We start from the raw sequence: 243793 nt of genomic DNA on the forward strand, positions 1-243793 counted from the left end.
ACCCCTGGGATTGCCTCAGGTCCTGCCAACCTGGGCAAGCATTCCAGATTCAACTGCCCATGCAAACTCAAATGTTCTTGAGGAAGCCCTCCTTGTATTCAAGTGGGCAGCATTGCTTTCCTCTCTCTCAACTTGTCTTTTCCTTACAATTGTTTTTTTCCTTAATGACTATGACTCAGTTTGTGCTTCTGGCAAAGGAGGAATTCCTGGAGACGGGAATTCAGGCAAGATTGTGGTGTCCCAGTACTTCACTGGGGCGGTAACAGGAACTCTTTGTTATTTCCCTGGTGATGCTCTGCCAGACTCTAGCTTTATATGTTGTCAAATTTTCCCTGTATGTTTATTGAAATCAGACTTCCAATGAATAGCACAATTCTTATTATTTTAAGAGCCATTGGAGATACTGGGGTGAGTTTGGTTGGTCGGCTTGTAGGTTAGTAGGGAACCATGATGGAAAGGAAAGAAAATAAAAAGAGGATTAGGAAGAGAATTTATGTGAGAGAATCTGCATTAGAAATCTCAGTTCTTAAAATGCAGACTAACCCCTTTGCACGTTTCTGCAATATTAATACAATGTCCAGAAAAAGCAAATATATAGAAGCAGAAAAATTAACGGTCTCTTAGTGCTGGAGAGGTTGGGGGATAGAAGAGTGTTAGATGAAAGATATGGGTCTCTTTTTGAGGTGAGGATAATGTTCTAAAATTGTGATGATAGTTGCACATATTTGTGGATACTGTTTACTACAAGCCACTGATTTGTACACTGTAAATGGGTGAATTATATGATATACAAATGATATATATCTACCAGGAATTATTAACCATGAAGAATGTATATATGGGTAAGCGTTCATGAGTTACAGAGAGAGGATGGAGAGGAAATATTCCAGTTCATTACCTGAATACTTTTCCACTTACAACCCTGTAAGAGTATTTTATGAATCTAATAGTCTTGTTTGGCTGGGCAAATGTAGCATCCTACACCATGGAAAACTGGTTGTGGTTGTTGGTGTTTAGTTGATAAGTTGTGCCTGACTCTTTTGTGACCCTGTGAACTGTAGCCCACCAGGCTCCTCTGTCCATGGGATTTCCCAGGTAAGAAATACTGGAGTGGGTTGCCATTTCCTTCTCCAGGGGGATCTTCCTCACCCCAGGAATCAAACCCACATCTCCTGCATTGGCAGGTGGATTCTTTACCACTGTGCCACCTGGGAAACCTGAAAACTGATTAGCAGATTCTTAAAAGGTCAAACATAAATTTATCACATGACTCAGCAATTCCACTCATAGGTAACTAGCCAAGAGAAATTAAAACATTTTCCACATAAATATTTGTATTCAAATGGTCATAGCTACATTGCTTATAACAGCCAAAAACTGAAGCCAACCCAAATGCCCAGAAACAGGTGAATGGATAAACATAAAATGGTATATTCATATAATGTAATATGATTCCACAATGGAAAGGAATAAAGAACTGATGCATCCTGAAAAATGGATGAACCTTGAAAACACAACTCTAGAAGAAAGAAGCCAGTCACAAAAATACCACAACTTGAGTGATTCATTATCGTGAAATATCCAGAAAAGGCAAATCAGTAAGGACAGAAAGTAGATTAGCAGTTTCCTTGGGTGGCTCAGTGGGTAAAGAATCCGCCTGTGATGCAGGAGACACAGGTTCCATTCCTGGGTTGGGAAGATCCCCTAGAGGATGGCATGGCAACCCACTCCAGTATTCTTGCCTGGAGAATCCCATGGACAGTGGAGCCTGGCTGGTTACAGTCCATAGGGTCGCAAAGAGTCAATGAACTGAATCAACTGAGGACACACACAGGACTAACAGTAGAAGTAGGAAATTACAGCAAATAGGCACGAGGGTTTTGGTTTTTTTTTTCAGGGGGAGAAGAAGAGGGAGGAATGGAAATGTTCTAAAATTAGGCTGTGATGATGATTATACACTCTATACATTTGTTTTTAAAAATCACTGAATTGTACACTCAAAACAAGTGTTATATGTCAATAACACTCCAATAAAGCTGTTAAAAATCAGTCAACGTACCACATTAAGAAAATAAAGGGGGAAATCAATACATTCCAAAATGGTACACAGTAGAATTCAGTATCTAATGAATAATTTTTAAATTAACTTTTCAAAATCTGTCTCCCTAAGAGGCAGATTCCAAGGTAACTGTAAAATGGTATTGCAGTTAGGATAGAGTAAGTTATGCTGTGGTAACAAGAAACCCTCAAATTTCAGTGACTGCGTACAACAGATGTTCATTTCTTTCTCATATTAAATGGCTAACAGGTGTCATTAGCAAGGACTGGGCATACAGAGGAGGACTATGTTCATCTCGGTGATCAAAAGCCAAGTCTGACAGGAGATTTCTTTTAATAAATACACATTTCCAACATTTTCAGAGAAGGAAAGAGAAACACAGGACGTAGTGTCCTGGCTCTTACAGCTTCTTCTTGGAGGTGAAGCACATCACTTCTGCTCATATCTCATTGACCGAAATAAGGCACAGGACAACAGTAAATCTCAAAACATACTGGGAAAATACAAAACTACCATATATTCATAACGCTGCTGCTGCTGCTGCTGCTGCTAAGTCGCTTCAGTGGTGTCCGACTCTGTGCGACCCCATAGACGGCAGCCCACCAGGCTCCTCCATCCCTGGGATTCTCCAGGCAAAAACACTGGAGTGGGTTGCCACTTCCTTCTCCAATGCATGAAAGTGAAAAGTGAAAGTGAAGTCACTCAGTCGTGTCCGACTCTTAGCGACCCCGTGGACTGCAGCCTACCAGGCTTCTCCATCCATGGGATTTTCCAGGCAAGAGTACTGGAGTGGGTTGCCATTGCCTTCTCCCATATTCATAATGAGGAGAAAGAAAATGTCTGTAAAGAGTCTTCATAACTGCTATGATGTGATAATCATGAATCCTCCCAAAACATTGGCTATATCTGAGCAGAGTGTAAACTAGCCCAGAACCCACTAACAAAGAACAGGTAAGTTAAGAAAAGTAGGTACGATGGGTTTGGGGGCCAAAGGATCAGTATTTATATTTAACAAGTTGATACTTTAAAGGAAAATCTGGAAAACATGGTAAGGCCCTGGATATTAAAGATTTAAAACAACACTTTAAGATGGATGTAAATCTTCGGACATAAAAGTTATGCTTCAGTAGTTGTTAAGACTTTAATGGAAAAAAATTCTACAATATTAATGGGCATGATATTGCTAGTGAAGTAGTGTGCTTTTGCCCAGGCTAAGGCCTGGTCAGATTAAAAAAATAGAGAGAGAGAGTTGTAAAAATAGCAGTGGAGTCTAGAACTTTGTTGAGACGGTAAAATCATTCAACAAACGCATTTTATTACATGATTGTTGCTGTATCTCGCGAAAAGTTCATATGATTTTACACCTTTCTTTCCTTCTTTTCCTTTTTTTTTTTTTTTGGCCACATCATGCAGCTTATGGGATCCTAGTTCCCTGACTGGGAATTGAACCTGGGACCTTGGCAGTGAAAGCACAGAATCCTAACCACTGGACCACCAAGAAATTCCCAATACCTTTATTTTCTTAACTATTTAGTAAAGGTGATCTGCCTATGCCAAGCAGCACTTATTTTTTTTTAAAGTATATGTTGGATTATTCTAGCATTCAGGGAAATAAATATGAATTTAAAGGACAAAGAAATGGAATACTAAGACAAAAAATAGAACAATACTTTTCCCTATAATAATAACATGGGAGCTGGCATATACAGGTGAACCTCCTAAAGTAAGAGCCAAAAAAAAACCTGAATATCGAGTACATCAAATGACATCAAATTGTCGGTTTTTTGGAAGTTGATTGCCAAAACTTTATTCTGTTTATTCATGTCAAGCAACATTTTTGGCAGAGAGCGTGATTATTTTAGAAATACCAGGCAAATTATCATAGATGCCTCCAAAATCCTTTTTGTGACTGGTTAGTGGTTTCATAATTTTTAATTTTATTTCCCACACCCTTTGCCCAAATAACACTATGTATATTACTGTGGTATCTTACATTAAAGTTCTTTAAAGTCACCAAAGGCACCCTATAAATCCTAAAAGCATCTCTCAGTCATTTAAATTAGAGTATATTTAAGGAAAAAAAAAAGGACAAGTGCAATTTTAAAGTCATTTGGCAAACTGATTCTGTCAAGAAAGCTTAGTTTCATTCTGTTTGCTGCAACAGCTTTTTTTTTCATAACTCCACTCTTCTTGTTCTTGTAATACATTTGGGAAGCCTGTCAAAGCCTATCCACTCTCTAAATAACTTTGCAGATTAAATTTTTAACTCTCTTCTCTTCATGCAGATGTATATTTCTGACAAAGAATTGCCCTGAGATGTCAGCTTCCATTTTTCTCACTGGAGGGCAGACATCTAGGTGCCAGTATGGATTCTCAAATCTCAACCGCATCATAAAATGCAGGCACACATATAGATGCTTCTCTCCACGACCAAGCATCTGTGTTTCCATGGTTCATTTCTTTTAGGTTCTGACTCTTTCTTTATAACTTCCTTGCGTTTCAATGGATCTTGAAGATAAGTGTGTAGGAGACTAAAACAAGAACACAAAGAATTTTTATTTGTGGAAGTTTTAATCGTAATAATGAGGACATGCCAAGGTGCAATGAATGTACAAAAGAATAGCAGATAGTCAAAACTGGTCTATATGAGGCTGGTTTTCTTTTGCAAATGATGTCTGAGATGATTTTTTTTAATATTTATTTATTTGTCTGCACTGCATTTTAGTTGGAGCATGCAGGATCTTTAGTTGCAGGGTGTGAATTCTCAGTTGTGGCATGTGAGATCTAGTTCCCTGACCAGGGATTGAACCTGGGCCCCCTGCATTGGGAGCTCTGAGTTTTAGCCACTGGCCCACCAGGGAAGTCCCCTGAGATGAACTTTAAAGAGAAAAAAAAAGAGAGAGAGAAAGAATGAGAAGGTCATTCCAAGCAAAGAAAACAACAGACATATAACCATGAATTTGTAGAAACAGGATGGTCTATAGAAACACCTTCAAAAATACAGGTAATGTTGAATAGGCACTTTCCGAGGGGTAATAACCAAATGACAAATAAGCATATTAAAAGGAAGTAAAATTCTTGTCATCAGGGAAATAGCAAACCACTCCAGTATTCTTGCCTGGGAAATCCCATGGACAAGAGAGTCTGGCGGGCTATGTGTCCATGAGGTCACAAAGAGTTGAACATGACTTAGTGACTAAACAGCAACAAACAAAAGAGTGACTACAGGGGTTCCCTAGTGGCTCAGTGGTAAAGAATCCACCTGTCAATACAGGAGACACAGATTCAAACCCTGGTCTGGGAAGATCCTACATGATGCGGAGCAACGGAGCCCATGTGCTACAACTATTGAAGCCTGCATGCCCTAGAGCCCATGCTCCGCCACCACTGTGAGAAGCTCGAGCCCCGTAACTAGAGAGTAGCCCCCCTCTCACCATAACTAGAGAAAAGCCTGCACAGCAATGAAAATCCAGTGTAGCCAAAAATAAATAAATTAATTAAATTATTTTTTTAAAAGAATGACTACATATACATTTGACTGGATAACAATATAAAAATTAACCGACTTACCAGCATTTTTAAATATGCTACTGTTCCCTGAATATGGAAAAATTAGAGCTTTCATGAATTGCTAGTGAGAGTATAAATTGGTGCAATCCCTTTGCAAAAGTTTTTGGCAGTATATACTAAACTTAAACAGTCACCTACTCTCTGAAAGCATTTTCATTTATAGGGACATGCCTGAAAGAACTGAATGCATGTGTACAAAAGATATTACATAATATTCATGGTCCAAATCTGGAAACAACATAATGCCTATCAACAAGAGAATAGATAAATATATTGTGGAATATTCATACAATGGGATATTATACAACAATAAAAACCACAAGCTAACACTACATACAACAATGAAAACAAATCTTTCACATTTAAAGTTGAATGAAAAAAGCCAGAACAAGTGTACAAAGTATGATTCCATTTAAATGAGTTCAAAAACAAGCAAAATGAATTTAGGATGATAGAGGTGAGACTAGTCAGGACTTCTGAAGTATTGTTTGGAAATGGGCAGAAAGCAGTTTTCTGGGGTCTAGAAATGATTTGATACTGAGCTGTGTACTTTACTGTATGATTGTTATGCCTCAATGAAGAAAAATATTTTAAATAAATTTTAAATAAACAAATGAACAAAAAGAAGGTATCAAACGACAATAAGAAAAAACATGTTTACAACAAGGAATCAAAGGTAATTACCTCAATATGTAAAAGATCTTCCAAATCAATAAAAAAAAGGTCAAGACTCAAATTTTAAAAGTAGCAAAGGATATGAAAGAACAGTATTAAGAAGATACTGAAATAAATAATATATATAATTTAAAATTTGTTCAAAAAAAATAAAATAAAATATGTCCAAGCTGTGCAGTGAAACACCGTTTAGCAGTCAGAGCCAAGGCTCTGTGAGAGGCATATGGGAAATTATACAACACAACTTTCTTGAAGTTGTAACACATGAGAATCATGAATACAACATGCAAGCAACTTCCTGTTCTCAGGAAATGTTCAGATTGACCAAAAGAAAAGCCTGACTTAATATGGAGACCAAAATATCTTATAAGCTTGACTTACTATGCAAGCCAAAATATCAAAATATCAGTTTGTGGAGCAAACTGAACTCACATTTGAGGTTCACACTGCACAGGGCAGTCTGATTGATTGTATTCACCCAAAGAAGGTGGAACGAGGGAAAAAACAAAGAACTTGTGGTGGTTTGAAACCTGTTCTACAAGTGCTGGCATTAGTGACTCATTTCTAACAAATAGGATGCAGTGCTTGACTTCCGAATTTAGGTGATTCAACTCTCTCTGTCTCCCTACCTCCCTTGTTCCCTTCCTCTCTCATCCTTTCACTCCCTCTCTTCTCTTCCATTTTCCTCCCTTCCTTTCTCTCCCCTTCCTTTCCCTCTTCCCCTTATCTCCCCTTGTTTCACTGGATCTGTGCCTTAGAGTCCTGAGCCACCATGTAAGAAGTGCAACTATCTTGAAGCCCCCATGCTAGACAGACCGAATGTAGAGTCCACCCTGAAGGAAATGTCCCAGGAATCCCTGCTGTTCCAGCCCCCAGCTGCTCACGTTTTCAGCCCAGGTACTAGAAATATGAGCAAAGAACATTTCAATATGAATCTCACACTTACCATAGCCCGCTCAACCTTCTGAAAGACCCTGAGCCAAAAGTGCCTCGTTAAGCCATTCTTGACTTCTTGACCCACCATAGCCATCATAAATCATTGCTGTTTTAAGCTTCTAGTTTGGGGGCGATTTGTAATGCCGCAGTAATCATAGGGACAGATCCCCAGAGAAGAAGAGAGCAAGTTGCAGGGTCTGGAAGTTATGAGGGTGCAGTTTACAGAAGCAAGAGGCTGGCTGTGCTCTCACATCCGCTGGGCCATCCCCACACCCTGGGGGTGCTTGAACACTCCAGGAGTAAAGAAGGCGGTCATACAAAGGAACCTATGGTATCCCAGTGGAGCACATCAAGAGACATAGACGTAGCTTTCTGCTATTCGAGAGAGAATGTGCTCCAAGTGGAGCAGGTCCAAGAGAATTGGCAGTGACCCAGGCAGTGGTGACAGGAGTTCTTGGTTGGAAATGTGAGAGGCACTGCTGGAGTGGAAGGAGAAACCCAGCATAGAAACTGCAGCTCTGCAGTCAGCAGCTCTGTGCATCTGCTAGAACCTTCGACCTGCCCCTGCAACCTGAGGTCACATTTGCTAAGGACATAACTTGCTAAAGACAGAAACGTAAGCAAGTTACTTACCTTCTCCATGCCTCATTTTCCTCACATGGAAAAATTGAGGTGCTGCTAGTATTTAAGTCATAAATTAGAGGACTATGAGGATTACATGATATTTACATGTGAAGGACTTTGAAAAGTGACTGGTTGGTGGTTAAGGAGCCAGGAAGTTTAAGCTCTTACTATTGCTGTTACCAGGACTTTGGGAGATAAAATTAGGCTAAACCCAAGGAAAATAAGAAAGTTCCTGCCAACCACATGAGTATTAATATTTGAAAGTGAAAAGTGAAAGTCACTCAGCTGAGTCTGACTCTTTGCGTCCATGGAATTCTCCAAGCCAGAATACAGGGATGGATAAGCTTTCACTTCTCCAGGGGATATTCCCAACCCAGGGATCAAACCCAGGTCTCAAACCCAGGTCTCCCACATTGCAGACAGATTCTTTACCAACTGAGCTATCAGGGAGGCCTGCAAGTATTGCTATAAATTTGACCCTTTTGTAATACATAGCCATGAAACCTGGGAGATCCCAGGTTTGATAAAAGTGGTCAGAGGAATGCATATTTGAAAACCAAAAAACATTATTTCCTCTCAAAGTGACAAAGATTTGTTAAAACATAACCCTAAATTCACCTTCTGAATGGGATAGCACATTAAAAAAAAAAAAAACCCTTTAAGAAGTAACCCTCTTTTAAGAAGTAATTAATTGTAAAGTAATTAGCCCCCAACTAAAATAAATAAATTTATAAAAAATAAATAAATAAATAAAATAAAGTTTTAAAATGAAAAAAAAAAAAAGAAGTAACCCTCTATGTGAGTTTTATGAGTTTCCTCTGAAAATCAGAAGAAAAGTACCCCAAAGGTATTGAAGGATATATTCACACAGTTTTCAAAATATTACTTCAAAATAAGTAATACACTCAAACAGTTCAAAATTCAGAAGTTTTAAAAGGGCATTTAGTAAAAATTCTTCTCATGCTTATATGCAAACCATCTAGGTTCCTCAGTTAACTGTTGTCTGTTTTTCTATACCCTGTCAGAAATATTTGTGTGTAAACAAATTATATGTGCGTGCGTCCTCTATTGCTTCAGTCATGTCCAACTCTTTGCGACCCTGTGGACTGTAGCCTACTGGGCTCCTCTCTCCATGGGATTCTCCAGACAAGAATATTGGAGTGGATTGCCACACCCCTCTCCAGGGAATCTTCCCCACCCAGGGATTGAAACTGCATCTCCTGAGGCTCCTGCATTGCAGGCGGATTCTTTACCGCTAAGCCATCAGACAAGCCCAAACAAATTATATAAGAATTTTTATTTTATAATTTTTACGCATATGGTACCTACTCTACACACGGAGAAGGCACACTTTCTTTACAATGTATCGGGACTTAAAGCTCTTCCATTGTGCTGATACACCATAATCTATTTAACCAGTTTCCCCCCATTTATGGTCATTTATGTTATTTCCATTCTTTTGCTGTTCCCTTTGAATTTATAATGTGTAATCCTGTATACAAAGCACTGACAGAAAAGAAAAGAATTTAGGTAATACAGGGTGGTATAAAGAGAAAAATTAATTCTCCCAAAGTCACAGCACCCACAGTTAACATATAACAATTTCACAGTAAATTACCTTTCAGATACCTTTGTGCACACATACAGTAGGATATATAATAGGATAAACTTTACTACCTCCTAGAAAACAGTGAAGAAAGCATACAAATTTAAACAAAACAAATTTGGGCTGGGGTCTAGAATACACTGTTGCAAAATGTCACCCATAGTAGAATGATACTTGTTTTTATTTAGTCACCAAGTTGTGTCTGACTCTTTGCAACCCCGTGAACTGCAGCATGCCAGGCTTCCCTGTCCTTCACTAGCTCCTGGAGCTTGCTCAAACTCATTTCCATCAAGTCGGTGATGCCATCCAATCATCTCATCCTCTGTCACCCCCTTCTCCTCCTGCCTTTAATCTTTTCCAGCATCAGGGTCTTTTCCAGTGAGTCAGTTACTTGCATCAGGTGGCCAGCTTCAGCATCAGTCCTTCCAATGAATATTCAGAACTGATTTCCTTTAGGATTGACTGGTTGGATCTCCTTTCAGTCCAAGGGACTCTCAAGAGTCCTCTCCAACACCACAGTTCAAAAGCATCAAATCTTCGGCACTCACCTTTCTTTATAGTCCAACTCTCACATCCATACATGACAAAATGTGATCCATTGGAGAAGGGAATGGCAAACCACTTCAGTATTCTTGCCTTGAGAACCCCATGAACAGTACGAAAAGTCATGTTAACATGGGTATATAAATTTTTCATGTAACCCACATTAGGGAGATTGGGGGAAATTTACCTTGAAAGTTTGCTTAACTGATATTCTGGGCTGAACCCATATTTTTCTCTTTCTCATAGTCTCCCACTTCTTGGTTTACTCCTGAATTTTGTTGGAATACATCCAAGTATTCCAATAAGTAGCTACCTAAAACAGGGTATGTGGGAAGTAAATTTTCTGACTTTTCAAGTCAGAAAATATCTACATTCTTTCCTCATACTTGTAAATGATTTGATACAGCATTTGTGTGATATTAGACTTTAAAGTTAAAAGTATTTTTTTCCTTAGAACTTGGAAGGTTTCATTTGATTAACTTTTGGCTTCACAGCTTATTTCAGAGAATCTGTACTTGGTAACTCATATGTTAAGGAATCTGCCTGCAATATGGGACACCTGGGTTCGATCCCTGGGTCAGGAAGATCCCCTGGAAGAGGAAATGGCTACCCACTCCAGTACTCTTGCCTGGAGAATTCCATGGACAGAGGAGCCTGGTGGGCTATAGTCCATGGGGTCACAAAGAGTCCGACACAACTGAGTGACTAACACTTTCTTTCTTTCATGTACCTGTGTGATTTATGTTGCTTTATAGATAACATATTTCAATTTTATTTTGGGTGTGTGTACATGTGACTCTTTACTAGCAGCAAATGGCTAGCTCATTGAACATCCCAGATCTACAGCCTCATTACCTTCAGGTCTGGGAAAATTTCTTCTGTTATTTCTTTGATAATTTCTTTCCCTCTCTTTCTCTATTCTCTCTGTTGAGAATTCTTATTTTTCAGATTTTGAACTTTAAAGAATAAATGGCTCTTTTATTTCTTCTCCTATTTACTGTCTCACTGTCTTTTGCTTTGCTGCTGCTGCTGCTGCTAAGTCACTTTGTTCTACTTACTAATAATTTTTTTCTACCTTATATTACTACTTTTCTGCTGAATTTTATTGAAGTACAGTTTCTCTACCATAATATATGTTTCAGATTTACAACATAGTGATTCAGTATTTTTATGGCTTATACTTCATTAAAAGTTACTACAGGATAATGGCTATGATTCCTTTTGTTTTACAATATATCCATGTTGCTCATGTATTTTATACATAGTAATTTAAATCTCTTAATCCCATACCCCTATCTTGTTTGTCCTTTCAAGAATGGTTCTTTGAAATTTTTTCTTTGTCAGAACTTTTTGGCCTTTTTATTAATAAAATGTTTATTCAACACTTTTACAAATGTCTTTTATTAGAACTTCAATATGTCTGGCTGCTGTAATACCATAGTTCCCCACCATCAGGTCCTCTTCCCTCTTTCATACTGAAGAATTCCTTCAATTGCTTGATAATCCTTGATTATAATTACAAGATGCTCAGCATCTGATTAGGTTTGTGTTCCTGAATTATTGACTTCTGCATTTGGTTTTATGATCATCAGAATGCCAACCAACTGCCTAGGAGAGCACAAACATAGAGAATGTGAAATTCTTTTCTTTGAGGTCACGTGCTTTCTTCACAGAAGAAACCTCCAGTCTTCTGCCTGTAATGTTTGGAGACTGGAGGGAGTAGGCATATGACTGTATTATAATATTTTTTGGATGAAGGGGGGCTGTGAGTCAGCTATCCACATATAAATTCTCAACAAGTCCTCCTGTTTTGATCCACATTTCTCACCTTGCACTCTGGTTTCTCCTAGATCTAAGACTCTGTAAGATTCTAAGAGACAAATGGTCTCCCCTGTCCCTATTCTCCTTTATGAATATCAAAGCTGTGCCTTACTTTGCCTTACTACATGAATTACCATGCTTCCATCTGCTTTTCATCTTCCAGAGTTGTTGAAACCTCTTGATGCCTGAAGCACACTCTCTTGTTCTTCAACTTTTATCTACTATTATCTGTTTTTATCTACTATTCTCTAGTTCTATGAATTAATATGTGTTTGTTCATTTTATGGAATTTCAGAGGGATTTCTAAAGGAGAGGAGATAGACATGTTCTATGTATCATCTTCAAACAGAAGTTTCTGGTTTTCCTTTACAGATTTGCATTTTAGAACTAATTACTACTAATTTTCTGGACCGCTATTGGTCAACAATCACCTAACTCAGATTTCCCAGGCACATCCTTAAAAACCATGGTTCAGAACTACCATGCTTATAGTGCTAAGAATATTCATTTTTTAACAAATACTCCCACATTTATTCTAATGAAGTGATTCTTGAATACACCAAGGAAAATCACCCTAGATAAACTAAAGTTTGACAAAAGATTATTTAGAAATACCTATATCACTACTTATAATTTGCGTTGTGGATTTATCAAGAAATTATGAGGTATACTAATATTTATCATTATTACCAATATAGTAGGATTATCAATATTATCTATCAATTCTACTTAAAATGCTAGAACATAGCTTCAAGTATTTTTCTGCCATGTAATTAAAAATATGTGATTTCCTTATGCTTTATGTAGGTATCTTTATCATACATTTTATCGTTACTTTTAAAGTGATTGGAGTTTTCTTCCCCTCTGTTTTATGCTTTTAACTTGAACTCAACTTATAGAGATATTAATAATTGGATTACTAATTCTTTATGTTTGAATTATTTATTTTTTCCTTTCATTCTCTTTCATTTTATTTAATTGAAACAATATAATATTTGAATTTTTAAGTATGTATGTGAAAAAATTAATGGCAATTTTTTAATTATTATTAATTCTTAACTGAATTTCTGCATTTCCTATTTTTCTTCTTATAAACTTTGAGGTTTTTGTGGGGTTTTATTGGTGGAGATAGTAATCACTTTTATTTTTCACCCAGTTTTATATGCTTTTTCTTTTTCAACTACATTTATCAGAAGATTTACATCATACATTTTTATGGTACATAACATATGTTATCCTATATATATTTTGATTATGTTTTTGGTCTCATATTTGTCATTGTTTCTACTGTAAATAGCTTGTTTTTCCTATTTTTGGTAATAGGTTTTCATTCTTTAATTTCCCCTTTAATAATTCAGAAAATACAGCTCTTTGTCATTTTTTTTAAAGTGATTACATTTTAACTTTGAAAAATTATATTTAATTTTTAGTTCTCAATTTAACTAGGAGATTGAAATAGTGTCTATTAATTTCTCAGTATGAAAGACATAAATATTACCTCACATTTCCATAAATCATTGTATTTTGCTTAGGTTGGTTATGCATTTGTACAACACATATGAATCTAGACTCCTGGGTTTCTGTCGTGGTATATATCTAAACTGATTTTTGGTGTCAGTATAGTTCCTGGGAATCCTTAAACTCAGCTAGCATGATGTATAGCATTATCATCAAGGGAATCATAAAAATGATTTATGTGTTCATTTAAAATTTATTTTAACTTAGTAAAGACTAATGTCCATTCAAACATGCATCAAACTTTGAGGTACAGACAATATCTTTTCTTTGAGTATGGATCTCCTGACTGGAGTACCTATTTTTAAAGCCAAAGTTATCATCATGAAGTATTATCTACTATTTTTAGTCTGGATTTCTTTAGAACTGAGTGTTCTGATGAGATCTGCAAAGTGTATGCACAGAATTGAAAATGTTTACCTTTTTTCTTACTTTTTCACAAGAAGACTGGGAATCCTTTATTGCAATTTATTTCATCAAGTCTTCTTAAAGTGCTCAACAGTTTTCATAAAGCAAATATTTGGCAGTTATTTTATTGGTTGATATAACACACTATATAATTACAGGGAAAGGTACAAATTTGGGGAACAAACATACAACTCAAATTGGTAGAAGCAGAATTATATGACAATTAGCTGCTAACATTAGGAATTTCACAGAAGGAATGAAGAGCTGATTGAAATAGAGGCCCAGAACAGATTGACTTCTGTATCACTAGAATGCATCTAAAATCCAAGGGTTGAAATAAATCACAAAATTAGAAAAAGTACAATTCAAGGATATAGTATAAAAAGGGAAAATTGAAGAAACAGACAAGGGCAAAAGAAGATATTGAGTTGAAGGCTTCGTTCAAGTTTCTTTCAACCATCAAATGTACGGATGCTTTTTTTGTTATTGTTGCTTGTTGTTTTCCTCAAAATGAGCTCCTATGTAGGACAGTAACAAGACAGCACATCACAGAAGCTTTTATTAAAAAATGTCTTTGTGAACCTAACAATTTGATTTTTTTTTGAAGGCCAAGATTTAATGAAATGACACTATTCACATGTCAAAAAAAATGGCCAAAATTTTTGCCAAAGCATCATCTCCTCCATTCCATGCAGTTTTGGTGTGAATGGGAGAATAAAAATCCTCACTGAGAGATATTTCTTGACTATTTTGAGTGAAATTTCAATAATAGGTAGAACTGTCAGGTTAATGAAATATATTCTGTTATTTTATAATGAACTCTTTAAAATCAAGACAGCTTTATTTGGTAAAGGTTTGGTACATACATCCCCAAATTCCTCAAAAGGGAATTTGATAGTTACCCTGACAGATAAATATGGGATTTTCTTTAGATTTCTAAAGTTCTCTGATACTACATATTCTTAAAGGAAAAAAAGTCATTAGTAATCCATTTCTTGGGACCCAAATAAAGTAAGTGACTTATTGTCATAACCAGTGGCATATTTCTTGATGTTTATCACTATTAGTAGTAGAAAGTTAATGTTACTACTATCTATGCTGGTAATGGGGCTTCCTTGGTGGTCATAAAGCTGTAGAGATGTATAAGTATCAGATTATCACTATCTTGAGCCCACTAAGAATCTAACAAGAACAAAACCCAAAACAATATGGGATAAATATCAAGGATGCAGTCTAGCAAATGTAGTGTCAAAGCACTTATCATCTCTACATGCTACTTCATTGAAACTGTAGAAATACAACTATGTTGTTAAAACATCAAGCCACATTCTGATAATGATTTGACAATTAATTTCTTAGTGATTGTGGGTTTGTTTTTTTTATTTTTATTTTTAGCACTTTGCACTTTACCTGTGTGACTCCTGAAATCATTATGCCATGTCTGTGCTAAGCATACATCAGTTTATGGAAATAGCTATGTAAAAACATATGTACAGTTCATCGTGCTTGGTAGTTATATAATTTATTGTCCCTGTAAATGAAGCATCCAAATGGTATCTTGCTACCCTTTATAATAATAAAAGAAATACAGTTACAATTGACATTTTTCCTGAATTAATTTGTACTTTCCATGATCTATATCTCACTCTTATCAGTTCAGAGTCACAGCTCTTTGTTCTACAAGATTTCTTTTCTTGCAATATTGATCCTTATTGATCTTAACCTAGTACAATAGTGAATAATTAAATATTTTCTCATAGAAACAAGTCTCTCCCTCTTTTCAATATGACCTTCACCTGATGTTCAAATAGTTCCAGCATCGCTGAGGAATCTTTTTGGTGTAAACTTGACCTCTGTTCTACTTTGAAATGCACTTGATTTCTAACAAGAGCTTTTAGAAATGTAACAGTGCTGATTTGTTAGATAATGAAATCCAAATTGTTCTAGAAAAAGGTGCAATTATACAGCATGTAATACACAAATAAATTGACTTAATGTTACATTATAATGAAAACTGTGCAAAATCCTCTACACAAGCACAATAAAATAATAAAAAGTAATAGAACAGGTAATAGATGTAAAATAAATGCTAAAAAAGTAGTTCAAATCATTTTCATACCAGTCAAAAGATACTGAGGAGGGCGCATCCAATCACAATAAAACACCAGAATGAAACACTTCTAAATAGTAATATAAATTTTTGTGGACACTTCATGTCCCATGATGTGGAATTGACATATAGTTTGATTTTCTTTTTCCTAATGTAAGCCACAGTTTTACAGTCCTAGTGAAAACATTTTATTGCTGGGGATGTATTAGACATGGTTCATTTCCCTTCTCAGTATGGCTTTAATTTTCCACATCCATGGCTTGACACAGACCCAAACACCAGAAGATGGTTGTCTGCTATAAACTGTTTGGTTTTCTTTGATTGTTTTACAATTTAATCTATAGTTCATTCCATTAACCCTTTCTATTTTAATGCTGCCAACTCTCCCTGCTCCTTAATATAAAGATAAACTCCCCACCAACCATTTATGCTCATTCTGGTTTCCCGTGCCCAGAGAATTATATGCTGCAGTGGTGGGGTGGGCTGGAAAAGGAAATGTTTCTTTCCTAGTTAACTTTTTCGAGGCCCTGGGTAATTGCAAAATAATTGACATTTTAAAATGAGGGGGGTTTCCCTTTTGCTTCATAATAACATTCATCATTATTCATTCATTGGGTTCCGTTGTATTCATCCTGATGTGCTGAGCCAAGGAAGTGCCACTGTCATTCTAACTTTCTCCTCAAATCCCTGATCTTTCGGAGGGTGTCGGGTGGACGGCGGGGAAGGGGGAATCCTTCCCTAGCTGCAGTGTTGTCACATCCGATATCCTGTTCCTTCCGGCAGAGAAAGTGTATCTGGGAGGGTCACCGGATCAGCCTGTGCCTGGGGCGTCTTGCCTCAAGTACAAAAGACTCGACTCAACTCACGTTAGTCTTCTAGGTGGCCTATCGGCGGTGACGGACTGCCAGCTCGGGCTGTGGGCGAGCAGTGATGACTGCCTTGAAATGCTAAGTGCTTAATTAAGGACCTTTCATATCAGTTATTGAGGCCTCCATCTCCCGTAGCCCTGGGCATTGTACTTTACCAAGGGCTCCCTGGAGCCAGAGCCAACTTCATTGCAGTGACAAGTGGAGAAAGAGAGAGAGAGAAACAAGTGGTTTCAATCCTCTCACAGCCTTCCCCAAATCTAAATACAATCCGACAGCTGACTAGTCAGAGTTGGCCGACTCTTAAATATATACTTTTTCATGTTCATGGAAATGCAGCAAACTTGCATCTCCCTCACAGGGATGGACCGCGGACCGCACGACTGAGAACAATCTCATTGTCGGCAACCTCATAGGAGCTCCTGGTCTTGAAACGTAGAAAGACTTTTTTTGTCAGATGCTTTTTCCCCGTTATTTTCAGTAGTCCTGATACTATTTTCAAAGTCCATCTTAAAAATCGTGTGATGGTGAACTTCTGCTTATAACATAACAATTTTTCTCTTTTAGGGTAAAACTCTTACTTTATGAAAAGACTTCTATGTATCTCCATTGACATATATGTCTAAAGTTACTAAAAATGATCCACTAAGTAAACAAAGCCATAACTGCTGGTTATATCAGTTATATTGGTTAATAGCAAAATGATTGAGCACTGACAGGTGAAATGCAGTACATTTTAAAACAAAGTCTAGGAGGAATGTAGTTTGCCTATACCTAACTGATGAAGTAAAAATACAGTCATCATTCATTTAAAAAAAAAACCAGATTACTGTTGATCAGCACATGCGATAAACTACAAAGTATATATTTTAAATTAAAATAGAAGAACCATCAGCAAATAATTTTGACTGTGATTTGAAATGAGTAGATCCTGGCATAGAGAGAATCTATAAAAACAATGTGTTTGACATTACACTGCAGTATTGATACATCACAGCTGAAATCAGTGAACCAAAAGAGTGTCTAGAGATCTAAAATGTTTGAGGACCACTTCATCTATCCTCTGTGTAGAACCACATGAAAGACATTTCTTGGTGTCAGAATGTTTCCAAATCAAAAGTTAGCCATTGCTATCTCATCCTAATTTTGGGTTCTTTTACTCATTTAATTCCTTGTCTTTTCATTGAGAAATGTTCATATAATTAAATGTATACTTATCAATGTTATATTTATATACATATAAATGGGTGCATATTAATGTCTAAAAGGTAATGATAGATTTGCATTGCATTTTTTCAGGCAGAGTGAAGTAGGCTTGTAAACAACAGCTCATGAAATTCAGCCTCTGGAGACAGTTGGAATTTCAGTGTTGACACTCTCTATTGGTTCTAAATGATCAGGTTAACAGAGGAATTAGAATGGAGGGTTATAACATTACTCTTTATTTGTTTCTAGAGTGACTAGGAGAGGGTACTTTGGTGATTAACCTTTATGAACCAGAAGTAGGTTTTAACTCTTAAGATGTCAGCCTTCCGTACTGTGAGCACTTATCACATTTCAATATTTCCACCTCAGAATATAGAAAAGAAGTTGTTCACTTTGGAACCTACTTTCACCTAAAATTATACCTCAGCACTTAAATCTCAATCTCTGCTTCTCTATTCATCTCCACATTGATGAGATTCGGGTCATAATATTTTTGGCTACAGAAATGATCTGTTCAAGTCAGAGAAATATCTTCATCCAATCCAAATATTCACCCTATACACATCTTCCATAGTAGAATCCCAGAGAATTAAATGGGTGAAGCAATTTGCCTTAAATCTTAGCCCATAGAAATATCTATAGCTTAACACCTACAGAAAAAAGGCAAACAACAAATTCATTCCAGGAAAGAAATAACATGCAAAATATTAAAATACACTTGCATGTAACAATTTACTTTTATAGTAAAATATTATACTGTTCTAGACTCTGTTCTTTTTTTTAGGAGAATTATTCTTACTCATATTTGCTAAATGCTATTTCATTCTGTCACTCCCAAAATAATGTTCAGAATAATAATTTGGAGGAGATGGCTTCACAGATTCAACCTGCTCCCCAATCTGGAGCTTCCCCGTCAGGGGAAGTAGATATCTCTGCTGGGATTTACTGAAGAAATCTTTGTTTGTGAATGCAACTCATTTTTATTTCCACAGGTAATATTCTTCTCAATTAGGCACAGCTTCATAACTCAAGGGAGAAGAACAGTTGGAATTCTCATCAAAGTCATCATTTGAGGAGCTTATTTCTGAAGGAATGCCTTGTGCAGATTCTAAAGACTTAAAAGTAGAACGGGTTGCAGTTGACTGAATCTGTTCTTAAATACGTCACCCTATTGCTCTGTTGGTAATCATGGGAATTCCTGAATCTGTAACTAAGGACTTAACCATATCTACTTCTAATTTAATGTTGGCAAGCAGCATAGATTCCATTGAAAGGCAGTGGAAAATATCAAAGAAAATAAAATATGTGAAAATCTCTAGGAAACACATAGTGAACTAATAAATATTACCTTCTCCTCCTCTTTTACTTCTCATAGGAAAAAAAAAAAAAATATATATATATGTATAACAGTCTAGTTCTCTTAAATTTGATTCCATATGTCAGAGAATTGAGTATCTATCTCAAGAAATTCAAGCAATATAGGTCATATATGTCAACTGCATGGACCTTATAGTCGATATTTTAGAATTTGAAAAATCCAACTCTATCATCTCTCTAGCTACTAGGATTCAACAAAATTCAGCTTTCTACATCTCTTTGATTAGGTTTAAGGGCAGGGATATATAGGGTTGAATAAATAGTATCTGGTTTAGTCATGATTTAGCAAAGATCAAAAATATTAACCCTAGTGTCCCAATAAAATGACAGTTTGGCTGCGTGTGAACCTGGTCATGCAGATATTACCTTAGCTACTCATTTGAAATATTTTATCAAATACCTTCCTAAGTGCCAGAAAGAGTCCAATCTGGGAGGGGAAGGGACAGGAAAGGAGAATGGTATTGATATCACAGGAGGTAAATATAGACAAGGTTTGATTAGAGAAACTAGGTATTTGGGTGAAGGCGTGGTTGTGAGGAAACAATAGAACTTTCTAAGAAAAGAGTAGATTTTATCATTTTAAATTGGTTTCAAGAACCCAGTCTTTTTTTTTTTTTTAAAGCAATAACATCAGACATCTGTATGCTTGCATTCAGTCTTAGAATCATTCAGAATCTCCATGAAATCTGTGAAATAAAGCTTATACCACAAGCTGACATTAGAATTAAATTATAACTAAAGATTAATTGCAACAAGTAATATATGAGGAATTGTAACTCATCTCAAAGTCAAAGGGATACAAAAAAAAGTCAGAAATATTTATATGGTTTTAAAACAGAGTTATTAAGTCAAAAATAAATACAAAATTAATAAAATAATTCACAAAATCTAAATCATGCTGATTTCTCAATTCACTTGTACCTCAATTTACAGAGCGACATAGCTTTCTTTTTCCTATGAACATACAAATGTTAAAAATAGCTATATATTTATTTTATTGCATACTATTTTATTTGCATATAAAATGTTTATCTTAAAGTTAAATTATTTACATAGGATTTAACCTGATCCCCTAAAATAATCTGTGTGTACCTCATTGGAAGAAGACATGTAATACTTTGAATCATTATTCATTTGCATCTAATGAGCTTTTATAATCTCTAAAGAGAAATCCAAACACTTCAAATACTTTTCGTCCTATTCGTAAAACCTGATTTGGCAGATAATTTTGTGAGATGTTGCTATACACAGGAAAAGTAGGGGCATTCTTAGTTTTTTCTGTTGTTTTGTTTGTAAAGGGATGTTGAATCTTTTAAGTTAAACAAAATGGAAAAATGGATGGAGTAGTAGTTTTGAATCAAGTCAAATTCTGACAAAATCCAGAATTCTGGGGAACAATTTAATTTCCGAGGAAAGGGAGCAAGAGAGCAAAAGAGAGAGAAAGAGTGAGAAAGAGATCACTACAACGATTATTGATAATTCAAAGGCTCAGCGTCCACACTCACTCAGTGGTGTGATACTGACAATTATTAACTACAAAACTGTGGTCGCCGAGTAAGGGTAAATAAGCTATCACCGCGTAGCTGTGTGGTGGGCTGGCGTCCACTGGAATGTATTTTCCTGCACCAGGCGCTACCTGATGACAGCTACAATCAAGAGTGGCTGCAGGCAGCTGCTTCGCTCCAGGCCACATTCAATTATGTCGGACTGCATTAGTCCCTGGCGAAGCTGTCACCTTCTCAGTCTGTGAAGTGATAGCGTGAAGAGGCTCCTGAAGTCTCTGCAGTCCCTTGCTCCAGATTTCAGGGGGAGGAAGGGAAACAATGTGGAAAAAAAAAAGACCATTAGTACTCTGACTGCTTACAGCATTCATTTTGCTTTCAGAGTAGAAAAAAAAAAAAAAAAGCTTAGGTGAGCTGGATTCAAGAAGTTGTCTGGTGTTGGATAATTGCAGGGTTATATATTTTTTTCCCCTCCAACAAGTAGCTCTTTTTCAGGAGGTAGTGCCAGGAGGGTGTCCTATTTTCAGGATTTGTCTCTGTGGTTCACCCTCCTCAGGTGATAGCATTGCATTGGAATATATTTTCTAATGTCTGATATCCCAAAGGATTCTCTAGCAGTCAAGCTATTTTGCAGGGTCTGATCTGCAAGTGTGCAACGTTTGACTTCTCTTCTAAGCTTTCCAGGAGGTTGGATAGATTTTGAGTGTTGTTGTTGTTTTTTTTTTTTCCTAAGGGATCACTTGACTTTCGAAGCGAAAGAGAAATAACTCACGTGATTCTGGGAAGTTATCTGGGGACACAATGTATTTTTGATGATCAATCTGCCCAGAACAGTTTGTAACCTTTACCACACTACAACCAATGACTGAAGGATGTTGGGATTAGAGATTTTTAAGGCTGTGTATGTGTTAGTCGCTCAGTTGTGTCTGACTCTTTGTGTCCCCATGGACTGTAGTTCACCAGATTCCTCTGTCCATAGGTCAATATTTTCACTCCTACATAGAGTATATAAATTCTCAAACAGAATTGAGGGGAATTATAGCAACTCATAGTATTTCATTAGAATGTCTAATCAAGTACCACTATCTAGTGAAGTTAGCAGAAAGATAAGAGTTATTTATTGAAGGCACTAAATAAAGTCCAGGTGCCATGGTATTAAGCTATGATGTCCCTTCTCAACATATCATTTAGTTGGAGGAAAAATATAACATGTAAAATACTGGAAGATGAATTCTCAGGCATGCATGATCCCTCCTTGTGACTCACTGTGCAATACTAGACAAGTCACTGAACTTCTCTCTTTTAGTTTTCATGTTGGAAAAAAGACAGGTACAAGAATGTCTACAGGGAGAGACTGTGAGAGAATGGATATTACATATCACATACTTTATAGCACTTCCAAATAAATTTAACCAAAGTACAGAGAGTCTGAATTTTCCCAAATATTTTGCTGCCTTTAGATTCTTTTGTTCATCTGAAAGGTCTTTAAAATGTTTCCTCTCATATTGGCAACTCTGGATATTTTGTGGCATCATCAGTAGAGCAAATAATTACTTCAAAATTACTTACTGAATGCTCAGTATCACCATGGTCAAAACTGGGCCCACCTCATAACCCTGATATTTACAAATTGGTATTCTTTAAACTCGGATCTATTGTGTCGTTCTGATTAAACTGGGGAGAGGAGCTACCTTAGTTTAGTGAAGCTGCAGTAATGTGGTTTCTTAGTGATTCAAAATAAATAAATAAATAACTGAAGTACCAAAAGCTCGTGGGCTAGGATGCCATTATCTCCCTAGCATGCTGTGAGGTCTTGTGCAAACCTCTTACCTCTCTAGCAAGTGGATGTCTGGCTTAATGAGTCTCCTTCCAGCCTCTAGCCCTCCAATTTAGGCAGAAATCAGTAATATACCATCTTTCTAAAGGGAAAAGGTTTCCTTCTGGCCTCACTTCTCAAGGCTTGTAGAAAAAAACATTGACTACCTGAAAGTTATTCGGTGGCTCTAAACACCAAGCTCCCAACCAAGAGAAACAAGCTTTTTTGTAGTAGTATTTGCAGTAGTAATACATAGATATATTATGTATTATTTAGATGTTGTTACTATGCCTATTTAACTATGTAACTACTATGCCTGTGTAGGCTTCCCTGTTGGCGCAGATGGTAAAGAATCTGCCTACAATGTGGAAGATCCAGGTTTGATCCCTGGGTTGGGAAGATACCCTGGAGAAGGGAATGGCAACCCAATCCAGTATTCTTGCCTGGAGAATTCCATGGACAGAGGAACCTGGTGGGCTACAGTCCATGGGGAAGCAAAAGTCAGATATAACTGAGCAACTAACACGCACTCATTATTTAGATGCTGTTACTATGCTTACTATTATTTATGTTATTATATAGATCAGTTATTACTATACAGAAATATATAGAATATATAGATTCTTGGAAGAGTTTCTCAAGTTGTGAATTTTCTGTATGTGCCTCTGTGCCTTTCTTAATGTATGGCTCTGGAGTTTTGCTGGTGGGGTAGTTACATGCAATGCTACAATGATTATTTAAATTGAAAAGAAAACAGCCCAGCCCATCTGTGAAAAGCACAATGACTTATACCTAAGGCATTAAGAACACACATTCATACTGACCCATTTTTCACAGAATCCCAGTTCATTACCCACACTTCTAGATATAGGTGCGCCTAACAGAACACACTTCCTCCATCGTGTTCCCAAAGTAGCCTTTTGTAGCCTAACTTATCCTGTTTCTGATGATTTAGGCCTAGAATACTGCTTTGCAGTGTATCCTTCTAAGGATATTAATATACAGAAAGGTTGGACAGAAAACAGATTGCATAGCCACACGTAGGAGTAAACACACCCTGGGCTCAAAACCATTATCACTCCTTCTGTAATCACTGTCAGATTGAAATCCCGGAGGGAATCTCATCCTGGAAACAGAATGCCTTTATTTGGGGGGCGTCAGGGTAGAGGGTAGTGTATCATGTCATAATTTCCCAGCTGCTGGAAAAAGACTTTGTGTGCCCGTGTATCTCAGAAAAATAAAACTGATGCCATTGTTAATAGAATGAGACTTCCCTGTGACTCCAAAGTAACAAGTACCCAGCAATGTGCTATTCCCCTAAAGGAAAAATGTCTCATGGTTGAAATAAAACCATATTGATTCTCTGAAATCTCTTTTTCTTAAAGAATCAAACAGCAAACATAAACAACTGTGGGAAAAAAAAAAAGTTTCATCTTTTGAAACAAATTCCTATTATTCAAATAGAAAGAATTATTTCTTATATCCTAATGCTGAAGACAAAGGACGTAGCTTCAGAACCCTTCACCCCCACTTCAGGGAACACTTATCCATATAAACTGAGGTGTCCTTTGCAGGGCTTGCGTGCTCAGTCATGTCTCTTTGTCACCCCATGGACTGCAGTCCACCAGGATCCCTGTCCATGGAATTTTCCAGGCAAGGATGCTGGAGTGGGTTGCCATTCCCTCTAGAAGATACTCCAAGGAATCGTCTAGACCCAGGGATTAAACCAGCATCTCCTGTGTCTCCTACATTGGCAGGCGAATTCTTTACCACTGAGCCACCTGGGAATTCCAAGCTAAGTTTAAAGGCAGTGCTGAAGAGAGAGAGGAGACATGTGAGAGATTTAAATGTACACAGTGGTGCACTGAGCTGGGGTAAAGAACCGCCTGCCAATGCAGGAGACGTAAGAGCCATGGGTTAAATACCTGGATGGGGAAAATCCCCTGGAGGAGGACATGGCAACCCACTTCAGTATTCTCCTCTGTCCAGAATCCCATGGACAGAGGAGGCTAGCAGGTTACAGTACATAGGGTCACAAAGAGTCGGACACGACTGAAGCAACTTAGCAGCAGCAGCAACAGCAGCAGGTGTATTATTCCCTAAGTTTCTTTCAATGAATGTGAAGGGAAGTATAGATTGAGTATTGATATGTAACTGTAGTAAAGTATTAAGCTCAGCAAAGCATGTGGAGATCAAACCACCCTTGTTTGCCCAGATGAGCAGCAGTCAAATGTTTTCATGATTGAATTCTTCAGAAAGAAGCCCTTGATTAATCACGTTAAGATTCCTTCAGTCACTTGCTAAGGCTGTAGGCTGATAAGCCAGGCTGATCAGAGCAATGCGTACTTTCCAGGGAATCTCAAAGCTGTGCTTAGTAGAAGCTCTTGAGTTAAAAAGAAAATGGGTAAAAGTAAATAGATATATATTGGAATTAAAAAAAAATAAGCCAAGTATCAACATTTTTTATGATATTTGCTTTCCTTTTTCTTTTAATATGATTCACTGGGATATACATTGAAGGTGACTCACCTAATTTTCAACTTGGCTACAACAATGCTACAACATGCTATCACATCAAATGGTTTTACCTAGTGTGATGGCAAGAAAATGAACTCTACTTTCTTGGAGGGGCCAACCCACAATTTCCTTTCCTCAACGTAATTTGTGCTTTACAATTAGATTCCAAATAAGAGCTACAATCTACTTTAGAAAAGTAACCCATATACACGTTCACAATCCCCTATCAAACATGGGGCCAGACATATTTTGTAATTCAGAATTTTGCAAAATTCAAAAGGTACATACAGTATATTATGTAGAACCCTCAATGGAGCCTAGGGCTGAATCATTATGGAACATGTTAACACTTTCTAGTGAAATATATGAATATTCATAATAGCTAGGATGAATAAAGGCAATAAGTAGCCTTTTCAGTTCAGATCAATTTCTGATGCCAAATTAGTTTTTTTAAAACTTAAAGTTCCCAGCAGTTTCTGGATTTCAGGACTGAAATTGAGGAAATACTAACATGTACTTAGAAACTTCTTACTATTTTCCTTTTAAAAGTTATTTCCAATTAAACTAAAGAATTTTAAAATTCTAGAAATTATCTTCAGTAAAATTCTATTTAATGCTTTTAAAAATATTATTTATGGGATTTATTATTTCAAGACTTGCTATATTTACTCCAATTATATACTACAAATAAATATTCTATGTTTCTATAAAGTTATTTTAAGATTCTACATACAATCTGAAATGAAATATAAATTTTTAAATATTCTTAATAGAATAAAATGTGGAGGCCAAAGGATATGTGCATAAACACTAAAAATGTACATTAAATATTGTTTGAGAAACACTATTTTCATTAATTTATTTGGTTTCATCCAAAATATTTTTCTTATGATAATTTTATCTTCTTAACCTAGAACATCCCCAAAATCTGAGTCTTGCATCTCAGGGTAGCTTTAGATTTGTTTCTGTTAGGAGTATATCCTACTTAGAGAAGAAATAGCAAAATTGGGCTTTTTGTTGGTTAAATTTAAGTCATATGTTTAGAATCCCCATCCATGATACCTTATTATAACCTAATAACTAGTCAAGTCCCCAAAATGCCATGGCAGATTTTTCAGCATACCCATAAAATTGAAGAGCAAAGGAAAAGACTAAATAAAAAGAAGAAAAGAAAAAGAAGGAGTAAAGAAAGATGGGATAAAGGAAAGAAGAAAAAACAAGAAAGGAAAAATTAAAAAGCAGAAAAGACAGTGCAATTTCTCTCTAATACTTTGGTGCTTTGGTCCCTTAATCCTCACTCCTCCGGTGTCAAGAGAAAGAACCAATGTTTCCCATGGGCACACTGGTTTGTGAAACCAAAGAAAATTAGAAATGGGCTCCAAAGAATCAAGGTTGGAAATGATACCCAGACAGGTGATGTGAAACAGAACCTGGAGTGAATGTTTACAAAGACAAACCATAGTGATAAAGGCTTACCAGAGCCAAGAATACAGAGTGAGGTGCACCCCAAGAGGAAATGCAGACTCAGAGACAGGTCAAATGAAGTGTTCTTAGACCCAGCTTGAGAATCCAAAGTCAGGTTCTCCAAATACTAATCCAAAAATCAGATCCTGGAACACAGTCTTTTCTTACAAAGAGAAAACGGTCACCGAGGCTCACAGTGGCCAAGCCTGGGCAGCAGGTCACTTTGGCCTTTATCCAGTTATAAAGTCACATGCAGAGCCAGAGGGCTGGCAAGAACTCACACCAAGCTAACAGTCACATTTGTCACTTGTGCCTTGCTGTGATGTATATATAGACTTTGTGTATATACAAACAGTACATCAGGATAACAATAAGTGGACAATCAGGCTTGAGGAAGATAATAGTCCCCATAAGTATTAACATTAATCATACTCAGCGTATAAACATAGCCAAATAGAGCACCCTCTTGTAGGTTTCGTATAAATACTGTGTGTAGGTTTCTATCCCAACATTCCACTATGTTCACATCCCTGTTCTGGGCCCCAGAATGATTGTAGATAGGAAGAGAGTAAAAGAAAGATAAAGGAAATTAAAAAGAAGGAAGAGGGTGGGAAGAAAGCTTAAGAGAGAGGAGATATATGCATATATATAGCTGATTTGTGTTGTGCAGCAGAAACTAACACAACCTTGTATAGCAATTATACTCTGATTAAAAATAAAATAAAAGTCATGATGAATCTGAGAAATTTTTCTCAGAATCTGAGTATTTTTTCAAAAACTTGAAAAACATGAAAAGAAGGAAGGAAAGAAGCTCCTTCAGAGACATCAGTTATGCAGGCAAACTCTGTCCTAACAAATGTTCATACAAACCCCACCAATGGCCATGTTAGTTCTGATTCCTTAATTCCCAAAGTCTTTTAAAAAGCAAAAGAATAACAGTAATAACTTTAGGATGGTTGATTCTTGGTCACAGAGTTAATCTCAGTGCATGAATATGACGGGCTGTGCACTAAGGACATTTTTCATCGGATATTTTCATTTTTTGCCTTTGGCAAAAATTCCACCAGTCATGATAAATAATTCCATACCCCTAAGTGGATATTATTATTATTTTCAACGGCAAGCCGCAGCTGGCCCTAGCCTGTCAGCTCCGCCGCAGTCACAGATGCTGTGTGCCGTACCTGTTGACAATTCTGTGGGCAGAAACAGCTCAGCGTCCCCACTTCCACACCGGTGCTCTTTCATCCTGATGGTGTCCCTTGAAATCACAGCCAGCGAAAGGAAAAGGGACAGACTGAGGCAAAGGTGCAAACAGGCAGTGTGGATTTTGCCTGCAGGGTTAGAATATATACCTACTTCTCAGATGTTCGCAGGCAACTCACTTGTTCTACCAGGAAATTTAATGACAATACAAACCCGCCACTATTCTAAAGGGATAGCATCATGTTTTGCACATAGTGGGCGCTAAAAATTGCTGAATAAATAAAAACGTGAGTGAGGGTCAAGTTTGGTTGGTTTTGCTTTTTTTTTAAATCTATAAGCCTCTACTTCTCTGTTTCCCTGTCTTTCTAATCCCTTTCGACATTCGCGTTTCCCCCCTCCCCTGGCAGTGCATACTGCCTTCCGAGTGTCCCCCGGCTGGCCCCAACGCAATACTCCACCTGTCCTGAAGTATTATTTTCAACCTCTTACCTCTTTCCCTCCATCAAAATGTGTTCTGCCAGCCAATCAAAGCTCCTGTGACAATCAGTCTTAATCACTTAATTAGATAACCAAATATTTTTAAATGTGTCACCCAGCAGTTGGCTTACCTCTTGCCTGTATCCATATCTTAAATGCAAATAAGGAATTGTGAGGAAATTCCCAGTATAAACTGGCTGGAGACTAGCTGAACACGACAATTATTTGGAAATGCTCCTCAAATTGCACTGTGCACTGTTTGCTATCCCAAGTTGGATAGAACTGGCCATCTAAATTGAATACACACATTATTTTTGAAATAATATAATCTCTACTAGTTAACAAAAAATAAAACAATCATAGAAGATTAGAAGGAAGGGGGAAAGGGGAATAAAATATACCTAAGGGAAACTATTTTAGAGAAAATTTGCAATATGGAAAAATACTTCAGCGATTAATAAGGAATCACAGACCTCCAAATTCACAGGAGTCCTTCGAACATATTTTGTCGCAGTTAATTGGTCATTTCACTTGAACATTGAAGAACAGCTCAAAAATACAATTTTCAGCCTGCTTTAAAAAACTAAGCCAGTCAAAGACTCAGAAGTGGATTATTGATTTAATATTGGCAACAACATGGTCAATTGTTTCATGGGAAGCTTTGTAGCTAAGAAAAAACACTGAACTTCGACCCTACTTCCACCACTATCTAGTTGTACAACCCTTTCAGTAGCACAGAATCTTAAAAAAAAAAAAAACATATTTAACAAATAAATAGATAAGAGAGTGAATGACCTTGGGCTAGTCATTTTAAACACTGTGAATCTATACAATAAAGGAGTTGAATGTGAATTCCTATAGTTTTTTCCTAATACTGAAATCCTCTAATTCACCAAACTCTTTCCCAAGGGAATCAGTAGGTATGTTCTGAAGCAGAGATGGAGAAGGTTGACCACAGGGAATTAGACATCAAAGAAGTAACCTTGCTCCCTCCTCCTTCTCACCCTTCTTCCGGCTGGAAGAAGGGAATAAAGGAGTATGAAGATCAGGACGGCTCTCCAGGCTGGTGACACAGCCCCAGGAGGCAAACGCCATCACCACTCTATGCGTCTCTTACAAACCTGAAGTCACACAACAGCAAAGCAGAGGAGGAAAAAAAGATCTGTACCGCAGCACCAGTGAGCCAACACCCTCCCTAACCATTTCCAAAGACTATCAGCTTAATAGTTTGCACAACAGAGGCATCAGCCCTTACTTACTGAGTATTAGAATTCATAAAAATGGAATGAAAAAGTCGCAAGAGGATATGAGCAAAGTTTTATTGCAATAGAAGTGAATCTAATAAAGTCCCACCACACACCAAGGCATCATTAAAGGCAATCTTGTTTGGAAACAAATTTCATGAACCCTAAACTGTTAGGCAATTGTACAGTAGGTCTGGGGCATGTCCTCACCTTCCATCTATTCACAAAATCTTTTTTAAAAAAGATTTTTGAATCAAACTAGAAAATGATCAATTCCATAATTCGAGTTTTAAAATAATGCTGAGACTCGCATTTCGATGGCAGCTCAGCTTAGAGCTAGCTCTGTGACCTTGAGCTTAACTCCTCTTGTCCCCAAATTCCATTTGTTGAAGGCATTTGTGCTAAGTAACTTCTAAGAACATCATCTGGATCAAATGTTCTAATGACTCTGATACAGAGCATGTGATGGTTATTCTCTCCAGAGCTATTTTTAAGTGACATGAAATTTACACAGCCAGACATCTCAGACACTAATTTTCTAAAACATTCTTCTGACATTTGTGAGAAATACTGGCAATCTCCCAAACCCAAGCAGAGGAAATACCAACTCACAACATTTAATGTGTCAGAGTAGAAAGCTGATCTTCAAGCAAGGAGTAGCCTGTTTCCTTCCTTCAGAAAACCTGTGTTAGGTAACACAGAAAAAATTGGATAGAAATCCTAAAGATGTTAGCAGATCTTGAAAACCTAGCCAAACTGTATATTCCAAAGGATAAGGAAGGAATAGGTTGAATGAATGATCCCTGTGTTTAGTTGCTCAGTCGTGTCCAACTCTTTGCGACCCTGTGGACTGTAACCTGCCAGGCTCCTTTGTCCAAGGGGATTCTCCAGGCAAGAAGACTGAAGTAGGTTGCCATGCCCTCCTGCAGGGGATCTTCCCAACCCAGAGATCGAACCCAGGTCTCCTGCATTGCAGGAGTATTCTTTACCATCTGAGCCCCAGGGAAGCCTGGTGAAGGAACGATAATAGCAAATAAAAATGTGTTAATTTTTATTGAGAATGTGTATTCTGCTGCACATTGTGATATGGATTTAGGATGGATTATTTTAGTTAATCCAATATAGCATGGCATTTTACTAGCTTTTTGAGAATTAAGCTGAGAAATAATGGTTTTTTCTCATGCTATAAATTTAGGAAGTGTAGAAGTTTAGAAAGAGAGGTCGATTTGGACTCTTTCTGGGCAGACAATTTTTTGCTAATGACAAAGCTCACGTGAGCCAACAGACAAAGATGTGCCCCTCATTGTACAAACAGGATATCTCCTCATGGCCAACCGTGCCTCTCTCTTACTAGCATTGTTAGTTATTAGGGAAGTTTTGTAAATAAATATTACATAATAAGAAAAATAATAGTGATAATATACAGCGTCAAATCAATAGCTATAATGAAAGCTAATAATGCTTGGCAAATTTTGGCTTTCTTCTCATTTTCTTAATAAATTATAAACAAATGAGACATTTTCCTATTACCTTTTTAAAAGTTTTCAGTGATGAACTAGTTAAGAACATGCCTGTGACATGGGTAAATTCAATTTGACAACTAAAGAATAATTCTCATCTTTCAGCTGCTTATGGAATGATAGGAGTCACTAAAGAAAAATTACTGGAACAACTCTTCTTTATGACTACAGCCTTCAGCAGTCGGAATACAAACATATGAAATCTTATCTATATTTAACCAAGAATTCTTGCTCTTTTGGCTGAAACGTGACTGCACATTAACATTAAAATCAGAAACTGAAGTTAACAGAAGTATTTTAAGTATCTGTGTGGCATAGTCACTGCTTTAGTGCAACCTCCTCAAAATATTCCTGTCCAGGTATGAGAAAGGAGGGTGAGACTTTGTCACCTCTAAGAAAAAAGAAGGATAAAGTTTGAACCTTGTTCTGTCTTGCTCTTGTTTTACTAGTGCCCCCTCTAGTGGAATTTTCTCAGTAATGCAGGCCCCAAAAAAGGAAGTGGGGTGATTTATGACACCAAGCACATATTTTGTTTGCTTTTTTACATTTCCTTTTTAGAAACATTCTAAACAAAATGATGTGAAATAAACAAACATAATAGTGCATAATAGACGTACAATAGTTTCACAAGCAATTGTAATTAAACAGGGAGTGATAAAAAAAACTGTGCTATATTCAGAACAGAAAACGTTTTCAGATGCAATGTGGCAGACAGTTATGAAAACATATTTTGCCAGAATTTACTGTCATTCATTTATGGCTTGACTTTTTTCCCTACATCAGCCTGTTTGGCCATTAGCCTGAAACTTCGCGACCAGTCTCTTTCTACACATTTAAACTTTAAAAACTTGAATTTCCCCTCTTTATTGTTTACCATCCTTTTTCTTTTATAATATCTTCGGGAGAATCATACCCTTCGTCTCGAAGTTTTGAAGTTTGTTTACTGTCTGTAAACTGCATTGATGCCCAGAACCAAGACCTAGAAGCTAATTCTCTTCACAATTCCCAAGCAGTCTTTTGCTAATCATTTTCTCACATCATTTTTTTTCTCCTATTAATTTTGTGCGCACTAGTAGGGGAGAAAAAGGAAGAAAAACTACCCCCACCCCAAATGACCATTCTCAACACGGCCTCATAGGATGCTTCCTGGAAAAGTGTGGAGCTTGGTAGATGCATCTTGTTCTACAGGGATCTCTGTCAACTTCTCTTTTTATGCATTTAATGGGCTTCCCTGGTGATAGCCTAAGGGTGCTTTCACTAAACAATTAATGTAAGGCATCTCCTGGGAACCTAATGGGTATTTAGCAGTAAATTCACTTCCAGTGTCTGGGATAATGTGATATTTTGACAATGCATATAGAGGAGGTGCAGAAAGGTGAACTTTTCTCCAACAAGATAATAAACACCTACACAAACTTCTCACCTTTCTGCTATTGTTTGGGAACAAGGACAATCAAGCTGTAATTCCAGGTATTGTTGTACGTGCCTGACTTAGCCGTTTGGGCATGACACCACACTTCTGTTCACTGGTATTAATGTAACGTACTAGTCTCAATCTATTAGTGAAAAGTAAAATTTGCTGTGACATTTTGATTCCAAAGCCGCAAGCAATGAAAGGCATAGCCTGGCACAGGGTATTTGTATTATGTTAATAAAAAATGATACTACCATATGATACTAATGCAGAGCAGAGAACACTTATTAGTATTTTCCCTGACCAAAGTTACAGTCTACTTTTAAGTGATTGAATACCAAGGTTCTAGATTTCATCACCTCATCCTCTTAAATATTCTTTCAAAATGTTGCCTTAATTGTCTTTGTTAGAAGAAACTAAAATAATAAGACGGATACCTAGCTTTTCAACCTCTTTAAGTGTTCTTAAAGGTTTTATCAGAATAGCCCACTTTGCCATCTCAGAATATATTCTTAATCTAAAGTAAAATTATGAGCAGAAATAAACTAAAATAGTAACATATTTCTAAACGAACAGTGGACTTTGATATAGTAGACAGTAAAGTGAGAATTTAATTTTATTTCAATTTTTAAAACATACTTACAAAAGCATTTCCTTGTCACTTTTCACTTGCTTGCCTGAAGAGCTTACATAATATACACAAGTATGACTATATATGTGTGCATACATACACAAACACATATATTCATACAGATGGTTCAAATATTTATTTTTAATAAACCTGATAATTTACAAAGTTAGTAGAAAGCAGTCACCATTCCAAGCTTATTACTTGAATCTACATAACATACTTCTTCAATTTTGCTTGCTATCCCCATGAAGTTTGCACTCACCCTTTCATTTCATATTAATGTCTTCTTTATCATGTCAGAAAAATACTGGATAGAAAACCTATAACATAACATAAAACACACACAGAACAATTGACCCCCCCAAGGAAGTGAGAAATTATTGTCATATTATTGTCACTTTTACTGCTCCTATATTTTCATGTACAGAGCGATATATGAATATTTCTGTGGCATCTTCAAGAAAACAAATTCCAACTCTGCAAATATCTTCCCCAAATCAGAATTCAAATGATTTCAGCGACTAGCCTCAGAAACTGTTATTTCTCAATGAGACCAAATGTGGGCAGTAACAATTACAAATCAATTACCATAAAAACATTTAATCATTTTTGCCCTCCTCTTCCATATCCTTAGGGCTCTCAACTGATATTGTCCCATGTACAGCAGACTCCGTGTTCCTGTCTGTTAAGCTTATTAAGCGGGTGTGCCTGTTTGAATTATTATTGAACTTGTGTAGCCAGCTCATATGTTGTGAAAAGCATTACATAAACAGCTGCGTCATCTATTAAGCATAGCAATTGCATTATGAGGTCAATAAAAGATTGTAGGCAAGATATCTGGAAAGTAATTACTTCTCTTTAATGAATATATAGCCAAGTAATTTCTGAGTGCTGTAGGCATAACAGTCTATATGTTTTATAGTTATAAATAAATCGTTATTACCTTACACAAAGAGTAGAAATATATCCTTGGAAGAAAAGTTAATTTGTTGTAAAGAGGCACATTTTGCTTAAACTACTCACATATAATGGATTATCAAGTAATTCCAATATGCTGTAATTGAGAATTACCTCTCTCAATGCAGAATATTCAATTGCATTTTGTACATCTGGGAGGAAACTGTATTTTCACCTCAGCTCTTCTCCTCTACATTAAAAGCATGATTTATAGCATATATTTTATGTAGGGAATAATGGCTATACAAAGTTAATCTTATGCTATGAATAATTTAGAATTATTTCTTTAGTTTAAATATATTTGCATGCAAATTACATGACATAATTATTCCCACATAGAAAGCCGGCTTGCCTTGTTTTTTTTTTCCTAGAAGCCCATTTCTCAAGCTGTAACCTCCGCATTTATTGTGAATTTCTGGTTTAAATGTGTATACTCTGCATGTGTTCTTTCTCTCTCTCATCTAAGAATATTCAGATTAGAATATCATGTTATAACATCATTTATTAGCTAATATTAAGAGAGATGGTTTCATCAAGGCATTAATTCCCCATTTTATTAAATAAAACCATAATAAGCACCTCTTGACATCTTTATAGAGAAACTAAATTTTAGAAGTCTGAAGTGCATTTTGCAAGTATGCAGAGCAACTCCACTGCCTTCCAAATCCTTGAAATGTTGGACATCACAGAAGAGAATTTTTTTTTTCTGTAATAGAAACTGCGACAAAGCAGCAGTAACCGCTAATGCTCTATTGTTAGTACCACTTGCTTACTTCTAAGAAGCTCTGGTCCCAAACACCAATTGAGAAATCACTCATGCTTATCAGTTAGAATAAAACTCTTCAGAGAATTTTGAAACTGCGAAGATTCGCTTAATTTTTAAAATTTAACTCCCTATTTATTAACTTATTCATATTATCTATATACAATTGAAAAAATACCCCATTCACGTCTGAAGATGGCCTTAAGTAAAGAAATCTGTACTTCAGTCAACAATATTAACAAGAGCAGCAATATCTGTGGTAAAGTTGACCAGCAATCCTAAACCACCAACACAATTTACCCCGTGCTGAAAGTCGTTACCCCTGCTGCAGAGGAGTGAGGATGGGAGGCCGAAGGAAAAAGTCTGGCTCCAGCCTTCACCAGCCACCCCCTGAAATCTCGCGTGATCATGGATGCGAGAGAATGAGGTCCTCGTATCACGTCTCTCTCGAACCACTGAACCTCAGGAAACTTACACAGCTCTTAGCTGTGGTTTCTCTGTGTGTAAAAGTTCCCCCTGGAAGAGTCACAGGTCCTTTCAATCTAAACTTTCTGTTATTTTAACTTCTAGAAGCGAGCAACAACGGCAGAAGAAGGGGAAGGCAGCAAATACAAGTCAACTTTATTAAGTGCCTGGCATGTTTCTGGTTTTAGGTTTCAGGGCTTTACAATTATAAGCTCCTTTATTCTTCATAAAAACCTTATGAGGCAAGCACCCCTATTCTATCATTGAGGAGACTGAGGCACAAAGAGGTGAAAAGGCACAGAACTAGAAAGTGGCAGTGAATTCTCTGAGGGTCCAGTGCTTAGGGCTCAGCCCTTTCACTGCTAGGGCCCGGGTTTGATCCTTGGGCAGAGAACTAGGATCCTGCAAGCCTCATGGTGCCGCCAAGAAAAAAAAAAAATAAAAGGTGGCAAAACCAGGATAGGAAACCTCCTCTGTCTGGAGGGGATGCCTGTATCTTAATCTTTACAGGAGAGGTACTTGGCAGCATGGAAGAGTAAGGGAAGCCAGGAGAGAAACTTTGCCTAGTGAGGAGTTGGTCTTACAAATGGCAAGAATAGGCTTTGAGTATTTACTGAAGGGCCATAAAGACAATGGTCCGCCTGCCTTCATCTAGGACTTTCCTATCTGATACCATTTAAATAATTAAAAATATTAAAAATATTAACCATTAGCCACACAAATTGACATAAAAATAAAATTGATTCATTTTATGGTCTCATAATGGACTACTCATGCTGGCATTCAAAAAAAAAAAACCTAACTTAGCTTATCTAAGATTGTGTAAGTACCTTTCCATTAAGCATCAAAAATGAAAGATAGCTGAGAGATTATAGTAAAAGAGAAATAATCTAAGCACTTGAAGTCATAAATTCTGCTCCTGGTCCATTTCTAACTAGATTTCTCATCCACCTCCAATATTTGATCATTATTTTCTTGGCTCCACGATAACTGTATGGAATAAGACTACTAAAGTCAGATTCTCTTGTATTTTAAACAATCTCCCATTTAGCCAAAATGGATCACTGGGCTGCCTGTGATGCACTCTGGTAGATTTAGTTTAATATTCACATCTAAAATATTCTTTGAGCACCTGCTTTGTACAGCAACAAGCTATGGCTCCTGCTTGGGAGGAGATCACATTCTAGTATGATTTGCTATGTTAATCACATACAAAAGTATTGTTACTGGTTTAAAAATAAGCACAATACTTTAATGACTCCATCTCTGCAACGGTCTTAATCAAATTTTAGTCTGCATACAAGAACTACAGGGAAAGTTTGCTTAAAATGCATATTCTCACTCAGGATGCCTTAGAGCCCCAATACAGGTGATTCTGAAGTATATGGTCCAAGTTTGAGAAACACAGACACAGAACTTTGTCCTAAGAGTGCTCCGTGGGACCTGTGCACGACCAAGGATCATCCCCTCAATATTATGATTGAAGTTTAAGAAAATCTAATTTGCAATTAAAACAACCACTACTTGACAGGTCTAAAAATTAACAGCTTATTAAAACTGTTTCCAACTCACTTGGAAAGGACAGTAAAATCACACTCTCTTCAGTCGATGTAGCCACACTAGAAGACGTCAAATGATTAAGCGTGGAAAGCTACCTAACCAAAGAAAAACAATATAAGTATCAAGGGCAAAAATCTGTGGGAAGCAGGAAAAATAATTTAACAGGGAATTTTATAGTGATATAAGCCTACCTCAGGAAACAAGAAAAATCTCAAATTAACAATCTAGCCTTGCAACTAGGAAAAGAAGAACAAACAAATCCTAGTTCACAGAAGGAAAAAAATAATAAAGATCAGAGCAGAAATAAATGAAATACATACTTAAAAATGCAGAAGATCAATGAAACTAAGAGCTGGTTCTTTGAAAAGATAAACAAAATTGATAAACCTTTAGCTAAATAATTAAGAAAAAAAGAGAAAGCTCAAATAAAATCAGAAATAAAAGTTACAACTGACACCACAGAAAGGACCATAGACAATCACTACAATTATGTTCCGACAAATTGGACAACCCAGAAGAAATGGATAGATTCTTAGAAGCATACAATCTCTCAGGACTGAACCAGGAAGCAATAGAAAACATGAACAGGCTGATCCCCAATAAGAAAATTGAATCAGTAGTTAAAAAAAAAAAAATTCCAAGGGACAGAAGTACAGGAGCAGACACATTTACAGATGAATTCTACCAAACATCTAGCACCTCTCCTTCTCAAGCTATTGAAGGAAACTGCAGAGAAAGGAACACTTTCAAATACATTCTATGACGCCAGCATCACCCTGACTCCAAACCCAGGCAAAGAGATGTCATAAAAAAACAAAATTATAACACAATATCAATGATGAACATAGACACAAAAATCCTCAACAAAATATTAGTGAACTTAGTTCAACAGTAAGTGAAAAGGATCATACACCAGGATCAAGTGAAATTTGCCCCAGAGATGCAAGAATGACTCAGAATTCAGAAATCAATGCGTTATGCCATATTAACAAATTGAAGAACCGAAATTATATGATCATCTCAATAGATGAAGAAAACATCTTTGACAACATTTAACATACATTTATGATTTAAGAAAGAAAACTCCCAACAAAGAGGATATAGAGGGAACAAACCTCAATATAATAAAGACCGTTATGACAAACCTACAGCCAACATTGGACTTAGTGGTAAAAAGCTGAAAGCGTTTGATGACATTGAAGCAAAACTCAAGGTATTCAAAAACCATAGGTTTCTGGTGAAAACATTCACAAGCCCTGTATTGTCAATCAAACGCCTGCAATATCAAAGCATATCTAGATGTTAAGCTGCTTAGGACTGCCTCTAGTCCTCTGCCCAGAGATAGCTCTTCTAAAACCCAGACATTCCCACACTCAGGAGTGGACTTCCTTTAGTGATAGAACCTGGTTCCCCATGTCTAGCCCAACCCCTAACAAATGGAGGTCCAACAAATGGAAAAGATAAGCTAACTTGTTAGTTTTAATATTTTTTTCAAGGTCAGAAATCATGGGCTTTTGGTTGATTCCAGTAAGAACTTTCTTTTGCCTTATTTGGAACATGAAGGGCTAATTTTCCCACTCAATTCAGTACAGTCGCTCAGTTGTGTCTGACTCTTTGTGACCCCATGGACTGCAGCACACCAGGCTTCCCTGTCCATCACCAACTCCCAGAGTTTGCTCAAACTCATGTCCATTTAGTTGATGATGTCATCCAGCCATCTCATCTTCTGTCATCCCCTCCTCCTCCTGCCTTCAATCTTTCCCAGCATCAGGGTCTTTTCCAATGAGTCAGTTCTTCGCATCAGGTGGCCCAAGTATTGGAGTTTCAGCTTCAACATCAGTTCTTCCAAAGAATATTCAGCACCAACTTCCTTTAGGATTGACTGGTTTGATCTCTTTGCAGTCCAAGGGACTCTCAAGAGTCTTCTCCAACAACAGTTCAAAAGAATTGATGTTAATCAATTTTCCCGCTAATGCTAATCCATACTAAATCAATTTTCCCACTAATCAAACCATAGATGTATAGTATTTTTAAAAGACAGTAATCAAGATTCCTAAACAAATGATGTTTAGGCAAAATATTTGAAAATGTTATCCATGTCCCTTCCATGTGAATACATGGCCATGCTTTTCAGAAAGAGCAAGAGTGCATATGGCCTTCTCTGCTTAAGAACAAGGGCCAAAATCTACTAGCCACATCTACTTCCTAGAGAAGGCTATTATACGAAGGTACCAGCCTCTCCAACTTCCTCTGAGTAATTTCCCAAAGGTTTTGTGACATAATGTAGGGCAATCTGTATGAGGCAACACCAGAGCAGAATCCTTATGATATACCAAGAATGCATGTTACTTGGGTAAGTCTCTGCATTATGATGGATCCTAAGTTTGAATGAAATGAGCTTATACTCAACCGTTATGGCCCTGTGCCTGAAGGAAAAGACAGTTAACAAGTCTCATTTCCTCTTTATCATTCATAGCCTAGAAGTCATAACTGCTTTCAGCATTTGGAATTTCAATTTCTACATGAACTCAACATTCCCTGTACTTTAAATTTATAGAATCAAGATTACACATGGAAGGAACTAATGGTAGCACACATTTATTCCAAATTCTTCCATGTATAGATAAGAAAACTGAAGTCAGGAGAAGAGTGGATCAATAAATAACACAGTTTTACTATCTAAGTCTGTTTTGTAGAGGAATAAGATTGATATATGTGGAAATCTTTAAATATCTAATACAAAAATGAAATTTTTTATTTTCAACCACATACTTGTAAATCACAAACCACACCTGAGGTAGCAGTTAAGATTCAGTTCAGTCTAGGATGTTCTCTTGTTGTTGCATATTTTACTTTAATCTCTCTCCACCGCTTAGCAAAGATCTCTTCTATCTTTGAACTCTTACTGCACCCAAAATCTGCACCTCAGTTGAGCACATAATATGTAAGGCTCAGGACCTGTGAGTAGACAATTTGCTTCCAAACCCTGGTTCTACCACTTATTGACTAACTGATCTTTGGGATAATAATAACAAAATATCTACTGGCTACTTCTAATGATGTATGTTCTAAGACCAGAAAATCATATAATGTAAAAGAACAACTCAATTTACGTAGCACATTTCTCCAACTCATCCAGGATATTTTACATACAGAACATTTTGTGGAGAAAGTCTGATTTGTCATACTGCCCTCTAGTGATATGAACTAGTGTTATATTAATCAAATCCCATTTTAATAAGACTAGTTTAGGGGACTTCTCCTGTGGTCCAGTGGTTAAGACTGCATCCTCCAATGCAGGGGACATGAGTTCAATCCCTGGTCTTGGAAGTAAAGATCCCAGTGTTGCACAGTGAAGCCAAAATAATAATAATGATAATGATTTAAATAAATAAACTTAAATATATCAGGCATCAAATCATGATCAAAGATATAATATATGGGAAAAACCCTTTTGGCATAATTAAAATGTAAAATGTCATTTCCTCTAATACTAGTCTAATAAAAGTTCTGTGCATTATTTTACAAATAGAGTAAATCAAGTTTATAGAAATAAAAGGATGTTTCTAAGTTTTTACACAAAGATTGTGATAGAACCAGAGCCAGATCCATTCCATAGAATAAGAGCCAGATCCATTCTCTTTAGCTTTTTCAAAATTTCTGCAAGACTACACTATGGCCTTTCAAGTTATCACCTTTAAGTTACATGTCCCTGGTGGGGTTCCTTTGGAAGGAGAGAATAAAGCAATGCCCGTTATCAGGCTGCTTTTAAATACTGTAATATATACTATAACCTCCAAACATAATAAAGATTTCTCTGTCTTTATAATAATTGCTATATGGGAGCCATTTGAAACAAAAAAGTGCATTGTTTCTTTTCACTGTTGGCTTTTGAGCTCATAAGTTTATGAAAACTTCCTTTGTGGAAGAAGGAACCCTTCTATGCATCATTCACTTCTTAAGCAAGTCCAAGAAAGGCAGAAGATCTAAACAAATTTTGACACCACTCAAGCTCTCTATTTAAAAACAATGCAATCCTTTTTAGTATCTGAAAGATGAATGTGGCCTCTGAGATGTGTGTGATGTTTGTTTTTTAAGGCTGCCAATATCCATATTGAATAGTTCATTTCAATAAGAGGTGCATATACATATTCTGGTTCTTTGCTTCATTTCTTTCTATGAAGAAGTAGGTCTGCAAAACTTTATAATTTTGTCATTGCTTACTAAATTCCAGTCTCCATGTAAAACAACCTTAAGTGTTAAAATATGTAGAGGTGTTAAAAAGCAAATGATGGTATTTCGGTAATCTCCTGCCAGCTCCCCTCACACCCGGATTCTAATATTTAGCATGAAGTGGGTGCAGTGATGGGCATTACTTATTGGTGTCTCATCCTACAAGAAAAGGTTTGTCCAAGACCAAATTTAAACTTCATCAGTGGGATAGTCAACCAGGAATTAAACTCCTTGCATTATGTGATAGGCAAGATCAAGTCAGGCAGTAGGGTCAGCAACCGAGTATCATTCAAGAATACGCAGAGACACATTTGAACATACCCAACAGAAAGCACAAGTCTGAGGAATACAGCCAAATCAGAAATCATAAAGGACATAAAAGGAATCAATGAAATGGCTCTGATAAATATTCTCCTACAAATGTATATTGTCATACTTGTTACTGGCCTGGCCATGATATATAATGAGTTCCTCCTCATATGCATATCAGAGGCACATAGCTTTGAACAAGTAGGTGGAGGAAAGACAATGTAAGATAATGATACTGGCTCACATTATTCATAACATATCCATGTATAAGAGACAGAAACTGGGGAATAGCTACACCTATGATTAGATGACGTTAAGCCCTTATCTCTTATAGGTGACCGAGGCGGCCTTAATATTGTATTTTCATCTACTTGACAACTGTACATAGACTTCTTCCTGACTATTGATCTCTGACCTTCTTTTAGAAAAGTTTTCATTGTAAATTGTTCCTCTGTCCCTTGAGATGTAAATCTTTAAAAATTTTGTCTTGACATCTTACAACCCAGAGTGTCTTTCTGAGAGACTTGGGAGCCATCCCTTTGAAATGTAAGTGTCAAGGTAAAGTTCCTATATTCCAGTTTCCATGGGGGAATAAGATGCTAACTGCTATGATTACCTTACTCTGAGTTGTAAAATAATCTACTGTCCTAAGATGTGAGAAAGTTTTCTTTTGCTTCAGTAAAGCCAATTAGCAGACGCCCTCCATTTCCCTGTACCACAGCTCTTTTTTTTTTTTTTTGACTGTGCAGCCTCTTCACTGTGGCATGTGGGCTTAGTTGCCCTGTGGCATGTGGGATCATAGTATCCTGACTAGGGATTGAACCCATGTCCCCTGTACTGAAGGCAAATTCTAAACCACTAGACCGCCAGGGAAGCCCCTACCACAGCTTTTAAAAGCTCTCCACACTTTGTTTCAATGGAGTTGAGCTCTGACTAACTTCAAATCTCTTGCTTCTACTGCAATAGCCTTGAATGATGTCTTCCTCAACTATTTAACTTTGCCTTGTGCAATTTTTGCTTGTCTGTTGGATAAATGGGGAAATACATTTTTTTAATCCATTTTTACAGGCAGGTGGAGTAGATGTGCTTTTCCTGCTATTTAAATATAACTATTTTTCTGCTGATGGCAACAAAATCCCTAGACATTGTATATAAAACATGCCAAAGAATACTACCAAAGGTGGATTAAAGAAGGTAGACCAGCTGGGCACCTCAGGCCTCAATGAACAACATGAAAATGACTCTCTGGATTTTCTTTTTGCCTCAAATCCTACTTGGCGAGGAAGACACAAATAAATGGAAAGCTATCCCTTGTTCATGACTTGAAAATATTAATATTGTTGAAACACCCATACTACCCAAAGTAATCTACAGATTCAGTACAATCCCTATCAGAATTCCAATGACATTTTTCACAGAAATAGAAAAAAAACAATTCTAAAGTTCATATGAAAGAACAAAACACTCTTCAATCTTAAGAGAAGAACATAGCTGGAGTCATTGCACTTCCTGATTCCAAACTATATCACAAATCTATAGAAAAATATGAAGCCCCATCCATATCTTTCTCCCTATCTCTCCTACAAAACAAAAGCTTTAAACCAGTAGGGAAGAGTAGCAAACTCTGTTGTTTTAAGACCAATGGTGAGCATCCACTGAATCTTTGAGAAAAGAATAGAAAATACTTCTCTACCCTTGCTGCAGGGTAGGAAGATATCCTGGAGTTCAAAGAGGCAAAGAAGCAGGAAAACTGAAAAATCCTACACGTGAGACTCAGAGACACATCTTGTGTCTGACACCAAGGCTAAGCGAGATCAGAGACTGCTCCTTCATCCACTATTACTACAAGGCTCACGAGAATCAAATAAGAAGGGAGAGAAAAGACTTCTTCGGCAATCCAGTAGCAAAGATTCTGCCTTTCAATGCAGGGGATGTGGGTTCAATCCCTTTTGGGAGAACTAAGGACCCACACACTGTGGGATGTGGCCAAAAATTAAGAATATACAAAAAGAAGTGAGAGTAATGGGCTATTGGGAGAAGGACAAGAGTGTGCAAAGAGACTCCTTTCTGGACACAAGCACAAAGAAAAGGGAAGACCCAAAGTTAAAGGAGGAGCAGACATTGAGGAAAATCTTCTGGCAAACCAGCCCACTATAAACACAAGTTAATGCTAGAGGGATTTAAAGTCTGTGGTGCATGGAGGGCAATGGTAAGATTTGAGTCCAGCTGAACTCCTAACCAGATTGGCTTAATCTCCCTTACATTGAAGTCCCAGCAAAAGAAAAGACATGCTCCAGCCATCAGATCTACTTACATGAGTCTCTACTGTACTGCATAAGATGTCCACCTTTCAACCAAACATTACAAAACAAGGAAGGAAACAATATACTGCCAAGAGACCAAGCAATCAACACAACTAGATATGAACTAGATATTGGGCTAACAAATAGAGAATTTAGATAACTACGATCTTATGTTACAGGCTTAAATAGAAATAATTAATATTCAAGAACAAATGGAGAATTTCCACAGAGAGATAGTAGCTATAAGAAAGAGTATAATATTATGTGAAATTAAAGATGTGTATGGTAAACTTCTGAAAGCCTCAAAAAAACTTGAAGAATCAATGAGATATATAAATAATAAGCCAGAAAGAGAGATAAAATGGAATCATAAAAATACTCAATCCTAGAGAAAGGCATAAGGAGGAGTAAAGAAATAAAAGAAGCAACTGGCAAGAGATTAATCTCCAAAATATACAGCTTATGCAGCTCAATATAAAAAAAACAAACCAACCCAGTCAAAAATGGACTGAAGACCTAAATAAACATTTCTGCAAAGAAGATATATAGATGGCTAAGAGGCACATGAAAAGATGCTCAGTGGCACTAATTATTAGAGAAAGACACAGCAAAACTACAATGAGACATCACATCATACCAGTCAGAATGTGTGCATGCATGCTCAGTTGTGTCTGACTCTGCAATCCCACGGGATGGGAGCAGACCAGGCTCCTCTGTCCATGAAATTTTCCAGGCAAGAACACTGGAGTGGGTTGCCATCTCCTAATCCACATGATCTTCCTGTCCCAAGAATCAAACTTGTGTCTCCTTCATCTCTTGCATTAACAGGCTGATTCCTAACCACTGTGCCACCTGGGAAGCCCACCAGTCAGAATGGCCATTAGCAAAAAATCTATAAACAATAAATGCTGGTTAAGGTGGAGAAAAGGGAACCCTCTTACACTGTTGGTGGGAATGTAAATTGATACAGCCACTATGGAGAACAGTATGGAGGTTCCTTAAAAACCTAAAAATAGAACTACCATATGACCCAGGAATCCCATTCCTGAGCATATACCCAGTTCAGTTCAGTCGCTCAGTTGTGTCCGACTCTCTGCGACCCCATGAATTGCAGCACACCAGGCCTCTCGGTCCATCACCAACTCCCAGAGTCTACCCAAACCCATGTTCATCGAGTTGGTGATGCCATCCAACCATCTCATCCTCTGTCGTCCCCTTCTCCTCCCGCCCCCAATCCTACCCAGCATTAGGGTCTTTTCCAATGAGTCAACCCTTCGCATGAGGTGGCCAAAGTATTGGAGTTTCAGCTTCAACATCAGACCTTCCAATGAACACCCAGGATCGATCTCTTTTAGGATGGATTGATTGGATCTCCTTGCAGTCCAAGAAATTCTCAAGAGTCTTCTCCAACACCACAGTTCAAAAGCATCAATTCTGCGGCGCTCAGCTTTCTTCACCGTCCAACTCTCACATCCATACATGACCACTGGAAAAACCATAGTCTTGACTAGATGGACTTTTGTTGGCAAAGTAATGTCTCTGCTTTTAAACATGCTATCTAGGTTGGCCATAACCTTCCTTCCAAGGAGTAAGCGTCTTTTAATTTCATGGCTGCAGTCACCATCAGCAGTGATTCTGGAGCCCAAAAAAGTAAAGTCTGACACTGTTTCCACTGTTTCCCCATCTGTTTCCCATGGAGTGATGGGACCAGATGCCATGATCTTAGTTTTCTGAACGTTGAGCTTTAAGCCAACTTTTTCACTCTCCTCTTTCACCTTCATCAAGAGGCTCTTTAGTTCTTCTTCACTTTCTGCCATAAGGGTGGTGTCATCCGCATATCTGAGGTTATTGATATTTCTCCCGGCAATCTTGATTCCAGCTTGTGTTTCTTCCAGCCCAGCGTTTCTCATGATGTACTCTGCATATAAGTTAAATAAACAGGGTGACAATATACAGCCTTGACGTACTCCTTTTCCTATTTGGAACCAGTCTGTTGTTCCATGTCCAGTTCTAACTGTTGCTTCCTGACCTGCATACAGGTTTCTCAAGAGACAGGTCAGATGGTCTGGTATTCCCATCTCTTTCAGAATTTTCCACAGTTTATTGTGACCCACACAGTCAAAGGCTTTGGCATAGTCAATAAAGCAGAAATATACCCAGAGAAAATCATAATTCAAAAAAGCTCAAATACCTCAGTGCTCATTGCAGCACTATTTACAGTAGCCAGGACATGGAAGCAACATAAATGTTCATCAACAGAGGAATGGATAAAGAAAATATGGCACAAATATAAAGTAGAATATTAGTCATAAAAATGAATGAAATTGTGCCATTTGCAAAGACATGGATGGACCTAGAGACTCTCATACAGAGTGAAGTAAGTCAGAAAGAGAAAAACAAATATCACATATTAACACGTATGTGTGGAATCTAGGGAAAAAATGGCATAGATGAACCTATTTGCAAAACATAAATAAAGACCCAGAGGTAGAGAACAAACATATGGACACCAAGCAGGAAATGGAGGATGGAATGAATTGGGAGATTGGGAATGACACATATACACTACTATGTGTAAAGTAGATAACTAATGAGAACCTGTTGTATAGCACAAGAAACTCTACTCAGTGCTCTGTGGTGACCTAAATGGGAAGGAAACAAAAAAAGAGGGAACATATGTATACATATTCACTTCAGTTCAGTCGCTCAGTCGTGTCCGACTCTTTGCGACCCCATGAACCACAGCACACCAGGCCTCCCTGTCCATCACCAACTCCTGGAGTCCACCCAAACCCATGTCCATTGAGTCAGTGATGCCATCCAACCATCTCATCCTCTGTCGTCCCCTTTCCTCCTGCCCTCAATCTTTCCCAGCATCAGGGTTTTTCAAATGAGTCAGCTCTTCGCATCAGGTGGCCAAAGTATTGGAGTTTCAGCTTCAACATCAGTCCTTGCAATGAACACCCAGGACTGATCTCCTTTAGGATAGACTGGTTGGATCTCCTTGCTATCCAAGGGACTCTCAAGAGTCTTCTTCAACACCACAGTTCAAAAGCATCAATTCTTTGGTGCTCAGCTTTCTTTATAGTCCAACTCTCACATCCATACGTGACCACTGGAAAAACCATAGCCTTGACTAGATGGAACTTTGTTGGCAAAGTAATGTCTCTGCTTTTTAATATGCTGTCTAGGTTGGTCATAACTTTCCTTCCAAGGAGTAAGTGTCTTTTAATTTCATGGCTGCAATCACCATCAGCAGTGATTTTGGAGCCCCCAAAAATAAAGTCGCCACTGTTTCCACTGTTTCCCCATCTATTTCCCATGAAGTGATGTGACCGGATGCCATGATCTTAGTTTTCTGAATGTTGAGCTTTAAGCCAACTTTTTCACTCTCCTCTTTCACTTTCATCAAGAGGCTCTTTAGTTCTTCTTCGCTTTCTGCCATAAGGGTAGTGTCATCTGCATATCTGAGGTTAATGTATACGTATAGCTGATTCACTTTCCTGTACAATAGAAACTAACACAACATTATAAGGCAAATATACTCTGATGAAATATTAAAAGAAAAAGATTTAGCTGGGCATTCTTGGATTCAGGAGAGCAAAGTATAATACAGGGGAAAGACTATCCCCATTCTGAGGCCCACAGACTGGTGAGAAATAAGGGGGGAGTCATGAATAAGAAACTCTGGGTCCCTATTGCCTTCTGCTTCTGTGCAAAGACTTAGAGAAGATGGGAGATGAGGCCAACAGTGGGAAAAGAGGTTCTGACACCCAGTCCTTAATGAGGGAACTGAAAGCTTCCATGATGATAAATATGAAAACTTAGATAAATTTTATATATCTCTTAAAGACATAAAGTGCTAAAAATCACTAAATACTAAATAATGTGGCTATCCCTATATGTATGTTAGTTGCTTAGTCGTGTCTGACTCTTTGCAACGCTATGGACTGTAGCCCACGAGGTTCCTCTGTCCTTGGGATTTTCCAGGCAAGAATACTGAAGTGCATAGCCATTTCCTGCTCCAGGGCATTTTCCTGACCCAGGGATCACTCATGTCTCCTGCATTGCAAGCAGATTCTTTACCTCTTGAGCCACCAGGGAAGCCGGGAGGAGGGCAGGAAGAGAAGGGGGTGACAGAGGATGAGATTGTTGGATGGCATCATGAACTCAATGAACATGAGTTTGAGCAATATCTGGGAGACAGCAAATGACAGGGAAGCCCGGCGCTCTGCAGTCCATGGGGTCATGGACTTGACTTGGTAAGTGAACAACAACAATCCCTATATCTATTAAAGAAACTATTATAATTTTAAAATCTTTCAAAAGAAAAAACTCCAGGCCCCCAGAATTTTATTGACATATTCTACCAAACATTTGAGACAAAAGTACTGCCATTTCCTCACAATGGGATTCAAAATTCAAATAAGGAAGGTACATTGCAACTTATTTTATGACACTGGTATTACTTTTACATCAAGCCAGACAAAAACATTATGACAAAAGAAAACTACAAGTCAACATCTTAAATAAATACAGACACAAAACCCACAACAAAATACTATCAAACTGAATATAGCAGTATAGAAAAAGAATAATATATCTGAACTAAGCAGGTGTTATCCTGAGAAAATGCTAGATGAATCGAGGCTAGTTCAACCTTTTAAAAAAAAAAATTAATCAATGTAATTTACCTATCAACTTAATAGATTTAAAAAAAAGGCAAAATCCAACATTCATTTCTGATAAAAATTCTTAGGAACAGAAGGATATTCCCTCAATCTGATAAAGATCATCTACCAAATGCCTACAGCTAACATCATATTTTATGGTAAAGACTGATTGCTTTTCCCCTACAACCAGAAACAAGACCTCCACATTCATCATTGTACTGGATATCCTAGACAAGGCAACTAGACATGAAAAAGAAATAGAAGGTTAAAAATTACAAAACAAGAAATAAAACTGTCTTTATTCTCAGATGACACATTTACCTATATAGAGAATCCTATGTAACAATCTATTAACTCTAATCAAAGGGTTTAAACAAAGTCACAAGATTAAGTATCAATATACAAAAATAATCATATTTCTGTCCACCAGCAAAGAAAAAAGCAGAAACTGGATTTTCTTAAAGTTTCCATTTCATTGTAATTGCTCCAAAAATATGAAGTATTTCACCATAAATATGGCAATAGATGTGCAGTGCTGCTGCTGCTGCTAAGTCGCGTCAGTCGTGTCCGACTCTGTGCGACCCCACAGAAGGCAGCCTGTGGAAGACCTCCTGGAGAAGGAAATGGCAACCCACTCCAGTATTCTTGCCTGGGAAATTCCCATGGACAGAGGAGCCTGGTGGGCTACAGTTCACGGAACAGCAAAGGGTCGGACAAGACTGAGCGACTAAACAACAAGTAACTACACACATGCACACTCATATAGTCTTTATTAAATGAAGATGAAGCTACCTACCATATAAAAACAATTTAGAGACCAAATCCTGGTTCTTAAAAGCATTCCTTTCTGATATATGTGTAGCAGCGTAATGTGACTTACTTTGAGACACACTTCATTAGTAACTAAATACCACACTGGCAATGTTACATCATAGAATGACATTTTATCTACTTCAAATATTTAAGCTAGTATTACCCTAATTATCACAAAATGTTCAATGGTGTACATCTCTTCATACTCATCAGAATTTTTTTTTTAGTTCCAAAAAAGATGACAGCTATCATAGCCTATTTCATTACTGTTTCATTAATTATCTTGGGGACTCTGAGCCACGCTTTCAGCCCAGCATCAATAGGCCACTCACTGATGAGTGACTATGGCAACCAAGTTGGTGACCTGATCCTGACAACTTACCAGGAGACATCGTGACAGGAAGTATCAGGAGGTACCGTTGCTGCAGATGCTCTTAGAGACAGCTAGTGGTTGCTTGGTAACCTGCTCCACTGTATGGGGTTAGCACAAGATAAAGAGGGGAACTAACAAGGGCTGACAAGAGTTCATACTTGCTTGAGAGAGGGAGAAAGGGTATGATGCGACCAAACATTTCCAAGAAGAGAAAGAGCTCAAAACCAATTATATCCTCAGAGATTCCATTATATCCTCAGAGGTAAATAAATGGGCTATTTCTACAGATTTCAATTTGGAGTTAGAATACTTCAAAACAATAGTTCGGGCAACACAGCTCATAGTATTTCTGAAAGGATAAATGACATCTGCAGATCTAGTATGTCACCTGTTTCTCTGATAGACGGGCTATAAATTAGAGGTTCCCAAGACCTCATCACAATTAATTTGGCTAGAGCAGCTCACAGAATGCAGAGAAACATCTTGCTAGATTACCAGTTTAGTATGGAAGGATATAACAGAAACGGCCAGATGGAAGGGATGCAGAGGGCACAGTATGGGGAAAGGGTGCAGAGGTTCCATGTCCTTTCCAAGGACAACTCTCTCCCCAACCTCCACAAACTTAACAACACAGAAGCTCTCCAAATCCCTTGGGGATTTTATGGCGGCTTCATTACACAGGCGGGCTTCCCTGGCGGCTCAGATTGTAAAGAATCTGCCCGCAGTGCAGGAGGTTCAGGCTCAATCCCTGGGTCGGGAAGATCCCCAGGAGTAGGAAATGGCAACCCACTCCAGTATTCTTGCCTGGAGAATCCCATGGACAGAGGAGGCTCACGGGCTACAGTCCACGGGTTGCAAAGAGTCTGACATGACTTGGCGACTAACACTCCCATTACATAGGCATGACTGCTTAAATCATTGGCCAGCCAGCCAGAACTTAACTTTCATCCCTACACGTCTCCCCAGAGGTCATGGGGTGGGACTGAAGGTTCCAGCCCTCCAGTTACAAGGCTGAGTTTCCCAGATATCAGCCCCCATCCTAGGTGGGATCCAAAGTCACTTCATTAGCAAAAGAAAAAAGTATTAGTGGCTCTCTTCGCTTAGTAAATTTCAAAGTTTTAGGAGCTCTGTACCAGAAACAGGACAAAGACCAAATACACATTCCTTATTATAAATCACAATATCACAGAGGCAGCGGTGAGAAATGGATAGCATCAGGAAGAAGCCAAAGTATTTTCTCTCCATGCTCATCCTCTGCTTCAGCATCTCCATAATGGTTCCAGCTTTGACTGGGTAAGTCCAGTTTCTAAGCATAGATAACAGAACCCCATCCCACTTTGTCTTCAGCCTAAGGATGGAAGTAACATTTTGTTGTTGTTAATTTCCAGAATACCTCATCATGCTCCCTCTGTTCTGTTCCTCTGCACTTGCATCACCTGAGTAACAAATTTCCTGCATTAAATTCTGTTTTAAATACTTAAGGGTGGTTTCCATTTTAATGTCAGAAGCCTGACTGATGTACTCTATAATAGAGACGAATTGAAAATAAGTTTGAATTTTCAGTAGCAAGAGGATAGATACAGGCACTCAGTAGAAAATCTCACAGCTATGATTATAAAGGCTTCTTTATAGGATTATAAAGGCTATGACCAACCTAAACAGCATATTAAAAAGCAGAGACATTACTTTGCCAACAAAGGTCCGTCTAGTCAAAGCTATGGTTTTTCCAGTAGTTATGTAATGATGTGAGAGTTGGACTACAAAGAAAGCTGAGCACCGAAGAACTGATGCTTTTGAACTGTGGTGTTGGAGAAGACTCTTGAGAGTCCTTTGGACTGCAAGGAGATCCAACCAGTCCATCCTAAAGGAAATCAGTCCTGAATATTCATTGGAAGTACTGATGTTGAAGCTGAAACTCCAGTACTTTGGCCACCTGATGTGAAGAACTGACTCATTTGAAAAGACCCTGATGCTAGAAAAAGTTGAAGGCAGGAGGGGAAGGGGACGACAGACGATGAGATGGTTGGATAGCATCACCGACTTGATGGACATGAGTTTGGGCATATTTTGGGAGTTGGTGATGGACAGGGAAGGCTGGCATGCTGCAGTCCATGGGGTCACAAAGAGTCAAACACAACTGAGCAACTGAACTGAACTTATAGGATTATAAAAGCTTCTAAGGAACAAAGAAATAATTTTGATATATAACATGTGCTGTGCTATGCTGTGCTTGGTTGCTCAGCTGTGTCCGACTGTTTGCAACCGCATGGACTGTAGCCTGCCAGCTCCTCTGTCCATGGGATTCTCCAGGCAAGAATACTGGAGTGGGTTGCCATGCTCTCCTCTAGGGGATCTTCCCAACGCAGGAACTGAACGAGGGTCTCCTGCATTGCAGAAGGATTCTTTGCTGTCTGAGCCACCAGGAAAGCCCATGATATACATTAAGTGAATAAGAAGCATACTCTAACTTTTGACAGAATAATTAGAAGCCTTGTTTTAGGGCCATGGTGAGGTTATGGTGATATTTAACTATATTTTAAATTTTGTCTGTAATGTAATATTGTGGAAGTTAATCCACTTTATTCAAAGTCTACCAATTTAAGTGTTAATCTCATCCAAAAATACTTTCACAGAAACATCCAGAATAATGTTTGACCAAATATCTGGCCACCACGGTCCAGCCAAGTTGACTCATAAAATTAACCATTACACTTAACAATTATACTTTTTGTTGTTGCTGCTAACAGTTATTTTTTTTAACTTTGAAACCTTCAGGAAAAGTATTCCCTGGGCTTAGGAGTTGTAATTTCTCCCCAGCCCAGGACACAAGGGAAGGTGTGGGAAGAGGTGTGACATCACCTGGTCCCCGGGGATAAGTGTGGCACTCACATCCCTTGAAGGAGTCCAGCATCAGGAACTGAGTGTCCAACTAGTTTGCATTTCCCCATGCTTAAGTGCATGCTCGGTCACTCAGGTCATGTCCAGCTCTTTGTGACCCTAATGGACTGCAGCCTGCCAGGATCCTCTGACCATGGGATTCTCCAGGCAGGAATACTGGAGTGGGTTGCCCTGACCTCCTCCTGGGGATCTTCCTGACCCAGGGAGCGAACTCAAGTCTCTTGTGTCTCCTGTACTAGCATGCAAGTTCTTTACCACTGGTGCCATCTGGAAAGCCCTAAAGTAGCTCAGTTCAGTCACTCAGTTGTGTCTGACTCTTTGTGACCCAATGGACCGCAGCACGTTAAGCTTCCCTGTCCATCACCAACTCCCGGAGTAGCTATGACCTAAAGTAGTTAGCTCATGATTAAAAAGAAGAAGAGGATATGAAGTGAATCAGATTTTCCCATCTGCCAACTTGATAAAAGATAAAGTAGATGGATAGAAGGTATAAACTACTATGTATAAAATAATCTACAAGGATATATTTACAGAACAATGAATATAGCCAATATTTTATAACTATAAACAGAGTACAATCTATAAAATTTTGAACCACTATGTTGGATACCTGAAACTAACAGAATATTGTAACTCAGCTATACTCCAAAAGAAACCAACAAAGATAAAGTCGATGGGATACTAAACAGAGTATCCTACACCCTACCCAGGCCCAACTGTTATACATACTTCAATTCTTAGTATTTCTTATACATGCATCTTTCATTTTTAAATCAGCATTTATCCAGAGAACTATTTAACTTTTTCCAAGGCCTCGCAGAAACTGTTCTCTCTCATAAAAAAGAGTATGTGATGGGGAAAGAAAAATCTTCAAAATAGGGAACAGGAAAAATGCATTAAAAGAAAATTTGAGAGTGAGTACAGATTATAACTAAATAAAGACATTAATTCTTTACTGTGTGCAAGTTAAGATGAATTTTTTAAAATACCTATGTTTATGCTATGAGCTTGTCTTTTTTAAGGATTGTTCAGAATGCATCATATTTGATAGAACATCTATATAAGGAAATTAAGAAAGATCTCAAACAAATATGTGCCTTAAACCCAGGAAATAGTTCTGCCTGGATTATTCATTGAATGAAAAATAAAACATAAATTCTGAAATTCATTTTAATGCCATTTTTCTTAAAATATTTTATTTTTTGAGTAAGTATTCATATGATTCTGATATCAAAAGCTTCAAATATGATATTCACTCAGAGTTTAGCATACAATAATGATATGGAGTGACGGTAACAAAATATGGTTCCTCTACATAAGACAGAATAGCAGATGAACATTTAAAAAAAAAGTTCAAAGAGCAATTTATTCAGTGGCCAGCAACCAGGGATTTCTATAATCTAGCCTAGAGGAAACACAGATAGAGATGTGCTTCTGGGAGTCTGATCTAATGACATAGATGACCAAAGCTGAACTTTAACAAAAATAAATTGATTCTTCTCTCCAGTCAAACCCCAAGCCTATATGTTTAGTAGCCATGAGCTTACCAGCAGGCTTCCTAACATGAAAAAAGATTCAGTGAAACATCAAAGAACAACAGAGATCCTTAAAATATCTTAGCACACTAGAGTAGGTAGTACTTCATGAAATGGTACTAACACCAAGTCCATGCAGCATTGAAAATGCCAAGTTAGAGAACTGATACAATTACACAACACTGTTAAATAAGACTCAGTTATGTAAGTAAATATGAATACATGTTTACTTCTTCAGATGTATTGGTTTTTTTTAATGTTTATTTTTTATTAGACTGCGCCAGCTCTTAGTTGTGGCATGCGGGATCTTCCATCTTCATGACAGCATGTGCTATCTTTAGTTGTGGCATCCAAACTCTTAGTTGAAGCATGTGAGATCTAGATCCCAGGTTCTAGGGGTCGAACCTGGGCCCCCTGCATTAGGAGCATGAAGTCGTAGCCATTGGACCACTAGGGAAGTCCCCAGATGTATTAGTTTATATTCTGGAAGGTTTCTGTAATAATGCTACATCAGAAATGACTCCATGGTTCATCAAAAATTTCTGAACCCCTTTCAATTCGCCTGAAAAGCGGGAACCTGAGTTTGATCCCTGGGTTAGGAAGATCCCCTGGAGAAGGAAAAGGCTACCCACTCCAGTATTCTGGCCTGGAGAATTCCATGGACTATATAGTCCATGGGGTCGCAAAGAGCCGGACACGACTGAGAGACTTTTATTTTCACTTTCAATAGTGTAGAGTTGCCATGAGAATCAGATGCCCAGACGGAGGGAATTACTTCTCAGTTTCTTTGTATGTAAAGGAAATGGATGACTCATTCTTGACAATGAAATGGCAGAAATGGAGTGTGTTGCTTCCAGATGACTAAATGAATAAACATTCTCTACTCTCATTCTCCCCATCTGTCCATTGAATGAGGAAGACTGGTGCTTCAGGAAACAGCGTAGTCACAAGACCAAAGGAGAATGACCCCCGAATCACCACATGGAGGAAACCCACCCACCAATCAGGAACACCTGCGTTAGATTGTTATATGTGCAGGAAAATAAGAATGCATGGATATATGGCTCTAGAAAACCATATGTTTAACATATTATCAACTAACTTAAGTTTGAGGGCCATGTTTATCTATTATTTTGTGTGATTTGTGAGTTATAATTTCAAGGGCACAAAATATCCTCCATCAAGTTTTTTAAACCTCCCACTTTAGTTTGTCATACCCTCTGTATCCCACCATTAAGACCTTCTAGACTGATCTTTCTTAAAGTAATTATGTTTCCTGAAATGTCATCAGATATCAATTACTCAATAGTGTCCTGAGCTGTGTATCAAGGCAGAGTCTTGAAAGAAAATAACCTAGGATGTATTTATTTTACAGAAGGAATAAGGTCAGAATGATGAATGAGCTCTTTTCCTTAAGAGATACATAGCAAAGGGGTTCTAAGCCACCCTAGAGTTGCATTAAAGCATCTGGATCCTGAAAATAAGAATTACAGAGCTCTAGCATCTACCAGGAGTAACTATTGCAACCTAAACTGGTGTTAAAAAAAAAATAAAAAAAACAGAATAGGTTCAGAAGAAGAGATGGGCTCAAAACCAAGGACAGATTAACCTTAAGAAGAGGGAGAATGGGAATTTCATGGAGGTCCAGTGGTTAGGACTCAGCACTTTCACTGCCTAGACCTGGGTTTGCTTTCTGGTTTGGGAACTAAAATTTCAAAAACCACGTGGCTCAGCCAAAAAAAAAAAAAAAAGGTGGGGGGGAGAGTGCTCTCACGTAACAGAAATGAAGAGAATGGACTAATGACAGATGCTAATGGGATTTTGTGCTTCACCTGGAGAAGATGAGGAAACTCCCAAAAGATGCTGGGGGTATTTTCTCTATAAGACTAGAGATAAGTGAAGAGACAAGGGTAAAAACCAGAGTCACAGGTTTAAGGAGTCTAGAAAAGACTTGAAATAAACATATGGTAAGTGAGAAAGTGAGCTGCAGTAGTATTATTGGTCAGTGTTGACAATCATTTGAAAAGTATGAGATCAAGTGAAAACATTTCATCCCCATGGTGGGGTTTTCTGCAACAGCTCTTAGCTTCTAAATGTAGGTGTACAGAAATTTTTAAGAAGAATAAGATTGCAATTTTTCCATAAGAGTTGAACAAAAAGAGAGAGGATCAAGTAATTATACAGCATTCGTTAGAGTGTTTTGAGACGACAAACCATGTGAATATAAGCTGAAAACGAAAGGAAGTGACAAAAGGAGACTGATGAATAGGTCAAATATAGAATGATCAGTAGACCACAGGTCCTGATGAGGTACAGATATGGAACAAACAACAGAAAGAAGAAAACCCTATGATCAGAGAGCTAAAGTCGTGATTTTGAAGGGGGAGAATTTGCCTCTTTGTCAAATGTGAGCTATGAAGAAGTGAAGTTTGTTGGAGATGGGCAGCTTGAGAAATTGAGAGACCATAGTATTGAATAAGTCATCAAAAGACATCGGATCTCAGGATGAAAGGAGGTAAGATACTCTGTGAGACTGATCTACAACTGGACTGTTGTGAAGTAGACTGATTGTACTGAGAAAAGGGTGAAAGACGCCTCCAGAATCCAGGTATTGTATAAGATGGGGGAGGGGTAATGTCTCTAAGAGATTGTGGGGATCAATGGACACCAAGCATATCCACTCTTAATAAAAAGTTTCTGCTTGGAAGGCCTTCAGAAGATGTGGTATGAATGAGAATTTGGTTGAAGCAAGGATAGAAAGAAAGGTCTGAAGGATGAGGCTAAGTAGGTAAGAGAGTTAGCTGGAGATGGAGCAATAGTTATAGAAAGCACAATAGTGGAGTTGAGGACTGAAGGTAGGAAAGGAAGAACGAGAAAGTTCAGAAGGTTGTGGAAGTAATTGTGTGGTAGCATAAGAAGCTCAGGGGTCTTACACATTTGGTTTTAACTGCAAACTGAAAATAAAGATAAAGGGTTTGGTAAATTTCCCATTCTCTTTGAAAAGAGTGGGGACTAGCCTTAGTGGTCATCTTGATCACATATTCTAGATCACTTGATACTTCCTATAGTGGCTAAATCTTCACTTGCATAAATCCAACCAGAGCAGGCTAAGTGATGATCAATATTAGCAAGCCCTTTGATTAGCTACGCATAGGATTTGATGCTTTTAGATATTACAAAAGATTAAGTAATTTCAGATCATCTTTGGTTAATCATTGAATATGGCAATTTATTTGTGTTAAATAAATAATGCAGATCAGCTTAACCAGAGCAGCTCAGACACCACAATCCCATCTATATATATGTTTTTTATAATTTGTGATGAAATTAATACTATCTACTTCCTTTGTCTTGAAAATATAGCACACATGTGTACCTTTATTTAAAAGTCAAAGGTGAAAATCTTAGAAGGATTTAGCAAGTAAATTAGTCACAATTTTATCATTTAATTTTGCTAATAAAAGAAGAAAAACAGTTCTATGTTTGAGAAAAATGTGATTGTCTTTGATGATATAAAAGTGAAACAAGTAAAAGTGAATACATTTTCATTAACTTCAGCCGTATCTTAGGAATAAGGAGGAGGGAGTGTGTCTGGGGGTCTTGTAGCTACACTTGAGGATAGCTGCCTGTCAGATGTATTGAACAGTTCCAGGGGCGGCTCTGCCTCAATGAGCAAAGCTACATCAGAAACCAGCAGAGAGTAGCATCGTTTCTATGGGGCTGGGAAAACAAAGCGTAGAGCATTAAACACACACAACAAACACTCAGAGAAGAGAAACTACAAAAAAGAGCAATCAGCCTCCGTGGGAAAGTATTGTGTTTTTAAGGTGAACTTCCTCACCTATTTGAAGATCCAATTTGCCAAATTACAACATTTGAAAATTACCGTGATCTGATATCACAACAAAGGCATTGATGTGAGCAGGCACTGGTGTGTGTTCTGATGCCTCCGCCTTTGTCTATTGTTTTTCAAGTGACTGCCTAATAATCAGCACTCTTTATCTCCTCAAAGATCTCTTAAGGTCGAAAGAAATTAAATCCTTGGAGGAGTCATTGAGAGATATTAGATATGCAAGAGTGAATTTCTAGCATGAAGGAGCTTAGCCCAGGCATCTTTTCCAGTTGGGTGAAAAAAAAAAAAAGGAGCTTCCCTCCTCTTGTGGTCCACCTGGCAGAGCTAGATCCTTGGCTAGAGCTGACAGCATGATCACAGCAAGTGAGAGGTCTGGGTAGTGGAAGGGACACTTCCTAATTAATGCGGCAGTGCCCGGCATCCTCTTAGATGCAGCATTGTAACAGGAAGTGGCTTTGGCAGTACTTTTCTCAGAACAAAAACATGAGGAATATGGGGCATCTGTCTGTCCATCAACTCTCTAGGTGACATAATAAAAGGCAGCAAGGCCTGGAACTCTGTCTTAGGAACCCATCTGACATCCAAAGCACAAATGCCTCCATAGCCTAAAGTCATATTACTTTCCACTGCATTCCTAGCAGAACTCAAAAACTAAACCTTCTTAGTTAGCATCTGTAGTTGCAAATAATCTCTGAAAAAAGTTTCCAACATAGTTTCTTTCATTATTATAGAGATTTCTCAGCTGTTCCCAAGGATATGGACAGGGGGCTCAATCAATATTAGCATCTCTCCTTAACTTCATTCATATCTTGAGGAAACAGTTTGTTTTTTGGAGGGTAATCATTGCCTGAGTCATTTTAAAACAGAAGACACTAGGGCTATGTCTAAACAAAGAAGCACCTCCAGACTTTAAGGGGTCAGTCATGTAACATTAACTGAAAGACCAAGATGTGTGCTGAAACTTACCTCTTTCTCCCTTACATTTCTCTACAAAATATTCAAACTATTCTTTCCCTCCCTTTGCACTCAGTGTTTTCCAAAGGTCAAAAGTCAGTATTAATAACAGGCAATGGAAACATAAGGAGTCCTAATTTGAAGTTCTGAACTTAGACTTGTGTTGCCACTGTTGTTATCTGTTCCCTTGTGTTCTAGTTGCGACAACTTGCCCAGTTATGGTCGCTTGGCACCTGTGTGTAAATCCAAAGAACAGTCCATCTTCCATGCAATGCTCTTTTCAGGTATGTCACTAGCTATGATGTGTTAAAAAAAAAAATACATTCACATGACCACTTGAGGTTTATAAAGTCAGTGAAAGAGCTAGACTCACACCAAAAGGAAAACTTACAAACATTTGTATTTATCTACTGGTAAGCTTTATTTGAAGTTCCCAAGTGGCTCAGTGGTAAACAATCTGCCTGCCAATGCAGGAGACAAGCGTTCAATCCCTGCATAAGGAAGATCCCCTGGAGAAGGCAATGGTAATCCACTCCAGTATTCTTGCCTGGAAAATCCCATGGACAGGGGAGCCTGGGAGATTACAGTCCATGGCAGGAGTCTCAAAAGAGTCTGACACAACTTAGCAACTAAACAACAACACCAAGCTTTATTTGACAACTTTTATCAAGGAATTGAACTGAAGTTGGATTTAGGGACTTCCCTGTAGCTCAGACTGTAAAGAACCTGCCTGTAACACAGGAGACTCAGATTCGGTCCCTGGGTTGGGAAGATCCTCTGGAAGAAGGGAATGGCAATCCATTCCAGTATTCTTGCCTGGAGAATCCCATGGACAGAGAAGCCTGGCAGGCTACAGTCCATGGAATCGCAAAGAGTCAGATGTGACTGAGCAATTAACACCACTACACTACTGGATTATAACTAGGGAAAATAGTGGTAGTAACTATGCTTTCAGTTCAGCTCAGTTCAGTCGCTTAGTCATGTCTGACTCTTTGAAACCCCATGGACTGCAGCACGCAGGCCTCCCTGTCCATCACCAACTCACGGAGCTTGCTCAAACCCATGTCCATTGAGTCGGTGATGCTATCCAACCATCTCATCCTCAGTCATCTCCTTCTCCTCCTGCCCTCAATCTTTCCCAGCATCAGGGTTTTTCAAATGAGTCAGCTCTTCACATCAGGTGGCCAAAGTATTGGAGTTTCAGCTTCAACATCAGTCCTTCCAATGACTATTCAGGACTGATTTCCTTTAGGATGCATTGGTTGGATCTCCTTGCTGTCCAAGGGACTCTCAAGAGTCTTCTCCAACACCACAGTTCAAAAGCATCAATTCTTCGGCACTCAGCTTTCTTTATGGTCCAACTCTCACATCCATACATGATTACTGGAAAAACCATAGCTTTGACTATATGGACCTTTATTGGTAAAGTAATGTCTCTGCTTTTTAATATGCTGTCTAGGTTTGTCATAGACAAACTTTTAAGTAAAGTCATTTTAAAACTTTTTTTTAAAATGATGGCTTTTTCAATTGCTTCTTTGTGTGTAAGGCCCTAGTCACTTATTATCTCCTTTTCTCCCATTTGTATTCATATCTCAACAAAAGATTTATGCACAGAATCTTCAGTTCTGAATTTATCAGATTCTGTTAATGATCATACAGGAGCCCCACACCCCCATAACCTCGCTGTAGATTGAACATCGTCAGCTAATCTACAGTTTGAATGTTGTATTTTATGGGCCAATATACTGTCAACTGTGCTAAAAAAAGAAAAAACCTCAAAGTCAATCTGGTCACATTATACAGTGCATTAAAGGCCATTAAATGCACTGAATGTGCTTTAACAGGCAAACCTATAAACAGGTGATAAAGTTGATTTTTGATTCAAGTAAACAACAGTAATGGATGTCCCTGGTGGTTTAGTGGTTAAAACTCTAAGCTTCCAATGCAAGGGGTGCAGACTTCATCTCTGATCAGGCACCTAAGATCCTACAGGTTGAGTTATTTGGTTACCACAATCCTCAACAATTACTTCACCCTCTAAATATTTTACCTGTACCATGTATTTTGACCATTTCTTATTTTATCTTATTTATTTATGAAAGCATCTCTTCTTTATTAATACCATAGAGGACAGAGGAAGTCTTAAACCTCTCTGTCTTATCTCCCACTCTTTTCATTGCCATCTAGCACAACAGAGCTAACTTCCAATACGGGGGTGCTGATTCGATCCCTGGTCAAAGAACTAAGACCCCATATGCTGTGCAGTGCAGGCAAAAAACAAACAAAAAAACCAATAAGTGAAAATAAATTTAATTAGTTTATCTTTATCTTGGTGGGTTTTTTTTTCTCTCAAAATACTCATACATGTAAGTTGTATGAGGGCAAAAATTAGGGGAGGAGTATCTTTTTTTTGCCCTGTCTCATTCCCCAAAAAAGTGCCTGGCATGTCAAAGGCACTCAAAATTCATTGCTGAATGAAAAACAGAAGTTCTATAGTTCCATATTCTGTGATCATCTTGCCATGCTACTTTCATTTCAGTCAAATACTCTGGACAAACTCTAGTAGTTAATGATGATAATAATAATAATAATGGTAGCTTATGTTTCCATAGTGTTTTTTATATGTCAAGCATATAAAAACATTCATTGGATGCCCACTCTCACCACTACTATTCAACATAGTTTTGGAAGTTTTAGCCACAGGATTCAGAGAAGAAAAAGAAATAAAAGGAATCCAGATTGGAAAAGAAGAAGTAAAACTCTCACTATTTGCAGATGACATGATCCTCTACATAGAAAACCCTAAAGACTCCACCAGAAAATTACTAGAGCTAATCAATGAATATAGTAAAGTTGCAGGATATAAAATTAACACACAGAAATCACTTGCATTCCGATACACTAACAATGAGAAAACAGAAAGAGAAATTAAGGAAACAATTCCATTCACCATGGCAACAAAAAGAATAAAATACTTAGGAATAAATCTACCTAAAGATACAAAAGACCTATATATAGAAAACTATAAAACACTGATAAAAAAAATCCAAGATGACACAAATAGATGGAGAAATATACCATGTTCATGGATCAGAAGAATCAACATAATGAAAATGAGTATATTACCCAAAGCAGTCTATAGATTCAATGCAATCCCTATCAAGCTACCAATGGTATTTTTCAGAGAACTAGAACAAATAATTTCACAATTTGTATGGAAATACAAAAAATCTCGAAGAGCCAAAGCAATCTTGAGAAAGAATGGAACTGGAGGAATCAACCTGCCCGACTTCAGGTTATACTACAAAGCAACAGTCGTCAAGACAGTATGGTACTGGCACAAAGACAGAAACATAGATCAATGGAACAAAATAGAAAGCCCAGAGATAAATCCATGTACCTATGGACACCTTATCTTTGACAAAGGAGGCAAGAATATACAATGGAGAAAAGACAATCTCTTTAACAAGTGGTGCTGGGAAAACTGGTCAACCACTTGTAAAAGAGTGAAACTAGAACACTTTCTAACACCATACACAAAAATAAACTCAAAATGGATTAAAGATCTAAATGCAAGACCAGAAATTATAAAACTCCTAGAGGAAAACATAGGCAAAACACTCTCTGATGTAAATCATAGTAGGATCCTCTATGACCCACCTCCCAGAGTAATGGAAATAAAAGCAAAAATAAACAAATGGGACCTAATTAAAATTAAAAGCTTTTGCACAACAGAGGAAACTATAAGCAAGGTGAAAAGACAGCCTTCAGGATGGGAGAAAATAATAGCAAATGAAGCAATTGACAATGAATTAATCTCAAAAATATACAAGCAACTCCTGTAGCTCAATTCCAGAAAAATAAGTGACCCAATCAAAAAATGGGCCAAAGAACTAAAAAGACATTTCTCCAAAGAAGACATACAGATGGCTAACAAACACATGAAAAGGTGCTCAACATCACTCATTATCAGAGAAATGCAAATAAAAACCACAACGAGGTACCATCTCATGCTGGTCAGAGTGGCTGCTATCAAAAAGTCTACAAACAATAAATGCTGGAGAAGGTGTGGAGAAAAGGGAACCCTCTTACACTGTTGGTGGGAATGCAAACTAGTACAGCCATATGGAGAACAGTGTGGAGATTCCTTAAAAAACTGGAAATAGAACTGCCATACAACCTAGCAATCCCACTGCTGGGCATACACACTGAGGAAACCAGAAATGAAAGAGAACGTGTACCCCAATGTTCATTGCAGCACTATTTACAAAAGCCAGGACATGGAAGCAACCTAGATGTCCATCGGCAGACAAATGGATAAGAAAGCTGTGGTACATATACACAATGGAATATTACTTAGCTATTAAAAAGAATTCATTAGAATCAGTTCTAATGAGGTGGATGAAACTGGAGCCTATTATACACAGTGAAGTAAGTCAGAAAGAAAAACACCAATACAGTATATTTATATATATATATATGGAATTTAGAAAGATGGTAATGATGACCCTATATGCGAGACAGCAAAAGAGACACAGATGTAAAGAACAGACTTTTGGACTCTGGGAGAAGGCGAAGGTGGGATGATTTGAGAGAATAGCATTGAAACATGCATATTATCATATGTGAAACAGATCTCCCTTCCAGGTTCGATGCATGAGGCAGGGTGCTCAGGGCTGGTGCACTGGGATGACCCTGAGGGATGGGATGGGGAGGGAGATGGGAGGAAGGGTCAGAATGAGGAACACATGTACAGCCATGGCTGATTCATGTGAATATATGGCAAAAACCACCACAATATTGTAAAGTAATTAGCCTCCAGTTAAGACAAATTTAAAAATAAATAAATAAATAAAAATCCATTTACTACAACATTTTGAAGTAGTCACTAATGTAAGTTCCTTGTATATATCTACCAACATCTTCCGAGCCAGTGTTGGCCTTTAGGGAGCCCTTCTATAAATTAGAAAAGTCACCACAGGCTGTGCTATGCACTAATCTATATTGTTAAATAGCATCCAGAGCAGAGACTTGCTCATAATTGTTGAATGGATGAATGGTGGGTGGATGAATGAATGGTAAATGGATTAAAAAAAAGTACCATTTGCGTGGGCTGAGTGATAATAAATCTATATACTTATTTTAATTGTCTGATTTGTTCTGATTTTTTGACAATGTTAATATTTCATTCAATGTATAAACTTATTTCAAAGAGAAAAAAAGAAATTTATACATAATAAATGAGAACAAAATGCATTAGGCTGGATGAGTATGTTTTTAATTAAGAAAAAATGGATATTATGTTCACACTTAATGTCCTTTAATTTCCAAGATATACTTTTTCTTTGATAGAATTTGGTGGTTCAGCTGGTAAAGAATCCGCCTGCCATGTGGGAGACCTGGGTTCGATCCCTGGGTTGGGAAGATCCCCTGGAGAAGGGAACATCTACCCACTCTGGTATTCCGGCCTGGAGAATTCCATGGACTGTATAGTCCTTGGGGCTACAAAGAGTTGGACACTATTGAGTGAATTTCACTATCATAAAAAGTTAAAATATTTATTTGGTACTAAATCTTTTTATACTTTATTTCTGCAACTGAAGTTTGTCAAAGTTGAGCTAAATATTTACAATTAACTTTTTATTTTTAAATAATAGTGTATACATAGGAAGTTACCAAAAAAAAAAAAAAATCATTCAGAAAATACCATGAATCCTTTGCCCAGTTTCTCCCAATATATTACATCAAACCACAACAGAAAAATCAGGAATCTACACTGGTACAATCCACAGACCCCATTCAGATATTTGAGATAGATTTCCCCAGTTTTACCTATATGTTTGTGAGTGCGTGTGTGCATGTGTGTGTGTGCGTGTGTAGATCTATGCAGTTTTATCACATGTGTAACCGTAACCAAATCAAGATACAGCTAAAGAATACAGACAAATAATATTTTAAGATTAAAATACCTGCAAAATAAAATTATTAAATCTTTTTCCTTATTTTGTTATTAGACGTGCATGCCAAGTTTCTTTAGTTGTGTCCGATTCTCTGCGACCCTATGGACTGTAACCTGCCAGGCTCCTCTGTCCATGGGATTCTCCAGGCAAGAACACTGGAGTAGCTTGCCATGCCCTCCTCCAGGGGATCTTCCCAACCCAAGGACAGAACCTGCCTCTCTTACATCTCCTGCACTGGCAGAGTAGGAGATTCTTGACCACTAGTGGCACTCTGGGACAGTTGGTAGAATTATAATTGTCAATTAATTGTCAAAATAATTTGGACAAATAAATAGGAGTCACTTTCACCATTTTTTCCTATTAAAAAATATATTGGGATTTGTCAGGAAACATAATTTTAGATGCTGCCAGGAATTTCTCTCTTTAGAAAGGAATCTAGTGGAGAAGATTTTATACAATGAATAATCATCTCTCTTTTTTTTTTTTGGTCATTCTTTATCATTTTATAAATAAAGATTTACCATTTTCAATGTTTAGAATGTTTATTCATCTCTTAATAACAGATAGCAACCCCACTCCAGTATTCTTGTCTGGAGAATTCCATGGACAGAGGACCCAGGCGGGCTAGAGTCCATGGGGTCAAAAGGAGTTGGACACGACTGAGCGTGCGTACGTGCATGATGCAGTGTAAGTACTCTGCCACCAGGTGGTGGTCCCTCCAATATGTGCTTCTGAGATTCAAATTAAAACTAGGAATGATTTTCCCCTTAGCTTGCTGGACATAGCTTCTTCCATTCTTTATATGTAGCTATTTCAATAATCAGATTTAGTCTGGCATTCAAGAATCCCTATCATCAGTCTTAAATTTCCTTCTCAAATTTCTCTCCCCCTTTCCCTGTATGAGAAACACTTGCTGTGTCAAATCTGGTCTGTTCGCATATTGTTTCTTCTCATTACACTTCTGTATCATAGTCATTTTTCAACAATTCCAGAGTATAGAGCCTGGTACATAGTAAGGGTTAAATAAATGCTTATTGTAAGCCTTTGTTCATGCAATCCTTTTTTCTTAATGGCTGTAACACCTCCTCTATCTATATAACTACAAAAATCCTTCAATGAGAGCTCAGTTTTGATGTCACCTCTTCCATCATTGTCCCAGCAGGAAGTGATCCCCCCTGCCATACCCAGGTAGTGCTGTTTATAGCACAATTGTAGCTCTTACACATTGCCTCAAATTGAATACTAATCTCTTGTTTTAATCTCCCGTAGCCCTTAGCACAGTTTGGGGATATTCAGAGACTATTAGTGGAATTAATGCTTTTCAACATCATATTTTAGAGAAAAAATTTAAAGGAAATCCTATAACTATTACCTTTTTATTGATTCTTGACTGTTCTTTATGATTTATCCTGATTTCTAACTTCAAGTCAAATTTCCTACATTATAGTTTAAAAGTCATTTAAGTGCCACGTTGTTAAACTTTGGGTGGCTAGAAGCATGATTTCTTGAGGTATTGACACTTCCTTGAGATACTCAGTCCTCCTGTTGAAGCAAATGGATAGCCTCTTTCGAGGTTAATACAAAGTTGAATTCTCTTCTGTCTCCCCTACTACTTGAATCAATTAAAGAGGCTCTTCCAATCCTAGACCCCTCTTTGCCCATGAGTCTCCCTGCTTACTATATAAGTTTCTTTTAACATCCAACACCAGAGCCTTTACAAAAAGCACTAGTCTTTTTTCCTTAGTAAAAGGAAACATTACAAATCCTAGCTATGTTTTCTTTTATTAGAATTAGTAACTAGATGACTTTGAATTGTATGTTCAATAGAAATTCTTTCAGAAACACTCTAGTAATAACTTGAGTTCCCAACCTGTCCTAGTACAGAGTTCCCAGAGCTGTTTCCTGAAAGAGTTTATGTTCTTCCTAAAGAAGAGAACATTTTAAAATAAAACTATTTTAAAATGAGGTTTGGGGATGGAAATTTAAGGCAGTTTCATGACAGTAACATTGATCTCTTTTGGCAGTTCTGATAGTTATGTATTGGGTTTTCTCAAAGCTAGGTCACCTTTCTCTGCAACCATTTGCTCTGTTTTAAAAAGTGATTTCCTAAAGACCAAAGACTACCTTTTTCTATTTAGAGTCCAACTTCACTGTCAGAACTTAAAATTCTCCAGACTCCCAAGGCAGAGCTGCTTCAGGTCAAAGTGCAGCTGAATATAAATATCCAGATCTACCCTCAAAAGGGTCTCAGTCTCCAGAAGGGTAAATGGTACCGTTTATGACCCTCTATAGCTGTTCCATTCAACTGTTGTGACTACAGACCACCATTTTTAGAGCTCAGACTTGTTTTTCATTTGTTCTGCAAAAACTCAATTCAACAAACATTTATTCAACAACTGTTATGTGCCACATATAGCACTAGGCTGAAGATGTAAGATGTGATTCCTACCCTTGAAAAGTGTATTGTATTTTGGTAATTTTTTTACTCTGTCAGATATTTTACTTTCACATCTGTGTTTTTCAAGGTCACTGATCCTGAGCTTAATATCATCCAAATAACCGACTTTCCAGACATCTTGAATCTTAGATGTTTCAGACCTCACCATTGCTATGAACTGCGATCACAAGGTTTTTCTTTTAGTCTTAATCCATTCAGCTCTGGCATCCACCCAATAGAAGAAGAAAAAATGCTCAGCAAACATTAGATAATAATATCAGCAATCACCCTAAGGCTACAGATTTTTAAAAATAGAAATGGTCAAGATAAATCATCTAAGTCAGTTCACCTCTGGTACTTTAATGTGCCTAAGGATCACATGAGGGTCTGGTTAAAATGCAGATTCTGATTAATTAGCTCTGGCATGGGGCCTGAGACTCTGCACTTCTAGAACACTCTCAGTTAATATTCATGCTTCTGGTCCATAAACCACACTTTAAGCAGCAAAGCTCAAGCTTTTTTCCCAGTTCTAAATGGAGGCAAAACATGAGGGATGTAAAGGAATCAAGTCAATATGGTTCTATACTCAGTAAATGCTATTGAAAGAGTTCAAACAGTCAGCACAAGAGTTAATTTTTTTTAAAGTTAGCAGATGGACTTCCCTGGTGGTCCAGTGGTTAGGACTCAGCATTTTCACTACCATGGCCTGGGTTCAATCTCTGGTTGTAGAACTAAGATTATTATGCTAAGTGAAATAAGGTAGCCACAAAATATTGTATGATTTGTATACATTGTATGATTCCACTTGGATGAGATATCTAGGTAGTCCAACCTGTGGAGACAGAAAATAGAATGATAATTGCCAGAGACTGGAGAAAGGGGAGAATGGGGAGTTATTGTTTAATAGGTATGGAGTTTCAGTTTTGCAAGATGAAGTATTCTGGAGATGAATGGTAGTGATGGTAGCACAATAGTGTGAATGTACTTAATGCCACTGATCTGTGCACTTAAAAGTGGCAAAATGGTAAATTTTGTCATATGTATTTTGCCAAATTTTTTTTTTAACTAAAACATATTTTTTAAAATGTATACAAGGATGTGAACTATGCATAGAAGAACGGCTGAGTATCTTTGGAACCAGGTTTATCTTCTAAGGGTTCGAACTCAAACCAGCAGTGGAAGAAATTATGAAAGTGAAAATCACTCAGCCATGTCCAACTCTTTGCCACCCCATGGACTATAGAGTCCATGGAATTTTCCAGGCCAGAATACTGGAATCGGTAGCCTGTCCCTTTTCCAGGGGATCTTTCCAACCCAGGGATCAAACCCAGGTCTCCCACATTGTAGGCAGATTCTTCACCAGCTGAGCTACCAGGGAAGCCCAGAAGAAATTATAATAGACTTCTTTTATTAAATTCAAACAGAGAAACTAATTAATAAGATGACTTTTGCCCAGGACTGCAGACTATAGGACTAACTTTTTTTTCAGCACATGAAGCTGCTATTGTCATGGAGACCACGAGCAATAACCCAACACATCTGTCAGTATTCTAATAAGAATTACTCTGTAGCTCTGTAGTCCTAAGTTTTGTGTCCTGGCCAAAATTCCCTGGTTCTGTTTCTTGTGTTCATAGTCACAACTTTCTTGAAAAAATAAAATTGTTTGCTAGTGAATAAGTATATTAACTCTAAAGTCTTGTTTTAATTAAGTATATTTATTAAGTAAATCAAAACTTTATTAATAATTTTGTGTGAAACTTTATCTGCAGATTTGGTATTTAAACTATTTGTAAAATTAGATAAATATGTTTAAGATTCTGCATTATGATTGAATATGTAACTGTAGATATATAATTAAATATGCAAAATATGTAATTAAATAATTGATTTCAGCTTTCTGATTTCAAGTTGAAAGGCATAAGATCATCTAATTATGTTTGTAAACCTTGAAATGATTAAGAGAATGTGATTCAATATGTTTAAAAGTTTTAATTGTTAGATAGATCACATTTCAGTACTTGGAAAGTTTTACTTGTTAGATTAAATATTTGAAGTATTTACAAGTGAAAGTTGAATGTATTGAATTTATAAATACAATTTTATTCTCTATTTTTTAAATTGAAGTATAGTTGATTTACAATGTTGTGCAAAGTGACTCAGTTATACACATGTATACATTTTCTTATATTCTTTTCCATTATGGTTTATCCAAGGAAACTGAATATTCCTTGTACTATACAGTAGGACCTTGTTGTTTAACCATTGTAAATGTAATAGTTTGCATGTACTAACCCCAAACTTCCAGTCCATCCCTCTCCCATTTTCCCTCTCCCTTGGCAAACTCAAGTCTGTTCTCTGTGTCTATACATCTGTTTCTGTTTTGTAGATAGGTTCATTTGTGCCATATTTTAGATTTCACACGTAAGTGATATCATATATTTGTCTTTCTCTTTCTGTCTTACTTCATTTACTATGATAATCTCTGATTGCATAAATATAGCTTTAAAAGTTTAAAGAAATCAAACTAATGATTGATTAGTTCAACAAATTTAGTTGAACTAGTTAGCTCCATTTTCATCAAGTTCATAATGAACTTTGAAAATGGACTGATGTTAAAGGTGTTTATTCTTTTCTAAGTTTATTGAACATTGACCAAAATCTCCCTAAAATGATTGCTAAAATTGATATGAAAATGCATATAAAATATATATGAACGTCAAAAACTTAAGAAAAATAAGATTTTGAGTTTAATATTTTAATAAACATAGTAGCAATTTAAAAGACTAAGGAAACATAGAATCTTTCCTGTGCACAAAAACCGCTTTAAAACCACTGAAAAAATCTCATACTAATACTTCTAGATCATCTTAGACAGATATTCTGCCTATTTGACAAGATCAAGGAAGTAGATGCCAAAACCTTGTTTGATGAAGTTATACAGCCTTCATCCACTTCATCATTTCCCTTGTGACTGAGTAGCCAGGACAAATGCAAAGACTTGAGACAAAAGTGGGATCCCAACAGGCCTGCTTGAGAAGATAGCTGTGTCTACAGGGCTGAGAAATTTGTCGTCCATACCAAGTTGGGTAAGCAAGTGTGTACCATGAATGGGCTGAAAGCCAAACATCAATTGTGTAAATGCTACTTGTGTTCATGCTCAGTCACTGAGTCGTGTCCGGCTCCTTGTGACCCTTTGGACTATAGCCCGCCAGGCTCTTGCGTCCATGGGATTTTTCAGGCAAGAATACTGGAGTTGGTTGACATTTCCTCCTGCAGGGGACCGTCCAGACCCAGGGACTGAACCCGCTGGGTCCTCTTCATTGCAGGTGGATCCTTTACCCCCGAGCCATTAAAGTTAGTCACACAGTCATGTCCAACTCTTTGAGATCCCATGGACTATGTAGCCCACCGGGCTCCTCTGTCCATGGAATTCTCCAGGTAAGAGTACTGGAGTGGGTCACCATGCCCTTCTCCAGGGAATCTTCCTGACACAGGGATCGAACCTGGGTCTTCTGCATTGCAGGCAGGTTCTTTACCAACTGAGCCATTGGGGAAGCCAAAAATGATAGAGATATGAATAAATATCAGTGTTAGAACTTACTGTGGGATAAAAGCCAGACAGATGAACCAAAATGCTAAAAGCAGACAAAAAGCTCCTTGAGAGCAATAGGGTTTCAAGCATAAAGCAGGTACTCAAATATCTTCAAAGAAGTAAAAGACAAGATAACAACGTTTAAAAAGAATGTGGTAGGCAAAAATTAATGGAGAGGGAAAAGTAAACAGTCACTTGAATGAAGACTTTAATAACCAAAGGGATTAACATTCTACCCATTGATGTGGCTTTCAACATGGTCAGCGTCCATTTTCAGAATGGACAGGGATGACCATTACCAGGGACTAGTATTTCTTGGAGTGCTCTACATCTTAAATCCTGTGGGATGGCAACTGGCATAACTTGAAAAAAAGAAATCCATACAGGATTGCCTGTTAAGTAATTACCTAGCTTAAATTATCCCACTTTTGTTAATTAACTTTTCAAAACTCCTTGGATGAGCTTACATCTAAGCAAAAAAAAAAAAAAAAAGGCAAACAAACAAACAAAAATAGATATGAATAGATATTACCCTTTGCTAAAAAAAAAAAAAAAAAAGAAATGTGGAAAGTTCTCTCATCAAATAAATTTATGAAATGTTAAACAAATTAACACAATGGTTTTTCTCTTTGCAAGACTTAGAATCAATAATACTTTTATGCTCATTGTGAATTCTGAAGAGAAGTATAGACCACTTGGGGGCTCCCCAGGTGGCATTAGTGGTAAAGAACCCACCTGCCAGAGCAGGAGACATAAGAGACACGGGTTCTATCACTGGGTTGGGAAGATCCCGTAGAGGAGGGCATGGCAACCATTCCTGTATTCTTGCCTGGAGAATCTCATGGGCAGAGGAGACTAGCGGGCTACAGTCCACAGGGTCACAAAGTCAGGCACAACTGAAGCGACTGAGCACAAACATATGCCATTTTGACCATTTAACCCAGAGTAAGTTGGGGAAATAATGTTTCGTGGAACCTGTTTAGACTCTTGAAACCAAGCCCACTTCAAGTCTGAAAAACAATCAACAAACAATTTCATATGGCATCTCAATGAAATTTGGCTTTGCAGATTTCAATTGTTTTTTAATGTTTTAGTTCATTTGATTCCATCGTTGGTGATATTTTCCCTTCAAACACAGCCATGATAGGTTGCTATGCAACTTCATGCCAACTTTTAAGAGCTTTACAAATATAGGCAAAATTTGCGTGCTACTTTCTCAGCCTTCAAAGAACTCTCCTTTGTGTATTTAAGCCCCTCCAGCATCCCTGTGAAACGGGGCACATGTGTCCATTTAGCAGCAGAAGGACTAGTGATGTGACATCTTATACACAAGTCACATCTCAGTTCTATTTCTTGATTTAGAGCCTAGGTTGTATGATTTATTTTTGAGCTGGGGCTGTCTGTTATCAACTGTGCAACTATTTATTCACTTTCCTTATCAAATATAGGATAAAAGTAACCACAACGATACAACTGAAATACAAATTTGAAGAATTAAATGTATACCTAAAAAATTTTCCCATAGAGAAGACCAGTTAGGATACTAATCAACCCAGCAGTCTTCATTGGACTTTCTTCAAATGAGGCGATATCTCCTTCAGAATATGCAAAATAATATTTTTTATATGTACTTTGTTTTCTAAAGCAATTTTCTCAACTATCATCAATAACATTTAATCAATTTAAATAATATCCCTCTCTTGAGCATTGTACTAGCCAGCTGGTTCAGCAAAAATGCATCTTTAAATGCATGATTCAAATGTTTTGGATGTAATTTTTTTTCTAATGTTTGGGTGAAATATCAGAAAGGTTGGTCCTTGCTGACACAGGTTGTGAGAGTCAGAGCCAAAAAGTATCTTCAATTTCAAATCTAAACCACTCATCAAACATCTCTTTGCATAACAGATATTATGATAATTCTTTCATCCCTAAAGATCCCCCATACTTAGTTGAAAGTTCCATGTATAAGGCACCTAAAAGATTTGAAAGTAGTGAGAGATGCTGATATAGATTCCCCAGGATCTCAGTTTCCATTCTATAGACTATAAATATGAAACTGTCAGTGCTTAGAGAGTAAGAACTTTATCTTATTCATCTCATGCTTTCTAAGTGCTTGGTACAGTGTCTGAACAAACTATGGGTTCTGAAAGGGTTTATTATTCTTATTGACGTTTCTGCCTGGCAGAAATAAAAAAGTTTCTAATCATGTTTGGCCCAATCCCAGCATTAAGCTGAAGCACTAGGAAGATCTGCTTCCATGATGCATAAAATTCCTTTCCCAAAAATATTCAGAGCATCAGATTAGCTGATGACATAAGGGCCAGAGATAAGAGAGCATCCATCAGGGTTTTGGTATTTTGGTTTTATAAAAACCTTGAGAAATTTTGTTTTGAAGCTGATATTTTCAAAAAAGTTCTTTGAATTTTTTTAGAACATTTCAATCACTGCTTTTCAAGGGAAAATTTAGTAATTTTTCTAACTGAATGGAAAGCTGTGCTATGCAAACAACAAAGATTTTTTTCTTTTGAAAGTTATTCATGCCCTGCTTCTAGGATTGCCAGGGGAATTGAATTAAAAAAAAATTTAACCAAGCAAGCGATCAGAGTTATATTGTGCTAGAGACGACCTAAACTCCGAAGTTCAGTTTTATGTTTCCTTCTAAACTTGGAGCCTATGGTTTTCAAATGGCTTCTTAAGTTACCCAAAGAAGTTTGCATGACCTAGTGAAAAGTCGCTCAGTCGTGTTACTCTCTGTGACCCCATGGACTGCGATGGAATTCTCCAGGCCAGGATACTGGCACGCGTAGCCTTTCCCTTCTCCAGGGGATCTTCCCAACCCAGGGATCGAACCCAGGTCTCCTGCATTGCAGGCGTCCAAGCTTATTTTCTTTTGCAAAGTTTCTTTATTGGATTTTTATTAATTTTTCTTTTTGTTTTTAGTCATATGTGGGTAACAAGAAAAGGTTTGAATTTGTGTCCATCAGCAATAGGACAAACTCATGTTTGGCATAAAGCTATACTCACCATTTTTTCAGAAGTCATTTTTCCACTGCAATTCCTCTTGTACATTAAGCAAAGTTTTCTATAGTTTTATGTTTTATCACTCCTATTTGAAATACAAGAAAACTGAGGCTCCGTGTCAAAAAACTCAGTAAAAGAGCTGTGATCCTTATCTAGAACTACTAAATTCCAAGGCTGGCTTGTACTCTGCTTTCCAGTGGTTCTCAAACTTAGGCATGCATAAAATCAGCCCTCATGGTTGCTACAGACACAGGTGTTCGATACTACTTCTGAGGATTGTGCCTCAGGAGATTTTTGAGCAAAGAAATCTGAATTTTTAACGAACATTCCAAATGACTCTGAAGCAAGTCTTGCACATTCCAATTAAGACTGGACTATACCTGCTTTCTCTTGTCTGCCTCTAAAAATGAAGCAAGAACATCCATCCCCACAGTCTCAGCTCTGCCACCAATTATGTGACATAAACCAAAGTAAATCACTTTTCCTGTTTGGGTCCTCATTTCTTTACTTGTTAAATTGAAACAATTATATTTTCTTTACCTCAAAGAATGGATGCAAAGATCAAATGACACAGTAGATGTCACAATGTTTATAACAGTAGAAAGTGTTATTTAAAAACAGTATTAAAGCACATATAGACTTTCCTCGTGGCTCAGATGGTAAAGAATCTGCCTGCAATACTGGAGACCCAGGTTCGAACTCTGTGTCCTGAAGATCCCCTGGAGAAGGGCATGGCAACCCACTCCAGTATTCTTGCCTGGGACAGAGGAGCCTGGGGGCTACAGTCCATGGCGTCACAAAGAGTCAGAACAACTGAGTGGCTAACAAAGCATACATTCTAATGACAAAAAAAAAAAAAAAAGACACAAAGTTTATCTGGATGCTTTGACGTAGGGTTATCTGATCACAATATTGAGAAGAATGGTTATATATTCAACCCACATCCATAAGCACTTCAACCTACTAAGCCTTTATCCAAAATGACTATGGAGTGTAGAATATCTTTTATTAAAGTGCACACACATTCATGTGGACATGCACACATACACATACATACATACACACACGTTGTTGCCACTGCTAAGTTAGTGGGCAGATTTTCCACTGTCTCTACTCTAGACATCACCAAATGATAAAAGATAACAAATCTAAATCTTTTATTATTGGGGTATAGTTGTCTTACAGTGTTGTGTTACTTGACGCTATACAAGGAAGTGAATCAGCTGTATGTATACATATATCACCTCCCTCTTGGACCTCCCTCCCACCTCCACCTCATCCCACCCATCTAAGTCACCACAGGGCACCAAGCTGAGCTCCCTCTGCTATACTATCTGTTTCACAGGTGGTAGTATACAGATAGGTTAACACTCACGTACCCATAACTGTTACTGACACTCCTACCAACCCACCTGGGCATCCCCAGACCGCACAGTGGCTCCTTTCTCAAAGATAGGGACTTCTACCATCTTCTTCCGCAGGAGAAAGTTTCTAAAACAATTGGTATGACAAAACAGACTGACACCAAACAGGCACAGCTTGACTTCATGGCACACCACATGGAGTTTTTCTAAAAATGAAGAAACTTTAGTATTTCCTTGTTATTTGAGGGTATAAAGCCATAAGCCTCCCATCTATCCTGTGTCGGCTTTGAAATGAGCAACCGGCTGGAAAACAAGAGGCAATTTGCATGTGAAGAATAAATAAACAGAACTCTGTGGCAAACCATGTTAAAAAAAAATGTCTTTGTTTAGAAAAGAGGAGCAGCAAAGTTTAAGATGGGGAGATAGTAGGTTAATAACACAGCACCTTTCTCTTTCTGACTCCTAATACACAGTTTCAATAACCTGACTTGACCTCAATACATCACCGATAACCTTCTTTCCCCACGCCTCCCTGATTCAAAGTTTTTCCCCACTCCAATGCAACAGACACACAACTTCAATTTTCTTCAATAATGTTCTCACCATCAATTAAATCAATTAATTTTTAATCGGTTTATTTTTAATAGCATTGAGTTTATATTCTTCTATGTGGTATTCATTGCCCTCCATATAAACTTTTCCTCTGTCAAATTTCCAATTATTCTTCCATTGGTATTTCATCTCCCCCTTACTCCATCCCTCAACCTACACCCATTCATATACATCCACCCATTTCAATAAGGCCAATATCTTCACTGTCTCCCAATTCAGGAATTCTCATCTCTGCCTCCTTGTTTCCTCTGATTTTCAGATCAGTCTAAAAATATTTACTGAGACTCAGCTTAAATGACTTACAAAGCCCAGCAAGGAAACTGTCAAAAATGTTAAGATTTAAGGAGCTGGTCTCTAACATGGATAACAAGACATGCATTTACACACACATACACACACAAATGCATACAGAAAAGACAGCCTATGTGACGGTTAAAATCCATTTTCTAGGGAATTCCCTGGTGGTTCAGCGGTTAGGACTCAGTGCTGTCACTGCTGTGGCCCAGGTTCGATCCGGGACAGGGAAATAAGATCCCATCAAAAAAAAAAATCCATTTTCTATTTCTCTTGAGCAATAGTGTCTCTTGAGCTGGGACACTTACCTTCATGTCCCAGCCCTCCTTCAGAAAAGTAAGGCCACATGTCTCAGTTCTGGCCATGGGATTGGGATGAAAGTAACATATGTCTCTTGCAGGCCCAGCTCATAAAAGCTTATTATACTCATCAGCACTCTTTTCCTTCCTCTGTCTTTCATCATCTACAGAAAAACCAAGAGAACTCTGGAACAGTGCAATCTAATAGAAATTTAATATGGTCACATGTGAAATTTTAACACACACACACACAAAAGTAAAATTTATTTTAATACTGTATTTTATTTAATCTAAAACATACCAAATATTGTCACTTTCACATGTAATCAATAGAAAAATTACTAATTTGATTTTTTATCACACTAAGTTTTCAAAACCCATGTGTATTTCACACTTGCAATACATCTCAGTTTATTAGTACATCACATTTTGAATGCTTGATAGCCACATGCATGCAGGCCCCGGATGACAATTTTGGACAGCAAGGCTCTAAGGGACAGTACAGACCTAAGATGGAAGCAGCGCGATCTCTGAGTCACTACATCAAAGGCCACCTCCAAAGTACTCTCTGTGAATTATTACGTGAGCAAGACTAAGCTATTTTGTAAAACTACTAGGATTTTGAGGTTGCTTATTACAACAATTAGTCTGTCATACTTAACACATTCCTATTATATAAAAGCACATGCATTATGATACTTTCAGATACTTTTACCATTATATGAATGGTACAGACAGAGGGCGCTCTACAAGTCTAGAGGAGACAAGATCTCTGTAGACTGGGGTAGCCCTGGGTGCTGACTTCACAAAGGAAAATGGTATTGGAAAGAGGAAAAACTACAATAAATAAGAAAAAACAAGGAAGACATTCTAGAGATGAGAAAAGGGGGGAAAAGTCTGTGTACATAGAATTTAATTTCACAAAAAACTAATCTATCATAGTAAAGCTTTCTTTTAGGAGAATGATGAAATTATGGTAGAAGACATACTTTGAGACCTTATTGGTGCCATCTCCACAGAAAGACTGAGTAGATTTGAACTTGAATTTCCTAAAGTACAGCTTATAATATTACTCTCTAACTCAGAAAAAAATTTTAAATCCTATGCAGAGTAGTCTGGTAGAACTGTTTACATGAATTAAATGAGAATGCCTTTAAGCTGAGAAATCTGTTTGGAGAAAATTTCAGTAGTTTTGGCAGAAGAAAATAAGGTCTGAAGTAGTGAGTCTGAGAAACAAAGGTAAACAGGAAAACATTTAGGGAGTACCTATTATTCACCAAGTTCATTCACATGTAATCCCCCTTTAAATGTTCTGGGAGTAATATCACCATTTTTACTAAAGTAAAAGTAGGCTTAGTGAAGTGAATTAACATATCCAAGTTTTCACACTAGTAGAGGCTAGACCTGGAATTTAAACCCAATTTCACTTCTCTTTTCATCTTGGAGTCATTGTGGACTAATAAATTGTCTGTTAAGTGTACTGAATTAGCACTCAGAAGAGTAGTATAAAGTATGGCAGGAGAAGAAACAATTAGAAGTTTAAAAAAATAGAAGAGCAAAGTGTTACTAGAGTGAGGAGGAGAACGGAAGCAAAAAAATAACTTTAGGAACTTCACTGATGGTCTAGTGGCTAAGACTCAGTAGTCCCAATGTGGGGGCCTGGGTTTGATCTCTGGCCCCGGAACTAGATCCCACATGCTGCACCTAAGACCCAGCACAGCCAAATAAATAGAATAAGTAAATAATTTTTTAAAAAATAAGAAGACTTTAGTTAGTGGAGGTAAGAGAATAGAGCACAGTTTTCTTTGAATAGAGAACAAATAGTGCTTATTTGTAGACAAGGAAATCAAACAGAGGTCTGGACTGGTAATCTGTTAGGGAGAAGAAGAATAATCAAGGAAAACCTCTCTTGCCTTGTTTAGTTTTTCTTGCTCTTGTTCTCCTCTAAATCCACAAAGAACTCCATAGTTTATTCCAGATTCGGTACAGTATTCATCTATCTTATAGTGGAAAGAGCAGAGAGGGAACATATAACAAACTGATATAAGACCAAGATGGCTGAGTGAGCTTGGTCAAGTTTCTCAACAGTGAGAGTTTTCAGGGCTTATCACAGATATTCCAACTCTTTCTAGGCATAGGGTGGGATTTAACTTTCTTGCTCCCTTTGACATGAGGCATGCCCATGTGACAGAGGTTAGCCAATGTGATATGAGCAAAGATAAGAAAGATGCTTTAAGATCCTGCTTGTGATTTACCACATTTTCTTCCTCTGTCAAATAAATCCTAAAAGCATGTGTTAAGATAAAGCCTCAGTCAACTTTGGTTCTTGAATAGCAATTTTTTAAAGATCCTTCTTGCTAATCTAGAAGAACAACAAGGATAAGCAAAAAATAAGTCTTCACTATGTTAGGCCACTGAGATTGGGTTTCGTTTATTGTTACAGCATAATCAAACCTATACTGATTGATATAATAAACAGCCTCACATTCAATCTATGTCTCATGTGTAAGTGAGATTATTGGATAAGTTTAGTTTTTGTTTTCTATTCCTAAAGCCAAGTGAGACTTTTAAGATGAAATATTACTCACTATGTGTAATATATAATAGTAGAGGCACATTGATTAAAGCAGACAAGGGTGCCCAATCTGGTTTTTTCCCATTTTTTCTCTCTCTCTGCCTTCTTCTGGTCTGTGTGATTTTTTAAAAAAATAATTCTATTATATCCTCTTTCTTAGTTTATTGGCTACAACTTCTTTTTAATCATTTTATAGTTTGTTTTAAATACTTATATCTTTAACATGTTACATCTCTATAGATCTTTAACTTACCATAACCTACTTTCAGGTGAAAGTATACCATATGCAATATCAGAACTTTAGAATACTGGATTTCTGTTTGTTCACTCCCAACCCTTATGCTATTGCTGTCATATATTTCACCTTAATCCTGTTATAATTCCACACAGCACTGTGATTATTTATGTTGAAATAGCCAGTTATCTTGTAAAATGATTTGAGTAACAAGAGAAAAAAATTGTGTTTATCTATGTTGCTACCATTTTTTCATCCTTTTATGTAGATCTATATTTCCATCTGATATCATTTTCCTTCAGCCTAGAGAACTTGCTACAATATTGTGAGAGTCTATTGCTGATGAATTGTTCAACTTTTGTGTGTCTGACATATTCAGATACTCTGAATAAGACATTCTCAAATGGAATTTTGTAAAATTCCTTCCTGCTTTTGTTTTGTCTGTAATTTTAAGATGTATTGATGGTTTTTCTATTACAAATATTGCTCTTACATATCAAATCATGATCCCTACCATCATCACAATCATTTACTGAGCATTGCTGTTCTCTATGAGTCACGTGAGTACTGTAGCATACAGTGTCATTGAATCTTCGTAACTAGAATGAGGTATTGTTATCCTCACATAATCTGCAGGGAAACTAAACTCAGGCAGGTTGTCATTGCCCAAGGTTACTAAATCACTAAAACTCTTGATGACACAAAGGACGACATTGTTTAGAAAAACACTGACATCGACAACCCTAAGTTTGTGTCATCCCAAGTAGACTAGACTTGGAGTGTAAAAAAACTTTATAAACATCTTGAACAATTCATCTTTAATATATTTTTATATGTTGTACCCAAGTATGATAAAATATAAAATTATTTGCATCTAAATAGATATCAAAATCTATTTTTGATACATAGAAAATAAACATTTTAGTAATAAGAAACCATTGTATCATAAATGCTTAACATTATATTTTTCTTTCTTTATGGTTCATGAAATAAAGGAGCATCTTATACGGCAACCCACTCCAGTACTCTTGCCTGGAAAATTCCATGGATGGAGGAGCCTGGTGGGTTACAGTCCATGGGGTCACAAAGAGTTGGACATGACTGAGAGACTTCACTTATAATCAAAAGACATTTTGGATACACTAAAATGTGGTTTGTCACTGTCTTTTGATGTTTTTTCTTTAATAAGATATTTGTAGAATCAATGGTATCTGTGTACATTACGGCCCCTGAACACTTACGAAAAAGGACATAATTTCTCAGGATAAAGAATCAAGATTAGAATTAGACTGTGCTCTATAGCTATAAAACATAGCAATGAAAATCAGTTATTTAAGATCCCTAAACTTGTCCTCATTAGTTTTACATTCAGTTCAGTTCAGTTGCTCAGTTGTGTCTGACTCTTTGTGACCCCGTGGACTGCAGCACGCCAGGCTTCCCTGTCCATCACCAACTCCTGGAACCAGTGCTTACATTAATCATTTTTTCCCACGTAAAAAAATTGCTCTACTAACTTTTTTGTTTTTAATTTATTCTTCCTTGTTTAACTTTAAAACAGAAATAAAAGTGTAGATCAGACTACTTAAATTATTAGTAACTGGACTCCTTTTCTTTACCAACATACCCCCTAAGCATGAAACTTTGGAAGGAAACAAACAAAAAAAAACAGAATGAGCAAAGGGTGGGGGGGAGAAACAGCTAAATGCAATTCCCTAAATAACATACCTAACATGGAGTGCTATTAAAAGAGGACTTTTCTACTTATCAAAACAGTCATCTTCTCATTACTGAATTGACCTTCCAATGATATATTTCAATATCTTTTGAGAAATTAACTGTGTCAAGCTATTAGTAGTGTTCAAGGAAGAGTAGGGAGTGTGAATGATCTGCCCTGGGTGCCAGCAAGAAGAGACTGTGTTGTCTTAGAAAATCTTAAAACAGTGATAAAAAAAAAAAAAACAGCTAAAAATTGATCTGTTTTTCTTTATTACCATGTACTAGATTTTGAACAACGTCAGTAATATTCTTCCTCCCTGCCAAAGTGGGCCACTCCCACCTATGTTTTCCCTTTGGTTCCCAACTGGATCATCAGATGCAAAAAAGAAAATGAGGTTAATGTGGAGAAGTATGGGACAATAAAGGCTACATGGAGAAGCTTGTCAGTCTTTCCAGGTACCCTACAGGGGAGTTGACTGATTCCCAGTAAATAGAAATTCAAATATTCACAGAGCTAAGGGCTTCATACAGAAGCTTTCTTTAAAGGTTTTCCTACTCATACCCAATATACAAATAAGAAAATGATCACATTCAGCATTTGTGTAATTAATGAATCAAATTAAAACTGGCAGTAACACACTTCCTCCTTGTTCTTTTCTGTCATACACCACACCCTAAGGCAGGCGCAGACCACACAGAGCAGCTTTCTCTGCAGCCTGGAGGATGGCTTGGCACCTGGATAATGAGGCAAAAGCACTAAATACAAGGTTTCTGAAGCTATACAAATTGAAGAGTAGCAGAATCATTGGTCAGGAACCAAAAAAAATGGAAAAAATTGTGATTTTTGTACAGAACATGTGTGTTCCTCTCGCCCCTGGGGTTACATACACAGTAGACAATCCATGCTGACAAACTATCTTTTACAGACTTTGTGAGCTAGTTGCATAGGGCTTTATTGTTTTGGGTACTTTTTTTAAAATTTACCCCTCTGAAACCATGTGGGTAGACAGGTGTTAGGGTTAAAAATTCATATGGTATGTGATAGGATTTTGGTGAGGAAATGGAGCAGAAGGGATGGACATTTGAACAGTTTGTGAGGTTTTAGAAGTGAAAAGGGAAGGGGGAGAAGGATTTTTGCCTATTGAAAAAAAAATAACTGAAATATACAATTGTGCGTATTGAGGAATCCAAAGATCTAGCTCTAAAGGTAGAGAAGAAATAATAAGTCAAAGATATTTTATAATATATATCAGGACTAGGAGTCTATGTACTGATAAAATGGGAATATTTTTTCCTCCAGAGATTTTCCTAATTAGCCCAAGGACACATTAATTCCATTATTAATCAATAAATCAATGTGAGACACAGAGAGAAAGAAGGAAGCAGGCTCCTGTTACAATTTTAGTTCTTAAGAGCCTGTCTGCATCTATTCATTTATTCAGCAAACATTTGTTGTACTCTTATTAACTGCAAAAATTCTACTGGCAACTTTGGAGGATGTACAGAGATTTTTTTAAAAAAATCAGTGATATTTCTTTTAATTTCTAAATAGGAAACAATATATAATAAAAATAGTTATAGTATTTGTAATCCTCCATATGCATCTTTGGGAAGGTGTTTTACATGAATTATTTATAAACTGACAATAATGACACAGTGAGGCAGAGATTTTTTTATTTCCATTTTATAGGAAATTCAGAATCAAAGATGACAGAAATGGTGCATATGGAGTCAATATTTGAACTCAAATCTTTTTGTACTTTGCTATATGAAGGACAACAAGAGCACATGTAGGAAGCAGCAGCAACACAGTACAAAATAATTCAAAGAGAGAAGTGCAATTTCAGTCCTCTTCTCTCTGCATCCTTCATGTGTTTCAACATCTTAACATCAATTTCTATTTTTCCATTTACTCAATAACTCATTTAATGAATATTGACTGAGTTCCTAATGATATCTGGTGCTATTCTAGTGTTGGGAGGCAGAGGTAAATAAAACAAAGTCCTTTCCCTTATGGACCTTACCTTCTAATGTGGGAGTTGTACAGACAATAAACAAATAAGCAAGTATATATAAGCAGGTAGTGAGAATTCCCTGGACCCAGCACATTCCCTGCCAAGGGCCTAGGTTCCATCCCTGGTTGGGCAACAAAGATACTGCATGCTGAGAGACATAACTGAAATATAAAAAAAATTACATAAAAACAAATTCAAAATAGTCAATAATGTCAGGTATCAAAACATTCCATTATAGACCATTTACAAGAATCTTTCAAGAGAAACCTCTCTGGGGAAATGACATTGGAGGAACTGTGGTAGAGTGAGCTATGCAAATACCTGGAGATGGACGCTCTGAGTAGAGAAAAACACTATTGAACTAGAACATATTTGAAGAGCTCAAGGGACAGCAAAGGTCCAGTACGTGTGTGGCTACAGCAGAATGATGCAAAGATTCTGGTGGAGCATGAGGTCAAAGGTGATAGAGTATAAGCCAGATACTATAGATTCTTGGGGGTCATGAGATTCTCTAATTTTATTTAAAGTATGATAAGAAGCTATTGTAGAATTTTGAGTATGGAAATCATATCATACGTTGCACGATTTTTAAAAATCACCTTGATTGCTACCTGGAGAACTGACTCTATGGGGGGAAAATAGGGGGAAAAAAAAGAGAGAGATTGTTTCAGTTCTGTAAGGAAAGGATGATCTTATCAATACACGGCACTGGGACATGGATATCCATATTGATAAAAAAGTGAATCTTGACCGCTGTTTTTGTTTTTTTGGTAAGTTTTTGGCCATGCTGCACAGTATGTGGGATTTTAGTTCCCTGAGTAGGATCAGGGCCATACCCCCCGCAGTGAAAGCATGGAGTCTTAACCACTAGACCACCGTGGAAGTCCAAATATTGATCTCTGATTCATATCTTACACAAAACTTAGTCTGAGAAGTCTTATAAATCTAAATGTAATGGATTGTGTACCTTTAATACTAATAACTGTTGAATTTTGTCAAGGGTCTTTTTTCTTGTCAAATGATAATATATTTATTCTCCTTAGCTCTATCAATATTTTGAATTATATTACTGGTTTTCCTCTTGTTGAATTACCCTTGCACTCCTGAAGTAAACTCCACTAGGTCATGATGAATTTTTAAGTGTCCTCAGAATCTGTTTGCCAATATCTGACTTACAAGTTAGGCATTGATAAGCTATAGTTTTCTTTTTGGTTCAATTTTTTCAGGTTATATCAATTTATATTTATTTCATCATAAAAATTAGGAAGTTTTCCTTCTTTTACTATGCCCAGAAGAAAAGTATAATGAGCTTTGTGATAACCTTATCTTATTTTGTAGAATTTTGTATTAATATCTTGCAACCCACACTTACACCTAGACTAGAAACTTGAGAGATGCGTTAGAAAAATATCATGAAATTAGAATTTGCTGGCTACTTCAGTGTAGAATTACAAAAAGGGAGGCTCTTCAGGCTGATACATCCCTCGAAAAGAAAGAAGATAACAGTAAGAATCTTTTGTTGCAAGAGAACTTTTTTGCCAGGAGCGAGAAACCTAAAACTGCTAAGGGTTATATTAACCATGCATTTTTCAGCCCATTAGGTAGCTTTGAGTCAAATAAAGTACAAGCAAAAATTAGATGTGGGAGGGTAGAAACTGGGGAAAATTAAGTTGTGATATGGAAAGAGCTAGAGAAAGGGGGGTCATGATCTGACAGGCTCCTCCAAACTCCGGCCATGTGTGCCAGCCTGACAAAAGTAATAATTGTCTACATTATAAACACCGTCTACACAGACAAAAAAAAATGATTGCATGATATCACTTATATGTGGAATTCTAAAAAGCCAAATTCATAAAATCAGAGAGCAAAACAGTAGTTACCAGGGGTGAGGGTGGGGGCCAGAGATTAGGAGTAGGAGAGATGTTTAATGGTACAAACATGGAACTAGCGAAGCCGAGCAGGACCCTGTGGGGCTCCTGGGCAAAGAAGCCTTCCTGTGTCCCCCAGTCTTGTTTGATAATGGGTTTCAGCCTCCAGGAGCTTCCCTGGGATCCAAAGGGTAGGTTCAAATAGTCATTAATCAGGGGAGAGGGGATGCAGTGAGAAGGGAGGTGCAGTCAAGAAATAAGTTGCTGTTGTTCAGTCACTCAGTCATGGCCGACTCTTTCCAACTCCATGGACTGCAGAACACCAGGCTTCCCTGTCCTTCACCATTTGTCAAAGCTTGCTCAAACTCATGTCCATGGAGTCGGTGATGCCATCCAACCATCTTGTCTTCTGTTGTCCCCTTCTCCTCCTGCCTGCTATCTTTCCCAGCATCAGGGTCTTCTCCAATAAGTTGGCTCTTCGCATCAAGAGATCAAAGTATTCGAGCTTCAGCATCAGTTCTTCCAATGAATATACAGGGTTGATTTCCTTTAGGCTTGACTGGTTTGATCTCCTTGCAAGTCCAAAGAACTCTCAAGAGTCTTCTCCAACACCACAGTTCAAAAGCATCAGTTCTTCGGGTCTCAGCCTTCTATATGGTCCAACGAACATGACTGCTATAAAAACCATAGCTTTGACTACGTGGACCTTTGTCGGCAAAGACCTTTGTCTCTGCTTTCATTTTTCCAACCAGTCATTATTTCCACAAAAAATAAATGACCACCTTGTGACATAATAGAGGTGCTATTGCTATAATGGCAATCATATTACAATATATAGTTGTATCAAAGTAACATGCTATATACCTTAAACTTATTTAAGCCTTTGACTCTGTGGATGACAACAAACTGTGAAAAATTCTTAGAGATGGGAATACAAGACAATTTTACTTGCCTCCTGAGAAACTTGAATGCAGGTCAAGAAGCAACAGTTAGAACTGGACATGGAACAACAGACTGGTTCAAAATTAGGAAAGGAGTACGTCAAGACTGTGTATGGTCACCCTGCTTATATAACTTATGTGCAGACAGTGTGTGTGTGTGTATGTGTGTGTGTGTGTGTTATCACTCTATCACTCAGTCATGTCTGATTCTTTGTGACCCCACGGACTGTAGCTCGCCAGGCTTCTCTGTCCATGGAATTCTCCAGGCAAGAATAATAGAGTGGACTGCCATTCCCTTCTGCAAGGGATCTTCCTGAGTCAGGGACTGAACCCAGGTCTCCTGCAATGCAGGCAGATTCTTTACCATCTGAGCCACCAGGGAAGCTCCTATATGCAGAGTACATCATGCAAAATGCCAGGCTGGATGAAGCACAGCTGGAATCAAGATTGCCAGGAAAAATATCAACAACCTCAGATATGCAGAAGACACTACCCTTATGGCAGAATGTGAAGAGGAACTAAAGAGCCTCTTGATGAAGGTGAAAGAGAAGAGTGAAAAAGCTGGCTTAAAACTCAACATTCAAAAAATGAAGATCATGGCATCTGGTCCCATCACTTCATAGCAAATAGATGGGGAAACAATGGAAATAGTGACAGCTTTATTTTCTTGGGCTCCAAAGTCACTGTGGACAGTGACTGCAGCCATGAAATTAAAAGATGCTTGCTCCTTGGAAGAAAAGCTATGACCCAACCTAGACAGCATATTAAAAAGCAGAGACATCACTTTTCTGACAAAGGTCTGTATAGTCAAAGCTATGTTTTTTCCAGTAGTCATGTATGGACATGAGAGTTGACCCATAAAGAAGGCTGATAACTGAAAAATTGATGCTTTCAAACTGTAGTGTTGGAGAAGACTCTTGAGAGTCCCCTGGACTGCAAGGAGATCACACCAGTCTATCCTAAAGGAAATCAACCCTGTATATTCATTGGAAGGACTGATGCTTAAGCTGAAGCTCCAATACTTTGGCCACCTGACGAGAAGAACTGACTCATTGGAGAAGACCCTGATGCTGGGAAAGAAAAGAAGGAAGGAGGAGAAGGGGATGATAGAGGACAAGATGGTTGGATGGCATCACCGACTCAATAGACATGAGTTTGAGCAAGCTCCAGAAGATGGTAAAGGACAGGGAAGCCTGGCATGCTGCAGTTCATGGGGTCACAAAGAGTTGGACACAATTGAGCAACTGAACAACAACAATACCTTAAATTTATACAATGTTATATGCTAAATAATTTCATTTTTATAGGTAGATAGTTTGATTGATTAAACAACAATTTCTATATTCCTTCCACACAGAAAAAACCTGAGGAAGCCTGTCTTTTCTTGTTGATCGAAGGAACAAGTCAAGACTAAAGCCAGTGTTAGAAAGATGAGACAAATGGGCAGAATTCTGAAGCTGATTGCTAAGGAGCAGGAACTACAAAAAGAGACAAGGGTGAGGATTTTGATGGCAGTCTATATTCATGGAGCACAACTACAGAACACCCTGAACAACTGACAGAAAAGAATTTCAGTAAAGTAGCAGTTGATCAGACTGGCAATACAGCATTTGCATTGCCAAAAAAAAAAAATGTCTAAGTCTGACAGACAGAAGCTTGTCATCCATTTCCAATTCCTGGGCTTAAGGTAATTCATTCTCTACCTGTTGCCACACCACCAACAAACCACACATTATAGAGATGAGAGGCTAAAGAGGTTCAGCTCCTACAAGAGAAATGCCTGTCTATCTATTTCTGCTGCAGTCCTGGAAAACAAGGAGCCAGGTAGAATCTTCTGTTGGACTCACCAAGAAGTCATCTCCCTTGCCAAGACAGAGATGCCTTGTTCTTCCTGCCCAAGAGAGTGTTAGAAAGAAAGAAAGACAGTGCTAAGTCGTGTCCAACTCTTGCGATCTCATGAACTGTAGCCCACCAGGCTCCTCTGTCCATGGGATTCTCTAGGCAAGAATACTGGAGTGGGTTGCCATTTCCTTCTCCAGGGGATCTTCCCAACCCAGGAATTGAACCCAGGTCTCCCGCATTTCAGGCAGATGCTTTATCAACTGAGCTATGCAGGAAGCCCAGGAGAGTATTAAGGACAGTTAAACTTATAATTTATTCTTTGTCAAATCTTGAGGAGCCATATCTAGATCCACATCAAGGAAAACATATCCACTGGAATGAGAACTAGACATAGTAGCCAGAAGTGACAATATGTCTCCCACTGGGGAGGACTGAGTGCTTTTCTGTTTGCAACTGATATGATTCTTAAAATCATAGCTGGGAAAAAAAGCACACCCACACATGTGCTACTGTATGTATGTCCCCATATGACGGGTTAGGAAACCACAAGTCAAATGCTGTGGGTACATGTCCGACTCTTTGCAACCTCATGGACTGTAGCCCACCAGGCTCCTCTGTCCATGCATTCTCAAAGCAAGAATATTGGAGTGGGTTGCCATGCCCTCCTCCTGAGGATCTTCCCTACCCAGAGATCAAACCCATGTCTCTTATGTCTCCTGCATTGTCAAGTAGGTTCTTTACCACTAGCACCACCTGGGAAGCCCCTCAAATACAGTAGACTGCTATTTTATCTGTCTAGCAACTCAACTCCTGGAGAAATTCCTCTTGTCCAATGGAGAAACTATTATGTATTGTTCAGATAGGGCCAACCTCACTCCTCCCTAGCCTCTGTTCTGTGTACTATTCAGATATAGTGGTCAACAAAATTATTAGACCATATCCCTCTGCCTCTCGGAGTTCTCATTCTAGTCATTAGAGAAAGTCAGTCAACAGTAATGTAAAATGTAATATATATAAAATATGTCCAAAAATCATAAATGCTAAAAAAATAAGAAGTATGAGAGGGATGGAAGCATATTATCTAGTGAGTCCATATATGATTTCAAAATCACATTTATTGGATTTTTATGAATAATATGTTCCATAATTTTGGAATAAAGAGAAATTCAAGTAGAAAACGATAAACACCTATGAGTAACATTTGAAAATTTGTTTCCTTCTTCTTTTTCAAAAAAGTTCTTAAAGTTTTCTCCTACATCTGAAGCTTATCTAGTCAATATTGAAAATATTTTCAAGCTGATGTAATATAAGCACCAAAATATTCCTTTTATTTCATTTATGAGATGGTGAAGGAATCTGCAAATATTCCTAAATTCACTTTTCTTTGTGTGGAACTGTCAAAGCAGAATCAGTGACTTTAAAGTATTTTAAATCCACCTCTGAGACTATTTCTATTTTTCGAAAATATATCATTCATATATAATCATTTGACTTTTTAAACCATGTGCAAAGGAAACAATAGAAGGAAATGTTTGTCGTGTAATCATTTTTAAAGAATATATTTTAAACCAGATTCCCCGAAATTCATGAAGCTTTAAGAAGAAAAGAAAGATTGTATGTCATCAGCTTAGCCATACCAAATAAGAAAACTCATGCATTAAACATCGCAAAAGGAAGTAATACAGCGTTAGTTCAATCTGTAATTTGTGAGCTATCACAGAGATTCTGTCTTGGCACCACTCAGAATTGTTCACTGAATGTCATTGTAAAGGTTTGAGAGGACTCTCTAAGGACCAATTAAAGGATAGAGAACTAGGGAGATTGTTCACCAGGAGGAAAAGCAAGAATAATGGTGCAAGATGGATGTGGCTTTCCAATTTTCTTGTTCTGTTTATAACTAGAGAAACACAAACCAAAAATTAATAATAATAATAAACATCTCATTTGGCTATTTGTTTATGATCATTAAGATGGGATTTTGGGAGACTTCCCTAGCAGGCCAGCGAAGACTCTGTTTCCACCGCAGTGGGAACGGGTTCTATCCACAGTCAGGGAACTATGATCTCACATGCTGTGTGGTGTAGCAAAAAAAAAAAAAAAAAAAAACTCTTCAAGAAGGGGTTTTCATGCACTTCATTCTGAAGTTGTCTCTTTAATTCCCAGCAGCCTCCACTGTGTGTGTGTATATATACATATAAGTGTGTGTATAAACACACATGGGCTTCCCCAGTGGCTCAGCAGTAAAAGAATCCACCTGCAATGTAGGACACTGGGGTTCAATCCCTGGGTCGGGAAGATTCCTTGGAGAAGGAAATGGCAACCCATTCCAGTATTCTTGCCTGGCACATCCATGGACAGAGGAGCCTGGTGGGCTACAATCCACAGTGTTGCAAAAAGTCAGACACAACTTAGCAACTAAACAACAGCATATATACACAAACATACATATATATTTCCAAGTTGTGTTCATTTTGTTATGACTCAAAAATAGAAATCAAAGATTCTTACCTAAGTGTAGAAACCAAAGATTTTAAGAATATTTTTATCAACTTACACTCATTATCAATCTTCAGTTTTCATGTTTTATGTATTCTATATTACGCATGGATAGTTGATACATATACTCTAGCTTTTAACACAGTTGCGCACCTATAATGGGCACTCAAATGTTGATTTACTTGTTAAATAAATGTTGATTTAATTCTTTAATAATTAACTAATTGAGTAATTGGGCTGATTGGACTGTCATGTGTACTTATTATGACCTTTAGGCTGAAAACAAAAAAGTCCTCTTTTCTCTGGTGTATTTTTCACCTAAACCTTACTGATGTTTTTCAGACAGTTAAGAGAAAGTTACTGAGTTCATAACAGATAATGCTTCCTTTCTCTTAGGAGTGTCTGTAAGGGTGGAGTATGGATGGAGAAATCTACAAAAGGAAGAAGGATGGAATGGAGGGATATGCAAGTTTGCTTGCTAAACCCATGGATTTTACTTTTCTCAAAGGTGTCAATCTTCTGTATTTTTCTATATGCTCACAACACCTGATGAGATATCCTGAAATAATGTGTTCTGTTAAGCAAAAGTAGAAGTTTAGAAAAAATTGAAATGCCCTGTAATGACTCTGTCCTGAAGAGCTTCATACATTTTCTTTTGTTGCTTTTTCATTTCTGGGTTGCTTTCGTACTTTTCAAGTTTAATCTCTGAAGTAAACCACAGCAATTTCTGTTCTGAAACTACGAAAGAGTGGAAAGTCTTTCAAAGGAGAAAAGTTCAGTACCAAGTCCAGTTAGAATAAAAGTGGATGGAATAAAAACTATTATAGTGCCTTGGGTTGAGTGAAGTCCTGGTCTGGAGCTAGTAGGTGGCGAAACAGAAAGAGTCCTGGTTGAGAGTCACCAGGTTTGTCCTTTTAGGCAATTTGCTTTCCCTCTCTGAGATCCAGCTTCTTCATTTGTAAAAGAGATTGAATCATATGTTTCAATCCAGCTCTGATTTTCTGTAATCCTAACAATTTCGCTAAAGCATTTATTTTGCAACCATTTACAAATACCATAGATATATTTCACACAGACATGCCACATATCAAAGTGAATAAGCGTTCTCTGAAGATCTTTTTTTTTTTCATTTTGCTATGACCAATTGGTATGTAAATGACTGAGTTCTGTTCAGGGTAAAGTAAGTCATGAGCACACTTTGTATTAATATAATTATTATAGAAATTGTCCCGATATTTTTACTTTTTGTCACTTTAGTCACTGAGCCATGTCCAACTCTTTGTGACCCTGTGGACTATAGTCTGCCAGGCTCCTCTGTCCATGGAATTCTCCAGGGAAGAATACTGGAGTGGGTTGCCATTCCCTTCTCCAGAGGAACTTCCCAACCCAGGGATCGAACCAACATCTCCTGCATTGCAGGCAGATTCTTTATCGTCTGAGCCACCAGGGAAATATTAGTTTAAAGGTCCTTCAAATTCAGTAGACTATCAGCTCCTCAGGGGTAGGTATGCCTGCCTAGTCATTTTTATATTCCCAGTGCATGACATTTAGCACGAAAAATAATAACATTTTAAATAATTGACCTGAACAGTGTATTCAGGCTGAAAATAAAAAGCCTGCTGACTTGATCTCACTTCCAGTGTACGACCACAAATCTCAAGCAGATCCTCAGTACTGCTTGGAGATCATACTATCTTTTCCTGGGTCATTCAAGCAACACTTGTAGATGTCTATTTCAGACTTCATGTTCTATTCGCAATCCTCCAACATCCACTGCTTCATACTTGCTTCAAAAGAAAACATCCACAAGTTCCCATACACTTCCTATCAGCACTTGTCCCCTTATGGTATGTCTTCCTGTTACTATTAAGGATGAGCTATCTATGCTCCTGGGCAAGTCAACCCATCCACGTGCACAATAGATCCCATTCTCTCACAGCAACGCAAAAATAATCGCTCCTTTGGTAACTTCCCTTGCTCTCTATTGAATCATCATGTCCTCCCTCTCTACTGGATCTTTTCCATCAGTATATAAACATGTTATTACATCTCTCATCCTAAAAAGAAAGCTCGTACTTAACCCTACTTCTGCCTCTTCCTGCTGCTCTATTTCATTTTGGAAACCAATCAGATCTCTCTCTCTCTCTTTAAAGAATCTGCAGTTATCAAAGTCACCAATGACCTCCACCTGCTGTTACAGTTGGCACTTCTTAGTACTCGTCCTCCTGGATCTGTCAGTGGCAACGGGCTTCCTTAAAACACTTTTCATATTTATCTTCTGAGACACTGGTTCTCCTCCAGGCTCATTGCATTCCTTCTCAACCCCCTTTGCTGATCTCCCCTCCTTTTCCAAACTCTAGACAGTGGCAGACACCAAGACTCAAGCTTTGGCTTTCTTTTTTCCAATCTTTGTATTTAGCTGAGCCAGGTCCAGGGGTTTTAAAAATTATCAAAATGTTGATCATTCCAAAATTTATACCAAATATACACCTTGAGGGCCAACCTGCCTCCTAATATTCAAGTTATTCCTGAAATCAGTCATAAACTTCTCCTCAATCTGTTCCTCTTTTAAGCTTTCTATCATAATTCCCATTCAGTAGTTCCAGTTATCATACCAAAAACTTTGGTGTCATGCTTGATTTCTCTCTTTCTCTCCACCCAGTCTGTCACCAAGTCCTATCAACTTTAAAATGTATCCTGAACCAGACCTGTTTGTTTTTTTTCACCACTTTCACCATTCTTGGCCCAAGACACCATCACCAGTCACCTGAATCATTGTAATAACTAACTTTTTTTTTGCCTGAGTTTTCCTAGAGAAAATACTCGGCACAGCAGCCAGAGTGAATCTATTAATACTATGTCACATGAGGTCAAAATTCTTCAATCTTTTCATATCTCATTCAAAGTAAAACACTAGGGGTGGGGGGTGGGGGCAGGCAGGGGCAGCCTCATCAAAATGATCAAGCCCCTTATAACTTCTCTCATCTCCTCCACTCCTCCTTGCTATCTTTCCAGCTGACACAATGGCCTCCTTGGTGTCCCTTGGAGACTCCAGGTACACTCCAACTCCAATTTTTTTCTCACTGTTTCCTCTGCCCACAACATTCCTCTCCCAGATGACTTGCTTCTTCACTTCCTTCAGGCCTCACTCAAATGTCATCTCAATAAAATCTCAGTCCTCCCTACCTAACATTTCAGCCCCTCCCCATCAACCTCCAGCAGTCTCTAACCCCCTTTTCTGCACTATTCTAGAACACAGTAAGATCCTGTTAAATATATATTTAACAAGTGAACCAAAAGAAAGGGAGCAACATTAACACAGAGTGTGTACTGGACACTTTTCCATTTTATCAAATGTCTCAGAGTCTTCCCTCGTGGTCCAATGGTTAAGACACAACACTTCCACTGCAGGGGGCCCAGGTTTGATCCCTGGGGGATGGAACCAAGATCCCATATGTTTCATGGTGTGGCAAACACACACACACACACATATCTCAGATTCATGAAGCATTGCCTAAGTTCTCTAAAGTCTTTCTATAACTAACAGAAAAGAGCTATTTGTAATTAGCATATAAACCTTTTGAAAACTATTGGATGCTATTAACACCTTACTTAAAACAGTTTGAAAATTGTTTGGAAAAAATACTTCTTAAGAACAGATACTGCTCATAGAGCTGAGAGAGAATGCCCAAGGAAGGGTTTCCTTTCTCCTCCACCTGTGGGGCTGAGTCACACTTGTTGGAGAGGTATATTTGAGGGCCCTCAAAATCACACCGAGGGTCAGTGATTTGTGAGGACTCAAAGAACTCAGAAGAGCTATCGTACTCAGGGTTACGGTTTATGAGAGTGAAAAGATATAGATTAAAAACAGCAAGGAAAAAGGCACTAAGGCAGAGTCCAGGGAAGATAATTAAAAAAAAAAAAAAATGCTTCTTGAGAATGAGAAATATTAACCAGTGAAAATTACCCAGAAAAAATAATTGTTCATCTTTGCTACACAGTTAAGCTGGAATTCATTTTCTTTTTCTCTAAGAAGATCTAGTAATAGAAAGAAGAGGACAAAACTTAATCGTAATTTGAATTGAATCTTTATCCACTAAAGAAAAAAATTAGATAATGCACCAAAACATACAGTACCTGCCTAGTACACTCACAGCAGAGAAAAAGCACAGCGAAATTCCCTTTCTCTAGTACGTTATATGCATTATTATTTTGTAAAGTATTTTTTATAATTTACCATTCAAACCATTTTTCATACCATAACCACAGTATTTTCCAAAAAAATTTTAAATACCTATTCTAATTATATAATTTTCTGCAAGAAAAAGATTTGATCACTAAGTAGAATAAAATTTAAGGCTTTCTTTTTTGCTTGTTTTACTGTTTTTTTAAGGAAGGATGATATTACTTCAGCACTGCCTTCATGAATTACCTTATTTAATTACTATTGCAGATATTTTAAATATTGAAGGTTCTGAAAACTAAAAGTCATGAATACAAGTTGAATTTAAATCTTAAACCACACTCTGGATATTAAGGGGTGAAAGTGTGCAACTTGGTTATTAACTTTCCATCATATAATGTAAGTGGACGTTAAATGAAAAGAAATGTAGTCACTATTTTTTTGAGGGAAGATGATGTTTGGCCACCTTCAGATGATTTCTTAGCCTGGAGGGAAGCTTCTGAATGTAAGCTGCTAGAAGGACAGTGGAGAACTGAAGTTCAGCAAAATCTGGAGAGATTTAGGAAAACAAAGAAAAAGGGTTTAAAAAAGAAGAAGAAGTATGAAATCAGTTCTTAATCCAGAGGGCCAGACTCTCCTGGTTTCAAATGAGCTCTTGAACTGCCGTCAAGCTGCTCAAAATAGGGGTTGCTGATTGAAATTTGGGGGGAAGTGACTTGCTACTTCTGTTTGTTAGTGATTTACCCTTCCTCTGGACATTCTCTTATTTTCTTTCAAAGCTGCTGGTGAATCTATTGTTTAGTAGATGGTTTTTCATTTACCCATCAAAGCACCCTCCGTCCTTCTTTTCAGAGTATTGTCCAGGGGTGCATACAGGAAGATGAAAGGAAAGATATAAGGTCGATGGTCACAGGCAGAAATTAGCTACAGTTACAAAACTAAGTAGTGGATATCTGGTGGTTTAGACTTTCTTCTCTTTGAATGTCTCCCAGGAGAGATGGGGCAGGGAGAAGAACGTCCCTTCAGTTCCTACAGTTTTCCTCTCTAGTTAGTCATAAACCTGAGTGACAGACAAAAGATACTGCAAGGCCCCTGCTGCTCCCAGGAAAAGAAATTCATACAAGAACGCTTTTACATAACCTTACACAGAAACCATCATTACGTGTGCACCTCTAGCTCCACCCAAAACCAGTCTCAAATAAAGTGACAACAGTACTAAAAATCATGCTGAGAATCATTTCTCCAACCTCTGCAGCCCTCCTTTTTTTGGGTAGAAGGAATATAAGGCCTTTCTTTCTTTTGGTTCTATCCCTGTGCATTTCCACTGGTGGATGAGGTGAAAACCTTGAACTTCTGTACTTTTATAGCCTCCATTCCAGGGCAAATTGCTGTATAATGGTGGTCACAACCCCTATATTTTCATATAAGGCCATATGTCTTTCTTAAGATTATAAGAAATATAAAATGTAAACATTATATTAGCCATTAAGATGGGTGAAGAGACTTCCCTGGTGGTCCAGTGGCTAAGACTCTGTGCCTCCAGTGCAGGGGACTCTGGTTCGATGCCTGGTCAGGGAGCTAGATCCTGCATGTCAGTAACTAAGAGCTTGCATGATGCAACTGAAAGATCCCATATGCTGCAACTAAGACCTGGTGCAGCCAAATAAATAAACACATTTTTTTTAAAGATGGGTAAAAATTGGTTTTTCAAACTTATTAGTCTGCTCTACTTGTGCTGTGATATGCCAAGAAAGGAGGTGGAAAAAAAAATAAACCTATCTAGAGTGGTAATATTGTAACATGACTAGTTTTGCACTCTCAGACCCCAAATCACAAGTTTGTGACAAGCTGACCAAAGGGAATAATCATCTATGCATGCTCATTCGCTTCAGTCAAATCCTACTCTTTGTGACCCCATGGACTGTAGCCCACTAGCCTCCTCTGACCATGGGATTTTCCCAGCAAGAACACTGGAGTGGGTTGCCATGCCTGCCTCCAGGGTATCTTCCTGACCCAGGGAGTAAACTCACATCTCCTCTGTCTCCTTCTTTGCAAGGATATTCTTTAACACTGAGTCACCAGAGAAGCCCATAATCATCTATATTAGTAGTCTAATTGACAGGGAACACAGGCCAGGTATGGATGTGTACATGTGTGAGTATGTCTGTGTGTATCTTGCTACTTTCTGCTGATATACTTTGGAAGATCTCAGTTCTGTTCACTCAGTCATGTCCAACTCTTTGTTACCCCATGGACTGTAGCACGCCAGGCTTCCCTGTCCATCACCAACTCCCAAAGCTTGCTCAAACTCATGTCCATTGAGTCAGTGATGCCATCCAACCATCTCATCCTCTGTCGTCCCCTTCTCCTCCTGCCTTCAATGTTTCCCAGCATCAGGGTCTTTTCCAATAAGTCAGTTCTTGGCATTAGGTGATCAAAGTATTGGAGCTTCAGCTTCAGCATCAGTCCTTCCAATGAATATTTGGAAGGACTGATTTCCTTTAGGATTGACTGGTTTGATCTTGCTGTCCAAGGGACTCTCAAGAGTCTTCTCCAGCACCACAGTTCAAAAGCATCAATTCTTCAGCATCTACTTCATCCCTGTGTAGATTACACAACACATTCCCATGTGAAGCAATGGGAAACTAAATAAGTCATAATTAACACATTCTATCTTGAACCAGATCCCACCCCCAACCCAATCTATATACTGGATTTTGCTCTGCTGTCAAATGTACATAATTGCTTTCATGGGCCTGAGTAAACAGGAATCCCACCTGACTACTGACATGGTACTGGTGTGTCCTCCATTGTTTCTGTTGTGGCTGTTAAGATCGTAGCCAAGCAGAAACACAACACACTTCTCGTTTTCACTCTACAACTTGCCGTCCTCACCAAACATGGTGGTGGCAGGTTTAGTTGCTAAGTCGTGTCCATCCAACTCTTGCGACCCCGTAGACTGTAGCCTGCCAGACTCCTCTTTCCATGGGATTTCTCAGGCAAGAATACTGGAATGAGTTGTCATTTCCTTCTCCAGGGGATCTTCCCAACCTAGTGATTGAACCAGAATCTCCCGCACTGCGATTGTATTCTCTACAACTGAGCCACCAGAGAAGCCCCCGACCAAACATACACTTTGGCAAAGACATGCTTACAGTCCTCCTATTATAAGGCATTTGTCACGAGTGTTTCAAAAGTACCTATAATATATATGAATACTTTCTCAATATTTGCATTATCAAGGCAACAAAACCATGCAATCCGGGCATCCTTACTGCTAGAGAGAGAAAGTGACTCAAAATTGACTCACTATAACTTGATAGAAAACTTATTTTAGGAAAAGTATAGTATCATTGGTGAAATGTGGCCTAAGTACTGCTGAGTATTTTGGAAGATCTAAAACGTACACATTCCTAAAGATGAGAAGGCCAAAAGCTGAAGGTTCAGAATAATTCTGGAGATCTTCCAGAAGACAGTAGGAAACAAAAATGAAGGTAGTAATTAACTAGTGCAAAATAAGGACTACTCCCTGAAGAAAGGGTTTGGAGGAAATATAACCCAAGTAATTGAAGTAAGTAGAGACATGGGAGAAGCTTAGGAAAACAAAAGTTGAGAAGGTGTGGAGGTTTGCAATTTATAGAAAGTTATGAATAAGATTAATCAGACTGTGTCACCAAATTCAAAAATTTCAAAACCAGGACCTAAGTCATGAAATTTGAAGGAGTTGTTTTTAGGATAAACCATTGACTACTGTAAGCAGTAAATCTATGATACAGATTTCATCAAGTACTGGCATAAACTAGAAGATTTATATGTTGGAAAGAGATAAAAATGATAAACCTACAGCTAGAGAAAAGAAATCAGGTTATATATCATTGAGGTTTCTTTTTTTTCTACTGCAAATAAATGAAGACCATGATCCTTTCACACAAAACACTATTTTATGTTCCTATCAGTGTGGTAGCACTGGACATGCACAAAGAGATATTTTACTAACCTAAAGAGATGTTCTCTTATTAGATCAATGTCAAGAGTAGGGTCTTAATCCCACTTACCTGTTTGAATCCTAGATCCACCATTTAGGGCTTCCCTTGTGGCTCAGCTGGTAAAGAATCCACCTGCAATGCAGGAAACCTTGGTTTGATCCCAGGGTTGGGAAGATCCCCTGGAGAAGGGAAAGGCTACCCACTCCAGTATTCCAGCCTGGATAATTCCATGGACTGCATAGTCCATGGGGTTGCAAAGAGTCGGACACAACTGAGTGACTTTCACTTCACTTCACTTCACTTCCACCATTTAACCACATAATGATTGTGGTAAAGTTACTAAACCTCTCTGTGCCTTCATTTTCTTAGATCTAAAACAGTAATGACTTGGCCTACCTCTCAGAGTTATTGTAAAAATTAAATAAGATACTCCAGGAGACTTTCCTGACAGTCAAGTGGCTAAAACTCCACATTCATAATGCATGGGGCCCAGGTCTGATCCCTGGTCAGAGAGCTAGATCCCACATATTGCAACTAAGAGTTCTAATGTTGCAACTAAAAGATAGAAAGTTTTCCCAGATGGTGCTAGTAGTAAAGAACTTGTCTGTCAATGCAGGAGACTTAAGAGATATGGGTTCAATCCCTGGATCGGGACGATCCCCTACAGGAGGGCATGGCGACCCACTCGAGTATCGAAGACCCCATGTGCCCAACTAAGACCTGGCACGGCCAAATAAATAAACTCAATGTTTTAAAAAACAATTTTTTGATAAATAAGATACTCCATATAAAGGATCTAGTACAGTGCAGAATATATATTATAGCAAGTGCTTGATTAGTTTTGAGCATCATCCATAATAAATAAAACAAGTTTTACCTTTAAAAAAAAAAAACAACAAGCAATTTACTCTCAAAGTCAAAAAGTGATAGTCCTAGTGTCACAATTCAGATATGCTCTGAGAATCCTTTTTCCTTGCCTTGATGTATCTATCACAAAATGTTAGATCAATGACTTTACCCATCAGTATAATCAGCTATTGCCACAACAATGCTGAATAACAACTAATTGCATTCTCTTAGTGTCTCATAACGACAAATACTTACCTTTCTCGTTCCCGGGAGTTGAAATTTTGCTGATCTCAGCCAGACTCAGCTGGGCTTGGCTCTAGGGCAAGGGCTAGGACAGACCTGTTCCATGGGTCAGATTTTTGGGTAAGGCTGAAGGTCAGCAGCCACCAGGACATGATGGTCATGGCAGAAGTACAGGAACAAAGCAAAATTGTGACAGCATATATTACGCTTCCAGAACACTCCACCGGCCAAAGCAAGTCACGTGGCCAAAGTCAATATTAAACAGGGCAGTAAAGCATCCTCTACCCTCAGTGAGAGAAGGGAGTAAATGCATGTTGACCAATAATCCTATCATGACAACTGACAGCGAAGGTGAGAATTTTAAAATAAAGAACAGTGTGGATAGGAAAGCCTACCATTTGTGACAACATGGATGGACCTTGAGGGCATTATGCAAAGGAAGGCAGTATGCTATGTCAGACAAAGACAAATACTTAAATACGGAATCTAAAAAAGCCAAAGCTGTAAAACAGAGGGGGATGGTGGTGGTCACTAGAGGCTGGGGTTGGAGAGTTAGGGTGCAAACTGACAACTAGCTGATGCATAAGTTCTGAAGACTGAACGCACAGCACTGTCACTATAATCGACATTATAACCTTCAGAGTTGCTGAGAGACTAGACTTTGTGTCCTCAACGCAAAAGGAGGATAATTATGTGATGTGATAGTGAAGAAGGAATTCACGGGGCCCGGACTCCATCTTAGGCCTGTTCGTGCTGATCACGCTTGGCCACCTCTCTAATGGACTCTGAACTCTGTGCTTAGTGCCTGTGGAAATGACAATAGAAGGATAAGACCCCCTCCGGACAGGTCATAAATTTTTATCTGTAACCTCAGGCTTATTGATTATTGACTGTTTGGAATGTAACCTCAGGCTTATTGATTATCGACTGTTTGAATACATAACACATGAATGATGGAGCTATTGTGATTGTATTTACCTTTCCTTTGTTTATGTAAGTCACAAGGAAATTGGGTGGTGGGTTCAGACACGTACACATGGGGTATAAAAGATTTTCACAAATGCTGGTCAGGGTCCTTGGCTAAGAGGATACTCTGCCTTGGGCCCGCCGGTGTAATAAACTGCACTTCACTATCTGCATCCTCCTTCTGAGTGAGCTTGTTTCCCGGAATGCGTGGCTGTAACAATAGCAGTGTTAGCTAATGCTAGGATGGCAATTGTATTACAATGTATCAAAGTATCACGCCAACAGATTGTGAAGCCAAATCCAGCCTCTGCACCCCGACATTGATTTAAATCTAAGAGACAGAGTTTTGGGTGAAGTAGAAAAGAATTGTTTTATTGCTTTGCAGGTAATGGGGGCCACAGTGAGCTAATGGCCTCAAACCTATGTGTACCAACCTGGAGGGGGTAGTAAGTGAGTTTTCTTGTAATGGTTCAAAGAGGACATGATCAGCGCATGGACATTCTTCTGATTAGTTGGTGGGGAGACGAATGGGAGTCAGCATTATCAACCTTCTGGTTCTAGCAAGGTCTGAGGTCTACTTGCTTGTGAGCACTTAGCATTAATTTCTCCCACTTAGTGGAGGTTTTGGGATCTGCCAAACAGCTTAAAGATAATGTACATTCCTTGAGGGGGAACCAGGACCTTACTCCAAGGTTGCTCTATTGCTTCTTTTGACTGTTCCTTGTCTCAGCTTCCCCTCCCTTCTCTAATGGCAACTATTTGAACCTGCCCCGTTAGAACTTAGGGAAGATCATGGAGGCTGAATGAAGCCCATCCTGTAATCAAGAAATGGGAGACACAGAAAGGCTTTTGTGCCCAGGAGCCCCACAGGGTTCTGCTTGGTATCAGTCATATGGCTTAAGCTTAAACAATGTTATATTTCAATTATATCTCAATCAAAAATAGGGGAAAAAAATAAAAGGAATCTGGAGAAAGATTCTCATTGTAAAGCAAATAGCCAGAAATCACCTTCAAGATGCATTTTTTACTTTAAAATGAAGAGAGTCAAATTTGACAAATATAGACAAAAAATATAATGGGAGCAGTAAGCTATTCCCAAGGAAATCCAATAGATCCCAGCATCCAGAGCTTTCCAGAGGGAAAGTGGCATGATCTCAAAAGTACACCTTCCATTGACAAGATGAAAATGGCAACATCGTTATTCACTCACGGAATATGCTCCATTCAATAGTGTGCTTATGTCTGTCAGCTAATATTTATTAATGGAAGGATTTATGCAGTTCAAGAAATAACATGAAGCCTGTGGAAGCCAAGGCCTCATTAATCTTGACTATAAAATACCTAGCTAGAGTTTGCACAATAACAGCAGCAACACAAAACAACAATACATTTTTAGCTCCATTGTGAAAAAATGGGCTTCCCATGTGGCTCAGTGGTAAAGAATCTGCCTGCCAAGCAGGAGACACAAGTTCGATCCCTGGGTCAGAACGATTCCCTGGAAAAGGAAATAGCAACCCACTCCAGTATTCTTGCCTGGGAAATCCCACGGACAGAGGAGCCTGGTGGGCTACAGTCCTTGAGGTCAAAAGAGTCAGATATGACTTAGCAACTAAACCACCATCATCAAAATATATTGGAAAGAAGCAAAGTCCTGAAGGAGATAAGAAGATGCAGGCATCATTTGTCCAGAAGCAAATGTACTGCGAGGGTTCTGGTCAAGGACATCAGTTACTTTGTAAGTGAATTGGAAGTCCTAATTCTGCCTTAGCTTAGAAATCTGATTATCCCAAAGCTTGTAAGAAATCAGCTTTAATCCTCTTTTAAATGTCATTCAACAGGTTCTCTGCTGTACATGGGATGCAAATGAATTTTCCTTATCACATCCTTTCTAATTCATTTTCCTTCCACAGGACATTCTCAGAAATAATTTAAGACTGGACTCTGAAAATTGTTCCAATCTTGAATAACATATGTTTGAAGCATATTGTCTCTCCAACCAGCAAATCACTCCTGAATCGTTATTCAAAAGCAGAGATTCTTGTTACTCCACATAAAAATTAAACATGAAATTTTTCTGACACATTGTGTACACATCTAAGCTGCTCTCTCTACATTTCAGTGTTGGCTCAAAGTTAAATTTAAAAATCTCATCATTGTCTATGCTATTCATAAGAAACCAGATATATTTTCTTATTATTTGTGAGATGATAGCCAAGTTTGCAAGGAGGTGGGAAACAAAAACCAAGTTTCGCTTTCTTTAGACACACACATGCACACAAAAATAGTGCTAGTGATTTCCATCCAAGCAAACAAAAATGAAAATTGAGCATTGAAATGGAGTCTAAATCCTGGTTTTGATCTCCATTGGCCTCAGCCTGCAGTGGCTTAAAGTAGGGCTTTGGTTCCCTGCCACAGATTGAGGTCGAGTCACCGCGGTAAGAGCACCAAGTACTAGCCACTAAACCAATGGTCAGTGACAAGGCCCTGACTCTTCAACTTTGTAGACAAAGAATTCCCTCAAAGACAGAAAGTAGAGAAACAAGTAAAGTGTTTATTGGGAGGGAAGAGTACAGTATCGTTTGTGGGCAAACTGAGAGGGACAGTCACTAAGTCTCACCCTTGTGGCAGGTTAAATCACTTACATGGGGCTTTTCTTCTGGGTTTCTTTTTTTTTTTAGTGCTTGTTATAGTGAAGATTACTTTTTTTTTTTAATAAATTTATTTATTTTAGTTGGGGGCCAATTACTTTACAATATTGTAGTGGTTTTCGCCACACACTGACACGAATCAGCCACGGGTCCACACGTGCTCCCCATCCCGAACCCCCTTCCCACCCACCCCCATCCCATCCCCCTGGGCCATCCCACCGCCCCAGCCCCGAGCATCTGTCCCATGCATCGAACCCGGAATGGTGTCTTCTGGGTTTCTTTTGGCCAGTCTTTTGATTTGCTTCGTTTAGAGTCCCTGTTTGGTATATCTCAAGATTCTCCCATGTGTGCGCAAGCATCTCTTAGAAAAGACGGATTCCACCAAAGATGCCTATGAATAATTAGCATCACTTAGCATCACTCCTCTTTTGACCTCTAAGGATTCTTTCTGCACATGTGTAATTGGAGAGGTTTCCTACTTCAAGAAGGAGAGATACGTGTTCTCTTATCTTCTATCTGGGCAGGGCTCAGCCTCCTCCCTGACTGTCCTGCTATTTTCATCTTGGAGTATCTACCCTGAGGAGGAGCCCATCTACCTCCTGCCTTAAGACTATAGCTCAAACATTATTTAAATGAAACTATTATATAGCAAGCAGTATATATACATATATATATTTTAATAAAGTCATCTTTTACCCTAAATTCTCTACTTCAGAGTTTGTAAATATGTACCAAATGTAACAGACAGAATATATTAGCAAAAAAGCATTTGTCATAATAAGAACTTTCTCAAAATAATTGTTAAACTTACAAATTAGATGTAAATGCTATGTATTTTTGAGGACGACAGATGATATTAAATAGTCTTGTAGATTACAAGTTTCCCCAAACTTCTCTCCCTAGAATTACCAGTGCATTGGAAACGATGGACTTGTTAAAAAGCAATATGCTTAGTTTAAAATTTCAGGGCTGGGGCAATGGGATGACCCAGAGGGATGGGATGGGGAGGGAGGTGGGAGGGGGGTCCAGGAAGGGGAACACATGTAAACCCATGGCTGATTCATGTCAATGTATGGCAAAAACTACTACAATATTGTAAAGTAATTAGCCCCCAACTAAAGTAAATAAATTTCTTTAAAAAAAAAATTTCATCTAATCAATTCTATGGTTTGCATATTTTAGTTGCCATTATTTTAATTAGGAATTATTCATTTCGATTTGTTTCAGATCAAGTCTAATTTCTGAGTCTGTGGTATTCTGTGTGCTAGTTTATTACTTTAAAAGAAACTCAATTAGATGTTCAGTGACAGGAATATTATCCTTATTGAGGAAGACTTAAATTGCAGAGCTGACCTGAAAATGATCAGATACAAACAAAATTCACTAAACTTGACTCTCGCCTCATGCTTGTGGTTTGATATGATATGACCTGCACTTCTGCCCTAATGTAATTCTCTTATCCAGTTATCATCCAAGCTATCCCATGGGAAGTTCAGGATTATGCTTTGAATGCGAGTATCATTTCCTTCCTTAGAGCAAAGAGAATATGAGAGTTTCTTGGGAGAAAAAAGGCTTTATATAAAGGACAAAATAATAGCCATGTTCTAATATAAAAGTGAGGAAAAATTTATCTCTCAAAGAAGAATTAGTGGTTGAAAATATGAATAAATTATTATGATTTTGTAACTTGATTTTAATGCCATAAATCAATGCCTAGACTGTGACCATGTTTTAGAATGTCCCTCTTCATCAAATCCCAGAAAGCTAACCTATGCCATTCTCTGACTCACTTCATTAGTCACACTTTATTATCACATTTTGCCTTTCATTATAATTGGTTTTGTATTCTTAATTTACTTTTCTATGTGAATACTGTTTCCCCAACTAGATTGTAAATTCCCCACCGAAAATTATTCCTATATACTTCCGAGTGCCTTCCTCACTATTTAATAACATATTAGATATAAATATAATAGGTTCCTACTAATTATGTAATTGTTTTTATTGGAATTTAACTAAATTATTGAGAAGCAACATGTTAAACTTACATTTAAATAGGGTCAAAAATAGCATTGAGCATCAGAATCAGTTTAATTTTGTGTAACTAATTTCTTCAAAGTAAAACAAAACTTTGAAGATAAAAACATCAAGTCATGACCTTGATTGACTATTAAGAAATCAGTAATAATCATTTTATGTTTTGACAAACAATTAATTAATTATTCAGCAACAATACCAACTAAAGGAGATAGGAGTGAAAAATAAGAAAGTAAATGTCAGAGACAATAAGTAAAAACTGAAATAATTCTGGTGATTTCAGCTTTGTTAACTAAAATCTCCATTTAATTACCTCTTTATTAAAGACAAACTAAAAAGAGTGACTCAAGAAAATTTTTAACTTAGATAAGACTATCATGATGGGATATGGAATGAAAATTTCAGGAGTTGAATTCACGGATCGTAGTATGAAGAAATTTGAAAAATGCCTAATATACTGGCCTGACATCAGAGGTGAGTCGTCAGAGACCAAGAGATTTGTTATAGATGGAAAAATTAGAGACTAAATCAAGAATGTAAAAAACTCTCTATAAGTTTATAGGCTATTTTAGCACAATAGACAGATATTCACTCATCAGTCATGAATAGTAATGCACACAGGCTCAACTGTAATGCTGTTGTTTTGAATCAACTAAAAACATGTACTTTTCCCAGGAATGTCTGATTGTCCATTTATCATCTTTTTTCTCCACCTGCACAATATGTCAATAAAGTATTTACTGCTAACCTTCCAAGTTGTTAGAGGAAACATTTGTTTATGTCATCCAGCACATCATGGACAAAGAAAAAAATGGGATTGAAATGGACTCTTTACCAGTCTGAGGCTATATGCATGCATACCAAGTTGCTTCAGTCATGTCCAACTCTTTGCGACCCCATGAACTGTAGTCCACTAGGCTTTCTCTGTCCATGTGATTCTCCAGGCAAGAATACTGGAGTGGATTGCCATGAGCTCCTCTACAGGATCTTCCTGACTCAAGGATCGACCCTGGGTCTCTTAAGTCTCCTGCTTTGGCAGGGGGGTTCTTTACCACTAGTGCCACCTGGGAAGTCCCAGTTTGATGCTACTTATTACCAATAGATAAAGTTTGGGCAATCAAGTGCTGACTTCACATTCAAATCTCTCATACCCTAAAAAATTAATTTCACTAAAATTAATACAAACTTAAAATTTTAAATGCATATTTTATTAAATACATTAGCTTGTATTCTATGTGCATTCTGGCAAAATAAAGCAAGAATTAACCCAAATTAAGGGCTTCTTTCATTAATTTAGGATGTGTCCAAAATATGTAATCAAAAAATAACTTTGGAAAATACATCATGCGTAAAAATCAGCAGAGTGAGTGGTCACACAGAGCATGTGATCAATAAATATGTATTTGATAAATGAGATTTTTTTTTTTAAGATAGTGTTAGAGCTTTGATCTCTTTTTGCCTGGGGATTTACTGTCTGGTGAAGGGTCTTCCCTCGTATCTCAGTCGGTAAAGAATCTGCCTACAAACCAGGAGACCTGGGTACAATTCCTGGGTCAGGAAGGGCTGCTGGAGAAGGAAATGGCAACCCACTCCGGTATTCTTGCCTGGAGAATCCCATGGACGGAGGAGCCTGGCAGGCCACAGTCCATGGGGTCCCAAGAGTTGGAATCGACTTAGCAACTAAACGATGATGATGAAAAGGGCTTCCCAGGTGGCACTAGTGGTGAAGAATCTACCTGCCTAATGCAGGAGATGTAAGAGAGGCAGGTTTGATCTCTGGGCTAGGAAGATCTCCTTGAGTAGGAAATGGCAACCCACTCCAGTATTCTTGCCTAAAAATGGAAAATTCCATGAACAGAGGAGCCTGGCAGCCCATGGGGTCACAAAGAGTTGGACACGACTGAACACACACACACAAAATTATAAAAACCTTGCACAAAATTAAGTAGCAGCACCAAAAAGTACATTATCAGGGCCAGATGTACATGCATAATACAGACAATACGTGCTCCAGTAGTTCACTGGAAGGAGAAATGCTTGGCAGGGGGTGGAAGGAAGAAATTACTCACATAACTAGACTGAATGTTGTTGCTACAACAGAAACTCTTCAGACAAAAAAATAATAATAAGAGCGACTCTACGATTAAATACTTTGAAGAGTTGTTTCACTGTTTCCATATAGACAGATTTTCAATGTGCTGTGTCAGACCGCATACCCAACTGAAGTGCAAAATCCCTTTTCAAAAAAAATGCCTTTTCCTTATTACCTTAGGATCAAATAATAAATAATAATAATAAATGCAGCTTCAGGAGGAAAAGCCACACTCCCATTTATTCTTTTTTGTGTTTTACCTTAAAAGAAGCTTTGGTATTTTTATACATCAGTTAGCTTCCAGCTCATTTCCGTGCTGGTGGGTTAACCTTCTCCCTCTGGACACGCGCGATATTAATATTATCCCCTGCAACAGTGAGCAGAAGAAATAAAGCACTTACGCAAATACTGCAAATTAGATTAAACTGCAGTTCTGATGTAACCCTGTGACATACAGTTTCTTGCGAATTAAGCCAAATGTACAAGCATTTAATGACTAATCCTTTTAGGTATTTTAATGCCCAGATGAAGATTTATTGAAGAGAAAGGGAAAGCATATGCGGTTTTCCGTTAGAGCCTGCCTGCAGGCGGAGGATTGAGCAGATTGGCTTTTTTTAATTAATATTTCAGTTCTTTGTGTTTTGGCGGGCAGGTTGCACGTGGCCCTGGTACTGAACGGACAGCTCCTTTCTCTTAGGCTGTGTGCTGGGGGCTAGCAGTGTCGGAGGGCAGTGACAGACCCAGGAGAGAGAAGAGAAAGAGGGGGCGAGAGAATGAGAACAAGTGCTGACTCTCCCCTCACCCCCTTCTTATGCCCCACACAGCCATAGGCTTGCCTCCTGCAGAAATTAACCTACTGATCTATATTGGTAAAATTAGTCATACTAGAAGCCTGCTCAGTTCAGCCACAAAAGGGGAGGAGAAAGCTTGTCAGAAGACCCTCCTCTCTCCCCTGGGCTTACTACAAACAACTTTTCTGATGCTAGGAGGAGACCTTTGAAGATAAGAAAAGGCAAGTTCGCCTGCATTTTAGGAATCCCTCCTGTAGATGGGAGGATTCTTACTAATGAAATCTCCAGGATCACATTTGCTTTTAATGTTACGAATCCTTGTTGAATAAAGTAATACATGCATGTGAAATGTGTCTCTGTGTGTGTGTGAATACATACACACACACACACACACGTGTGTGTGTGTATATATCTGTATGTATATGTATAATAAGACTTGGAAATAGAGTTGATATAAATAAAGATACAGACATAGAGCCTGATTCCCAACTGAAGAAAATTAATGATATTGAAAAGCTTCTCCTTTTCTACTTAATTCAATTATATACTGCTTTCAAGCAAAGTTTCAACTTTCTTTTAAGGTTCATCTAGATATAATAAAAAAATGCAAGAAATTGTGAGCTATTGGTAACCACACGGTGTGTTCATTTAAAGGGACCTTGAAACTTTAAAATGTTATCAAAGAAATGTGAGTTGGAAAATTTAAGCATTTTTTGGACCATGTGTTCAACATTGCAGATGTTCTCTGAGTCTAGGTCTCCTTAATAAAATACCTTAGGCATGTATCAAATATGTCACAAGTTTGTGTTAAACTGAGACCTAGAACTTGTATCTCTATTTACATTTCTCCCCTTATGGAGGGTATTAATTACTATTGTTCCTCATTTTCAATTCTCCCCTCTTTCTGGGCATATGGGAAGATTACACTCTCTCTCGGCCTTATACTTAACCAGGGCCACATGACTAGATCTGGCCAATGTATTTCTGGAAAAAAGGATCACTTTCAGTTTAGTTCAGTCGCTCAGTGGTGTCTGAACCTTTGCAACCCCATGGACTGCAGCATGCCAGGCTTCCCTGTCCATCACCAACTCCCAGAGCTTACTCAAACTCATGTCAGTCAAGTCGGTGATGCCATCCAACCATCTCACCCTCTGTCGTCCCCCTCTCCTCCTGCCTTCAATCTTTCCCAGCATCAGGGTCTTTTCCAACAAAGGATAATTTACTTAATTTACTAGTGCTAGACCCTGCAGAGCACTCCCAAACCTCCACCTTGAGACACTGTAGAGATAAGGATCTCAGTAGGTCCCTGAGGCCATGGAAATAGAGGCTAGCAGCATGAGGACTTCAAACCCAGGATCAATTGTGTATTTGAGAGAAATAAACTTTTGTTGTGTTCAACCACAGAGATTTTGGAGTTGTTACTACATTGAAGCATTTTGTAATTTAACTAATAAACTCCTTTAGAAGAAGAAAAAAAAACCTGCAATAAGCTGCCCATGGTCAGAATTGTTAATAATTGACCTTTGGGGGGACATTATTAACCAACACTGCTCAAAAGAAATAAAATGTAAGCCACATAAGCAATTTTTAATATTTAGTAGCCACATTTTAAAGCAAAGAAACAAATAAATAAACATTTATTAATGTATTTCTGTATATCCAAAATATTATCATTACAATTAGAACAAAAATTGAGATATTTCACATTCTCTTTTTTATACTAAGTATTTGAAAATCAGGTGTATGTTTTATACTTTACAACACATCTCAGTTTGGACTAGCTTCATTTCAAATTGCCAATGCCTTCTAGTCAAAAACCACAGAAGACACCTCTGCAGCTGAAGAAACTGGGTTTATAACTTGTAGCTAGAGAGGACACACATCACAAGGATCATGGAACATCCAACAAGAGGTATTAGGAAGAACTTATCATAGGATTTGTGTCTTGGTTGGGTGATTTCAGGGATGGGCCAAGGAAGCAGAGGTTCACACTAGATTAAGTACTATCAGAAAGAGAGGTAATTTTATGATTGAGTATATCAATAAACTTTTTTTTTTTTTGCCATGCCACAGCTTGTGGGATCTTAGTTTCCCAACCAGAGATTGAACTTTGGGCCACGGCAGTGAAAGCACCAAGTCCTAACCACTAGACCACCAGGGAAGTCCCCCAATAAACTTTTTATAGAGAGGAAAAACTAAAGCTAAAGTTGTATTGGTGAGGAAGCAACAGTAATCCACATTAACCAAGAGATGTATATGCTGAGTGCTTCTGTGTTCTGTATTCAGAGAGGCTTCCAGAGTAGTTTTATTTCCATCTTAATCCATCATGGTCTCAGTGTGGCAGTGTCTGGTGTTGACATTCTGTGAAGGCTTGTGTTCAACGGGACACCAAGATCTGACTGTGAGTGTCAGTCAGGCCAGCCCATAGCAACACCAGGGCCTAACTGATAATACTAGTCCAAGGCTTGAACAGTGGAGGATCATTTTGCTTTTTGTTTTTTTTCTCTTCCTCAAAGTGCCTGTGTTAGTCTGGTAAGTTCACCACAATAAAATATCACTGATTGAGCAGATTAAAGGACAGAAATTTATTTTTTTACAGTTCTGAAGGCTGGAAGTCCAAGAATAAGGTGTTGGCAGGTTTAGTTTCTCCAGGAGGCTCTCCTTAGCATGCAGATGGCTGAGTTCTTATTCTGTCCTTACATGGCCTTTTCTTTGCAGGTACACGTTTCTGGTGCCTCTCCCTCTTCTTATAAGGACATGAGTCATTCTTATGGCCCATTTAACCTTAATTAGCTTTTTAAAGGCTCCATCTTCAACTATAGTCACATGGGGGTTAGGGCATCAATATATGAATTTGGAGGGTGGGGACACAATTCAGTCCATAACAGTGTTCAATAGCCACATGTGGCTAGTCATTACTGCATAAGACAGCAGTTATTTCAGACAATCTGAAATTGATTGTGTCTATTTGTTAGAGAGTCACATTGACTGGAGATATTTTCCAGTAGAATCAAAAAGATTTTGCAGATTTCACTGCTAGTAAAGAAGCTCTGGATTTTCTTTGGTCTCTCTTTCTCATCAGCTTTTTTTCCCTATCATGTAATGTACTGACTACGTGATGAAGAGTTCTGTAATTAGGTGTGTGAAGATGGCCCAATTTTCTGTGTTGGTGTGGAGTTGCATAAGCAGCTCAAAAAAATGGGTGAAACATCTTTCTACTTTTTAGCATTTCTGAATGTCCAGTCAATGAATCACTTCTTAAAAATAGATTCTATGATGCCATAAAACCCTAACTCTGTCATTTCAAGTCACCCTACTGACATTCTTCTCAACCAAGTAAGAGTCCTAAGATAACCTCTGTCTCCTGTTAGACATACCATCTTGGGAAGAGGTAGGATGACCTTCCTACAGTTATTTTCTACAGTGATGGTAAAGACATTGTCAAGGTACACAATTTCTACATCTCAGGGATTTTGAATTTTGCTGCCAACTGTATCTGAGATGTGCTTGATCCCATCAATGAGAAGAACATTAAAATGATGTCGCTCTAACATTCTGCATTACTACAGCTCCTCTACCACCAGAGTCCAGATAATTAATGGAAGAGCTTCTCCTCTAAGTCAAAACTCAATGTCCCGAAGCAGAGCAGCTACCTGTGCTTAGTTTTGTCACCATCTAAATCTTAGCATTCAGATTGGAACACACTCCTTTCAACGTATTTAACTAGGGAAAGAAACCTGTTCTCTTTAACTACTGCCACATAAATATATGAGAAGTAGATAGTGTTCAGTCATACAAAGAACCTTACACTGTATTATTTATCAGAATGTCTGCATTCATTACAGATATTTCTAATATATGGCACATATTTAATACATCACAGTCTATACATGTTTCCAGTGTCTGTACCAGAGAGAAATCTCAGTTCTAGGTTTAATCTCTAATTCCTCCAAAAGGGAAGGCTTGAGAGGTGTTGTTTTCACATCTGAAGATCACAAAACATTAACCCATACTGTCCCCACTTTACTAAATTTCTTAAAATGGACATTCCATGACATGATCTACTCTCAGGCAGATTAGCAGGATACCCCTCAGGGGGCAAAGCCCCAAGTGGGTTGCTTCTTTCCTGAGGTAATTTCTTCCTTCAGTTAAGACTCTCTATCTGAAGACAGGGAGTGAGTAGTTGAGAGCGGAAAAGGAAATTGATAGGGAGGGGATTACCGAAGGACAGGAGTGCTGATGAGTTGTTTCTGGGACTGCAAGCTTCATCTTTCAAAAAGAACACTAAGATCCAGGGGACTGGGACTTCCCTGGCGGTCCAGTAGTTAAGAATCTGCCTTGCAATGCAGGGGACACAGGTTCCATCCCTAGTTGGGGAACTAAGGTCCCACATGCTGTGGAGCATGTGTCACAACTAAGCCCATGAGTCACAACTACTGAGCTCTCGAATTATGGGGCCCATATGCCACAACAAGAGAGTCATGCGCTGCAACAAAAGATCCCACATGACTCAGCAAAGTTCCTGTGAGCTTCAACTAAGACTCATCGCAACCAAATAAATAATAATAATAAAAAGAGACAGGGGATATAGAGGGTGCATATAGGTTTCCTTGAGGCTTTCTGTGATTCCAGAATGGAGAATAGGCTTGAGCAAAAAGTGTCTCCTTCTGATTCTAGACTTCTGGAACACAGCCTTCTGACATGGAAATTAGTAGAAATGTAAACATTTCTATGAAGACAGACAAAGCAGAATTTACTGTTTGAAAGGATGAGTCATGGAAGAGAAACAACACCCTTCATCACAATTAGTGAACTGAAAGTTCAGTCATGTCTGACTCTTTGCCACCCCATGGACTATACAGTCAATTCTCCAGGCCAGAATACTGGAGTGGGTAGCCTGTCCCTCCTCCAGGGGATCTTCCCAACCCAGGGATCGAACCCAAGTGTCCTGCATTGCAGGCAGATTCTTTACCAGCTGAGCCACAAAGGAAGCCCTCATCACAATTAGGATTGATACAAACCTAATGAGGCAACTTGGCTTATCAGCAAGAAGGTGATTTGCAGAAATAAATCATACCCAATCATTTTAAAGCACATTATCGGCTATAGCGCTGGTTCATACATATTTACCCCTCATTAAATATAACCTGGTTGTGAAAGAGAGCAGAATGGTGAAGTAACTTGTCTAAAGTCATAGAGCTAATCAGTGGCAGGATCTATGCATTCTTTATCATCCTCCACTTGCTCAAAGGGAAATCAAAAGAGAGAAACTTAGCAATTGTCTAAGGACCACATGAACCTTATAACCAGAAATGACTTGGAAAGAAGGGGCACTATCACAGGCTGTCAAAAATGGCAGGACCAAAATAGGAAAAAAAAAAATTGTAACAGAGCATCTTGTTCGGTAAGATGTGCAATAAAGCAGAATTGGTGCAAATTTCTGGAAAATATCCATGGGCATTCCAAACAGCAGACAGATAGTAGGAAACAAAGGAATAAGGTAAATATGGATGGGCCAGGAGTTTCAAAACAAAACTATTCAAGGGTAAGTAAAAGACAGACGTGAGGTCTAAACAGCATGCACAGAGCGTGGAGATTCGGCAAGATTACATAATGAAGTCAAGAAAGTGTAAAGGCAAACACTAGCACAGCCAAGTTGAAGAATAAAAGGACGATTGCACCAGAGATTAAGATAAATAAAATAATAAGGCATTGTTCCAGTACATAAGGAAGAAAAGGTCAATGGAAAAATAAACGGGACCTCTGAGAGGCTGCTGGGGTAATTGACAGAAGAAGCAGACAAAGCTGTTTTAGTTAAAAAAAAAAAAAAAAAAAAGGAGGCCTTGGTTGCTTGGATGCCTCAAAGCTCCCCAAGGCTACTAGGAGGGAGAAGAAGCAGAGGCAGGGGCTTGGGTCAGCAACTAGGCAGACCCACAGGGGGTGGTTAGAAGTTAGAAGGTGAGATGAGTCACCTCTAACCCTAGGTTAGAAGTTAGGAGTCACTAGGGTGACTGGAACTTGAAGTACTGAAGATGGAGAAGCACACAACCCTCCCCTCCCTGACCACATCGCTGAGAAGATGCCCAGGATATTGAGCCCAAGGTGAGACAGAAGCCTTTGGAAATTAGAAGTTGTTGGTTGCTGTTCTTTAGTTGCTCAGTCATGTCCGACTCTTTTGCAACCCTATAGCCTGCCAGGTCCCTCTGTCCATGCGGTTTTCCCAGGCAAGAACATATTCAGGAATACTGGATCCTTCTCCAGGGGATCTTCCCCGACCAGGGATTGAACTCATGTCTCATGCATTGGCAGGCAGATTCTTTACCACTGAGCCACCAGGGAAGCCAGAGATTAGAAAGGAGGGAGATAAATTAGTAGAATCCCAGGAAGCATATGGGGACCCTGGGGCAAAAGTAGGGGGAGAGGAGGAGGAAGGGGAGGAAATAAAGAGAGGAGAGAGAGTGAATGAGAAGAAATGAAATTCAAAAATTTTTACAGACCAACATGCTAATTAAATCAGGAGGAAATACTTATTAGCCATAAAAGAAAGTGAGGTGGAGGGAGTGAGCTGTCTATTCCTTGGATCCCGAATGAAAGGCCCTGGACTATGTAGATGCAAGCACGGGCGTCAGAGTTCCAGCTCTGGCCCTGGCCCTGTGGCTTATTTAGTTGTGTGACTTTACACTTTAGCAAAGGATAGGATCTTGTGGCCTCTGGAGTCCCTCTCAGCTGGATTTTCTTTGGTGCCATCTGTCCAAGGGCTGCAAAAATGGACCCTAGGGAAGCGAGTATGTCCTACTAACAAAACCTCTCTTTGGGGGCCTTCTTAACAATTGCCTTCCTTTCAAATAATAATACCCAACATTTATTAAAAGCTCCCCTCGGTCCAGACTGATCAAAGGGAAAGATAGATAATAGATTGTTTTTCCACTTCAGCCTCACAACAGGCAGAGGAGCTAAGTGTTAGTAATTAATCTTCCGTGGTACAAGAGAAAATGAAGTAATCTGCTCAAGTAGAATCGAGGACTGAAGCTCAGATTTTGTGGTTCCAAATCCAGCGATTATACAGCAGCACTATTAGCCATCTCAGTTACAAGGGGGCCCAGGAGGCCCGCGGTGGAGCCACAAAACCACAGCCGCCGCAGAACTGGGAAGGACTAGAAGAGGAGCTTGGCGGGTACCTCGGGCCGCCACTGCGACCTGGCTCCGGGTTCGCGCGGCAGCCTCAGAGCGTCCACGCTGGGGCCGGCCGGCCAGAACCACTGTCTCCCGGGGATAGAGCCAGAGACAGACCGGCCTAGGGGTGGGGAGGTGGGGGGCAGGCTCAGGAAGCCCCCGACACCAGTAAAGGGAGGGACCAGATCTGGGAACCTGGATTTGCAGCCAAGAGTGTCAAGACGACCCTTCCTTATTATTACAGAAAAACCTGGGCCGGAGGCCTCGATGTGGGTACCTCGTGTGGGTGCGTTCTGTTAGGCATCTAGAAAGGAAAGGAGACTTGGCATAAAAGGAGGAAATTAAAACCTGGTTAAAGTTTAGATGCAGTAGAAGCCAGAAGATGTAGTGGGGAGGGGGGCAGGGGAGAGAGATCTGGATTTGAATCCGAAAGTCAGTGAGTTCAAAGCTCCTGTGACCCAGGCGATCACTCAAATCTCTTTGAACCTCACTTTCACCGCTTGCCCACCTGCTGGGCGAGGGAGAGTCTTGAGCAGCCGAGCGCTTCAGGGTCCTCGATGGCGCTCACACCTGTTTCACACAGATAGTAACACACTGTACCTGCCTCATGATGCTTGACTCATACGGATGCTGGAAGATGTGTACGGTGACAACGCTCCTGAAGAGCTCGGAATCGAGCTCACAAGTTGAAGTGCTCAATGTTAGTGTTGCTGTTACTGAATTGCTATTCTTTGCTCTATCAAAAGAAAGTAACGGGGAGAGAGTGTGCTCTCGGGATCAGTCAACACTTGTAAAAGTGCTTTAGTAAACGAGGGCTCAGGATACGGGAACCCCGGCCAGCGGACTTCCCAAAACCCCTAACGCGCTCCAAGGTTAGACCAACGGAGGGAGGAGCGAGCGACGCAGCGCGGTCGTTTCCGAACTCACGCGTTTCTTAGCTAAAAGAGGCAAGTTTCTCTTGGGAGAGAGCAAGGCCTCAGCTTCCTGCCCAGGGAGAGCGCAGCCAGCCGGGAGACCTCCGGGCGCCGCGCCCTCCGGGGCTCGCGCGGCTGCCTGGGGTGAGCGCCCCCAGACCGCTCGGGGCTGGCCAGGCAGGCGCTGCGGCGGCGCCGCGGGGAGAGGGTGGGCGCCCCGCCCCGGCCCAACTCAGCAGCTGCTGCAGCAGGGCGAGGAGTCCGCCCTCTCGGATAAGGGGCTCCGCTCCAAGTTGCACTGTTTTCAAAGGGAAGACTTCAGACGAGAGAGTGCTGCCGCTTAATTTTCGACTAATACGTTCGCGGGGCTTTTTAATTGCTTGCAAATGCATTTTCTCTGTACGATTACGGAATCCGCGTTGCCTGTGGGCTGCAAGGCTAAGGCGGAATACAGATCCGCGTTAGGCTTTTGACAAACAGCCCAGAGGGCGGGGCGGTAGGGTCCTGACTGAAGGTTTTATCGGGGAAAAAAAAAAATGTTTACAAAAAGGGAAGAAAGAAAAAGAAAACGGAGTTTGTTTGTTTTTTAAATCAGTGACAACCCTTACACTGAAATGACTGGCGAGTCTATCAGAAATGTTAATTTCTCCTAAATACCCCACAGTTCTTTTTTTAAAATAGTCTGCCATTTCTCATTTGCAATTAAGGTAAAGTTTTTTCTAAAAGTGGCCCTTCTCTTGTGGATGGATGAATGGGTGTAGGGGTAGGGAATACCAAGAGGAAGAAGAGTTCGCAAATCCTCACTGGAAAGGCAAGGGGAGGGACCCTTAGAAAGACGTGCAGTCTCGGCACCAGCTTAGGCAAAGAGAAGTAAGAAAGGCAAGTTATTCATTTTTCGCTAAGGATGGGGGGAGGGGAGTCTGACCCCGAGCGCCTTACCTACTCACGTTGCCATGACTTTTCTCCTCTAATATCCCGGTCCATGTAACTGGGTCAAATTTTAGATTCCTGGCTCCCGCCCGGAATTTTCCTGATATTTGGAGCACTCTTCTCTCCCTAGCCCGTCTAATCAGGAAAACTGAATGAACCAGGGATTATGATACCGTCCGGTGGACCCAGCATATCTCCCTTTCCACGACCTGAAGGATTCCTCCCCCACCCATCCACCCACCCACTACAGGGAGATTCTAGTAGACTCACACCAGAGTAGGTCCTTGGATAAGAAGATGTTTCCAGATCATTACAATCTTGAGGGACTGTGAAACCAGGACCCCTATGTGGTTGGCTCTTGGAGACCCTAGGCTGATGTCTTAGAAGACTATCCAGCTCAGAGTGCCCAGAAGGTGAGAGATTCAGAGTGAGGGCAGATAGAACCAAAACACCACCCAGATAAGACACCACTAAGATAGGACACTGTTTTTTGTTGGTTTAAAAAATCTCGAAAGACACCTCTTCTCCTTATGTGCATCCAAAATAAGAAGTGAAAGGAAAGGGGCTTGAAGGCTTGAAAGGGTCAGGAGAGGTACTGATGAACAGAACTACACCTCTTGGTCACTCTGTGGAGAGAACATATTGGATTGTCAGTGTTCTGCTGTCTTCCTGTAGAAGTGTCGTTCTGAAGCCAGGGTCTTTGTGATCGTAAAAATTGTCTCCTATTCTGCCAACTCATGTCTGGGCTATGGAACCACATTCCCCCACTGGGAACAGACCACACTAAATTTCATTATTAGAGAATGTACACAATGCTGTCTTAAAGCTTGATGAATTCAATCTCTACCTTTTTTTAAGGAGGAAGGAAAAAAGAAAAGAAATGAGGAAAAAAGGAGAGAGGAAAGAAGAAATCTTGGTTGGTGTATGTCAATAACCAAGGAAGGGTTTTTTTGGTTGAAAAATGCCCATGTAATTACAGTCCTTAACTACTCTACTTAGCATTATGCAAGCAATTTTGTAGGGAAAGTCCATTCAAGCAACAGGAAAACAAAGTCCATTTGGAGGAGCAAAAGGAATCCTAAGTAGGAAGAAGCAGAAGGAGGAGAAATATATTTTAATAAAACTAGGGATAGGCCCTTGCTTGTTGCTAATTGTCCACAAAACTCAAATGCACAGTAAGTGGCAGAACTTTTCCATGGAGATGCTTGGGATTGGATGAAAACTGAGGTGACCGATATGCTACCAGCCTAGAAGATCCCATGGAGAAGAACGTGGCAACCATTCCAGTACTCTTGCCTGGAGAATTCCATGGACAGAGGAGCCTAAGGGACTACAGTCCGTGGGGTCGCAAAGAGTCAAACTCGACTGAAGCGACTTAGCATGCAGACTCTCAGAAGCACAGGACAGGTCCTGAGCTTCCCGCATCAGAGTCTGAACTATAGGAAACCGCTCAGAAACTCTCTTCTTCAGCTCTGGATCCCAACCAAAACAGTTAGGATAGATATAAAGATTTCCCTGCCTATCTGTAAAGCGACTGCAGTGGAACAATCCCTCCTGGAGTGTGGAGCGTGGAATCAGAAGGCAGAACAGAAGCGCTGGGTGCTAAGAGAAACCCTCTCCAGCTTCTAGGGTTCCAGGCTGGTGCTCTGTGCTTTTATGAGCCATCTCGAGTGGGCGGGAGCCAGCCGAGCCGCGGGGCTCAGGCTGGGATGCTCACTATCGGTTTCCTGAGGGAGGGAGCCCCAGGCGATTGTCACTGTGTCTCCAACTCGCTGTGGCCAGTTAATTCAATTACGCCGCCCACTGGAGAATGTGTGGCCAATCGCTCTCCCGGAAAGGGCCCAAGCAGAGAAAGAGGAATGAGCTTTGCTGAAAAGCCCAGCCTTTGGGTCAAGCAGGATGGCATTTATTAATTGCTTAAGACTATTAATTGGATGGGAAGGGAAGATGGGGGAGGGGGCTGTCTGACAGAAACAAATCCTGTGTGCACATATCACACACACACACACACACACAGACACCAAGCACAGCACACACCTGCCTCGATGAGTTTCTTTAGAAAAGGGGCGCGTCGAGCAACCCCAGAGCAGATGGAAGGGAGTTGCTGACCAGTATGTGCATATGGCACACATGATTCCCCCAACTTCTCTATCAGGGACAAACAGATTTTTTTTTTTTTTTAAGTTGGGATGAGGCGAGAGGGAACAGTTGGCCAAATGGGGTTTCCCTACAGATTTTAGATGCTGGTGTGGGAAGCTGAGGCAGTAGGGTGAGAGGAGCATTTTCCAAAGAAGACTTGGGCCCTGGCAAAGTAGACTCCTAAGCAAAAAGAGAAGCACTTTACCCTCCACACTTTATCTCCTTTAAATACAAGTTATTATTATTTTTTTTTAATCCTCACCCTTCACGATCTTTAGTTTCCTCTAATATCACGGTGAAGGCGGCTTGGGGGGGGTGGGTCGCGGGGAGGTCAAGAAGCACCGTAAATGAAGCCCTGGGTGTCTTTTGTCTTGGTATCTAGAAGTCACTCAAGAGAACAGAGAGGAGTTAGGGAGTGGAAGGGAGAGGTACATTCGCCAGGTCTTCAGTGACATCCAGAAGCATTCAGATGGCCGAGACAATCAGAGGTCATTCTGTGGATGTACTCATCTCGAGCCCAAAGCTCATCACCAGGAGGATCAGAAGTGCAAGGGATGTATGTGGATCTTTGCCTCGACCGGGACAAACGTAGGGCCAAACAGGCTGGGACAGCAGGCAGAGCAGGCGGCCAGGATGTCTTGAGCCTCCTGGTCGTTCCTGAGGGGCAGGGTTTTGAGTCTGCTGCCTGGACCTAAGCCGGGGAAAGTCCCTTCACCTTCAATGAAGTTGTATATGACAGTAGGGGAGCTGGGGGAGGAAATTGCTGCTTGTCTGAGAAGGGGCCATCCTTCTCAGCTGGGATGTACTGGGAAACCAACAACAGCCACCCAGGGAAAGAAAGGGCGTCTGGCCATTCCCCAGATAAGCTGCAGGCCCTACACATTCTTCTTCTGTGGGGGAAGTTTTGTAGGGGTGGAGGTTCCTGCGGTAAGGTCATGGGAGCAGGCTCCCACGGACGCTTGTTTTGTCTGTGGGCTGAATATAGAGGCCTTTCTCGGTCCTGCCAAACAAAAGGTTTCACTGCAAGCATTTTTGGAAGTCATCTTCTCAGTGGCAATGGCCCTTATCTTACCCCTCCTACTTAAAGATCAAGTTGGTCATTCTTGCTTTTCATCTTCATTGGGCTGGTTTCATTAAACCAAAATATGGAATTTCAAGAAGTTTGGAGGGGGGCATGTTCGCACCTTGAAAAGAGGAGCAAGTGTTGGCAGCTGACCCTTGCTCAGGACTGAAGCATCATGGATCTCCATTTCAGACAGTGCATTTCAATTCTTGTCGTGTGCCTTTGTCCATTTATATAAAGCGAAGAGCGCTGAGTGACAGCCCCAGTTAGCCTGCATGAGCAGATCCTAATAAACCCTCCCAAACCCCAACCTAAAAAAAAAAAACACCACATGCCTGTTTGCCTGCGGCTTATTATTAAGACACCTTCTTAGCTTAAACACTTAAAAGCTAACCAAATGAAATGGCAATTAAGACCAAATTACCCCTTCTGTCTCTGAGATGAGTCTGTGGGGCCAGCCAGTTCTTAGGAGATAGGCAGAGTTGGCTAGCGGATCAGCAGAGCCTCAGTATTGCGGGCCTGCAGCAACAGCTACCCGCTCCAGACGCTAGACTACCTAGTGTGGGAAGCTGAATTTTGAACGAAGTAAAGCTCAAATACTGTTTGGAAGTTGGGAAAGCCACCAAAGAGACAAAGCTAGGTGTGCACTGCCTCCTTCCTGCCCTCTCTTTGTAAAATATTACTTTCAAACATATAAGGGTTGTTTAGGGGATAATGATGTTCAAATACCTTGTGCCAGTGCTAAATGGTCCACACCCCACCCCCCATTCAGCAGTCTTTCCGAAAAAGAAGAAGGAAAATACAAAAAGAGGGGGAAACGGGTTGGGTTGAGAAGTGGAAGACAACGTTTCACCTAAATGTAGAATCTTGTCGCAAGTTTTATTCTCTTATATTTTTCTTAAATATATTGCCAGTTACACTATTTATTTATGATGGAAACTAGTTATTTGTTCTAAAGCTGCTGAAAGTGTAAGCTACTGCCAGGTGTTGCCTTTCAAAAAAGAACCCAAATTCATGTAATTATGGACAGAGGAGTATTGTTCCCACTTGGGCAAAGGCAGATACCCCAATCTGGGTGAAATTGATTTGGGTGCTCATTGGAAAAAAAGCAGCTTTCAGCATCGAGGGAGTGGAACCAATAGGAATGAACACTTACTTGGAAAAGGAAGCTTTAATTAATATATATTTCTATCTCTAATATACACACAGCAGGGCTAGATCTTTATCTTCACAATAAAATGTGTGCAAATGCTCTCTGCAGAGATGAGTCCCCACCTCAGTTGGTATAGAAAAGCATGATAAAGGTTGGAAAAAATGGATAAAAATGTTGAAAGAACCTCCAGTTCCTTATTAGGCGAAGATACAATATTTATTCCTTGTCTCCTGGGATAAATCTCTTCTGCCTATTGTCCTCCCAGTTCTCAGTGCTGATGCTTAATTTTCAAAACTTCTATATTACCAAGGGACCTACGACATCAGCCAAAGAAATACTCAGCAAGTACAAAATCTGTTCCAGGGAGCTGCTTTTGTGCAGAGGGAAAATTTTGTTCCTACAGGTTTTTAAGTGGGTACGAGGCAAGGAGCTATCTGATCCGGGCAAAGCCATTGCAATTTAGATCTCTATCTATAGAACATTTTTTTTTCCTTAAAAAAAATTTGGAAAATACAAGAAGTTTGGATTTTTTTTCCGATTCTTTTTTTGGAGGGGGAAATTGCATCGTAAGCTTTCGGAGAAACCCAACATGTCAACTACCTTTCCGGGACTAGTCCACGATGCCGAGGTATTATTACTTTTTTTTTTTTTGAGCGCGCGTGTGTGTGGCGGCGGTGGTGGCGGCGGCGGTGGCAGCTTTCCCTGTCTCTAATCTATATTGGACCGTTACGTTTAATTATAATCTGGCTTTCGGGGGGAAGTTAAGGAAGGAAAGGGAGGAAAGTTCGTTATGACATCTGTCGCCAGGAAGGGCAACTCTCTGCCACGTTAAGAAACATTTGCCATAATGAAGGGGAAAAACATAATCCTAATAATAAAGAAAGGGAGGAGGGGTGAGGAGAAAGAGATAGAAATGGAGAAAAGATACTCAGAAAGGCAAAGTAAAGAGATTGATGGGGGAGGGGGGCTAGGTGGACAAGGAGGGGTGGGGAACACGCACCCCGTTTGGAATGGGCTTATTCTAGGGAAGTAAAGCAGAACAGGGGGTGGGGGGCGTCGGATTACTTGCCCCAAATGGTTAAGAAATAAGCAAGTTGGACGATTTGCACAGACTGGATTTTTTTAAAAAAAATACATAGATAATGATTTTGAGAAGCTCTGGCAGACCATCCCGGCGGGGCCAGCAGAGGCATCTCGCTGTTGGGAGCGGGTTGGAGTGGCTCCGTGGCGCCTGCGGACTCTGGTTCTGCTCCGGGCAGCCCCGGAGTCAGTGGCAAACCTGGTTCCAGGAGCCCAGCTCCCTGCGCAAGTTGGGCAGGGGCTGAGTGTGTGTGTGTGTGTGTGTGCGCGTGTGCGTGTGTGCGCGCGCGTGTGTATGTGTGTGTGTCACCCGCACCTATATAGGGTGGGGGATTTTTTTTTTTTTCGCGCTCTCGACTGTGAGGACGAGGCCGCCCACCCCCGGTCCGCCTGCTCGCAGCCGCTCCCTGGCAAAGGCGCGGGGCCCGGCTGCGGCTCGGCCCGAGCCCTGCGCGCTCGCGCCCCTTGGAGAGCCAGAGAAAGCTCCCGGGCTCCAGGAGAGCTGCGCCTCGGTTGCAAAATGACAAACCTCAAGTTTTTCTGCTCTCCCCTTTCCCCCTCTTCCTTCCAGATACGTCACGACGGATCAAACAGCTACCGTTTGATGCAGCTTGGCTGTCTGGAGTCCGTAGCCAATTCCACTGTCGCCTATTCCTCCTCCTCCCCTCTAACTTACTCCACCACCGGCACCGAGTTTGCGTCCCCCTACTTCTCCACTAACCACCAGTACACCCCGCTCCACCATCAGTCCTTCCATTACGAGTTTCAGCACAGCCACCCGGCCGTCACTCCCGACGCCTACTCTCTGAACTCGCTCCACCACTCGCAGCAGTACTACCAGCAGATCCACCACGGGGAGCCCACCGACTTTATTAACCTCCACAATGCGCGGGCGCTCAAGTCGTCCTGCCTGGACGAGCAGAGGCGGGAGCTGGGCTGCCTCGATGCCTACCGCCGTCACGACCTGTCCCTCATGAGCCATGGCTCTCAGTATGGAATGCACCCAGATCAAAGACTCCTGCCAGGGCCCAGCCTGGGGCTGGCCGCCGCGGGAGCCGACGACTTGCAGGTAAATAAGCATGCGGCGAATTTGTCTGCGCCCTCCCCTCCTCGCCCTCCCCCTCCCGCACCGTTAATACTCCGGCTGTAAGCCGTCTCGTCTCTCTCTCTCTCTCTCTCTCTCTCTTTCTCTCTCTCTCTCTCACACACACACACAGCACTTATAGAAAGTTATCAAAACAATTAGAGGAGGCGTGTGCCATTCTGTTCCTCTCATTGGAGCAGGCATTTCACCTGGACGCTCGGGAGTCCGGCTAGCTGCGGGGACCCTACTTCTCGTCGGTCCGCACCGAGGTCTTTTGTGAATCCGCATTTCTGTCCCTGAGGGGATGGGGTGGGGGAGATCAAGGAGGCTGGGGTTGAGCCAACTGGACTCAGAGTAAGACCCGATAAGCTGATGACCAATCGCACCCTCAGTCTCGGCGCTTTGCTGGGTCTACCCGCGTATTCCAGGCATTGTCCCAGACTGAGCTTGTAGGGTGCTTACTATTAACTAGGGGGGCTGGTTTGCTCCAAAACTTCGCGGGAAAGGTGGGAGCTGAGCTCCAGCGAAAGTTTCACCAATATTCTATATTGTTGTGAAAAGTGAAGGATCCCAAATGAAATCCTCAAAAACGAACCCCAATAAAAGCCTCTGCACGGTGCGTTTGACCCGGGTGCGGGCTTGAACCTAATTCTCGCTGCCTGAGGAGTGCCCACTCTCGTCACCCGCTGGACAATTCACAATTTTATTATTTTTTTCTCCTGTCTCTCCAAGCCATTAACTTTTACATAAGATGCAACTCCTTAAAGAGAAGGAAATGAAATAAGGAAAGGGGGGGGCGGGGAGAAAATGAATAAGAAGGGAGGAAGAAAGGAGAAAAGGTAGGGAGGGAAAGAGGGAAAAAAGAAAGAGGAAGGAAGGAAGGAATTCAGATACAGTGAAGGCCATGGCTCAATCAGATGATGTACTTTCTCTCTTCATGTATTTTTGCACATTGTTTGCCAACAATAGAATTTATAATTATGTAGATACACTGTCACAGCCATATTTCCAAGTCCACACATGTCCCAAACGGACCCAGAAGACACACATTTGTAACTTCTTTTGGCTGAAATTACAGCTTTGCCTGTGAGTCTGCACAAAGCTGGCTACTTTCTCTAAGGTCCCGAAAGCGAAAAGGGAGATTCTGGAAGAGCACGATTTGGAGACAGAAGAGATCCCTCGTTGCGCACAGAAAATCTTTCCCCCTCACTTACCTCTGAGCAAGGGATTATTTTAAAATTAAAGTGAAAGCCCTTACAGTCCCAACAAAGAGCCCAAGCCACAAGATCGGTGCACAAGGAAAAAGATTTGGCTCCATAAACCTTGACTTTCTCCATTTACATTCACGAAATAATTTTATACGCTCAGGACAATTTCACATTTTTCACAAGGATCTCCTTATGTCTCAAGAGGAAAAAAATCTGCCGTTCAATGCTTAGCTCAACTAAAACCTATTTACTTCTTTTAATAGCCGCGTCTGCTGCTGATTTTTTTTGTATCTGTACAAATTTTTTTTCTGTGCTAGGCACAAAGCCGGGCGTTTTTCAAAAGAGGGGATTAGAACATTTGCAAGCACCAGACAAAGAGCGAATCCCGTGCAAAAGAACACCGTAGTTTATCCAATTTTCGACTTAGTGCCATTCAACTGGTCATTTATGCAATGTCATCCGACCAAACAACATGTTTTACTTATGAGGAGGGAAAGTTTGTTAAGTGAAGAGACCAAGATTCGTTTCTTCTAAGAAAATAAACATCTTAACGGTGCGCCAGAGCCTAGGAGGAAAAGCGGTTTCCTCCCTTGGAGAGCTTCCTGGCCTCTACCGTCTCCATTTCAGATATTTTGAAACCTTTATTTTCATCCTGTTTGTTGTTTGTTTTTTGTTTTTTTGTTTTTTTTTTTTACATTCTTAACCTCCTTTTTCCCATTTATTGCTCACACTGAGGGAAGATGCATACTGAGAGAAATACTCCAAGATAATAGCAGAAATGGAGAACAGAGGTATATGATATATTTATGTATCTATGTCTATAGAAGTGTGTATATACATTTTTAACATAGATAGGGATATATGGAGAATGTTGTAATTGTGGCAAGTTATTTTCTTCCACTCCTCCTGGACTTAGTTGTCAAAATGAAAAAGAAAAACAGTCATAGCTACTTTTAAAAAGAGAAATGGGGAGGGGATGTGTGGGAGAAACCCGTCTCTCTCCTTTTATTTCTTCCTTTTTAAAACATTCATCAGCATATGCCTCATTTCAAATGCAACAAATGTAAATATACTTTTCCCTGCACAGAATTTTAAGTGAAAGTCCAATGGTTTGGAGGGCGGTCTAAGTCTGCCTAACAGATGCAAACAGTCTTGTGGCTTCAGTTCCATCTTTGAGTCCCCTAAAAAGATTTGCTATGGCCAACAAAGGAAACTGTCACACCTTTTCCCATCACCGCTTTAATTTATGCTCAGTCTCTAAGTTTTTTTTTTTCATATTGATTTGATAATCACTTTAAGGCAGAACAGTTAAAATAAGAAAGAGCTCGTGAGTAAGTTGAAAAGGGGGGTCTTACAGGCCTGCCTCAATATGGTGAAAATGGGGAAGCAAAAGGGAGCCAGGGCTGTAAAGGTTGTTTTGTAAAGTGGGTTTTTATTATGCACCGACTCTCTCCGCATTTACTTAACTCTTCACGGGCTGTTGGGTAGGTTAACACCCTTCAAGGCCTCTTTCAAGTCCAATACCTCGTTTGTTTGTAAAGGAAAATGAGCCTTTAACACATTTCGACTCAGAAAAAAAAAAAAGATGGAGAGACAGAAATTTTTATTTTTCTTAATCAAAAATCAGCAGGCCTTTTCCTTCTTCCCAGCTCAAATGATCCCTCAACACACTAGGAGCCTGAAGATACACAGTGAGTGACGCTGAAGGTGTTCCCTCTATAAGACACATTTTGGGTAGCATGATAGGATGTTCCTACATCTGGGGTAAAACAGTACCTTCATAAGATACCTTGAATCCTGCACTTGAAATAGCTCCTCTGAGCTCCCAAGAAACCTGCAGTGCCAGACTTGACACTTCCAGTGTAATTTGCTCCATGCAGAAAGTGCTGTGGAAACTGTCTATATATATGCTATGTGCCTTGATGGAGACTTAAAGGGCTTCTCATTCTCTTATGCCAAGATAAAAGGCACTCAGGTGCTTTGAAGTGTAATATTGTATGGTGCTGTAAAATGTATACCTTAAGATTTATACAACTTTTAGATTGTGGTTTTTCTGGCAATTTTTTTCCCCTTAAAATAGTGTGTGCTGCCAAAGTTGCTTCAGCTCAATGGTTTCTTTTAAATGTCTACTACGGGTAATGAGGATATGGGAGTCAGAGTTGGGGCAGATTGAAAGACTTAACTCTTGTATCTGTTAGTATCCATATGAGTGATTGTATTTCTTTTTCTTTCATTAAGGGCTCTGTGGAAGCCCAATGTGGGCTTGTTCTCAATGGCCAAGGTGGAGTGATAAGAAGAGGTAAGTAACAACATAATGAAACTAAACATTTTCTCTCATCTGTTACTTTGTTTTGAAAGTCCAGCAGTGCTTTTAAACATCAGATCCCCACCTGATGATAAAGAAAACAATGACTATTGGTCAATTATGCCTGTCCCACACAGGCATACCCACATTAAAAAGCTTCCCTTACTCCACTGAGGCTTGAACTAGCCTGTGCCCAAAAGAGAGTGATAGAAGAGATTTGCTCTTCCTCAATGAAACAGTGACAGAATCAAAGTTAGAGGCAAAAGAGAAAAGAAAAAAGAAGAAAAAAAAATCTTTCTCACAAACCCTTCCCCCATCATCACATCCTCGAGCAGAATTTCTGGTCTCTTTTAGCCCTAAATGTGCCAGCCACAGCCTGGGTGTTTGAGGTGTTGGTGTTAGCTTGAGGCTTTGAAGGATTTTGTGAAAGGCTAAATTCACTGGGCTTCAGGAAAAGCTAATGAAACACCAATATTGTAGCTGCCCTTAATTTTCTAAGTGTCCAGAACATTTCTTTCTTTAAGGGAGGGTGAGAAGAGGAGGTGGTGCTAACTGTACCAGATAAAGCTTTCTTGTTCCCATCTGTTGAGGAAAACATCTGAACCCAGAGTTACCCATGGAATTGGAAGGTGGGGGGAAGGCAAGAATGGAGAGCTGTTGATTTCAGCCCAGACGCTGAAGAGGGCTGCATCTCAAATGTTCCATTTTGACAAAAGGTTTTGAACTATGACATTTTATGAGCCTCAAGGCAATGCCAGTTTCACTGACTTCCTCACTTCACTGTACTCAGAGCTTCTGAAGCTTATTTTCCTAGCAAGCTGAGTAACTCTGGTAGCACAAGGCAAGGGGGACCAGCTGTTATCCCAACTTCATACGAATTAATAAGACATGGCCTATTCACCAGGACTAATTCCAGCTCCAGGGCCACAGTTGTCTCTAGTAACTGAACCACTAAAAATGGAATCACTTCTGGTGGCACCAAATAAATGTTCTTCAGTCCCTCCATCCCTTTCAAAGCTTGTTGAAAGACTCCAGTGCTTTTCCAAAGAAAGGATTGCATGGGTAGGAAGCAGTGGCTTCTTTCATGTTTAAACTGCAGGTTTTACAACCTGGTGTCCAGTGTGAAACTCCATTTAAATTGAGGTGGGAAGAAAACAGAATGTTTTCCTTTGAGAAACTATTGTCAGAGTGGATATTTGGGATTTCCATTACATGGAAAATGGCTATTTAAATCTGTTCTTTCACCCTATGGAGATTTGAAAGTTATCCCCCACCCCCACCACTGCTGGTGTTGTTCCAGGAAGACTTTTTAAAAATGAGCCAGATTAAAGCTTGTCACCCAGGCCAACACTCAGCCATATTGAAGAGACATGAAACAGGCCTAGACTACTGAAAATTAAAACAAAATATACACATTGTTGGAGCGAGGGGGTTAAAACACACAGTGAAAGAGGGACCAGGTGACAAGTGTGTTGAGGCGGCCACACTAAAGGTGACGGCCAAGCATCAGGGCGCACGGAGATGTCGGTGGTGCTGAAGGACAGCGCCACTAATTAGCGCCCGGAGCCGGCTCCTCGCAGAGCCCGACTCGCGCTACTGCGTTTTTGCGTTCAGTTCCGCGCTTGCTCCAAGATCACCTTTTCAAACGCTTGGAAATTGCATCAGATCATACAATAGCTGACAGGGGGTTAGAATTATTTGAGACCCAGGTGGGGAGCTGGAAAGGCTGCACAGACTGCTGTGCAATGAGTTGAGTTTTTGAAGAGATTTACGGAATAGACTTCACCAGCTATCCAAGAAAGGCCAACGCTCTCTAGTCACCACAAGATGGGAACTGTGTTCCTATCCTCTCAGAGTCACGGAAATGGTTTTCCTTAAGTGATGTTTCATTGCTCTTGTAGAATTCGGTGTCATTCACCTAAAAATCACAGCTGAATGTATTTTAAACCAAATATTGATCTTTTAGAAGAACAGCGGGGCTCCAAGCAAAAATGGGAGGTAACTTGGGGTTTACATCTCTATTGTTTGGCTAAGCCTGATCCATCCCCCTCCATGCAAAGGAATTCAGAATTTAGCTTCTGAGTTTATTCCATTTCCACGTCTTAGAAAAAGACCAATTAACTTAGTTGTACCTCAGAGACCAGGGAGTGTGTCTCTGTGTGTCTGTTTACTCTGAAACGATCAATGTTCATGACAATTTACAAATGGATAGCAAGGAAGTCTTGCATTAAAAGGCGGTGTTTATCCTGCCACCGGCCCAGGTCCTTCATCTTAGGACCCTTTTTTTCAAGAACAGCTAAGGAAGCTTCTTGTCTCTATTGTCATGGCAGCACACAGCATTCTAATATCCATAGCTCAAGTCACCTTTGTTCATCAAGAATTGAGAGTACTTGAACTCAAGCGCTCTGTTATATGACCACACTGTGCAATATAGCTCAGATGGAAAAGCCTGTTTTTTTTCTAATTCATGCTTTACATGTGACTTGCCATATGAAAAATGATTTTAAAAGCACAACTTTTGCCATTGTTTCTCTCTTGCTGAGCTCTTGGATAAACTTAAATTTCTAATGATTTCTAGAATTTGCAGTGGGAGAAAAAAAAATAGATTTTACTTCTCAAGACACCCGGATGCTCTTCTAGAAAAAAAGATCCCTTAATGCCCTGAACAAATTCACCAGGGAGAGGCTGTCCTGTTTACAGTGTTGTGTGTGCGCGCTTGTTGGGGATAGGGGGACAGTGGTGTCTCAGTGCTTTAAATTTAGCCACTTCTGTTTGCAAAGAACAAAATACCATTTCCCTGACTCACTTTGGTAAATAGCAGTTACATTGTTTTTGCCTATAATGAAGCCCTATAGCCAAAGAAGACGGAAGAGGGGCAGCGGCCAGGTAATTACCACCTAGATAAAATATTTGCCACCGCCTCGGAGGTGCAGCTCCCCGCGTGCTCACTCTTAGTTAATGGTGTGCACGATTTTGCCCGCAGCTCCGCCACTCCAACCATCAGAACCAATAATCTTTACTTTACCCTGTGCTTGCGTATCGATAGCTTCTCTCGCCTCCGGCATCGGCTTTGATATGTTAATATTTCTGAGTAGCAAATTCTGCAGAGATCATATTAATGTTGTACATACAGAGTGGAGCTTTGCCTTCGTTGAATATTCAGATAGTGGGTTTCAAAAGGCATCTCTTGAAGAAATGAGGCTTCTATTTACAGGAGTCGTCTGTGTTTTTAATCATTAAAAAAAAGAAAGAAAGAAAGGAAAACCCACTCTTCTTTTCCCCATGAATCTTCTGAGGCTCCCTCATGGCCCCCTCCCTTTTGTCAGATGCTGGTCCCTTTCATTTCTTGCTCTGAGAATTTAATAGAAGGAGAACAATGTTGATGACGACGATGATGATGATGAAGCTAATAATGAGTGGATCCAGATTGAAATCGCAGGGGTAGGGGTTCAATTGGGTAGGGGATCCTGGCTTTCAGAAGAGAATGGAGATGAGAAGAGAAGACACAGCTTTTCCATATTTGGGTGAAAAAGTGACATTTTGGCCCTGGTCTTTTTTGTGTGTGAAATCGGGATGGCAAACTCAAAAAAAAAAAAAAAAAAAAGGAAGAAAGAAAAAAATGAAAAAAGTGAAGAGGGGAAGCGCCCTTGTTTCGCTTTGTGATCACTCTGCCTTGCAGCCCCAGGCTAATTTCAGAAGCTTAAATACCGCCATAGCCTCTGGGCCACGCGGAGAGGGAGCGGACCCGGCCACGGGCAGGCAGGAGCGCTTACCGGATTGCCCGTGGCTACACAAAATACAAACTACTTTGAATCAAAACATTTTTGGGGAATTAATATGATCTGAACTCTGCGCGTTTTAAGAGAGTTGGAGTTTGTCAGATCGCTTAGAGGTGACTGGCACGCCAGCGGAGGCATTTACGCTGCGGTACAAACATTGTCAGATCTGATTTAATTTCAAAAAAAAAAAAAAATGCTTCCGTGAAATGGAGCTTAGCATCAGTTGCCCAGTCTGCCAATAACAGTGGATGGGCCTGACCGCTCTTCCTGTCTACAGCCTTCATGGCTGCCCACAGGCGGCTTGGGCAGGAAGATGAACTTTCCTCTGCTTTTTCGGTTTTCGCGAGGGTCCTGAGTTTTGGAACTGAAGTTAGAAAGAGCCTTTTGGCTCTTTCAACAGTTCTTGAAAGAAGTAAGATTGAAGCGGGGTGAGAAGGCTTGTTCCTCTTGTTTCGTCAGATCCCAGGGAATCTCTCTTAAATCGCCAAAAGTCATTTCTGTGGCTCACCCATTGTGAAAATAGTGTCAGAAATACACCAGGAATACACCTCACCCGTCTTGCAATACCCAAATACAGATGCTGCAGATCCAGAATTCAGTCTCTTTTAAGAAGTCGAAAATTCTTGTAGGAAAGGATCTAGAGGCCTGGTTTGTGGGAAATCTATTTTACGGGGAGGGGGAGCTACTTTTCCATAGCCTACCGCCGCCTCTCTTAATTTCGTTATTTCTTTGAACATCACCAAAAGCCAAAGCACTCTCTGCGCTGGGAAATGGGGATTAATTTCACCCCCTGCTCCCTACCTCCACCCTCCCAACCCTCCGCCAACACACACCATTACACATCCATCGCCACCTTAAAACAGTAGGTCTCTGTATGCAGACTTCCTTTTCTTTTGTTCTGCTTGGAATCCGCACCCGGAGAAGCGCACTCAGGCCTGGTAATCCAGTAATAGCTGTAACTACATATCCTTCTCCTAAACATTGCAACTCGCTGCATATATAGCATCACGAGGCCTATTTAATTGCAGTTAAGCCCCTATCCCTTTGGTGTTTGATTACAATTAACATCCGCTTTGCGTGGAGGAAGGGGATTCATGGGGGTTTTGGGATGGAGAAGGGCGAGGGGCTAGAGAGGAAGCAGCCGAGGACGATCCCACACCACCCGGTTTACAAGCGCACCTCGCAGAAATGCAGCCGAAGAACAAACAAGGACAGGAAACTCCTGTAATCGCTTACACATTTTTAATGTGTCAGAAAAAAACGAGCGATCACTGGAGATGAAGAAGGAGAGAGAGAAAAAAAAAATCCCTGCCGTTTGTATTTCTTTCATTTGAATTGTAAACATCTGTTTGGCTGTAAGGCGAACAGAACATTTATTTTGCTCTCAAGATTTGGTCTAATTATGTCAACACCGAGGCGGCGGCGATTGGGGCGGCGCTGCGGCTTTGGAGAGGCTGCGCGCGCGGGCCCGCGCCAGGAAGCCCGACGGGAAGTATTGATCGCGCCTGCAGAGCGCGTGGGGCCTCTAGCCATCACCCGCTCTGTTCCGAGACGGGAAGGCACCCAGTGCGGGTGAGTAGCCTAGAGGCAGCTTTAGGGGTTCCAGGAGAGCCGCAGTTCCTGGGAGAGGGCCCGAGCTGTTTCCTCAGCCCTAATTGCCTGGGAGGAGAAGAAAAAGCGCGCCCAGGCAGCGGGGCCTAGCTTTCCGATTCCATAGCCGCGCACAAAGTGGGCGGAGTCTTGTCGCGCTCTACCGCTTGCACCCAGCGCCACGGCGGCTGCTCAGCACAATGGTGGGGTTGAGAGGCCTGAACTCAGGATATTGAGGGTGTGTGCCTCCGTTTTGCTTATTTACCTCCTCAGGTTAAATAGAGCAGGTGTGAGCATCCTCACTTTTCAGATGGGCAGACTGAGGCCCAGAACTACTCCCATAAGGTGGCATGGGCCACTAGTTGGCCCACTTTTTACTTCTTTCCCGCCCCGACACCGTCCCCGGTCACACCAGGAGAGGCGCAGCTCCCTCCCCGCGCTGTTTTTGGCTTCATAGGATCTGACAAAGTCTGACAGCTGGAGGATCTGGCCTTCTGTATTTTGTGCTGGTTTTGCCCCACATACAGTCTTTGGCTGACTTTTCAATATAGCTGTGGCAAAGTTATCCCTTTCATGATAGCCATGTCCTAGACAAGTGACCTTGAGTAGATGATGTTTTATGCTATTACTATAGCTACCCATCTGAGTTTGAAGCGTCACTGGAAATAGGAATCTCTATCTCCAAATTAAGATTTTTAAAATAGTCCAGTGGAAGTATTATTGCCTCTGCACACTATGAACGGAAAAGAGATGTACTCTTTGGAAAAGAGAGCTGGGCATGAGGACTTTTGCCATGGCAGCAGAGACACCCCTAACTGGAGTGCTGGATCTAGAATGAATATTGCATGATCTCAATCTGAGCGGACATGCAACACAGGCACCATGAGGAACTTCAGCTAGCGACACTGGGGAGGAACGCTGTCAATGGCTTGGTATCCTTGACCCCGTCATGCCTTTCCTTCTTTGAAATCTCATCATTGCCATCTGTAGTCTGGATCCCCTTAGAGATGTCCCACCTTCATTCCAAATGGAAAACTCTGGTTATGTTGACCTATGACTCTTTTCTTCCTCCTTAAAAAATAAAGCACTGGGAAAAAAGACATCAGATTCCTCACGCTGCTGTAAACTCTACAAGTTGCCAAATCTTCAGCCAGGACAAGAGAGTTCCCCAAGGCTGCAGCAATGCCAAGTATCAAAGTAACAGAAATTCCCTTTAAAGATGCTGTGACATAAAAAATAAAAGACTCTGGAGTTGATGGCTAATCCTGAATACAAAATAAATCCTCCAGGCAATTTGTGTGTGCATAAAACATATTCTTAATATGCAGCCTGTGTGACTTACCTAATAAATACTTATTTGAGCGTAAGCCAGAAGACTAACCTGGATGCAGGAGAGAAGGCCTAGGGTTCAGGGATTTCACCTTTGGTTAGGTAGCAGACTCAGTGACTTTCTTGAAAGTAGCTGGCTTTTAGCACGTGGGTTCACTTTGTTCAAAGTGGGCAGTTTTCCAGTTGGAGAAAGCCCAAGTTAACTTTTTTTTTTCACAAAAATTACAATCTTCTGCATCTCCCTAAATTTCATGTCTAACCTACCATAGATTAGCCAAGATAGGAAAGTTCTAAAACTTTGCCCTTTCCTTTCCTAGAAAACAACACACACACTTATAATAAACTTGAGACTGGTTGGGTGAGATTCCTGTGTCTTCCACTGTGTACTGGCTAGTATGCAAGAGAAGATTTATGCAAGAATATAAATTTGCTAATGATTCATAGTGAACACAGGGAAAGGCTCACTTTCAGGTGAAAACGTGTGAATTTTGAGTAAAAATGTTATCATTTCTTTTTTTTGTTTGTTTGTTTTCTGGCTGTGTCATGAGGTCCCCAGCTGTGCAAGTACAGATTCCTAACCCACTGAACCTCCAAGGTATTATCTTCTTAATATTTCTGCTTCAGATGAACTCAGTATGACCTAAGTTCTGAAGCTAACAGTGTCATGATTCTTACATGACAATAAAATCCAGATTCACTGATACTTATTTTCCTATTCATCTCAACTTTTGAGAGGTTACTTGAGTTTATTTATTTAATTTTGGTTGCACTGGGTCTTTGTTGGGTTTTTCTGGTAGCTCAGCTGGTAAGGAATCCACCTGCAATGCAGAAGACCCCAGTTCGACTCCTGGATCGGGAAGTTTCCCTGGAGAAGGGATAGGCTACCCACTCCAGTATTCTTGGGCTTCCCTGGTGGCTCAGATGGTAAAAACTCTGCCTGCAATGCAGGAGACCTGGGTTCAATCCCCCGGTTGGGAAGATCCCCTAGAGGAGGGCACAGGTCTTTGTTGTTGCATGTGGGCTTTTTCTAGTTGCACTGAGCGAGGAACTACTTTCGTTGTGGTGACATGGCTTCTCATTGTGGTGGCTTCTTGTTGCAGAGCACAGGCTCTAGGCACGCAGATTTCAGTAGTTGTGGCTCATGGGCTTAGTTGCTTCACAGCATCTTCCTGGGCCAGGAACCAGGGATTGAACCTGTGTCCCCTGCACTGGCAAATGGATTCTTACCCACTGTGCCATCAGGGAAGTCCTTAAAATACATTTTGCACCTACAAGTACAAAGTGAGAGCATCAGTGAAAGTACAATGGTAGTTTCTAGACCATTGTGTGCAAAGTCACTCACTCGTGTCTGACTCTCTGCAACCCCATAGACTGGGACCTGCCAGGCTTCTCTATCCGTGAAATTCTCCAGGCAAGAATACTGGAGTGGGTAGCCATTTCCTTCTCTAGGGAGTCTTCCTGACCCAGGGTTCAGATTAGGATCTCCTGCATTGCAGACAGAATCTTTATCATCTGAGCCACCAGGGATCTACTTCTAGACATCTGGGAAAATTATTATTATTACTATTATTGGTTTTAAAATCCTGAGAATATGAGGTGAAGAAGCACGGTTGAATTTGTGTTCCCTGCTCCTGAGGCAGGCATTTGTATGTTTTTTCACTATATTGGCTACAAGTTTAATTACCAAGAAAAAGATTTCAAATGTGATCACTGAAACTATTACCTTTCAGATTTCAAACTGAGGACAGGTTTCCAAACTCTAGCACCGGGAATTTAGCCAAGTGTACATGGCCCATCTTCCAACCTGTAGCAAGCTGGCTGCTTGGATATTCTTATTATCTTTCGTGTTTTGGGGTAGGAGGCATTCAGGGTAATTTCCAGCCTTGGAATGCTTCAGGAGAAAGACCTTGGTGGGTGCTAGCACTTTCAGGGGAATCTTGGATAACTCTAGGAAAGCAGGAAGAATTCCAGACAGCACAGGGGTAGAAATCCCCTAAGAGTGGGGCGAAGTTAGTCTGTTCTCTGCACCCAGGTCCAGGGCCTCTTTTACCTTTCTAAACCTCCTCCCAGGTTCCTTAACCCCTGTGCCTAGAAAACATACCTGAATCTGAATGCCACAGACACAATGGACATAACATTCCATCTGAGTTGCTTTGTCAAAGAAGGGAAGGCAGGTGGTGAGTCCTAGACCTGTGCTTCTCAAAACTTAAAGTGCACGTGAACCACCTGAGGGGCTCGTTCAAATGCAGGCTCTACTCAAGATCTAGGGTTGGGCTTGAGATTCAGCATTTCTAACAGGCTCTCAGGAGATGCCAGTGCTGCCAGTTGAGAACCACCCTTTGAGTAAAAATATTGGACAACACTCTCCTGCCCATTTTTCTTTAATTGTCGTCTTTTCTTTTTTTCTCATTAACCTCATTGAACTTGACCCTTTTCTGGAGATGGGTCTTAAAATTGCCCATAACCCAAGAAATCCAGTGTATGCTCAGAAAAGTAACCTTTGAATTTGAACTTGCCACTGAACCTCCAAAACTCTGCCCTCGGTGCCTGGGGAGGCAGCCTTGCATCCTGGGGCTATGCAGTGGTGTGGACACTGGCTCAGGATTTTTACAGTAAAGGAAGGTCTGACAATAGGAAACTTTCCCCACTGATGATTGATGGATTGCTCTGGGTCCTCAAGTCTACTTCAGCTGCCTGAAGTTAGGGGATGTTCTCTGTTGTTCCTGGAGAACAGAAAAGCTCCAGGGGCTTTCTGGATCCTGGAGACAGAAGGCTCCTGCTCCAGGAGCACCAGCAGGGGATATTGCTTTGGTGACTTTTGCCAACAGTAGTTATCTTTGCTTTGTTCCCTAGTAGTAGTAATAATAACAAGCACAACGGTATTAATGGTCACTAGCATTTTGTATGTTACTGTTACTATGTTCTAATGTTAACTCAGGTTCGTGTGCACCACGCCCAGTGCAGGGCTTCCCTGGTGGCTCAGCGGTAAAGAATCCACCTGTGATGCAGGGGCCAGAGGAGACGTGGTTTTGATCCCTGGGTCGGGAGGATCTCCTGGAAGAGAAAATGGCAACCCACTCTAGTATTCTTTCCTGGAAAATCCCAGGGGCATAGGAGCCTAGCGAGCTACAGTCTATAGTGTCGCAAAGAGTCGGACAAGACTGAAGCAAGTTAGCACGCACACATGCACGTATGTGTTGGGGGTGTCTGGCAATGGGCACCTGATTTTTAATGGTACCTGGGGACTAAATAACTTTGGTGCCTGTACTTGGCAGATAGATGAGGGAAGGGAGATGGCAGTTCTCAATCATTTTAGAACAGAGCTTTCAAAACTTTTGTGTATATAATAAGTCATGGATAAAAATATATCTATTCATTGTGTATATGTGTGTACACACACATACACAGAGCCGTGGCTATGTAACACTTGCCCTTTGTGGGCTAGTTGGTATAGTTTGAGGTTTTTAACTAATTGAAGTGTTTCTTGGTGTGGATGATGGCAAAATGAACATTGGTGGGCCAGGTAGCACGTCATAGGGATGCTAACTTTGGCTAAAATGAAAATCATACCCTCACAAACATTTTCTGTATGATATTTGAAAACCAAAGCTTGAGTGTTATTGGAACTCAATAACACTTCAGAGCAGCTTTCTGAGATGACCCAGGTGGTGAATGTATAAGAAAAATCATACTGTGTATTTCCAAATCCTAAGTAGCACCGTGATAGTAACTATGTTTTATATAGTTATTAATATCTGTGCTCATGGTCACTAATATATAATATACTTTTCCCTCCAAAGGTGGCACCTGTGTGGTCAACCCCACAGACTTGTTTTGCTCTGTCCCTGGTCGTTTGTCCCTTCTCAGTTCCACTTCCAAATACAAGGTGACCATTGCCGAGGTGAAGAGACGCCTCTCACCCCCCGAATGCCTCAATGCTTCACTCTTGGGAGGCATTTTGAGAAGGTAAGACAAAGGAGTTTTCTGATACTGTAGTTTGGGGGGGGGGCTGTTTTATCCTTTAGCCGCACTGTGTGGCATGTGAGATCTTAGTTCCCTGACCAGGGATTGAACCTGCCATCTATCTGCACTGGCAGCTCAACGTCTTAACCACTGGGCGACCAGGGAAGTCATTGGCACGGTGACCTTCCAACTGTACTGGTACCACACTCCTCAACCCTCAGCCCTTACGTCTTCTGTCCCACGTTGCATACCTCAGATGGTCAAGTCTTCTCATCGTTTTCCTCTAAATGTCAACCTGAAAAACCTAGCTTTTGTTTGTTTTTGGACAGAGCAAAATCCAAGAACGGGGGTCGCTGCCTGAGGGAGAAGCTGGATAGGCTGGGTCTGAACTTGCCGGCGGGAAGACGGAAAGCAGCCAACGTTACCCTCCTCACTTCCTTAGTTGAAGGTAGGACTTTTCAGCACAGCGAACTAATGGTGGAAGGTTAGCAGTTCTTTGAAATTCAGGTTTGTTGATGATGCCATTTCATTTTTGTCTATATGTTAAAGACAGTTGATTTACAGGAGAACTTCCCAACTCACTGTGATAGTGATGATTCAGTTAGACTAATAGAATGCTTAGATGTAGATTCATAAACTATCATTTGATTTACTAATCTTAGCAGTGATAGGAAAGACGATAGCAATGGAAGATTTTGATACTTAGACAAGTAGTCCCCACATAACAGCAACAAAAAACTGCACTATTTTTATTATTGTTTATTTTAAAGTTCAGATCAATCTGGCTTAACTAATTGTTATTCAGTGCAGCGTGATCTACAAGATAACCAATAATCCTTTATAAGGAGTTCACAGGACTCAAGGCATGGTCCTGAGTCTGAGAGCACGTTGTATTAATCCTGTAGACATCTCTTAAGGTACAATGAAGTTCCATGGCTTTATGACAAGTGAGCTGACCACAAAGGCTAACCAGTGGGGTAGACACAGAGGTAGAAACATACTCCCAGAAGTTATTTTTTTTCGATTTATTTTTTCTTTTGTGTTTCTTCTGTAAGAACAAAACTTTACATATTCTCATTCAATCTTCTAAGAAAAGATATCATTGGACATCTTTTACACTTTGTAGAGGAGCTGTTGAATGTCAGGGAGAGTTGTTATATAACCTAGAATGCTATTGTTTTAAAAATGAATGAAGGAACCTTTTTGCCAAGACTTACCTGCACACACCTGTGACAGTTTTCTTGCATTGATTTCTCACTTGTCTATAAGGCACTGTAGGAGGTGAAAAGTAAGTGAAACACAAAACCAAACATCTTGCCCTTTTCCAGATTATCAACACACACTATTTACTGAACAACTCTGTGACATTGGTCTTGACATTGGTCTTGACAAAATTGCTTTGGTGATCGTGCTTTTAACAGGTACTTTTGCTTTACTTCCTAGTTGTAGTAATGATAACAACCACAATATTATTATTGGCCATGAACATTTAATAAACATCACCGACTCAATGGGCGTGAGTTTAAGCAAACTCTGGGAGCTACTGAAGGACAGGAAAGCCTGGCGTGCGCAGTCCATGGGGTCACAGAGAGTCAGATGTGACTTAGCAACTGAACGAAAACAACTGTTATGATATTGTACGTCTTGTACTATTTGCCTGTGTGTGCTGATACTGAGAGCTGGCATATGATAAGGAAGTTGACTCATAATCCACCAATAGGGGTTGGAGGTACTAAAGGAAGAACAAAGTAGAAAAAATGACTCACGGGTTGATTCAAAAGAGAAGCATATTCCTGCTTAATTTAAGTAAAAACATCATTAAAGTTATAGCTACCTAACAAAAGAACAAAAGTATGTTCAAAATATAATGGTGAATTCAAGAATCACGTGAACAGAAGAACTTGATTGGTTCTCAAACCGAATTCCACAGTAAAATCAGCTGAGGATGTTTATTAGAAATCCCCGGACCCCATTCCCAAACCACTTGAAATGTAGTCTCTGGGGTATGGTACACATATCTTTATTTTTGAAAACTCTCCCTGATGTATAATTAGGTTTAAGAATCCTTGATTTAAATGTTCCTTGAGATACTTTTCATGTAGCTAGTATGAAAAGCAAAGACCTAAGAAAGACCTTTATCCATGGTGTCTGTGAATGTACTGGCCAGTAAAACCTTAAGAACCCAAAAAGCACATATTCACATTTCTTCTTTTTGATTTTTGTGGTATCCCGAAACACTGGGTACCCCGTGAGGGAATCCTTGAGCAATACTAACAGAAACGATACAGGTAAATGTGTGAAATCCTAGGACCAATCTCATGGTTTTGGCATCTACTCTTCCAGCAAACCTCTCCATCACAAAAATGCCTAACTTGTGTTCTATTCATTTCACCTCTGCTCACAGAGGAGTTACGTCAGCCTTGGCTGATGAAACTTAAAATTTTATTCTTCCCAGATACATCTTACTTTATGTTTTTCTCTTGTAAACTTTTTTATTTTATATTGGGGTATAGTCGATTATCAATGTTGTGATAGTTTCGGGTGAACAGCAAAGGGACTCAGCCATTCATATACATATGTCCATTCTTTCCCAAACTCCCCTCCCATCCAGGCTGCCACATAACATTGAGCAGAGTTCCACAGATACATCTTACTTTTCACTGGATGCTTTTGAAATCCCCCAGATATTCATGATGTAGAGAAAGAAATATTTTATTGTTGAATTCCAGACCAGGCATTTTGATGGAACTGAAAAAATGAGATTTAAGGGCAAAAGGACTGTTTGTATCCCTCAACTCCCCACATATTACATTATGACCTTCAAACGTGTGTTCTCTCTCTCTCACACAAATGCACACACACACGCACATCTTAAGTTTCATTTATGTGCTATGTTATATACATTAATATGTACTATAGTATTTTTATTCTATTCCATATTTTTACATTATTTTAGAATGCTAATTGTAGACCCACTACTTTTAAATGTTGAACACAAGCCCACTAAATTTATTTCAAGACTCACCATTGAGTCACGCATCATGACTGACAGTTTTAAAAACTACAAGTTGTCTTAAGATAAGAGGAGAACCTAATATTTTGTGACCTTGGTCCTTTTGGTGCTAATGTGAATTTGATTTAGTTATTTCAAGCGTGTTTTGCTTGCATAATTTTAGCTAGTAAATATTAAAACTTTACCATATTTACTAGTTGGTATTCATGGACCTTGTTTTGACCATGTCTTTGGGTAATATTTTTGCCCCTCAAGCAAACATTTTTACAGGAGCCAGCAACATTTTTGATGCATTTCTCCAGAAATTCTAAAATGAGATTTCTAATTGTCAAAAATAGTTCATCAGCTTTCTTGTAAACCTCTGGTTTTGTAGGAAAGAATACTAGTTTTTTTCAATCATTTGTAGAATTTTTAACTTCCCTGATGGCCCAATGCATTTAGCAATGGTTCAGCCCTTTCCCATTTTGGTATAGCACTTGAGAACAAGATAAGTAATATGTGATTGGCTTTATTCCTCATTGACCACACTTAAAAATACATCTCCTGAAGGTCTATCTTCTGTGACTTTTCAATACTTGTCTCTGATGCTTTCTGGGAATGATTTGAATTCAACCTTTCCATTGTTGCTATTTTGATAAAAATCCCAAAGAAAGAGTGGTATATGGGGACCCAACTAGACTCTCCATGCAGACATGACTTAACCATTGTCAAGATACAATCAATGAACAGTAAGGTACCTTATGATGAGGACTGAAATTAGCAAATGAAAGTTTATTTATTAAAAAAAAGTAACCAACAACTAACTTGTCCCTAATCTAGTAGTGGTTTCATCATGATATTCCTAGATTTCCATGTTTGCTTTGGGTTTTCAATCATTTAGTTTTTAATTATTTTTATAATCATTCCCTTTATATTTCTTTTAAATGGAATCACTCTACTAATAGTGACATCCTAACATCGTTGTCAAATCCGTATTAGAGTCATTATTTTAGGGACTGTTTTAAGAATATATGAGAGGGCTGTTTCATGCAAATTTATAATATTTAAATTGTTAACAACATTTGTTACAAATATCATTGCACCTAGTAACCAATGGGATGAACTCAAAAATGGCTGACTTTTTCCACCTTTTAAAGCTGTTTGAAAGGGGACATTTTAGTAAGGTACATCTTTAGAATGGGGATTTATTTTTTGGTCCACATGTACAGATATATTTGATCTACAATAAAATATAAGTATTGGAATTCAGAATCCTCTGAGTGTAATACTAATCCCCTGAATGTAACTGTTTCCTTGTTACCCATATGCCTTCATTCAATGGGGTTTAAATATATAACTAATGGTTGGTACAGCTTCTTTTATCCACTTTATTGTAAGCCTGAAGTTCTTTTTATTTCCCCTTGTTAATCACATTCTATGACTACTCCTTGGTCCACTCTGGTATCTGTAATACCAGAGAGTTGTCATTCTCTGGAAAATTCAGATTAGAATTGCTTAATCCAATTTACTGATCTTCCTGAGATCTTGGGATAATCCCAGACTCTCTTAGAGTAGGAAAAATTCTATCTCTGGAAAGCATTCAAAGAATTTGGCCAATATTATTGTCCTAGTTCTAATATCCTTGCTATATATTTATTATTTATGAATCACCAATTAACTGCCTCCCCTATATTTTACTCCAGAACAATCTTTGCAGTGTTGGTGGTGTTAAAACAAATATGAGGAGTCAGTTATAGTCATTCTTGCCCATCGCTTCCACCTCACTTGAGATTTTCCAAGATGGTCAGTTACAGAGCGTTGCTGAAGGGAAATTTTGTTTACTTGAGTGGGGTGCTTTTCTGGGACAGTTTTGCTGAACTTGCAAAAGCTCACATAGCATTCTCAGGCAACACCAGAAGTTTGAAGCACAGTTTAAGTCCTCAAATATAAATGCCTTGGCTTTCGATTTGTCATGTATGCGTGCATGCTAAGTTGCTGCAGTCCAACTCTGTGCGACCCTATGGACTGTAGCCCACCAGGCTCTTCTGTCCATGGAATTCTCCAGGCAAGAATACTGGAGTGGGTTGCCATGCCCTCTTCTGGGGATCTTCCTGACCCAGGGATCGAACCCTGTGTCTCTTATATCTCCTGCATTGGCAGGCAGGTTCTTTACCGCTAGTGCCACTTGGGAAGCCCTTTTCAGTTTGTCATGGCTAGAGGTCAAATTCTACTCATTAGAAAAGACCTTGATGCTGGGAAAGATTAAAGGTAGGAGGAGAAGGGGACAACTGAGGATGAGATGGTTGGATGGCATCACCGACTCAATGGACATGAGTTTGAGAAAACTCCAGGAGATAGTGAAGGACATGGAAGCCTGGCATGCTGCAGTCCATGGGGTCACAAAGAATTGGACACAACTAAGCTACTGAACAACAACATATATATTTTAAAAAACAATATAGGGGGAGGGAAGGGTATAAATATCCATCAGTAAAAGAAAGGGGACCATTTACAAATATGTGTATGATTTCTATTCACTCTTTCAAATCTAAAACCTTTGTTGCTATTGCTTCCTTCTTTAGTTAAAAAGAAATCAGTAGGCTTCCAGACCCTATTACTGTACACCCCCATCGCCACCCCTAGTAATGTCACTTTTGACATTTTGTCTGACTTTGGGTCAGTTGCTTAACCTGACTAAGCTTCATTTTCCTAATACGTAGATAAAGGTCATACTATCTGTAATGGTTAGGGTAATGCCATCTGTTATAACAGTTAATTTCCAAATTTTCAGGGGTTTAACACAGGAGAAGCTTATTTCTCACTCTTCGCAGATGACATGAGTGTTCCTCCTCAGGACCCGTCCTTCCTCTCATAATCTCATGCAGGGGCCAGAGTCCTTCTGCCTCTAGCTATGCCCTCCTCTAGGTCCTCAGAGCCCTGTGCATTCAGCTCACAATAAAGAAAGATAGGATGGTAAAAGGACACAGCTTCCTACCCACTTGGCCAGGAAGTAGCCTACATTGCTGCTGTCTACGTTCCACGACAACTAGTCCCATGAGCACACCTAATTCCAGAGGTGGGTGTGAGATATGCTAGAAAATGTCGTGTCTCGAACCTTCTTAGCAACAACTCTATAATGTAAAAGAAAGGACAGACCTTGGATGGTCCGGCACCTCTTTCTTCCATAACATCTGCCTTGTGTGTCTTTTGTAGCATTAAATCCATTTGCTAGATTAAACACTTGACACCATGGGGCACAGAGGCAGTTGTTAAAAATTAGTACCTGTCCTCTCATTTTTCTCTCCCTAAACAACAGTATTACTTCATAGCAGAGTTTACTCAGAATCATAAAACTTTAACCCTGGCGGGAAATGGAAGATTGAGTAGTCCAAGGCACTAAGTCATAGTACCTCTGGTTAACAGTGTGCTTCTGGAGTCAAATAACCTTGTATGAACCCACTTCTACCACTTACCAGTTGCTAGCTGTGTCCTATAAGCAAAGACACAGCCTCTCTGAGCATCAGCATTAAGGAGTGTTAATAACAGTTCAGTTCAGTTCAGTCACTCAGTCGTGTCTGACTCTTTGCGACCCCATGGACTGCAGCATGCCAGGCTTCCCTGTCCATCACCAATAACAGTACTCTCCTCATAAGATTGTCATGGGAGTGAAATCAGAATGTTTGTAGCATGGTTCACAAGGTTCCCAGCACAAAGTTGGTGTCAGTTAAATTTAGCGATTATTCTTCTCAAATGAGAAAACTAAGGAAGGTACAGTGAGATTCATCATTTTGCACAGGATCATGAGAATAGCAAGGAGGAGAATCCAGGTCTGGTTTGCAACATTATCATGTGTTTTCCACTCAGATTTATGTTGGTGGTATGGATTCTGAACAGTTGCATTGCTGAACTCCTTCTGAATTCAGCTGTATATTTATAGTTATGGTTATAACAGTGTAACATTTATAACAGTTATAATAGTGTAACAGGTTATAACAGTATAACCAAGGAATAGAAAGAAGTTGCCCTTTTTTCACTATGGATTGGACATCCCATGCTGGTAGGAATCCTGAGCACATTTGTTGAGCTTTCTTGTACAAGTTTTTTTTTTTTTTAACATCCTGATGTACCATCTGCTGCCACTTAATCCCTCAAAATTAGGATGACATTAAATCTTGGTTCTTTCCATTTTTCTGGAATAATTGTCAAAAGTATCTTTTGTCCTTTTAAGGGGATGCCAATCTAGTTAGTTAGACTATCTTACAAAATATTTTCTTTCCACCTCAGCCAAACCAACCAAAGATAGGAGAAAGAAGTGCTATCACTTGGTGCTATTTCCCGTTTGTTTCTAATCCTAAGTCTATACGATTGCATTTCCAAGAAAACAGGGAAAAGAACCGTCAACTTGACAATGAACTCTTTTCCTTTTAAAAGAGATAATAGGGAGCAGATCTATTTTTTTGCTGTAATTAGTCCATGGCTATTTAATTTAGGAAGAGGTATTGTTCACTACTTGAGGCTTCAAAACACCAAAATCTTTTAGTATCAGTAATAATACACTCACAGCGTATGCTCAGCATAATTTGCTCTTCTCAGGGATTTTAGGACAAAGCTGATATTACCATGATATTCACTCAAGTACCACAGTGGATTTCTCTGGGCATGTGGAGCTTAAGGGTGACCTCCAGGGACTCATGGCATGTTTGTCGGTCTGAAAGGACCATCATCCTGATATAACATCTCCACCACCCATTCCAGATATATTTCCATTTTAGTCCCTGCTCTGGGATAACAAGGTCTAGCTTTCTTCTAAAACTGTATATGATATTAAAGAAAGGCCATAAATTGACTCCTTGTTATATTGTAATAGTTCTCACTGGTGCTCATTTTGGTCATATGATCAGCTAGAAAAACCCAGTCACTAGGAGACCCTGCTGTCCCCTTTTGCACACGCCCTGGCATTGACAATGTCTTCTCGGGCACATTTTTGCACTTCAGAGGTGCCAGTGGAATTGGACTCAATAAGGAAATGGTAGTGCAGTCTATGTTGGTCATTTTAAGGTCTTTCTTGGAAAATGGCTCTTTTTCAGACTAATAAGTATTGTCCTATCTGTAAATTTCTTATTCTAAGTCATGGAATAGTTTCTATCTGAGAGGCTCTGCTTTGACTATTGCTAGATAACAATCCAATATCACTGTCTAATATTTGAGAGCTAATATTTATCAGAATTGTCAGATTGGTCTCAGCGTCTTATAATATTATGCATCAATAGACACAGTCTCAGAGGAATCTTCTTAAATTGTATCCTTACTTCCTAACAGTACTCCTCTGACCTGCATCTTATGGTTCTTTCATTTTTAGGGAGAAAGGTGTTTACATGTAGGGGTAGAGGAATAGGCTATTATTACACGCATGCCTGTGTGTCTGACTGTGTGCTTATGGGGTCCTTAGAGTCCTATTCCTATTCTGGCACAAAAAGTCAAGTTTATCTAAGCCTGTTTGGCTCAGTCCTGCCCTACCCCGTAGGTCCAGCTTAGTACTCACTCTCATGAATCGTGATGCTCCCTTGAAAGTATGTCCCTGAATTACTTTCCTAGGTTTTTCTTTTTCTATTTTCTATTATCCTCTCTCTCAAAGTTTATGCCAACTAACATGCTTTTCAAACACTCCTCTTTCTGCTTATTTCCATTGTTTACATTTAACAAAATTTGTAGGTATTCTAATAAAATTGCAAACTGTATAATTACTAGTGATGTCTAATGCCCATTGAATAGTAATGGAAGTTTTGAAATTGCTTAGGTTTTAATTTACAACAAATATTTGAGTTTTGAATAAAAACTTTCTAAGATCTAGGTCAGAGAGTAGTTTTGTTTTTAATCAATATAATTTTAAATAGATAATTTATGTAGATGATAAAAACCCAAAAGTTACAAAAAGAGTGAAGTAGCTTCTTTTCACTTTATCCTTCATTTAGTTCCCTCCTGGAAGAAAGAAATGGTTTCTCTGTTTTCTTGCAAGGAGATATGTCTGTGTGTGTGTGTGTGTGTGTATGTGTATTTGTGTGTGTATTGTGTGTGTGCATAGTTTTGGTTTTCATTTTACAAATTATAGCAATCTAAGCCAATGGGATTTTGCTCTATGTCTCAGGGAACTCAAACAGGGCTCTGTATCAACCTAGAGGTGTGGGATGGGGAGGGAGATAGGAGGGAGGTTCCAAAAGGAGGGGACATATGTACACCTATGGCTGATTCATGTTGATGTTTGACAGGAAACAACAGAATTCTGTAGAGCAATTATCCTTCAATTAAAAATAAATTTTTTTTAATAAAAAAATTATAGCAATCTGTACATATTGTACTACACATTTTTTCACACCTTATCTTAGTGTTCTTTTTATTTCCGTTTTTGCAAGTTGTTCATTCTTTTAAACATTCACAGTATTCCATTGTTTAAATGCATCATAAAGTATTTAACCAGTACTCCACTAGATATCATATAGGAATTTTTAATCTTTGGCTCTTACAAATAGTGCTACAATGAGCAAGCTCACATTTATATAATTCTACAGATATGCAAGTATATGTATTCATTGAATTCATAAGAATGAGTTACAGGATCAAAGATATTTGCATTTGTAATTTTGGGAGATTATTGGAAGATTGCTCTTTACAGTAGTTTTAAATTTACAGTTTTATCAGTGATGGAGGTAAGAAGTATCAATATGCTAGTATTTCCCTCTATACACTAGTCCACACCAGGTACTATCAATTTTTTGATCTTTGCTAATTTGATTGAAAAAAATAAACTCCATCTTTTATGAAAGAGATTGAGTATATTCTTAGGAGAATTTTATGAGCTTTTTTGTCTATTCACTTTTTACTGGTGGCATAATTTTTGACATTTCTCTCATTCATTTGTACATGCTCATTATATATAAGGAAAATAGGTTGTATGCCTCTGATATAAGTTGCAAAGCCTCTCCACCCCATCTCTGTTTTGTCTGTATGCTATTATGACTTTTTTGTTTGCTTGCTTATTTGTTCAGGTCTATATAATGCAGAACTTTTTTATATTGATATAATCATATTTCTCATATATTTTATTCCATAGCTTTTAGTTTTTATTATAATACTTTGAAAGTCCTATTTTTTATTCCAAGATTATAAAATATTTCTCCTACATTATCTTCTAATTACTTTGTGGATCTATACTTTAAATCTTTGATCCATCTGGACGTTTTTTGTTGTTGGATGTATGATATAGATATAATTTTATTTGCTTTTTTGGCCCAGATGGCCAGCCAGTTGTCCCAACATCTTTTATTGATGATTCATTTTCCCCTACTGTTATGATAAGCAAGTTTTGTCTTACATTAAATCTCCTTACACAAATGTACTTTTTAATAGACTGATGACTTTTTCCCCCAAGAATGCTATCTCCCCGTTACCACCACATAGCCATTTTTGTTTCTAGAGTGTGTACTATATTAAAGCCAATAAGGCAGAATGCAGAGAACCCAGATAGACAGAGGTCTTTACAGTTTAATATTAACTCTGTAGTGACTGCTTTCTTTTGCATAAGCCACAGAATCCTGGTTTGGGGGAAGGTGTAGTGTTCCTCCCCACATAATGCTGTCCTTTCACCTTAGGATAGTAGTTCTCAAACCTGGCTTGAGAGGAGGTCGGGAGCTTTCAAAAAATGCAGATACCCTGGCTCCAGAGATTAAATGATGTAGGATGAAACCCTGATGTGTGTATGTGTGTGTGTGTGTACTTGTATATACACATATTAAATGGACTCCCCGGTTGTGGGAATAGCAAGGGTTGAAAAACACTACCTTTAAACTTACCTATTTTATTAAATGGCTTCACTGATACAATGATATACTCAGTGTTGTTTTTTTTTAATTTCATTCTTTCTAGAAATTCTCTTTTACTCTAGTTTTTCACTTATATTCTTTGGAAGGGGTACCTCTCAAGAGTGTTGTTACAATTAACCAATAAAATATTTGAAAGCTTTTCCATTTAACAAATGTTTGCTAGGTACCTGTTATGAATCAGATATTGTACTAAGTACAGGGCATGGAATGGGGAATAAAACTATCACTTTGAAAACAAAGTATTGGTACTGAAACAAAATCATCATTAAATAGAGAAACTACCACCTTATAAGACCCTTATCTATAACCCAGGTTGTATGATATAGAGTGTTACAGAATGCACTGCTTTTAGAATCGTTCTGGATGCCTTTAACAGATAAATTAAACCTGTCCTTCAGCTTTAGGATTTACTGCAGTTTGATGTTATAAGATAACTTATTTAATATAATATCTTATCCAGATTTGAAAATATTCTCAAATATGCTTTCCAATAGGTACTTCTTGGAATAATCCCAGAGATAGATTTAAATGTATTATTTTCCATACATGTAATTAAAATTGAAATCACAGATATGTGACTAGAATTTAACACATATGAATTATTGCTTTTATTGAATACTATTGAGTATTACAGTAAGCAGTTAAACCTAAATAGTTTCTAAGGCAATGCAGTTAGTGACGTTTGGTGAGAATTATCCAGTGAATAACAATGTAGAAGTATCTTTAGTACAAACTAGTTTTAGATATTTATTGATAGTTGCCTAAAATATATTTACCGCTAAAATACAGTAATTTTAAAGGAAGAAAAAAATCCTTAATGACTGGATAAAAGGTTGAAATCAGATGTGTTCATTTCTATTTTAAAAATACATTTAGATGCAAAGGAAAAGAATATATGTATACATATGGCTGATTTCATCTTTGTTGTACAGGAGAAATGGACACAACATTGTAAAGCAATTATACTCCAATTTTTAAAAATCTTTGAAAGATGCATTTAGATCTACTTCAAGTAAAATCATAGGGAAACCCAGAATGTCAGGAAAATGAGCAATTCACTCTCTTCAGAAAACATTTTTCCATTAACCGTCCATTTCTGGATTGCATCAGTAATTGCCATTTACATTTTTCCTAATATTTACCCTTCAGTTTGTTTTTTTTTTCCTTTTTGCTTTTCAGTGTGAAAAACGAATGCCCTAAAACCAGGGAGCAAGTTCTCTCTTTATGTTCTTCCCGTATTCTGTAACTTTGCTTGTACAAACTTTTGGAGAGAGATCCTCAATATGGGTCATCAACTGCTGCTGTTCCTGCTGAAAAATCGAAAACCCTTAGTGATTTCCCCTTTTTTGGAAGGAGAGGATGGCACTCCTTGGCCTAGACAGCCTAAAGCCTTGCAGTTAGAACACTCTAAACTCTCTTACTATCCTCATGTAACCTACTTCTAAAATAGTAATTCTTGCAATGGCATGAAATAACAATGGACGTATTTGCCAAACTTACTGTGTTGCTTCATTGGTGTAAAAAAGTGGGGGTGGGCTGGTACTGGTTTGTCAGGTGGCACAGTGCATTGAAATAAAGGAAGAGATTAAATCCACTTTGGAAAACAGCCACCATGGGGCCGCCTACCTTGTCGTGCACAGAAATGAGGCAACAGCAACCCTGTTTGCTGTATGGGATATAGCCCTTCAGGGATCTCTCTGTCACCCCAGGTTACTGCACCTGCTTGTTCACATGGATACTTCATCCCCCAACAGAGACAGAGAAGCTTGTAGATCTTTATTGTTACAAATCAGTTGAATCCCCTAATGTCTTATTCACATGCTTTTCTGCTCCCCATATTTCATTTTTCTTAAACCTGTTGACTCTATGATGCCTGTGGTACAGGGATTGAGCTATAGATTTGTCATTGTTCCTGACCATCATGTGTCTTTTAATTCACGGACCCATTTAGTCATTCATTCTTGGGTTTTCACACCCAAAGCTTTGTGGCACAGTCTACACGTTTTAACTACACATCAGAGTGTCTTCACTTGCCACTTCTTTTGATGTAGCATCTCTGTACATCCAGTTACAATGTTACCTCGCAAGCAGGAGAAAGCAGTAAACAGAGCTAAGGGAAGAAAGGATCTGGCTGTCAGTGCAAATGTAAATAGCAGCTGTTCCACCCAAACTGTTTTTAAAACTACTGCACAGTGAGAGCTTTGCATAAAATGACCCAGATCCCCAAGAATCAGGTTTTAGCACAAAATTTAAGAGGCATGCTGCCATTCTCCTGTTTCCTCCTCCTTCTATTGCACAAACAGTAGAGGAGAAAATATATTGTACATATATATATGTGTGTGTGTGTGTGTGTGTGTGTGTGTGTATCTATAATAGTCTCTTAATTTTTTATTTAAATATCGATTTCTGTGTGGATATTGCAATATGAAGACACATCAATTTATATAACTCGACTTGCTCTACAAGGATGAAGTTATGAAAGGTGTTTGTGTTAGTTGCAAAATACTTCTGAGTCCTAAGGTCACATGAGTTTGTTCTCTGGTCAGATGCTGTAGCCATTCTTTGCTGGGTCAAGCTTTAAGACTTTTTACCTCACATTTGAAATTTCTTGAATTATCTCCCTTCTGTCATTTTCTTAGCAAAAGTCATCATCCTACATGGCATTACAATGTCCTTTTTTTTTTGAAGATTTTTTTAATGCGGACCATGTTTAAAGTGTTTACTGAATTTGTTACAATATTGCTCCTGTTTTATACTTGGTTTTTTGGTCACGAGGCATGTGGGATCCCAGCTCCCTCACCAGGAATTGAACCTGCCCCCCTTGCATTGGAAGACAAGGTCTTAACCACTGGACCTCCAGGGACGTCCCTACAATGTCTCTTTTTAAAAAAACCTTTGTGCCTTTTCTTCTGTCATATAAGCACACATTTTCTTTCCTAATTGGTTAGGGTGATCAACTCCTGTGGTAAGCACTTTTAAAATTTTGCCCATACCTTGCAGCTTTATCCAAAAGTATGACCCTCCAGTAATTAGCACTACCCAGACTAGTCAGTATAGAGACCTTTTTTATCTAGTTTTGTCATCTTTCTATTTTGAATGGAGGAAAAATGATGTTTTCTACCACATGAATATAAAAGTCTTGACTTAAGACCTGCCACTGCTTTGAAACAGACAAAGGGGAAAATCATGACTGGATCATTCACAAATCATTAGCTGATCTAGTATTTTACCACATTATCATATTTTTGTATTAAATTAGACTCTTTCAAGGTCTCGAACAGGGCTTTTCAGGTTTGGGAAATGAAAAAAGTTGTTAAAGACTCAGGGAATGAATGAAAAGAATGAATTGCAACATTCATGTCTCATAGTAGCATAAATAAAACTTAAACACACTTATATAAATGCAAGTCTACTTTTGATGTATGGTTAATATTTGTGCACGTTGAAGCTTCAAATCAGAGCATTAACTAAGATCTGCAAGGTGACAACGGAGCTTTCCATAGGCTAAGTGTGCCTGTCTGTGAAATAAACAGGGGCAGGGACCCTACCAATTTCCATTAACCCTGTGGGAGTAAATCACATAACTAAACCATCATTGAAGAACCCTTAGCCTTATTCCTTCTTCTCCTTAAGACAGAAAAAGGAAAACCTTTGAGATAGAAGCTTTTAGGGAAAAAAATCCCACAAACAAATATTGAACATTATTATTTATATTTTTTACAACTAAAGATCCTAAGGAAAAAAAAATGTATCTACGAAAAAACTTAAGGGAAAAGTATTCTCAGGATTATATTTTTTCACTCTATACTATCCTAAAATGTTTTCCTGTTTTCTATTGTTGGTAATTTGGGGGTTGTTTTTATAAATATGAGCTTCCTAATCTGAAAGATTAATATTTCTCTTTTTTTCTAGAGAAAAAAATAGTATCTTTACTAAGGGACATTTCACTGATATTAGTTAGACTATTATATGTATTTATCTATAAACTTTTCCTCCTTCTCTATAGTAATATTAATCATTTTTATTTCTTCCTGGTATTGATTTATTGACTACTCTTTATTCTATGAATATAAAGCAGAATCAAATACATTGCTTTGGCCAATCACCAAACAAGTGTCATGAGGTTTGGTCATCAAACCTGACTGTTTTTTAATTTCTTCATGGCAAAATTTGATTGACTGTTTGGTTACCTTTCCATGAGTACCACCTTCTCCGCCTCTGAAAATATTTTATCTCTTAATATTCACTTGATCCTTGTAATACAGTATGATAACATTCATTATATACAATATTAGTATAATGTTAATGAACATGTACAGATTATAGATAATGCTTATTAGATGCAATATAACTTGTGAAGTGCTACTACGGTGTTTTCTGGGTGTATTGTTGCTGTGACTACTATTATTGATATGACTGTCATCTTCCTAGACACAGGGACAATCTTTGGTGTCCTTTTATACCCCCTTTACTCCTACCTAGCACTGCACCTTGAACAAAACACATGCTCAGTATATATGTAGCAAGACCTTGCTTTTTTAAAGTTTTAATGGTCAAGTAAGAATTGGCTTGATTGAGTTTTTAAAATACTATTGTTTTCCAAACTGATGTCCATGGCCAAATCTTACTTTGCCAATAAGTCATTTTACCCTTTGTCTTAAAAGTTTGCTCAGGGTTCAGATTATGTGAAAGAACAAATATTATTAATCATTATACTATACTTAAAAATACTATTATTTTTAATAGTGTACTGAAGAAGCACTCTACATAGTGCTAAAAGGTACTGAGGCTCACCATAAAGCCTGACAATGCTAGTACTATAATTATGCAGTATGCTTTCTTTAGCAACATAATGTTATGAAATTGACATAATTCAATTATTTGCCTTTCCAAAGTGTTCCAAATTCTTTGAAAAGTTATGTGGACCGTTTGTCAATGTTTTGATAGGTCTCATGGAAAAGGCAGTGAGGTGAAAGTGAAAGTTGCTCAGTCGTGTCTAACTCTTTGTGACCTCATGGACCCCATGGAATTCCATGAAATTCTCCAGGCCAGAGCACTGGAGTGGGTAGCCTTTCCCTTCTCCAGGGGATCTTCCCAACCCAGGGATCAAACTCAGGTCTCCTGCATTGCAGGTGGATTCTTTACCAGCTGAGCCACAAGAGAAGCTATTATGGAAGCCACAAGGGAAGATATCATGGAAAAGATATCTGAATATTTCAGCTACATTGAGAATAGGTTATAGGTTGAGCAACAACAAAATGACATGCCCATAGAGCTTTTTCCCCAGGGCATAAGATGTAGGATCTCTGATGTCTGTCTCGTCTAATAGTCAGAGACTTACGGGGAGTCAGAACTCCTTGACTGTGGTTCTGGTTTTCCTCCTACAATTTTCCACATACCCCTACCTGATAAGTAGCTTCTGTCTCTGTTTCACCCCACGCCACCCCCCAAAGCTCCTTTCCTCTTGGATTGTTTACAATGAATGGGAAAAATGATCCATTTGACCCACAGCCAGGAATGAGGCTTGAGGAAAGGGAAGGTGTTCTCTTGTTGAGTGTGGACATCAGTGAGAAACTGACTTTTACTGTCTGCCAACAGGCGAGGCGTTACACTTGGCTCGAGATTTTGGCTACACGTGTGAAACAGAGTTTCCAGCCAAAGCAGTAGGAGAACATCTTGCCAGACAACATATGGAACAGAAAGAACAGACAGCAAGAAAAAAGATGATCCTAGCCACCAAGTAAGCAGAATGGGGAAGCCTCTACGTGCCTTCATCCTGTTTTTTCATTTTCTTTGAATGAGGGAAAACAGTCTAGAAAACATCCGTTCTCTAAAACAAGAGGGTCTCACACACCAGCAGCTAGATATATTAAACAAGGACCTCCTCAACATGGTACCTGTAGCAAGATTTGCCAATTGTGTTAGTGATGGAGCTACCATTGACCCTGATGAAAGTTCTTAGAAAACCTCTTCAGAATAACAGGAACTCTTAGGAGAAAAATGTGTTTAGAAGATGCAAGTTCCAGGCAGATATGCCAGTTAGTTGGTATTAAATATGTAATTTGGTCTAAGCCACTCACTGTGCCACAGTAAATGAGGATAAAGATCTGAAAACACTAGAAGTGTTCAGGGAGTGTGACAAAAATTGAGGACCCAGATACATGAGAGGTAACAGGGAGACCTCTGGGATCCAGGATTGGCGTCAATGCCCTCATATTTTCCCTGTATATGATTAAGCAAATGATCCCTGTCTGCCCCGGCTTTCATGTGATATTGCCAAGAAGAAAAAGAATGTATGAGAACTTCTGAAAATTGTAAAAAGCTCAATTAAAATATGAATTAAGATAATGAGAGAAATGATGCAGAAAGGAGGAGGCTTGCATAAGATGATTCCATATTCCCTCAAACTTGAAAACTTATTGATAATTAAAGGAAGAAATACCATTTACTCTGTGAAAACCCAGCAGAAGTACTGCTTAAGTATTTAAGTACTGTTCAAGTTGCATTCAGATTTTTAGACCAAAATCTTTCAAGTGGTAGCTAATTCTTGCTCTCTTCTCTTTACTAAAATAAGTTATTGCTACATATAGACTATTAATAGTCCTGTTTAATTTCCTAACTCTATGTTCAGATTTTAGAACTAATAGTTCCAGCTGATTAACTTAGCATTTATAAATTAGTTTCTTATTTGGGAGAAACTTCTAAAGAGAAAGTATATGGTAGATAGTGTTAGAAGCATTGCTTCAAAAAATGACCTTATGATATGTTGGCTAAAATGTAAATGGTCTCAAAATGCATAAAACAAAAACTAAATATCCCTCTTTCTACCTCATCCAATATGAGATAGGTCTTTTTTAAAATTTAAGGTTTTATATGGGATACCCAACAGGCTTGTCCAAGAAATGCAAACCCCTTATTTGGTGTTTGTGCTGCTCATGGCTGTCACTGCTTGGGTTTCAGATATATTTATTCATTGCTTTTCTGAGAGTACTAGATAGTTCTCTCATCTTGCCCCCAGAGAGAAGGGAAACAGAAGGAAGGGCAAAAGAAAAGACAAAGCAAGGAGATAAAGGGGAAAGGAATAGCAGAAAGAGAACGAAGACCAAGAGTTAGAGAAAGAACGTTGTGAGAGATATAACATTTGGATTTAAAATTTTGAGATGAGCTTTGTGGTGGGGAAGTTCCTAAATACTTGTTAGTAAAAAGACCTAAACCTAGATTTTTTTGTGCCGTTTATCCCCCTGGGCATCTTCACTTCTGCTTTGTTTCTACTCTTTCCCTCTTCCAGCAGTTTTTGACTCAGAGGGGTCTTCATCCACCTTATTTCAGTTTTTCCAGAAGGAACTGAAAGTTGTTATAAAAAAAACCTGAATGAACTTTGTGGCCAACCCAACACATGTCATTTGTTCATTTCTATCCTTAATGTAATCTCAGGAGACTATAACAAGTTGTTACAGATTAAGAGAAATATATAGTGCTAGAAGTTAGGTAGTATCTTCTAGGTGTTCCCAAAGCATTGTAACTGGCAGGATTTTACAGATTTCCCAATATGGTAGCCATGTGATACCTCTGACTGATACTATTATCCCCCAACACTAATTACCCAAAATAAAACACCTTCATGTTTTATACCTCAAAATTACTTGATTGTGGTTTTATTGTGTATATTCCAACAATTTCACCCCCCTGATCCAGAGAAATCCTTTTTGTCCTCCTTCCTCCAGAAATGTCTTTATAGCTGTCCACCCCTACCATCCACAACAGTGCTACCATTACCATTCCAAACACAAGTTCCCATTTTCTTAAGAATTCCCATCACTCTGTTTGAGTGTTTGGAAGCCAGTGCGTTCAAATGGATGCTGGGATTTTGTTTTCATAGAAGTAAACACTAGAAGAACTTAGGAGAAGTAAGAGAAGCATCAATACTTTCATATTTGTCCAAGTTATACAGAGACATCTATTTTAAAGTAGTGGATTCAATAAGGAGTAGTATTTCCCTGTTACCTGGGATCTAAGTAGTATATATTATTTTAGGTGATATTTTGAACTTTAATTTCAAAAAATATTTCAAGAACATGTAATTTTCTTTGATTCCTCTGCCCATAGCTGGACATTAGCAGACCATTAAATGTTAAGCAAGAATTGAATTCACTAATTCAAATTACTTTATTTTATATAAGAGTAGATAGGCTATAAACATCTAGAAATTAAGAGACAGACAAAATAATTTGTCTTTGTGGTTATTTATATCCATTCCATCTTTTTATTAGACCGTATGAAGAATTGAAGAACCAGAGACTATGCAGTCATAGAAAATGTACTAAATACAAAATAGTCATTAATATAAGTAGATGAAGTAAGGAGAGTTTTGGAATTAATGCCTTTCTGCAACATATTAGTGCATCCAACACGTGTTCTGAGTAGTTTCTAATTTTTCCAGCAGTAAAGCATTGGCTGTTTTCAAATAAAATGTTCAAAGCTGAAATTAAATAGTCTAAATGGATATTCATTACATTCTAATCAGTTCACCTTTGTTCACAAGACTGTTGACAACTGTATCCAAAATATATGCAAAATTCAAAATTCTTTAGATGAGAGACCCAGTTACTGATCTGCCTTGGCATATTGGCTTGCATATTTTTTTTTACCTCTATGAATAACAGATTCTGTTCTATTTAATTATATTGCCAAATACACAATTGTACGAAGGGCTCATTAAATGCCATTAGCCTCCTAATTCCTCATTGTTTCCAGGGCTTTGTTGATTAACCAAATACTTTGATTGTTATTAGACAATTATTTAAAGAGAGGAATAGAAATGAGTTACACAGTTTTGGGAATCGAAAAATGTACCCGACAAAACATTTATTTGATTTATGAAAAACATGAATAAACTTCTTCATTGAATTTAGAACTCAGTATGATTAACACTAATCTGCATTAGGGTAAAGCAGAATAGTTAGGGAGTTTTAATTGATAGCATAACATTGATAGTCAAAAGGAAAAACAGAACTTGAAATTCAAACATCAGCTAAAAAATTATGTCCTTAAGGACAATGACGTAAGTGATAAAGTTAGAATTTATGATTCATCAAAGATCATCTTGTGCATTACATAATTCATAATGTGACATTTTGCTTAAAAATATTGCTTACTGTAGCTTCATAAATAACAATTTAAATAAGAATGAAATCAAGCATAAAAATAATAACTCAGTAGCTGTCATAATAAGATATGATAATTACCTAAAGGAAATCTACAAAGTTGTCATCTGTTTTTAAGTCTGGAGGCTCTCCTAAGTCAGTGAGTTAAGAAGAAGAATCAAACATCAAGGTTGAAATTCTGAAACTTCTCCAGATACAGTTTCGTGTGTGATGTACCTGAATTGCTTAGCGTAAGCTAAATTTTTCCATACTTGCTTTTTCCTCATTTCTTCCTCAGCTTTAACTTTATCGTAACTCATTCTATTGTTTAAACAGTAAGGCATTTGATTTGCCAACTTATAAATTAGTTTATTCAATTATCAAAAATATTCAAATATCCTAATAAAAGAACTAAAGCAATGTTTTAACGTCCATTTAAATTTTTTAATATATTTAAATGATCATCTTATAGTACTTGAGACATAGTTGCCATTGTGAACCTCATCTGTATGTTTTTTTTACAAATTTCTTTTTAATAAGAGAATAATTGCTTTACAATATTATGTTATTTTCTGCCAAACATCAAGATGAATCAGCCATATGCATGCATATGTCCCCTCCCTCTTGAACCTCCTTCCCAACTCCCACTCTACCTCACCCCTCTAGGTTGTCACAGAGTGCTGGGTTTGAGCTCCCAGCTTCATTATAGCAAATTCCAACTGGCTGTCATATGTTAATGTATATGTTTCAGTGTTATTCTGTCAATTCGTCCCTCCTCACCTGTATGCTTTAGATGGAACTTCAGAGGTTGTTTTGTGAAATTTTATCAAGCCTTCTTTTAAAAGAGAAAACAAACTTTTGGAAAGATATCATGGAATGAAATTAAAACCCTCTTTAAAGAATTCAACCTTAACTTTGAGTCTTTCATCTTAGACAAATTTGTAAAGAATTTCAAGACCTCTTGAGCCAAGATAGATCACCGCTGGGATCCTCCAGACCCACTCCAATTCTAGACCTTGACATTCAGAGACACTTAACACATTTCAGGTAAGACTGGTTTTCCAATTTGGTTGGATTCCCCTTTTTTAAAAAGCTTTTTCTTTTGTATTGGGGGATAGCTAATTAATAGCTGATTAATAATAATAATTAATAGTTTCAGGTGCACAGCAAAGGGACTCAGCCATATATATACGTGTATCTATTCTCCCCTAAACTCCCCTCTCATCCAAGCTGCCGCATAACATTGAGCAGAGTTCCATGTGCTATGCCATAGGTCCTTGTTGGTTACCCATTTTAAATATAGCAGTGTGTACCTGTCCATCCCAAATTCCCTAACTATCCCTCCCCCCATTCTCCCCTATTGACTCTCTTTTCAATTGTTAAAACAGTCTTTACTAACCGAGGCATGTTTGTAGTCCTGCCACAGTTCCATTTAGAAATAACATATATATTTATATGATGTTGCCTGAATTTTTTGAAATTCCAAGCATCTAAGATCAAATTGTAAAGATAAATAAAGCATAAAGCACTTTGGATCAGAAATGTATGTTTTTGTGTGATTTCCAAGATTTTGTGACTTTGAGAGTGAGCACTGTTATTTCAAACAATAACACTTTCAGATTAGGATACTGAAATCCTTTAAGTAGTTCTTTATCTTGATTAGATAAATTGTTGAATGGACAGATGAAATTAGTAGGCGATCATCGACTGATTTTTCCAGGACTATGTTAATGATTTCTCTGCAGTTAGAAATTGTACACCTCAGTTAATGGTTCTTAAGTTAGACCACAAAAACATATTTCAAAGAACCCAGGACACATTATTGAAAGCGTATCTTTAATTTTCTGAGATACTTTGGACTATTTTTCCTGATTAATTTATGCCCTGAATGCAATGTGAAAAAGAATATGATAATTTTTCAGGTGACTTCCAATTGTAAAACTCGAGAATTCTAATGCCAACATGGTATTTCTCACCAATTAAAATATTTATCCTCTTTTTTTATTACTATCATTTAGTTTAAAAAAAAAAAAACAAGGCTAAGGAAAGACTAACATACATTAAACTTTAAAAAGTTTTTGATACCTCTTGATGACTATAATCCCTTTGAAGAGGATATTCCATTATATAAAGTAGTGGGTATTTAAGTAAATTAGAATTTTATATGCAATTTAGAGATTGTCAAAAAAGAATACTTAAGTTTTCATGTATCACAATGCTCCTCAAGATGTAACAGACACATCTCTGAAAACTAAACTTAGAGTTTATCTTCTAAAAATGCACCAAATGTAGTATATGTTCCCAGGACTTTTCTCCCACCGTTCAGTTGGGTTAGTGAAGGTGAGTGTGCTGAAACTGGAGAAAGTATAGTGCCCATTGGTAAGAGCAAAAGGTTTTGCAGTCAAGGGAACTTGTCTTTGAATCCAGACCCCTAGTACGTTTGAACTGGGTTATTTGGGGTAATCTATGTACTCTTCTCAAGCTTATCTTTCTCCAGCTTTAGATGGAATAAGAACCCCTCCGTTATATGGTGGCAGTGAGCTAAATGAGAAAATGAACATAGAGTAAGCATTTGATAAATAATACGCTGTTTACTGCACCACTGATCCAAGTTTAAAGGTTTCCACTATCATATCTGTACAAATATTTTCCATAGTTTTATTTGTATACATACTAAAGAGATAATTTCAACAGAAGTTCAATTCAAAACTTTTTTATACAAGTTTAATTCTGGATTTAAGGAAGTTTGTCGAGTTACGAATTTACTCTAAGAAGGAATTCACTGTTCAAATACAGAGAACTGGGGCTCTCTTGTCATATCTACTAGGTCATTTCCAATCACAGATGTTGCAGCTTTTATTGGACAGTAGTCTGTCCTTTATCAGGCTCAAAACAGACTACACATCAATGTGTAAATTGAATATCAGCAACCATTTGTTTGCTTAGCACAGGCACAATCTGATGATTTGTTAATAATTTTAGTCACTGCCAGCTTAATGTCTCAGGATCCTTTAGAGAAAATGTTCATTGCCACACTTGGGCTGAATGTTTTCTAGTGTGCTTTATATGCTGTTTGGTTTCTACCCATGCAGAATATGCAGAATTCTAGTCTAGAATTACCCAGAGAAGCTAGTCTGATGTTTCCTGGAGAAGAGCTAAATGTATGGTAAATTACCTCCTCCTTATTCTCAGTTTAAAGAAAAAAGGGAGAGATTACATTCTGGGTATAAAACTCTTGAGAAGATGTATGGCTGCAGATTCTCAATCACAGCAATTTGAAATGTATAATCATATCTTAAAACATTCAACATTACCTGGTATATCTACTTATAAAAGTATCACCTATAAAATTTTGGTGTTGTTATTTATATGCTGAGTAGTTTGCCATCAGAAAGTTTTAACTCTCATTTACTATACTTTTTTAATGTTTGTCAGATTTTTTCATTTATTTTGCTTTAACTACACCCAGATTATTTATTTTGATGAAATCTGGATTTCATAATGGCAGATGGTTTGACGCTAGAAATCACTTAACCAAAATTTACCCTATAACAATTTTCCTAAATTATATCATTTTAAAAATTGCGGTTAAAAAAAAAAACACAAAATTTACCATCTTAATGATTTCTAATTCAGTAGTATTCAGTATATTCACATTTTTAGGCAACCAATCTCCAGGACTTTTTCATTTTGCAAATCTGAAACTCTATAATCATTAAACAACAAATTTCCCCTTCCCCCCAACCCTTGACAACCACCATTCTACTTTCTGTCTCTATGAATTTGACTAAATACTTCGTATAAGTAAATTGATAAGTATTTGTCTTTTTGTGACTGGTTTATTTCACTTTGCATAATGTCCTCAAGGTTCATGTATGTTTCAGCACATATTAAATTTCCTTCCCTTTAAGACTAAATGGTATTCTTCTGTATGCATAAACCACATTTTGCTTATCCATTCATCCAAGTATGGATATTCTTGGATTCAAGTACTCATGGATACTTGGGTTGCTTCCACTTCTTGGCTATTGTGAATAGTGCTACTCTGAACATGCACGTGCAAATATGTCTTGGAGATCCTGCTGTCAATTTTTTTATGTATATGTCCAGTAGTGGAATCACTATGTCATATGGTAGTTCTATTTTTAGTTTTTGAGAAAATGTCATATTGTTTTCTAATGTGGCTGTACCATTTTACCTTCCCACCAACAGTGCACAGGGTTCTATCACCTCCACCTCCTCACCCCGCCTTGTTATTTGCCATTGTGGTTTTATTTGGGGGGTAGGTAGTAGTTACCCTAATGAGTGTGAAGTGATATTTCATTGATGTTTTGATTTGTATTTCCTTAATGATTATGATGTTAAACATCTTTTAATATGCTTGTTGGCTATTTATTTCTGTGAAATCTTTGGAAAGATATTTATTCACATCCTTTGCCATTTGTAAATCTGATTGCTTTCTGTTGGGTTGTTGTTCTTTATAAATCTGTATATAAAGCCCATATTAGACATATGATTTGTCAGTATTTTCTCCCACTCTACAGGTTGCCTCTTTATGCTGTGGTATTCTTTGATGTGCAGAGGTTTTTGATGTAGTTCAATTTGCCTATTTTTGCTTTTGTTGCCTGTGTTTTTGGTGTCATATTCAGGGAATCCTTGCCATTTCAGTGTCATGAAGCTTTCCCCCTAGTAGGTTTTCTTCTAAGAGTTTTATGGTTTTAGGCCTTATGTTTAGGTCTTTGATCCATTTTGAGTTAACTTTTGTATACAGTATAAGATGTGTCCAACTTCACTTTTTTGCATGTCTTAAACAATTTTTTTTTAAACAAAGGGTTTAAACATGGTTGACATTTCCAATTAAAATCCAAATTTAAGTTTCCTGCTGTAAACTGAATTTAAATGTGTACTTTTTGGTTTTTACTATGCATTTATTAAAAGTAGCCTCAATAAAATATCTTAATAGGACCGTAAAGTCCAGTTTGTTGCCCGACCTTGGAAAAAGACTCTCCACTTTAAAACTGTAGTGCTTAAATGTGGCTTCATAGTGGAATTTCTCTTGGAGCTTTTTAAAAATATTGAAACCTGACGTACATTCTTAAAAATCTGATTTAATAGGTCAGGTCTCAGATTGGAGTCAGGCATCTGTATAATTTGCAAAATCTGAAGTTGATTCTCATAGTTAGACAGCTTGAAGAACCACAGTCCTAGGATATTCCTAGACTACTAGCTTTTTTTCCCTTAGAAGTAAAAAGAATTCTAATTAATTTTTAAAGTGACTGAGAATTATGTAAAGTTCTGTCTTGTACACTAGTGAATTAAAGAAATTCTATACCTATTATCTTACTAATAATCTGGGTAGCAATGTGTTAGCGTGGAGGGTATCTATTTCATAATTTCCTAACTGATAGTGGTAACTTTAATTTTGATAGAAGCATCAGCTCAAGAGAAAAATGACTTAGAAAGGAAATATATTACATCTGACATTGAAAGCAGTCCATTGGGAGAGATTGATTTCCACTGTTTTTGCTGAGTGCTGGCTGAGAAAGAAGTAAGGAAACAGTGTAGTTAGACAGGCATAGAGACAACTCTAACTCATAGCATCAAGTTGTGCTACACTATTTTATTTGATCAAAATCTCCTTCCCAATGCGAACTTCTTGAATTACACCTTCCAGGGTGGCTGCTTTGATATCTGGAGAACTCTGGATTACTTTCAACAGATTGAATATATCCAGGTAGAGCTAGGAAATGAACTGGCCTTGTGAAGCCCAAATAACTACTTCCAGTTTTCTGTGGTAGCTGACATATCAGGGCGCTCTGGGAAACTGTGGGCAGAGCAGTGACCCTTCTGCTGATTGACTCACAGCCCGGAATGCTGCTTGTTTCTATCAAAATGACAGGAGGCAGGTTTATTCGTTATTTATAATTTACTGAGTGCCATCCAAAGTGTATATTGCTTTAGAAAACATAGCAGACACCACAATACCTACTGGAAAGGGGAAGATGATTGATAAAAATCTGAAGATGCCCCTACAGACACCATTCAGGTAGAAACCCAAACCCTGATTTTCTGAAATGTTAGGGCTTCCCTTCTTGAAGAGCTCAGGAAATTAATAACTTTTCCCATCTTTGTTCTTATGTTCTCATAATATCCTTGAATCTGAAGTCAAGTGAAAGCACATTGAACAACATAAATAAAGGGAGGAAGTTAGACTGTTTCTAATGGGATTCTCCAGGGAAGAATACTGGAGTGGGTTGCCATTCCTTCTCCAGGGGATCTTCCCAACCCAGGGATCGAACCTAGGTCTCCCACACTGCAGGCAGACTCTTTACCAGCTGAGCCACCAGGGAAGCCCTTCCTAATACTTAATTCAGAGAAAACAGCCCATCAGAAGAACCAGGACGTTTTCTTTCTCAACACCCACCTTGGGAGCCTATTTTATTTTTTCTTGTATTTTCCCATGCTAATGGCAGGTGCTGCGAAGATGACTAAGAATTGTCCCATCTGTAAGAACTTCTAATGTGGAAGACAATTACATACAAAGATTTAAAATATAAGAGAGAGGGAACTTATAACAGAGGGTTAAGCAGAATGCAGGTAGTTACCTGGGGTAATTTGGAAAGGCTTTCTTCTTTCTTTTTACTGTAAATACTTTTATAGTTGAAGTGCAGTTGACTTACAATCATGTTAGTTTCAGGTGTACAGCACAGTGATTCAGTTATACATACATATATATCTTTTTTCAGATTCTTTTCCCTTATAAGTTATTACAAAATATTGAGTATAGTTCCCTGTGCTATACAGCAGGTACTTGAAGGATTTCCTCTTTAGATCCACAGTACTTAGCACTAGTAAATGAATGAATGTGTGTGCATGCTCTGTTGTATCCAAATCTTTGCGACCCTACAGACTGTAGCCTGCCAGGCTCCTCTGTCCATGGGATTCTGCAGGCAAGAATGCTGGAGTGGGTTGCCATTTCCTTCTCTAGGGGATCTTCCCGACCCAGGGATTGAACCCATGTCTCCTGCATTGCAGGCACATTCTTTACTGCTTGAGCCATTGGGGAAGCTCCTAACACTAGTATGTGCCCAATAAATATTTTACTAAATGTAGATTATGATGCTAACTCTGTTAAGTCTTGTATGTATTCTCCCCTGGTTCCTTCCCAGGGCCATGGTATTTTAATTGAATCATAGGCTGAGGAAGTGAAATGATCAATGCACTTAAATTCTTCTCTTTGAGTCACAAAGTGTACTGACATCACATCTTCTTAGAAATAGACCCTCCTACAACTCCTGTAACACTTTGGAAATAAGAAAGGCCTAGGCTTCCTAGATATCTGTGTTTGCCGGTGATAAAATTTTCATCATTGATTCTCAGTGTTGGAAGGCCTCTCAAGTTGCCCACTCTCCTTCAACATTTGGATCGTCCCTCCAACATCCCTGTCAAGTTGTCACCCATTCCAGGCTCAAAACCTTCCCATGATAGGCAGCTCTTTTCTTGCCTTGGCATCCCTTCTAGCTCTGACAGCTCTATTAGAAATGCCTTCCTTCCACTGAGGCAACATCTGTCTTCCTAACATTCTACTCCTCGGGGGCCCCACAGAGTCCGTTTAATCCTGTTTCCCTTCCAGTTTCTAAAGGCAGCTCTCATGTCTCTCTGAGTTTTCTCTTTCTGGGCTATTCTTCCTCCTTTTCTTTGTGCTCCACACATAACATGCACTCCAGTCAACTTGACTAGTATTTTCTGAGTGCTCTGGCTTGGCGACACATGGAAGATAGGATATGTGTCTCTACTAATGTGAGCACATTTGGTCTTCCTCTCCAAGGAGCCTAAGAGGTATCCTGTTTTTGTTGTTTGCTTTTATTTTTAAAATTTTCTTGCGATGGAAAAATGGTGGGGAAGGTAATCAGGAGGGGGCTATTTTATTAATCTTGTGAAAGCATTTTTAATGGCAGAAGAGAAGTAATTTCAATTTAAATTTCAATTAAATCTCCAATCTCCAACCCCCAAAGAAAAACATCATAAAATAAATTACATGACTAGGCTTGGATTTAAGAAATAGAATCATTAGGCCTCCTTCAGGGTGTTTTGCCAGTTCAAGGCCACTTCGAAGACTATTTTATTTAAGAATATTGGAAATAATAGGCCTGAATTGTGAAGGGGAAAAAATCTTATGCTTTGCAAACTTAAACTCCTTTTTGTAAGGTTGAAATTAAACTTTAAAACTTAAACTCCAAAAATGTACTTACATTCACAACTGCAAAGAAAAACATACCTGTAAGTGGTCAGGTCTTATTCACTACTTAAGTTAAAAAGGATAGTCTGTATTTACATTAGAGAAAAAACCCATTTCCCTTGAAGTAAAACTTTCAATAGAAAGAAATAGAGACTAAAAAATAAAACAGACAACTGTTTTCCCTAGCAGACAAGTGAAACCACGATGCCTTTCTTGAGTGAATCTACATTAAATTACTTACCTTCATTTAATGTTAAGCAGGAAATTAAAGTGTAAATCAGTTGCCAACATTTATTACACTTCATAAAGCGGTGGTGGTTTAGTCGCTCAGTCATGTCCAACTCTTGCGACCCCATGGACTGTAGCCTGCCGGGCTCCTCTGTCCCTGGGAATTCCTAAGCAATCATACTGGAGTGGGTTGCCATTTCCTCCTCCAGGGGACCTTCCCGACCCAAGGATCAAACCAGGTCTCCTTCATTGCAGGCAGATTCTTCACCGACTGAGCCACCAGGGAAGCCCACTTCCCAAGGTGCATGGCCCCAAACCAAATGCTGAAAGAGATACGAACATACAAGCATCTATTGCAGGTCATTTGATAACATTTTAGTGGAGTTTTAGGTTCAGCCTGGATGCAACAGTTATAAAAAATTATAACACTGTTTCCTAACTATTACATGTGAATAATTTGGTAAATTTTTATTTAAATAATTTCTATCTTTGGATGGGGGAAGAGACAGCATGAGATCGTAGGAGACGCTCAGGATGGGTGTCAAAAGGTCTAGCTCAGTCTTCTCTTGGTTACCAGCTGGAAATGTGGGTTTAGAGCAGACATTTACCAGTCTGGCCTCTGCAGGTTCATCTGTAAACTGACACAGTTAAACTGGGTGATCTCTAAGGCTCTTTCTAGGCTTCTTTATTCTATTCTCCATTTACTGCTAAATCAATCATTTATGTTGTGTTTCCACATGATCTTATTTCTTCTCTTTATGTTTTGGCAAATTGTTTAAAAAAGTCAACAGCTGATAGAAACTAAATATTAGGTAATAAGGACACTGTTGCATATACAGAAGTAGAAATATAATGTGCATGTGAAACTTACATAATGTTATAAAACAATGTTACCCCAATTAAAAAAAAACTCCCCCAAAAGTGAACAGTCAAGTACAGTTCATCTAAGAAAGCGCAAGAGTCCTCAGCTTAGCATTTTCCTTCCCCTATTCTACATAGAAAATATGAGTTGTCTGATAGGGAGACATATAAAGACATGGTTAATTTATCCTGAAAAGCTCTTTTTCCATATGTTAAAAATAGGGCACAGATCAAAAAAAAAAAAAAAGTCTTTACCTTCAAAAGGTTGACTTGGATGTGATTGACTTCGGTCTCTCCTAATGTGTGTGAAATTATTACATCCTTAGCTTCCTTTACTAATGAGCTGGAGTGCAGTAAAATGGAATCATAAGGACCCAATCTCTTTGGGACCTCAGAGTTAAGTGGTTGAAAAATACAGGAGAAATGTGACTTTAGGGTGGTAGACAGGCAGCACATGCAAACAGGCAACCTGGCAGAGGTTCAGAACAGTCATAAATGCATTTCTCCAAGGTGAGTTTCATAGTTCCATGAGCTACTCCTTGAAAGTGGCATGGTCTAGTGTTTTCTGGCTCAAGAAACTCTGACTACCATACTCCTCTCTAGAAGAAGCTAGTGCAATTAGCATAGTATAAGCTCCCAGAACTGTTTTTGAATAGAAGGAATGCTTAGCCTCCTGTCTCCAAAACTTGACCACAGAAACTGTTTTATCTCAGAATACCTATTCACATTCCATGGAACTGAGGTTGGGCCGGGAAATGTAAGAAAAGTTCACCATCCTCCTTTACCCAGGGAGGATAGACAGCGTGGTATTTGGGTGTCATTTCTTGGCTCTGAGGGAACATGACCAACTCCCTTAGCTACATTTAAACTATTTAATACTGTTTTTAAAATGCTAATGTTTTGAACCCATCCCAAACCAATTAAATCAGGATCTCTGGGGTAGAACCCACGTGTTGGAGTTTTTTATTAATCTATTTTTAAAATACTTTTTATTTTGTTTTGGGGCATAGCCGATGAACAGTGTTGTGATAGTTTCAGGTGGACAGCAACGGGACTTAGCCATACATATACATGTATCCATTTTCCCCCTAAACTCCCCTCCCATCCAGATCACTGGCATTTTTAAAATAAGGTCCCTGGGTGATTTTTGCATGTATCCAGGGTTGAGAACCAGCACCCAAAGGAACCAGAGAACATTTGTGAGTGCCAACAGGCCTTGCTAATGAGTGGACTATAAGAATTCCTCACTACGAGAGAACCATACACCTTAATTATGCACCTCAATCAACCTCCATTTTAAAAGCCCTTGGGCCTATGGGATAATATAATTTATGTAGACAGTAAGCACAATCAGCCAGTTCCCTTTTTCTCTGCTTCCTCATCCAGTTAGGCTACAAAGGATAGATGTCATCAAGCAGCTCTGGGTGCAAAGGCCCCCGCTGCTATTCTCAGGCTGAGGTCTCTCTTCATGACCTATATTCAGGAGACATGAAGCATCTTCCCCTCATGGTTCTGAAAAGAACTAAGGTTTTGCAGAGAAGCCCCACAATCCTTTGCTGGCGTTCTCCAGAGGCTATTTCCCAGCCTCCTGCCCTCATGGCTTTTCTCACGAGTAGAAGGAGGCATTTTGCCAGCTGCCACCTAAAACTGTAGTGAGGAGGACAGACTGAGCTTCAGGCTACAGTTGGACCCAAACCTGCAGTCACTGAATAATCCAGGAGAGGAGGAAAAGAAGACTTATCTTCCCTTTAAGTCTTGCTACCTGCATGCCTCCCGGAGGCCAGAAAGCAGAACTGAGGTTGGTGACAGTGGCATCCGTCTGCTATTCAGGAAATCAAAGATACATGAGAGCAAGCACACATTGCAATGATGCAACATAACAAAATAATAGGAGTAGCCCTAACTATTTCAACCTTTACAGACACCAAAACTTTTCCAGATAGAAAGTTAAACTTTGATAAAATAAAATCAGGTTTTTCTCTAATTATCTAAATGGTAATTTTCTTTCTTTCTTTTTGTTTTTTTTTGTTTTTGTTTTTGGCCATGTGGTTTATGGGATCTTAGTTCCCCGACCAGGGATCAAACCTATGCCCCCTGCAGTAGAAGCACAGAGTCCTAACCACTGGACCACCAGGAAAGTCCAAGGATATTTCCTCTTGAATTTCAGTCTTCTAGTTTGTAGTATAATAGTATCTACTACTCCCAGCTTTTTGTATCCCCCCAAAAAATCTGTCCTTGGTTGTTGGACACAACTAAGTGAGTCAGTCTTCAGTGGCGCATAGTAATGAGACTTTCATTTTCCTTTTAATCCTGTTAAATTAGGGTTTGCTTGTTGTTGTTGTTATTGTTCAGCTGTTGAGTCTTGTCTGACTCTTTGTGACCCCATGGACTACAGCGCCCCAGGCTCCTCTGTCCTTCACTATCTCACAGAGTTTGCTTAAATTCATGAGCATTGAGTCAATGATGCTATTTAACCATTCATCCTCTGCCGCTTCCTTCTCCTTTTGCCTTCCATCTTTTCCAGTATCAGGGTCTTTTCCAGAGAGTCGGCTCTCCACATCATGTGGCCACGGTATTAGAGCTTCAGCTACAGCATCCGTCCTTGTAGTGAATATTCAGGGTTGAGTTCCTTTAGGATTGACAGCTTTGATCTCCTTGCCTTCCAAGGGACTCTCAAGAATTTTCTCCAGCATCACAGTTCGAAAGCATCAATTCTTCGGCACTCAGCCTTCTTTACGGTCCAACTATCACATCGTACATGATTACTGGAAGAACTATAGCTTTGACTATATGGACTTTTGAGAGGCAAAGTGATGTCTCTGCTTTTTAATATGCTGTCTAGGTTTGTCATAGCTTTCCTTCCAAGGAGCAAGCGTCTTTCAATTTCATGGCTATAGTTACTGTCCACAGTGATCTTGGAGCCCAAGAAAATAAAATCTCTCACTGCTTCTACTTTTTCCCCTTCTATTTGTCATGAAATGATGGGACCAAATGCCATGATCTTAGTTTTTTAATGTTGAATTTTAAGCCAGCTTTTTCACGCTCCTCTTTTACTTTCATCAAGAAGCTGTTTAGTTCCTCTTCACTTTCTGCCATTAGAGAGTGTTTACTTAGTAGGTAGGAAGGATATGTTGGACCCCAGGCCCAACTTTTTTTAAAATTCAATTACAGTTGACTTACAGTACTATATTAGTTTCAGGTATATAGCACAGTGATTCAGTATTTTTAGACTTTTTAAAAAATGGTATTATAAGATAATGACTATAATTCCCTGTGCTATACACTGTATCCTTATTGCTTATCTATTATACATAATAATTGGATCTCTTAATCCTATAACCCTAACTTGCCCCTCTCCCCTTCCCTCTGCCCTCTGGTAACCACTAGTTTGTTTTCTATATCTGTGAGTCTGCTTTTGTATTGTTATAGTCATTTATTTGTATTATTTTTTAGATTTCACATATAAGTGACTTCATACAGCATTTGTCTTTCTCAGATTTATTTCACTAAGCATGATATTCTCTAGGTTCATCCACATTGCTTAAAAGGGCAGACTTTAATTTTTCCTGCAGTGGCTCTACCATATCTTCTTTGTAAATTCATCTGTTGATGGACAGTTGGGTTGCTTCCATATGTTGGCAATTGTAAATAATGATGCTGTGAACATTGGCATACATGTAACTTTTTGTGTTAGTGCTTTCATTTTTTTTCTGGATGTATACTCAAGAGTGGAATTGCTGGATCATATCATAGCTCTATTTTTAGTTTTTTGAGAAACCTCCATACTGTTTTTTACCAAGTTACATTCCTATCAACAGTGTATAAGGTTTTCCTTTTCTCCATATCGTCACCAACATTTGTCACTTGCAGACTTTTTGTTGATAGCAATTCTGAAAAGTGTGAGGTAATGTCTCATTGTTGTTTTGATTTGCATTTCTCTAATATTAGTGGTGTTGATCCGTCTTTTCATGTGCCAGACCCAACTCTTGCCAAGATAGGAAGAATTCAGGGGAAGATTCCATAGAAATTTGCTTTAGGCCATGCTTTAGAAAATTACCTTAGCAGCTTAATTTAAATTAGTTTAGACAAATCAATTAAAGTAATGATAAAACATTTCTGAAGGACAATTAGGGCAATATGGAAAAAGCTTTGTAACATGTCTCTAGCGGACAGCAAGGCTGTTGAAATGTAAACTATATTTACTTGTTCCTCTCGTAGATGTTTATTCAGAATCCTATATTAACCTATATTCCAAGTAAGCACTGAAGCTTTGGAGATTTTAAAGATAAATACGTAAGGATTTAGCCACAAGCAAAAAATATTCATTTAGCTAGAGATCACAGGGAGTTTGTGAAATTTCTATTATATAGAAGTCTCCTGATAATTCCTCATGATTAATGTCAAGTAGTTTATAAATATAAATACTGCTGGAGTTAAAGATGGGTTGTTAATAACATCTTATTAGAAAATTGCACAGGGAAAAAGAAAAAAGTATAACAATTTATTCTTTTTCAAGCAGCAATCTCTTCTCTACCATCCTCTATGACTGCTTTCATTTCTCCTCAATTTCTTCTTTTTTTAAAAAATATTTATTTCTTTATTTGGCTGTGCCAGGTCTTAGTTGCAGCATGTAAACTCTTAGTTGAGACATGTAGGCTCCAGTTCTTTGACCAGGGATGGAATCCAGACCCCCTGCATTGGGAACTCAGATTCTTAGCCACTGGACCACCAGGGAGTCCCTCAATTTTTTCATTTTTAATCTCATTAATAGAGTGCAGTTTGAACTGTTGCAATATATTTTCCTTTAAAAAGGTTAAATCTATACCTGTAGTATATGTTCAGGTCAATAAAAACAATATACGTCACTTGGGTGTACATGTGTGCATACACAAACACAGAGACTCCCTGGAAAAGGTGGTTCTACCATTTGGTACCTCTCCCACTGCTGAGATGTGAACATACTTTAACACTAGGGGCAATGTCAAAAGTAAGGTTTCACCTCTGGATCCAGCAAACTGTTCCCTACCTGCCTAAACTGACCCAATTTGAAGATGGTTTATGTGGCAGAAAGATGCTCTAGAGAACGTCAATTAAGAGGTGTAGCAAAATAGGGGTTTTTAAAACCATGAGTAAAATTAAGAAGATGACTGTTAAATATAAGTTACATTTTCTAGAACATCAGGTTCTATAAACTACAAGAGTCTGGGTTTTCTTAGCAGGTAGTTGTCAAAATCTGTCTGCTCCTCGGTGTGAAATTAGTCATGGGAAAATTAAATGAGCTGGAATCTACTTAGAAAATAGTTCAAGGTGAATGTAGTTCTAAGCCTGACTAGTTAGCCTCCAAACTTCACATTTGGACCCTCGTTTTTTGGTTTGACTTACTGTTTGGTGAGCCTTTTCCCTGAAAATTGCCCGAGTCAGCTGTCTCCTTTTCTCAATATACTGAAAGTGGATGTGTTTTCCTTAATCTCTCCTAAATTTCACATCATTGATTTAGTCCACCAACTAAGCTTTTTACCACATAAAGGTACTTCAGAACTTTGGTTCTGTTATCCAATGCAGGAATTTTCCTCTCTATTCTAATGCCAGCCATTAACTTACAAATCCATGATGCTGTCAATCACGTTGTCAATTAAGATGTGGAGCAGAGTAGGATTAATGAGAAAGTCTTGTGGCATTCCACTGGAAACTGAGGAAGGTTTAGCTTTTGTTAACTCAATTATTATTACTGAACCCATGCAGCACTGTAGTGATCACTTCCATTTTTAAAAAATATTAGCGCCTTAGATGTGTTCACCACATAAACAAATTGCAATAATTCCATTTAATGGAAAACCTATCAGCAGTAAAAAGAAATCATCTATTGATAAACACCACATCTGGATGAATCCCAAAAGTATTAGGCAAAGTGAAAAGAGCCAGTGATAAAAGTCTGTAGACTTCATGATTCAATTTATATGACATTTGGGGGAAAAGTAAAAACTATATCGATAGAAATTAGAACACTGATTCCCCGGATCTTGGGGTGAGGAAAGTGTCATTGACCGAAACGAATCACAAGAAAATGTTTTGGGTAATGGTGGTCATGACACAACTTTGTGAGTTTGTCAAAATTCAACAAACTAAATCCCTAAAAAGGATTAGTATTACTGTATGTAAATTCAAACTAGGTATACATGATTTTTAAAACTATCTCATTATAAGAAATTTACTATGGGACTAATTAAATGTAATTTAATAACCTAGAATTTCTAAAATCTGTCTCTTTCTCCCCCTGCTTTGATTATTAAGGTATTTGTTGTTCGGTCACTCAGTGGCGTCTGACTCTTTGCAACCCCATGGACTGCAGCACGCCAGGCCTCCCTGTCTTTCACTATATTCCAAAGTTTGCTCACACTCATGTGCATTGAATCAGTGATGCCATCCAACCAGCTCATCTTCTGTCATACCCTCAATCTTTCCCAGCATCAGGGTCTTTTCTAATGAGTTGGCTGTTCGTATCAGGTGGCCAGAGTATTGGAGTATTCTATTTCACCACTTCTGTTCCATCTTCTGTGATTTTTCAAAGATTACTCAGCCACTCGAGTGTCTCAGAAACAAATACCTATGTTTTCTTTGTCTTCAAATAGGAGTTTCCTATACTTAGAAAAAAAAAAGTTGCAGTTCCACTAATACCCTTACCAGTTTTAAACATTAACCTTTTTGAAAAGAAAGCAAAGTATCTTAATCACCATTTAATCTTTCACTTGCTAACATAGTACTCCCTCACCTAAGCCTGTCTCTGTATTGTTCCTCTTCCTCATTCTTGGAACAGAAATTCAAACTACAGGTCTTAGACTTCCTTGGTGGTCCAGTGGTTATAAATTCACCTTCCAATGCAGGGGACACAGGTCCCCTAGTCGGGGAACTTAAATACCACATACCTCAGGGCAGCTAAGCCTGTGTGCCTGCAATGAAGACCCAGCACAATCAAAAAAATTTAAATTCTACACACTGGGGCAATAGAGACTCCTGGATGAAACCAAGGAAACTTTAGTCTTTGTTAACTCAATTATTCCATACATGGGAGTCCTGCCTCCTGTCCCTCAAGACTACTGCCTTCTGGAAGTGACAAATACCCAAACGGCGGCAATCAGACAATGCCAAGTAGAGTGTAGGTTGACAATGCTAGTGTCCTGGCTCACTCCTGTTTGTTTTAGTTGTTACTATTGGCTGATGGTTTGGTTCTATTTTGGTTTTTTTTGAAGGCTAGACTCTCACATTTGATTACCAGTTTATGGTAAGAATTCAAGCCACAGATTATTGGAGATACATTTAACATCTTATTTGCCACTTACATTAAAATCTATGTTAATATAGGTTTTATATTAATATACTAAATCTTATATTAAATTTTTTTCTCACTACAAGCTCTTTATTAACCAGTTGAATAAAAAAGGAAGAGAGAGAGGTGTAAAAATACTTTTCTTTGAGGCCCCAGGAAGGGGAGGCACTCACTTGGCCAGGGCCGACAACCCAGCCAGGGGCAGAAGGGAGATCAGGGCCCGGCCTGGGAGCAGCCCACGGCCCAGGGTGCTGAGAGCAGGAAGGCTCAGGCCTCAGGCAGGGGATGTGCAAACGCCGAGGCCCTGCAGGGAGTGATGGGTTGAGGGCTGCCTGAAGGAAGCCAAGAGCACCATCTTCCCCTGCATTGGGCAGACAGGCGTGTCCATGTGAGAGCCAGTATCTACTCACAACTTACATACACAGCATGGAAAGAGGGGTCCCAGAGTTGAGGAACAGCTTTGAGAAGTCTCTAGAAGCCTGAGGGCAAGGGGAGAACCTGGAGGCTGCTGTTTCTCTCCCAGCCTCAGGAGCCCAGGCCTTCCTGCCGGCACTGGAGGACCTCCATGACTGCCCTTTCGGGCATGGTCGAAGCTGAAACTGTGACGATCACTTATGCTGTAATTGATATGGCTCCACATAGCTTCCACTTTGATGATGAGATCTTGCTCTCACTTATTTTCTTCTCATTGTGTTCTCTGAGCTCTAGTTTTATATTTTGGGGTGGGGGTGAGGGTGGGGAATGTTACTCCTTTCTCTTCAGAATTCAATTTAGGTTTTCTTATCACTGGCAAGTTTCTGTCCTTTGGTAGAAGCACATCCTTTTCAATGTCCTAATCGGGGGACCAGGAAACTGACTCCTTTTTTCAATATTATCTAAGGAGCTTTGAAGGGTGAGTGGTTTTTAGATTGGCTGGAAAAAAAAAAAAACAAAAAAGAGGGAGGATAAACAAAGATACACAAATGGGAATGACCATTGTAAGTTTAAGGATAGAGAAGCGATAAAACTTTCAAAAATAAAATAATAAAACATATGATTATAAAGAGTGAAGAAAGGAGAGCAGTAAAATGCAAATACATTAAGAAATCTGATACAACCTTTGTATTGTCTGCCACTGTTGAGCAGAATGTGTTAAACGTGGCATGAAGATGATTCATCTAGCACAAAGTTGGTTATCTTTCTCACTTGTCTACTTGAGCACAAAGTTTTAGATGAATATGAATTTAGAAAGACTTTTATATTTTCATAACCTACTTCAAGCCATCATGGCTGCTACTTAGCCCAGGTAATATTTGCGTGTGAAATACTCTTTGATTATTAATTTGATAAAAATAGATGCAAATGCCAAATATAACTTAAGCATAAAATCTATGGCTAAAAAACATTTTCTAAGGGCAAAAAAATGGCTTTATCAAAGATTTTAAACATTTGACTATGGTGTGTTACTTACACATGAGTTTATTTTCTGTCTAGGACTGAAGGTCAGCCTCATCTTTCTGTTTTTCTCTTGTTTTTCTGTAGACTCTACATTATTCCTTTTCCCCTTTTTGTGTGTTACCGTGAATGAGAGATATACCTGTTTTTCTGAAATGGTTGGGGCCAAAAGAAAAACATGACGTCCCCCAAAATTCTTTTAATCATCCTGTGATTTTACACTTTGTTCTGTGATTCTCATACAGTATCAGATTACTTTAATTATTTGGATTCATAAACCTCACTGAACTCTGCTAGAACAGAGCTATACTTTGCATTCAGCATTATCCTATGTAGTGTTCCATGCTTATTTTTTGATGTGCAGGTAAAGTGAAATCAAGAAAATTAACATTTACATTATATTTTTTGTTTTGAAGATAACACTTCAGGTCCTTCCTTTTCTTACATTGAATATTGCAGAGTTGTAGGCTTCTCTGTTGAGCTAAGTGGTTTTTCAATGTCCATAACCTTCTGTCCTGTCCTTGGTTTTAAGAAGTGCACCATAAGCATTATACTAGTGACCTGCAGCTTAGAGCTGGAAAGAAACTTGCAGATGTTTTCATCAGACCATCTTACAAGGCTACATAACTTCCCACAAATTACACAGTGCCTGAGATCAAAGGCAGTGTGAAGACGTTATGCAAGGAGTTCTCAACCCAGGGCATATGGGACAATGCAGCTTACTAAAGACCAGGTACATATTTTAGAAGCAAGAAAGACCATCAGCCAAGGAGGGATGCCAACCTGAGAATCTTCATTATGGCAACCACTCTTCTCAACATGGAGAAGTAGAGCATTTATATAGACCCATCTACTTTGTGTTTGGCCGTTAAAAAGGCTTTTTTTAAAATATTTATTTTTATGTATTTGGCTGCACTGCGTCTTAGTTGTGGTGTGCAGGGTCTTCGAGCTTCATTGCTGTATGCGGGATCTTTAGTTGAGGCATGTGAACTCTTAGCTGTAGCATGTGGGATCTAGTTCCCTGACCAGGGATCAAACCCAGGCCCCCTGCATTGGGAGCACAGAGTTCTAGCCACTGGACTACCAGGGAAGTCCCTGTAGTTGGCCTTTTAGAACCCTGGTCTTAAACAGGAAAATGAGTAAAAATGATCTTTCAGGCTACAAGCCAGCCCATAGAACAAAGTTCAGTTAGAGAAGCTGAGCGAAAACAGCCAACAGACTGATTTATCTAAGTGAAGTCATAAACACAGCCTGAGAGGAACGGAAATCAGCACAGAAGCAATACAGAATTTCTCAGGCAAATTATTTAATACGTCTGAGTATCTGTTTCTTCATCTGTAAAATGGACATGATAATATTCTTAGAGTTGTTGCCAGGATTATATCAGAGGTGCAGAAGAAAGCACTTAGAAAAGGGCCTGGCATATGATCAGGACTCAAATATTGGCTACTAACCTCAATATTTACCCAAGTGGAACTAAATTCTGTAATTTCTGAAAAGAGGAGTCAAAACCGAGAGGACATGGCAATAGAGAAAAAAATAAATTCATCTAGTGGGCTTCCCTGGTAGCTCAAATGGTCAAGAATCTGCCTGCAGTACAGGAGACCCCAGTTTGATCCCTGGGTCAGGAAGATCCCCTGGAGCAGGAAATGGCAACCCACTCTAGGATTCTTGTCTGGAGAATTCCATGGACAGAGGAGCCTGGTGGGCTACAGTTCATGGGGTCACAATGGGTCAGACACTGGACAAGACTAAGTGACTTTCACTTTCACTTTCAATGGTACAAGGAGCCCTGAACAGAAATAAAGCATGAGAAAAGAGGTATCCCGTTAGCATGCATAACATCCTATGGAAAAAACTGAACGAACTTTTTGATCAACCCAATAGTTTGCGCTCAGGGCCAGCAAGCATCTAGACATTAATAGATGGCCTCATTTGTTCTTTATGTGGTTGCCACCATGATTAATTTTTCTACCACTTCAATCAACTCCATTTATGTTCTGTCTTCCTGATAAGTTCTAAAACATTTGGATTCCCCTCTAGCTGTTACCATTGTAGAAATGGAACTGAAGTCAGTTTTCCTGCTCAGCAATGCAAGATGTATATATATATATATATATATATATATATATATGCTTCAACAATGGTGATGCCTTACTCATAAAAGGCAAACTTTGGTGTATATAGTTGCCCAAGCATTAACCAGTCTTGTTTTCTAAATAATTTGTGACTGAGGTCTGTTTTTTTTTTCTTTTTAATGTATGTTAGTTATGACTTAGGCATAGGGTAGGCTTTGTAAAATGCCAGCATGAAAGATAGTAGCAACTAGTAAAATATAATGGACATGCAGAAAAATTCACCCTCACCATGAACATCCGACAGTCAACAATTTCTACCATTTGCTGAAACACTTCCTAGTAGTCTGGCATCATCCAGACTCCTTTGTGTGTATTAATATAAGCAATAACTCCATGTGCTTGATCTTACTATTATCATCATTGAAGCATATCAGTAGCTGCCTTGATCCTAAATTCATCATTTGCAATAATTTAAGAGCTTGTCATTTTTGCCCCTTAAAATTACATACCCTAAGAAGGATAACTAGCCAGTTAACATATTGTGAAGGATAGTACTATCTGATTTTAAAACTGCTAATGTCACAATGGGCTTCCCTGGTAGCTCAGCTGTTAAAGAATCTGCCTGCAATGCAGGAGACCTGGGTTCAATCCCTGTGTTGGGAAGATCCCGTGGAGAAGGAAATGGCAACCCACTCCAGTATTTTTGCCTGGAGAATCCCCATTGACAGAAGAGCCTGGAGGGCTACAGTCCATGGGGTCACAAAGAGTTGGACACAACTGAGTGACTAAGCACAATGTCACAATAACTGTAACAACTAGGGCTTGTAAGCAGTTATTGACTTCATTTATCGAATGTACCATTTATCTGCCATGTTATTTATAGATAAATGGATATAATAACATGTGCAAGATGTACATCAAGCATGTTTTTCAATATTTTACAAGATATGAGTAATGAGGAGCAACCTGACAATGTCACTTCAGGAACAACAGACACAAGTGAATAATCTGGGTGGGTTCTATTCACAGAAAGAGTGAATCTATGCTTAGGTATTTGTTCAACTAGAGAGGATGTTTGTTACGGTTGGATGGGCTATCAGCGCTGAGGTTGCCACAGCCCTCCCTACATGGCTCATTAGTTATGGTTATTAGTGAATTAGTTACCTGCTGAAACCCCCCAAAAAAGATAGGAGACAGGAGGTGAGTAGATTCCTGCCATCTTGTTCCATTCTCCTCTGCACAGCTGCATGGCTATTTTGAGAGAAAATAGAGGGCAGTACCTTTCGTTTTAAGCAGATGGGAATTGCAAACATCACTTCTTCTTTTGGTCTGTTGTGGAAAGGTTAGTCCTGGGTCCAAACTTACCTGCAAGGGAAGCTTGGGAATGTGGTCTCCAGCAGGATGCCTCATGCTCAAATAAAACTCCATTACTTTGAAGAAAAGAAGAATGAAATTAGAGGAACAGCTAACCATCAGGCACACTCAGCTACTTTTGGTCTCTTATTGTGTGATCTCTGCTTATGTAAGTGTATGTGCCATTCTTAAAAGCAATAATTCTCACAATACAAAGTTGTATTTACTGGCTTTCTTAATGATATAAAGACTCAGGGTCAAGGCATGTGTCAAACAGTTGGAATTGCTAATAATTAGTGCCTACCAAGTCTATCAGGATTTCCCTGGTGGCTCAGTGGTAAAGAACCCACCAGTGCAAGAGATACAGGTTCAATTCCTGGGTCAGGAAGACCCCCTGGAGAAGGAAATGGCAACCCACTCCAGTATTCTTACCTGGGAAATCCCATGGACAAAGGAAGCTGGCGGGCTGCAGTCCATGGGGGTTACAAAGCGTGGGACACAACTCAGCAACTAAACAACAACAAATCAAGTCTATTAATGACATCTTATAACAAATAGGCCCTGAATTTCTTATCATTCAGAGCAATACATTGACTTGCGTCTACCTTCCACAATGCTTGGCACCATTTAGGAACACAATAAATGCTTTTTAGTGGAATGTTCCAGATTAAATGGGGAGGGAGGGATGATTTGTTACGCCATATCATACTGCAAATTGCTCATCTCTTTTTCCTACTGTTTCTCATTTCCAGTTTGATCACTCATGGCTTTGGGACCCCAGCAATATGTGCAGCCCTAAGCACTTTCCAAACAGTCCTCAGTGAAATGCTGAACTACTTGGAAAAACACACTACTCACAAAAATGGTGGAGCGGCAGATTCTGGCCAAGGACATGGCACCTCGGAGAAAGCCCCCCTGCGGAAAACTTCAGAGGCGGCCGTGAAAGAGGGCAAAACAGAAAAGACAGACTAGCTACATCAAACAGAATCTATTTCCACAGAGTCTTGCTGCTGATATTTTTTCTAATTTATATATCATTGAGGGTGATTAATCTTCAGTGGACAAAAGCTCTGCCCTCCCCCAGCCCTCCATAAAAAAACAAAAATGGAAATGAAAAATGAAACAAAAAAGGACAAAATCAAAAAAAAAAAAGACAAAAAAAAAGGAAAACGGCAGTGTAACTGTGTGATGAAGTTGTCACTTTTTAATTTTATGTTATGATAAACTCCTTTTGTGCACGTAATTTATTGTTCCGAATTATATACATCACAACTTTTAAGCACTTCTGGACTTTGGAGAGGCAGCACATGCTTTTTCACATCTAACTGATGCACTTTCTTATCCAACTCTGTAGTTAGGGATCAGAAAGCATGACCAAACTGGAACCCACCACCAGCGCCTACAGCGCCCGTGTTTCTCGACTTAATCCCCTATAACAAAAGAGTGCCTCTTTCCACTAGATAGACCAATTTGGCGATCAATCCATCAATAAATGCTTTGGGAAATGAAGAGGGCATTCATGAATCTTTGTCCTGTGAATCAATGGCAATTTTAAAGTCTTGGTCACCGCTGGCCCACTTAACTACCAGTGCCTTGGTGGTATTTAAAAACTCCAGAAAACTCTGTCCCTCCTTATTCCCACCCCATCCTAGGACCAATTTTTTTTAAGAAAAGACTCAGCAGAATGTTTAAGAGATGAGAGATGACCTCTTCTATCCAGTCTCCTCGCATCCCCAACCTAACAGTTTAAGAACAGCCTGCACATAGCGGGTCAGGGCACGATGGATATAGGAAAGGGTAGCTTGGCTACTTAGGCTTCCAAAGAAAAGCTGCGATATTGTCTCACCTGGAAAAGCATGAGAATAGGAACATCAGTTTCCAGGAAGCCCTGCCCCTCAGAGGCAGGAGAGGAGCCCGGGGAACTAGTGGAGGCCCCTCAAAGTGTTGGCGGCCAATGATTGTATGGTTATAATGACAGCCACTATTCTTTTTCTACCTTTGTGGTTCTTCTACCTGCCCAGTAGCTGTGTTCTAAATCTTTAGAGGCTCAAAGCATTCAGGCCTGTGTTCAATAAAGAAAACAAAAACACAATGATCAGAGAAGACTTTTGCTTTTAAGATGCTTCCTTTTTTCATAGCTTGTTCTTCAGCTTTATTGTCCTCTAGTTAAAACACTGAAAACAAGAGGTTCCTGGCTGCAAAGTCCAGGGGCTAATTGAATAAAAGTTCAGTCCATTAAAACCTGAATGTGAAGAGAAACCTAATTGGCACCACATAGTACTAACCTTTCTACTGTTAACAGTTTTCAAAGTTGTAAGCAAATAAAATTGTAGGTCATCATCAATGAAAAATATCATTTAAAAAATACGTGAACCCCTGACATTGTTTAGCATGAAAATATTCTCCTCTTGTTAACATACATCAATTACTTTCAGAAAGTCTCTGCCACATTATAACACCATGAGGAATATTATTATTATTTTTAATGGTAAGGAAATTGCTTGAGAGTTTTCATCAACAGATCACAAGAAAATGTTTTTTATCTGATAATTCTTAAAATCATCTAACTTTCATCTTCAATCTTGTACAGAAAAGAGGAACATAACCAATGAATATCTAAATTTTCTAGAATAAATTCAGTTAACAGAAGACCCTAATAAAGAATTCTATAATAAAGCGGTTTTATAGTTACACAGTAGAAGAGTTTAAAGAAAATGTAAAAATAATGCATTGTGACTTCATGTGTTTCTCTAGTTCCATTTTTTAAAATCTTACCATTATTCATGGCTTTAAATTTTTTTAAATAAAATAGAATAAAAGCTGAGATTCTGCTGCAGTTCCAAATGTCATCACAAAATAAATTGATTCCATTTTACATGAAAATTCCCATATTGTAAAATATATACATGAAACAAAAAATGATGACTATTTCAGTTTAATAAGTAGTAGGAAAGCTATATACAGATAATGTGGGCTACTAATTTCCTTAATGAAATTTCCACATTGACTTTTATTCCTTTTATTATTAACATACATATGTACTTAATATGGCATTTTGATATGCATATCTGCTAGGTGCTTAATGTAGTTATATACCATATCAAATGTTCACCCATAATCAGACAAAAAAATTAGATCTGGCTTATAGTACCAGCTTACTTCACCCATAGTTGTAACTAGTTGGGGTTCTTAACACCTCAGTGGGGTGTTACATTTGTTAACTTTGGAAACAGAAGTATAACTATAACTACAGTACATATTATTTACCAGGATTTTGGGTGTCTTCAGAGCCTTAAATGGACAGAACCCATCATTTAACTTAACCAGCCGTTAGGACATAAATGAATTAATGGACTGGTCATGTTCAGAGTAATTATTTATCATATTTAATAGACATTGTTAACATGCCAACTTTTACCTTGTATATAATAGGTACTCAACACTTTTTAAATAAATGAGTAAATGAATGTGTGTGTGTTCTTTGTCCAAAATGGGCCAAAGGACCTTTTACTTTTACTTTTGATTTTTTTTTTTTTATACCCATTGCTTCAATCTGGCTGGATTCTTCCATGGTAATTTATGGATAACACTTTTTATTTGAGTAAGAAAATATTTCCACTCTATCACATTAGTGGCAATTAGATGCATTTAATATAAAACAATAAAAGCAACAAGGTAAGTATCAGAATGTCCACAAAAGTAAAATTATGATCATTATCAGTATCATAATTTATAGCAAAGGAAGATAGGTCACCAAAATCTGATTTTCAGTGTTTTAGTAAGTAAGAAAGCAATGAAAAAGCTTTCCAGAGTAACTATTACTGGCCCAGGCATTTTGTCCAAACCTGTCATTAATTACCTAGAATTAATAAACTTGTGAAAGATTGAGTCAAACTCCCACAAAAAGAAATGTTTGTTTTAAAGCTGTTTCAGTAACCAGTTTAGATGCCATTTCCATGGTTATTTCACTGGAGTTATCTTTTAAGTTTGGTGGTTCTTGTAAAGAAAACTCTGAATTATTCTACATTTTCTTCTCTAGAAAGATCAGAGCACAGGAAAGATATTTAGTCTGTTCTCCTGCATCCTTCTTTCCAGATGCTTTTAAAAAGGGTAATTCTTTCTAGCTTTGCAGTTCCTTTTTTCTTTCCCATCTGTTGAGGGTGTGTTCTCTTCAGCGTCTAAGACCGAACCTGACCTTTAGCACAGATGAGCATCCAGACCCTAGAGTGACAGTGATAGGAATTTGACCTTTTGTCATCTGGTGCTTTTAAAGTAAATGTGTCAATGAATTACCCTTGTTAAGATGAGTAAAGCAGTTTAATTCCATTGGCCTATATTTTCTTTGTTTTGGGTTTCTTTGGAGGTGTTTTTGACCAGTAATTTAAAAAATGTATCAGCATCTTTTATACAATGAATATTCCATCTCCCTATGAAAGCCAAGTCAAATATGAGAGGTAGCCTGAGATAGTGACTAACAGCATAGACTCTAAAGCCAAATTACCTGGGTTCAAATCATGGACCTTTCATTTGCTTCTCTGTGACCTTGCGCAAGTTGCTGAACCTTTCTGTGTCTCCACTTCCCCATCTGTAAAATAAGGATAATAATAGATACCTATTCACAGAATTACTGTCTGAATCAAAGAGTTGCATATCCAAATTGCGAAGAGCAGGGGCTTAGCTACTGCTACTTGAGTATTAGTTGTTGTCATTAATACTTAAGAGTTGGGACAAACTATACTTTTTATATCCTCAGTTTATTGAATCTTTTCTATTATATATGTCAGGTTCTGTCTGAGAGAATGTAGATAGTGGAGTGGGACTAAGTGTTTTTCTTGAGAGTTTCTTGTGGTCTCCTATGACGATCCCAGCCATTAGAATATGGTTAGTGTCCTGATGTAAATGTGCTCAAGGTACCCGGACACAAACCAGACCCAGGTGCAAGGGATTGTGCGGAGGGAGGGAAATCAAGGAAAGGCTTGTAAAGGTGGAAGGGAAGGGAAAGGTGGAAACCAGAAACAGGAGACTTTATGGTTCTGGGTAAGTTAAAAACATTTAGAGCAGGATGTGATTTTTGAAAACTAACTGATGTTACTTGTATTTCTGGTTATCTTTTTCCTCCATTTGCAGGGGCACCTAACAAGTTGCCCATATTGCCTCAGGGAAGGACCAAGCAGATGCAGGCAGCAAAGGTGTTGCACCTCTATACAAGTTTTCAGTTGCAAAATCCTAGGCCCTAAGGAGGACTTGAGGGTTTCTGGTTTGTTTTGTTTTTTTCAGGTGTGGCATGCAGGATCTTTAGTTGCAGCATGCACGGTCTAGTTCCCTGACCAGGTGTGGAACCTGGGCTGCCTGCATTGGGAGCGTGGAGTCCTAACCTAGGGAAGTCCTAGGACTTGAGGTTTAAAAGTCAGTCAGGACCTTTATCTTTCTCCTCATACACTCACACACACACACACACACACACATACGGCAGCCCAAAAAACAGTCCTCAGGTTGACAAAAGAACGAGAGGATACACATGTAAACCCATGGCTGATTCATGTCAATATATGGCAAAAACTGCTACAATATTGTAAAGTGGTTAGCCCCCAACTAAAATAAATAAATTTATTAAAAAAAAAAAAAAAGAACAAGAGGATAAAAGAAGCATTGAAGAAAGGTAGTGATCATTGTATTCCTCTAAGACGAGACCAGATCCTGGGGGTGCAGGAGGGAGAAAGAAGACCCAGCCCTGAGCAGAAGCTGGGGTGCTGTCAATGTGGAGTGTGTCTAGGCAGACAGTTCTCGGACAACCTCACTGGGTTTTTCCCAAGGAGAGTCTCTCAGCATGGCCGGGACAGACAAGGATGATGTGCATGTGGGCAGAAAAAAACAGCAGCAGCTCTTCTGGCAACTCATAGAGATGAAGCAAAAAATGAATATTTCAGGCACACCCAGAAGCAACCCAAGTAGCTGGCAAGCAGTGCGGGTTGGACTCTAAGAAAATGGACAATCATAAATTATTGGGTGTCCTAGAAGTGTTTTCAGATTCACAGTGCCAGAACGAAAAGTGGTAGTAGCAAAATATCTCCTGCATTAACACAGAAAAAGTCAGTCACATTCACTCTCCAGTGTATAAATCCTGTAAGCACGTTGCTAAAACCAAGATTTTAAATGAAAGAGCAATGCAAAATAAACTGACAACTTATTGTCTCATGCACATCAGAGCATTCTTGGTACATAGTATCATATCCTCAAAAAGCACTGAAATGGGTATAAATGCTTATTGTTCCTAATTATCCTCATTATCTATTTAAAGCCTATTTACTAGCAGTTGAGATGCTTTCTTTTTTTCTGGAGTAGTGGAGAGGGTGAGGCAAAGCTGCATTGTCTTTCTGACTTCCTAAATGTTTTCTCTAATTAGTTAACTTCCATTTTCTAGTGGATAAGTTTTGTTTTCTTAATGAATGACAGAATTTCACTGAAAATTATAGTTTTTTATCCTAGCAGTTATAAAGCTGTTATAATGGCTTTGAAACAGAAGACTTATAATGGTTTTATTGAAAGGGTTTTGGCGAAGATTGCCTGTGACTTTCTTAGAACATGTAAGAAAAAGCAGTATTATGCCCAGACAACACTGTATATAAGTTTTCCCTCTATTGCCTGGCTACCCTGAATGAAAGCATGTATTTAATTGTTATATGGACATGTAACTCCTAGAACAAACAATAGTAACTTTGGGAATTCCAGATTTCTTTACAAATTGGTCAAGCTAAAATTCTAATTTTCAGCAACAGATCATATTGAATAACAGACTTTCTTGAACCCAGAAATTTTTCTTATAAAATCGTTTCACTGTCATGATGAGAATGGAGACTAATCAAATTCATTCATCTATTTATTCAGTCAACAAATACTTATTGAGAACTTAGTACATGCTAGTCACTATCTTAAATATTTAATAGAGGATTCTGAATAAGCTCAGCACTAAAACTTTAAATCTTTTTTTTTTTTTGCTTGTTTTCATTGGTCTCATTTCTTAAAGATTCATATTAATTTCAAGTCCTAGACCTGAGATACTGGTGCACATTTCCAGTAGCTATGTAGAATTTCTTATTATGTACTTATTTTTTAGTAAGTCCTTGATCACAGACTGAAAATACCTTATTTTGTTTTATTCATTTGTTCATTTATACCCTTAGATTCTTTAAAAATAAGATATAATAGTTTTCAGGAACTTATACAGATAATAATATACTACAATTTAGAAACAGCTGGGAAATACAAATTGATCATCAAAAGTAGAGCCAGAAAGGAAGCTAAAATAAAAAATAGAGTTATGAGTATTTACTATAGGTGTGCTCTGTCACATTCAACTCTTTGTGACCCCGGGGACTGTAGCCTGCCAGGCTCCTCTGTCCATGGGATTTCTCAGGCAAGAACACTTGAGTAGGTTGCCATTGCCTTCTCCAGGGGATCTTCCTGACCCAGGGATCGAATCCACATCTCCTGCATCTCCTACATTGGCAGGAGATTCTTTACCCCTGAGCCACCTGGGAAGTCCCATTTACTACAGGTAGGTGACAAATTTAATTCTAATAGCAAAATGGAAATTGATCATTTATTCAATTCACTGTGTTTGCGCCTAAGATTAAGCCAAAACAATTGCTAGGCAGAAATACAACTATTTCTGACACTTAGATTAAGAGGGGGAAAGTCTTTCAAAAAAATCCTTGGGAAAGGAACAATGAACAACACTCTTTCAGCAAATTAGAGGTTCTCAACCTCAGCACTTCAACACTAATTCGAAATGAATTAACGAATCGACAAGTAACATAAAATGCTATTATGGAGACAAGATGACAAAGATTCAATTTAGGCAAGGAGAGAGAAGGTAAACCTTACTAATGAAAAGGAGAATAACCTGAAGGATGGTGGTGTTTAACTAATCCAAGGGGACAGTGAAGATCATTTCTGGTGGGGGAACAGCATGTACTGAGCCCTCGAGGAGGAAGAGAGCTTGGCATCTGCAGGAGCTGTCAGAGGTCAGTGTGGCTTCCGTGGGGTGAGTTAGGGCCAGATGAGCCACGGGTAGGGGTGGAGATGAGCTGGCAGGAATGTTCCAGACCTGCGGTCCAACTCTAGATCTTGTGTTTCATAGTATGTGCAGTAGAGAGCCAGTGAGAGTTTTTAATCCAGAAAATGATGAAACCAATTGGGGTTTTCAGCCCTCAAAGCCTCTTCCTATCTGTCCTTTAGAACTCTTATGTTTTTCTTTCTTTTTAGGGCTGCCTTCTAGTTGGAAACAGGTAAATAATTTTGGGAGCTTGGAAATTAATGTTTTAAAATCTCATTAGAAAAGCAGGTGTATGTCTGTAGGATGAGGTGGACAAAGAGCGTCGATGAAATTCCAAAGGGAGGCTGCCCAGTCTCCTAACCCTTAGACCTCTGGGTAAGCGTGACAATCCGCATCTTCAAAATCCAGGATTGCTGAAGTCCTCAGTGAAGATACCCAACCAAAGATCATGGCAGAGCCACTTTCTTTGATGTCTGAAGTTTCAAATTCCCCAGGAGCACTTGCTGAGAGTGGATCTGGCAACCAGTTGATATTCAAGTATTTGCCACATCATGTTTTATCTTTAGTATATGGCTTCCTTAGAAACTGAACTTGACTTTTCACTAGCAAGTATTCAGCAGCAAAAGTTCATCTCAAATTTTTATTTATTTATTTTATTTTTTGGCCACTCTGGTGGCTTGCAGATTCCCTGAACGGGGATTGAACCGGGGCCCTCCACAGTGAAAGCATGGAGTTCTAACCACTGGACCCCCTAGAAATTCATATGAACTCAACATTTTAGATGTATTCCAAGCATTTTGGAAACCATAGTCAAGTGTGTCTTTGTTTGTTTTGCTTTTAATTGAGATATAATTGACAACATTTTATTAGTTTCATGTGTACATTATAATGACTGGATTTTGTATGTATTGTGAAATGAGCACCATGTTAGTCCTAGTTAACATCCGACTATCCACAGTCAAGTGTTTTGAATGTTTTGAACATGTCTGTGAATTGAACTTAATTTTCTATGTAAACAAGGTTGACAATTTCCTCAAAGAGAGGTGAAAAGAACAGTATTGGAGACTAAACCTGTGTTAAATAAAAACTGATTTGGACTTAGTTAAGAAGAAACTTCATTCAAAGAGATCATTGCAGGATGGGAAGGGGGGCCTCTTGCAATAGGGAGACACTCCAGCTGGAAGATCTGCAAGATTTCAATGGTCCAGCAGAAAAGGACTTTAATAAGAGATGGGAAGTAAATAAGGCTAGAAGGAATCTGGGGTGGAGGAGGATGTGGAGTGACCAGACAGTTCATCCAGGAATGCCTCTTCTTTGGGTCAGCTGATTCTCAGAAGTGTGGTTAAGGAGGGCTTGTACACTGGCTCAGGTTGAGAGTAACCCAAAGAGTTTGGGGGAAGGAATCAACTTCACTTCACTTTGGTCAAGTCAGGTATTTTGTTCAGATTAGTCAGTGGGTACAAACTGTTCAACCCATCACTTATGAGACAAGGAATGAGAATGTGGAGGGTGTGTGTCTGGCATGGCCAAAGGTCAGTGAGGGAACACCTGGCTCTTATCAAAGACACATGGGGAAGAGTGTTTCTTGGCAGTAAGGCATTTCCCGAAAGCTGAAGAGAGGGAGGATTTCTTAAACGTTGTTGTTTCCCAAGAATACAGGTTTCCCATAAAGTTTAACACTGTTGGATGAATGTTAGTTGCTCAGTTGTGTCCAGCTCTTTGTGACCCCATGGACTGAAGACCATCAGGCTCCTCTGTCCGTGGGATTCTCCAGACAAGAATACTGTAGTGGGTTGCCAGTTCCTTCTCCAGAGGATCTTCCCAATCTAGAGATCAAACCCGGGTCTCCTGCATTGCAGGCAGATTTTTTACCATCAGGGAAGCCCAATGAGATGAATGAGATTGCTCTCTAAATACAGAGCCTGGCCTAAGAAACTCCAGCTAACATCTTCTTAGGTTTTAAAACTATGAATACTCCTGTTGTAACCAGGCAGGACCCTATGGGGCCGGGATAGGTCTTCCCCTATATCCTCTGCTTTAGCTCATCTCTGAAGTACCTCAGTTCAGTTCATTCACTGAGTCATGTCTGACTCTTTGCGACCCCAGGAACTGCAGCACGCCAGGCCTCCCTATCCATTACCAACTCCCAGAGCTTACTCAAACTCATATCCGTTGAGTCAGTGATGCCATCCAATCATCTCATCCTCTGTTGTCCCCTTCTCCTCCCACCTTCAGTCTTTCCCAGCATCAGGGTCTTTTCCATTGAGTCAGTTCTTCACATCAGGTGGCCAAAGTATTGGAGTTTCAGCTTCAGCATCAGTCCTTCCAATGAATATTCAGGACTGATCTCCTTTAGGATGGACTGGTTGGATCTCCTTGCAGTCCAAGGGTCTCTCAAAAGTCTTCTCCAGCACCATAGTTTAAAAGCATCAATTCTTCCACACACAGCTTTCTTTATAGTCCAACTCTCACATCCATACATGACTGCTGGAAAAACCATAGCTTTGACTAGATGGACCTTTGTTGGCAAAGTAATGTTTCTACTTTTTAATATGCTGTCTAGGTTGGTCATAGCTTTTCTTTCAAGGAGCAAGCGTCTTTTAATTTCATGGCTGCAGTTACTATCTGCAGTTATTTTGGGGTCTCCAAAAATAAAGTATCTCATTGTTTCCATTATTTCCCCATCTATTTGCCATGAAGTGATGGGACCATATGCCATGATCTTAGTTTTCTGAATGTTGAGTTTTAAGCCAACTTTTTCTTTTTTTTAATAAATTTATTTATTTTAGTTGGAGGCTAATTATTTTACAATATTGTAGTGGGTTTTGCCATACATTGACATGAATCAGCCATGGGTTTACATGTGTTCCCCAGCCTGAACCCCCCTCCCACCTCCCTCCCCATCCCATCCCTCTGGATCATCCCATTGCCCCAGCCCTGAGCATTTGTCTCATGCATCGAACCTGGAATGGTGTTCTGTTTCACATATGATAATATACACGTTTCAATGCTATTCTCTCAGAACATCCCTCCCTCACCTTCTCCCTCAGAGTCCATAAGACTGTTCTATGCATCTGTGTCTCTTATTCTGTCTCGCATGTAGGGTTATCGTTACCATCTTTCAAATTCCATATATATGCATTAGTATACTGTATTGGTGTTTTTCTTTCTGGCTTACTTCACTCTGTGTAATGGGCTCCAGCTTCATCCATCTCAATAGAACTGATTCAAATGTATTCTTTTTAATGGCTGAGTAATATTACATTGTGTATATGTACCACAGCTTCCTTATCCATTCATCTGCTGATGGACATCTAGGTTGTTTTCATGTCCTGGCTATTATAAACAGTGCTGCGATGAACATTGAGGTACATGTGTCTCTTTCAATTCTGGTTTCCTCGGTGTGTATGCCCAGCAGTGGGATTGCTGGGTCATATGGCAGTTCTATTCTCAGTTTTTTAAGGAATCTCCACACTGTTCTCCACAGTGGCTGTGTTAGTTTGCATTCCCACCAACAGTGTAGGAGGGTTCCCTTTTCTCCACACCCTCTCCAGCATTTATTGCTTGTAGACTTTTGGATAGCAGCTGTTCTGACTGGTGTGAAATGATACCTCATTGTGGTTTTGATTTGCATTTCTCTAATAATGAGTGATGTTGAGCATCTTTTCATGTGTTTGTTAGCCATCTGTGTGTCTTCTTTGGAGAAATGTCTGTTTAGTTCTTTGGCCCATTTTTTGATTGGGTCGTTTATTTTTCTGGAATCCAGCTGCAGAAGTTGCTTGTATATTTTTGAGATTAATTGTTTGTCTGTTGCTTCGTTTGCTATTATTTTCTCCCATTCTGAAGGCTGTCTTTTCACCTTGCTTATAGTTTCCTCTGTTGTGCAAAAGCTTTTAATTTTAATTAGGTCCCATTTGTTTCTTTTTGCTTTTATTTCCAATATTCTGGGAGGTGGGTCATGGAGGACCTGCTGTGATTTATGTCGGAGAGTGTTTTGCCTATGTTTTCCTCTAGGAGTTTTATAGTTTCTGGTCTTACGTTTAGATCTTTAATCCATTTTGAGTTTATTTTTGTGTATGGTGTTAGGAAGTGTTCTAGTTTCATTCTTTTACAAGTGGTTGACCAGTTTTCCCAGCATCACTTGTTAAAGAGATTGTCTTTTCTCCATTGTATATTCTTGCCTCCTTTGTCGAAGATAAGGTGTCCACAGGTGCATGGATTTATCTCTGGGCTTTCTATTTTGTTCCATTGATCTATATTTCTGTCTTTGTTCCAGTACCATACTGTCTTGATGACTGTGTAAGCCAACTTTTTCACTCTCCTTTTTCTGTTTCATTCTTCACTTCCTGCCATAAGGGTGGTGTCATCTGCATATCTGAGGTTATTGATATTTCTCCTGGCAATCTTTATTCCAGCTTGTGCTTCCTCCAGCCTGGCATTTTGCATGATGTACTCTGCATATAAGTTAAATAAGCAGGGTGACAACATACAGCCTTGAGGTACTCCTTGACTAATCCTTGAAGTACCTAGATTATAGTATTTGATGCAAATTTCCTGAGTTGTTTTGCAGATGTGAAAACACCCACCAATTGTAAGATGTTAACTACTTGATCACCATGAGCACATAGCCCCAGGTCTGCTGGAGCCAGGGACTCACAATGATAACCTCTGTGATGCACCATTAGCCAGTTAGTTTTGCACAATCTGATAAAGTACCCTTCAACACCTGCTCCCTCACCTGACTTTTAAAAATGCTTTGCCAAAACCCTTGGGGAGTTCCAGGCTTTTTAGGGCATGAGTCACATGTCTCCTTGCGTGGCTCTGCAATGAACCTTGCTCTGCTTTCAGTTTCTTTGTCCTCACTGTGTGTTGGGCACATGAATTTACATTAACTCGGTGATATCAAGAAATAGAAATATTGATGACATTCATCTAAAAATGCCCACCCTACCTTCTTTAGAGGAAAAATAGGAAAAAGCTACTCTTATTTAAATAGGTGTCATCTAGATTTAGCATACAATTGTTTATCCAAAAAGAGAGGACAGGGACTTGGGTTAAAATCAGTTTGTGAAGTTGAATGTTCCATTGGATTGATCAATGGTTTTAAACAAAGTGAATCTTTCAAGTGTGAGGTTTTTGCCAAAAATATTCTGTGCTTAACTAAGTAAGACACTGGTCCTGTCTCCTTTAGTATTTTAAAATACTTTTATCCATGCAGGTCCCCAAAATGGATGTTTTGTATGTTTGACAAGAATAGCATTTCTCATTTTTAAAATTTACAATAATTATTGCATAAGAAGCTAAATATATGTTGTATGAAAATACTGTAACATTAAACTTTAAAGTAACTAGAGTTCTAAAGTTAAAGTTAACAATGAAAATATTATTTATATGATTGAAAATCACTTAGAAGCACTGACAGTGTAAGGTAGCCATCAAAAAGGATGCCCAATCTTAAATATCTATTAAACATTTGGCCAAAAAATTCTCCATGACAATTTTTTAAGAGCTACCACATTGACAATTTTAGAATTTTTATTTTATTTATTTTTTTGAAATTTTTATAGGAGTATAGTTGACTTACAATGTGTTGATTTTTAAAAATTGAAGTACAGTTGCTTTCCAATGCTGTATTAAGTACTGTTGTACAGCAAAGTGACTCAGTTTTATATATATATATATATCTTTTCATATTATTTTCCATTATATTTTGTCACAGGATACTGAATATAGTTCCTTATGCTATGTGGTAGGACCTTGTGGTTTACCCATTATATATAGATATAGATATACACACACACACACCAGTTTGTGTGTGTTTCTGTCCTCAGTCACATCCAACTCTTTTGTGACCCCACGGATTATGGCCTGCCAGGCTCCTCTGTCAAGGAATTTTCCAAGCAAGAATACTGGAGTGGGTTTCCATTTCCTACTCCAGAAGATCTTCCCCATCCTGGGATGCAACCCACATCTCTTGAGTCTCCTGCACTGGCAGGCAGATTCCTTACCACTAGTGCCACCTGGGAAGCAAAGACATACTGGTTTGCATCTTCTAATCCCAAACTCCCAATCCATCCCTCTCCCACTCCTCTTCTCCTGGCAACCACCAATGTATTCTCTACTGAAGAAGGAGTTCACAAGGCCTGGACTCCATCTTAGGCCTGTTCATGGTGATCACGTTCGGCCACCTCTCTAATGGACTCTGAACTCTGTGCTTAGTGCCTGTGGAAACGACAATAGAAGGATAAGACCCCCTCTGGACAGGGGAATCTTGAAGATTGTATCCAGGTTACTCATCACCTAAGAGAAAACATACACTGATCCCCCTACCTCCGGACAGGTCATAAATTTTTTTCTGTAACCTCGGGCTTATTGATTATTGACTGTTTGAATACATAACACATGAATGATGGGGTTATTGTGATTGTATTTACCTTTCCTTTGTTTATGTAAGTCACAAGGAAATTGCGTGGTGGGTTCAGACATGTACACATGGGGTATAAAAGATTTTCACAAATGCTGGTTGGGGTCCTTGGCTAAGAGGAGACTCTGCCTTGGGCCCGCCGGTGTAATAAACTGCACTTCACTATCTGCATCGTCCTTCTGAGTGAGCTTGTTTCCCGGAACACGTGGCTATAACACTACAACAATTCTACTAATTAATTTATTTTTCAGTATATTTTATTTTACCTTGTTCTTATCTTTATACATAAGCATGTAAATGCCATGTGAACAGGAAAAGCAGCTTTGAAGTTTGCTAAGAGATGTAACAAACTTCCAACAGTCACAAAAGGGAGGATCTAAAACCCCAAACCTCCCGGCCTCTCAGAACATGTCTGTAGGCAGGACTGAAGTCTGCAGATCTAATGTATGGAGGTCAGCAGGTCACAAAAACTCACCTGTGCAGACCCGCTACGGAGAAGGCAATGGCACCCCACTCCAGTACTCTTGCCTGGAAAATCCCATGGACGGAGGAGCCTGGTAGGCTGCAGTCCATGGGGTCGCTAAGAGTCGGACACGACTGAGCGACTTCACTTTCACTTTTCACTTTCATGCATTGGAGAAGGAAATGGCAACCCACTCCCGTGTTCTTGCCTGGAGAATCCCAGGGATGGCGGAGCCTGGTGGGCTGCCGTCTATGGGGTCGCACAGAGTCGGACACGACTGACGCGACTCAGCAGCAGCAGCAGCAGCAGACCCGCTAAGGATAGATCCAGAAACACTGTTACTGAAAAAAAGAACCAGATGCACTTCGGTCTTATTTTGGCCATGTGATAATATCGTGGCCCATGCTTTAAGTTGACCAGAACAGAGACAAAGCTGTTGGAGGCCTGTTCTCCATGGGTTTCCTGTGTTTCTATCTTTTGCACTGAGCATTTTGGTCTGAACTAGCTCTTCACGGTTGTTTGTATTGCGCACCATCACAGGAGATAGTATAGTGTCCCCCTCTGGAGCACAGGATAGTCCTGCTTCTGTTTACTGTCTTTTATAAAAGATTTGTGTTCAGGAAGCTCAGGTTTCCTCTCTTGTAATACAACTCACTGCATGTATAGGTATTACCCGATCCTCTCCACATTATCCTGTGGGAATGGGCACAAATGCTTATGTTCTGGCTCCCAACAAAGTCCTTTTGTCTCTGACCCAGGATTCTCATATTTTCTGCCAGCTTATATGAAATCAAGCCAGGCGCTTGTGAGTATAGTAAAATCTCAGATTCTACATAGTTCTTGACAACAGTTCCCTGAGTAAATTTTTTCTAATTTATTCCTTCAAATGAGCTTCCATGTGTGAGAAAATTTAATGTTTTGTCTCTGATAGCTCAGTTGGTAAAGAATCCGCCTGCAATGCGGGAGACCTGGGTTTCATCCCTGGGTTGGGAAGATCCCCTGGAGAAGGGAAAGGCTACCCACCCCAGAATTCTGGTCTGGAGAATTCCATGGACTGTATAGTCCAGGGGGTCACAAAGAGTCGGACACAATTGAGCGACTTTCATTTTCACTGATGTAAGTGTTCACTTAAATATTAATGAATAAATGAATGAAATTAAAAGTATTCTTTGGAAAATACATGTTTAATACAGGACCCTTACAAAAGGACCATATGCAAAGCAAGAATTCACAAACTTGAAAATGGCACCCAATATCAAAGCATATCTAGAAAATATTTCTTAAAACGTTAAGCAATTCTATTGAAATGAATTGTTTCCCAGTACTCTTGTGACAAAGCCCAAACACCTTAACAAAGCAGAGGGACCTTCAATTCTTTTGCTCTGTCAGCCTTTCCAGTTTTGCCAGCCGCCAAATTTACTCAGAGATCCTGGGAAGATTCCGAACATTTTCAACAATCTGAAAGGGCAAGTCATCCCATCTAGATCCTGCACATGCTGGAATGCTCTTCACTCAGCACCTTCCCCTTTACCTCTTACACCTGTGAATCCTTTGGTTCTTTGTTTACATACCACATCCTTTGGGAAGCATTCTGTGATGTCCCTTAGCACCACCAAAACTACTACCCACTAGTATATAATACTAGAAATGATCAGGGCAGAAGCTTCTCGCACTCACTCCATATTTGTAGTGTTGCTAATCTCTGATTGAGCTTCCCTGGTGGCTCAGATGGTAAGGAATCTGCCTGCAGTGCAGGAAACACCGGTTTGATCTCTGGGTCTGGAAAATCCCCTGGAGAAGGGAATAGCTACTCACTCAGTATTCTTGCCCTAAGAATTCCATGGACAGAAGAGCCTGGCGGGCTACAGTCCACAGAGTCACAAAGAGTCTGAGAGTCCATGGTGTCTCAAAGAGTAATGACTGAGTGACTAACTCACACACAGAATCTCTGATTACTTTTTTCATATCACTTGCCACTCTCTGGAAGTATCCTATTTATTTGTCGAGTACAACACATTTCACAAGGAAATACAAAATAGATGAAATATTATTCAAATATAGAAGATAATTCACAAAGATACAGGAAAAGTACAGGGCTATGCGGTAATGAAGGCTTTTGAGTCATGCACCAATTACCAATTTCCTGAAGAAGAAAGAAGTTACAATCAAAATAATTTTTCATTCTTATGACAAGAGCTAATGTAACCCCTACTTTTCCTCTAAATTTTTTCACCTAAAACTTTCACATTACTCTCTCTCCAAATGAATACTCCCTTTTCCAAATATTAGCAGTAGTTCGGAAGGCGTTGATAAGCAAGAGACCGTATTCTACTGCCCTCTGCTGGAAGATAGAGTTATCACCCATCAACTAGAAAGGAAATGGCTGCTCTCTCGGTGAACTAATCCAGGTTAGTTATCATCTGTCAGCCAATGTGTCATCTAAAAGAGATGATGGATATAAACATAGATGATAGAGGAATAGATGGGTGGATACATAGATAAATAGATGGATAGTTTATAGAGATGATAGATGATTGATAGGTGTATAGATAGATTATTATTCAGAGATAAGATTAATTATATTCTGCAACTGTATTACATCTATTTTCAGTTCTAAGTCAAACTTCTACAAACTTGCAAAATAAAACTAGGATAACACTTTTTAGATGGCAGGCATTTGACAAGGAGGGAATGTGAAAGGAGATGTCCTAACCATTATACAGATAATCGATAAACTGAAGATGCTCCACAGAGGGAAAAGATTTAAGCTAGAAACTGGAATATTGTTGTCGAGTAAGAAAAGAATAATTGGATAGATAAAGAAGGTTTTATCACAGCATCATACTTTATTTCATTTCTCTATTCTCTTATATGTATTCCATGAGAGCCCTTAACACATTTAATAAATAGTTGCATTGCTTTGTGTCTTAGCTTACCTTATCTTAGATAACTTAATAAGACAACTTAGATAACTTATCTAAGTTTTTACTGCAATATTTCAAGTACCCTGAGGGTGACAGACTGTGTGTGCTTGAATTTTCTTAAAACACAGATGTCATATTTAATGTCATAGTTTTATTAGAACAATAGATTTAACTCAAAGTTTCCAGAAACTTGGAAATACAATAGCTTTAAAATTTAAGCAGTTCTAGTTTAAGAACATGCTTATATCCTCCCTTGCCAGGTACTGCTGACATTCACTTCTGAATGATGCCTCTGTGACTCACTGGGGTCATGTTTGAACAGAAACACTGACTCAAGGATGTTATTCTCATCATCAAGCTGGGAACAGGCATAGGCGTCAGACTCAAACTTGGAATTTGATCTCGGTTCTAACAAAGCATTGAATAGCTGTTAGAGCAAATACTTGCATAGTATATACCATGTTTAAGAGACCCAGGAGAGAGGTGCCAATTTTACCCATGAAGAAACTAAGGCACAGAAAGTATTGAGTAATTTTCACTGACTTCAGTTATGGCGTTAGTAAGTCACGAAATCTCTTCCCTGCATTGCATTTTTCTCATTTATAAGATGAAAGTAAAGAAACTCAACTTGCCGAATTTAGGAGAGAATGGGGTCAGTGCATACAGAGTGTGAAGCACAAGTCCTGGCACCTAGCAGGTGCTGAAAAAAAACCGTTGCTGGTATTTTATCCTTTAACGACTTGGTCCTTATGGACTACCTGACATTATTCCAGTTTCTAAAAGCAATGGGTCACGCATTGAGTTCACTGCAGAATATTCCTTCAGAACACAGCATTAGAAAAAAACTGAGAAACCACCCTTCTTAGACCCTCCATTTTGAGGGTGGAGACGCATAAACAGGTGACCAGCTGAAACTGGATGGGGAGCCCCTAGAGGAATCCCTATGGAGCATTGAGGGGAAAGAGAGATCCCTTCCCTTTATATGTACCGTTGCTTCTCCAGCCCCTTTCCCCTCATTTATCCATAACCAGGTTGGTTAGAGCCACAGGACAGTTTCCCCTTCCCTGACTAACTGAATTGATGTTTACAACCAGAGAAGGTATGAAGGTGAGGTTTTTTTTACCTCCAGCATTCACCTGTAAACTATTAGGGCAACCCCATGACTTACACAGATCTGTACCAGCCTCCTTGTTATCTATTATAAGAATCCATGTGTCCAAAATGCAAAGAACAAGTGAAAATTGATTCATTCTTGAATGAATGAATTCATTCATTCCTTAAGTCATTATTTAGCAACAACATAAGATCCAGGGACCACAGTAGAGATGTATCAGGCTGTCATTCTTGACTCCCAGAGCCTCGTGGGCAGTGAGGTGACCTCCCTGCTGGTCCAATGGTTTCAGGATAGATAGCTTTCGTTTCCTTTCAGCAGGCATGTCTTCAGCCCAGATTATTTCATTAACCATTTTATAATGTCCTCCCCTGTAAGAACTTCTTGGTTGCCTTAACCAGGTGAAGCATTTCCTCCCAAGGATCAAAATCTTATCCTTCAAGTCTTTCCTCATGTGTCTGCAACTCCAACCTGCATAAAAGTAACAGATGGGGAGGTATCATGAATACACCTTACCTCTGAACCACGAAATTATATGGTTCATTCGTAAACCCCCTGGTGAAATAGGCTTTTACGACTCTAAGTTGGCAAATTTGAGGGAATTTCCACTTAACTTCAGGTTAGTTTCCATGGTACTAATCAGTACATTCCAGCTGCGTGTGGTTATCTCTATTTTTAAAACAACACTCTAAATCACTACCTTTGTAAATATAATACAAATTTATATGGCAATAAGGCCACATTTCAGAATTCTTCACTTCTCAAAATAAATTATGTCTCCTTTTTTATTTTAAACAAATGACCTTCTTTAATGTCTTGAAAATATTCTTTGTTTTACAAATCCAAAAAAGCAGCAATTTTACTAACCTGGATTTTGAAAACTCACTTTATCAGCTAATTAAGAACATAAGAAAAATAGGTGTTTCATATATTTGTATTTATTTGATGGCAATATACCTTGTATTTTTATTTGCTTCCTGCCATAAAATACACTAAACTTCTGACACTTTCTTGAAGATATGGGAAAATAGCTTATATGTCTATGGTATTTTTTTAAATTCAAGTACAAATGTTATATTAGTTTCAGGTGTACAACATAGTGATTTGATATTTATATATGTTACGAGAGATGTTTACCACCATAAGTCTAGTTACCATCCGTCACCATTTAAAGCTCTTACAATATTATTGACTATATTTCCTATCATGTACATTATATCCCCATGACTTCTGTACCTGAAAGTTTGTGCCTCTTTAATCCCCTTCACCTTTTTTGCCCTCCCCCACATCCCCTGCTCTCTGGCAGTTACCCATTTTTTTTTCTCTGTTTCTACAAGTCTGTTTCTATTTTGTTTATTTATTTTGTTTTTTAGATTCCACATTAAAGTGATATCATACAGTATTTGTCTTTCTCCATCTGACTTGTTTCATAACACCCTCAGGTCCATCCATGTTACACAAATGGCAAGATTTCATTCTTTTTTATGGCTGAATAACATTCTGTTGTGTGTGTGTATATATATATATATATATATATATATGTATATATATTACATCTTCTTTATCCATTCATCTATTGATAAGTACCTATTGATTGCTTTCATATCTTGTCATTTGTAAATAATGCTGTAATAAACATAGGGGTGAATATATATTTTCAAATTAGTGTTTTCATTTTCTCCAGGTAATATGCAGAAGTGGCATTGCCAGATCATATGGTAGTTCTATTTTTAATTTTTGAAGGAGACTCCACGCTGTTTTCCGTAGCGGCTGCCCCGCTTTTTATTCCTGCCGTTAGTGCAGGAGAGTTTCCTCCCCTCCACATTCTGTCCAACACTTATTTGTCCGTGGTCTTTAAATAACGAGCAAATGATCATCTAGGCTCAAAAGCGCCCATCAGTTAACCGGTAAATGTTTACTGAGGACCTACTGTGTTCCAGACACTCTTCTAGGCACTGGGGATACATCAGCAAATAAAACAAACTTTCGCCCCTGCCTTCATGGAGTGTATGTTCTCACTTGTGTTACCTAATGGATGAGGAAGATCTAGGAAACAAGATTTAGGTTCTAATATTTGTTGTCCAATTGATTCTCCATTAACCACTTCACTTTTCTTAGCCTTATGGCTTCTCTTCCTATTAAATAATTGTTTTTTAAGATACCTTCTATCCACCTCATTTGAGTGTTTTGAAATTGAAAACGGCAAGGAGGGACTTACTTTTTGGCCCAGTGGTGAGGACTCTGAACTTCCACCTCAGGGCACATGGGTTGAGTCCTTGGTTGGGGAGCTAAGATCTCACAAACTGTGTGGTGCAGCCAAATTATATATTAAAAAAAAAGACACTTACAAAATTAAAAAAAAAAAAACGGCAAGGATACAGAAAGCCATGTACACAAAAGGAGAGAAGAGGCAATTATGGGACTCACTAAGGGATAAGCTGTATTGTCTACCCTCAAGCAGGTGTTAATCTTGTGCAAGGAGATAGCTATGCCATGAGACATATAATAATCAATTATTAACCTGTGTGCTGCTGACTTTAACTGCAGTTGGAGATATCAAGGAGCACTAACTATTGAGGGACAATTCAAGGAGAAGGCGAAACTTGGATTGATTCTTAAATAATGTTGAAATTTGGCAGAGAGTAACAAAAGTCAGATATGGGAATTGGAATTGATGTAATTGATATACCATTATGGAAACTGGTTGATAAGGACTGAGAGAAGCAACCCGATAATGGGCATGGAGAAAGATTTTGGAAGTCTTAAAAGTCCAGACAGAAGGTTTGATACAATACAGTGGAAGTCTCAAGCATGAAGAGGAGATGCCGATAGTGCTGTCTTAGGAGGGTCTGAGCTACATACTGAGTCTGCTGTAAGTTTCCCTCAAGAATAGGCATGCCCTGACATTGTCAGCCTCTCCCAGGGATCAGAAGCCTTCCCTTTCCAGACCTAGTAAACTTTTGAAGTCTTGGGAGGAGAGGAGAAATATATGCATCCCTTGTGTACAAGAAGAAAACTAAAATCACTATACTTCTGGGTCCTCCACCTGCAGCTCTTTGTGAAGAACCAAAGGTGAAGCATAAGTCTTGACTCAATCTCCCTCGATAAATAAACCTAAAGAATAGCTTGGTCTTCAGCCACATACTCATTCCATAAGACCTGCCAAACTTGAAAGACTAGAGAAATATATGATTAACTTAAGTTTGATATCTTTAAAAAGTAAGTGCCTGGAGAAACTGTCTTATTAAGAATCTCACAGTAACATGGTCAATCAGGAAAAGGTTTAACAGAAAATCCAAAATATCAGTGCCTTAAGTAAGATCAAAATTACTTCTCTCTTAGATAAAAGGAATCCAGAGGTAAGCGGCCCAGGGTTGGTGTGGTTACACCAGTCATCAATGGCCCAAGCTCCTTCTATCCTTCAAATCCACCATCCAAGCCCTGGTTTCCATTTTCAGAGTCAATTCATGGTCCAAGATGACCACCACCATACCCACATAGCAGGCAAGAGAAATGAGGAGACAGAAAAAACTAAATGTACTCTTGAAGCCTAATCTTTCTTTGAGCATCCATCCTGAAATCTCACTGCATGTTTAGTTCACTGGTCATATACATACATGACCTTCAGAGGCTGGAAAAGACAAGTCTCTCAGCAAAGTTTACTCCTAGCAAAACTGAACTCACTAAGGTTGTAAAGTAAGAAAGTGAGAAGAAAGTTTGGAAAGGCATTAGAAAGTGAATATAAAGTCTTTACAAATGAGAACAGACCAAGGTGAAAAATAGTGAGAATGATGGTTACAGTAGTTAAAAAATAAGGTGCCCAAGTATTTTTCCCAGGGTTAGACAAGAAATCAAAACAAGGACCAGCTGCCAAAACTGGGCTTTTTCTTCTGCCTTATTGATTGCTGATGTGTATGTTAATATACACTTCACCAGATTCTCCAAATACTAACCATCTAGTTCATTTGCTTTTCGTATATCCATTTGAGAACAAACAGCAGACATAATGCTGCTTTATCCTGGAAAACTTCAGTGTGTTTCCTAAGTGTGATGGTATTCTCTTTTTTCATTAAGTTTTCTTTTTATTCCTTTTCAAAAAAAATTTTAATTTTCTTAATTTTTAAGATTGTTTAAATTTTTAACGGAGTATGGTTTTTCCAGTGGTCATGTATGGATGTGAGAGTTGGACAGTGAAGAAAGCTGAGCGCCGAAGAATTGATGCTTTTGAACTGTGGTGTTGGAGAAGACTCTTGAGAGTCCCTTGGACTGCAAGGAGATCCAATCAATCCATCCTAAAGGAGATCAATCCTGGGTGTTCATTGAAAGGACTGATGTTGAAGTTGAAACTCCAATACTTTGGCCACCTCATGCAAAGAGTTGACTCATTGGAAAAGACCCTAATGCTGGGTAGGATTGGGGGCAGGAGGAGAAGGGGATGATAGAGGATGAGATGGTTGGATGGCATCACTGACTCGATGGACATGGGTTTGGGTAGACTCCAGGAGTTGGTGATGGACAGAGAGACCTGGCGTGCTGCAGTTCATGGGGTCGCAAAGAGTCAGACACGACTGAGCGACTAAACTGAGTAGATTTACAATATTGTGATTGTCTCTGCTGTATAGCAAAATGAATCAGCTACACACAGACATATATCCACTCTTTCTTAAAATTCTTTTCCCTTATAGGCCATTACAGAGTATTGAGTAGTGTTACCTGTGCTATACAGTAAGATTTTATTAGTTATCCATTTTATATATTAGTAGGTAAAGGTATTCACTTATAAAGCCACAACACAACTTTCAAAATCAAGAACTTAATATTGCTAAGATACTATTTATAATCTACAATCTTATTTAGATTTCATCACTTATACCAATAACGTCTTTTAAAGTGAAAGAAAATATCAGATTATGCACTACATTCAGTTGTCTTATCCCTTTAATCTCCTTTAATATGGAACAGTTTCTCCCTGCTTTATTACATGAGCAGTTATTTTGTCATATATCTCTAAAATTGCATGTGTCCAGTGTTCCTTCCTGATAAGGGAAAAAATAACTTTACAGTGGAGACATGTGGCAGACACCATTTGAGCTAATCGATCAACGTTGATAGCACCAATCATGGCACAGGCTGACATCAATCACCTTCTAATAGGATGCAGTGAGAACACGTAATTTCTGTGCCGTGCTGTGCTTAGTCACTCAGTCGTGTCTGACTCTTTTCGACCCCGTGGACTGTAGCCCTCCAGGCTCCTCTGTCCGTGGGCTTTTCCAGACAAAAATACTGGAGCAGGTTGCCATTTCCAACTCCTGGATCTTCCCAACCCAGGGATCAAACCTGGGTCTCCTGCACTGCAGGCAGATTCTTTACTGTCTGAGCCAAAATATTCAGGCAAAATGTCTTCACTTGCATTCTACCCTTGCCTATCTGTCACAATTGCAGGATGAATCAGGTAACATTAAATCGCAAGGACTGAGTTTTCCCATCTTATTTACTTCACAATCTAGAGAGTTTGCAAGAAAAGCGTGAGTGCTACAAAGACAACTTTTTTTTCCCCTCTTGTAATCACATATGAGATGGTTGGATGGCATCACGGAATCGATGGACATGGCTTTGGGTGAACTCCGGGAGTTGGTGATGGTCAGGGAGGCCTGGCATGCTGCGATTCATGGGGTCGCAAAGAGTTGGACACGACTGAGTGACTGAACTGAACTGAACTAATCACATATAGGTTTCAAGGCTCCCACCATCTCCTCCATCCTTTGTATCTAACCAATTACGTTCTCACTGTTCCTTTGTATGTAAATATGTAGACCCATAACCTGGAAAGTTGAAGGGAATATTTAATTTCCATCTTACGTTTCAGAATTTGAAAAAAAAAGAATATTTCTTATTGTATAATTTTTTTTTGTCCAATTCCTTGAAGTTGGTATAGACATTTTCACTTGTATCTTAGTCACTCAGTCATATCTGACTTTTTGCAACCCTTTGGACTGTAGCCTGCCAGACTCCTCTGCCCATGGGAACTTCCAGGCAAGAATACGAAGAGTGGGTTGCCATTTCCTCCTCCAGGTGATCTTCCTGATCCAGGGAACCAACCTGCAGCTCCTGGTCTCCTGCATTGCAGGTGCGTTCTTTACCCTCTGAGCCATTGGGGAAGCCCTTCACTTGTATTAAAAGATACAAAAAAAAAAGATTTTAAAATATTTGTTTGAATGAATTTATCTTTTCCCATGAATGCTTAAAGTATAACATTTCTATTATTTGCATAGAAAATGAAAGCTGTATTTTTCCCATTGTCTAACAACAAATTGTGCCAAAATGCAAATTTGCAGAGCCATATGAAGTTTCATTCCTCATGAACCCTAAGCCACATGTTAACAAAAAGAAACATTTCCTTTATCAGTTTTTGCTACTTATCTTCCTTCACCATATTTCATTCCTTTTATTTGTTCCATTTTGTATCAGAGATTAATCTGAAATGTCTGATTTTAATTACAGATCCTCTTTATACAAAAACTTTTAAAATATGACTTTAATATAATTTATTCCTAACTTCAAATCCTGTAGATAGGAAATGTCAAAGACATAACAACTTGCTTTTGAAGATTACAAAAGTAATGATCCAGGGAAGAGGCAAATGAGAACCACTGGAAAAAAAAAATCAAAGAGGTGAAAACAAACATAAACCAGTAAGTAAAAATAGAGCCAGATTTGCTTTGCAAACAGAACAATCTACTCCCTAATGACACAAGTCTCTGCATAGACCAGGAGCATCCTTGAACCTGGCCAATCCTCCTGATTTCCTTAAGTAACAAAGATTAAAACTGGGCCTTTCTTGTGATAGTTCAACTAGAAGTAGTTCCCCACCAGAATATTATGGTAAATTAGTAGACTATGTTTTTTAACCAAAATGATTCTTTTTAAACATATTTTTAATAAACCACATAATGAAATTTCATGCCTAGGCTTTAGGATTTTGTTATAGTGTTTCTAAAATATTCAGTATTATTTTAATGTAATAAAGTATCATTATTAAAACAAAGGTGGTATTATTACTGCTTTTTAAAAATCAGCCCATATATATAATGTTTGAGAGAGATACACCTTTGAACAAAAATATTTGACTACATCAGTGAGCCAATTAGCCAGCATCCTATGTACATTTCTGGCCACCTGGGAAAATAGATAATTTTTTTCCATTTTTTTCATCTCACTGAATGAGATTGCTAGCTAGATGAAAAAACAAACTATTGAATGCACTGTAGAGGTGTGGACATGCATTTCTGCATCTGAGAAGGGCACAGTCCCTCTGCTGGAGCCCCTTGCAGCTCAGACTGCCTTCTGTCTGGCTTACACACAAAGACTTCAGGTCCAAAGGTCACGAGGATCAAGTTGAATTAGACTCATCTTGAGTCATTTTGTTAGCTTTAGAACTCCACCTTTAGATATAACCATGGAAAACGATCCATCAACCAAGGGCATATTCCAGTATCTTTCACGGGATGTCTCAGTTGCTGTTGGGAGGGGCTATCTTTATATTTTCGAAATTCCTGGGCACCCATTCCTCCTCTTCGTGTTTTTCCTTCTCCTCTGCTTTCCCTAAGTTTTAGCTGCATATTCACCTTCTCCTAGAAATCCTTTCTGATTAAAATCATGTTCTGATTGGTACTAGCTTTCCCTTCTATCCTTTTCTCTTTTGCACTGAGTCAGACATTTCCATATATAAGTGGGTTTCAGCCTCGTATGCACTGCTTCTCAATTAAACACATATTCCAAAAGGATGAAGGAATCCTGCTTTGATTTCTACTCATCTCCACATCGTCCGGTGGCTGCTGCAGTACATGGGATAACACCTATAACACATACACTTAGAACTTTGCCTGGCACAGAAAAGCACCTAGTAAAGGTTAGCCATCCTTATCATCACCCAAGTGCTAATGAGTCTGGACACGACTGAGCGACTAAACTGAACTGAACTGAAGCACTGATGGCCAGTAGTAGGTATCTCACGGACATTTAGTTTATTTTGTTTTTTGTTTTTAATGGCCACACCATGAGGCATGTGGGATCTCAGTTTCCTGAACAAGAATCAAATTCTACATTGGAGTTGCAGAATCTTAAGTTTAAGTGAGCTCAACTAATTACTGTACTTAGCTTAGGGCATGGGACATGAGAAGGTCTCAACAGGTGGCAACTATTACTTACTAATAGGACGTTACTAGGGAAAAGGAAGCCACACCTCAGTCACCGTGAAGAGATTTTAAGAGTAGAAGAGCTCACAATGGCAATTAAAGCATTATTATTGTTAGTTGTCAAGACACGTACAATCTAATTAGCCTAAAGAAAATAAATGCAGAATAAAGGGCAAATTTATTGATGGTCAATCAGTCTTTGAGTCTTTCTGCCAAGTTACACCAAAAAATTGCTAATTCCTTCCAAGTGTCTATCTTAGGACCGTTTTACAGCAACAACTGAGTTTATTCTCAAATGTAAGTGTGTGGTACTAGAAATATATTGATAGAACAGTCATTCCAAAAGTAATGACTCCCTTCTTCTATTGAAGAAAAAAATGATGGCTGGAAACAATAAACTCACCAAGCAATGTTTGGAGAATATTTCAGAAACACCCTGATTTCAAAAGGCTAGAGCTGATATGTTGGTTCCCTTCATATCAAATATGACTTGGGAGGCCTCTATTTGTAGTCAAATTCATTTTTGTTGTTCTTGGAATCCTTTGGGTAATAGGTCGCTTTGCAGCCCACCTCATCACATGCTCTAAAATTGTATTCCTCGTTTTCTACTACTGTCCTCATGACTGGAGCCGAAATGAAAAGTATTTCAAAAATAACATCAAGGCCAATGATTTAAAAGAGCTGTTGATTAAAAAGAGCTGTTGTCCCAAATGGTACATGGGAGCAACCTAGATGTCCATTGGCAGATGAATGGATAAGGAAGTTGTGGTGTATATACACAATGGAATATTTCTCAGCTATAAAAAGAATGCATTTGAGTCAGTTCTAATGAGGTGGATGAAACTGGAGCCTATTATACAGAGTGAAGTAAGTCAGAAAGAGAAACACCAATACAGTATATTAACACATATACATGGAATTTAGAAAGACGGTAACGACCCTATATGCCACGCAGCAAAAGAGACACAGATGTAAAGAACAGATTTTGTACTATGTGGGAGAAGGAGAGGGTGGGATGATTTGAGAAAATAACATTGAAACATGTATATTATCACATACAAAATAGATGACCAGTGCAATTTTGATGCTTGTAGCAGGGCACTCAAAGCTGGTGCTCTGGGACAACCCAGAGGGATGGGGTGGGGAGGGGGGTTCAGGATGGGGCACACGTGTACACCCGTGACTGATTCATGTCGATGTATGGCAAAAACCACCACAATATTGTAATTAGCCTCTAATTAAAATAAATAAATAAATTTTTTTTAAAAAAGAGCCGTTGTCCCAAAAAAACAGGTTAAGAATAAACCAAGGTCAGACTTGAACTCAAGATTTGTGAAAATCAGAAAAGCTAGTAAAGATGTTAAGTCCTGGAACATATCCTTTTTAGCATCGCTAAGTAACTGCCTAGTTGCTGCCTGATCTAGCTGTCTCCAAGAGCTGTCATTCAACAGGCAGGAACAGAGTCACAGAATACTGATCCTGGATTCTGAGGCCCAGGGAGGTCAAAAGACCAGGTAGTGAGTATACTGGTGTCCAGGCCAGGACTAGCCTCCTCTTCAATTCACAGTCCAAAGCGCTTTGCTTTCCTTGGGCCAAGTGTCAAAAGTTATGATGATGACAAGAGATGTGACCTTGAAGATAGACTTCCACTAGTGTTAGTAGTTCAGTCATGCCTAATTCTTTACAACCCCACGAACGGTAGCCCACAACACTCCTCTGTCCATGGGATTCTCCAGGCAAGACTACTGGAGTGGGTAGCCATTTCCTTCCCCAGAGGTTCTTCCTGACCCAGGGATCAAACCCAGGTCTCCTGCACTGCAGGCAGATTCTTTACCATCTGAGCCATCAGGGAAGCCCAAACTTCTGCTAGTGAGTGTGTAAATCAAGACCTGGGGTGCTCAGGCTGAGACTTCATGGGACACAGTCACCACTGGCAGAATATGGAACAGTTCTTCCTATTAATAAATGAAAGCTCAGGGATCAGAGAGCCTGATAGGGAACAAATATACCCCACCTATGCAAACACTTCATGGCAAATAGATGGGGAAACAATGGAAACAGTGACAGATTTTATTTTGGGGGGCTCTAAAATCACTGCAGATGGTGACTGCAGCCATGAAATTAAGACGCTTGCTCCTTGGAAGAAAAACCATGACAAACCTAGACAGCATATTAAGAAGCAGATACATTACTTTACCAACAAAGGCCTGCCTTGTCAAAGCTATGGCTTTTCCAGTGGTCATGTATGGATGTGAGAGTTGGACTGTGAAGAAAGCTGAGTGCCGAAGAATTGATGCTTTTGAAATGTGATTTTGGAAAAGACTCTTGAGAGTCCCTTGGACTACAAGGAGATCCAACCAGTCCATCCTAAAGGAGATCAGTCCTGGTTGTTCATTGGAAGGACTGATGTTGAAGCTGAAACTCCAATACTTTGGCCACCCAATGCGAAGAACTGACTCATTGGAAAAGACCTCGATACTGGGAAAGATTGAAGGTGGAAGGAGAAGGGGATGACAGAGGATGAGATGGTTGGATGGCATCAGTGACTCAGTGGACATGAGTCTGGGAGTTGGTGATGGACAGGGAAGCCTGGTGTGCTGCAGTTCATGGGGTCGCAAAGAGTCAGACACGACTGAGCGACTGAACTGAACTGAACCCACACACATACACACACAAATGCATTTCACGTACTAACACTAACCACGATTTCTATATATTAAAATAAAACAACACTCTTAGAAAGAAAAGTAAAATTTGTCAGAACTAGGGCTTCTAAACTCTAGATAGGATATGATAAGTTATTTAAGGCTTTACATTAGAAAATAAAATACCCCTTAATGTAGTTTCATCGCCAAAATCACAAACTCTTCTCATCCTATTTCACTTCCTTTGCCAAGACAGCAAAATCTTTCCAGTTAATTTCCTTCTCTGATTTACCTTTATGTCTGCATAAAGCACTGCAAACAATAGACCCTTAATAAACATTTACTGAAAGGATGTGCCCCATAAAAGCATCAGATGGCTTCAAAAGTTGAAAGTATGACCTAATGCAAGTTTCCATTTTGATTCCTTGGAAGCTTTCAGATAGTTTTCAAGCTGAAAACTCCATATTTCATGTATTGACCAAAATTTTGAAGGAAATCGGTAAGCAAGAAATGATTAAAAACTTGCTGTCCATACTTAGTTGGGTTTTAAAATACTTTTTCACTCTTTGTTTCGGTAGTGATGGTGGCATTAATAAAAACATTTTACAATACAACAGGAAAAGAATATACTCCATAATTTCTTGAGAAATAATGATGAAAACAATTAAAGAAAGATTTAAAAAGAATGACTTTTCTGGGCTTCCCTGGTGGCTCAGAGGTAAAGAATCTGCCCGCCAGTGCAGGGGGCTTCCCTGATAGCTCAGTTGGTAAAGAATCCATCTGCAATGCAGGAGACCCCAGTTCAATTCCTGGGTCAGGAAGATCCCCTGGAGAAGGAATAGGCTGCCCACTCCAGTTATTCTTGGGCTTCCCTTGTGGCTCAGCTGGTAAAGAATCCACCTGCAATGTGGGAGACCTGGGTTTGATCCCTGGGTTGGGAAGATTTCCTGGAGAAGGGAAAGGCTACCCACTCCAGTATTCTGGCCTGGAGGATTCCATGGACTGTATAGAGCATGGGGTTGCAAAGAGTCAGACACAACTTAGCGACTGAACAACACAAGTTGGATAAAATGGAAAATAAAAATAGTAAAAAGAAAGAATGACTTTTCTATTATTGTGTGCTTGTTAAACTGTCTAAAGATTTTGTTGTGGTGCTGTCATTGTTTAAAACTATTTATTTATTTAATATACTTTTCTGTGAGTTAAGTCGATACAGTATTACTGTAGTATGGGGAGCAAAAAGATTTGCTCACACAAAAGAATCTAGAAATAAAAGTTACTGTCCATTGTTTAGAATAACAAAGCTCTAATAAAAGAGTTTTGAAACTGGCTCCAAGAGAATTTAGTTTGGAGTGTGGTCATTGGATAAATCCTCGGCAAAGGATTTATTACTTTTATGGGTCAAAAAAATGTCCCTCAAAAATGATTACAAATGAAAGCCTAAATTCCCTTCATCCATATCCTAAATAAATTGCCTTTTATAATTCTATAAAACCACCCCCCAGAAATCCAATTAAATAAAGGAAACAGTGGTAATGAGAGAAGCAAAAGAATCAGAGACTGACAGACCAATAAGGTTATTGAGTACAATTATTAGGACATTATTTCTACTAATAGAAATCGGGTAACATAGACAGTACCTGGAAACACAGGCTGAGTAAATGTGTGCAATTCCTCAATCAGATAATAGTCATACAGATGCAGAAATGACAGGATCTTCTGCATATACCTCTCAATGCCAGTCCTTCACAATGATTAACCTATTAGACTTGCAATAGAATGGCCGGCTGAGCACATGGAGCAGAATCACAATAACCCGGGTCCATTACGGACCTCCCACCCCGTTCTATACAGTCGGTATTACCCCATCCCTGACAGAGGTCGCCCAGGCTAAGCTTACATCCTGTAGGGACAGGCAGTTCACCACAGTCAAAGCTGTCTTTTCCAGTACTTTAAATTTTTAGAAAAAAATTTTTTCACATTGAGTTTAATCAGTCTCCTGATAACATCTCTCGACTGACCTTTATCCCATATCTTTACAGGAAAAGGGCATAATTTCCTCTAAAATGCTTTGAGCACGTCTGGGTGAACCACTTTGCTGTATGCTGGCAATGTAAGAATGAAAAAGACAAATACCAACTTCATCCTCAGTTTACACCTTCTTCCCCAAAACCAGCCCCAAATACTGGAGGATAGGATTCAAACTTTAAGTTTTCTCTGTTCTAGGATGACGATCCCAATCTCCTCACCACTTTCTCACATGATGTCCAGGACTTTCTTTTACCTGGTTGCTCTCTTTTAGGGACATTTGGGTTTACAAATGAGGTCTTAAGCACATCACCCCTGATCTTTACTAATGCAATCTGGGATTTCACTCACTCTCTGTGTGTCTCAATATATTGTTGGGCAAGATGCTTATGTGTTTTTGTTTATTTACTTATTTATTTTTTTGCTGTGCTTTCCAGCTTGCAAGATCCCCATCCAGGGATTGAACCCACGCCGATGTTAGTGAAAGTGTGACGTCTTCATTACTGTACTGCCAGAGAATCCCAAAACTGTATGTATTTTCAAGTCTTCCTCTGTCAATTTCTCATCCTTCCCTTTATGCTTACGTTTTTATCTTTGTTAAATTATAGCCTTGAGGATGTTTTTTTCAGAGTATTAGCCTGTCAAAATGTTTTTGAATCCTCGTTCTGTAATGCAGGGTACTGACTCTAATGATCACATCTCCTAATTCTTCTGCTGAGTCACTAATTTTTAATATTAGAAAGGATAAGGCTAAGGACAAGAGTCCTATAGCAAATCATTGAAACAATTGTCTCAAATTGGTTTATATTAGTCAATCAACCTCTTTGGAAGAGAATTATTCAACTAGTTGCAAATCTGGGGTGAAAATGATAGATACAACACACCAAGTGATTTCCTTATGCTGGAGGCCATAATAAGCATTTCATATGTATTATCTTATTTAATGATCACAACCATGCCCATGCAAAGGTTATTGCTATACACATTTCATATAATGAATGTGTCTCATATATGGAGGTATGTTTCAAGTGTTTCATACAAGAAAATTATAGCTGAAGAGAGGTTATGTAATTTTATAATATCCAAGAGAGCAAGGGATGGATCTGAAATTCACATATGTCTGTCCCACTCCAAAGCTCACGTCCTTAGTCTAAAGGCACACTGCCTTCACATGGCATGGCATCACTCAACTCAGACTGGAGAGCCAGTGAGAAAGTTTAGAAATGTCCCTGTGAGCTCCAGATACATTATGGCCCTGATACTCACTCTAGTAAATCTATAGCAAAGGATGTGTGAACATATGGAAGGATCTGTTCTTCCAGAATCCATGCTGGCCCCTAGGGGTGCCCTCTTCCCCTTCCAGAGTGCACGACTAGCCATGCTGACAACCTAAACTATCATTTTTCTGTGGAATCAACAGCATGATTCCCCACCTGTAGTTTCTAGAGCCCCTCTTTCCCCCTTTCTGAAAAATAAGTTTTTTTCCAGCCTCTGCTATTATATATTCTTTCCCTTTTGCATACATTTTCAAAGGTAACTGACCATAATTTCAAAATCGAAACTGCAAACTCTTGACTATATTAGGATGTCATTCTTCTAGACTTGACACTTGATGTCTTTCAAAGAGCCTATTAGGTACTATCAAAATGACTGCCTCTTTCTTCAAGTTGTATTCTTATCATTTCTTCGTTTTCTTCTAATATGATATTCCTAAAAACTTTTGCGTATGTGAGCTAAGTTGCTTCAGTCATGTCTGATTTTTTGCGACCCTATGGACTGTAGCCTGCCAGGCTCCTCTGTCCATGGGATTCTCCAGGCAAGAATACTGGAGTGGGTTGCCATACCCTCCTCTGGGGAATCTTCCCGACCCAGGGATCAAACTTGTGTCTTTTATGTCTCTTGCATGTTGCACAGGATGGGTTCTTTACCACTAGCACCACCTGGGAAGCCCATATGTGAGACTGGTATTTATCAAAAGATCAGGGTCAGTTCTCTTAAAATATCCCCTAGATGGTCCCAGACAGTTCAGATTTTGCTGTAACATGTTCAGAAAGAAAAAACTTTTGTTTTAAATTTTTCATTAATTACCATTAGTTGCTTTTATAAATCTGACTAAGTCCATTTCTAAGGAAAAAGAAATTCGATATCATTCAGTAAATTCACCTCATTTTGTAGATGAGAATACTGAGGCATGGAAAGATCCAAGGACTTGCCCAAGATGACGTAGCTGGTAAGTGAAAGAATCTGCTTATGTTAAAGAAATAAAAAGTCACAGAATACACATAATTCTCCATTTTTCTCAAAGTTCATGAATGGGAGTTTTAGGAAGTAGTTCCAATGTAATGCTAATTTCTCCTGAATGTTCCTTGGACTTAAGAGACATTTCAGCTCTGATGTTATACATCGTATATGTTTACTCATGCTTTAAAGGTTAGATTTCTGCTTTACATATTTCCATGTCTTTATTTGCGAATTTTCCCTCACAGATGTGTATTGGTCTATTGGTTGCATTTTGAAACCAAATTGTTTAGTGTTTTCACCCTTTGAGATTGCCCCTTCTTTAAGCAATAGTATGGAAAATATTCACAGTGATGGAAATACCTGTCCCCCTGCATTGGTCACACCAGGAAAATTGAGCACCTCTCACATACTGAGCACCTCTCACATTTTGTATGTGAAATATCCACTGGTGTTGGAAACAATTGTTCCCTGGCTGTTTGTACCATTTACTCCAAGCTGCATCCCCATCTTCCATTCCTTAACCTCTTTATCTCCAGGAGATAGAAATTTGAAAAGTGTTCCTTTCTGCAACTTCACATCCCCACAATTAAACAGAAAAGCCTGAGGACCTCCGAACATTTGAAATAGGCAATAAAATTACTGCTGCTCCTCAAAGTCCAAGAAAAGGTAGAAGTTTCTGTGGTCACAGCGATTTTCATCCTTACAAGTGATTTCAGTTTAAACATCACTTTAGAAATTTACAATATTGACATTGATTAAGCATTACGGTTAAAGCAAGAAAAGCTATTTCCTTTCCAGTGTTTGCCTCCATCTGTAAAATCATGAAGAATCATTCTAGAGGTAATTCCACCCAAGTTTAATTAAAAAAAAAAACTTTTATGCAAACATTAGTCCCTCCTATTTCGCTCTCTCATATCCAGATCACTGACACCTACATGGTAGCAAAGTCTTATAAATCTAAGGGCAGGGGTTTGAAATGTAGTTTCACACCCTTGACAGTAATTTTTCCAAATTGATGTTAAAAATATATAATCAAGATTCCTCCAAAATATGATTACAAGAAAGCTTCCAGATAGAAACAGGGTAAACAAAAAAATTAGAGTCAGACTATCACAATAAAACAAGCACCTGTAATACCTGATTTGGTGAGCGATTATGCTTTTTTATGTGTAAGAGTTTGAAGTAGTATTTGGAGATGTGAAAATAAGTCAGTGCTCCCTTTTCTCTCTTTCTTTTGCCTGTTTATGAATCCAGGACAAAAATAACTCTGGAGAAAATGATAGTCCAAAAATACTGTCTCCTTCAATTCGGGAGGAAAGAAGGGTGGGAGGAAAAAAGACAGCATCATAGCAATGTGGACAAAGTGCTGAGTATGTACATAGGTGGGAGATCTAGGTTGGGGTTCTCACCCTTACTTTCTAAGCAGGAAATTATGCACATCCCCAGCTGATGAAAGCCTTAACTTTCTTGACACCCAGTTCAGTGTCTTGAATTGATGATGGGAAATCAAATTGTTTTACAAAGTGACAGTATGGAATGGATTCCTTCCCATGTGTGATCTTAACGAATTCTCACATGCATTCCCATTTCACAGCTCAGTACGCTAGCTATTAAATAGCTTACTCCAACACCCAGGATGAAAGGGATCCGGGTCCTAAAGTGACACGGTAATCCTAAATCTTGGTGTTCCCCCATTTTACTATCTTTGTGGCTTGGAATGACGGAAGAGGGAAACCCAGGCCGACAGTGTATTGTGTAAAAGAAAAGGCAGTCCATCAGACAGCTACAGGGGGAGAGAGTTTATGAAACCTGAAATCACAGGTGCCAAGGTGAGTAATAGGGGAAGGAAGGAAGTCAGAGAAATTTGGACAATTCTTAATTAGATTTTTAGAAGAAAGAAGTGAGACATGAGAGTGGGAATAGTTGATTTAATAAAATATTTTTCAGAGACATTAAAAAAAAAAAAAGGTTAGAAATCTACTAGAAAACCGCCAGCAGAGGGCGCCATGCTAAGAGCATTCACTTCCATGTGTGGCTCCTACATTTATCGGAAAATAGTCCCTCTCTCTGAGACTGAGAAACGGGGAGTATTATCAACCGTCCTTTCTGCTGTTAAAAACGGAAATAAGTTTAAGTGAGAGCGGAAAATATGAACCTGGGATGTCTCCAGAGCGCTTCTACTTAGACTAGCGTGTGCCAGCCTTGAAAAACAAAAACAAATATATATATATAAATATGGTGTAAGGCATGATGAAATGGAAAATGAAATGATGATGAAAATACATCTTCCCTTCGAAACCAGTTTGTTTTGCCTTTGCCTTTATTTTGTTTTGCATTTATTGAGTCCTTGTGGGAAGCTTTTCATGCATCACGTGTTTGGAGGTTAAAGCGAAATGCAATAGAAAGTTAGAGAGAAGCTGGCTCAAGTTAGAAAATTTTTCTTAGAGAATGAGTTTTTATTTGTACATACTTGAGGCATTTGGAACTTTTAGATGCGGAAAAAATAATTTCTAAAATTAGTAGATATGATAAGACTTGAACTTTTAAAATGTCCTTAGTAATAACAGGTTTTGAAGAACCGAAAGAAATCTCTCGGGGGGAGGGGGGTGGAAACAAAAAATCGTGCTTTGGTGCAGAATTTGCTTACACAAAACCCCGACAGAGGGCGCTGTTGCCCGTTCAATGACTTAGGGAAGTCTCCCTAAAAAAATTTCCCTTGCAATTTCAAGGATATTTTGAATAATGCCCACGTTGAAAAATTGACTCGGACTTTAATGATAAATTATGTATTTCTTTGAGTATCTCTTACATATTTGTATATGTGTATATATTTTAAAATTTATGCTTCATTCTTAATAAACCAGATTTCCGTTTTTCTGAAGAATTCACATAAATTTCAACCAAATATTTCAAGACATTTCTAATTTTTAAAATACGCAATTGTACCGCAAAATAAAATTACACATGGAAAATTTGAAATTCTCTATATACGGCTATGTAAAATAGTTACCCTAACAATGTATTATGTATTTTTAAGTAGTTGTTTACATAAAAGTATCCTTCTCAGGCTTTTTTGTTTGTTTCAAGCTTTAGAGTTTATTTATTTTAGACTAAGCAATGATATACCAAAAAGATAAAAAGGTGTTAAAAGCATTCAGAGAAAAAAAGTTAAGATTTTTTTCCAAGTGCTTTTTATTTGGGTTGGAATGATCTTTCAGTAAGAAAGATAAAGGAGTTACTGACTTGAAAGGGAAAAGACAGTTATTCCCATTAATAAATTTTGTCTAGAGAATTTGAATTTCCAAGTCTATCATATTTATCTTGGACAATATTGATCTGAGATTGGTTTTAGTTCTGAAAAGTCTGGAAAGAGAAGGTAAAAGCCCGTTTCAAGTCCCACCACACAACAAAATTAGGAAGAATACCTCCCCACGTCCAGACTAGGTCTGGAAGCAAAGAAGGAAATCTTCGCTCAGGCTCCTAGCCGAAGATTTGTACAGATTTTGTATAATTTAAGGTGTTAATGTTTAAAGTAGAGAAAAGGAGGGAGAAAGGAAGTGGGGGAAGGAGTCAGGGAGGGAGGAAGGAAGACAGGATGGAGGAGAAAAGGCAGGAGAGATGAGGGAGGCAGGGAAAGACAAAACATAAAAATTAAACTGGAAATGAAGAAAGGGTTCATTTCTGAAGTTCCTTCTGATGCACCTTCTTCGAGTTTCTTTCATGTGACTTATCTTAAAAAAAAATAAATTAAAAATCTGCAGACTTGTTCATTCTGCACGATATGAAGCGTCTCCCCGGTTTTGATCGAATCGATATCCACCGCGGTTGTCCGGAGCCCTCTCCTCCGAGCGCACGGCAGCGCTCGGCAGTCCAGAGATTTAGAGACAATCGCCCTTTGCAGATTCACTCTTATCGGGTTTAATAACTTCCACCCCAAATTGCCCTGGTCCCTCCTCATTCCCTCCTGTCATTTATTTTCTGCCCCAGGGGCAGAGAACCTCCACTGGACTTCCCTTCTGGCAGTGGGAATCCTTCCGCACCCTGGGCGGGAGTAGAAAAATAGAGGGGGTGGGGAAAGGGGGCAAGGAGGTGAGTATTCGCTTAGATGAAATTCGGAAACCGTGTGCCTTAAAAGGGCGCCCATTTTCGAGGTTCGGTTAACTTTGTTCCTGTTGATGTTTATGTTTTTCTTTTGGGAAAAAAAAAGCTGTACAAATCACCTTACCAAGAAAAAATACACTCAAAACAAACGAACAAACCCCCACATATCTTATTTTTCAGTATCTTCTTGAAAAACATTCTACTTAAACCTTCCAAAGGTTCAGGTGACATTTTCTTGATTCTCTGTGATTAAAACCACTTAAAAGTTATAGACAACAAATGCAGATATAAAATATCCCATGCCTCTGCAATGAAGGCTTGAAAATAACATTGCTTGATTGTGCACCTATGTTGCTTCCGACATCTGGAAAAAAAAAAAAAACTTCATAAAATGGAGACTTCAGCCAAAGAAAGAATGGCACATGGAATCTGCTGAAAATACAAACAACCCTTAAAGGATAAGCAGGACAGACTTAGGTGGTTATACAGTATTTAAGTTTTCAAATGTGTTGGGCTGAATGACTGGGGAAATATAAAAAATGGTCATTGTGGTGAGCCGGCTTTTTTGTTCTACAGTGACTAAGGTACAGTCACTGTAAAAAAAAAAAAAAAAAGTTGTGTAGCCATCAACACAGAGAGATCACCCTTAAAATCCCCAAATCCAGCTTTCAAAACCCTCCTGCTGAACAAACAAGAACAGGAGCTTTTGTATTTAAAAATATCAGTAATGGTCCCCTTTTAAAATCTACATAAGAAAATGGGGGAACTGTGGGCACCCTGGTTTCCCCTAATGAATTGTAAAGATTTTAAATCAGTGGGTACAATGATTCATCATTTTCAATATAGAGGTTTTTAAATGTGTATATTTATATTAATCATGCTGACCAACTCTCTCTCCTTTAAATGCATGTTTAAAGTCTGTAGACTCTTCGTGACCCAGGGGTGCTTATATAACTAAATGTGGGTGTCTGGGTGTAAGTATGTGTTTATGATTTTTTAGAATATATATGTCTGTGGGTTGCATCTAACTCCAGTGTGTGTAATCATGTTTTTCTCTCAGCTGAGGCTTACTTCTCCAGCCTATTGTTTGAGACAACAGATATAAGTTGCGATGGGAGAGGAGCGTCGGATTTGGTGTGTATCCCCCATTTCCAATTATAGATGGATCATTACAGACAGCGGAGTCCTGAGAAGCCAGACATCTGCTCCTCACATGAATGCACTCACCTCCTAGAGACCAGGCTGCCATCATGCTCTGGAAGCTCGTGGAGAATGTCAAGTACGAAGATATCTATGAGGTGAGCCGACACCCCCAGATGCATCTTAGAGCTTTGCAGATAGAGAATTTGAGCTTCTTGACACCCCAACTCATCTATATTTTTAAGCTATTTGCTTGTAGATTTCCGGCCGGTTTTCTCAGCTTTCTCTAACTTTTCGAAAAGCTGGCTTGGGGAGACTTGGACATTCTGAAAAGGGACTTTAAGGTGGAAATCTGACTACTTTAACCTGGGAGATTTCTCTGTCTTTTTGCTATTTTATTTTTCTTTCTCTCTTCCTCGCCCCCCCTCCTTCAGGATCTGATGAGGAACGAGTGCTAGTGAATGTGGGCAGAGAAAATAGAGACCAATAAAGGCAGAGGCTCCTCGTTTTGAGTGTGGGAGAGAATTAGACTTTCAAGCTTCCTTCGTAACAGACTCGGGCTTTGTATTTTTATTTTTAGTAAAATTTTTGAGATCGATAACAAACGGATCCAAGTAGAGCACGAAAAATTATAAGGAGGGTGGTCAACGGATAGACGGACAGACGGATAGATGGATGTAGAGAGAGCGCAAGCCAAGGAGCCGTAGCAGAGAATTTTTTAAATTTTCTTTTTCTCTTTCATGTTTCGCTCTTTGAGACTCGGGGCGTCCAAACGGCCCCATGTCTTGGCATTTTTAACGGAATTTTCTACCCGGGTTGAGTGCGCACGGTTCGTTAGCACTGAGGCCAGGGGGACTCCCCCTCGGATGGAGATGCTGTCTGCAGTACGGCGGGCGTCTGCCTCCTTGGGGCCCGGCGCGCGGGCCGTGCGCTCGGGTCTCGGGCGCCGACGGAGCGGCGGGGCGCCAGGGCTGCGCGCGGGACGGGCGGCCGGAAGGAGCGGGGAGAGCGGCCCAGGCCCGCGGAACTTTGCTCCGAGCGCACCAGCCGGGGAGCCCCCGAATTAGGGGCTAGGGGGGAAAGGGAAAGCGAAGATTTCGAGGAGACGTCGAGGGAGGGCAGCGAGAAAGAAAAGCTTGGAGGAAGGTGAAGGGAAAGGGGCAGAGGAATTGGGGAAGAGGGAGGTGGAAGCTGGCGAGCGGGCGGTGGCTGGAGATCGGGAGGGAGTCGGAGAGGGGAGGTTGAGAAGCCAAGGCTCGGGCGATCGGCGCGGGAAAAGCGCTGGGTCGGACGAAGCGGTCGCGGTGGAACGCAGAGGATCCCCAACCCGCGGGGGACAAGCCACCCCGCCCGCTCCGGGACGATCTCAGAAAGCCGGACCGGGAGCCGCCTTGCGGACGCTGGGAGTGGGCTTCTCCCGACTCCGCTGGCCCAGCCCCGCGACCCAGACCGCTGCTCCGAGGAGCCGACGCGCGCCTTACGGCCACTCGGTGGAGTTTCAGAGGCAGCGCCCGGCGCCCTCGCCAGGAATCTCCCAGCTCTGCCCAGCCCCGAATCTTGATTTTGGGGTGTGTATGTGTCTGTCTGTGTGCGTGTGTCTGTGTGTGAGAGAGAGAGAGGAGAGAGGGAGAGAGGAGATTCGTCTTTCTGCACAATGATGACTGGGGCTTTCCTTTCCTCTTTGTGGTTGTGTATTGACTGTAACGGAGAGCCGCGCCTCCGCCTGGTGGGGTTTGTTTCGGTTCGGCCTCCTTTTTTTTAACAGCCGGGATAATGGTCAAGTCGAAGGCGCTAGAACCGTCCTAAAGAATGTGAGCGCCCAAAGTGGGCTTGGCGCGAGCTGGGATGGGACCACGGTGTAAACAGCTCGGAGTATACAGACAGGGGCTTCACTGGGTTCCGAAAAGTAAGCAGGATAAAACTCGTTCTAAGAGTCCAAAAGTAGACTGGCTAAATGCGAGGGAGGAGGAAGGAAGAGGGAGGGGTGGAGTGGAAGGGGGAAAGAAGGGAGAATAAAGGGGGTGGGAGAGAGGAGAGACCGACGGAGAGAGACAAGAGATACTGCAGGTACTTCTATCTGCCTAATTTTTCTGCTCAAAAAAATATAGGAGAACGCGAAGCCGGTGGAAGGAGTCTATTTAAGTCGGGAGGAAGGTTGAACTTTAACAGAAATGGCAGTCAGGCCAGTTGAACGGGTTCCTGAAACATCCAAAAAGGTTTTCTGTTGCCCCTGGCTTTGCCTGGAAAGGATAACTTTAGTGTACTTGAAGATTGATTGCATATATTTTAAATGAAATTTTAAAAAAAATCACAGACTGCAGGAGCACTAACGAGGGAAAGGCTACACAAGGGATGGAAAGCCCCCCATCTGGCCTCTGTCCTTTAATAAATAAGCATCATCTCCAGTATACTGTGAAAGTCTGTAAACGTCACTGTAAACAACCGGGCCCACCGGTTTCCTTTGCTCTCCCCTCCAAAGAGGGAGGCAACGCCTTTTTATTTTGTTTTGTAATCTGCACGCCAAGCACCTAGGGCGATCAGTTCTTCCCATTAGGAAAGTCCCTCTCCAGGAACCTAGACACCTACGGTTCAGCACAAGACCCCAAGGATGCTCTCTCTTTCACCGTCTGGTCCAGGGGAGCAGGGGCTGCTTTACGCGCGTCCCCGGCTCAGTTAACTGAAGTTCTGCCTCTTTCCTGCTAAACTTTTTCCCCCGGTCTGCCTTTGCCAGCCCCCTCGTCTGATTACATCTAGTAATTCTCCACTGAATGAACGTCATTTACAATAGTAGGGGAGCTCTGCGCCCGCTGCTGCTTCACGCTCCATTTGTCCTCCATTCTCCCTTTAAAGTACTCGTGTAATATTAATAGTCATGAATATCAATTATTATGAGGCGGTGTAGGCAAGCGGAGGGAGGAAGGGGCGCCCGAGCAGTCTGAGCCCAGCTTCGGGCGGAAGAGGACTGCTCCAGGAGCCCCAAAGAACCGCAGAAGAAAAAAGGCCAAAAAGACAAGCAAGAGGCCGATGAACAGCTCTGTCTGTGTGTGACAGGCGTCGCCAATCTCGTTTGGGGGTGGGGGGGGGATTTTTTTTTTTTTTTTGATGGCTTGTCCTGGAAACACCTCAAGCTCGGCTCCTGTGTCCAGCTCGTTTCTCTGCTGGACTCCTTGATTTTTTTTTTTTAATCATTGTTTGATTTTGAGCAGTAACCAGGCTTTTTTTTCCAGATGTTAGTCCACACCTATTCATCCATGGTGAGTCTGGATTCACGTTGTACCAGAATTGCATGCTCTCTCCTCTCACTGTCTCTCTGTCTCTGTCTCTTGTGTGTTCGTCTCACTCTTTCTCTCGTCTCTGTCTTCCTTCGAGCGCCTTTGGCTTGGTAATTTAGCACCATAATTGGACGAGGCTGCAGCTGCTTCTCTGCATTGTGTGTTGTCTGAGCTCCATGAGTCAGCTGGGGAGTAGGGGGAGGCCGAACAGAAAAACTTTTTATTTGCCGTTGCAGTTTGGAAATTTAGGTGACTATGTCTCCAGAAAGAACCATGGGGACTTTACCATGGCATTTCCAGAGAGGAGAGGGAGAAACACACAACCTTCCCCTTTCGCTGAGTTCAGCAGTCCACTTAGGACCAACATGAAGTTGTCTGGGCCTTTTGTTTTTATTTTTCGGTTTCTCCCCCCTCCCAACCCCAGGTCTTTCATCTTCACACCCTGGAGTAGGGACAGTATTAGATATAGAAAAGCAACCTTAGAAAGAACTCCTTTGAACCGTAGTTCAACTTAATTTAACACGGACTCAGGATATGATTTTTGAATGAGATCCATTTCAACCCAACACTACATAAATTATTTAATTCCTCTTGAGGAGGAAGGGGTGACTGGAAACTCAGATCAGACAGATTCCTAGGTGTCCTGGAATGACCAGGTTGTGTTGGGGGAACTCCTGGCCAGTGGGCTGGGTTGCCAGAAAGGCAGAAGTTGGTTTTGAACGAGAGGAGCAACACAGAAAGTAGTAGGAAGTTTTATTTGTTATGCTCTGGACCTCTGGAAGAGTTAGAAAAACATAGTCTAATACACCCAGAAGAACAAATACCATGTGTTAGACTCCTGTATTTTTCATTAGGGAATTGATCATCCCCCCACCACACACCCCATACTCAGTGTTACTTTATCCTCATCCCTTTTGCTGGCTTTGCACCCCAACAGAAGGCTTAGATGTTGGTTCAGTGGGTGAGTCGCCCCCATGTTTCCCCAAAGCCTCGCGTTTGGAATTGCTGAAATCATGTACCCTCTGAGTCAGCTTGGGAGGCTAAGTTTCAGACTCTTGTTTCCCCTGTCCCGGGAAGAAGATGCCCAAGCCGGGTTTCTCCATCTGTCGCTTGTGTTTTTTGTTTGTTTTTTTTTTCCTTCCCCTTCTCTCTCTCTCTCCTCTCTGCTCCCAGGACCGGCACGATGGCGTCCCGAGTCACAGCTCGCGGCTCTCCCAGCTGGGCTCGGTGTCCCAAGGACCTTACTCCAGCGCCCCGCCGCTGTCGCACACCCCGTCGTCAGATTTCCAGCCGCCCTACTTCCCGCCCCCCTACCAGCCGCTCCCCTACCACCAGAGCCAGGACCCCTACTCCCACGTCAACGACCCCTACTCCCTGAACCCCCTCCACCAGCCCCAGCAGCATCCCTGGGGGCAACGGCAGCGGCAAGAAGTGGGTTCAGAAGCCGGTTCTCTCCTGCCCCAGCCTCGGGCCGCCTTGCCCCAGCTCTCGGGCCTCGACCCCCGGAGGGACTACCACTCGGTCCGCCGGCCCGACGTGCTCCTGCACTCGGCACACCACGGCCTTGACGCGGGCATGGGGGACAGCCTCTCGCTGCACGGCCTCGGCCATCCCGGCATGGAGGACGTCCAGGTAATGGTGCACAAACAAACAATAAACAAGTAACAAATGCCCAGGGAGGGGGGACGGGTGGGGAGGGACAGCTCTTTGGGGAGGGGGGGTGGAGGGGGGAGGTAGTTTGCATCTTTAGTATAGGACCAGCTGGACTCAATGTATGTAACTGTGTATTACCTGTATGACTCTCTAGTGGCATTTTCTGGGGTTTCGATGAGGAAAGCTAGAAGTATGAGAAATGAAAGAATGAAGGAGAAAAGTGTACATGTGTTTTGCTAGTTTGGGATCATCAGAATCAAAGCTAGGTGTTTCTGTCTTGCCTTAGCTAGGGAACTCCTTCCTGTTCTCTTGGCTTTGTGGAAGCAAGCCGGGTGCCCTCTCAACCCACCCCCTTGGGTCTGACCCCCCGACGTGGCAGGTGGAATCCTGGCTGCCTGGAGGCTGGAGCTGCAGCATGGAGGTGCGGGAACCTCTATAGAGGTTCCTGCTCAATTTGCAAAGACTCTGTTAAGCGTGACAAGGCACATTGGGAAGAAAAACATGTGTTATTTTGTCCAAGCCAGGTCATACTTTGAATGTTCCATAAGCTGTAGAACCCTTTTCCAAGAGAACTGAGCTCCAGAGGCAGCATCTGAGCAATGGAAGATTTATGGGGAGAGACCCAGAAAGTCATAATTCTGTTTGGGGGTTCATGAGGACACATACCATTTTGGACGTTCTTTTCCCCTTTTGGACCATGAAACCCAGCAGTGGAGCAACATTCTCCACATCCTTCCCCAGTCCTTCTTTTTGCTAGTACCCTCCTCTCCCCAGTGTCACCAGTTGAAGAGGCATCACATGTTTGTTTCTTAAAACAAAAGGCTCCAAACACACCCCCACCCCATCACTATCCCATCTGCAACCTACACAATGGAGCCTGATTTGGTGGATAATACTTGGTTAAATTAAACAAAGAAACATCAAAGAAATGATTTCTGAAAACTGTCTGGGTGATTCTGAGCAGGTCTCCTTTTGCTCTTTAATTTAAATAGTCTCTAGAAAAGATAAATATGGTTGAAAGGTTTTCAAGTGATTCTTCAGTGTCATTGGCATGGTTGTCTATATTACGCATCACTATAGAAATACCTCTAAAGCGAAGGAACATGAAATGGGAAAGAGAAGAGGTGCGTGAGTCCTTTCTCTTTATCTTGCTGAAGGAAATGTATTTTGAACAGTTAAAATGTGGTGATAGCATTAAATGCTGTCTGTGTCTCATCTATGATGGTTTACTGATTTAAGGGAAATTTAGTTATTTAGTATTTCCAGAAATAATGGAATCACCTGAGTTGTGGCTTGATTTACCCATAGTCATAAGTGGTAGTTTTGTTGATTTAACTGAGTTTAACTGTTTCTGTCTTGGAGATATTGCTCATTTCAGAATATCATATGAGAAAGGAAATATTCAATAGTGTTGTTTTTTTTTTAATGCATCGGGGTAATACTTGTCTGGGGGGAAAAGTTTTTAAATTAACCTTTGTGGGTACGGTTCAAAGTGCTAGATAATGAAAGTGGATCAACTCATCAGCACTGCTGTTGGCAACGCTACATTGGCTGTGTCACTACCACTCTGTGGCTCAGGCTACTAAACCCAGAGACTGCACCCAAAGAGGGAACAGATTTCTTTGCTTTTAGTCATTTTATTGTATTTTTAAGACAGAATTGTGAGAAATTTGGAGGGTTTGGTCAGGTGCAAGAGGCAGAGTAAAACAGGGTCAGGTTGGTGTGTGTTTGGGAGAATACCTTTGTCGAAGTTGCGGCCGGAGCTCAGACCCGGGAGGTGGAGAGAGCCCAGAGCAGAGAAAGCACAGGCCCCGGGCCCTGGCTGCTCCCTGCCCACCCCATCTCTCCCCGTCCCTCCCCTAGAAGCATCTCAGCAGGTCCCCTGGCGAGGTGGGGAGGCCCATGAGACTTTCTCAGGGTTGACCCTTGGTGCCAGGGGTCAGGAGGAATTCACCCCGGGCCTTCCCAGGAGAAAGGAAGGATCTCTGTCTCCCACACGATGACAGGCCTCCTGACACCGGGTGTGCTTAAGGAGACACGGGGCAGGTGACAAAGAAAGACAGGGGAGGAGATGGACCAAAGATGAGACCCTTGAATCCAGAGGCTGCGCCTCCTCTGTTCCATCCCTGAGGCTCCACTTCTGAGTTAGGGATCAGGAGTTCAGGGGACTATGTGGCAGGAGCGGCTGGCGGTTTCAGCGTTTCCCATTTCCTGCCTCTGCAGTATGGGTGGGCTGCGCCCCCACCTCATCTAAAAAGAGGACCAGAGGTGCCTCAGCCCGGACACCAGTCACTTGTTCCATCTCAGGGGCCTAGTGTGTGCCCCGGATCTCTCTATATCAGCCCAGCCGCGATCTGGCAGATACCAGGGAGCTGCCAGCCCAAGGAGGGGGGAGTGGCCTCTCAGCCAGGGGTCCTCACCTGGCCCAGGGTCGGGGCGAGATGTTGTGTGACCCAGACACACACGCGGGGCCACCGCCCTGATCGCGAGAGAAGCAAAGGAGAAGAGCTAATTAACCAAATGCTTCTAATATTTTTTAAATGAAACTATAAAACCCTGTCAATTTCTATTTCAATTTACTCACAGGGGCTATTAAACCAGCAAATCGCTGTTTGGGTTCTGGTATGCTACATTTCACCCATTGTGTGTGTGTGTGTGTGTGTGTGTGTGTGTGTGTGTGTGTGTGTGTGTGCGCGCGCGCGCGCGCGCGCGCGCATCCGTAAGCACCCGCGCACGGGCAGGCACGCAGGGATAGGGGACAGTGTTAAAAACTCAGAAAAACAGCATCAGAAAGAAAGAGAGCTGGAGATGGTACTTAGTTTGGAGTTTGTTCAGTTGCTGTGAACATCTCTTTCCTTCTTCTGGTCTTTGCTCTCTAACCTCTCATCACCTCTCCTACCTGAGTGTAAACACATGAAGATGTTAAGTCAAAGCCCCTACACACACACACACACACACACACACACACACACACTCAAACACACCCTACTGTCTTAAAGCAACCCCTGGTATCACTTTTAACTAAAGAAGTCTAGTAATTACGAGTCTGAGTTGTTTTTCCGAGCTTCCGCATGCAGTCCTAATTAAATCTTTACGATCCTCCCTGTGACGATTAAGCGCCAGCATGCTGCGTGAATATCCTGTACAAAAACCCAGCAGGCGGCCGTAATTAGATAGAAAATCAGACAAGAGCCTTCTCATTAACTACCACAACTACCCCACGTCGCTGATGAGGCGTATATACATATTTACGTACCGACGTGAGGGTGAGGTGTGGGGGCGCACGGTCCCGGCCCCTAAGATCGCGGGTCTGCCCGCCCACAGACACAGGCGAATATTTCTGTCCTGCGTGGACACGTCGCCGCTGTAGACACGTGAGCACAGAAAGGCGTGAATCTTGTGTGTGCGCGCCCGGTGTGCATGGTGGGGTCTCCTGGGAATTCCGAACAGGTTACATGAAGCATTTTTTTTTAAGCTTTTTCTTTTTACTATTTCTTAAGATGGAGATGGCATGTTGCAACATGGAAAATGGTTCTTATGGGGAATAACAATTTTCCTCATCTTTCTGAGAACAGAAGAGTGGCTATTAAAAACGAAAAGAAACAAATTAACATGCCCCCTCCGTGATTAGATCATCTTGTTTCTAATGTGCTGCTTGTTTGGGGTAGACAGTCTCTTCCTTGTGATGAACACACGCCCTGTCTGGGGATGCAGCTTGAGTGGGTGGGAGGTGCTGTCTAAACACAACCTCCCTCTCAAACCCTTTGCTTTTTACTCCTCTGTAGAGAGGGTGACAGACTGGTCCAAACTTTGGCTTGTAAGGATCAAGGAAAGCGGCTGGACATTGCAGGAAAGGCTAACACTGATTTTCACTGGGGAGAAGAGGGTGGGAATCCACGCTTTTGGATGCCCTGGGATGTACAGCTAGAAGTCTAGTGCATCCTGACAGCAAGAATATCGTTCTAACAGCCATTTCCCCTCTGAAGTGCAGCCAACATCTAGGGTCGAAATTTTCCTTCTCTGGAATGCAACTGGCAAGGAAGGTGACCGTTCTTTGCCATGACCCAGGTGCTGCTCACCGGGAGATCCTGTGTGTGTGTGTGTGTGTGTGTGTGTGTGTGCGTGCGCGCACGTGCGCGTGTGCATGTCTGTAGTAACTGCCTTCCTAACAGGTGTGCTTCTTGCTGGGCAGCAGCAGTGGCAGGGGAAGCAGATTGTGCAGGTCCCTCCGAGGGACTGTCCTGCAGCAGGAAGTTCACACAGCACTGAGATGTGTGTGAACTGCAGTGGGTGTGCGGTCCTGACGGCCTGCAAACGTGTTCCTATGTGTTGCTGTTTGCATTCCATTCCAAATTGCTCAGACTTTAATTAAAATCCTATAATGTAAACTATTATGTATTTGTAAAATGACTCTGGGGTTAAGATGCACTGGGATAGCATAGAAAACAGATTATCGCTCTGACTAATATTGGTGGAAATCTTTCAGCGGCTGCCAAGTTTTCACAATTCATAAGAGCGAATAATATAAGTTTATGTGTCTATGTAATATCTATGTTTAATATAATCACTAAACCAATCCTGCATCCCAGATGCCTCTCACAGTTTCCTCTTTCCTCTTCTTCCATTGGAAAAATTTATAATTTGGGTGAATTTCATTTCTGTGTCCATTTGGAGGTAATAATAATAATACTCCCTTTGTGAATTAATATAAATGGAAATAACAGAAACTCCAGTTTGGAATGACATGATTTATGTGTGCGATTCTTTAATATCCAGTCGATTTGAATAGTGATGTTTTTATATTCACAGTCAGTTGAAGATGCCAATAACAGCGGCATGAATCTATTGGACCAGTCTGTCATAAAAAAAGGTATGGATTCTTCTCCCCCCAAAGTAAGCAAAGTTTTCCTGTGCATTCATGTCTTTATGATGCATTTTCACTTGGAAGGACTTCATTGTTTTATAAGACACCAGTGTTTGTTCACAATCATAGGACAGTGGCTATCTGGATGAAAATGCCTGTTGGGAAGAAGGGATGGGGGTGGGGGACTGAAGGCAGAAACCCTGATGAGAGAGACAGAGATCACTGCCATTTTTCTCACAGTACATTCGCTAGCAATCCTAGATACATCATAAATAATTGAACTACCATTATGTATGGTTGGGAAACACTGCTTTCAAAAATATGAGGTAATTATTTCATTGATAACTGGAGTTTGTTGAGCCAAACCCTATGCCATTGGGGCAGCTCCTTCTCTCCTTGCTTTTGTATTTTGGGGTGGTAATTTTGTTCCCAGTTCTCTGTGTTTTATGAGTTGTTTCTTCAGATTTTTTTTTTTAACTGTGCCAAATGTGTCGCTAAATATGCTCTTCCTGAGAAGCTGAGCTGGCCTCTGAACATTTCTCAATCTTCCTACATATGCATTCATGATTTAGTGTGACTGTGGAATCACCCCATACTGTTAAAGGGCATGTGATATTAACAAATGTTTGCAGTCTCTTGTACAGCTGTAAGCAAAATAATTAACTAATTAAACTAATTAAATGTAATTACAATAACTCATTTCGGGCGTATTGCAGCTGCTTAATTTTTCCCCCCTCTTCTCTGACAGTCACTGAGAGAATGCCTGGCGATTAGTGTGGCTGCCAAAAGGCCCGAATGTCACTCACATGCCACAAATTTAGGAGCTTGAATGTGTAAACAGTGCAATCTTTAATTATCGCAAGAACCGGTATTTGGAGCTACAATTTTAACTACTGTAACCCTTTTTTTAATCGATGCTGGAGAAGGCCTGTCCTTCTGTTTGGTGTCAACAATCCCTAGCTGCAGTCACTTCTGATTCATCTGAGCCAGATGACATTCACAAAAACAATTAAAAGAAAAAGGATGGTTTGAAATGTAATGCAGAGCCAAGCCGATAAAGTAGAAGGGTTGTGAAGGAAGGATTGCAAACAGGATGAGGTGTGCTCAATTTTCTGCTCTTACAAAAGCAGAAAAAGTCACTTTGAGAGGAGGGGGGTGGGGAGGGGAGGCTGTACTTGAAATGATGCCATTTGGCTTTTGAATGTAATATCCTGAAGAAGACTAGTAGGGTTTGGGGTAAAAGTATTTAAGTGTTCCTCCAAATGTCTCCGACTCTTCCTTAGATAGTATCGTTTCGGGTTTTTAATGCCAGGGTTTGGGTTTGCTGGGACACTTGGGCTTACGCTTGGATTTGCAAGTGCGCTGACAGCTCACTTTCACCATTCCCTCCTGGGTCTTCTCTTCTGGTTAATTGCTGGTTGATGGGAAGGGGGTGGTGGTGCGGATTTAGTGTGGAGAGGAGGAGAGGCGCTTCTTCATTGCCTTTCTTGGTTCTTTTCTAGTTTCCGTCCCTTTTCATGGAAAGCTAGAACCCCTTAGCTCAGAGTTCTCTATGGGGGCTGAAACAGCATCGGGGCTGGCGGTGGGGCATGCCCAACTGATGACCAATCAGAAATATTATTAATAGTCAAGCCGATAAAAATATTTGGAACTTAACTTGACTAACAAAATGGAGCTGAAAATATTCTTAGATGTGGGATGCTTTGGTTTCAGGGCTTGTGTATGTTTGTCAGTGAAATGTGAATATGTATGTATATGAGGATCTCCAGGAATAAGAAAAGGAGAATATTGACTAACGTGGCAGTTTTTGGTTTTGGAAACATGACCACTTTTTATGCCCCCCACAAACCTTTTTAAAAATGCACAGCCTAACATATCTAAGTGGCACCCCAGTCATTCTATTGATTTAAGGAGTGTGATATGAATATGAAGTGTGAGGTCAAGTCTATTATTTAATATTTCAGGTATTTGCTTTATTACATGATGAAAAGATCCTAATATTCTATTTTTATCTTTAGAGAGCCATGGGCAAAAGTGGAATAAGTGGTTGATTTACTTTTCTAGATCACTATGAACCACTTAAAATAATGTTATGGATTCATTAGCTCTTTCCCTGCCCTCTGGTCTCCCGTCTTTGCCCCTCCCCCACCTTTATGAGGAAGAGATTAATTTCATAAAGGAGGAGGTGAGAACGTTTCTTGGATGAAATAGTCTAAATTTCAACAACTGGCAAGGGACTTGGTTGCTTTATTTGTTTTCTAATGGGTTTTTAGAGAAATTTTTAAAGGTCTACCTTATTAATAAAGTGGCAGCAACTGGCCCAGGTTTAGGTTTCTCTGCCTCTGTGTGTGTTTAAGGGAGAAGACTTAGACATAAAGGCTATATGTCTCTATGTGTGTCCGTGTGTCTCTCTAATTATGCGAGGTCTCCGTCCTAAAATTTAACCCTGTCCAGTTTTTCACCCATGTTGATATCACCCCACTGTAGGCTAGCTCTCTTCTTATGTTTGCTATCTGGGCTTAGCTGACATTTCTGAAGTAATTTAGTTAAGAGGAAATGAGTTGTTCCCAGTAGAGAGAGCAAACGAGTGGAGTGAAGGTAGCCAACGTGATAAATGGCTCTTTCATTTGAAGATCTCCAGAGCTCGTTTACGGCTAATTTTCTGTATTGGCCCCCTTTGAGCTATTAATGCAATCGGCAGGGACTGGGGCCCCTCTCCTCTTAGCTGCCCCATTAGAGCTCCCATTAAGCCAGCAAGTCTCAACTCCATGGCAGGAGTTGGGGGTGGGGGGAGTAATGAAAGGTGCTTTTTAAACTCTCCTAATCTAAACCGGCAGAGGGTGGTTAATACGATTTGAAGGGGGCTGGTCAATGAGCAATCAATAAAGTAATAATGAGAAGGATTCGGTACATTAACAGTCTAAAAATCCAACGAGACATTAAAAAATCATTCTTAACTCTCAGTTCCATTAAGATTAGGAATCTGGGTCGGGCAGGGGGTGGGGTGGTGCCCAGCTCCTATAAATGATCACTGCCACTCTCCTACCAGCCTAAAGAAGGCTCACCTAGGCTTTCAGAAGAAGTTTTTGGTACAATTAGAGGCCAATATGCAATCGACTGGACATCGTACACAGCAGAAAAAGATGCTGGTATTTCTTGGAATGTCTGGCGTGGCTGGAGTCCAAGGTCCAAGTGCTGTGCCTATGGGGCGTTTTCACTGGTCTTAGGGATATCCTGTTTGGTTAGTTTCAGTTCAACCTCTTGGTTCTCTCCCACTTTTTTTCCCCGTTAGTTCTGGCCCCTTCCCCACATAAACACTTTGATTGGTGTGGATTTTCTCGGGTATCGGGGGAGATGGAGAAATTGCCAACTTCAATTACAAGGGGTTCTGTTGAGATTCCCCTTTCTGACCTAGGAGGTCAAAGTACCCAGAGTCTGTCAGAACCTCTGAGAAGGCTATGAGTTTCCTCTCAAAGGGAGAGGTTCACGTTTTCAGAGCTGACTTGGGTCCCCATCGGCCTTTATTCAACCAGAGACGCTCAGCTACATTCCAGCCACCCAGGGAGGAATCAGAGTTCATAGAATTTCAAAGCTGGAAAGGTTAGACACTCTTCTCCAACTCCCACCCCCAGCCTCCAGTGAGGAAACTGAGACAGAGAGAAGACAAATGACTTTCTCAAGGTCCCATACACTGAATTAAATGTTGGGATCCAACTCAGTTTCCAGCCTCCTAGGCTTTGCCCCTAAAGGATGCCAACACTGGATGTTTGTAGTTTTCTTATGTTCTGGCTTTCTCTGTGAGAATCCTTTTTATGTTTTTTCTTTAGGATTTCAGTGCTCATGTTTATACACATGCTCTTATATACATGGAATAACATTTAGCCCCCAGGTAGATGAGAAACAATGTAAGTATGAGGAAAAGGGTGATCTGCTGGTGATAAGTAATTATTTCAAGCAGTGCTCCACCTCTTGCTGCTTCTGGGTGTAGTTTCCATATTTAAGTCTGAGCACCTTTCAGAGCGACTTAGGCTTTAGTGCATTAGATGGGTTCATTTCTTCCTTCTCTCCCACCAACAGATCAGAACCACAGAAGACCCGCCTCCAGTCAAACACAAAGATATCAGAGCTGTGATTTCATACTTAAGCATAAAGAGTAAAGATGAAACGCTAGCTTATTAACACTTTGGCTCTACAGAGTCCACTAATGAATAAGATTTTCTCCAATCGGTTTTCCTTCCACTCTCTCAAATTAAACTCCAGTCCCTGTAATGAAATATTGATCGATTTTTAAACCTCTGTTCTTCTGCCCCCATATAATGCAAGTTAAAAGGGAGGGGGCAAGTTCTGTGGGTGTTACATCCAGAAGTTGGCCATGCTATCCAACTGAGAACTGAAGAGGAAAAAAAAAATCCCACCCAGTTTTAATGTATGCACAGAAAATTGTAAACATGTAAAGAACTGAAAGCTTCATGCTGAGTTTTGCTATGCTCCATTTCCTTACCATTTCCTGCTGTCGCTTTAAACCTATCTTAGTCATCTCTGGGTTCCGTGAGCAGGAGCAGTGTGCTCATAATTACTAACAAATCAACCGGGCCCTGTTGCTCCCTGGGTTTATTGATAAGCTGGAGGAAAGCAGAAGGGAAAAGACAAAGAGAATAAAATATGGGGTTAATCAGCTGAGGAAAGCAGGTGTGAGAGTGGAGGGGAAGGTAGATGCTAACAGTAGGCTGGACGAGTGTGAGACAAGACATGTGCAAAGTCTAGTTAGGAGACCATTCAAAGGCCAGCGTTTAGCACCTGAGGATGAGAGAGTGGAGGGTATGAACAAGATTGGTACTTAAATTCAAAAATAGAAATATAACCTGAAGTGTGAAAAAACATCACCACTCTCCCCTTCCTTCTCCCCCTAGACAGCAGAGTGCTGAGGGATGCTGCCTGGGTGGGTGATATTTAGGTGATAATGTATATGCAAAAAGGTACAGCCCTTGGGAGGGAGCTATGGACATTCCCCAAAGGAAATTGCTCTTGTCAGGTAAATCAGGCAATTAACAATAGTGAAATTGAGGGCAGGCTATAAAATGTCCCAAAAGGTCTGGCTTTCCAAGAGATTTGGCACCTGGGACTGTAAAAAGCAGGCAAAATTCCAGTTCTCAGCAGATACTCGATTATCCAGTATGGTAAATAGGAATTAACTTACTATTTTCAAGTTGATTGGCCATGTGGGATGGGGTGGGGTTCTGTTAAAATGTTCTTTCTAAATACAGTAGGATTTAAGTTTTTAAATGTTGCTGAATATCAAAGACGAGGCTTTTTATACAACTTATTTCTATAGTTCATATCATATTAAAACTACAAAGGGCCATCTGTATTTTGCAGAAAAGTTTTTCCAAGGTTACCATGATCATACATTATTTGTTTATAGTGCCTGCATATGAATCTGAAATACGGAAATCAGGACAGCAGTGAAAAAAAAAAGACATATTGAAATAGATGTGGATATTGTGTAAGAGAATTAAACGACAGGGTGTTCCCACCCCAATCATTATTTTTTAAGTGACTTTAAATTCGTATTTTACTCACATTTAATCAATACACTTTGAATTTGCACTGGTTTGCTCTCAAATGGGAAGCACTTCACTGACTGTGATGAAGGGAATCAGAAAGAAGAAAGCCCACTTTGTAACTGCCCCACCACCGTGACAGTGCAGAATATTCACTTGGTTACCTGACATCATTCATTCAGCCTTGGGACAGACTATATAGACAGATCAGAAACTCTAAAATGTCTACGACTGCTGCTGCTGCTGCTGCTAAGTCGCTTCAGTAGTGACCCACTCTGTGCTACCCCACAGACGGCAGCCCATCAGGCTCCGCCGTCCCTGGGATTCTCCAGGCAAGAATACTGGAGTGGGTTGCCATTTACTAAGAAGTAGAAAAAGAGAATGCTTGTCTCCCTGTCCACTTTCCTCAGAAAGCCCTTTCTACAGGCATTTGTAAAGAGCCAAATGCAATTTATAGGAAATAGAAGATTTGAGACCTACCTTGTAGGAGTCTCTAAAATATCATGAAGGTCTGAATGCTGGGATCTGTGGTAGAGAGCTGTTTCGAGAACACACAAGGCGGTTAGTCTGTTCTAGTCAAGGGAGGTTATATAACTTGCTTGGCATGTGGGGTTCTAGGTTCCAGAGAGTAGGAAAAGCATATCTTTCTCTTACCAGCATTATAGAGTGAGACAGAGTCTTTATTAAAAAAGAAAGAACGGAAGCATCCTTTTTCATGCCAGAAACATTGCATGTTTCAATAAGTCCCCTGGCCTGGTGATCACTGGAGAGAGGTGCTTGAGGGGCTTCAGATCCCCATGGAAGAAGCTAAGATATATGGCAAGCCAGCAGGGAGTGTTGCCTGCCCAGTGGCCTGCAGAAAGAAGATGGGCATCAGCCATGTAGAAGTCCAAGGGAGGGAGACTGCCAGGGAACAGGGAAGCTGACCGGTCACTCTTCCTGGCTCCCAGCCTCTGGTTCTACCGAGCCCCGCCTCTTCCTAAGGTGCAGATGACACTGAAACACAATTAAACAGAAATACAGGCTGGAGAGACTGAATGCGCCTGGGTAGCAGTGGCAACCAGCTGTCAGCTCTTATTAACTTCTGCATAAAACATACCTTGAGTGCGGTTTGTTATCAATTACTTGCCGAAATGAAACAACTGGGGCAAGGCAAGACCGCCGCTCACATGAATTAGAGTGATTGGTTGATTGATCAGGGCACCTGTTGTAAATCATAACTGCTCCAAACAATCACCAGCCGGGTGCTTTACGTTAATTTGTAAACAAAATTCATGTCACCGCGGAATTGCTTTCACTGGAGAGGAGCATTTGGGTTCATTTCTAAATGAATCTGTTGTTAGGATATAGCAAAGAATGGGATCCACTGTAGAGAAATGAGCAGCTCTTTTGGGCCCAACCGCCCCAGTTTAATGGTATTATTACTTGGCTGTTCTTGGGCAGAGTGACTGATGGGGCTCACCATCCTGATCTTTGCCAGTGATGACCATAGATTTGTACCAAATAGGAGAGGAGGGAAGGGTTCCCATAAAGACCATTGGTATTACTATTTTATATCACTGATAGGGAGCATCGCCTTCAGGCTTCAGCACCAAATGTGATTATCAGGAGACAGATGAGGACGTTAAGATTCAGAGAGGCTTAGTGAGATGTCTAAGGTCACACAGCCAACACGTGATGGAATCGGATTTGTCTGGCTTCACAGCACAATCCAAACTCTGGGTTGCGTGCTTTTCCTGATTTGTGTAGTGAGCGGGACTGTGGCAAGCCACTCTCACATGCCCACACACTTGGGGTAAGTTTCCAGAGGTGATGGCTTTTGCATTTTGTTTGTACACAGTGCTCTGGACGCACCGCGGAACCATGGGAACAAACACTTCCTCCTGCAGCTTTCCTCTTGGCGCCTGGCCTGTGGCCTCCCCCTGCGCAGGCAGCGACACGTTCATTTTATTGGCGGTCACTAGCATCGAAAGCCGGTCACCTTTATGGCATATTTTTTCTCTCTCTCTCTAGTTCCGGTTCCTCCCAAATCTGTGACTTCTCTGATGATGAATAAAGATGGCTTCTTAGGAGGCATGTCCGTCAACACCGGCGAGGTGTTTTGCTCGGTCCCAGGCCGTTTGTCTCTGCTTAGTTCAACTTCAAAATACAAAGTAACTGTGGGAGAAGTTCAGAGACGGCTGTCGCCCCCCGAATGCCTCAATGCGTCTCTCCTCGGCGGCGTCCTCAGAAGGTAACCCACCACTCCAACCACTTTTTAATGCCGCGCGGTTGCCTAGCAACCGAATCCTGTAGCTTACTGCCGCAGCCACCACGTGCTCCGCGCCCAGCTCGCGCCGCCTCGCCCTCCCGCCCGCTTTGCGGGCCTGGGGACCTTCCACTTTCCCCGCCCTGTACCCGGCGCCCCTCTTCCCACTCCCAGGACCCTTCGGGGCATTCTCTACCTTGAGTGGGACCCAGAATCTGCGCACACTTACCTAAAACAGGAGTATCATGGAGCAACCCCCTTCTCACCTACAATGTACTCTGATCTCTTATTTTGTTTTAAAGTGCACTTGGCGGCCGACTAAGTTGATCCTGTCCCGCTAATGCGTTGTGCCCCGCAGTTTGAAAAGCTTTGTTCTAGACTTGTGTGACTTCCTTTCCTCAGTACCACTACCAAAAATAACAATGACACCATTTTAGAAGTATAGACAGGTATTCCTTGGGGCCTTTCATATGCTCCCCAGTGTTGGAGAAAGACAATTCACAGACTCCTTGTGGAAACTGGGGGAGGAGTTGCCTTTTTTCTTAAGATTCAAAGCCTCCCCAAAAGTCCCTGCCAACAACTGAACTCTTTGGTTAGTGCCTCCAATATGAAGGTGTGACACGGCATGACATGAACTTTTCAAGTTAGCCTATCTTGGGGGTTGAAACTCCCCTTCTTCCCTAAAAGTGGCCGGATGAACAGCACAGCAAGAGAAGTCAGAGTAGGTTTTTTCTTGTATTTTTGCCCAGACCTTAGCACATAAAGGGGGATCATTGGGAAGAAGTAAGGGTGTGACCCACATACTTTTTTCACTTTGAGTCCTTTTGCTCTGCTCTGCTTTGTAGTTCAGATTCACGTGAGTCCTTTGAGCTCTACGGTGTAGAAGTTTGTTTCAATCACCCCTAGGAATTGAGAGTGTGTGTGTATGAAACTTACTATGAGATTAAGTGAGATGATCAATATACAGTGCTTATGATGTAACTAAACTCCTTTGGTGCTAGTTTTACTGTTATTATGATTGCTAACATCATCATTAGTTTCATGTTTCAGTCTTCCTTCCCCTTTTAACCCAACTCCATTTTATTGTGACTCTTGACCACTTACTCTCAAAGCCCACCTGTTTCAGGCTGAGCCTTCTCCTTTCTGAATCACCCAGTTCTTCCTGTCTTTCGGCAAGGTTGTACTTGCCGAGACTTCGGCTCACCTCTCTGGCTCCATGACCAAGAAAGAGCTGGGCTTGTGCACGTGCAACTTCTACCTTCTCTGGACCCACAACCTACACCCTAATTATTCCCATCTGGTGTCATTTTTTATTCTCATGAGATAGAAGAAAACGACTCAATTTTTTTATGCTCTGTATTGCAGAAATTAAGCAAACCTCAGCAAACTATCAGCAAATAACCAAAAGGAAGAAAAAAAAAGTGCTAACCTCAAGTTAAAACCTCTTCAAGCTCCACTGGGCTTTAGATTGCTAAATCTAAACTTTGTTTCAGGAACACTCTGAGGTTAATCAGAATGTTAATTCTTGCAATTTCAGAGCCAAATCGAAAAATGGGGGGAGATCTTTGCGAGAAAGGCTAGAAAAAATCGGTTTGAATTTACCCGCGGGCAGACGCAAAGCAGCAAATGTCACGTTACTCACCTCCCTGGTGGAAGGTAAGCAAGACGTGTGGCTATTTCACGAAGTGGCAGAGTTTAACTGTTGGCTGAAGGCTGACATTTTACACGTTTCATGATTAACTGGAAATCATTGCAATCGTTGTGCCCTTATGAGTTGGATGTCAAGCGTTTGCTTGAAAAGTTCAAAGGTCTTTTTACTTAGAGGGAGCGGCAATTGTCCAGAGGCCAAGGGATGTGTGTGAGGGTCCCTGAGCTCTGGAGAGTGCTCAGGTCTGGTCTCCAAGGTGCAGGTCATGCTACCTGAAACAACCTCTATATAAACTCAAGAATAACTCTGTAACCAGTAATCCCTTCTATACCCCTTCTCCTTCCCAAATTTTACCTCTGAATTGTCAGTAGCAGTGAACACACTGTTGATTTGTGAAATTATTGTTGCATTCATGACCTCTAATGGTTATTTGAAAACTCATGTCACTTCCAGGGCCCCTCTCTCCCGCTGATTACCTGGGATTTATTGAAATAGAGCTTCATAAGACCAGTGACCTAGGAGAAATATGGGTTGGGGATGAGGGTAATGGGGAGAGGGAGATAGGAAACATGGAGGGGAGTTATGTATGATCTTCAGTTGTAAATTTAAAGACCCATACTTAGAACAAGCACATTCTAATTTGCTTATAATTTTGGGATTGGAGATGATATTTATGGTCTGTAATAAACAGGATCTTCTCCAGAGTCTAGAACAAATGGATCTGCATTTGAATTTGTGGGTTGTGGAAGGCACAGGAAATACAGCCAGAAGGGCCTAATAGAGCAAGTTGTAGAATTTTCTCTAGGATCAAACATGTAGGTTTTGGTTTTTTCTTCTATTTTTATAGATATGATATTATGACATTCCTTCGGGGAGTTAGTTTTTGGAGGAGGGAATCTTAGAATATTTAGGCAGCAACCATAAAGTCATCATATTGACGGGTATTGCACTTTGCCATCTTTCAGGCAAAGTTGCCTGGCCCAAACTTACCCTCTAGAGTCAGAGGTGACCAAATTTCCAGACCACACTTATTAGTGGTTGCCTCTCAGCCTGGGGGTTTTACTTTTTGCCCTTTAGCGTATTGCTAAAATCACAATCTTCATTTTGAAAAGCAGTCAAGGTAATTTCAGCCCAAGACAGGGATTTGGGTGAAAAAGGAAAGGAACTGGAAAACCCACTGAAATGCCAATATTCCGTTGGCAGTTTTCAGTTTTATGAGTTGTTGTAAGCCGGAAGTGTTTGGTTACTATGCTAATGATGATTAAAAGTAGTCATGCTCCTTACAAATAATGTGGCTATGGGATAATTCAGCATACCTCTTTTTTATGTTAAGATCATCCCTTGAACCCCTAAGGCTGTGTTTTTAAAGGGTAATAATGCTTTGTTCGAAAGGGGTTTCCACATAAACTGAGGAAACTCTCAGTTGTCCAGGTTTTCTATAGCTGCTATGTCATCTTTGTGCAGTAGAAAATCCTTAACTAGGAGAATGATGGCAGGAGCCTCTGAAGAGGAGAAACCTGAAACCTAACTAGCAGGAAACTGACAAGGAGAATAAATATTTCATTGCTGGATAGACACTGATCCATGTATGATTTACATATTCTTTAATATATGTGGACATAGGCACACAGGGATCTATATTTGTATATATTAGTTATTATAGGAAGATAAAAAAGTTGGGAAGACTTAAATTTTATTTAAAGCAGGTGTTAACATGTTAGATGCTTAAAAAAGGGGCCGGGGGCAGATCTGGCTTGAATGTTCAGTTCACTGTCTATCTAGATGCAATTGCAAGGTGGCTCCTGAAAGTCGGCCCACCTTTCCCTTAGGGCTGGAGTGTGGGAGACCTGAAACTATTCAGGGGATGCCTAGCTAGGATTTGAATGAAAGGGTGATCATGGAGAGGCTGGAAGGAGCAGAAGGAACCAAGTTTGTTCCATCAACTTTAATCATGGCCTGAGAACCATGTTCATTTGGGCGTCTGTCCCACCTTTGCTACTGCCCCCAAGAGTTGACCTGTTTTGTGAACAATAACAATAGACCAGGGAACACCTCCTGGTCTTGGGGGATAGTCTTGGGTGCTGATTTTTCCTCTACGGCTGTCTTTTCAGGAGAAGCTGTTCATTTAGCTCGGGATTTTGGGTATATTTGCGAAACGGAGTTTCCCGCCAAAGCTGTTTCTGAATATTTGAACCGGCAGCACACGGACCCCAGTGACCTGCACTCTCGGAAGAATATGCTGCTGGCCACCAAGTGAGTGTCCTAAACTCGTCCCTACTCCCAACCTGCGCAGCCACCTCGTCTGGGAGGAGGCGGTGGGAGCTCCCAGCTCAGTGGTGGATTGCTGGTAGGGAGCCCTCCCAGCTCCGCCCCCTGCGCGTCCCCACCCCTCAGCGTCGGTTACGGGCTGTGTGTGTGTGTCAGTCTTCTCTGTTTCCTAGATTCTGAGACGCATAGCTTTATTAATCCGAATCCAGACTTTTTAACAATTCACATCCCCAGCGCTGGGGATGACAGGCAGACCTTTTCCGGGTGGGGCCTTATTCCAGTTCTTTCCTGCATCTCTGGATGCTTGTTTCTGCCCAGGTTGCACATCTTCCTGTCCTCCCCACACAGCCACTTGTGCTCACTCAGGGTGTCTATATGTCACCCACGTGTACCCATCTCTACCCCCAGCTCTAATTACTCTCTTTCCAACGTTGCTGTTTGGCATCTTCCACAGACGTAGAATTTACTACAACTCCAGAGGGGAAACTAGTAAATCTCTGGCTAAATTTAGGTCTCGAGCTCATTTGAACTTTTACAGTGGGTTTTCTATTTATTTGATTTACTCCTGTCTTTGGCTTCGATGTCATATTGCTGGTGTTTTATGGCCGGCTCAGGCCTTCAGTGGGCGGCGCTGCGTGCACCCGCACGTTTCTCTCGCAGGCGCGGCCCAAGCAGCGGCGCTCATTTATTTAGTGCTCCAGGACGCGGTTTGTTCCGTTGACAGCGTAATTTAAAGATATATATGGAAGGCTGAAAAATCATTTGCTCAAATTTGTCCAGATGTTTTTGAGACGTGATTGGAATTTGATTGCCCCTTTCCGCAGGGTCAAAAAATATTAATGTCCCAGAACTTTAATTGCTTACAGACCCCAGTTTGGGCTTTGAAGATTTAAAATGTTTGACTCTAAGCATTTGTTCTCCGCAGTTCAGAATTTCCTTTTTGGCACTTTGGTAATGAGTACAAACTTCAGGAAAGCCTTTAACCATCCCTTCCAACGATCAAAACCTGGCACCCACCTCTTTTTAGAAGGTTTTCCTTGATGTACTAACTAGCAATATAATAGATCTTTGTCAGTAAATTGCCCTCCCACCCCTTGCCCTTGGTAGCTAGTGGCAGGGGAACTGTTGGTGCTTTATAAAAGAGTAAAGGTACTTTGGGGAAAAAATAAAGCCAAACTGGATAAATTAGATAACAGGATTCCACAAACAACTCTGTGGTTTCCCTGAGGAGTGCTTGTGGCTTCTCTTAGGCCAGCATTTCTTAACCTGAGGTGAGCATCAGAATCGTCTGGGGAGCATTTCCAAGATAATTATTCGTGGACCTAGCCCCAGGCTCCCTGAATGGGAACCAGTGAGGGTGGAGGCCTGGATGTGTTTGTTTGAACCCCACAGGTGATTCTGAGGAACCTCTGACTTAAGAAACTGCCCTATTTAGGGCAAAACTGTAACCTGTTTCTTCCTGGTGGGGATGATGTATGCCTGCATTTTGAACAGAGAAACCAGTGAGAGCATGCCTGGCAGTGTCTTCTACCCATCAGTCTCAAAACCAAAAACCTTTTCTGGCTGTTGCAGGTGAGGGAGGAGGTGTTTTCCATCTCCTTTGGCTGTTACTTCTCCTGGGAGTGATCCCCTTGGAATAGGTGCCCCAGAGTCACTCACAGGAGCCTCCAGGCATTGGCCCTATTCTTCTGTTGGCCAGGCCAGGTGTCACTAAGTGTCAGACCATCCCAGGGAGGCCTGGGATTGGAATCCTATAGTTTTTCTTTTCTCACCACCCTGGAGACCAGGTGGAGGCATGCTGACAGAAGCCTGCCAGTCTGTGAAAGGCTGTGACCTTTGGGATGCCATGCCTCTGCCCAGGGCAAACCAAGCCCTTGGGCCTTCAGGGCTAAAATCCTTTTGTCCATCTCCTGTATTAAAAATTTCTCAAGTAAGTTCAGTCCGTAGTTAGGCATGCAAGATTTCTAAGACTGGGAGATTTGGGTGCCTTGAGGAATGAAAAACCTTCAACAAATAAAAATCTTCCCTCCCTGGAGTCTTAACCATCTACCTTTAGGTTTTATTTAAACAATGTGGGACTCCTTTTCTATGGACAACAATCCTGTTGTACAAAGATCTTCCGTAGCCTACACTTTAAAAGAAAGGGGGAAAAAGGGGGAGATGGTGGTGGTGGGAATACCTCCCTTCTCAAATACTGCAGGTAAACAGCTTTTTGCTTTGAATGGAATCAGCATTCTCTCCTGGAATAAACAGTTGCTTGCCCTGGGCCATGCACAGCTCCAGCAATCTGCTTCTGTGAGAGGGACAGGCTTGTGGCCCAGGGCCCTAAATCTTTCCGGGCTTTCTGAGCCTGATCGCCAAGAGGTTGGAGAGGCAGGAGAGAGGAGGGGGAAAGGGCTTTAAAAAGAACTGTCAGGTAAGAGCTAAAAAGGACTGAATATTCCAAATCAAATGCTAAAAGCCTAGCGATTTTCCCAAAGCGGGGTTTTTGCCGTTTCCTGCATAATGGAGGCGGGGTGGGGTGGGGTGTCGGGGCTGGGGCGGGATGGGCAGGGGAGGGGGCTGCCAAAAAGGCCAGGCTTTGGGATGGAAGGGGTGCCTCACCTCCCCACCCCCGCTTCCCTTCCAGTCCCAGCTGCTCGAGAAGGCCGAGCGCTGGGAAAGGAAACAGAGCGGAATCGCCCACATTAGCCTCGCTCCCCGGCTCTCCGGTGACCAGGCGCCTCTGGGCTTGTGTGAGCGTCTCCTTTCTAATGCCAACGACAACGACACTGAGGGTGGTGTTTGTTTGTTTGTTATTGTGGTTGTTGTTCCTCTCCCGCCCCATTTGCAGGCAACTTTGTAAAGAATTTACGGATCTGCTGGCTCAGGACCGGACTCCGATCGGGAACAGCCGGCCCAGCCCTATCCTGGAGCCGGGCATCCAGAGTTGCCTCACGCACTTCAGCCTCATCACGCATGGCTTCGGCGCCCCGGCCATTTGCGCCGCGCTCACGGCCCTGCAGAACTATCTCACCGAGGCGCTCAAAGGCATGGACAAGATGTTCTTGAACAACACCACCACTAACAGGCACACGTCTGGGGAAGGCCCAGGTAGTAAAACTGGCGACAAGGAGGAGAAACACAGGAAATGAAAAATTAAAAAAAAAAAAGGAAAGATGTTTTAAATACAAAAGGAAAACAGAAACAAATTTTAATTTTAGCTTTAAAAATATTGGATTGGCTTTGGAAGAATTATATTAGGTAGATACACATACAATCAAAATTTTAAAAAACAAAACTAAATAACTTAAAAAAAACAAAAAAACAAAACTGAGGCGTACCACGGAGCAGCAGTATCGGTTCTCAGTGTCTATTTCAAGATACACTTGGAGACCACCGTCCGGATTTTCCACTTCGGTTCTTTCGAGCTTAGTAATACTGATAATAATAATAATAAAAACATGATTTTTTCCCCTTTGGAAAATAAACATAAGACTAAACATGAGAAAACGCTAACTTATTGGAAGAAAATCGGAGAAACCTTGTCGGTGTCAGTGCTTTGAGAGCTGGTTGACTGAGACGCACGAACTTTTTAAATTTTTAATATATTTTTAGGAAACTGGCAGCCCCCGCCTCTCCACCTCCCCTCACCCCTCTCCCAGCCACCCTTTTCTACGGTGCCATTCCTCCCTCTGGCTGCCACGGGAATCTTCCGGGATGAAAAGGCGTGTGGTTAGCCCTCAGGCGCGGTGATTGCGGTCCCCTCGATGCCCCCGCCCCGCCCCGCCCCGCCCCGCCCCGCGTCCTTAACTCACCGGTGCCCCAGCTCCCGGGCCGTTTGCATAATTAGGGAGGGCGAGGGCGGGCGGGGCGGG

At 39.7% G+C, this 243793-nt stretch overlaps 2 protein-coding genes and 2 long non-coding RNA genes across 5 annotated transcripts; 2 read left to right on the forward strand and 2 right to left on the reverse strand.

The window, feature by feature from the left end:
• The first annotated feature begins 118522 nt into the window (after window positions 1–118522).
• Window positions 118523–180603, forward strand: TFAP2D (transcription factor AP-2 delta). The gene is made up of 8 exons (XM_081520829.1): window positions 118523–121855; window positions 122879–123376; window positions 126838–126898; window positions 137403–137568; window positions 137895–138013; window positions 154033–154174; window positions 158511–158624; window positions 179847–180603. The coding sequence occupies exons 1-8, from the start codon at window positions 121817–121819 to the stop codon at window positions 180064–180066; spliced, it is 1359 nt and encodes a 452-aa protein (XP_081376955.1). The 5' UTR covers window positions 118523–121816; the 3' UTR covers window positions 180067–180603.
• Window positions 174293–234310, reverse strand: LOC145517716 (uncharacterized). The gene is made up of 5 exons (XR_014062280.1): window positions 234253–234310; window positions 183596–183679; window positions 179527–179604; window positions 179107–179171; window positions 174293–175141 (listed from the first exon to the last, which is right to left on the reverse strand). It is a non-coding gene; the product is annotated as an uncharacterized LOC145517716 (long non-coding RNA).
• On the forward strand, window positions 218500–243428 carry TFAP2B (transcription factor AP-2 beta). 2 transcript variants are annotated; one of them, XM_081520827.1, is made up of 7 exons: window positions 218500–218580; window positions 222868–223326; window positions 228157–228217; window positions 235786–236005; window positions 237558–237676; window positions 239780–239921; window positions 242770–243428. In XM_081520827.1, exons 1-7 carry the CDS (start codon window positions 218500–218502, stop codon window positions 243068–243070), a joined length of 1383 nt encoding a protein of 460 aa, XP_081376953.1. In that variant the 3' UTR covers window positions 243071–243428. The 2 variants fall into 2 exon arrangements, with proteins under 2 accessions (XP_081376953.1, XP_081376954.1); XM_081520828.1 differs by lacking the exon at window positions 218500–218580 and adding an exon at window positions 221308–221676.
• LOC145517715 (uncharacterized) lies at window positions 234435–236039 on the reverse strand. Its single transcript, XR_014062279.1, has 2 exons — window positions 234872–236039; window positions 234435–234768 (listed from the first exon to the last, which is right to left on the reverse strand). It is a non-coding gene; the product is annotated as an uncharacterized LOC145517715 (long non-coding RNA).
• Window positions 243429–243793: the final 365 nt, after the last annotated feature.

Source organism: Giraffa tippelskirchi, chromosome 8, assembly GCF_054371585.1.
Source record: "Giraffa tippelskirchi isolate mGirTip1 chromosome 8, T2T-mGirTip1v1.2.pri, whole genome shotgun sequence".
Classification (NCBI taxonomy): domain Eukaryota; kingdom Metazoa; phylum Chordata; class Mammalia; order Artiodactyla; family Giraffidae; genus Giraffa; species Giraffa tippelskirchi.

Bases quoted from the DNA above. Each gene is read 5' to 3' on its own strand.
- TFAP2D (XM_081520829.1), top strand. From the start codon at position 121,817: ATGTCAACTACCTTTCCGGGACTAGTCCACGATGCCGAG. The intron at 123,377-126,837 runs GTAAATAAGCAT...TCTTTCATTAAG, and splicing joins CGGGAGCCGACGACTTGCAG to GGCTCTGTGGAAGCCCAATG. The intron at 126,899-137,402 runs GTAAGTAACAAC...TTCCCTCCAAAG, and splicing joins AGGTGGAGTGATAAGAAGAG to GTGGCACCTGTGTGGTCAAC.
- TFAP2B (XM_081520827.1), top strand. From the start codon at position 218,500: ATGCACTCACCTCCTAGAGACCAGGCTGCCATCATGCTCTGGAAGCTC. The intron at 237,677-239,779 runs GTAAGCAAGACG...CTGTCTTTTCAG, and splicing joins ACTCACCTCCCTGGTGGAAG to GAGAAGCTGTTCATTTAGCT. The intron at 239,922-242,769 runs GTGAGTGTCCTA...CCCCATTTGCAG, and splicing joins AATATGCTGCTGGCCACCAA to GCAACTTTGTAAAGAATTTA.